We start from the raw sequence: 220,523 nt of genomic DNA on the forward strand, positions 1-220,523 counted from the left end.
CCAAAGCATTGTTAGAACAAAAAACTTAATAGGCAAAGAAAACTGATTTTTTTTTACTTTTATTTTATTTTAGTGACAAAATTATGCAAACTAGAGAAAAATTCTGTTCTATCTCTTGATAAATATAACCGTGTGAAATGAAGAATAATCATCGACAAAAGTCACAAAATACTGAAAATTATGTCTATTTGGAATATGACAAGGACATGAAATATCAGAATGAACTAAAGCAAACAATGAAGTACTGTGATTTACAGATTGACCCGGATAGGGAAATGTGTTGGTGTTTTCCTAAGTTACACGCTTCACAATTTAGCCTAGACAAAGATTTATAGAAGATAACAACTGTAAATGAAAAAGTGATAAGTGTCCTAGAGATGTAAACTGTTTCAGGGGTCGCATAGGGCCTAGGGTAACTTCCCCAAACCTATTTCGATCCAGGGGGTATTTTGGTGATTTTTCAATTTTCATGGTGTCCTAGGTTAGGGTCCATCAAGTCCAGTTAATTGTTAGGACCTTAGATCTTTTTTTTTGGGGTCATTATTTTGTGTTTTATTGCAGTCCTTTTTTTGGATGAATTTTGTTCCAGAGCCCTTGTTTATGTGTGATTCCTAGCTATGTTGGAATCCACTAGTTCTACTTTTTATTACGACTCCATATCTACTTTTAGAATCCTAATAGGATCTCTCTAGAGTAAGTAATGATAGAGTCCTTGTTTATGTGAGAAGTTGTTAGTCAAGTCAGAGTCCTAATTAGAATTAGAAAGTCAGTTTGAAATCAATTGGGTTTCCTAGTCTGAGTGTTGGTTTTTTTTCTTCTTTTGAGGCTATAAATAAAACCTTCTTTCTCTATACACAATTTGAATTGATTAATAATTTGAGAGTTTGGAGGAAACATGTTCTGGGCTTTCTTGGGAGGTCTGTGGCAGGTGGCAGTTCTTTAGTGTGTCTTCTTCAATTCCAGCAGCAGCATACCATCTCCAAGTAAGTTGACAACAACCCCATCCCCTTCCTAACCCTCTCCCCCTTCTTCTAGTCCATCTACAAGCCTCTTCTCACCTCCCTATCCTAATTCGAGCAACCCTACCCCATTGCAGACCTTCCCCGATTCCCTCCCAACCCTCCGGCACCCTTAGGATTCCTCTTCTAATTCTAGTTAAACCCCTTGATGTGACCACAGATTGAACCCCTGGCCTTACCCTAAAGTGGGCCTCAAGGCCCTCCCAAGCAAGCTGGCTGAACTTACAGGGGCATTTTGGGTATTTTAGACCCTGCTTTACTGCTGGAATCTAAATTCCAGAATTTTAGAAGAGTCTCATTCTATTTTAAGTTCTTATTTGAGTTGGTTTCCATTAGTCAAGTTGTGGATAAGATAAGACTCTTTTACAAGAAGGGTTTGTATCTTTTAGGAGTTTGCTGTTCATTAATTTGTCTTTATTAGTAGTTGTGATTTACTTAGGTAAAGAGTCTTTCTTTAAAGGGGACTCTTATAGATAAGTCAGTCTTTTATTTCAGTTAGTCTTTTATTTAAGTGGTTGTTAAGTTAGTCCCTAATTCTTAGTTGAGTCCCACAGTTTTGAGTTAAATTTTTTTTCTTGTAAAGGCTATAAATAAGCCTCATTGCTCATTATAATTCTTAAGTTTGATTATTGAATACAATTGAGTTTCAGTTCAGGATCATGGTTCCTTGTTTAGGGGGCTATGGTTGAGTAATTAAGAATTGTTCAAGGATCAGCACCTATCAATAATTTCTGCAACCAGTCATCTTCAACAGAAGCCATTACTCATCACAGTAGCTTCTAAATAAGTATACACAACTCCCAGCCCCTACCCTGCACCCTTAGGCCACTGCACCCTTCCCCTCTCCTTTTCTCTCTTGTGCAACTCTTAGAAAACACCCCACCCATCGCGGCCCCTTCCCCACCCATTCCCCTGCATCCACGGCAGCCCCCACCACCCCTTCCTGTTCCCTCTCCCGGGCCCCTGCAAGTAACCCCTGCCTCCTCCCCTGTTCTGCAGAAGGCAGAACCTCCCTCCCCCAACCCCTGCAGGCCTTATAACCCCTTCCCCCTGTTATTTCAGACCCTCAACCACCATCATCCCCCTCCTATGATTCCCTTAGGCCCTTCCCCCAACATCCCCAGCCCCTGCAGGTCCCCCAAAGCCCTCCCTCTCTCTCTTGGTTCCCTGTTCTAGTGGCAGAACAGAAAAGAAGACAAAGAAAGGAGAAGAAGAAAGAAAAATAGAAAGAAAAAAGAAAGGAGAAGAAAGGCAAAGCAGAAAGGAAGAAAAGAAAGAATTCAAGAAAGGTTTCTCAAGATCCTTCCCATATTGACCATTCCCTAATTTTTTCCCTTTTCCAAGAGTTCAACCCATATCCATCATAAAATCCCTTCTTCAACCTAATTGCGTTTCTTTATTTTCCTTTCAATTTCCATCAACCCACAGGATCTTATAAGATTATTGGAATTATTTGCTGGAAGTCTGTGCAATCCTTAATTCTAGGGAATCTTTCCAAGAAACCCTAACCCTAGAATTGAATTCACATCACCCCTATCCTGCCCTAATCCTAAACCTTGGTTACAGCCCCCTCCCCTTTGCCCATTCTTCCACTTTTCCTCTCTTTTAACCTGCGGCAGCTTAGTAAATCCAGAAAACCAGAATTATCCCCGACCCTAGAACACCTATATGTTCCAAACCCTAAATCCAATCCCTTCACCCTTTTAGGATTAGCTTCCCCGTTCCCTTACTCACACTCGATCCCAACTCCTACCCTTTACCAAGAATCCTAACCCTAGTAGGACTCTTCAAACCAAACCTATACCAATTAGGACTGACCTAAACATATCAAATAATGATAACGGTCCCTTTCCTAAGTCAACCAAAACCCTAGAACCCTATTCCTAAGACCAAAACCTATATACTGTAACCTGGAATTACATTCCAGCAATAGCCGAAACCTTCAAACCCTTCCATTCAGCCCCAAACCCTCATAACTCAATCCTAGCCACCTAAACCAGATCTGAGCCTTGATTACAGCAAGGTTCCAAGCTTCAAGATCAGAATTCCCTAATCCTATGCCTGGCCAAACCCTTCTAGGGCATTACCTTACCCCTTTAAAACCTTAATTCCTCCAAGAAATCTCCTATTACAAGCACATACAGCCTTAGAAGACTGCTAGTTTCCTCAGAGAGGATCTTGGAGAAAGCCAGTTCTAGCACATAATCCTAAAAGCTGAAACCCTAGAATTTGGTTCACATCACCTGGTCTATAGTGCCATTGAAAAGCAGAGACTCCTCCAGTAAAAATAGCAGCAGCAGAATAGAAGCCCCATGGCTAGAACATAATCCTAAAAACCGAAACCCTAGAATTTGGTTCACATCACCTGGTCTGTAGTGCCATTGAAAAGCAGAGACTCCTCCAGTAAAAATAGCAGCAGCAGAATAGAAGCTCCATGAGAAGTAGAAGTGGATGCCTTAATGCGTCGTAAATGGTGCATAAGTTGGTTCACATCATCCTGTAGACTTTCAGATTGATCACTGGATGAAGTAGTGGATATAGAATCGGTAGGATGAGTAACATCAGAACCATCCTTAGATACCGCATGATTAACTAATTAGTCAGTCATATAGGCTTACCATGTTTGGTCCTGTATCCACTTAGTGTCTAGACTTGCCAGGAAAGGTGCACTATTGTGAAGCACAATCAATATGCTGACCACCAAGCCACTAGATGAATGGCCACCCCCTAAACTGCGACCACAACCACGTCCATGGGAGGTAGTAAAGGCTGAATTACTTCCCTGGATGTAGTCGATTGGTTAGAATCATTGGAAGAGTCAATATGTTGGAGACAAGAGAAGACTTCACTCAGAGTGGGCTAACTTTTCTCAGCCAGTAAATGTCCTTTAATTTTCTTTAGTTCAGGTCTAGTCTAGCAAGAAACTTAGAGACAAAAAACTCTTGTGTTGGTTTTTAAGTCTCTAAATGTCTGTAGTAAGGGGCTGAAACATATTCAATTCTTCTAGCATTCCTTTTAAAGAACTATGATAATCTTGCTAGGGTTTGCTGGTTTGCTAGAATGGAAAAGTTTTTCATAGATGTCATAGACTCATAGACACGACTCATATTTTTTTCCTGGAAATATATTTCCTTCAAGTCATCCCATATTCCCTTAACAGTCGAGTGAGACATGACATGACATTGGCTGCAATACTAGGTTCTGTACTATTTGACAACCAAATCATAATAATTGCATTATCCTTGGACCAACTATCATAATTCTTGTCTTTAATAGGAGGTGCTATATTCACAATAAACAATAACTTCCCTTTGGCCAAAATATACACATGGACAGCTTGTGCCCACAATAGCAAATTAGAAGTTAGAACTACCCAAATGCTCAGAAGAGAGAGTAGGGTTCTCCAAAAAGGCAGCAGTGGTCTGTGGTCATGATATTATATAATCAACAACCAAAAGATACAGTCAGGCCAGTAGAAATCAATCTATAGCCGGGCAGCACACAAACAAAGATGTATCCTACATTCCTACTTATTGGAAGAGAAAAACAGAGGCTGCAGTCGATTCTGATTGGTAGGACAGTGGTACCATGTTCAAAGAAAAAGAATTTCCAAGTAACTGTAACACCCGAAACAATCAATAGTAGCAGTCCGAATGCATAACAGCACCTGCAGGATTTTTTGAAAGGGAAAACCCAGTGAAACAGGGCAGCAAGCAGTTGGTAATTGTAGCAGATTTTTAGATAATCAAGACAAATAATTGTAGCACCACATGCGATCCAAACAGGACCCAGTAGATAGCGCAAAATAGATAAATGGCCCAGATTAAAATAGGACAGATCAAACCTCAAAACAGCAGCAGGACTTGCGCACAAACCCGTAGCAGAAGTCTCGATCTGAAGTAGGTAGGCAGCAGCACTATTTCATGATCCTTTATGGCATGAGTAGGCATGTATTTGATTCTTCTTAAGTCGTGAAAGAAGTATAGAAGTCACATAAGACAGGTAGCAATAAGTTGGTGCACACCAGACCCGAGAATGACCAGAAGTCGAAGTCAAAAGAGGAAACTTTGGGATTTTCTTAAGCTAGTTAGAGAGGCTCTGCTACCATGTTAGAAACCAAGACTCTTAACCTGTCCAGGAATTGAGAGAGAAGAAGAAGAAGCTGAAGAAGACAGTGAGAAGAAGTTGTGCAAGCTAAAGGAGCAGCTTGCAATTGGGTTTGATTTCTCCCAATCGCAGGCCTCTTTATTTATAATATTTTGAATACAAGAAGAATACCTTTTCTGCCCCTGACTAGTGACGGCAGAGTACCACAACTAAATAATACAAAAGACAACTGTAAACTTCATAGAAGATAAGGATATAAAGGCCCTTGCTGTCCCTTGCTGTCGCTGCTAGACTTGCAATCTCAGGACTTCGACACACTCAATGAATGATCTCAAGCTGAATACAATAGGGAATTGTATGCACAAAGGTGCTCACAGTCCAGCTGCTATATAGTCATTAATGATGACAAATTGCATCTTATTTCTGTTTATGTTCTGAATCATTACGTGTAAAAGAATAACCTTTTCCATTCAGTTTCTTATTTTCTGTTTATTAATGACCAGAGTCATTTATTGACTATAATTATGATCATCATCTAATTAGCTTGTATTCAATTGATATGGATGTTAAACTCAAGTAAAGTAACCTGCAGTTAGGGATATGTATAGTTTATAGACCCGATGTTTAAGTCCAGTAGTTAGTCAATCAAGTCTAATCCAGCCTGCAGCGTTTTGTTTACTACTTACAAATCCTGAAGGAATTTAAATCTAAAAGAACTTATTAGACAGCAGTTGGTCAAGATAGCTTTTCCCAGCTCCCTATGAAGACATCTTAGTTTCCTTTGACGTGGAAACATGCTCTTACGTAACTATGTTCTACTAATGAGTTTCAACTTTTGTATTGAACAGGGATGTATGGGCCTTTATTTTGACGTGCAAAGTTCAGTATTGTAGTCTTTATGATCAAGGGTATTCTTTTTTCTCTCTTGATAGGATTGGCATTCTTTAGTGACAATACTCATGCCTAGGATTCTTTTACAGTTTCACTGATTTTTTTTGTTGATACACAAACTTCTTTATTATTATTATTCTTTTGAGAAAATTACTCGGACATCCTCTGGGTTTCTTGACAACCTATGAAACATACCCTGTTTTTCTGATAATCACTACTGTATCCCTTCACACTAAGTCACTAAGAGTGTTAATAAACATACTTGCTCTACCCAAAATACCCTTACCCATAGATTGTTGCCATGTGTCTTGGTGGAATTCTAGGGTCAAATCAAGCTAAGAAGAGGAATCTCAAACAGCAGACGTGATTGGGTTTATTGAAACCCATTTAGTCTTTTCACATTGCCTATTAGAATCAAAGATCAGGTTAATGTAAAGGAAACCAAAAATCCCAAGGGATTTGATACAGACAAGATTTCGAGGAGAAAAGGGGGAATTTTTTTGAAATCTGTGGGATCAAATTAGATATCCTTTCAGATTTTATTGCCTTATTCTCATTTCTCATATGGTTAACAATTACAGTAAGAGTTACATCACCTGTACCCATTTGTCTCCGTCATTGGAGTTAAAAGAAGCAATGTTCAAGAACTTAAAAAAGTTAAAAAAAAAACAAATAAAAAAAAAACCAAAAAAGAATGTAAATCTGTGCATGAAGTTGACTTCAATTCCCCAAGGATAGATTGATCATGAAGTTGTAGTGGAGAAACTTAGAATAGAGGGGAAGTCAGATTCTTATTCTTGCTTATAAAGTGGACAGGGTTGCAACGGTTATGGGGCAGCGGTTGTGGAGGAAGAAGAAATATAAAAATTGGAAGGGAGAGTAATGGTCTCCTCCTTTTATATTGTAAATACTAAATTCATAGTTAGAATAGAAGGTCATTTTGGTAACAACATTTTCTAGTAATGTGATGTGCTTTAGATTAAGGGCATAAGGGTAATGTACCCAAGGGATATAGGTCACTGTAAAATTTAAAGGGTATTATGGTTACAGGAAGATTACATTTCAAATTTTACCATTAACAAACTGAGAAATTCTTATGTGATTAAATGAAAGGGTGAGGTTATAGGGTGAGTATAAACTATAAAGTAGGGGGGATGTACGAGTAAATGATTAATTGTTAGAAGAATAGGATATATTTTCTTGATTTCCAGATAACCCAGGGGATGTACGAGTAACTTCCTCAGTTATTTAAAATTTCTGTTGTAGTCATGAACTGGTATTATTACAGTTTCTAAGAGTTGTTCTTCAATTTTTGTGGGTAGTTTTTGATAACTAATGTTTAGTTTTGCCATTGATATGCATGAAGCATTCAATTATTCTACTTATTTTTTGTACCAAAATATTAGACATGTTCTTTCTCTTTTAAAAATATAATAATACTTTTATGCTTTACAGTTATACTTCCATTGGGAGCATTCATGATACAGTTCCAAATGCATTGTTGTGCATTGGTGATTCATCCACTAAGAAAGAGAACTTCAGGCCAGCCTATTTGCTTCTAGATGGAAGACTTGAAAGAGCTGGTAGAGCAAAGAGGAGTTCTCGTCGAGGTTTTGGAGGTGATCCTGTCAAAAATCCCGCAGATAATATGGTTGCATGTCAAAACCGCAGTTTAACGGTGTCAGTCATTGCTGTCGGCGATGAAATTCTGTAAGTTCTCTAATTTTAATTGTATATTTGTGAGGTTTTATTGGAATAAATTGTAATCCTTATCCTGCAGTTTTCACTGTTAAAAAAGGACGGGGAACTTCTGCATGGGGCTAATTTCTCAATATTTTGTTATAAATGCCTTCCCTAAGCCTACAATGTGCTTCATTTATTTTGATGAAGTTTAGTTAGTTTACCTATTTGTATGCATCTTAAGCAATAATGAATGAACGTTTTAAGAAATTAATTTTCAATTAATAATATAGCTCATCATTGTAATCTTTAAACTTCACGTTAGCTGATATGAGAGTTTGAGATTGAAAGTGGCAAGGTTAGGAATTGGAAGCCAGTCGATCTAAGATTACATAAAATAGTGCACCAACTAGTGGGGGGAGATGATAGAAAGTCAATTATTATGGTTGAGGCACGTGAGTTCTGATGGATATCTCATTGAGTAATATAGTGCAACCTGGAGGTGCTGTAACAGAAAGTTTGAGGCCTGCCAAGAGTGGTCTGGCTTGAAGTGATGAGTGACGGATTACAATCTCGATGGCTCTACAGTTGAGTTATCCCATCTATCTAATTGCATTGGCTGGATCTCCTCTATAATAGCATCATCAAGTCCCTTTCTCATCAGTACTTTGCTAGACATGCTTACGTTTCCCTCTCAATGTAGGCACCAACATGGCTAGCTAGTTATTTTCTTGTAGGAATCTTCCTCTGTAGAAGTCCAATGGCAATTGCATTTTGGCTGGATCTCCTCTATAATAGCATTCAAGTCCCTTTCTCATCGGTACTTTGCTAGACATGCTTTCGTTCCTCTCTCAACATAGGCACCAACATGGCTAGCTAGTTACTTTCTGATAGGACCCCGATCTCAAAAACAATGAACAAATTGACTCACAACGATAATAGCAACATTGAATCAAATAATCTCCAGACAAAACACACTACTAGCAGTGGGTGAATCCTAAGGCTACCCAAGAGCAATCGCTCTTACCCCAATCTTCCTCAATAACTCTCCAAAACTGCCTAACCTATTCTTCCTTCCCATATTTATAGCAATTACTTTTCCTACACTAATTCCAATTCTAATCCTAAAAGGTAATCTGAATGCAATAGGACTCTTCAAATCTAAAAGGAAATCTGAATACAATATGACTCTTCAAATCTTCCCACTGATTCCTTCCCTACAATTTGGGGATTTGCTTTCCACGCTTTCGAGTATATACTTGTGATATTAGGGGCTTATCAATACTCCCCACCAACAGTTTCACCTTGTCTTCAAGGTGAAAATCTGGGAAAGTGGGACCGCATCTCGTTGTAAGTTTCCCAAGTATTTTCACAAGGAGGCAGTCCTTTCCATTGAATCAAAACTTCCAAAACCCCCTGGGCAGAGAAGCGAATGCCGAGCAATTGTTCTAGTGTGGGATGTAACTCGCCATTCTCTCGCAAACATGAGGGAAGCGGGCGGGGGACCATGTGTTGACCAACTGCTGGTTTCAACCGCAAAACGTGGAACACATGGTGGATGCGAGTCCCCTCTCGGTAATTGTAACCGATAGGCCGCGGGGCTCACTTGCTCTATGATTTGGTATGGCCTCGTAGAAACGATGGCTTAGCTTTTCGTTTGGGCGGTTGGCAAGTTTCCCGAAAAATGATAAGGCTGGAGCTTAAGAAAAACCTCATCCCCCACCCTGTAGTGCACCTCCTAGCGATTGGGATCAGCAGTGGCGCGCATCCGTTCTTGGGCCACCCGGAGATTAGATTTGAGATCATCCAATACTCGATTTCGCTCATGAAGGAATACATCAACATCATCAACCTTAGATCGGCCATCTTCCCAACGCAAAAGTGAAGGCGGTTCATGGCCATACACAATCTGGAATGGAGACATTTTAGTGGCTGAATTGAATGTCGTGTTGTACCAATACTCCGCCCAAGGTAACCAATTAATCCAATCCTTTGGTTGGCGAGCACAGAAACAGCGTAAGTAAATTTCAAGGCTGCGATTCACCACTTCTGTTTGGCCATCGGTTTGTGGATGATAGGCGCTGCTATACTTCAGGTGGGTGTCTGCAAGCTTGAATAACTCCATCCAGAAGTGACTTAGGAAGACACGATCGCGATCTGAGACAATGGATTGCGGAAATCCATGCAAGCGGATAACTTCCCTAGTGAATGATGCAGCCACCTCCTTAGCAGAGTAAGGGTGTGAAAGAGCAAGGAAATGGGCGTATTTGGTGAGACGATCCACTACCACCAGCATTGTATCCCCGCCTTTAGTCTTGGGTAAGCCGCCAATAAAATCCGTACTAATATCCTCCCAAATGCGTTCTGGAATTGGCAGCGGTTGAAGGAGACCTGCGGGTTTTATAGCCAAGTATTTACTGCGCTGACAGGCATCACAACTAGCCACAAAGTCCCTAACAGCAGCTTTCATTCCCACCCAATAGACCACAGCCGTCAATCGCTTGTAGGTCCGCAGAAACCTTGAATGCTCACCAACTGGGGTGGAGTGATATTCGACAATAATTTGGGAATTAGGGGGATCCTTCAGGGATGACTAACCTGTTTTTATAGAGTAATGTTCCTTGTTGGAGATGATAGTTAGGATAGTCTTGGGATCCTTTCAGCAAGGCCTGAATAATCTTCTGGTAACGCTCTGAGGCGTGAACTGCCGCATCTAAACCCTCACTTTCTTGCCAAGCTGCTGTTGTCATAGAGAGAAGCTGCTTATCATCCTCTGACCGTCGCGAGAGAGCGTCGGCGGCTTTGTTTTCGCTGCCCGGTCGATACAATATCTCAAAATCAAATCCCAAAAGCTTTAAGACCCACTTTTGTTAATCAGTAGACACAATGCGTTGTTCCAGCAAATATTTTAGACTCTTTTGATCAGTTCGTACTTTGAAATGTCTCCCCATCAAGTAGTGACACCATTTCTGGATAGCTAGCACAATTGCCATTAGTTCTTTCTTATAGACCAACTTGGTTTGTGCACGAGGGGACAACACTTGGCTCTAGTAGGTAATGGGGTGGCCATCTTGCATCAAAACCGCACCCAGTCCAAAACTTGAAGCGTCAGTCTCCACCAAAAACTCCTTTGTGAAATCTGGCATAACCAATACTGGAACGGTTGTCATTGCTGTCTGGAGAGCGTTAAACGCTGTTGTTGCCTCTTTACTCCACTGAAATGCATCTTTCCTCAATAAGTTAGTAAGCGGAGCAGCAATCTTTCCATAATCTTGGACGAATTCGGGGTAATACCCGGTTAAATCTAAAAACCCTCGCAAGGCTTTAAGATTGGCGGGTTGGGGCCACTTCACCATGCACTTGATCTTCCGTGGATCCGCCGCAACTCCGTCTTTAGATATGATGTGCCCTAAATACTCCAGTGTAGCAACCCCAAACATGCATTTTTTCATTTGACGACGAGGTGGTGTTGTGTGAGGAGTATAAAGGTGGTTCACAAATGACCCACATGTTCCTCCATGGTCCTGCTATGTACCAAGATATCGTCAAAGAACACCAAAATAAATTTTCGCAAATGTTCTTGAAATACCTCATTCATGAGTGATTGAAATGTGGCTAGAGCATTCAAAAGCCCAAATGGCATCGCCAGGAACTTGTAATGCCCATTATGGGTATGAAAAGCCGTCTTTTCCTCATCACCTTCTGCCATTCTGATCTGGTGGTACCCTGCTCTCAGATCAAGTTTGGTGAACACTGTGGCTCCGCCCAACTCATCCAATAGTTCGTCAATTGCGGGAATGGGGAACTTGTTAGGAACTGTGAGTTTATTCAGGGCATGATAATCCACGCAGAAACGCCATTCGCCATCCTTCTTTCGAACCAACAATACTGGAATGGAGTAAGGACTCACACTAGGCCGTACCAATCTTGCTGTTAACATTTCCTGTACCAACCTTTCGACCTCGTTCTTTTGAGAGTGTGGGTAACGATAGGGTCGAATATTAGGTGGGTTACTTTTCTCGACTAGCCGTATCCGGTGGTCTTGCTTCCTTCTTGGTGGCAGTTCAATTGGTTCAACAAATAGTTGAGCAAAGTCGGTTAATAAATTTGATACTGTTGTACTCTCGTGTACCTCTATATCGTCTCCGTCGGGATGCTGAGGCTGCAGCCAGTATCCATCACCGCCTGCTTGAACGGGCTGTAGCACACTTTTCAATGTTGTTTCCAATTGCAGCAAAGTCGGATCCCCATTTAGTTTCACAGGTCGTCCCTGCCACACAAAGTTCATGGTTCTCAAATGCCAATTACTGCGTACCTCCCCGAGTGTCTGCAACCATTCTACGCCCAAGATTATATCAATGCTACCCAAATTGAAAGGGTAAAAATTTTGTACAAAGATCTCCCGCCCAACTGAATCGGAATCTGTCGACAGATCCCCGTACCTTTGCTAATCGTTCCATCGCCCAAAGCAACCTTAAATTTTGTTTTATGGATTACCAATCCCAATGGCTCCACCAACTCTTGAGCAACGAAATTGTGCATTGCACCACAATCGATCAAAACGATGACTTCACAGCCATTTATCTGTCCCGTTAGTTTCAGGGTATGTGGTGAATCGATTCCCACCAAAGAAGTATGCAAGAGTTCCGTCTCAAGCACTAGCTCCATTTCGGCCGTCGTATTGTCGTCATCGATCACTCCTTCCGCTGCTGCAACTTCTGGATTATCATCGTCGTGGAGTAACAACAACCTTAATTGCTTCAGAGGGCATCGGTGGCCTTTGGAGTATGGAGCGTCACACTTGAGACATACCCCTTTGTCCATTTTATCTTTGATTTCTTCCTGGGATAGCCATCATGAGCGTCCTGAGTTCACCGTTGCCGCTGTGGTTGCAGGTCGAGATTGTGAAGAGGAAGACGAGGGTTCGCTTCTTTGGTTTGGGCAAATCGAGCTGTTAAAGCTTTGGTTCATTCTGGTTCCCTGAACCGTACTGGTTCCTCTAATATTGGTGTTGGGTGGGCTGGAGTTAATAAAACGTGAGGTTAAGTTTTGGGCCGATTGAGTGGGCTGGGCCAAAAAAGATTTCTTATTTTTCCCCACTCCATTTTTGTCCTCCACGACTTGGGCCAGGTCCATTATTTGGCCCAAATTGGTGAGGCCAAATAATTGTACCTCCGCCCTCACTTCTTCGTTTAAACCAGCGAAAAACACCCCTTTCAACCATTCTTCATCTACCGCTCCGGCTGCCGCTGCCGCTGCTAATTTCTCAAACCCTTCTCTATATGCTGCAAACGTCCCACTTTGCTTATGATTAATCATCGCTTCTTGAGGGGTCTTCAGTTGTGTTGAGTTAAATTGATGGATCATCGATTCTTTCAAGTTTCTCCACGATGACAATGGCTGCTGCAATTCTCGGAAGCGTATCCATCCCAGTGATGCACCTTCAAAATAAATAGTTGCGGTTTCGAGTTTCTCTCCATCGCTCAGTTTGTACAGATCAAAGTACCTCTCAGCCCGTGCGATCCACCCCATCGGATCTTCCCCCATGAAAATCGGCATCTCAAGCTGTCTAGGAAGGAAGTCTCTCGATTTCTCTGGTTTGATTGTACGCTCGTTGTAATCTGGAGTTCCATTGGTTTCAGTCACTTCCGGCGTTAAGGTATGCATCTCCGCTGATTTTCCTTTCAACAGCATGAACCTTAATACCTCTCTGAAGTCGTCATTAGCCTTTTCTCCGTTTTCTATGTGTTGTGCTAAGAGTCCAACTTGACCTTGAATCTCTTCACAATACTTTCCAATTCCTCTACCCTCTGCTCCATTCGGCTCTTTACCATTCCCCTGGAATCGATGGCTCTGATGCCAAATTGATAGGACCCCAATCTCAAAAACAATGAACAAATTGACTCACAACGATAATAGCAACACTAAATCAAATAATCTCCAGACAAAACACACTACTAGCAGTAGGTGAATCCTACGGCTACCTAAGAGCAATCGCTCTTACCCCAATCTTCCTCAATAACTCTCCAAAACTGCCTAACCTATTCTTCCTTCCCATATTTATAGCAATTACTTTTCCTTCACTAATTCCAATTCTAATCCTAAAAGGTAATGTGAATGCAATAGGACTCTTCAAATCTAAAAGGAAATCTGAATACAATATGACTCATCAAATCTTCCCACCGATTCCTTCCCTACAATTTGGGGATTTGCTTTCCACGCTTTCGAGTATGTACTTGTGATATTAGGGGCTTATCACTTTCTTGTAGGAATCTTTCTCTGTAGATGTCCGATGCCAATACTCTACAAGTTTCTTCATTTCTTCAGGAAAAACATAAAACATCTAAAACTGTGCTAAGAAATGGAATCGGACCCATTTGGTGAAGGAGAATGAAAGAAATAGATGGTCAATGGATCCACCTCCAAACAAAAAACATTCATGAGGAGAGAGAAGTGCGCCCTTCTCTCTCTCTCTCTCTCTCTCTCTCTCTCTCTCTCTCTCTCTTAATACGAGTATTTAGTTATGTACAAAGTTCGAGAACTCGTGAGATATCCCATTTTCTCCAAAGCCGAGATGAGATGAGAAGCAAAACCGGAAAATCCAATATCTTGGTTTGACTGAAATCTCAAGTTCTCGGTCGAGTAGAGATATGTTGACTCGATCTTGGTGCACTTGCTCCTCTTTGCTGCCTTGCTGGAAAAGCCTCTTTTACCAGAATTTTGGCTGGAAGCCTCCTAGTCTTCATCAGTAACCCTCCTACAACATTTACAACAAAGATTGAAGATGTACTTGACCAAATCTGGAATAAAGGTGAGATTTCATACAAAATTTTATTTATTTTTTTCTTTCAAACTCTTTATTCTATACTTTATGTATGTTGATTAAATATATGTTGAGCAATTTGTTTGATCTACACTTTCATGGAAACGAGAATTTTTTTTCTGTTATTAATTTTTTTTGAATTTTTAAGTTACAAAATATATATTTTTTAGAAATTAAAATTAAGATACTATAAAAATACTAATGTTTCAGAACTGGTTCTTATATATGCTAGACTCAATTCAAATATATATTAAGTCATGGTTGTGTACTTTATGTTTCATAAGTCTCTACACTTCTTCAGCACAGCGGCACAACCTTTCAAACTTAGGATCAAATTGGAATTCATATCTACAGTTGTTTTCTCATACATGTAATGCCACTATTTCGTTTAGGCCAAAAATTGGCTGGATACCAATTCCTAGCCCCAAAAGGGTCCAAAACCCATCGAGATGAGCTAACAAATTGGGTTGAGATGGGTGGAATCTTCCCTCTGTCTCAGCGAGATCTTGTTTTTTGGCCCACTGAGATGGCCATCGAGATTGAGTTCTCGAACCTTGGTTATGTACAGATGTATCGTGATTGGACCCATTGTATGCTCTGGTTATTTGTTAGTCGCCATATGGAGAATGATAACTATCACCCAAGAAGGTTTGTTGTACCATACAATAATTCTAAGGGACTCCAGTAAAAGGGCTTAATTATGCACCTCATCAGAATATTGATCTGATAGGATATTCTGATTTAGATTGTGATGCCTTATTTAAGTTCAAGGCAGCTCCCATGTGATTCATAAATTTAGGCCTGTAGGTCTGGCCATCTTTCTCTCCAACTCCCTATTGAGTTGGGTTAAAGGAAGATATTTTCTTCAGATTTAGTTGGCTCCATTGCTAGTTACTTGGGAAAGAACTGAAGATTCTTTCCAGACCTATAAGCCCCATTCTGGCCCTACCATGGAGGAATTTTAGTGGTAGGTTGCTGCCACTGTATGAATAGATATACTATAAGATTTGATAATCCTTTACAGCTAGAGCAGTAACCCAACCTGGACAGCTGGCTTGGAAGAGTGATTCTTTATTTTTTTTTACTCTTTCCATACAATATTTGCCTTCTATTTTCCTTATCTAATTCATGTAACATCAGTAGTTAGACTTAGTTTCTATTTTCAATTGTCAAATTTAGAAAGGGTTTCCATTATTATTTGGATGCTATTTTGTAAAAGGGGAGAAATTTGTTTGGGTTTGCCAACATTTCTATTGCATACACATGGAGAACTTAGTTGTAATTTATTAACCCTATTGCAAATATGAGAAAGGGTGAGATTTCCCATCAGTTTGTTGAGTTTAAATTATGAAGCTTAGCTGTTGACTGCATGATGCAGAACCCAAGTGGGAGACTAGGTTGGAGTTTGGTGTGGGCTCCTGCTCCAGGGTCAACTGGGAGATTTGAAAAAATCCTTTCCTTTCTATTCCAGTCAACCAACGTCAAGATAAATTAGTACTGTACTTCTCAAGTTCTACTCTATTTCATTGGTTTTAATGTACTGTTATTGCTGCTATATTACATTATTACCATAGCCTATTGTAATTAAAAAGAATCAAATTACGTTTATGGGTAAAATGTGCTTGAACCACTACCCTTGTTTTTGGTGCTGTCATCAATAATGCTGACTCCTATTGTTGTTACAGAGTTCTCTGGAGGGTTTTTTTTTTTCTTTTTTCTTTCCTTCTCCGGCCTTTAGCGCATCACCATTCTGAACTCAGATTTCATAGTTTATGCCCTGGATTGGGCTTGGATTTTGGGGTCTCACTCCTCCCTTAGGTCTCTCGCTCGACCAAGACTTGAAGCCCATCAGATCAGTTTATCTGTAGTCACGTTAAATCTCTCTTGCTAATTCTGTTTTTGGGTCTTCAATGGATCCATTGGGTTATTCTCATCTTTGGTGTACTTATTCAGCACTAGTGGGTCATAAGCCTACTCAACTTGATTTTCAGCCCCATCCTATTTCTGGATATTAGGTAATTTGATTCTTTTTAATTTTATCCTGTTGGTTTATTAGTATCCACTGTGATCTTTGTGGGTTTGTAGCCTGTAATGTATCCTACTGGTTATAGTACTACATTATTTGGCATGTGAGACATGGCTGAGGGGAGTTCCGACACCCTGTACGCGGCTGCAGACACTATTAATCTGGACATTGTTGAGATGTTCTGAAATCTGATGGATATAATGACCGCCTTGTAGAATCCACACTAAACCGACCATGGGACAACTACATTCCACTGTTAGTTGTGCTTATAGAACTGTCCCATAACGAGTAGAAAGGGGGTTTCCGCATGACCCCTCCATATGAAGATTATGTTCTAGCGCACTTTGATCATGTTCTACCATGTTTCTATTGGAAATGGAGGGGGCTCATTTAAAAAATTCATAAATATATTTGATATTAGAAGATTTTGCAGTTCACTGTTAAAGCATATCAGGGAAAGGATATCAAGGAAGACTAACAATTCTCCAGAAGAATGCCACAAGAAACCCACATGAAATCAACCAGACAAAACAACCAAGCTCTAAACAATGAACGAAAACCAGACCCTCTGCTTATTGTTTGAACCACAAATATCAGAATTAGCAGATTGAATTCAGCCTACAAAAGTCCCCTCACCTGATGCCTAATGCTGCGTAGAATCAATTTTTTTCTATTTATTATATTAGTTTATGCTTTTTAATTAGAATTTAGTCTTTGACTGTTACCTCCTGCTGGTATACTCATAACTTTCCTGTTGACAATTACTTTTAGTTTCTGATATATTCCTTTGTACCCCCTTCCATAGCTCAGGTTTGGCACTATTGAGGATCAACTAGGACCATCATTATGTAGAAAGCTTTGTTCTATTGGTTGGACTGTTTCACATACCGCTGTAGTTCGAAATGATGTAAGTTATTAAATGTTCAACCTCATGAATGTAGAGAATAACTGTAGTGTTCATTTAGCACTATGAGAGGTGTGCACAACATATATTACTGTTTTTTGCCATTTCTTACTCCATTTTGTTACTTTTGCAAGTTAATCCAGTATGTTTGGGTTACTGTAGATTGAATTGAACTCCAGTAAATGTGGCATTTATGTATGTGGATAGATCCAACATTTGATAGGTCAGACTTAGAGATCTTGCATGTCTGTAGAAGGGTTTGCTTAGATAATTGCATGGTATCAGCTACACTACCAGGAGGATGATTTTAATAGACATCTTGTATCAGAGAGAGAAAATATGCTAAAGCTATATATGGAGATGATCAATAACAACATGGAATTCTTAGGACAAATGCAAAGTATAGTTTTGAGGTATAAAACACCATAGATAAGCGATATGTACACCATTTCATGTATAAAAGGAGAACAACGTACAATCAGACATGTGATTCAATCAATTATGTATAAAGTATGAGGTTTTCTTACATGCGTATAAAAAAGATGTAATTTTTTGTTTTGAGGAAGATTTGGTTTGAAATTGGACGCACAAATCATTGCAAACTAGGATTTACAGGGTTCCCCCCTTAATATACCAATTCAAGCGTTCTTTTTCCCAGGAAGAATGTATCCACTATTTGATAGCATTGGTATGGCATTGGGCAGGTATTATGGCTGATACTGATGCAGATTGGCTGAGATAGACAATCCGATCTCGATGCCTAAAGCCATTTTTCAAGCAACCCTAGGTTGTTGCCATCATTCAGGCCATTGTTGACTAAACTAGTGATATATTTCAAAAAATTACAGGAAAATCAATATTTTAGTGAAGTTCTAATATTTGAGAATACATGTTCCTGTGTAGATCTATTTCAAGCTTGGTCGCATGCTATTTAATCTCCAAATGACAAATAAAATCAACAATAGTAAAATCACTTTTGATGGTAATAAATGGATCAAGTTGATTTTTTTCTGAAGGACTGTTTCAATCCCTTACTTGTCAGTAAGTGTTTATTAGTCATGGATTGTTTCTGCAGTTTACTAGCGATCTATCAATAGGTATTGATGTATTGGGTTGTTTGTTGATGGTGATAGACCATGTATTGGCTTTAGGTATTGCATTGGTGGTTCACTTTTTTAGGTACTGTTTCTGTACTGCATCATTTCAAGGCCTTCCAATACTGATGTGTACCGCTGATATGGCTGTGTAGGAAAATTGCCACTGGGCTCTGCTTTTGCAGAAGCCTTTGGCACTGAGTTTGCCCTTTTTTTAATTATTTGTAGATAATACCTATTTATATCAGTTAATATGGCCTCCATATATATATATAGATAAGTGCAGTGGAAGAAAATGAGACGCAACTTGTTCTTGATTTCCTTCAAATTACAATGACCTTTGTGTCAACTGTCAAGCAAGGTAAAAAAATTCGATCGAAATAAACATTTCGACCTTGGAAAAGGTCGAAATTTCGAGGTTTCGGTCGAAATTTCGACCGAAACTGGATATTTTTTCCTGATTCTTGAAAACTCAATTTCGAGCCTCAAATGCACTCAAATTGATTTGGATTTTTGCATACTAGCTATTTCAAACATAATAAACACTACAATAACTACTAGTTTACTAAAAAACTACTAAAAATGTAACATCCAACATTCCAAGTATATAGTACATGAATCAGAGAAGAAGCTGTATTGTTATTACTTACAAGTTACAACTTACAACTTACAACTTGCTTACAAGTCTATTCTATTCAAGCCTCAAGGTCTCCCTCTTCCGTCTGCACCCCATACAAATGACAATATAACTCCCATGATGTTTGCCCCCGCCCCATATAGTTTTGGACATAGTCAAAAACTGCACCTCTGTATGTGGCCTCATCCACATGCATAAGATTCCCTAACGGTGGGAAGTTGTGAATCTCCAAAGGAACTGGTGGTGGTGGGCCTTGTGGCTGTGGAATAGTGTGGAAGATCTGCTCAACAAATGAAAGACCACCCTGCCCCTGGCTCTCAGGACTAGGAGAAGGATAAGGATACTGATAAGGTCGCAGTGGCTGACTCCGATAATCGATAGTGGGAGGGACACCATAAGCTCCATAGGCCGCTCCATAACCATAAGGCTCTAGTCGTGGCTGACTGGCCTGACCCTGAATCTGATAGCCAGGAGGGACACCATATGGTCCATAACCATAAGGACCATAACCATAAGTCGACTCGGTAGAACCAATACTCTCCACAGCAGTATCATATGAGGACTCTGCAGGCCTATGCCATCCGGATCCTCTAGAGGTGGAGGAGTCTCTAGCATCATCAATGCTCATCGATCTCATAGATCCCACCAAGCTCTCGGCATCGGATGGACGGTAGGACCCATATGATGGCGTGTCCTCTGTGCTCCAGCCATGCTGTCTCCCCCTTCCCCTTCCTCGAATATGTAGAGGAAACATTTTTGCCTCGAGATGCAGCTCCAGTATGGTCTGAATCCTGTGTCGCGTGGGTGAACTGACTCTCTCCTGTGAATCTCGGTGGTCGTCCCTCCCCCCCCCTTGACTCTCACGTCCAGCAGGTGGTGGTGGTGGTGGTCTCTCCCTAGGATCAGCTGAATCCTGATCACGAGGTCCCACACCCTCCTCATCCCCTCCATCATCACCATCACCGTCATCATCACCACCATCATCGTCATCGCCGGAGGCCTGAGTCACCTCATTCTCAGTGTCGGACCAGAAAATCAAATCCTCACTCTGGGTGGATGCACTAGGGTGTGGCACGAAGGGACGGGCGGGCTCTGCATGTGGCCTCCCCTCCTGGGCCATGAAGTCCCCCACATCAGCCCCCATCTCCTCTGCAATCTGACTATTGGGAAGAACTCCATCCTCATCCAGCAATCCGTCTCCACTATCCCTGATCCAGTCAACTACTGGGTTATCATCATCATCCATCTCAAATATGTCGGCCAACTCGATATTGGTGCTCTCTCTGTCCATCCCCTATCTAATATGATCCTCTCTCAGTCTCATATTATAGTGTAGGTAGACAAGGTCCTCTAGACGCTTCACACCCAATCGGTTGCGCCTCTTTGAGTGAATGAGGCTGAAGGTGCTCCAATTTCGCTCACAACCAGTGGCAGAACATGTTTGGGAGAGCACTTTGCTTGCAATCCTACTCAAGTTGTGTGAATCACGTCCAAATTGCAACCACCACTCAGCTGCAACAAACATAGACTCCAAGTCATTTTAATACTTAAATAACTAAATTAAAGATAGAATCATAGAATATAATAATTAAATGTATAATGTATAATGAAATAAATGAATGAACTTACCTGTAGGGGCGGTTTCCCGTCCCGATACAGCCACAGCACGACCGAAGCTCTCAGTGGCATCCCTAAAAGCCTTTATCTAATATATAAAGAGAAAAAAACAATAACTAGTTAGTACTTAGTAGTTACTAGTTACTACTTACTAGGTTAATGACTTAGTATAAAACTACGAATTGTGAATATCAAATGATTCTAATCACTATCTCACCTCCATAAGGATGACTGCTTGTTTAGCTGTATCCGGTTCGAACTTCTCCACTACAGTTTGGACAGCATCCATCAAATCTTGCCTCATCCCAATATTGTCCTTGTAATGGTACTTGGGATTTAAATAGTATGCTGTGTAAGAAAAAGTATGTCATAAAAGGGAATAGTTAATGCTTAAGCCTTAATAGTGTGATAACATAATGAAAATTAAATTAAATACTAGACTTAAGTACTTAACAACTTAACAACTCACCAGCCTTATGCAGTGGATGCTGCAACATAGACTCCCATCTACTGTTGATGATTTGAAGGACTTTCTTGTTGCCGCGTGGGTGGACCTGAGCAACTTGCTGCTTCATCCTATCTATTGCAGCAAATATGTGTGCTAGAGTAGGTTTTCTTTGCTGATCTACCATCCTCAACACATTCACCACAGGCTCAAGCATCTTCACTACTATCCTCACATTGTGCCAGAAACTCTCATCAAGGATAGTCAACTGAGCTCTCCTTCCTCCCACTGATGAAGAACCCTCCCAGTTAAACCACTCCTCTAATGCAAACATACTCCTAAGGCCAGTCTTCCTACTCTCAAAGCTCTACAGTGCTATCCAATTAGTATCAAATCTGGTTATGCCTGGCCTCACTAACTCACCCTGACACTTGTCCCTCATCATCCTTAATGCATAGGTGTGGTTATATATGAAGGTGCTAACATGTCGAGCTTGGTCCACCGTATTCTTCACAAGCTTGACCTTTCCAATCTCCTTCAACATTAAGTCAATGCAGTGAGCAGCACAAGGAGTCCAAAAGAGCCTATATCTGTCCATCCATCAAGGCATCAAGCCATCAATACAAAGTTATAAAGTGTACATGTATATGTGTAATGTAAATATATGTATTTACAAATGAAAATTAATACTATATGTTTAGACTTTAGATACCTGGAGTTCTCTTGCATCTTCAACCCAGCTTTCTTGTAGTTGGAGCCATTATCGATCACAATTTGAACTACATTTTCCACTCCAACCTCCTTCACCACTTGCTTGATAATTTGTAAATGTATTTTGCATCCTTCTTCTCACCGGATGCATCTATCGACTTGAGGAACACTGTCCTCCCATCACAATTCAACATGAAATTGATGATGGACTGTCTAGTGGGACCAGTCCAACCATCAGCCATCAGAGTCACTCCATAATGATTCCACATGGGCTTCAATCCCTTAATGTATTCATTTATGTCCTCTTTATGCTTAGGCAAATACACATTGTATATCTCATATGGAGTGGGGCCCCGTACACCACTCCCACCCCGCCTATCTCGCTCAATCATATCTCTGTAGTAGGGCCCCTGAGCTGTATGTGCTGGAACACTATGGTAATGCGCCCATTTGGAGAAAGCCATCCCCACTTTCTCCTTCACACTCCCCCATAAGTGCTTCAACTTTCTCTGTTTATGCTCAGGCCTCGCAAATAGGGCCGGATCATTGCGAAGAATCTCAAGATCCGGATCTGTAGGATGTGCTGAGGAAGCTCGACCCCTTGTAGGGGCCCGTGGGATAGGAGCCTCCTGCCTGACACTCTGAGACCTCCTCATAGGGACTTGGGAGCCACCTATACCTCTCATACCTACTGGCTCTCTAGAGGACCCACAACCGGACCCCTCTGTTGCCTCCCCGATGTCATCAATCTCTCGTTGCTCCCTACTCATCATCATCGCCCTCCTCGGCTGATCGGCCTCTCGGATCGGGGTCACTGTCTCCTGGCTCATCCCTACCATAACCCTCAGGATCTGGAAGGTCATCTAAGCAGGCATCCTCGAACTCATCCCTCTGTGTTCTCTTCTCTTTCCTCTTTTGCTTTCCACCACTAATATATGAGGCCATTGCCTTCTTGACCTCTACAGGCACCTTTGGGCACCCTGTTGCCACCAGCTAGATGCACCTTCAATCTAGTGGCCCCACCTCCTCCTATTTGTTTCTTGCAGTAATTACACTCACTCTTCCTCTTATCAGCTGTCAGTGGCCTTCCATGATCCCAAGCTATGTCTGACATCTTTAAAATAGAGTGCCTGATACAAGAAACACATACTAAGTATCTTGAAAAGCTCCACAATATGCTCCAAAAATGACATACATGCTTCTAATAATAACCTCCTATTTTTAAATATTAAAAAAAAATATGTATAACTATATAAGTATTTTTTTAATATATAAATAATTTTAAAATATATAAAATACACACTAACTATCTTAAAAATATCCACAACATGCTCAAAAAATTGCATACATGCTTCCACTAATACTCTCCTATTTTTAAATTTAAAACAGAAATTAATTATTTTTTTAATATTTAAATATATTTTTTTAATAATTTAAATATATATTAAATACAGTAAAATTACATAATTAACAGAAAAAAAATTAATTCAACACCATCACAGCAATATGGTGTCTCAACTCTCACATACATCCATTTGAAGCTTATACATGTACTATACATAAACATTTTTAACAATATACATAATTTAGTAAATAATTTTTAATAACAGAAAAATAAAAAAATAGTAGGAAGAATCAAGAAATAATTTTGACACTACAAATTCATAGATTATCACTCTAAAGTAAACATATATAAATTTGGAAGCAATCTAACATGATTTAAGGCACAAATGAAACAAAAATCAAAAAATGAGGAAGTTGGTTACTCACCTTGCAAGATTTGAGAAAATGCACAAATGGAGGAGCAAATCAAGTGTTTGAAGGAAATGGAATACTAGAAATTAGGTGTAGAAGCGGATGAAAACAAGAGAAATCAACAAAAAATTCAAACACAGCTCGAAATGGCTCTGGCGATATGGCTCGGTAGGTCGAAATGCCGTCGATATGTCGAAACTGGGTCGAAAGTGGGTATTTTATAGCCTACGCATGTGTCGTTTCGGCCCGATATGGTATCGGGCCGAAATTTCGACTCGTATCGACCGAAATTTCAGTCGATACGAAACGAAATGGATACTTTTTGTGCCTACTACTCAATTTCGTTTCGAGTTGGATTTTTGCAGGAATTTCGATCGAAATTTCGACCATTTCGATCGAATTTTCTTCCATGCTGTCAAGTACTCCTTTGATCGATTGCTTTATTTATTTCCTTGGTGTTATATCCATCTTCGTTTGACTGCTTGAACATGGATGATTTCATCCCTAAAAAGAAAAAAGTTTGCACATGGGTGCTTTGTCTCCTCTTAAAGTATGCTACTGAATTGTTAATCCTCAGTTGCAGAAGAGGTAGTAGTTTCTGTTCTGAATTTCAAACATATAACCTCCCTTCATTGGTTTTAGACTTTCCATCTATCACATCCCCCCAGCCGGTACCCTATCTGGATTACCCGGGGAAGTGATCCACAACCCAAAAGATCAAGTTTAGGAACGATCATATCCATTTAGCACAATAACATAATCAAAAGCAAGAACAAATCATAATGTTCAAGTAATTTATAATAAAAGTCAATAAAGGATCTCAGAAGGATCACAAAAGAATATCAGAGTGCGGAATAACAAGATACCAAATCAAAAGACAACTGTAGAGTATAGCGGAAATATACTCCACAAACATAAGCGAAAGGTAAATCGAAATCTAAGTAAAGCTCTAAGCTACTACAAGTAAAATAAAAGTCTAGAAGAATATAGAGAAAATTAATCCACATCTTCAGTCGGCTCTTCTTCTTCTTCAATCTTCATCTTCTTCACCTTTAGGTTATGCTCTTGAAGCTTCAGATCAGCATCTAGCGCACGATCCCATCGGTGAATAAGACGATGGCGGCTGCCATCAATAGGAGCCATCAACGCAGTCCAAGTCTGAGTGTTGGCTGCCTCACTGTTCATTACCTTGTCCAAGGACATCTGAAGCTGTACCATATACGGAAAGGTCCTCCATACCGTGGCACATGTTCTCTTTCGGACCTGCAATGTCATCTAAAACAAGTCCCCCGAAGGGTAAGCTCAAAAGAACTTAGCAAGTAAACCAAACACAATAAGCATCTTCACATGCATTCACAAACAAATAGATGTGTAATGATATGAAACAATAAATGCAATATGCTTCTAACTCTATATATGTATTCTTGTCTCTATTGGTAGACATGCTTTAAGTCATAGCACCATACTTCTTTGGGTAGGTCTCAGTCACTCGGCTCCGGTTGGTAATGGGTCCGACATCCCCCGGGACAAATCCATGGCTGGGGGAAGTCACTGCTCTCTCATATCACCATTGGTCTAAGTACTGGCGCATGTCAGGGTTAAGCCTAGCCAAATGCAAGTCTTCTAATTAGTCATATCAACTCAGTTCCAGATACGTCCATTCCTCCCCTCTCGGGATCCTTTCCGGTATCCTTCACACTAGAGTCCTCATAGTCCCGGACTACGGACTCATCAACCCTATTGGTTATCCACATATAGTAAACGGGAAGCTCTCATGTCCTCTCACGGGTTGGTTACCGGTCTTGAGCGCCTATGAGCCCAAGTCTATCCATATGCAACCCTCCCAATAAATGACCCCTTTCAGGTAACCATAATGTGATTCATGTCCTCTCACGGACTGGTTACCGGTTTTGAGTGCCCATGAATCCCCATTGCTACCACGGGTCGTTCGGTCTCAATACCCTTCCGAATCGGGTCTGATATAACGGGGACATCCTAGCCAAACACTGCTAGACAACCCTAGGTATGACAACCAATAATTCGGGAAAGCGTCGATGGGCATCTTTGGAGAACATCCCATACTATTTCCTCCGATGTCCAAGGACAGAAATGTCAAAAGGACATTCCCCAATCCCAAATCATACATATTCAATCACATCATGATTCATAAAAATCACATTCATACTCATATCATAGTCCAAATCACATTCACAATACTATATCATCAATTCCAATATGTAAATAACAATATGAATACGCTACTGTAGTTACCGATGTATCATTCATGATGTAAAGAAAATAAAACATCAGTAGCTAGGTCATGCATTTATGTCACAATACAATAAGACATGTAAATAGGCATATTGTGAGTTGGAGTACTCACCTCGTATTCGACTTCGTAAACTTCGAGAAAGAGATCAATGGGCAAGTCCAAGATCACCAAAACAACCCTAAACAAACATGTATTGAACATAAGGAACAAACCCTAATGATCGGAGACGAAACGGAAGCAAAACTGAGGCTACTGACTTGATTGGTCGATTGGTTGGTCTACTGGCCCAGTCGACCAATGGAATCAGTACGGAACTGCAAACACCAAATCGGTCATAACTTCTTCGTTTGAAGTCCGATTGATTTGAAATTTGAAGGGGAGCTTCCTAGAACATATTAAAACTATCTAGGAAGGTCAAAGCATCAAGTCAAGGTCAAAAGTTAGGTTCTTGATTTGAACCAAGAAGATTTAGGGTCTTAACATATACTTGACCATGGTTCTCATGGAAAGGCTAGGGTGCAATAAGGATTCACCCTAGGGAATAAAGAATAAGTAATCACATCAAGAAAAGCTTTGAGGATGATTCAAAAATCAATAAAGGGTTAAGGTTTTCAATTGAATATCCTCCCATGAAGGTTAACCTAGATTAGGTCTCCGGGATAACCCAAGGTAGGTTCACAAGATGAAAGGGAACAATTTGCTTAGCAATTTGATAACAAGAAAGTCATTGAAAGAGTTTAGATTAACACAAATATAACCAATGTGGTTACTCTCACAAGGGAGGTTACCCAAGGGTTCCCTAATTTGGTTACCCTCTCATAAAGGTTACCCAAGGGTTCCTTGAAGAATTTACCAAGGTTAGGGTTAAGGTCATTATGCTGATCATAAAACCTTAAGATTGGAAGGAGATCAATGAAGTGATGGTTGCTAACAGAGAATGCAACATCATCTTCATAGTCTCTTTACAGAGATTAACCATAGAAGAAGTAGATCTGAATACATAGGAGAGATTACTAAACTTGGATCTGAAGAATCGGAGTTGAGAGGCTTGAGATCTCGAAATTCGAAAGGGAGCCTCACACAAACATACCAAGACTATCTAGCATGAATTGGACATCATCCATGGTCAGAAATCAGTACTTTATAATTTGGGAACATGAGTTTCTAAATTGGAAACAACATGGTTTTCCATAGCAAACTCACCATGGATTCGAGGGAAGAATTAGAGAGAACAAGGCTTCACTCTAATGGAATATCAAAAACATATCAGAGGCAAGAATCACCATAAGAATGAATCAATCATACAAGAGAAACAAGATTAAGCATGAATTCATGAAGATATCCATGATTCCTTGTAGAAAATCAAATAGGGGAATCATAGCATCATTAGAATTGAATGGATTCACAACCTTAAAGATCATAGAAGAGGTGTTTGCAATGATGCAATACCATCTTCCTAATCACAGCAAGAATAACTAAATAGAAAATCAAAAGAATACTAATCCTAGAATGAGAGGAATCAAAAATAGAAACTTACTAGAATGCTTATATCAATGATCAACATAGAAGGCTATAATGGCTAGAAAGAAAGGGGAATTGATTCAAAGAGATGAAATACATTAGAACAGCAATAAAGGCTAAGATTAAACATGTTAAACATTAATTAGAAAGGAAGCTACAGTAGAATGATCATGCTGTCCAAAAACTCAATCAAAATCAATGAAGAATTGAGGAGATTCACCATGTGGTTTCAAGGAATGCATAGAGTGATTGGGGGTTCACTCTAAGACATAAGGAGATTAGAGAATAGGTAGTTACAGTAGTGTAACACCTTCTCCACAATCAAAACATCAAGATAGAACAGTAAGAAGAGGAAAAGAGAGAAGAAGGAGATAGAACACTTGAATCAAGGTCTAACTTCAAAGTCAACATTAAACAAACCCTACTTCACCCAAAACAGATAGGGTGTCCTGGCTAGGTTTGGGTTGGATTTCACACCAGAGCTGCTTGATATCGTATAATTTTAGTTGTTGAATTGTGTCCCAAGTAAATGTGATATGAACATATGATGGTTTATTCTATTTTTCTTACAAATGCAGATTGATTCAATTGCTGAAGAAGTTGAGCAGAGGAAATCCAGCAATGACATGGTAGGATTCTACAGTTTGAACTTAACAGCTCTCAGTTACTGATGTGGTCTTGTTCTCCTAAATTTTGTTTTTTCTATGGATAAACCTGCATTTGTTATTGTAGGTAATCGTGTATGGAGGTGTTGGCCCTTTGCATTCGGATGTATCTGTAGCAGGTGTTGCAAAAGCTTTTGGAGTTCGTCTGGTTTGTAATGTCTCTGCATGAAAAATACTTTAATAGGCCAAGTTGTATTGAATAGCTCTGTATATGCTAGCATTTTATGGTAAGTCTTTGACATGTATTTCGAGGAATCATAGTGGGGCATGCTATTTTGGTACCCCTTTTAGGCACAAATGTGTAGGTTCACATACCAACAGTGGATTTGGCATTATGTCTGCTGGTCTTACTCAAAACTCCAGTGGGGACTTTGAGGTTCCAGCAGTAAATAACTTGGCCACCTGGTTATTCGCCTGCTCCCAACTGCAATCTGTATCCTGGTGGTCATGCTTGTTGAGGTTGCAACATTTTAACTTTGAGGCCTAGAGGTATAGCACTGTGCAACAATCTACTGCCATTATCAAATCTGACTCTAATAATCAAACCAGAAGCAAGAATTAAGAATGAAGAAAAGAGAAGAAGAGATCAAACCACCAGAGTGAGGAAAACTCCTAGCAATTCTGGACAGACTTCCCAGAATCGCAGGTACTTGATTTATAGGCTGCAATTACGTTAGATCAGGACAGTATTCTGTCCGCTAAAATAGAAAGACAGAATAGAAGAAATCGGGACAGAATATTCTGTCCACAAAATATAGAAAGCATTCTCGAAAATATAACTACGGCACAAACAGGATCAGATCTTCAGTTCCAGATCCCTAATTCAAGAATAGAAACTACAAAATTACCTATCGCAAATATCAACAGATCTCATTCCAAGAATGGAAATTACAGTAGTATGTATTGTAAATCTCAGCACTCCCCCTAAAGATGGAGCATACAGATCTCCCATCCCAGCTTGGAACAACGAAAACCAGGACCACCTACAGCCTTTGTGAATACGTCGGCCAACTAAGCAACAAAAGGCACAAAGGGTGTCATAATGATTTTCTTCTTAACAACACCGTGAATAAAATGGCAATCCACCTCTATATGCTTTGTTCTCTCATGAAAAGTAGGATTAATGGCAATATAAATCTTCATGGGAAAGGAAAGTGGAAACTCCATCTCCTCCAGTAAGGAACAAAGCCATATCAACTCTGCAACCTTGTGAGCCATAGTGCTATAATCAACTTCAGCACTAGACCAGGCAACGGCGGATTGCTTTTTGCTTCTCCAAGTCACAAGGTTTCCTTGAAGAAATGTATAATAACTTGTAATAGATTGACAATCAATTGTAGATCGTGCCCAATCTGCATCAGAAAAGGCAACCAAATCCATACTCTGGTTGGGATGATATATAAATACCTTGCTAGGACCACTCTTGAGATTCCGAAGCACTCTCATTGCTGCATCCATTGGGTATTCCTAAGACATTGCATGAACTGACTTAGCACTCCCACTAAATAAGAAAGAGAAAATTTCTATCACTCCCTTGTACTTGGCTCTGTTTACTAAAACTCTGCAACGCAAACTTTCACATCTGATTCCCCCAAAAATTCAAACTCTCGCCTCTCCTCCTCTCCTCCTCCCCTGATGTTCTTAAATTCCCAAGTTACCTTTGATATTTTAAACCCAACTAGTGTATTTATTTCGAGTTGATCATGTTCACATTAACTGGTTCAAACTTATTACTTGAATCACCATACTAATCTTGTATCACCGTCTACTTTCTACGAAAAGAAACCCTACCATCTATTTCTCTCTTCCGATCTTCTCAAAGACGATAAGGAACTTTACAGTCTACTTCTAAATCTCTTCCAATCGGTCAATTCTTCATACCATAACATCTGTGTAATGTCATTCACTCTGTCTCAATACCTGTTCCTTTCCTAAAAGAAAGAAAAATAAGAGAGGTGTATGGAGGAGTTGCAGAAGAAAAAAGAAGAAAATGAAACGGAAAGGCATTCTTGCGTAGGAAGAAAGAACCAAGGAGGACGAGAGGAGAGACTGCAATTGTAAATGAGTCAAAATCAGAAAACCTTTGTGGTTATCCTCGCTCCATTTATCCTAAGAAAGTTTCCATTTCTTCTGTTACAAAAGACTGGAACTGAACGACTAGAGCTTCTAAAACCAGATAAAAAATAATCAACGAATTTGGAAATCAGATAGGAGATCAATTAGGAGTTGTGGAGAAGGAGAAGTATCAAAATTAATTCAAGGATTGGGTAGATGAGAACTATTGTGATCCTATGGTGTTCCTGTGTAACATGGTTGAAAACTTGTTGGCAGCCATGGATGAAGATGTTGATAACAACGATGCTCTGTTTTTCTTTTTCTAGTTATTTGCAGGATGAGCGTAGGAGAGCATACTAGAGAGAAAGAGAGATGAACATAAGAAGAAGATGGAGCGTGAGATTTACCCTCCTCTAACCTTCCGTCTAACCCAAGTGAATGACTAAAATGATTGATTGAATGGGGAATTTGCACTGTTGACATTCGTTTCTTCTCCATTTGAAGCTCTTCACTTTCTAAGGACATGTTGAGACAAAGGCCTCCAAAAACATGTTCTGATTTTCTGTAACATATGACTTAACAGTTTTTTCTTCTCCCAACTTATTTTATGTTAGTGATTTCAATAACACTATATTTTTCTGCACCACCATCGCAGGTGATGGAGAAGATGGTGGTGAAGAATTGAGATTTGAGAAATTTCTTGGTTCTGGTTTCAATTTCTCAGTCTCGAATGCTTCCAATTTCCAATTCGAAGATGTCAAAATCGCCAGTAGTTCTACGCAAGGTTCGATATGTCGACCCGTGTCGCCGTGTCGGACCCTGGCGACATGGCGACTTGGGCGACATGTCACCAGAAGGTCGGTCGACATTTGGCTGTTGATTATGGGAAACAAACACCGATTTGCTTCTTCTCTTTCTTTCTCATGCTCTGTTCCTGCTTCTTCCAGAATCAGAGCATGGGACTTCTCGCCATTAATGTCTTCTTCTTACTCCTCTGCGAGAACACCTACCTGAACAGCTGAACCACACCTCAAATTAAAGAAACTATTCTGAAGAAGCTGAAGAAGAGAGATTTCAGAGATTAAATAGTAGAGGTTTGAAGAAGAAGAGAAATTAGAGATGGCATTCAAAGCAATTACAGGTCTTGGGCGTGCAGGAGCAGAAACCAAAGGGCCTGTTTGGGATGTGGCAGTTGATGGCATAGCAGCAAGGAGAGGGCAAGCAGAGCCTTTTTGGTCCACCGCAGCAAGTACATAGGGCACATATCTGGAAAGTCCCCAACCTCCGGCGAGTTTCATTCAGCACCAGAGACCCACCAACCATTCCTGTAGTCTTGATCAAAGGCACCATTTCAGAACTGCTGTTGTTTTTGAATCACTGGTGCCCGAGCGACCATCGCCACCAGCACCGACGCCAAATTTCAGCTCCGTCAGCACCCAGCACGGAAGCACCGAAGCCACCACTACCACCTGTGCCACCAACACCACCTCCTGCACCAACTCCACCACCCAATCCACCTCCCCCACCACCATGGCACCACCAAACCCTCCACCTGCTCTAGCTCCTGTTCCTCCACCAGCATCACCGCCGCCCAGGCCTCAGACCTCCTCCTGCAGGGCTGCACCTCCACCAGCACGCAGCAGCACCACCAGCACTCTTTGCCCTAGCCGGAAGAGATCATGCATTCGGCGATGGAACCCAGGTCAGGCCACGGCTAGCTTGGAAAATTTCCCAACTTCGGAGATGGATTCGAGGCCAAGCTCATCCACGCTTAGAACCTCATATGTTAAGGAATGGGCCTTCGGCTTGGGTGTCGGAGGTTGGGGGTGGAGCATGGAGTTGGTTCTGGCTTGGGTTCCGGCAGTGGGGTGGAGTGTCGTTGACTTTTCGACTGTCGGCGATATATCGTCGACTTCTTGCTTTATCGGTGTCGGCTGGGGGTGTCGTGTCGCCCCCCAGTGAAAGGTCGAAATATCGCCGACACGAGGAACCATGGTTCTACGTCCTCATCGCATATCAATCTTATGTAGGTCTCGATTCTGTAGTACTTGTTGCAGGTGGTTAATTGAGTTGCAATAGGTAGAAGGAAATTGCAGAGAAATATGAAGTTGCAGGGAGAAGGATTTGCTCTTTGCGCAGTTGTAGCAGCTTCTTCCATTGGTTTATTGTCTTTTTTTTCTAGGGTTTTAAAAATAAAGAAGGTAATATGGGAATCCTGAAAATACAAGACTAGTTCGATGTTTTTAAATTCCCAAATTACCCTCAACCCAACTGGTTTCTTTCTTTCAACTAATAAATTTGAACCAATTGATGTGAACCGGCTCAACTTAAAAGAAAGAAAACAGTTGGGTTAAAGCAATTGATGGGTAATTTGGGAATTTAAAAACATCAGGGAGAAGGAGATGTGAAACGTTGGATTTTGGGGGAATTAGATATGGAAGTTTTGAGTAGGGGAGTTTTGATAAATAGAGCCCAAGTATAGGGGAGTGATAGAAATCTACTCAATAAGAAATATCTATGTAACTGTGGGATAAATTTTCCAACAAAATATCTGTAACGTTGAACATTATCCAACAATTTACCATTATCTTGTCCCAATTTTCACAAAGGTTCCATATGAATATCTGTAGGTTTGAAGGTAAGCATTCTAGTCTCTATCAAAAGGTCTATGACATACTTCCTTTGTGACAAATTAATTCCATTTTTACTACAAATTGCCTTAATTCCAATAAAGTATTGTAGGCTATCCGAGTCTTTATTCTGGAACTGTTTCTCTAGCCGTGTTTAACTCTATTAATAGCATCAACATCATTTCCCCTAAAGAATAATGTAATTACTATACACAGCCATAATAACTATATTGCTACCCTTCCATCGAACAAAAATTGAGTGAATAGAATAACACTAAAAAATCTATGAGACTCCACTATATTACTAAATTTCTTAAACCAACCCTGCGGAGACTATTTGAGACCATAAAACATAAATTGCTTTATAACTTGCAAACACAAGCATAATCCCCCCCTAAGCAGCATACCCTAGAGGTTGCTCCACACTAACCTCCTTATGGAGGTCACCATAAAAAAAATGCATTTTTGATATCCAGCTAAAGAAGAGGCTAGTTATGATTTATAGCCGAAGAAATTATAAATCAAACATAGTTTAGCCTAGAAACAGGAGAATAGTCTCAAAATAGTCAACACCATAAGTTTGAGTGTAGTCTTTAGCTACCAGACGAGCATTGAGCCATAAAACTGGGAGAGAGGAGGGCACTTGTGGAACCTCTTAGAGTTTCGCAGCTCGAAGGAGGAAGTCGCATCAGAATCCTTTACAAATCCATTCTTTATCTTCTAGATAAGCATATAGTTCCAGTTCTTTGTTGGCGTTGTTCTACAATAGGAAGCAACTTGAATATTAGTCGACAACTTCAAGCTTTGGATGGAGGGAGAGGAAGAAGACGAAGAAGAAGATGAACCAAGACAACATCAATTACCGCTTGTTTTTCAAATCCTCCCTATTGGTGCAATAAGCTGTGGCAGGAGGTCAATTCTCAAAGATGTTCAGATTTCTCAAGGCATGGGAACCCTCGGTGCCCTCTGAACTCTTCTTGATCATGCATGTCCAATCAATGAATGTTATTCTCTACTCTGGCGCAACACTTGCTCTCGTCACTGCTCGCCACCATCGCCATTGATGCCGCTACTTCTGTTGATGACTTGTTGCTTTGCCTATTGGCGGCGATGCTCTTGCCTCCTTGGTAAAGGCCCCTATTAAAGCCTCCTCTGCCGCAAGGATGCCCCCTACAACTTCATCAACCAACACGATAGCCAATGCCGCTGCCACTAACGCCTTTCCAATCCCTACGGTCTTCTTGCGTCGTCATCGGAGACTTGCCACTGTTTCGACAAGAGCTTCGGTAGGTCGTTGCTTGGATTGAAACTGATTGGACACAACCTCTGCATCCTTGGTTGCGTATCAGGCTACGATCCAGGCCGAGAATCCTTCTGCAACTCAGGCCATGATTGCTGTTGTTACTGTTGCTAATTCATATCCTGACACCCCTATGCCTCCCCTCCCCCGATGCCATCTCTCCCATTGGTCCCCTCTTCTCCCTCATTCTCGTTGCAAGTTGTAGTCAAACCCAACATCTTTCTCTTTCCTCATCCCATTCTCGTCTCTCTACTCATTCCCCTATGCCCCTCTCCCTTGTCGCCTTTTCATCTTATTAAGCCCATGTTCCTATCCTATTATCTCTGCTTAACCTAGAATACTGCTCCCCCCTGCCTGTGTCTCACCTTGTTGGGCCTACCCCAATCCCCCAACCTAGGCCCTTGTTCCCCTCCCCTTCAGTTTCCTTCAGTCTAGCCCTCCTCTCTTGGCTAGCTATCTAGTCCCACATCTCTAGTGGACCCCCCCTCTTTACTATCACTTGCCCTTTTCATCAGCCCACTCCGAATTTCCCTGTCCTTCCCTCTAGTCCCTCTCCTCCTCCCCATCTCTTTGCCTGCCTTTGAGGCCATCTCTCTCTCTTCTCGAGCTCCTCCCACCCATCTCTGTGCCACTGCCCTCTTCCTCCTTCCCCCTTGCTCCAAGTGCTTTGTCGGTCTCTGATTGTGAGGGTTGTTGAAGGAGCAATCGTGACATTAGAGGGCAGCACCAAATCAGCGGCGATTTTCCTATTGTTTTTTCGTTGCCGCCAAATAAAAAGAAAAGGAAAATCTGAAAAATAGCTTTCTAGTATTGCTAGTTTGCTCTCCATTTTGCTCATAGGTGGTTGCTAGGTTTGTTGCCCTTTGGTTGCTTGAAATTTGAGTCTTGTGGCTTCCGTTGCTCTTGCTTGGCCCTTTGTGCTCTTGTATTTTGTTCTCTTTGGTAATGAATTTATTTATTCACCCCCCCCCCCCCCCCCCCCCCCAAAAAAAAAAAAGAAAAAGAAAAAAAGAAGAAAGATAAATGGCATTTGACTGTATTGTACAAGTACGTTTACCTTTCTGTAGGACAATAGGTAAGTCATTTGAAGTGAGAGGAGGGTCTCAACTAGAGAACTCCGTTGGTGTGGTGGGTGAAATCGGGACTAAGACCATTGTGGGACTTGTATCGGCATGCATAAGCGAAGAAACACCATTATCACTATGAGGAACTATACCATTGATAATACAACTCGCAAACCTATGGTTTTGCTAATAAACTTGTATCGGGGCAATGTTTGTTGTTGAAACAAAAGATGGAATGGGAGTAAGATCTTTGCAAGAATGAGGTGAAGTCGAATACTATGGGGTAATCCTCGAAGGTCACATCAGTATTGACAAACCGTTTATGATAAATTGGATCATCGAAAACCTGTCTGAGTGTGAGTATCCAATAAAGATACATTTAGTAGACCAAGAAAATGCTTGTTAATATTATGGTACACACTATGAACAAAGAAAACACGACCAAACACTTTAGGAGGGACAAAAAAGGATTCACCATTAAAAAAAACAATGGAAAAGGGGACTTGTTTGAAAGTAAAGCCAAAGGCATTTGGTCAATCAAATAACATGCAGTCAAAATATTGTCACATTGGTAATTCTTAGGCACATTCATATGAAGCAAGAGAGCTCCTGCAACCTCCAAGAGGTGAGGGTTCTTGCATTCAGTCACTCTTTTTGAGGAGTATGGGAACAACTAGTTTGATAAATCATGCCAAGAGAATTGCAAAAATCAGCTATATCATGTTCAACAAATTCTAAAGCATTATCAAATTGAAAACCCATGCCTATTCTGAACATAAATAAAACTTTGTTCGATCCTTAAAGAGATACAACCATGTGAGATGAGAAAAGTCATCCAAAAAAATCACAAAATACCAAAACCCATGCCTATTACAAACTCTATAAGGAGCCCAACTGTCAGAATGTAACTAGGGAAAATAAAGACTCACTGCGAGGGACAAAGCGATGAGGATAGATAGCATGATGATGCTTGCCTAACTAACATGCTTCACAGTGTAATTTAGATAAGGACTTAAAGGATGGAAATAAAAGTTGTAACCTAGCTAAGGAAAGATGGCCTAAAAGACAATGCCATTGAAACACAGAGATGCCATTATCAGAGAGAGAGCAGCAGTTGATGCTGTGTAATCTAGATAGTAAAGTCCATTCTGCTCACACCCTCCACCAATTGTCTTCCTCATAAAGATCTTGAAAAAACAGAAGCGGTAGGGGTTAAGGTTACAGATTAATTCAAGACTTTATTCAATTGACTTGCAGATAATACATTAAAAGGGAAGTGAGCAACACACAAAATAATGTTAATGCAAGGGTAGGTGTGGGAGAAACACTTCCTAAACCTAAAATAGGTGTGGAAGTCCCATTAGCAATAACAATAGAACTATTATTCGTCGACTTAGAAAAAGAATTAAACATGGATGATTTATTGGTCATATGAGCAGAAGCCCTTCAATCGATGATCCAAGGGCTGGATTTAGAAGTAAGGTTGATTGACCTACATGAGAAAGGGTTGCTACAAAAGTACCAAGGGATGTGAAGTAGCTGTTACAAAAGTACCAAGGGATGTGAAGTAGCTGTTTCAATACTCTATAAGCAACGGAGTGTCCAACTCACTTCATCTCGTAAAGTCTTAGGTAGATCTCCAGAAGAAGACCCATAAACATTATCATTAGATGTCACCATTTTCATATCACCATAAGATACAATATGATTGGCAAGTTGTTTGGCCCACTCTGGCTTCCCATGTTTAGCCCAACAAGTGTCCACTACATGACTAGTTTTGCACAATTACTACATAGGCAAGTTGACTTGTCTTTGGGCTGACCACCATGGCTGTTAGATGATTGACTGGCTCCCCTGAACCACAGCCACCGCAAAAAACCACGGGTAGAAGTAAAAGCTAAAGTTTCTCCTTAGGAACCATTCTTAGGAGGGTTATTTTCAGAGATACAATTTACTGAAGCCGCAAATAAGCAACATTGAGATTTGGAACACGCTGTCAAGCTAAGAAAGGTCCTCTGACTGCTTGTAGCTCAGAATTTAAACCAGCAAGGAACTTGGACACGGATAATTCATTCCTCTTAACCTTCTCAATATCAGTAGTAAGAGGCTGACAAACATTAGCTTTTCCATCATGCCTTTAAAAGAATTATAATAATCCTGAAGCATTTTATCAGCCTACTGAAACTGAAACAATTTCTCATAAAAGCTATACATATGTGTCATATTTTGTCTTGTAAATATGTTTCTTGCAAACTTCCAATATTCGTTGGCAGTTTTGTGAAACATATCGTTTACAGTTATATCAGGTTCCATACTATTCCGTACAACAAACAACAACAACAACAATAAGCCTTGTCCCAACTAAATGGGGTCGGCTACATGGATTCTTGCCCTCCAATCAGTTCTGTTCGAGGCCATGCTAGATACAAGGCCTAAGCTATACATATCCTTTCTCACCACTTCTCCTAAGGTTATCTTAGGTCTACCCCTAGCTCTTCTAGTTCCTTCAATATGGATTATATCACTTCTCCGTACAGGAGCATTTATAGGTCTCCGTTGAACGTGGCCGTGCCACCTCAAACGACTTTCTCTAAGCTTATCACTTATGGGAGCAACTCCCAGCCCAACTCTAATATGATCGTTTCTTATCTTATCCATCCTAGTTTTGCCACTCATCCATCTTAGCATATCCTCATTTCTGCTACACTGAGTTTATCTGTATGATTCTTTTTAACAGCCCAACACTCTGCACCGTACATCATAGCTGGTCGAACAACGGTCCTATAAAATTTTCCTTTAAGCTTTAATGGAATATGCCGATCACATAAGACCCCGGACGCACCTCTCCACTTCATCCACCCTATTTTAATTCTTTGGGAAACCTCATCTTCCAAATCACCTCTTTTACTTATGATTGAACCTAGGTACCTAAAACAATCACTCGAGAAATCTCTTTATCGTCAAGTATCACCACCTCATCATCTGGCCGATCATGACTAAAGTTACAAACTAAATATTATGTCTTCGATCTACTAAGTTTAAAGCCTTTTGATTCCAAAGCTAATCTCCATGATTCTAATTTGGTATTAATCCCCACTTGGGTCTCATCAATCAACACAATATCATCCGCAAAAAGCATACACCAGGGGACCTCATCTTGAATGTCTTTGGTTAATTCATCCATTATCAGTGCAAATAGATATGGGCTTAAAGTTGACCCTTGATGTAGCCCAACTGTTATCGGGAATTCATTACTTTGTCCCCCCACTGTTTTAACACTAGTCACCGAACCATCATACATATCCTTAACTATATCTATATATTTACTTGCAACACTTCTTTTCTCTAGTACTTGCCAAATTAACGCTCTAGGGACTCTATCATAAGCTTTTTCTAGGTCAATAAATACCATATGAAGATCTTTCCTACATTCTCTATACCTTTCCATAAGTCTCCTAATTAAGTAAATAGCCTCCGTTGTAGATCTTCCTGGCATAAACCCAAATTGGTTCTCCGTAACTGTAGTTAAGTGTCTCAAACGGGTTCCATACTATTCCGTAGCTTGATCTTAATGGTTGCATCTTTTTGAGTCCAACTTTAGAGTGTCATCTCAATAGGGTGGTCAGATTCAATAAATTTGAGATTTCCCTTGGAATATAGACACTAACAGCTTGGGACCATAATTAAGTAATTGGAATTTGGAACTACCTTTTAATCTAATGGTTGTGTGATCTGTACATTCATATTATCTCATGAAGACCCCTTGGACTCAGCAGTACTCATAGTGGAATTACCAGTTAGGTCTAACATGAAAAGTTGAAGTAGATCTTTAAGAACTCACCAGGTGTAAGCAGTACTGGCAGTATAGTGGAAATCAGAATAACTGAGGCGATAAAATCATGAACAGCAGCCTAGAAAACCGAGGAACAGCAGTTTAAAACTTGGAGATCATGTTAAAATCGATTTTCTGCAGAGTACAGAAGAGATTGATAGATTAGGGTAGGGTAGCTGAAGTTGATCCAAGCTTTGGGGTCTTCAGTACAAGCAGTAGATAGATAAAGATCAGGTTACGTGTAAGTAGATCTAAAACATACTAATTGCAGCAATAGATGGCTCGCATCAAGAAGGAAGAATGGAAACTCTCTCAGAAGTCCTTGATTTGAAGAACTCTAGTTTGATTACAGGAGCTTTGACACCATGCGGGAAATCTGACTCTAATAATCAAACCAGAAGCAAGAATGAAGAAGGAAGAATTGAAGAAAAGAGAAGAAGAAGAAGAAGAGATTGAATCAGCAGTGAGAGAACTCCCTTCAAATCTGGACATACTTCCCAGAATTGCAGGTACATTATTAATAGGCTGCAGTTACAATAGATCAGAATAGAATATTGTGTCTACTAAATTAGAAACACATATTACAAGAAATCAGAACAGAAAATAGAAAGCAGATTTTCTCGAAAATGGAAACTACAGCACAAACAGGATCAACAGATTTCAATCCAAGAATGGAAACTACTACAGTATCTATCGCAAATCGCAACAAATTAAAGTTGGTACCATAAGAGCTTGGGCAAAAAAAAAAAAAGTACCTTAAGAGCAGTGTAAAAGTTCTGAAAACACCTGGCCCTGTGTACCACAACATTTAAAGGTTGGCTAGGCTGACGCTGGCAGAGCAGTTGTGGGTGTGCCGAGGAGGAAACTGAAGTTCATGGTCCTTGAATCTCAAGTCTAATCAGCATAACTTAGACAACTACCTTTTTTTCTTTCCTAACATAATAAAAGTAATCAGGGAACAATTATTTGTTTGGGCAAGGATTGGATCTAGGGTTCTACTCCTTGGATATCTTGAATGCCCTTTAAGGGAGTTCCGTGAATGCCTCTCACCTTGGAAGATAGCTCTGGAGTAATCACATTTGTGCAAAGCATTTGTGACAAACATCTACTCCATATTTTTATATCTTTGGCTTCATTTCAATCTTCTTTTGTTCTCCATTTTATTAAATTGGTTTTGATTTTAATACCCTTCTGTGTTTCTGAAGTTGGACAATTCTTTACTAACTTTAGTTGATATATTCAATTGTTTTACATCACAAGCTCAATTCTTGGTTTCTGGAGTTGGACGATTCTCTCCTAATTTTAGTTGATACATTCAATTGTTTTACATTGCAGGCTCCTGATGAAGAATTTGAAGAATATCTTAGGCTTATTACAAGTGATCAATACACTGGAGACCGAAACGAGGTAACTCAATGTCAAGATTACACTACACCTCTGGTCAGGAATATCAGTCTTATTAGGAAATGTTCTTATTTGGAACTTTTAAGATGAAGGGGGGGAACACAGGGGGACTTTTTTTAGCAGATGGGGACCATACAGTGGACACATGATCTTTTGGAGTAGTTTTCTTTTTTCAAAACTAATAGTGAAATACCTATTTATTATAATATTAAGTAACATTGTGATATTGATCTGTTCTGCATTTTTATTAATGCTAAAATTGGATACATTCATTGACTCATTTTCCTTTTCAGATGGCTCAATTACCTGAGGGTATCACAGAATTGCTACACCATGAAAAGTTGGCAGTGCCTTTGGTAAGTGTCTAGCTGCGGGTTTATATTGACAATCTTTCCAGAAATATATAATATTACAGCAGTATTTTTTTCTCCAGTCTGTTGCCCATGTTACCAAAGTATTTGAGGCTCTCATGCGGAATCTGTTTCCGTACATCGAAGGCATTATTAGCTATATCCTGTTGTGCACTTAAGAATAAATGCTTCTGTGTACTATTACTACCAATTTTCTTTGGATTTCCGACATTGAAGACCAAGGTCATATTTTCTGAGTTTGTTGTTGGTCACTCTGAGGATCTTATTTTCTAGGCATGAATTAGTCAAGGATATTCCAGTGTTGGATCATATGCTTGCTGAAGTGGATTACTGTCATCTGTTCTACACTGTAGCTGGTCTTAAGCGTAAGTGTCAAGGCGTCTAGCCATGTAGGTGACCCCAAGCAATCTAGATCCATAATTGAGTGATCAAAACAGTACCAAAAGGGTCCAAATAAAATACAAACAAGGTCCAGATTAGAATGAAATCAAGTGGATCTTGAGTGAGACCTCAGTTGGCCTCTAAACTCAATCAAGTTTAATAAACAAGAGGAAGAATGTTTTCTGAAATTCTTTGGTCAATCCAATTGTTATATCAGATAATATGATAGGTATTAGTGCTGGGAGGGGTTAGATCGATAATTTTGCCTCTCAGAGTCAATTCAGAAGAGAGGGATCTGTAGATCAATTATATACACAATAAATCTCAGCAATAACAGAAAGCAGAATCTAAACTTAAGAGATTCAGAGCAGAATGAGGATTTCAATATCACTCTTAAATGGAAGGTCTGATCTAGATCAAACTTTGATTGAAGGCTTACTTCATTGAATGAGAACTGATAATTTGATTGGGTTCTAATGGCCAGATTTTCTCAATTGAAGTTCATGTAACAAAATTCATGTACCCCTAAATTGAGGGCCGGTCTTCAGGAGCCTTAGGATGAATTCAGCAGTAAATTAGGGTTTTGAACACCCTGCTATTAGGTCTTCTAGGGCAATTCAGTGATGGACAGCAGCTGTTTCAGGGCTACAACACCCTGCGGTTGGAGGAATTTGCTTTCTATACCCTGCGGCTAGGGTTTCTAGAGGTCTAGGGGAGCTTAGGGTTGAGGAAAGGGGTATAGGGTTCAGTTACCGGGTTTAAGGTCAGGTTTATGATGGAGTGAAGCCTGAATTTTTCTGTTTTACTGTTTAGATTCAATTCCAGGGTTCTAGGGTTTACTAATTAAGTTTCTCGAATTCTAGGGTTTTGTAAGGGGGAAGCTAGGGTTCGGTTCGGAATCAAACATAGGGAAGGGGAAGGGGAAGGGGAAGGTGATCCTAAGGTAGAATGCAGTTGGGATGAATGGTTTCTAAAATGGGAATAAAACTAAGGTTAGAGTTTCTAGGGTTTTAAGAGAAAAGGGAGAATTAGGGTTTACCAGGGCTGCAGTGAAGTAGGGGATTGGAGGTAGGGAAAGGGAGGGGGAATTTGATTCCTAACGGATTAAGGTTTGAGTCAGGGGTTAGGGAGATCTAGGGCCTGGGGGAAAATTCTGGTTTCCTCGGCTGCTGCAAGCAGTAGAAGAAGAAGAAAAGAATGAGAGAGAGTGGCTTGGGATGGAGTGGATTGGAGAGGGGAAGAATTACAGCCGCAAGGATTAGGGGGAAGGGGGAAGGGGGAAGGCTTGCGATAGGGTTTGGGGGATGGGTAGGGGCTGCGAGTTGGAGAGGGAAGGAAAGGAAGGTATGGTTGGGCTGGGGGCTTAATACTTGCTGTTGATGAAGGCTGATTAATAGACCTTGCTGAAATTCATGAACTCAAAGAGTTGCAATCCTTCAAGCATAAATTTCACTAATCATCAACTTGACTTGATTACATATGTATGGCTTTGTTTATAGTCTTTACATGAATGGTTTCCTAATAGAAGTCAACAAACAAAGAGTTCTATTTGAAATGGGACCCACTTGTAGACTCAACTAGAATGCATAATTAAAGGAGGATTATCTTATAAGGACTCCTAAATAGATAGTAGTTGCAGAGTTAAAAGAAATTCCTAGCTTAGGAAGGAATCTGATTTGAAATAGAATTCCAACTTGACTCTCCTACTTGGACTAGGACTACAAGGACTCAAATAACAATGCCTGGTAATTTAGTTTGTAAAAATGTGCTGATTAAATGATATACTGATACATCCAAATCTACACTCACGTGAAAACATTCCCTGAACATTTGTATCACATTTCTTCTGTGTACTAAAACCAGCAGAGGTCCGGCAAAAGTTGGATTTAGCAGTGCACCAGAAAAGCACCCTAAGCCACCAGGCATTTGTTGTTGCCCTTTAATGCTTTCTTGTTTAATCAATCAATGTATGTAGCAACAAAATGTTGTGGATGTCAATTGTCATTTTCACTGCGAGTACCATTTGAAGCAACATGATGACGCATTAAAGTGTGCAATGTGCTTTTTCTTGTAGATCAAATGCCAAAATGTGATCATTCTTTCTGCTACGAATATTATTGAGCTGGACAAGCAGTGGGACTGTTTAATCGAGTTGAGCAGCTCTAGTGGCCTAGTACCGATGGCACCATTTCTAACAAAACGTCTGACCACATCTCTTTCTGATGTATGCTCTTCATTCTTGTTACTACATTTTGCTCTGAATCTCTGTTCATTGCCTCTTTTTTTGTGGGGGGGTTGATTTAACTGCATATTATGGGATTATGCTGAAAGGATAAAAGTTTGTTGATTAAGATTTAAATGTCAGCCACTTTTTCTTCAAGACAGTATGAACATTTTTGCTTTGTCTTTCTTTTTTACTTTTTTTTGATGTCCCTTAATTTTCAGGCTTTTATTCAACAACAAGAAGAAGCCTTGTCCCAATTAAATGGGGTTGGCTACATGGATCCTTCTTAGTTTTGCCACTCATCTATCATAGCATCATCATTTCTGTTACACTGAGTTTATATATATGATGCTTTTTAACAGTCCAACACTCTGCACCATCATCGTAGCTAGTTGTACAACAGTCTTACAGAATTTTCCTTCGAGATTTAGAGGAATATGTCAATCATACAAGACCCTAGACGCACCTCTCCACTTCATCCACCCTATTTTAGTTCTTTGGGAAACATCATCATCTATATAATATCTTTTGTTTATGATTGAACCAAGGCTCTTAAAATAACTTGCAGAATCTACTTCTCATTAAGTTTCACCACCTCATCATCTGCTTGATCATGACCAAATACACACTAAATATTCCGTCTTAGTTTAAAGCCTTTTCATTCCAAAGTTGTTTTTCCATGACTCTAACTTTGTATTAATCCCTACTTATGTCTTATCTATTAAAATAATATTATCAGCACAAAGTAGACACCATGGAACATTATCTTGAGTATCTTTGGTTAATTCATCCATCATAAGTGCAAATAAATATGGGCTTAAAGCTGATTCTTATCTTCCTTTTGTATCCTTTTTCAATTTGGATTTTGTTTATCTTTAATATTCTTGATGTATGATTGTAATTTGGACACTAGAATGCAATTTCGCATATTGACAGTACTCAAAATTTATCTTTGTCTTCTCTTTTAAATTGACTCCCCTCCTTGCTAGAAAAGCAAAAAAGAAATGACCCCCATTGATCTTATACGATGCCCATCTTGCAATCCAACTTAACAGATGAATTGTAAATAACAATATCTTTAGATACGTTCTTGGAGTTTAATCTTTCTTTAAACGCAGTATATTAAATTTTATGTGGTTTGACTAAATTCTTCTGTCTAATCTATGCAGGTAGAAACTGCTAAACCCCTGTCGAAGTTGTGCTTCGAGTTTCCCGATCTCTACATTGGTAGGAATATCCAAGAAAGCATGTTTCTCAAAGCTGTTAGAATGTTGTTTCAGGCAAATTATGATTCCAGTATTTCTTCATTTGTAGTTCTCTTATCCTATCTCCTTTTTTTGGCTGTCATTTAGGGTGTTTCCGCAAATCCAGAGTTGGGCCCCTGTTCATTAATTTTATGGGGAAGGTATATAATCTCACAAGGCCAATCAGTTTGTGAGTTATTTTACATGTTGAATTGATCAGCTAAGACTCAAATTTTTTTTCTCTACATTATCATAGGACCAAGCTAGAATAGAGTTGGCAGTGGAAACTTTATACAAGAATTTTAAGCAAGGAGACTTCTCAGAAGTAAAGCGTGGGTGATCACTCTTGCTTGAAGTATTGCCTCTTGACAAAATCAGAGGAGTTGTATTTGACAACTGCGCTGCTCAATTGAACCCCATTGTCTTTGAAACTAGAAGGTGCCATCACATCTTGATTCAATGGTAGGGGAACTAGACAAGCCGAAGGGAGAAGGGAGAAGAGAGCAGAAATAAAATGTATAAAGCAGTGCCCTTGTATTCTATAGTTGTAATCATATAGTTGACTTGTTGCAACAAATTAGATTCTTCACATAATTCTTTGGAAGAGATGGAAAAGAAGAAAATTTGTAGAAATTATGGGTTTTGATGGTGGTTATCTTTTTTCTTATAAAATTAATGATAAATAACTTTATGATATGTAACGATGAGTAATTATTGATGTGTAGTTGTTTATTTGTTTGGATTATGAAGTGAATTAAAGAAATTTTTTTTTTTTTTGGTAATTAAAAGAGGGGATGCAGTAGCGGCGACCAAGCGCCCCCCCGCTACGCAATGTTCGGCTTTTATCGAGTGCGATCTATGCAAGCATTAGCCCTGTGCAGTACCAGCGCAAGCACTGGCCCCGTCAGCGGAGCCCCACCGGAGGCCTAGTATGGTCCACAGAAGCTGGTAGTACTCATGCCCAGGCCAAAGAGCACACAACTGTCCAATGCAAGAAACAGAGGAGCAGAGGGGATTCGAACCTGGAACATGAGATTTACCAAACCACTTGAGAGTGAGATTGGGACCACTAGACCACCACCCCGGTGATAATCAAAGAATCTTTTGTTACAGGTTAGGAATGTAAGATTTCATTTTGGTTCAGGGAAAATCTAAACCGGATCAGATCAAAATAGAAGAAAAACCATTATTTATTTTTCTGATCAACGGATGGCAGGATAAGGGTTCAGGGAGAGAACTGACCCCGCGATTTTTCTTATTGGTGTGTGAAAAGCCGAAAACAAATCATTTGCCCTAGGAAATTAAGGCTAGGACCAACAGCTGCTAGCTATATTAGAGGAAAAGTTGATTCCTTCATTCCTATGGATGCTGTGCATGTGTGTTTCTTTTTCTTTTGGTTTATAAATGAACTGAAACTTATGGCGTCTTTTCTTTTCTTTTCTTTTCTTGTGACTATAACAAAGAATTTGGCCGCCCAGAAGGGACACCGTCCTGTTTATCTGATTCAATACTTCATTTTAAAAACCCTTGGAAAATGATAATGATTATATATAGGAGGTCCTCAAGATTCAGAAATCTAGAAACTACAACAGGGTCTGCAAGGAGCTTAGGGACATAGATGGGCATGTATGGAGGTTTGGACAGATTGCCAAGAACTGATGAAATAGTTAACTCATTTCTTTTGCTTCATCAAATAAAAAGTTCCCACTCCATTTGGAATATCAACAGATGAACCACTGAGTGATAGCAATAGGTGAACGCTTAGTAGTAGAACTTCATTATTTCTTCATGTCTGAACAGCTTATCAACAAGAAAAGATATGAAGCGCTTGAGTAGAGTAGTTGTGTAATGGGGGTTGACCCCATTGTGGATTGGCACATCAAGCATCCAACTGGGTCATGGCCTTATTATATTATTCAGGGTCTATTGGAAACCTTTAATTTCATTCACCTCCTTCGTCTACAAATAAACAGGCGCAGAAAGTGGATCACTTCTTGGGAATTTACACCGTTGATTTAATCAAGAACATTAAGTGCAGGAGTCAAAACATTTGGAGTCTGAAAGCAAACCCTCATGTTATGTTGCGCCTGATTGGTTTGCTGACTGCAAAGAAATCAAATTGGTTAAAGTAGGGGACGATAATAATTGGATGAGAGCAGAGAGTCAGAGATGAAGTACTTACCAGCATTTTGTGGTCCTCCATAATCTCGGCCATCACCTCTTGCAGTGGTTTATATGCACTATTACAAACAAGAGCAGCAAATGCAGCTGGTTCAAGTCCTGAAAGGAATCAAGAGAAAGGTAATAGCGTCCCCCAATATATAACATGTAATGACCGATGCCTCTTAGTGAAGAGGTCATGATTTGACTCTCACTAGTAGTATATGTAATAGTCCTCCACCCCCAACAAAAATAAATATAAATCTCCACTTTCAAATACAAAAAGAAAACCTTTTCCATGTGAACAATAAGATTTCTGATTTGGGAATAAAGTCAGAAGTCTATACCCGTCTCTGGAAATGTATCAATGAACATGATCATCTCCTCCCCACTGAGACCAGACATGATGCAAATCCGTGGCAATGACTTTGCAATTTGTACAAAGAAGGGAACTATTTACATCCAAAGTATACAAGAAAAGGTAATAATATTTTGCAATTCAGTGGTATACAAGAAAAGAGTATACATGACATAGCCCCTTGACAACAAATTCACATGTTGTATATTATATGTCCCCATTGTATATATTAATATGCTTACCAAAAAAAAAAAAAAAATTGTATATATTAATATATACGGATCTAAGGCACAGTGGTAGTGCGTCTGAGTCCGTGGAGTCAGAAGGTCGCGTGTTCAATTTACACTAGGTTCAAATTTCACCATATTTCTTTTTTCAAAAAAAATATGTAATAGTTTATTTATTTCTTTCTTTAAAGAAAGGAAATTAAAACAAATATTTTACATATCATATTATGATAAATAAAGTACCTGTGGCGCAGTGGTAGCGCGTCTGAGTCTGAAGAGTCAGAAGGCCGCGTGTTCGATTCACGCCAGGTTCAATTTACTTTTTTCTTTAATGAAACGAAATTCAATCAAAATATTATATATATATCATCTTATGAATACGGAAGATCCTGTGGCGCAGTGGTAGCGCGTCTGAGTCTGTGGAGTCAGAAGGCCGCGTGTTCGATTCACGCCAGGTTCAATTTACTTTTTTCTTTAATGAAGGGAAATTGAATCAAATATTACATATCATCTTATGATAAATAAAGTACCTGTGGCGCAGTGGTAGCGCGTCTGAGTCTGTAGAGTCAGAAGGCCGCGTGTTCGATTCACGCCAGGTTCAATTTACTTTTTTCTTTAATGAAAGGAAATTGAATGAAATATTTTATATATCATCATATGAATGCGGAAGAACCTGTGGCGCAGTGGTAGCGCGTCTGAGTCTGTGGAGTCAGAAGGCCGCGTGTTCGATTCACGCCAGGTTCAATTTACTTTTTCCTTTAATGAAAGGAAATTGAATAAAATATTTTATATATTATCTTATGAATACGGAAGAACCTGTGGCGCAGTGGTAGCGCGTCTGAGTCTTTGGAGTCAGAAGGCCGCGTGTTCGATTCACGCCAGGTTCAATTTACTTTTTTCTTTAATGAAGGGAAATTGCATTAAATATTTTCTATATCATATTATGAATACGGAAGAACCTGTGCCGCAGTGGTAGCGCGTCTGAGTCTCTGAAATCAGAAGGCCAACGTGTTCAATTCAAGCCAGGTTTAATATATTTTTTTCTTTAATGAAGGGAAATCGAATCAAATATTTTATATATCATCGTATCAATACTGAAGTACCTGTGGCGCGTCTGTCGAGTTATTGTTAAATGTTTAGCTAACCGTTTGAAAGTTATTTTGCCCAACATTATTAGTGAAACCTAGAGTGCCTTTGTTGCTGGTCAATCCATTTCTGACAATGTGTACTTGGCACATGAATGTCGTCACTTCATGAAGAACTCTACCTCAAAGCGTGGTTATTTTGCTTTGAAACTTGACCTGTGTAAAGCATATGACAAGTTAGAATGGGGTTTTATTGAAGAATGTTTGAACTTTTTGGGGTTTCAGGCAAAGTGGGTGAGGTGGATAATACAATGCATCACAACCGTTACTTTTCAAATTAAAATTAATGGTCAATTATCGGAGCCAGTGGTTCCAACTCGGGGCATTCGACAGGGCTGCCCTCTCAGTCCATATATTTTCATTCTCTGTCATGAGGCTTTGTCTAGGAGATTAAATGCAAATATTGGTAACCCAGAGTGCCTTTGTTGCTGGTCGATCCATTTCTGACAATGTGTACTTGGCACATGAATGTCGTCACTTCATGAAGAACTCTACCTCAAAGCGTGGTTATTTTGCTTTGAAACTCGACTGTGTAAAGCATATGACAAGTTAGAATGGGGTTTTATTGAGGAATGTTTGAACTTTTTGGGGTTTCAGGCAAAGTGGGTGAGGTGGATAATGCAATGCATCACAACCGTTACTTTTCAAATTAAAATTAATGGTCAATTATCGGAGCCAGTGGTTCCAACTCGGGGCATTCGACAGGGCTGCCCTCTCAGTCCATATATTTTCATTCTCTATCATGAAGCTTTGTCTAGGAGATTAAATGCAAATATTGGTAACCCAGAGTGTCTTTGTTGCTGGTCGATCCATTTCTGACAATGTGTACTTGGCACATGAATGTCGTCACTTCATGAAGAACTCTACCTCAAAGCGTGGTTATTTTGCTTTGAAACTCGACCTGTGTAAAGCATATGACAAGTTAGAATGGGGTTTTATTGAGGAATGTTTGAACTTTTTGGGGTTTCAGGCAAAGTGGGTGAGGTGGATAATGCAATGCATCACAACCGTTACTTTTCAAATTAAAGTTAATGGTCAATTATCGGAGCCAGTGGTTCCAACTCGGGGCATTCGACAGGGCTGCCCTCTCAGTCCATATATTTTCATTCTCTGTCATGAGGCTTTGTCTAGAAGATTAAATGCAAATATTGGTATCCCTAGGTTGCCAGGATTGCTAATATCTCGACATAGTCCTGTTATTAACCATCTTTTTTTCGCTGATGATTGTATGATTTTTTGTCCTGCAAGTGAATACAATGCTCATCATATAAATTTTATTCTTCAGGAATACATGTTTGTTTCTGGACAGCATATTAATTCAATGAAATCTTCTGTGGTGTTTAGTAAATGTACAATTTTGAATGTTCGGAGAGCTATCACTTCTATTCTTCAAATTGCTGAGGTGAGTTCCCATGGTACATATCTAGGTTTACCATCTACTTTTGGTAAATCTAAAACTCAAGTGTTTGCTTCTTTTCGGGAAAGAATGGCTAAAATGTTAGCCTGTTGGAAAGGTAAGCTATTATCAAGTGCTGGTAAAGAAATTCTAATTAAAGCAGTTGCTCAAGCTCTTCCAACTTATGCAATATCTAATTTTTTTATTCCCAAAACAGGTAACAGATGAGTTATCACAACAAATTAGACTTTTTTGGTGGGGCAAGGGCTCTCAAAAGGGTATTTCTTGGGTATCATGGGAGAAGCTTTGTAACTCAAAAAAGCATGGTGGTTTAGGGTTTCGTGATCTCTATTTTTTCAATAGAGCTTTATTAGCCAAACAAGCCTGGAGATTACTTCAGAATCCTAGTTCATTGTGGGCCAAGGTTATTAAATCTGAATATTTTCCTAATGATGATTTTCTAGATGCTAGGTGTGCGAAGGGCTGCTCTTGGGGTTGGCGGAGTTTACATGTTGGGAAAGAAGTTCTTAAAAAAGGTTTGATTCGAAGTATTGGTAATGGTTACCAAACAAAGGTATTTTCTGACCCTTGGATTCCTGAGTTACCTTTGAACCGTATTTGGAGAGTTTCACCCTCTGGCAGTCCTGTATGGGTTGGTGAATTAATACATTGGCCCTCAAGATCTTGGGATACCTTTAAATTGCGGCTTTGGTTTTCGGCGCCTGAGATTAGTGCAATTCTTAGGATTCCTATTTTATCTGAGATTGTGCAGGATAGATGGATGTGGAAGCATACTCGCACAGGTACTTTCACTGTTAGCTCTGCTTATTTTATGGAGTTAAACGCCTCTTTGGGCTTATCTGCTAGAGGCACCACTTCTGTCTCTCTATCTTTTTGGTCTACACTTTGGAAAATTCATACGCTTCCTAAGATTAGACTGTTTCTCTGGAAAGTAGGTCATAATGCTTTACCTACAAATTTTCTTTTGTTCCAAAGAGGTGGTTGCTATACTCCTTTGTGTCTTTATTGCAAATGTGCCCCTGAATCAATTGTTCATATTTGATTTCATTGTCCTTTTGCAAAACTGTGTTGGAAGGTCTCTCCCCTTCGGTTGGATACAGATCTTTTCCATGGCCATGACATTGTGGACTGGTGGAACTTTATTGAATCACTCTTTCAACATTCTGGTAATTTAGATTGGGTACATACTATATGGAGTGTAGTAGCTTGGTTAATTTGGAAGGCCAGGAATGTTTATCTATTTGAAGGGCGTGAACCCATCATTAATATTTTTCTTTGGTATCTAAATGGTTTGTTGCAAGATATTAGTGGTCACTTTATTGAGGATGTTTCTACATCGGCCACAATTGAAGTGTTGGATCCTCCTATGTTGATTGTTTCATCAGGTGTATTATTTAATGATGTGTATCCACAAACGACAAATGTTGATGATATCAATTTTTTTCATGTATTCTCAGATGGTTCATGGGACTCCACAACTTCTCGTAGTGGTCATGGAGGGATTATCAAGACATCCTCTGGATCATTTATCGCTGCTCGTATGAAAGCAAGTTGGGCTTTATATGCACCGCAAACGGAGTTGGAAGCAATGTATGACATCCTTCAAATTGCTTCTAATATAGTGTTGGGATAATTGTATTACAAATTCTTCAAACATACAAAAGTGAAATTGCAATACAATTGAGAGATGAAGATCTTTAGCAAATCTGAAGAGCTTGAAGTAGCAACCGAACGAACCACTGATCGATGAGGTTGAGTCACACCTTGATGTTGTCTTTAAGGTAATTGATGCACCCTACTACCAAGGGTTCTTCGCACCACCACCTCCAAGATAAAGCAACCTCCAACTAGAAGATGAGATAGTTCTTCTAGTCCCTTCAAGGAGCCAAAAGCTAGAGCACAACACTTAGACAACTCAAGAAAGAAATGAACTTTGTAAAACAAATAATGTGAGTGAGGAGTGTCACAATAGCACACAATATGCAATGAAGGGTTGGGTTTATATAGGCCCAAACCACACCTCCTCACAAGGGGAGAATCAATTCTCCACTAATGGAGAATCAATGGTTTGTCCCTCCTCCACTAATGTGAATAAACCCCCTTGACCTAACCTCCCCACTACTTGGGGAAGTAACTCTCATATTCACTTCTTTGGAATGAATAGGCTTTAACCCATTCAAAGACCTTAACCCCCACTCATGGTAATGGCCATGAATGGTCATGAAGTTGAAATGAGAAATAAAGGTCAAGAGTTAGAATTTGAGTAATTCCACCATTCAAGTTAGCCCACCTCATCACCATGATCAAGACCTTTAAGACCCATGACCAATGTCATGAAGAGCCTCATAACCAAAGTCATGAAGGGCCTCCTTTAACTAAGGTCATGAAGGGCCTCTTTTACTCATGGTGCCTCATTACCACCCTTACCTCATGGTCCCACACACAAACAAAACAATTAAATAAAAGAAATGCAAAAACTAATTTTGAAACTTAACATATAGATAATATAGTTTTTAATAAAAAACCTAACAATCCCCCACAAGTTTCAAAATTGCAAAAAAAGGACTCGTGTTGTGACTTTATTAGACACTAAAGGACACATCGTTGTAGGTGTCTTTCGGACTTGAACCTACACTAGGTCTAATGAGTCGCGATACAAAGTACGGGTAGAGTCAGACTCCTTGAACCTTTCCTCATTAGTGTAGCTGACCGCCCCATCATCCATGTCCTAAAGGTCGACTTTTGGAGCTACCTTTTACACTACACATTGGACTTTTGAACCGGCCATGTCCCTTATCCTGGATTCATGAATGTTTAAAGAACTCGCCTATAAGTTCTCATTGGCAGCGGCCAAACCACCTACATCCACTTAGGTCAGTCTCTGATGTGCACCACAACTAACACACCCCCACATTCCTTGGGATTAGACTAATTAAGAGCTTCGCTCAACCTTACTCTTGTGGTAGTACTATTACCTTCATCTACACCCTAGAATGGAATAATTATAAATGGTAGTACTGAACCGGTCTTCCCATGACTTCGTTTGTACCCCTTGAACCTAATTCAGGTATTTAGCCTCTTTACATAGGTAGGGTATCCATCATGTGACCTAAGGATTAGGCATTAACCCCATTCCTGTAGATGCAATACACAAGTTTTTGACAGACATAGCCTTTGTGAACATGTCAGCTTGATTCCTTTCTGACTTCACATAATCGATAGCTATCATTCCTTCATCTATGTACTGTCGCACAAGATTGTGTCTAAGGCGTATATGCCTCCTTTTACCATTGTACATCTTATTCTTGGCTAAGTGAATAGCCGCTTGGTTATCACAATGTAGTGATACTGATGGCGTTGGTATTTCCCACAATGGTATATCCGCCATTAAACTTCTAAGCCATTCGGCTTCTGTTCCTGCCTTCTCTAAGGCTATGAACTCAGCTTCCATGGTAGAGTCTGTTCCACATGATTGCTTTGTGGACTTCCAAGATATTGCACCGCCTGCTAATGTAAACACATACCCACTAGTGGCTAAAGATTCGTTTGTATCCGAAATCCAATTAGCATCGCAATACCCTTCTAAAACTGTTGGTTTACCACTATAGTGTAAACTATAGTCTATTGTACCTTTTATGTACCTTAGTAATCTATCAATTGCACTCCAATGCTCTTTATTTGGATTTTGAGTATGTTGACTCAACTTTCCTACCGCAAGAGCAATATCCGGACGTGTACAATTCATAAGATATGAAACTGAACCAATGATTTGTGCATACCTTTTCTGGTTCACTGGTTCACCCAAGTTCCTTTTCAAATGACATCCCACCTCAAAAGGTGGTTTGACTGCTGAAAGTTCATGGTAGCCATACTTTGTAAGTATGTTTTCCACATAACGAGCTTGAGATAGTGAAATACAATTTCCTTGCTTGATGATCTTGATCCCAAGAATAATATCAGCTTCCCCTAAGTCTTTTGTGTCAAAATTAGACATCAAAATATGCTTAGTTTGATTCACTATTGCCAAGCTCGTCCCCATTATCAACATATCATCTATGTATAATAGAATAAATACGCCTTTACCACCGTGAAACTTGCTATATAAGCACCTTTCGGCATTGTTGATGATAAAGCCATTTGAAATTAGAGCCTTGTCTAATTTTTCATGCCATTGCTTAGGCGCTTGCTTCAATCCATATAAGGATTTTCGAAGCTTGCAAACTTTTGCTCTTGTCCTTTTACAATACAACCTTCTGGTTGTTTTATGTAAATTTCCTCTTCTAAATCACCATTTAGAAAAGCAGTTTTTACATCCATTTGATGGATGACCAAGTTATGTATTGACACAATTGCCAACATAACTCTTATTGAGGCAATTCTTGACACAGGGGCAAATGTGTCAAAATAATCGATGTTTGGTTTTTGCCTAAATCCCTTGACAACAAGTCTAGCCTTGAAACGATCAAGGGACCCATCACTTTTTAACTTCTTTCGAAATATCCACTTGGTCTCCAAAGTTTTAGAGCCAATTGGTAAATCTACCAATTCCCAAGTGTTATTCGCCAAGATTGAATCAAGTTCACTCTTGATTGCCTCCTTCCAAAAGATGGCATCTAGTGATGTGATAGCCTCTTTATAATTAAGAGGATCCTTATCAACCAAGTAAACAAGCCACTCATCATCCTTATATTTGGGTCTTTTGAGTCATTTGCTCGTTCTTGATTGATTCCCATCACTAATACCCAATTGATTGATATTCTCTTCAATTGGATCCAATTCCCCATTGATCAATTGACTCTCCTTACTTATAGGTAAGGCGAAGTTAAAGGGGAATATTCTTTCAAAAAACTCAACGTCCCTTGATTCTATGATGCTATTTGGTTCAATAACATCATCCATGGATTTAATTACCATGAATCGGTATGCCGTGCTATTTATCGCATACCCCAAGAACACACAATCACATGTTTTGGGACCTAGTTTCCTTTTCTTGGAATCCGGTAATAACACCTTGGCCAAACAGCCCCAAACACGTAAATGTTTTATACTTGGTTTTCTACCAAACCATTTTTCAAATGGAACCATACCGGTCTTGTTATGTGGGATTCTATTTAATAGATAACATGAAGTCAACATGGCTTCCCCCCACATATCAAGTGGTACATTTGAACTCAACAACATGGAGTTCATCATCTCTTTAAGAGATCTATTTTTCCTTTCCGCTACCACATTTGATTCTGGTTGGTAAGGAGCGGTCGTTTCATGGATAATTCCATTTTCTTCACAAAACTTATCAAGATTAAAATACTCAGTCCCTCTATCGGTTCTAAGTCTTTTAATCTTCTTGCCAAGTTGATTTTCAACTTTCGTTTTGTAAGATATAAATGCCTTTCCGGCCTCATCCTTTGATTTGAGCAAATAAATCATGGTATATCTAGAATAATCATCTATGAAGGTGATAACATAATTGTTTCCTCCCCTTGACTCATATGACTTATAGTCACATCAGTCACTGTGGATCAATTCCAAGAGATCACTCTTACTATCCATAGTCTTGTGAGGCATTTTGGTTAATTTAGCCTCCACACAAGTTTTACACTTGTCCTTGGGAGATTCCACCTTTTCAATGATCATCCCTAACTTGCATAGTTTGGTGATATATTTTACACTACTATGACCTAACCTACCATGCCACAAATCAAAAGAATTAGACGAAACAACAAAGTAAGCAGAAGAGGTACTTGCCTTTTCAATTACAACATTGTAAATACTAAGTACAAACAATCCCTCACTAAGATATCCCTTTCCCACAAATACATTGTTTTTAGTGATAATTGCCTTATCACTTTCAAAAGCCAACTTCATTCCTACTTTATTAAGCAAAGGAATTGAAATTAAATTTCGCCTAATATCCGGCACATGGAGAACATTGGTGAGAACAATAGTTTTTCCCGAAGTAAGTTTCAAAGTCACCTTACCTTTTCCCATAACAGGGGCACTTTGGGAGTTTCCCATAAATACCTTTTCATCATTTGAGCCCATAGAATAGGAGGAAAACATCTTGAGATCACCACAGATATGTCTTGTAGCACCGCTATCCAACACCCAATCCTTTGGTTTTTCAACCAAATTGGCTTCTGTGATCATAGCTACAAACACATCATCTTCAACTAGGTTCACCTTTTCAACTTTTTTCTTCTTGAACCTACAATCTTTCTTAAAATGGCCAACCTTTCCACAAACAAAACAAGTCAATTTCTTCTTCTTAGAAGACTCATCATATTCTTGATGACTTTTCCTCTTCTTGTTTTGCTTGTTGGTTTCAACCAAGTTCGCTTTTAGGCGACTTTCTCCAAGGTCTTTTTCACCTTTGTCTTTGAACCGGTTCCTTTCTTCAATCTTGATCCTTACAACCAACTGGTCTAAGGTCAATCATGTCTTCTTATGTTTCATAGACATCTTGAAAGCATTCCATGAAGGTGTAAGTTTCTCAATCAAGGCACCGGTTACAAATTCTTCAGGTAAGACCATTTTCTCTTTTGCTAACTTTCCAACCACAATTTGAAATAAATCAATTTGGGTTGATATTTTGTCACTATCTTTCATGGTAAAATTTAGAAAGCTAGCCACCAAGTATTTCTTTGAACCAGCATCTTCAAGAGAATACTTTTTAACCAAAGCATCCCAAATCGAATAGGCATATTCTAATGAACTATACACATGGTATAAGTCATTAGATAATGCATTCAAAATTCGATTCTTGCATTGGTAGTCGCTTGAATCCAAGCCACCCTTTTGCGCTCCTTAACAGGATCATTACTTTTTTCTGGCATGGGTTCAGTCAAGGCAAATGCCACCCCAATTTGGGCTAAGGCAAATAGCAACATTTGCCTCCACCTTTTGAAGTTTTCACCTCCAAACTGTTCAATTTTGTCAAACTCAGTGACAATCCTCATCTTACCCAAATCCTTATAAGATCTGTCACTGTTGGAATTACATTAGTGGGGATTGAATCATGAGTAGCAAGGAATGGATACCTCATACCATCTATGGCAACAAATGTGTCGTCACCTTGTTTGTTGACGTTACCTTCAACGGTATTGTTTGAAGGATCTCCTCCGGTATTAATTCCATCAACAACCTCAATGTTGTTGTCTCCGTCTTTGTTGAAGTCGCCATCTCCAAGACTTGCCATTGGATCTTCCAAATCAATTACCTTAAACTTGTTGGGATAATTGTATTACAAATTCTTCAAACATACAAAAGTGAAATTGCAATACAATTGAGAGATGAAGATCTTTAGCAAATCTGAAGAGCTTGAAGTAGCAACCGAACAAACCACTGATCGATGAGGTTGAGTCACACCTTGATGCTGTCTTTAAGGTAATTGATGCACCCTACTACCAAGGGTTCTTCGCACCACCACCTCCAACTAGAAGATGAGGTAGTTCTTCTAGTCCCTTCAAGGAGCCAAAAGCTAGAGCACAACACTTAGACAACTCAAGAAAGAAATGAACTTTGTAAAACAAATAATGTGAGTGAGGAGTGTCACAATAGCACACAATATGCAATGAAGGGTTGGGTTTATATAGGCCCAAACCACACTTCCTCACAAGGGGAGAATCAACTTTCCTACCGCAAGAGCAATATCCGGACGTGTACAATTCATAAGATATGAAACTGAACCAATGAAGGGTTGGGTTTATTGGGTTTATATGTTAGCTAGAGGTGCTCGTTATTTGGGTATGTCTAAAGTTTGGTGGATGCAGCCACCACGATGTCTTGATCCTTTGTACTCTGTTCCTACTGGGAGGATTTCCCCAGACTTGTTTCTGTTAATGAATTTCTTTTTCTGTGTTTGGCCAAAAAAAAAAAAAAAAGAAGGCCGCGTGTACAATTCTCGCCAGGTTCAATTTATTTTTTCCTTTAATGAAGGGAAATTGAATCAAATATTTTATATATCATCTTATGGATATTTAAATAGTTGTGTCGTAGTGGTAGCTTGTCTGAGTCTGTGGAGACAGAAGGCCGCGCGCGTGTCGATTCTTGCCAATATCAATTTAATTTTTTCTTTAATGAAAGGAAATCGAATCAAATATTTTATATATCATCTTTCGAATTCTAAAGTACCTGCGGCGCAGTGGTAGCGCGTCTGAGTCCTTAGAGTTAGGAGGCTTCGTGTTCGATTCGCCAAATTCTATTTTCACCATATTTTTCTTTTTTCCAAAAAAATATGTAATTGTTTATTTATTTTTTTCTTTAATGAAAGGAAATAGAAGCATTACCAGAAATTGAGATACAAACACAGACAGCCCTCCTGGGCAAACAACCAAATCAAGAACAGGGTTGTATTGCCAAGTGTAGTATCCTTGGCAAATGCATTAAAAACTGAAGTCTTCCACACAAAGAGCCTCCAAGGTAACAGATTACAGATATCCAAGGTCAAGCATTTCATACACAGCCCAGGGCAAACAACCAAATCAAGAATCTAGTTGTATTGCCAAGGGTAATATCCTGAGCAAATACATTAAAAACTAAAGTCTTCAACAAAAGAACATCCAATGGTAACATATTACAGATATCCAAGGTCAAGCATTTCATAGAGCTAAATATATTAATTACTCAATTCCTTTTTTCCTACCTTGCATTTTAATGTATAAGGATCTGTGGTGCAATGGTAGCGTGTCTGACTCCAGATCAGAAGATTGCGTGTTTGATTCACGTCAGGTTCAATTATCCCCTAACAATTTTCTTCTTTTCGAAAATTGTGTAATAGCTTTTTTCCTTTGTGAAAGGAAATAGATTCATTACCAGAAAAACAACCAAATCAAGAATCTGGATGTATCACTAAGTCCTATGACTGTCAAGACTTTCAAAGGATGATTCACTACTGTGACTTCATGGACTTAGGATTCATAGGAGCCCCTTTCACTTGGTCTAACAGAAGGAAAAAAGATGCTGCTATCAAGATTCGTTTGGATAGAGCTCTTTGTAACTCAGAATGGAGATTGGCGTATGCAGATGCTGTCATTTTTGTTAAGCCTACTATAGGCTCTGATCACCAACCACTCATTATGGATTCGGTTGGAGGCAAATCAAGAGGAAAGAGACCTTTTCGTTTTGAGAGTGCTTGTCTTAGACACCCTGCTGGAAAAACAGTTTGAATCACTGCCTGGTTGAAACAAGCACAAGGGTCATCAGCTGTTAAACTGAACCAAAAGTTACAACAGTGCCAACAAGCTTATAAAACTTGGAATAAAGAGGTTTTTAGCAGGACACAACACTCTATTCTAAAGCTGCAGAAACAATTGGAAATCTTATACAGTTCTGGGGTTAGCAACCAATTGGATGAGCAGATTCAATTTGTGGAGAATGAACTTGATGAGCAATTTGCTAGAGAAGAAGAAATCTGGTTTCAAAAGTCTAGGATTCAGTGGCTGCAATTTGGTGATATGAACACTTCGTTCTTCCACGCCTTAACAACCCAAAGAAGGCAATCCAATTGTATTCTCAGGCTAAAAAATCCAATGGGACAATGGGTCACTAGTAAAGATGAAATTGAAGATGTAGTAACCACACATTTTACTACTGCCTTTACATCAGAAGGTATTGATCACTCGGCACTTCAGGACATTCTCCAACATGTGACACCCATGATTGATGCGAATATGAATGCTGCCTTAGAGAGCATTCCAACTGAGGAGGAGATCAAGACAGCTCTGTTTGCCATGCATCCACTTAAAGCTCCGAGACCGGATGGAATGCCACCTTTATTTTACCAGAAATTATGGGATACAATTCATGTTGATCTTATATCCTTTGTAATGGACTTTTTGAAACCAGGAATACTTAATCCAGAGCTTAATATTTCTTTAATCTGTCTTCTTCCGAAAGTGGATCATCCCGAATCTCCAGAGCAATATAGACCCATCAACCTTGGGGGGGGGGGGGGTGGCCTCAAAGCTTATCTCTAAAATTCTTGCATCAAGGTTACAAAGCATTTTAGAAGATATAATCTCTCTATTTCAGTCAGCCTTCATCTCATCAAGATTGATCTCGGATAATATTTTTATGGCACATGAGGTATTTCATTACATCAAACACAGGAAAAAAGGTAAGAAGAAATACATTGCTTTTAAACTTGATATGAAGAAGGCTTATGATAGATTGAAGTGGGTTTTTATTGAAGAGATGTTGAAAAAATTAGGCTTCAGTCACAGGTGGATCGCATTAATAATGAATTGCATTCGCTCAGCCTCCTATAAACTTCTTCTCAATGGGAACAGCAGCAGTCAAATCATCCCTACTCGAGGCATCAAACAGGGAGACCCGAGATCTCCAGCTATCTTTATTCTATGCTCCCAAGGACTGAGTTCGGCTATTAGCAAGCAGAGGTATCTCAGCAGATAAAAGGTATAAGCATTAAAAACCGAGCTCCAATTCTTTCTCACCTTTTATTTGCGGATGATTGCTTGTTATTTTCTGAATTAAAGCTTGACCTGGTATGTAACCTGAAAGCATGCTTAGACATCTACTGCAGAGCCAGTGGCCAAGCTATTAATCTCCACAAATCCAGCCTGGTCTTCAACCCTAATACCCCACTGAAATTTATGAGATGGTTCTCTCGGGTATTAAAGGTATCTTATACCAAACAACCTACTAAATACTTGGGCTTGCCACCCAAAATTGGGGTCTCAAAGTCTCAAGCTTTCAGGTATGTTTCAGAGAAACTATCAAATAAACTAGAAGGGTGGAAGATGAAACTGCTTACACATGCTGGAAAAGACATCCTACTCAAGTCAGTTGCCTTTTCTCTTCCTCAATATGTATGTTCCCATTTCAAGCTGCCTAAGTCTAATCATAAAGTGATCAAGCAAGCATCAGCAAATTTCTATTGGGGTTCATCGGAGGGGAAAAATAAAATGCATTGGATCTCTTGGGATTGTTTGTGCAAAGCCAAACCTCAAGGTGGGCTAGGGTTTAAAGATTCGGGTTTACAAAATACAGCACTATTGGCCAAAGTAGCGTATCGGTTATGGACCCAGCCTCACTCTCTTTGGGCATCGATTATGAAGGCTATATACTTCCCAAATTGCTCCTTTCTTGAGACTACTCCAGGTAACCAACCTTCATGGGCATGGCTTAGTATTTTGGGAGGGAGAAATGCTATTAAAGAACATCTCATTTGGAAGACTGGTCAAGGCGACAAGGTTAAAATATGGGAGGACAAATGGTTACCCACCCTTCCCGGATATTCCATTCAACATCCAAAACCTCATACCTGTCACTTAGAATGGGTTGGTGATATCATTGATCAGCTGTCTCAAACTTGGCGTACAGACTTACTTCACCAATTTTTTCACCAGGATGATGTACGTGCTATACAAAATACCCAACTTAGTTTATTCCCTGCTGATGATGAACTATATTGGGCGAGCTCTAAGGATGGCAAAATGTCTGTGAAGTCAGTCTATCGCACTCTCAGTGATAAGCAACCAAGCCTTCAGGTAACACCTCCTTCTACATCTTATATTCCCACATGGCAGCTCATGACCACTGACCAATGGACATTCATTTGGAAAGCTTTTGCACTTCCTAAAGTGAAACATTTTGTATGGCGAGCTTGGGCTGGAGGTATTGCTTCAAGTGATGCACTGTTTAGAAGGAATATCCCAATTGATCCTACATGCAATAGATGTGCCACATCACATGAATATGTGGCCCATCTATTATTCGAATGCCAATTTGCACAAGCATGCTGGTTCCTCAGCCCGCTGGGCTATATTCTCCCTCACGAAGGCCCATTCCAATTAGAGAAATGGATCACTACTGCTAAAGAGCACTACTAAGGAGCTCCAAGGTCTATGCCTATACATGTGTTGGTTTATATGGCTAGCAAGGAATGATTTCATCTTTAAGAAAAAGAAGTGGACCCCAGAAGAGGGATCTCAAGCTGCCTGTAAGGCCTTGGAAGAATTCAAATCTGCAGAAACAATGTTGCCAATTTCAGCTAGAGGCACCCATTTCACATATACATCTCCAGGGCCTTGGGCTCCACCTCCAAATGGATTCGTGAAGCTTAATACGATACCAGCACTCAAGCTCAACTCCGATATGGGCGAGTTGGGCGCAGTTCTAAGAAATTCACATGGGGATCCAATATTTTCTTTATCAGAACCATCCCATTTTAAAGACCCTTTTTTGGGTGAGGCTTTAGCTATGAGAATGGGACTTCTTCATACCTTGGGAGATGGTAGAGATCACATTATGGTGGAGTCGGACTGTCTCGAATTGATCAAGTGCATTAATCACCTAGATTCAACAAGACCACCTCCAACCGCAGCGGCCATTGTGGATGATATTAAAGTACTATGTAGTACCTTTATGTCTTGTAATGTGGCCCATATATTTAGGAAATCTAATGTTGTTGCGGATTTCCTAGCCCGGAAAGCCCAGTCTCTTTCGGACGCGACTGCTTGGCTTATTTCCTCTCCTTGGTTGCGAGAGTTATGCTCTCTCGCTCCCTTGGCTAGTCCGTCTCTTTAAATAAAGAGTTTGATTACCAAAAAAAACAAGAATCTGGATGTATCCTCAGGGAATACATTAAAAACTAAAGTCTTTCACAAAAAGAGCATCCAACGGCAAACAACCAAATCAAGAACCTGGTTGTATTTCCAAGGGTAGTATCTACATTAAGTTGGAAAACAACCAAATCAAGAACCTGGTTGTATTTCCAAGAGTAGTATCCTGAGCAAATACATTAAAAACCAAAGTCTTCCATAGAAAGATCATTCAAAGGGTAGTCGCTGCTAGCTGGGAAAAATCGAATCGCCTCTCTGCAACTTTCACAACCCTGATCGCCGCCTCCAACGTTCGCAACACCTGAGGCGGAGAGGCTCGCCTGGTAGTCTCTCCGCCTCTGCCTCTTCTCTCCCTCTCTATCTATTTCTCCATCTCCCGGCCGCCTCTTGCCTCTGCTTCTTCTCTCCCTCACTGTCTCTTTCTCCATCTCCCGGCCGCCTCCTTTCCCGCCTTCCGACTCCACCTTCCATCTCCCGTCTCTACCTCTCCCCCTCCGCCTCGCCTTCCCCGCTTCTCACCCTACCGTCTCTGCCTCTCCCATCTGTGCCTCACATCTCTCCCGCTTCACTCTTCTTCTGTTTCTTCTCCCATCTCAGCCTCTCTTCTTCTGTTTCTTCTCCCATCTTCTTACTTCCCATCTCCGCCTCGTCTATCCGCTTCCATCTCTCCCAGCTTTTCCTCTGTCTATTTCCTGTCGAGGAGCACCAGATCTGGTGTTTTTTGGCTTGCTTTTCTTCTTCGCTGCTCGGACGACCAGATCTAGAGTTTTTGACTTCGATCTGTAGTTTTTTCGGTCGCTCCTTCCCGTACTTCTGCTCTCCCTTCACCGGCTACTCCTCATTTGATTGCAACACTTTTTTTTTTCTTTTTTTTTTTTCCTTTTTTTTCTTTTTATCAAATAACAAATCAATTCTCCAGTTTCTGCGTTCCTTGGTGCACACCCAGACTAACTCCAGCTCTAGGAACAAGTTTTTCTGGGTCAAGCTTTACTGGTACGCCTTACGGCAGAGCCGGATGACAGGTCTGAACCTTCTCCGCACTTTCGATGCTACCATCGCAACAACCGTACGAGTTTTGTGTCCGCCCTTGAGGCGTGTTGTATGTCCGCCATTAAGGCGTGTTGTATGTCCCCCCTAGGGGGGGTTGTCCCCCCCCCCTTTTTGTGTTTTTTTTTTTTTTTTTTTTTTTTTTTATAAAAATATTTTTTTTTGTGAAATCTTAAGGCATAAAGCATGCATTTTATACACTTAGAATGGAGTTACCTTGGGTTTTATGTTGTTTTTGCAGATTTTAGGACTTTTCAAGATTTAAGCAAATATTTGGAGTTTTGGGCTTGAATCATGCTATTTTACTCGTCAAGAAGTCCATTCAAATTCTCAAATGCGAAAATGGGCCTGATCTGGAGCATGATGGGCTAGAGATGTGTGATTACGGGCCAACTCCGAAATATTGAAGAGATAAAGAAGGCAAATTTGATCTACGGCTGAGATTTTAAATCAAATCTACAGAGATATTATTGAGAGAGTCCAGATGGAAAAGAGTCATTGCATACCTCAATATCTTATTTTCTATTTAGGATTTGATTAAAGAAAGAAAAAGAGGAAAAAGAATTATATTCAGATAAGGATGAAGCAAAAATCCCGTTTTTGAATGCCTCAGTCCAGTTTCGATCAAACCCTTCATCGAACGGTCATCCGATGTCCGATCGTGCTGATTTTTGGAGGAGAGCTTCACGACTACTTAAACCTCAAATCCAACGGTGGGATTATGCATCTGATCTCTCTAAGTCGGCGCGATTAGTACGTCAAAACCCTAATTGGATGAGTCAATAGAAACCCTGAGTTTTATTCAAATTCAGCCGTGCTTCATATCTCGATGTAAACTCTATAAAAGGAGAGCCTACTCCATCAAAGGAGAAGGTGTCTTAGAGCTTAGTAGAAGCATTCTTTCTTCTCTCTTCAGTTTATTTATGGTTTCTCTAGTTTTCTTTGCTTGCATTAGTGAGATTTAAATTTCTAGATTCAATGTTTAGGTTTAATCTTTTTATGTAATGCAATTCAAGTTCAAGCTTCAAGTTCAAGATTCAATTTTTTTAGATTCGTTTTTCTCTGGGTCTAGCAATTGCAGATTTAGATCATTCTAGATCTAGATCTGGTTGTTAGGGTTGGTTGAGATTCGAATCGTTTGTTCAATTCGCAAGTAAGTAACCTTCTTTATTAATCTTCTCTCCTCCCTCCATTCCCGCTTCTATCTACCCCTCTATATTCTTAATTTAGGATTTACTTTCAGCATTATCATTATTTATTGTTCTGCCTATTCATTCATAATCTCGGACCACATAACCGGAGCAAGCCTACAGTCGTGCCTCGCTTCACGGTGACGGGTGGTGTTGCATCTGCATTTTAGTTATTTCCTTTTCCTTTTATTGCTTTGTTTATTGCTTTGTTATTTACTTTCTGTTATTTACTTTCTGCCTATTCATTCATAATCTCGGACCACATAACCGGAGCAAGCCTACAGTCGTGCCTCTGCTTCTGGTGACGGGTGGTGTTGCATCTGCATTTTCCTGTCTTTTATTTATGCATTGATTGTGTTTAATTTATTGTTCGTTTCAATTCGATTGCATTAGATATATAGATTAGGATCGTTTAGTTTAGTTAATTAGTTAACAAAAAAAATTGAATCATTCCACTCTCGCATTACTATTAAGAAGTTCAAATTCTAAGTGGCATATCTCCCTGAGATCGACCCGTTAGCTACACGATACCGTGCGCTTGCGGTTACTTTTAAAATTCACAAACAAGTTTTTGGCGCCGTTGCCGGGGAGGTATTAGTCCACTTTGTTTTTCTAATTCTTAGGTAAATCGAAGTGATTTAAAAATAAAAAAATAAAATTCAAAGATATTACTCTTAACTTGAGTAGAAACAAAAACGTATAGTAGTCCCCACTCTACTGCAGAATCCCCAGGATTCGATTGTAGGTGGCTCCGAAGACTATACGGATTCCCTTGCTGTCAAACCTATAAGCGCTCAGCTATACGGCAACCTTACAGCTTTGGAATCATTGTTTCAATCTTTGTGGTGGGAAATTCACTACTTTCCCTTCATTTTTGTTATTTTCTTTTCTTTTATTCTTTAGTTACTTTATTTATTTTCTTTCATAAGAGTCATTAATTGCATTAAGTGGTTAGTGCATGTGTGTCTGGACTCGTGATTCTACAAATAGAATTGTCCGAGTGTCTAACTTGACCATGGAAGGTCTACCTCCACCACCTCCACCACCTAAGAGTCTTAGGGATAGATTTTATCCTACCCGATTTGCACAACCTTCTTGTATACGTTTACCTGAAGTGAGAGGTAATAATTTTGAGCTCAAATCTCATTATTTATCTATGTTACCCCAATTTCATGGGTTACCTGATCAAGATGCATATTTGTTCCTTAGGGAGTTTGAGGAGGTTTGTGTCCTTATGAAGGTACAACAGCTCACTGATGATGCTGTAAGACTAAGATTCATTACATTTGCATTAAAGGATCAAGCTAAAAAGTGGCTTTATAGCTTACCTAGGGATAGCATTATCACATGGGAACAATTTACTGTCCTCTTCTTGAAAAAATTCTTTCCTTTCTCTAAGACGAACAAAATAAGAAATGATATTCTTCAATTTCGTCAGAAACCCAATGAGTCCTTTGCTAAGGTAATGGAGAGGTTTCAAAGCCTTCTCCAAGAATGCCCTCACCATGGTATAGAATTGTGGCATTTATGCCAAATAATTTATGAGGGTATCGATTACCAAACAAAGCAACTTTTGGAATCAATGTGCCCCACAGGATTTACATCATTCACTGATGATTCTGAAGCTTGGAATTTTCTTTTAGACCTAGCAGATAGAACTAGAGAATGGGAGTCAACCCAAGAGTCTGAAAGGACTAGTAGGGGATATTTTGTTGATAGTCAAGTTCATAAGGAAGTACAAATAGATAACATTTTGAAAAAGTTAGAGACTTTGGTAGTTAAAGCTGCACCACCAAGTCAAGCACATTTTATTGACAAATCTATTGCTATGTGTGCATGGTGTCGGTCTCCTACACATGTAATTGAGGAATGTCCTAGCTATTCGGGAGACCAACATGAGAATGTCGGTGCAATGTTTCCAAACCCGTACAGTAACACGTACAATCTTGGGTGGAAGAATCATCCTAACTTTTCATGGTCTCAAGGGCATAACCAAAATGGATTAAGTAATTATTCCACACAAAATCAATTTGGTGCCCCTCAAAAGCAAAATGCCCAATTTTCTCATTATCCAAATGTCCAGTTCCCTCAAGCCCCAAATTTCCAGAATGCCAATTTAGCTAGACCTATCAATCCACCTATTGTGCCTCATATGCCTTACATTGCACAAAATCAATCATCACCTGGTTTCAACAGAGGTATCAATCCGTAGTTTTCTCGCCTCTCTTCCTTAGAGAAGAATATGGAAGTACTTTCCAAGACCTTCATGACTTCTATGCATAATATGGAAAAACAAATTTCCACTCTTGCAAGTGCTTTATCCGAACGAGAAAAATGTAAAATGCCTAGCCAACCCGAGTTAAATCCTAGGATTCGATTCAACAAAGACCACAAAATCAAGTCAACCAAGTTGAATCCTCCCATTCTTCTTTAGCTTCAATTAATTCGTGTCTCGCATTGAGAAGTGGGAAAGGGTATTTAACAGTGAGTCACATATTAATGAAAATAGCGAGATTAGTGACCACTGTGATGAGGAGAATGTTCAAGTATCTCTTAATGAGGGTTTGTCTGAGAAACCCATAGAAGTTGAGGATGAGCTAGTTGCTTTAGCAGTACCTAAGTTTGGTGAACCACTATCAGAAACTATGAGAAAAGAACAAATTTCAAATGAGAGTCCTTATGTTCCTAAGGCTCCTTATCCTAGTCGTCTAGTAAATAAGAAGAAGACGCAACTATGGAGAAAATTTTTGATGTCTTCAAAAAGATAGAAGTGAATATCCCTCTTTTGGATGTCATATCTCAGATCCCCGCCTATGCAAAAGTGTTGAAAGATTTATGCACTCATAAAAGAATCACTAGCATTCCCAAAAAGGCGTTCTTGGCAGGTAACATTAGTTCCATAATTACTCAACCTGTAGCAGCCAAGTATAAGGATCCAGGAGCCCCACATAGCTTGTGTCATAGGCAATACACACATTGAACATGCTTTACTTGATCTTGGTGCAAGTGTGAATCTTTTGCCTTACCATGTTTATAAGCAATTAGGGTTGGGAGAATTAAAAGCAACTAGAACTACTCTTCAGTTGGCAGATAAGTCAATTAAGATTCCCAAAGGGATGGTTGAAGATGTTTCACTGAAAGTGGGAGAATTTATTTTTCCAGTTGATTTTATTGTGCTAGATACTAAACCATTTTCAATCAAAGATGAAATCCCAATAATTCTAGGAAGACCATTTTTGGCTACTAGTAATGCATTAATCAATTGTCGAAATGGTCTTTTAAGGTTGTCTTTTGGAAATCGAATCGTGGAGTTTAATATGTTTAGGATAGGAAAACAACCACAAATAGAAGAAGAGATCAATATGCTTGAGGAATCTTTTGATTTTCCTAATGATGTGATTACCAACTTTGAGATTGATTTTAATTCTAAAAACAAGAAAATATGGAGATGTTGGTTGTGAATAAAGCAAACCTTTTTTTCCCCCAACACAAAAACCCCCCCCCCGCGCGTCCGGCTGACGCCCCCCCCCCCCCCCCCCCCCCCCCCCCCCCCCCAAATGAACCCCCCGCCCCACCAGCGAAAAAAGCCGTTGAATTTTAAAAGGATAATATAGTAGGAAAACAACACAATACCCCTTTTTGTTTTTATTGTGTCGACGAAGAGACGGACGGCGGGGGGGGAGCACACCGGAAAAGAAAGAAAAAAAAGGAGTAGGACGGGCGTCAACCACCAATAAAAGGCCTAAAAAAAAAATTTAAAAAAAAAAAAAAAAAAAAACCACCCCTAATCTATATATCTAATGCAATCGAATTGAAACGAACAATAAATTAAACACAATCAATGCATAAATAAAAGACAGGAAAATGCGGATGCAACACCACCCGTCACCGAGCGGAGAGCACGACCGTAGGCTTGCTCCGTTATGTGGTCCGAGATTATGAATGAATAGAGGGAGAAAGTAAATAACGGAAAGTAAATAACAAAGCAATAAACAAAGCAATAAAAGGAAAAGGAAATAACTAAAATGCAGATGCAACACCACCCGTCACCGTAAGCGAGAGGCACGATCGTAGGCTTGCTCCGGTTATGTGGTCCGAGATTATGAATGAATAGGCAGAACAATAAATAATGATAATGCTGAAAGTAAATCCTAAATTAAGAATATAGAGGGGTAGATAGAAGCGGGAATGGATGGAGGAGAGAAGATTAATAAAGAAGGTTACTTACTTGCGAATTGAACAAACGATTCGAATCTCAACCAACCCTAACAACCAGATCTAGATCTAGAATGATCTAAATCTGCAATTGCTAGACCCAGAGAAAAACGAATCTAAAAAAATTGAATCTTGAACTTGAAGCTTGAACTTGAATTGCATTACATAAAAAGATTAAACCTAAACATTGAATCTAGAAATTTAAATCTCACTAATGCAAGCAAAGAAAACTAGAGAAACCATAAATAAACTGAAGAGAGAAGAAAGAATGCTTCTACTAAGCTCTAAGACACCTTCTCCTTTGATGGAGTAGGCTCTCCTTTTATAGAGTTTACATCAGATATGAAGCACGGCTGAATTTGAATAAAACTCAGGGGTTTCTATTGACTCATCCAATTAGGGTTTTGACGTACTAATCGCGCCGACTTAGAGAGATCAGATGCATAATCCCACCGTTGGATTTGAGGTTTAAGTAGTCGTGAAGCTCTCCTCCAAAAATCAGCACGATCGGACATCGGATGACCGTTCGATGAAGGGTTTGATCGAAACTGGACTGAGGCATTCAAAAACGGGATTTTTGCTTCATCCTTATCTGAATATAATTCTTTTTCCTCTTTTTCTTTCTTTAATCAAATCCTAAATAGAAAATAAGATATTGAGGTATGCAATGACTCTTTTCCATCTGGACTCTCTCAATAATATCTCTGTAGATTTGATTTAAAATCTCAGCCGTAGATCAAATTTGCCTTCTTTATCTCTTCAATATTTCGGAGTTGGCCCGTAATCACACATCTCTAGCCCATCATGCTCCAGATCAGGCCCATTTTCGCATTTGAGAATTTGAATGGACTTCTTGACGAGTAAAATAGCATGATTCAAGCCCAAAACTCCAAATATTTGCTTAAATCTTGAAAAGTCCTAAAATCTGCAAAAACAACATAAAACCCAAGGTAACTCCATTCTAAGTGTATAAAATGCATGCTTTATGCCTTAAGATTTCACACATAAATGTGTTCATCGATTCCCCCACACTTAGACTAAGCTTGTCCTCAAGCAAAAATTAAAGAAAAATACAAATGCGGGTAAGAAACTAGTGCAACAAAATAAATCTTAACTCACTTTCGTAGGAATCACGGTTACACTTAGCATGTGCAATGAGCCTTTAAACCACTAGGTTACCCCTAGAGGACGAGTTTTGTCTCGTGGATGTTTGCAGTGAATGTACATCCAAAATTCCAATTTTAGCTCAAAATAAAACATTGCAAATTCCAACTCTAACAATTGGTAAGTACTCATACAAGATCAATAGCTATGACAATTTTTCTCACCATTGATTTAAGATCCCCCACACTTGAACTTTATTACCCCATATTGATTCTTGAGACTTAGCATATATCTCAATCAAGGACTCACCTTATATCTTTCAAGTACACCTCTCCTTTAAGCAAAACCACTCATAAAGTAAGGGGACCAAGGACTAAGGTTTTGAAGTATTTTTGACCAAACAATTTTACCAAGGCATTGATGACACTTGTATTTATTTCTCTCCTTTTTTTTTTTTTTTTTTTTTTTTTTTTCTTTTGAGTAGTGAACTCTACATTACTCCACTACGGTTGGCTTGAATGACATGGTGGAGCAGACACACCGAAACCCAAGTTACTTTGTAGCTTTGCTTTGCATATGCCCACATAGACAGTGATGCGAGAATTCTTTTCAATAATCTCCTTCCTAAGAGTTTCGATCAAGTCACCTCGATTCCTGAGTCGGAGTGCCCTGTCTAGTTCCAAGGAATTCAACTTTTACTTTCTACTTTTTTTTTTTCTTTTCTTTCTTCTTTTGTCATGCCATACACAAAATTGATCTCAACTTCTAGCCAAAGAAACAAGGACCCACAAAACTCATAGATGGTTCAACGCCTTAAGTTAAGGGCCTTTTATTTTTCTAAGGAAAGTCTCATCTCAACATATATACAAGTTACCTTCCTCTGAACAGGGGTTTTATGTGTTCATGATGGGTGCCAAAATCACTCTCATTTCACACATCATAGCAATTGAAAGAATATGTATAATAACCAAAAGTCAAAGTTAAAATCTACAACGAAGCTATACCCCCCCACACTTAAGTAATGCAATGTCCTCAATGCATGTATGCTAAACAAAGAAGACAAATGAGGGGTATACCTTTCAGTCAAGATGTGCTTATCATGGGAAGCTTTAGTCTTATCTTCAATATCAATGTATGATGGGGAAAGCACTCCAAATAAGAAAAACCGTGAATCGAAAAATCATCTCTAAAGATCTCAAGAAAAACATTCACAATGTTAAAAAAAATTCTCATCATACGTTGAGGTTTTCTAGAAGGTTTTGCATCTTTCATAAGATGAATATGATGTTGTAAAATGGAAGAGCTTAGACCTTTGATATTTGTGATAGACCAACCCAATAGTTCTCTATTATTATTCAACAGTGTGATCAACTCTTCTGCTTTGTCAGAAGTTAAATCAGAGACAACAATAACAGAAAGAGTATTATCTTGTTCCAATAAAGCATACTTCAAATTAGAAAGCAACTTTTTCAATTGTAGCTGGGGGGGTTCAATTATTGAGGGCTTGGGGATAGAGATGGAGATGGATAGAGCTTCAATAGGCTCTAAAGGTGTGTGAAAATTTGAGACTTCAGAAAAGAAAGTTTCACTATCATCATCCAACATATCCATACATTCTTGAAATTCAGAATCAAAATCAATCTCAAAGTTGGTAATCACATCATTAGGAAAATCAAAAGATTCCTCAAGCATATTGATCTCTTCTTCTATTTGTGGTTGTTTTCCTATCCTAAACATATTAAACTCCACAGTTCGATTTCCAAAAGACAACCTTAAAAGACCATTTCGACAATTGATTAATGCATTACTAGTAGCCAAAAATGGTCTTCCTAGAATTATTGGGATTTCATCTTTGATTGAAAATGGTTTAGTATCTAGCACAATAAAATCAACTGGAAAAATAAATTCTCCCACTTTCAAGAAACATCTTCAACCATCCCTTTGGGAATCTTAATTGACTTATCTGCCAACTGAAGAGTAGTTCTAGTTGCTTTTAATTCTCCCAACCCTAATTGCTTATAAACATGGTAAGGCAAAAGATTCACACTTGCACCAAGATCAAGTAAAGCATGTTCAATGTGTGTATTGCCTATGACACAAGCTATGGTGGGGCTCCCTGGATCCTTATACTTGGCTGCTACAGGTTGAGTAATTATGGAACTAATGTTACCTGCCAAGAACGCCTTTTTGGGAATGCTAGTGATTCTTTTATGAGTGCATAAATCTTTCAACACTTTTGCATAGGCGGGGATCTGAGATATGACATCCAAAAGAGGGATATTCACTTCTATCTTTTTGAAGACATCAAAAATTTTCTCCATAGTTGCAGTCTTCTTCTTATTTACTAGACGACTAGGATAAGGAGCCTTAGGAACATAAGGACTCTCATTTGAAATTTGTTCTTTTCTCATAGTTTCTGATAGTGGTTCACCAAACTTAGGTACTTGCTAAAGCAACTAGCTCATCCTCAACTTCTATGGGTTTCTCAGACAAACCCTCATTAAGAGATACTTGAACATTCTCCTCATCACAGTGGTCACTAATCTCGCTATTTTCATTAATATGTGACTCACCTGTTAAATACCCTTTCCCACTTCTCAATGCGATACGTAATTAATTGAAGCTAAAGAAGAATGGGAGGATTCAACTTGGTTGACTTGATTTTGTGGTCTTTGTTGAATCTGAATCCTAGGATTTAACTCAAAGTTGGCTAGGCATTTTACCTTTTTTCTCGTTCGGATAAAGCACTTGCAAGAGTGGAAATTTGTTTTTCCATATTATGCATAGAAGTCATGAAGGTGCTGGAAAGTACTTCCATATTCTTCTCTAAGGAAGAGAGACGAGAAAACTCTGGATTGATACCTCTGTTGAAACCAGGTGATGATTGATTTTGTGCAATGTAAGGCATATGAGGCACAATAGGTGGATTGATAGGTCTAGCTAAATTGGCATTCTGGAAATTTGGGGCTTGAGGGAACTGGACATTTGGATAATGAGAAAATTGGGCATTTTGCTTTTGAGGGGCACCAAATTGATTTTGTGTGGAATAATTACTTAATCCATTTTGGTTATGCCCTTGAGACCATGAAAAGTTAGGATGATTCTTCCACCCAGGATTGTACGTGTTACTGTACGGGTTTGGAAACATTGCACTGACATTCTCATGTTGGTCTCCAGAATAGCTAGGACATTCCTCAATTACATGTGTAGGAGACCGACACCATGCACACATAGCAATAGATTTGTCAATAAAATGTGCTTGACTTGGTGGTGCAGCTTTAACTACCAAAGTCTCTAACTTTTTCAAAATGTTATCTATTTGTACTTCCTTATGAACTTGACTATCAACAAAATATCCCCTACTAGTCCTTTCAGACTCTTGGGTTGACTCCCATTCTCTAGTTCTATCTCGCTAGGTCTAAAAGAAAATTCCAAGCTTCGGAATCATCGGTGAATGATGTAAATCTGTGGGGCACATTGATTCCAAAAGTTGCTTTGTTTGGTAATCGATACCCTCATAAATTATTTGGCATAAATGCCACAATTCTATACCATGGTGAGGGCATTCTTGGAGAAGGCTTTGAAACCTCTCCATTACCTTAGCAAAGGACTCATTGGGTTTCTGACGAAATTGAAGAATATCATTTCTTATTTTGTTCGTCTTAGAGAAAGGAAAGAATTTTTTCAAGAAGAGGACAGTAAATTGTTCCCATGTGATAATGCTATCCCTAGGTAAGCTATAAAGCCACTTTTTAGCTTGATCCTTTAATGCAAATGTAATGAATCTTAGTCTTACAGCATCATCAGTGAGCTGTTGTACCTTCATAAGGACACAAACCTCCTCAAACTCCCTAAGGAACAAATATGCATCTTGATCAGGTAACCCATGAAATTGGGGTAACATAGATAAATAATGAGATTTGAGCTCAAAATTATTACCTCTCACTTCAGGTAAACGTATACAAGAAGGTTGTGCAAATCGGGTAGGATAAAATCTATCCCTAAGACTCTTAGGTGGTGGAGGTGGTGGAGGTAGACCTTCCATGGTCAAGTTAGACACTCGGACAATTCTATTTGTAGAATCACGAGTCCAGGACACACATGCACTAACCACTTAATGCAATTAATGACTCTTATGAAAGAAAATAAATAAAGTAACTAAAGAATAAAAGAAAAGAAAATAACAAAAATGAAGGGAAAGTAGTGAATTTCCCACCACAAAGATTGAAACAATGATTCCAAAGCTGTAAGGTTGCCGTATAGCTGAGCGCTTATAGGTTTGATGACAAGGGAATCCGTATAGTCTTCGGAGCCACCTACAATCGAATCCTGGGGATTCTGCAGTAGAGTGGGGACTACTATACGTTTTTGTTTCTACTCAAGTTAAGAGTAATATCTTTGAATTTTATTTTTTTATTTTTAAATCACTTCGATTTACCTAAGAATTAGAAAAACAAAGTGGACTAATACCTCCCCGGCAACGGCGCCAAAAACTTGTTTGTGAATTTTAAAAAACAGGCGGGGGGGGGGGGGGGGGGGGGGGGGTAGCTTTTGTTTAAAAACAAACACGGTGCTGTGGTTGGGGGTGGTGGGGGGGGGTTGGGGGGCTTGTCCCAACCCTTAGCCTGGATGACCCTGTCTATTGCATGTACGACAGTTTGGTCGCTTTCCACTCCTTGGTTCGGTTTCGAACCTTGTGTATGCATGCAATTATGTCTGTACTTTTTTTAGTTCTCTGAATGAAGTGCTGTTTACCACAAAAAAAAAAAAAAACAGTAACATATTACAGGTATCCAAGCTCAAACATTTCATAGGGCTAAATACATTAATTACTCAATTCTTTTTCTCCTACCTTGCATCTCCACATGTAAGGATCATGGCGCAATGGTAGAATGTCTGACTCTAGATTAGAAGGTTGCGTGTTTGATGCATGTCAAGTTCAACTTCTACAATTGTTGGTGCAAATTTTGTCGTGATCTTTAGACCGTGGATTTAACACCAAACCAAGTAGATCTAGTCTGATCTGAGTTGATCTTCACTGGATTGGATCGAACTCTCGCTTCCTGTAAAACAATGAATTCGTTAGAAACGGAGCCAATCGTCTTGATCGGCGTCTCGTCTCCAACGATCTAGTCAGGCGATGATCAAAGTAGGGTTTCTGAGCTCGTTTTAAGCTTCTGAAGAGCTTTAATGGAAAATGTAGGAATAGAATGAGAGCTTCAGTGGATCTCAGTGTGTTACCTTTTGAATGAGCACGTTGTCTCCTTTTATAGATTTTCCCGCCTGATCTCCTTTTAATTGTGATCGTCAAATCATAGTATCAAATTGGATGGCCATGATTAGACCTTTATTTGATTTTTGGGCGGACCAATTGATGGCTCTGCTTCGTCAATCTAAACCAATCGAATCGACTTAAAAACGGAGTGAACCAGCCCAAACTGGAATTGGGATATTTTAATCACAACAGGAGCCCCCAAGTAGATCCATTCTATGCATTCATCAAACACTGTGCCAAGCCCCCAAATCACCTCGAGGATCAGCCAAAAATTTTTATTTGTCAAACCTTTTGCATCCTCTCATAAATGCAGCTTTTCAGCTTTTTTAACATTATCTTTTTTCCCGTTGTTTAATCAATAAATATTATTTATTCTCCATCGCATGATTATAATGCCTTCTTTAATCTTTTTTATCCCATCCACGTGTTTGGTCGCAATGTTTGCAAATCCACCGACTAACCCCAAGCGTCGATTATGTAATATCTTTTGTTTATGATTGAACCAAGACTCTTAAAATAACTTGCAGAATCTACTTCTCATTAAGTTTCACCACCCCATCATCTACTTGATCATGACCAAATACACACTAAATATTCCGTCTTAGTTTAAAGCCTTTTCATTCCAAAGTTGCTTTTCCATGATTCTAACTTTGTATTAATCTTTACTTATGTATTATCTATTAAAACAGTATTATCAGCAAAAAGTATACACCAAGGAACATCATTTTGAATATTTTTGGTTAATTCATCCATCATGAGTGCAAATAATTATGGGCTTAAAGCTAATTCTTAATGGCCTTATTATTATTATCATCATTTTCATCTTATCTTCCTTTTGTATCCTTTTTCAATTTGGATTTTGTTTATCTCTAATGAACGTAGGCATGGTTTTGCCGAACCACGTTAAATTCCCCTTGTGTGCTTTGCTTGTGTTCTTCTCTGTTCGTAGTTGTGCATTCATTATCCCTAATAGTATTGCTTCTTGACAAAATTAGAGGAGTTGTATTTGACAACTGCGTTGCTCAATTGAACCCCATTGTCTTTGAAACTAGAAGGTGCCATCACATCTTGATTCAATGGTAGGGGAACTAGACAAGCCGAAGGGAGAAGGGAGAAGAGAGCAGAAATAAAATGTATAAAGCAGTGCCCTTGTATTCTATAGTTGTAATCATATAGTTGACTTTGTTGTTCCATTGGCCTAAAATGAAGGTGTTGTCATTGTTGGCAACTTAAGTGGGCTTTGATATGGTACAGCAACACACAAAAAGGTTTCGAGAGAAAGAATCCAATTCAAATAAAGAAAACTCAAGAATCCCGTTTTTGAGGGTCTTTGTCCAGTTTTGATCAACCTCTTCATCGGATGGTCATCCAGTGTCCGATTGAGCCGATTTTTGGACGACTTCTTGATCTTCAAATCCAACGGTGGGATTGTTCATTGGAGATCTCTAAGTTAGTCCGATTTGTACGTCAAAACACTCCTTGTTTAAGTCAGATAGGAACTCTGAGTTTGATTCAAACTCTGAGTCCAGTTTTGATCAACCTCTTCATCGGATGGTTATCCAGTGTCCGATTGAGCCGATTTTTGGAGGAGAGCTTCACGACTTCTTGATCTTCAAATCCAACGGTTGGATTGTTGATTGGAGATCTCGAAGTTAGTCCGATTTGTATGTTAAAACACTCCTTGTTTAAGTCAGATAGGAACTCTGAGTTTGATTCAAACTCTGAGTTAAATTAATCTATAAAAGGAGAGCAAACTCCAGCAAAAGAAGGGACGTTTTGAGGAGCTTGGGAAGAGCGTGGAGGTCGAACCAGAAGACGTTGGTTGGCTTTGGAGATCTGAAGCTTGGGAATAAGAAGTCTTTTTGTTTTGCTGAACAAGAAAGAAAGTGAAAGAGAAGGAAGAAGAAGCAGCAGAAGAAAAGAAGGGAACATGGTTGTATGGTTTTTTTAAAGAGAGAAAACTGAAAAAGATTGAAAAGAAAAAAGAAAAAAAAAAAAAGGAGTTGGAGAAAAAAAGAAACAAGTATTATTACCATGCATCTTACACAAGTTGAGGTAACCCGTATTCACAAGTTATTGTCTATTATTTTCTAGGTTATGTTTAATGATGAAGAACCTAGATCATGAATGTAACTTGGGAACTTGAATTATTGGTTGACATTGTGACCTAGCAAGTTAGAGCTTGTCTAGGGGGTTGGGGTTGGTGCCCTTGTCTGAATTGCAGTTTATACTATAGTAGGGATTGGTGTTCCTAGACATTTGTAGCAGTCAAAATATCTAGGAGTGTATTGAGTAATATACGAAACCCTAGGTATGGTATTACTCCGTGGATGTAGGCAATTTGGTCGAACCACGTAAACTCTGGTGCATTGCGTTTTTGGTTTATTTTTTCTTTGTTGCACATATTGGAGTGCCTTGATTGCAGAGTGGTGGTACACTGTCTGGTAGACCCAGCCACATTGTGGTGTGTGGTGGACGTGTCCTTGTGCAGTTGATAGCTACGAGAATGTTCTAATTAATCTTGTTTCGAGATTAAATAAGCTTCACATTGAAGTGAATTTTTGAAGACACTGATTCACCCCCCCCCCTCTCAGTGTCAATCTGGGAATAACAGACTTGTTAACAAATTAGATTCTTCACATAATTCTTTGAAAAAGATGGAAAAGAAGAAAATTAGTAGAAATTATGGGTTTTGATGGTGGTTATCTTTTTCTTATAAAATTAATGATAAATAACTTTATGATTTGTGACGATGAGTAATTATTGATGTGTAGTTGTTTATTTGTTTGGATTATGAAGTGAATCAAAGAATCTTTTGTTACAGGTTAGGAATGTAAGATTTCATTTTGGTTCATTCTAGAAGCAAATTAATCAATCAAAATCGTTACCAACCCGATGTTGGAAAAATCAAAACCGGATCAGATCAAAGTAGAAGAAAAACCATTTTTTTATTTTTCTGATTAACGAATGGCAGGATAAGGGTTCAGAGAGAGAACTGACCCTGTGATTTTTCTTATTGGTGTGTGAAAAGCCTAAAACAAATCATTTGCCCTAGGAAATTAAGGCTAGTATCAGCAGCTGCTAGCTATACTATAGGGAAAGTTCATTCTTTCATTCCTATGGATGCTGTGCATGGGTGTTTCTTTTTTCTTTTGGATTATAATAAATAAACTGAAACTTATGACATCTTTTCTTTTCTTGTGAATAATACCAAAGAATTTGGCCGCCTATAAGGAACAGTGTCCTGTTTATCTGATCCAATCCTTCATTTTAGATTCCTTTGGAAAATGATAATGATTATATATAGGAGGTCCTCAAGATTCAGAAATCTAGAAACTACAATAGGGTCTGCAAGGAGCTTAGGGACATAGATGGGCATGTATGGAAGCTTGTACAGATTGCCAAGAACTGATGAAATAGTTTAACTCAATTCTTCCGCTTAGTAGTGGAACTTCATTAATCCTTCATGTCTGAACAGCTTATCAACAAGAAAAGATATGAAGCGCTTGAGTTGAGTAGTTGTGCATTGGGGGTTGACCCCATTGTGGATTGGCACATCAAGCATCCAACTGGGTCATGGCCTTATTATATTCAGGGTCTATTGGAAACCTTTAATTTCATTCACCTCCTTCTTCTACAAATAACCAGGCGCAGAAAGTGGATCACTTCTTGGGAATTTACACCGTTGATTTAATCAAGAACATTAAGTGCAGGAGTCAAAACATTTGGAGTCTGAAAGCAAATCCTCATGTTATGTTGCGTCTGATTGGTTTGCTGACTGCAGAGATATCAAATTGGTTAAAGTAGGGGCCGATAATAAGTGGATGAGAGCAGAGTCAGAGATGAAGTTCTTACCAGCATTTTGTGGTCCTCCATAATCTCGGCCATCACCTCTTGCAGTGGTTTATTTGCACTGTTGGGAACAAGAGCAGCAAATGCAGCTGGTTCAAGTCCTGAAAGGAATCAAGAGAAATGTAATAGCCTCCCCCCAATATATAGCATGCAATTACCAACGCCTCTTGACTTGACTCTCACTAGTGATATATATAATATAGTCCCCCATCCCAAAAAATAAAAAAATAAAATCTCCAGTTTCAAAAACAAAAAGAAAAGTCAGTTTTCCATGTGAACAATAAGATTTCTGGTTTGGGAATAATGTCAGAAGTCTATACCCGTCTCTGGAAATGCATCAATGAACATGATCATCTCCTCCCCACTGAGACCAGACATGATGCAAATCCGTGGCAATGACTTTGCAATCTGTACAAAGAAGGAAACTGTTTACATCCAAGTAGACAAAAAAAGGGTATTAATATTTTGCAATTCACTGGTACACAAGAAAAGAGTATACATGACATACCCCTTCACAAATAATTCACATGTTTTATATATCTCCATCTTACTTTATAACATATAAGGATCTGTGGCGCAATGGTAGCGCGTCTGACTCCAGATCAGAAGGTTGCGTGTTCGATTCACGTCAGGTTCAAATTTGACTATATTTTTCTTCTTTCCAAAAAAATATATAATATTTTTTTTTTTATTTTTTATGAAAGGAAAAACTGACAGCCCTGGACAAACAACCAAATCAAAAACCGGGTTGTATTGCCAAGTGTAGTATCCTTGGCAAATGCATTAAAAGCTAAAGTCTTCCACACAAAGAACATCCAATGGTAACAGATTACAGATATCCAAGGTCAAACATTTTGATAGAGCTAAATACATTAAAAAAAGCCCAACTTCCCACGGGGAAGTCCTGGGTTCGCATCCATCCGACGGCACCTATATTAGAAATATTCCCCCCACCCTATATATAAACTCTTCGGATTCAAAAAAAAAAAAAAAACATTAATCACTCAATTCTTTTTCTCCTACCTTACATCCCAACATGTAAGGATCTGTGGCGCAATGGTAGCGCGTCTGACTCCAGATCAGAAGGTTGCGTGTTCGATTCACGTCAGGTTCAAATTCCTCCATATTTTTCTTCTTTCCAAAAAAATATATAATTTTTATTTTGTTTTATTATTATTATTATTATTATTATTATTATTTTATGAAAGGAAATAGAATCATTACCAGAAACTACATACAAACACAGACAGCCCTGGACAAACAACCAAATCAAGAACCGGGTTGTATTGCCAAGTGCAGTATACTTGGCAAATGCATTAAAAGCAAAAGCTAAAGTCTTTCCACACAAAGAGCATCCAATGGTAACATATTACAGATATCCAAGGTCAAACATTTGATAGAGTTAAATACATTAATCACCCAAATTCCTTTTCTCCTACCTTACATCTCAACATGTAAGGATCTGTGGCGCAATGGTAGCGCGTCTGACTCCAGATCAGAAGGTTGCGTGTTCGATTCACGTCAGGTTCAAATTTCACCATATTTTTCTTCTTCCCAAAAAAATATATAATAGTTTTTATTTTTTTATTTTTTTATTTTTTATGAAAGAAAATAGAATCATTACCAGAAACTCAGATATAAACATAGACAGCAAACAACCAAATCAAGAATGTATTGCCAAGGGTAGTATCCTAAGCAAATACATTAAAAACTATAAAATCTTCCACAAAAGAACATCCAATGGTAACAGATTGCAGATATCCAAGGTCAAACATTTCATAGAGCTAAATACATTAATTACTCAATTCCTTTTATCCTACCTTGCATCTCAACATGGAAGGATCCGTGGCGCAATGGTAGCGCGTCTGACTCCAGATCAGAAGGTTGCGTGTTCGATTCACGTCGGGTTCAAATCCCAACAAAATAAAACAAAAACTTTTTCCTAATGAAAGGAAATAGAATCATTGCCAGAATCTGGTTGTATTTCCAAGGGTAGTATCAAGAGCAAATACATTAAAAACTGAAGTCTTCTAAAGAGCATCCAACGGCAAACAACCAAATCAAGAATCTGGTTGTATTTCCAAGGGTAGTATCCAAAACAAATACATTAAAAGCTAAAGTCTTCCCCAAAAAGAGCATCAAACAGTTACAGATTACAGGTATCCAAGCTCATACATTTCATAAGGGCTAGATACATTAATTACTAAATTCTTTTTCTCCTACCTTGCATCTCCAGATGTAAGGATCCATGGCGCAATATTTTTCGTCTTTCCATAAAAAACATATAATAGTTTCAAAAAATAAAATAAAGGGATCACGAATGTGGTTGTATTTCAAAGGTAGATCCTGAGCAAATACATCAAAACTAAAGTCTTCCACAAAAAGAGCATCCAACGGTAACAGATTACAAATATCCAAGATCAAACATTTGATAGAGTTAAATACATTAATCACCCAAATTCCTTTTCTCCTACCTTACATCTCAACATGCAAGGATCTGTGGCGCAATGGTAGCGCGTCTGACTCCAGATCAGAAGGTTGCGTGTTCGATTCACGTCAGGTTCAAATTTCACCATATTGCTTTTGCAAACAGCACTGGGAGAAGAGGACTGAAAGGTGGCATGTGCTTTCTCAAGAACCCAGAAATTGAGACATCGATCATCCAAATTCATAACTCGTTCCTAGCTGTTTTATGCTCTTACAAAAACTTTCAGTGGATGACTATTGCCATCTATGCTCCTCTTTATTCTGAAAGAAAGATTTTCTGGGAACAACTTCATCAGTTCCTAGAGAATCTTTCACACCCCTTCCTTATCGTAGGTGATTTCAATGAAGTTTTAAAACCTGAAGATAAGCTAGGAGGACCCTACAAAGCTTCACCCTCTCTTCATCTCCTAACCCAAATTTGCACAAGTTTTTCTCTAAACCAACTCTTGGAATCAGTGAACAACTTTACATGGTCAAATATGCAACAACCACCAAATCTGGTAAAAGAAAAACTTGATCACGCCTTTGCTTGCCCTCGGTGGATCTCACTTTTCCCTAATGCTTTCATCCAAACCCTACCTAGAATTGGATCTGACCACAACCCTCTGTTGATTTTTACTGAACACTCAATGCCATCAGGAAGGAAATTATTTCATTTCCAAAATGCTTGGTATCAACACCCCGAATTTCTGGAAACTATCAATAGTGTTTGGAATGGTGAGACAGACAAGGCTTACACATCAAGCTGGCAAATCTCTTAAGATTTCTCCAAAATTGGAACATGTCAGTATTTGGGAATATTAACAATCTCTTTTCACTAATCTCCACTGAAATTGATGTTCTATAGGCCAATATCTACTCAGATCCAAATATTGTCAATCAAAAAATCCAAACTATAAAATGGGCTCTGCAGGCTGAAGAACATTTTTGGTTCCAAAAATCAAGAGAGAAATACATCACTGATGGAGACAAAAATACCAAATACTATCACCTTGCTTCAAAAATCTACTGTCATAGGAAGAAAATTGTCTTATTACAACATGAAGAACAGACAATTACAGGTAATGTTGAAATAGCAACAACTTTTTCAGGGTTTATGACCAATCTCCTTACATCCTCCAACCCTTTGGATCCCACATTTGTAGAAGCACTCTTCCCCCCCTTAGATCCAAACCTGATACCACTGGGTATGTCACATCCTCCGTCTATAGAGGAAATCAAATCCACCCTTTTCTCACTAGGCTCACATAAAGCACCAGGGATGGATGGCTTCAATGCTTTCTTCTTTCAAAAAAATTGGGAACTAGTTAATCATGAACTTTACTCCTTTGTCTGGGAATTCTTCCGTCATCTATGCCTACCTTTTGAAACAAACCACACCTTGTTGTGTCGGACTTCAGACCAATCAGCTTATGTAATGTTAGTTATAAGCTACTAGCTAAAATACTAGCTAGAAGATTGAAACCATGCCTGCATAACTTAATTTCACCCTGTCAAGGTGCTTTTGTCCCACTTCGACAAATCTCTGATAATATTATCATTGCTCATGAAATCTTCCATTACATAAAATCAACAAGAGCTAAAACTGGCTTTGTTGCTCTCAAACTTGACATGTCCAAGGCCTATGACAGGGTTGAATGGGATGCCATATACCATCTCTTTCGTCAGTGGGGTTTTGACACACATTGGGTGCAACATGATCAAAACTCTAATTTCAACAGCATCATATTCCGTAAAACTTAATGGTAGCCCCTACCATTGGTTCAAAGGACTCGTGGTCTCCGGCAGGGATGCCCCCTCAACCCGTACCTGACAAAATCTAGACTTCTATCGGAATACAGGAATCTAAACCTTTTCAAAGGCATCAAAATTGCTAGGAATGTTCCAGAAGTCTCACATCTCTTTTTTGCAGATTATACTTTCCTCTTTTGCAGAGCAACAAAGGAAGATGTACTAACAATACAAGCTGCTATTGAGTTATTCTCTGACATAACAGGACAACAAATCAACTTCCAAAAGAGTGGCGCCTACTTCTCCAGATATGTAGACCAGGAGCATAAAGGAGCAGTTTTAGCGGTCTTAGGCATACAGGAAATGAGAAATAATGCTTCTTACATAGGGACTACACTGTTCCAGGCTAAAGCAAAAACAAAAAATTTCCAACACCTGCTCAAAAGAATTGGAAATAAGATGGCTACATGGAAAGCGTCAAATCTTTCATTTGCAAGAAGGGAAGTTCTCATGAAATCGGTACTTCAATCACAACCCATATACCTCATGCAATGCTTTTGTTTTCCCAAAACTGTATGCAGGACTTTGATACAGCATGTCAAAGATTCTGGCTGGGAAAGCCCAACAAAATCAAACAAATGACACTCATCTCTTGGGAACGGTGCTGTAAACCCAAAAATCAAGGAGGACTAGGGTTCAAACGGATGGAGCAGATTAATAGTGCCCTATTACTCAAACAAGGATGGCGGCTTCTCAACCAACCAAACTCTTTGTGGGGAGAAATCATAAAAGCAAAATATTACCCCAAAACATCTTTCTTCGACCCTAAGTGCAACACAAAAATGGATCATGGATTTGGAAGAGTATCACTAGTATTACCCCTCTGCTTCGTACAATGGTAAAAAAGAAAATTGGTGATGAGAATAACACGTACTTCTGGTTTGATCCATGGGTTGACTCAACAACAGACCATATGGTAGGTGATTTTAATTCCCTAATAGGACAAAGGCAAGCTACTGTCAGAGAGGTATATGAACAACAAAGCTATAGGGTGGCAAACCAGCAAAATATCACAGGCCAAATACCTCCACTCCTTTCCTTGTCAATTTCTACAATAAACCCCACCCCTACTATGGACTCATGGCTGTCACTTATATCAACAACAGGTGAATTTACTGCAAAACTCGCAGGAATTGCACTTGCTAAGATAAACAGCCATGATTCAATACCAAATGTGGCACAGTGGTGGAGGTTTTTTTGGAAGTTACCTATACATCCAAAATTTAAAACATTCTTTTGGCGTCTCTTAAATGCAGGACTACCAACGAAGAAGATCCTATCCAAATGGATGATTACAAGCCAAACATGCGTACTATGCAACAGTGCCGAGGAATCGAGCTAGCATCTTTTCCTATCATGTGAATGGACAAAGAGAATATGGGCAGCAGGACCACTAGGGTTGCGAACAGGGCACATCCGAAACAACTCTCTCCTTAATCTATGCTTTTCATTCTTTCATAAACGGCACATGGATAAACATACAAAAAAATGGTTTTTTTCAATTTTTATAATAACATGCTACTTTATCTGGTTAAACAGGAATGCTAAACTCATGAATAATAAAAAACTTGACCCAATCCAACTATTAAATGATGTAAATAGATGGATTAAGGACCAAAAAATTATTCAAAATCACTTAGAGAAGATGACAAATAATGATATTAATTCTTCAACTAGCTGCCTTATTTGCTTAATGTCACAAACTAATTTTGGAAACTTACCAACACTCTTATGTGCAGGTATATCTTCTGAGTCACAAGGAGACAGATGGAGTGTAGGACTACTTGAAAATGGAATCGTTAAGGATCTACAAAAAGGCAGGGCACAACCAGGACATCTTCTGAAGTTTTTATTAGAAACTATCTGGATTGTAATAAGAAGAGCGATTCAAACCAATGTACAACTACAGTACATTGGTGTGATCAAACTCTAAACAAACACCTAACTAAGGGCGGGGAGATATCACAAGTATCACCTACCCTTTTTCCTTTGCTAGCGATGATGATACCAATGACATCGAAACTAGAAGTTTGTAATCTAAAATAGGACACAACAAGAGACTGGCTTCTCAGCCTAACTATTGGACACATAGGGTCTAACTATAAAGACATTATGTCTCACACTAGTTGTAACCTCTGCTTAAATCTTTAATCCAAATTTCACTTTTATCTTCAAAAAAAAAAAAAAAAAAAAAAGACAGCCCTGGGCAAACAACCAAATCAAGAATGTATTGCCAAGGGTAGTATCCTAAGCAAATACATTAAAAACTAAAGTCTTCCACAAAAGAACATCCAACGGTAACAGATTGCAGATATCCAAGGTCAAACATTTCATAGAGCTAAATACATTAATTACTCAATTCCTTTTATCCTACCTTGCATCTCAACATGTAAGGATCTGTGGCGCAATGGTAGCACATCTGACTCCAGATCAGAAGGTTGCGTGTTCTACAATATTTTTCTTCTTTCCAAAAAAATATTTTTTTTAAATGAAAGAAAATAGATTCATTACCAACAACTGAGATACAAACACAGACAGCCCTGGGCAAACAACCAAATTAAGAATCTGATTGTATTGCCAAGGGTAGTATCCTAAGCAAATACAATAAAAACTAAAGTCTCTCACAAAAAGAGCATCCAACGGTAACAGATTACAGATATCCATGGTCAAACATCTCTTAGGGCAAAATACATTAATTACTCTTATTCTTTTTCTCCTACCTTACATCTCAAGAAGGCATAGGAGGAAAGAAATGGAGTAGGACTCTGATTCTTCAGAGTCCAAAATCCGAAGTAATCATTAATTTTGTTCAACTAGCTTGTTATAATCCATTACACAGAAAAAAGGCATACTAATAAGGTTTTTATTAAAACTTCCGGCCAATGGTCTGTCTAATGTACCATCCACGAAACATCTTCCTTAATATTCCTTTGATAACCCAAAATACTGATAAAAGGCCATGACTTACTCTTTATTATGTCAATAATCAGCATCATATGGTTTGCAAGATGAGAAATATAAGGGAAAAAGGTAGAAAGAAGACAAATTTAGAGAAAGAAATAAAGAAAGCATAAATGTGTAAACTTCAGTTATATGGACTAGACAAGCAAAGCCAATAAAAGGATAGAACCTTGACCTCAATTTCTTCCAAATTAGGTTGCTGAGTGTGTATTGCTTCCGACAGTGGGAGTGAAATCATTTCTTCAGTACAATGAATAACCTATGATATGATGAAGCATTAGATCTTAATTTTATAATAATAGTGAAGATAGAGCTAGCTAGAGATTTTCTTGTTGATCAACCAACACAATACAAGAGAGAACTTCTCATCAGTAAGCAAAGGGAACAACAGAACAGCTGACTTAATGAATGTAATACAGTTAGAATTCACCTTAAGAAACTCGCCATCCAACTCTTTTAGAAGCTTTTGTATCTGCAATTTAAAAGACAGTTTTGTTGCAAATTTGTTATTTGAGGTTATGTGAGGACTTTGAGTCCTTTAAAATATGATCAAACTAGGAAAGTACAGAAACATGACTGTTATTCAAGTGGAAGAATCTCGGAGACGTTAGTGATTGGTAATGACACTGCATAGGTTGGCCTTCGGTGATACATATCCTATCCATAACAAGGTGGCCAATCCAGTGAACAAAAAAGAGCTAACAATGGGAAGTAATTGCAGCTTATCCCTATGCAAATATGACATAACCCTACTTGCGATTCAGGACTGGAGGGTCCTATATAACCCAGCTATCCAGCTAAAACTGATGAGGCAATCAATATTGGTATTGACTGATCCTTAAACAACACCAACTAAAAGTTATCACAATCATTTATAGCTGACTTCAACTGCATATGAAAAATAAAAGTTTGACACTAGTTATCACTTATCATAGGCATGAGAGATGAAAATATGCAAACGCAACAGTAGCATTACCTTGTGAGTCTCTGTTACTTCAAAACCCAACAGCAATAAAGCCTGCAGCCAAAGCACAGGATTGAAGTTGGCCATACATCCAAATTATCTGAAGACATGAAATTAGGTGGAGATAATACATCTAATTATGTCCCGAGAATAATATTTTGAAAATCAGATCATCTCTTGAACTATAGGGGTGGTTTAGTTGAATCAGATTTATCAATATGCATGCGGTGGGATTAGACTGAAAGATGTTAAATAAACCAATGTGCTGAACAGAAAGACAACAAAAAAGTTTTAAAAAAAATTGCGTTCTAATTTACAAGGACCAAAAATCATATTATGGATCACAGGATTTTTCTTCTGAAAATTATAAGAAAAAAATCAATAAATATAACCAATATACTTCTATTTTTCTTATCCATATGCTTTTCACCTACACACCAAATACTACATTTTGTGAGCATTGAATATTACATAAAATATATTCTTCACCTCATACATTTTCTTTTAAAAATGGGTCAACCTTAACAATGAGACTTCATGTGCCTTAACAATCCTTCATCATATTCTGGACACCACAGCAAAGTAGACTATAAAAACCATGTTTGGAAGAAAGACAAAAAATAGGTAAGAATGTAAATTTCCTAACAAAAATTTAAATTCCCTTTGAGAATCTCAGGTAAACAATGATCTTAATTGATTAAAAATGAGAAACAAAAAGATACAATTGAAGTACAGACTGCACAAGATAACTGTGATGTTCTCAAGGCTATTTGGCCTTAAAGACTATAGGCCCTTTAAATTTGTTAAAGTAGGGCTTAAGGAACCCCAAAGAACATTCATATTTTCAAAAAAGAAACAACAATAAGGAGCTCCATCTAGTTGCAAGTAGAGGGAAATGAAGGGAAGTTTAATTAGTTACAAAAAGAAAAATGAAGACTTCCGTACTCATTACTGTATAACTCATTTAAAAGCCCTCCAAATATGGAAATTTAACCTATTGAACATATTTCTTTTTTCCTATTGAAGCATCAGAACATATTTGAAGTGAAAATCAAATACTGGATTTGGAAGTTTTCAAGTGAGTGAGACAGTCATTGCTGCTCATGGTTAGACAAGCTTCCAGTTCAGATTGTCACCATTCCATTTTGGAGTTGATTCACTTAGAATAGATTCAATAGAAATTGAAAATTTATCAGTGGATCATAAATTGGACTCTAGATTCCAAATTACCCTCCTGAATTCCACCCCCCAACTCATGCACCTTAGTATCTCTGTTCCCAACTCTCTCCCCCCCCCCCCCTTCTCCTCACCATCATTTATGGTTTCAATCGTGCCTCTAACCGTATTAGCCTTTGGGAGGACATCTGGTCCATCTCATCCACCACCTCCGATCTCCCTTTGGGTCTTAGTGGGTACTTCAATATCATCCAATACTCTCATGAGCATGTGGGTGGTACCCCGTCGGACCCCACTGCAGTTGAGATTTCAACTCTTGTATTGAGGACTCCGGTATCTAAGATCTTCGTTGGTCTTTCCACTGCCTTACTTGGCACAATCGCCGTTCTGGTCTTGCTAAAATTGCTTCCAAACTTGATCAATTCCTCTCGAATGCCTCTGACTTTCTTCCTTTCCCGCCTCCTATGCTTTTTTCCCTCACTTGGGTCTCTCTAATCATTCTCCCTGTCTCATCCACCTCTTCCCCCTCCTCCTCCTTTGGCCCTAAGCCTTTCAAATTCTTTGATATGTGGTCTTCGAACCCTTCTTTTATCTCAACTGTCAAAGAAGTTGGTCAAAACTTGTCCATTGTCACCCTCTTCCTCTCATTGCCTTTGCTCATAAGCTTTGCAACTCCAAGGAAGCCCTCTGCTCCAGGAACTCTTCCTCTTTTGGCAACATCCCCTCTCGGGTCTCCTCCTGTCGCTCGGACCTCCAGAGAACCTAGCTCCTCCTCCAAAGTGACCATTCCAACCCCTCCCTTGTCGACTAGGAAAAAGCCCTCTCCTCTAATCTCTCTTCCCTTCTCTCCCTTGAGGAAAGTTTCCTTCGCCAGAAAGCCAGAATCAAATGGCTTGAGCTTGGAGACTCTAATTTTGCCTATTTCCCTTGATCCCTCAAAGCCCATAACAATCTCAACTCCATTCCTACCCTTCTCACTAGTAATGGTACCTGGATCTCTGGACCCCCCTAGTATCAAGGTTGAGGTTACCTCCTTCTTTGCCAATCTTCTCTCCCCTTCTTTCCTTCCTCCCCGCTCTCCTCTCCCTCCCAATCTCCTCAATAAGTTCATTGATCCATCTTCCTTCTCTTCCCTTTGTGCTATCCCCTTTCTTGAAGAGATCCTCATTGCTATCCGATCCCACAAAACCAATCAAGCCCCTGGTCCGGATGGTTTTAGCATGGGTTTCTTCCTTGCCACTTAAGACTTCATTAAGCACAATCTTGTTCATGATGTTCGTAGTTTCTTTTTTAACCCTTCCCAGCTTTCCTCCATCAATCAAACTTTCATTTGTCTCATTCCTAAGAAGCAAGAAGCCTCCTCTCTCTCTGATTTTCGCCCTATATCTCTCTGTAATCTCCTTTACAAATTCATCTCTAAAGTCTTAGCGAAGAGGCTAAAAAAGGTTATGCCTTCTCTTGTGAGGTCGAATCAATCTGTTTTTATCTTTGGCCATAGCATAGCGGACAATATCCTCCTTTGTGCAAAAATTGTTTGTGGATTTGATAGATCCTCCCATTCTCCGGCCGCTCTTCTCAAGGTTGACCTCCATAAAGCATTTGACTCTATTCGCTGGGACTTTATCAACAATGTTCTCTCCTCCATGGGTTTCCCTCCTCCTTTCATCCATTGGATTGAGATTTGTATCTCCACCCCCCGCTTCTCCATTATCACTATTGGGTCCTTGGTTGGATTCTTTGCTTCTCGTGTTGGCATCCGCCAAGGTTCCTGTTGGGAAATGCCATGTCAGCATTTGCCACATCAGCCTCTATTGGTTTTGATGATAATAAGCATGAATTACTAATGGCTATATTGAGTTATGATGTTTTAGTTCAAGATGAGAACAAGTGGACCAACTCCAAGTCAAAGCCATATGCTCAAGTCAAAGCCAAGATCATGCCAAGATGGACAAGAAATCTAAGTCAAGATGACCATGCCAAGATGGACATGAAGATCGTTGCACAAAATCAAGTCGAAGATCAAGACTTAGGCTGAATTAGGGCTTAGGAGACTCTCGCATACACATTCATGTAAATGCATCAATTATATGTAATTCATATTACTAGAGTGACCTAGGACATGTTAGTGAGGTGTACAATGCTTAGGGTTGACCAAAAAGTCCAAAAACCCAAGCCATGTCCGAGCCCCAACTTAATTCAGCAAAACAGGGCTCAGACGGATGACCGTTTGGGTAGACGGATGCCCGTCTGGTTTAGCATTTCTGTGTTTTCAATCACCCGAAGAAGGCGGGGGACGGATTCCGTCGGGCGGCAGTTGGACGCTGACTGCCCCGACTAAGCCATAACGACTAGTTTGCAACGGCTCTTTTCTGAGACGGATGACTGTCTGCCCAGACGGAATTCCGTCTGGTGTAAAAACAGCCTATAACGGCTAGTTTAACGGCTCTTTTCAGATGGATGACCGTTTGACCAGACGGACGTCCGTCTCGGCTGAAAAGTGGACTTAAAATGTGTCCATTTTCTATCCGTTAGGGATTGGGTTTTGGCACTCAAAGGTGCTCTATATAAACCCAATTCACCTCATTTGAGAGCTACAATACTCACTATTGATCACCCACTCCCCAAGTGATCCTAAGCTCTCAAATTGCAAGAAAGCTTTGTGCTTTGCCTCTTATCCTCTCCCAACCTTGAAGAAATATACCAAGGTGTTTCTAAGCTTATGGAAAGCCCAAGCTTGAGGTGATTGAAGGCATCGGTGGTGCATACATTTCCATTTGAGCATACAACTCACATTGCATCACATTCACACAAGAGGTACAGTGTCACACCTCTTGTAAGGTAACATCCTTCCTTTGTAACTGTTTCAATTCTAGTCTAGGTTGGTAGATTAGAATTGGTCTTTGGGTGCTCTTGCCCATAAACAAAGATTGTTAAGGGGTGCTCTTGCCCTGCTTGCTAAACAAAGATTGTAAAGGGTTCTCTTGCCCCGCAACAAAGATTATTGTAAGGGTTTGATCTCTACCCATTGTATTGAAAGAGAATCAATAGTGGAATACTCTCTTGAGGCCAAGAGAGGAGTGGACGTAGACTTGTATAGTCGAACCACTATAAATCCCGTGTTGTGGTTGCTTGTATTGTTTAGTTTCATTTGAATTTTCAATTTACTGTGTATTTCCGTACAAACCAAAAAACCCGCCGGGGCGCCGGTCCCAAGCCGGGAAAGGAGGAGGGTTGGGCGCGAGCGGCAGCCGGCACCGGAAAAATCTAGCCAAACCTTTTCATGGATTCGACCTTATATGATAAAAGTATGCTAGGGCGTCCCCAACAAAAGAAGCGACGCGCACACTATGGCCCGGGTGTAGTGATAAGTGGGCAAGGGTTAGCTAGGGCGCCCCGAGCGACGCGTCGCACGGCGCCCGGATGCGGTGATAAGAGGCAAGGGTTCCCGCGCCGTGGACTAGTGCGGGTAAAGAAGCTAGTCCATAAGCGTAGGATTAGATTGGCATCTTGGAACATAGGATCTTTAACTGGTAAGAGCTTAGAATTGATTGATGTTATGAGGAGAAGAAGGATTAATGTAGCTTGCATCCAAGAGACTAGATGGAGGGGTAAAAAGCCAAAGAGTTGGATGACTTTAAACTTTGGTATCGGGATAAAACAAATAAAAATGGAGTGGGTATAATAGTGGATGAAGATTTAAAAAATGATGTGGTGGATGTTAAAAGAGTGGGTGATAGGATTATTGCTATCAAGCTGGTAATGGAGAAAAAATGCATAAATATAATTTGTGCATATGCACCTCAAGTAGGATTAGACGAAAGTCTAAAGCTAGAATTTTGGGAAAGTATGGATGGATTAATGCAAGGAATTCGTCAAGGAGAAAAGATTATCATAGGAGGTGATTTAAATGGACATATTGGAAAAGATCAAAGAGGATATGAGAGTGTTCATGGAGGATATGGTTTTGGAGAAAGGAATGAGGAGGGGATTTCAATTTTGGATTTTGCTACGCTTTTGATCTATCTATATTAAATACTTACTTCAAAAAGAGAGATGAACATTTAATTACTTTCAAAAGTGGACAGCATAGAAGCCAAATAGATTTCTTCCTAACTAGAAGGACTGATAGATTGTTGTGCAAGGATTGCAAGGTGATACCGGGGAAAGCTTAACCGCACAACATAGACTTGTGGTCTTGGATATGTGCTTAGTCCCAAGAACACATAAAGGTCCAAGGTAAACCATCCCGAATAAGATGGTGGAATTTGAAAGGAGAGTACTCTAAATCCTTCATTAATGAAGTAGTCAAACAAGGAAAATGGGATTTTAAAGGGGATACCAATGCAATGTGGAATGAGATGGCTATGTGTATTAAGAAGGTGGCTAAAGATGTTCTAGGTGAATCAAAAGGAAAGACTCATTCTTATGAGAGACGTGGTGGTGGGATAGTGAGGTTCAAGTTGCCATTAGGAATAAAAAGCTAGTTTTAAGGCATGGCAAAGAACTAAAGATGTTGAGGATCTTCATAGGTATAGGTTGGATAGAAATGAAGCTAAGAAAATTGCAGGAAAAGCAAGGGAAAGGAAATATGAAGAGTTGTATAATAAATTGGGCACAAAGGAAGGGGAAAAATCTATTTATAAGATAGCTAAGATGAGGGATAGGAAGAGTAGAGATCTTGACCATGTTAGATGTATTAAAAATGGAGATGGTAAAGTATTAGTTTGTGAGGAGGATATTAAGAAAAGATGGGAAACCTATTCTCTAGTTTACTAAATGAGCATCTTCAAGCACTTATGTTTCGGACGATTACACTTTCACCAAGGCACCAAGGTCCGAACTATATACGTAGAATTTCGATGTCCGAAGTAAAAGAAGCTAAGGAGGATGAAACTCGCAAGACACAAGGTCCGATGAAATCCCAATTGAAGTATGGAAGAGCTAGGAACCCATGGACTAGTTTGGTTGACTAAGTTGTTTAATAAGATTATGAGCACAGGAAAATGCCGATGATTGGAGGAGAAGTGTTATGGTTCCAATTACAAAAATAAAGGAGATATTCAAAGTTGTAATAACTATAGGGGCATTAAATTGATGAGCCATACGATGAAATTATGGGAGAGAATAATTGAAACCCGTTGAGACACTTAACTACAGCTACGGAGAACCAATTTGGGTTTATGCCAGGAAGATCTACAACGGATGCTATTTACTTAATTAGGAGACTTATGGAAAGGTATAGAGAATGTAGGAAAGATCTTCATATGGTATTTATCGACCTAGAAAAAGCTATGATAGAGTCCCTAGAGCGTTAATTTGGCAAGTACTAGAGAAAAGAAGTGTTGCAAGTAAATATATAGATATAGTTAAGGATATGTATGATGGTTCGGTGACTAGTGTTAGAACAGTGGGGGACAAAGTAATGAATTCCCGATAACAGCACATCAAGGGTCAACTTTAAGCCCATATCTATTTGCACCGGTAATGGATGAATTAACCAAAGACATTCAAGATGAGGTCCCCTGGTGTATGCTTGCGAATGATATTGTGTTGATTGATGAGACCCAAGTGGGGATTAATACCAAATTAAAATCATGGAGATTAGCTTTGGAATCAAAAGGCTTTAAACTTAGTAGATCAAGACGAATATTTAGTTTGTAACTTTAGTCATGATCGGCCAGATGATGAGGTGGTGATACTGACGATAAAGAGATTTCTCGAGTGATTGTTTTAGGTACCTAGGTTCAATCATAAGTAAAAGAGGTGATTTGGAAGATGAGGTTTCCCAAATAATTAAAATAGGTGGATGAAGTGGAGAGGTCGTCGGGTCTTATGTGATCGCGTATTCCATTAAAGCAAAGGAAAATTTATAGGACCTGCACCAACATGATGACGGCAGTGTTGTAAAAGAATCATATAGATAAACCGAGCAGAAATGAGGATGCTAAGATGGATGAGTGGCAAAACTAGGATGGATAAGATAAGAAACGATCATATTAGAGTGGGAGCCCCATAAGTGATAAGCTAAGAAAGTCGTAGGTGGCACGCCACGCAACGGAGACCTATAAATCTCGACGGAGAAGTGATATAATCCATATTGAAGGAACTAGAAGAGCTAGGGGTAGACCTAAGATAACCTTAGGAGAAGTGGTGAGAAAGGATATGTATAGCTTAGGCCTTGTATCTAGCATGGCCTCGAATAGAACTGATTGGAGGGCAAGAATCCATGTAGCCGATCCCATTTAGTTGGGACAAGGCTTATTGTTGTTGTTGTTGTTCCGTACAAACCGAAAAATTGGGACAATCCACTAGTTGCAACCTAATCACCCCCCTCTAGGTTGCACCAACAGTTCCCTCTTTCCCTACCTCTTCTCCTTAGTCGTGGAGGCTTTCTCTTGTATTCTCCAAACCAACACTGATTAACTCCTCATCTCTCCTATTCCCAAATGTAAATCCCTAAATCTTACCCATCTCGCTTTCATTGATGATCTTATGATCTTCTCTAAAGTTGATCACATGTCCATCTCTCCCTTCCTTTCAGCCCTCTCTTTATTTGAATCTCTCTCAGGCCTCCGGGTCAACCTCGATAAATTTTTCCTTTTTTCTCTCGGTGTCTCTGATCAATTGTGAGCCTCCCTTCTCCAGCTCTCGGGGTTCAAATCTGGCTCCTTTCTCGTTACCTACCTTAGCCTTCCGCTTATTCCCGGTAGGCTCACTTGCAATCATTGCCTTCCCATGCTTGATCATATTCGTAAGAAGCTTCAACTTTGGAAATGCAAACTCCTCTCCTTTGCCGGTAAAGTGGTTCTCATCCGCTCAATCCTTCAATCCTCCTATCTCTATTGGTGTGGTATCTTTTCTATCCCAAAATCAATTGTCAATGCTATAGAGCCTTGTTCTCTGCTTTCCTTTAGAAAGTGCATGAAGCCTCGCGCTTCATCCACCCTATTGGTTGGTCAACCATCTGTCGCCCAACCTTTGAAGGTGGCCTCAACATTTGTCGGATCTCTGATGTTAACATGGCCTGCCTTCTCAAGCTTATCTGAAAAATTGCTTCAAAGTAAGACTCCATCTGGGTCTACTCTCACCTTCTCCAGTCGTATTCCTTCTAGGCAATCCCCATGCCCTCAAACCCTTCATGGGTTTGGAGGAAAATTCTCTTGTTGCATCCCCGTGCTCTCTCCGCTATCTCCATCTCTGTCTCCACTGGCTCCTACACTTCCTTTTGGCTTGACCCATGGCATCCGATGGGTATTTTCTTTTCCTTTTTTGGTCCTTAATCAATTTATGATACCTGCATCCCCAAATCCACCCCCTATCCACCTTTATTTTCGATGGTTCTAGGACCCCCACTCCCCTCCCCATTCTCACACAGGTTTGGGACTCTCCCTCCCCCCTCCAGCTTTCCCTGTGACATTACCATTTGGCTTCCTTCCCCTACCAAAACCTTCTCCATCTTTTCAGCCTGGAACCTTCTCTGTGACCACAACCCTATCATTCCTTATTGGTCGCCATATCCCTGTTAACCCAAACTGCATCCTTTGTTGGCATGGTTCAGAGGATATTGATCACATTTTCTTTTCTTGCCCTTTTTCCGGATCTATTTAAGAAAAAAAAAACCTATCTTCCATTTGGCCCCGTTCGAGGACTTCTTTTGGCTTCGCTAGTGACTGGTCTTGGATTTTGAGAAACTTTTTAGGCTCTTCTATTTGTGATCAGGTTGGTAAGCTCGTGTTCTGTGCCACTATACACCATCTTTGGTGGGAGCGTAATCTTTGAAGATGGACTTACAAATCCCGCTCTAAAGACTTAATTTGGAACGCCATCTATTTTGATGTATCCTCTAGACTCGTAGCTTCTCCCCACATCCTGATTGATGACACCCCAAGGAACAAGCTTATTGTTTTCTCCTGGGGTCTAAACTCTTCTTTGCGGTCTTCCTTCTAAAAACCGTTTGTTCTTGTTTCTCTTTCGTTTAATTTAATTATTTATTCATCCAAAAAAAAAAATTATACATTATTTCAGAAAGAACCAAACTATAAGAGAATACCATCATAAGATTTGGATCAAAATGCTTGAGACTTAATAATAATAATGAATGTTGTCATGAATTAAAGATTTTTAACTGAAGTAGCTACAAGAATCAAATAAGCACACATAGAAAGATCTATATGAGTTTGGATTCTGTCATTGGATGACTCTCCTAATGAGTGTCCAATGAGTCATAGGATTCAGCCACATGTAATATATAATCCAAGGGTTTTGGTAAATCCAATGAGTGCCTTGGATTAGAATATTACACGTGGCTAAATCCTATAACTCATTGGACATTCGACATTCGTCAGGAGATTCCATCTAAGGAGAGGAGCCAAATAGGAGTTATATGGACAACAAAAGAATAAGAAACAAATAAAGAACAAAGTATTTAAGTAAAGAAGAGAACAAAAATTTCATGTTTAATGATTGGTGCAGAACTAACAAAGAACTTACAGGTGGACCATAAATAGGATCATCAGCATTTAAAGGAGCAAACTTCGATTCTTCAATTAGCTCACTCGGAACTCCTGTAGTTTCACGTACAAATGATTAACTCAAAAGCAACACTATTGGATTCAGTAATTTGACATATAAGGGAGCTGGAACATGGTCCAAGATGGTTACTTTCACACACAACATACGTGAAACAGTACGACATGACTGAAACTGGACTAGGGCTAAGAGTGCAAGGCCCTTGATCATTCTAATTAGATTTTGTACTACATGAGATTAGAGTTTGGATTTAAATTTCTGTGGGTATCTTACTATACCAGTGGATAATTTAACGAGAAACATCCAAACCAAATGAATCAAAATGGAACACAGAATCAACTACTTCTATACTTCTATCAGAACCCGTTACATATAACAATTCAAAAGGCAGAGCAAGAGAAGCAGAAGAAAGAAAAGTTTACCATCAGAAGACGCTTTAGCGAGGTGCTCAAGCTTGAGGTGATAGACGCCCTCTGCTGAAGAAAATGCCCAACCCTGCGAAAATCCAGAACCATTGGCGGACAATGTTGGTATGCAGAGACGAAAGTGACTAGAAGGAAAATTTGGAGAGCAGCCAAAGCAGAAGTAGCTTCGCAGGCTGAGTAGAGTAGAAGCCATTACTGTGAGCTTCCCTTTTTATCTTATCCACGCTAAGCCCTTGTACTGATAAAAGATTGGGAGCCATATAAACCATAATAATTGGCCTTCTTCTTGCATTAAATTACCGAAATGTCCATTTCAACAGCCTAGATTGACGGGAACTTAACATATGCCCTCAAGCCTCAAGTCTCAAGTCTCAAGCCTCATACGACGGTGGGTAATTTTTTGTGGAGAGACAAATGGAGGGTTCTGGGAGTGGCAGTGAAGAGAAATCAAAACAGGGTTTGGAGGGAACAGGCTTGAATCTACCAGTCAATCGCTATGGAAACCTGAAAAGTGCTACAAGTGATGAGAATTTCAGGGAGATTCTGCAAAATATCAGATCCTCCAAGAATCCAGTAAGTGATTTCTTGATGATCCCCTCGTTTAGTTTTTACCTATTTCGTTTTCATTTTCGTGTCTATCCTTGTCAAGACAGAGTTAGAAAAATATAACGAGCTGAAACGGAAAAATGGAGGGCATATTGAATGGTTCTTCCTTCATTTGACTGGTAGCTGGTCCTTGGTTTAGTTTTCTTGCTGAAAACTTTTGGTTTTGGCAATGGGTATCTTTTTCCTTTTCCCAGATGAAACGGAGCTAATATTATTTCTGAAAATGTGTTTGCAGGCAGTAATCAATTATGGAGCATCATGGTATGTAATAGTTTGACTTGCTTCCCTGTCCTTTTTGTCTTGTTGTTTACTTTTCGCATATTTATTCACAAGTAGTTTGACACATACATGTACATATAGGTGAATTTATGAACTGTTGTTTATTCCACTAATTTATGGTTCTTCTGAGAGTGATGAAGACACAATTCTTGTTCTAAAATTGAGTTAGGGCAACTGCTATTTGCTACCAGAGAGGACTGTAATTTTTTTTCTTTCTTTTTTGATGAATAAAATATAATGTGTTAGATGATACAGCTTTAGGGAAAATAACATGGTAAGTGTACTGCATGTTATATGTTCTGATGCTACTCTATATGAATGAAATGGCCTATTTAAATGATTGAAACGTTGTGCATTTTCTCTAATACCCTATAATATGCAATAATTGTTTTCATCAATTGGATAGTTATCAGCTTTTTTAGATTTTTTTTCTTACAGCTTAGATTGCCACCAAGTGAGTTAGCCTGTCACATCAAAGCATGGTGAATTAGCTCTTCAAAAAGCCATCCCCATTTTTTACTTCTCCAATCACTCTAAACTCGTACAGGCCTTCTTTGTCTGGTATCCTAGAAAACCTAACATTCTTGTTTTTATTTGTTTCTAATTTCATGGTGGGTATTTGAGGGGTAAAATGTTTTTAAATTAGCTCTATATTACCTTGTACCCTAGTCCAAGTAAAGGAGGAGGGTTGGTGCATCAAGTCGGGAGGGTTGGTGCATCAAGTCGGGAGGGTTGGTGCATCAAGTCGGTAGCCATCACTAGGAAAGGGGGGGGGGGAACCCAGCCAAATCCTTTTTTACATGGATTCGACAACCTTACATGATCTAGTATGGCCTCAAATAGAGCTGATTGGAAGGCAAGGATCCATGTAGCCTCCCCATTTTGTTGGGAAAATGCTTCTTGTTGTTGTCGTTGTTGTGTGTGTGTGTGTACATACATATTATGACAATGAAAAAGTAATAGAATGAACTGTGGGTGTAGCACACGCATGTGACTTGTAAGTCTTTACTATGCATTTTCAAAGGATTTTTGGTCTTTGGAGAAAAGTGTGGATTCTATGGGGTAAGTGTTCAAATCACCATATTTTTTAAAATAATCCTAAGAACTTGGATTTTCTTCTCAGATTACATCTTGGGACTAGGCTAAGGCTAGTCTTTGTCCATTCATGGACAATGCCTTGCCAACTGGTTCGTGCAACTGACTGGTTGGCATACTTGTATGCATGCGTTGCCTTCATCAAGCCACCTTGCTTGTGTGCCAGTCACTCGCACATGTTCTACCTCCTGATCACAAATGGCAGCGACTGCATATGCCTAGTGGATGAAATAAAATTCCACCATACATGATTTGTTACTAGGACTAGAGAACATCAAAGAAATGAACTAAAAATATATCTCAAATCTGTAAGGTTTCATGATACAGAAACAATGCGATATTTAAGAAAGCTAATCAAATCAACACTGACTACAATCAAACTAAGGAAGAGTGAAGTTATGGCCTGATAGAAGGTATGACTAACTGACTAGGAGAAAAATAACTTTTCAGAGATTACATAGATAATGTTTGTTTGGAGGGGAATGGAGTGGGATAGTTTCTATAATGGGGTGGAACAACAGTTGAAGGGAAGGAAGAGAAGTGAAGGTGATGCAGAATTGGCAGCATATACAAAAAAAAGAGAAAAGCCCAATGGTAAGCCCATCAAAGCCTAAGGATATGATCCAAAACAGCCCATGGCTTGCAAGGGCTAGGACTGTTGTAGTGGGATAAAATGAGCCCATGGTTTCATGGGCTTGGATTACTTTAGTGGGAGAATATCAGCCCACTATTTTGAACTAAGCCCCAGTCTAGCTTTGAAAAGTCAACAAAAGGAGCTAGTAGGTGGTGTTGGTTAGTGGTGGGGTGTAGTAGGTGGATGTTTCCATTATTGTTTTGACTAGTGGTGTTGGGTAGTAGTTGGATGTTTCCATTATTGTTTTGACTAGTGGTTTTGGGTAGTAGTTGGATGTTTCCATTAATGTTTGTAGTAGGTTGTGTTAGCTAGTGGTTAGATGTTACCATTAATGTTTATTTCTCTTTAGAATGCTATATAAAGAGACTTATGTAAGTGGTGAAGATACAACTCATGAATTGAAATCAAATTGCTTGCTAGCATTCCTCCTCTTTGGAGAACCCTTGTGTTTGATCAAGGTAGGTTGGTGTTCGATCCAATCGATCCACCTTGCGGTGTGAAGCCCGGGTGTTACATGTTACATTGTTATTGTCACTTTCTTCATTATAGTTCTGCCCCTATTTGAAGATCTATTCAGCCCGTTTCGTTATATGTTATTATCCTTATAATACCATTCTAGTTTCAACCCTCTTTCCCATCTAAACTCTGTTTCACCTTAAGTCCATCAAATTTGCAATTGATTCCTTGTGAAAAGGTCCTATTTGGATACTATTTTGATCAATCAAATTCGGTATCTACATTAGAAGGGAGATCCACTGTAGCATCCTACCCAATGCCATTTAGATGTGTGGGAAGGGAATCTGTGTGAGAGACAAAAGAGAGTAATAGGGTGGATGCCAGTAAAAGGGAAGGAAGGGAAGTGAAGGGAGATCCAGTGTAGTTTCCCACTCCATGTCATTTGGGTGGGTGGCAAGGAACCTCAAAGAGACTTGCTCATCAAAACCCTTACATATCTTCCTCTCTTTTCTAGCCACGCCATTGTAAATGACCACCATCATCTGATCCTGTCAGTGGGCTCCAAATCCATCTGAGCTTGAGCTCTTAGAGAGAGTAGTGATTGACAGTCATCTCCACCTCTGCTCTGTGAAAATGACTGGAGTCTTTGTCGTAAATCTCAAGGTGAGAATCATGTAGCGGATAAACGGGAGAAAGACCAGACAGAAATGTTTGCTTCTCTGAAGAGGGGGGAGTGGAGGGGGTTGGGCTATTTGTAGATTTGGTCTGTTTTTAAACTGCTCCAGAGTTCAGATGTATTGAGATTCAAACCTTCCATATGCACTGAGCAGTCTTCGATCCTTCAATAACCCATGGACCAAATGCTCATCACTTTAAGATAATGTTCTGAAGCATTTCCATTTTAGTGTTTGTGGTCTCCTCCAGTCGTGTTAGGGTTTGGAGGAACATAAATGGCCAGGGAGATATAGTGTTAAGGTGGATCATAAAAATGATTTAAACCTGGTAGGGCTTATCAAATATATTAGCTAACATCAGGGTCAACTGAATTTACACTGTTCTAAGTTCCAATGCATTTTAGGTTAAAGAGACTGATAGTTGTTTGCATCGGATTAAGTGCCATAGATGTGCATTTGAACAGTTCTTTTCTTGCTTCTAGCAGATGCCAATGGAGTTGCTTATGCTTTCATGAAGTTTATTTTCAAAGGTTAATAAGTCTTTACAGAACTAATCCATGGAATAGATTGTGATCTCGTCACTTGGTTGGTGTCTTTGTTGTCAAAGACTACTGTCAAAATTAACCACATGTTTTCCGCAAAATCCGATCAGTTTTTGTGGTGTTTTGAAGAGGGTTGGGTGGGAGAAACAGGGTGCCAACAAGGAGGAGACATGAAAAGCATTGGGACCAGCATCCCTAGGCCATTTTGACCAATGACCAAACAACCTTTAGAGAAAGCCTTTCAGTTTTCCTTTACCCTTCATCCCCCCCCCCTTCCCACCCCACCCCAAAAAAAAGGGGAAAAAATGAAAGAAGAGAAACCTAAACCCCAAGCAAAAATGGTGATTGAGGAAATCAAACCCCTGAACCACGAAACGCATGACTGAGCTATACAGTAACTTGGTTAAAACATAACTTCAGTTCACTGAATAACGTACTAAATTGCATGACTTATTTAGGGACTTGTAAATTCCAGTTCCTACTCACAATATAATTATCCCATTCCCACCAGGAAACATAGAATATAGTTTAGAAAAGGACTCATCCACACCGACGAAAACTATGGAAAGAAAAATCTGTCCCACGAATGGAACAAACTTGCCTGGGATCTGGTGTGTGTTAGGGGTTGTTAAGCCCTTGTATGCACATAGTCATGCACGTATTTTCTGTGCATCCATCATTTATTCCCTGTATCTCAAGACACTTCTTATGTCCCAGGAGGACTAACCTCAACTTTTGTCCTTCCTCGTACTAGTTTTGTTGACTGATACACTTAAATCCCTCAGGGATGAAATACATCTTCATCTTCATATAACCTTGTTTAAAAATATTCACATTGTAGTATTATTTCTAGCATATAGATATAGGGACCTGCCAATATGACCTTCTAGGAATGTAAAGTGATAAGCTGTTCAACTGTTGGGCACTCTTTTGTCTGGTTCTGAGAATTCTTGCTATCTGACTTTCTCCTGCTATCCATTTGTTTTGCAACAAGGTCCGTGTTCAACAAAATTTATAGCGGTAGAAGCTGAAACCAGAATCAGAGCCCTTGAGAAAATAATTGTGTTCTGATGCTGAAACCAACATCACAGCCCTTAAGACAATAACTATGTTCTTTCTCATGATCTACATCTCCATGGTATTGTTGGTTTCTCTTATAAATGCCTCAAGATTTTCTGCGACCTTTGGGTTGATGTAGAGTCTTAGCATCTTGGGGCTGAAGCTTTCCAAACACACAATAAAGGGGGTCATCATTGTCCAAACCTTTGGCTTTTTTGCTTATAGTAGCCATTGTCCAATTCAAGCGCGTTCCTTCATGCTGGAAGCTGAGGTGCTTACCATCACTCCAGATGCTGACCATTTATTTAAAAGATGCATTTGCAATCAAAACTTTTTTTTAAAGTAAATACTTAATCATCCTAGTGTTCATAAAGGCATCAAAGAAGTCCATTTATTATACTTGTTCATAAGTGAGTGCCTTGTGTTTGACTATTTAACTACTTTAAAAATTTTATCTATAGTAAAGTACCTTTGTTTATCTAGTTAAGAGAATATAAGATCATATAATGTGAATCAAAATCATGTCCTAATGGACTACTTGTATCCCTGGTTTAGGGAATCACTTAGTGCCTTTCATGGACTAATATTCATGAAATCTCTTGCTGTTAGATATCTAATAACTACTCTCGTTTTTATTAGGACATTTTGATGTTAATGTTATAGTTCAATAAGGTGGGATTTCAGTTCAACGTGATTTTGTTCTGCACCTTGTGCTTCTATCAGTTATGTCCCCAAAAAAATTCTCCTTATCTTACCAATATATTTAAATCCTAATGAGGCTGTTCTTGTTCACTTGTTCCTAATTTCTTTAAAAAACTTGTGCTGGATAATATCAAGCTAGTCAATGCCATTTTCTACATGATATAGGCTTAAGGATCAGGTACTCTGGTCAAAAGTAGTTACTTAAATAGCGACGTGACCCAATCTAATTTACCCCCACAAGTTGCCACGGACTACCAAAAACTGATTCAAGCATTCATCTATGGTGAATAATCCTTGGTCTATTGCTAGCTGTTCACAATGGCCTTGGACTTTTTCCAGTCTTGTGCCTATGCACTGCCTGCCGTGGAGTGTTCATCGTTTGCTTTTTTCCCCCAATAAATCATGAAGTCTTCATCATCAGGCTTGATTAACTAACAAGGTGCATAGCTGTTTCTTTTAAAGTTTTCTTACTGATGAAAGCATTTATGCGGATTATAATGTTTCAGATAAGTTGATGCTTCTGCAGTGGTGCTTCTGCTTCTATATTCTCTGTTCAGTGTATTATAAAATGTGTTAAGTTATTTCAATAAATCATTCTATTTTTCTCAGGTGTCATATCTGTAGCCAGATGCTTCCTGCATTTTGCCGGATGAGTAATGAATTCCCCAAGTTTTCATTTGTATACGCTGATATTGATGAATGCCCAGAAACAACTCAGCACATACGATACACCCCGACTCTCCAATTCTTCCGCGATGGTGACAGGGTGGACGAGATGTATGGTGCCGGAGAAGAGAGGTTACATGACCGACTGTGGTTACACTCCTAAGATACATTCATGTTTTACCCTGAAAAGAAGATGCAGCCAAGAACCACATTTGATGTAAAGGACCTCCACATATATACTTCACTATGACACTGTTACAAGGCATAATATTATAGACATTTTTCAGCTTCTGTTTTGGCATTAGTTTGGCACCCATGATGTTGTCTTATTAAATTGGTTTTCCTTCTCAATGCACTGCCACCTTAAAGTTCAAACGAGAAACTGAAAAATTACAGCTACAGTGAAACCATTTGCATGCCATCTTAAATGCTTCCTTCTTGACCCAAAGCCATTCATTCTTTTTCATGTGAGAATTAGTGACCTAGTTGTGGTAACAGAGTCTGGGAAACTTCGTAGCAAGGTGGAATTTATTCATTTTCACAAAGACATAAAGAAGATGCGGTGATCATAGTGAACCTCCAGTCTATCTTTAACTTCTTTCACATTCATCCCACAGAAAAAGTTCAAAGATTGCAACCATTGGGTATAACTTTCCCCATGAGAGAAGAAAAAAGAAACAATTAATGTTTAGCACTCTAGAACCTTAAAAACTTTGGAAATTATAATTCTTTTCCCTAACAAAGAATTGGAAATTTAAGATATCCCTAACAAGCAAACCAGTGATGAAAACAAAAAATTAGAATTAAAGAAAGAAGAAAAATAGCCCCCACATCCAATATATGTGTAAAAGCTGTTGAGTAAAATGTCCTTCACTAAGTGGCTTCTCCCTCGTTTGTTGGCAGGGGCTTGATGCACTTGCATATGCTTCTTAGCTTCGTGACTTCATCCCACAGCGGAAAATATCCAGGACACAGATCTGATCTAAGCCTTGTCATTCTTGAGGTGCTTGACAGTTTCCCAAGTGAAATCTGTGTCATCTCGGCCAAAATGCCCATAAGCAGCAGTCTTTAAGTACCTTGAATTGCCTCCCCTTTTCAGGTCAAGGTTTATGGCTATCATCCCTGGCCTGAAGTCAAAATTTTCCTTGATCAAAGCCAGTATGTCTCTGTCCGGAATCTTACCAGTCTTGTATGTATCTACAAAGACAGACAAAGGATCCGGGACACCAATAGCGTAAGAAACTTGCACAATGCAACGTCGAGCAAGCCCAGAAGCCACTACACTTTTGGCTGCCTGCCTGACAATGTAGGCACCGCTGCGGTCCACCTTCGTTGGGTCCTTGCCAGAGAAGGCACCTCCACCATGGGCACCCCACCCACCGTAAGTGTCAATGATGATCTTTCGCCCAGTGAGACCTGCATCACCATGAGGTCCACCAATGACAAAACGGCCTGATGGGTTGAGGTGGAAGATGGTATTATCATCAAGGTATTGTGAGGGGATGACTGGCTTAATCACATGCTCCTTCAGGTCCTTGGAGATCTGCTCGTTTGTGACGGTCTCATCATGTTGGGTAGAGATGAGCACAGTGTGGACCCTAAGAGGAACCATCGCACCACCGTCATTCTTGTACTCAACAGTCACTTGGGTCTTTCCATCGGGCCTAAGCCATGCGCAGGTTCCATTCTTCCTGACTTCAGTGAGTTTAGCCCCCAGCTTGGTGGCCAAAACATGGGTCAACGGCATCAGCTCGCGGGTTTCATCTGTTGCATAACCAAACATATGACCTTGGTCTCCAGCTCCAATTTCCTCAGGCTTCTTGGTGAGGTGACCATGAACACCTTGGGCAATGTCGGGACTCTGCTGCTCAATGTTGACTAGTACATTGCATTTGTCAGCATCAAGACCCACATCAGCTGAAACAAAACCAATGTTTCTGCAGGTATCTCGAACAATCTTCTCGTAGTTCACCTTGGCCTTGGTAGTGATCTCACCAAAGACCATGACCATGTTGGTTTTGGTGCATGTCTCACATGCAACCTTGCTCTCAGGGTCTTGTTCTAAGCAGGCGTCAAGGATGGCATCAGAGATCTGGTCGCAGATCTTGTCAGGGTGACCCTCATTGACGGATTCTGAGGTGAAGAGGAAGGTATCCATATCTAAACAAAGGAATATTATTGCAGAAAGTCAGTTCTTTCATATTCAATGATGACAGGGTGTAAATACATAAGATTAACTTCACCAAGATTGATGAACATTATGAATTATAGACTTTACAAAACATTATTTTTAGCATCTGGGTTGAACACAGTGATCTGTTATCGACTAGAACCTGAAACTCGTTAAGATAGTATCTCAGGCGTGATCCTAATAGTGCATTTTGAACTAAACCAGAAAGCAGCAATTTTGATACAGATCTCATTTTCCAAGGCATAAAATACCCAGATGCGACATGCAAATTAAAACATGGATCCAGGGGAGTTAAGAAACAGACAACATGGATCTATCGAACTGAATGAAAGAAGGAAAGGAAATCAAATTCAAAACAGTAAATGTGGTCTTGGTATTTGTCTGTTGACATCTCTCTATCTATCTTAGATCCGCAAAATAGCAGAACAGGGAACACAATAGTCCAAATCACATTGTTCGAATAAATCACATTAACCAGTTCAGAACAAGATCTAAGCGAAACCCATTTTAGTCAAGCATTGAGAGAAAGAAGCACTTCGAAAGAAAGCCAAATCTTGAGAAACTACATGCTAGTGAAAATGAACAGATCAAAGCAATGCAATAAGACAATAAGGAGAGCTAGCGACATTTGAAATGTGAAGAACCCAATACGAACCTCTCACTTTTGTCTCTGAGAACGAAGTCTAGAAGAGAATGAGAAGGAGAAGCAGGAGAGATGAGAAAGAGAAAGTAAGACGAGGAAGTAGAGGAAAATGGAAGAGGGTCTTTATAGAAATCCGTTCGGTGTGCCTTGAACGAAGCTACTCCTGTGATCCACCTTCTGACTCGTTCCCTCACTTCCACTCTCCCGAATCGCGTGCAGTCACGCGCGCTAATATTTCTCTTTCTCCCCACCGGCTGTAGTGGGCGGTGATCTTCGTTGCATTCTTTCATTATTTTGTCGACGGATTTTTCTTTTTTTCTTTTTATTTTGTGTATGGATCAAAGTGTCTAATATCAATCTCTTACTTATTTTCCACAAGCACAAAGATGGTGGGTTGCACATTTATAGACAAGAAATTATATCTTTTTAGAGAAATTTTCAGTCAAATTTTAAAAAAATATACTCAATGAGATATTTTTGAAAAGTTTACATAAATAAATTTTATTTTGAAAATAATTATTAAATTTCAAATTCTGTGATTTTTTTTTCACCCAACTAATATTTTCCTATGAACTATCAAATTATCTTCACCAAGTTTTTGTTATATATAAATATAGTAATTATTTTTTTACCTTTTTAAATAACTTTTTTTACCTAATTCAATTCCTAAAATTTAAGTAAACAATCTCTAACTTTTGAATTAGCATTTAAATTTAACAAGTCAAAGAAAAGTAGGATTTGACAATTATTTTCAAAAATAGAATTTATTTGAATAAAATTAAATTAAATATCTTATTTAGTAATTTTTTTTTTTAACTTTGACCATCTGAGAATTTATTTTCCTTCTTTTTGAGTTTGAGTTTCATTTGATCTAGCGTTCATGCACCTTAACTTTTATCTTTGAGTGATAGTTTTTAAATATAATTTATATTATATGTAAATTGAGATTTCAAATTCTTGATGTCATACTATAAGGCGTTCATCTTTTATCAACTAAGCAATCCCTTGATGTTTATCGTGAAAATTCATTTGCAGTCCATCTAAAATAGAATCATCGGTTTGTGGCATTGTCGTTGCACATCAAGGTGCACAAAAACCAACACCTCTAATATGGTTGTTGAGAAAAAAAGTTTCACAAAAATTGAAGAAATAAAAAAAGAACTTCGACAAAATCTCAATCAATCAAAGAAGGTCTAGATAAAATCAAAGCCACTAATTTGGAGAAATCTTCTATTCAAAGTTAAGAGGGTTGCTTCAAGCATTGTCATCCAAAGAAACGGAAATACATTAAATTAGAGAAGTAAAATGAACACGTAAAATCCAGTCCAGTTAGAGGATCATAGTTCCATGTAAAATAATGAGATAAAAAGTGATCACATTTCGCAATTTAAATTCCCTAGATGAGATCTAGGGGCAAAGAATGAGATCTAATAGAAGGTATCTACGATGAAACCAAAAATAAGCATTGTCCTCACCACCTAACTTCTTAAAATTACTTATGTTTTTTTTTTTTTTGTAAGAAACTACACTTCTTTAGGCTATTCAAAATGCGATGTTGTTGTTTCTTGAAAGCTTTTGAGTAAAAAAACTTCAAATCATGGGATTTTGAGAGGGTATTGGGTGGAAAAAACAAGCCCAGACAAGAATTCCACAGCAGTAAGAATTATCTGTCATTTTTCCATCTCAGTATCAAAACAGATCATAGTTTAAAATTTTGTAGAATAAAGGTACAAGTTTTCCACCCGTTTTTGTCCACCACATTTTATTCCTGCAAACAAATGCGAAGCAAATCTGTTGAAAAAAGAAAAAATCCATGTGATACAGGAGAAATCACGATCGAATCGGGACCCTCAACCCCGGTTAGGAAGAAGTGAATCGACCCGCATCCGTGCTGGCCGGGTTTACTTGATACTAGGAAGAAGTGAATCGACCACGCACCCCGAATCCGTGTCTCGGAGCCAACTGGATCGCAACTTGACGGTTAAACGACATTTATAGGAGCAAAAGATCGTGCTTATTTGGGTAATTGTCACGCTATGATCGTGTAGTTATCCATTATCCGGAGCCAACGGATCTAATCGTTAAAATTGGACGGCCACCCGGAGAAGGTTCGAATAAATCCAACGAAGGAGATTCAAGGGTAAACCCTTATATAAATACAACCTACTTTTAAGAGAGGTATCTGAATCGTATCCTCAATATTCGTATTCATACTTTTGCTCTGTGCTCAAACAAAGCCTATTATGATCAGTTCATCAGCTGACTTAGCCTTCGGAGGTGGACTCCTGAACTCCAGCAATCGAGCCACATATGGCGATTGTTTTTGTAGGTCATCCATCATAGATCTAAAAACTGAGCAGATTTTGGATACATCACCATGTTAATAGCCATTGAATCATGTGAGAGACCATGAAAAATTTTTTAAAAAAAAAAAAATTTAAATCCACACCAAATGCTAAGTGCTGAGCATTTCCCGTTTTGGGTTGCGCGTGTTATCACTACTTAGCCGTCACCGACAACAGTGTATCCAGAGCGTTTCTTATTTTGGTTTCTATTATTAAATTAAATTAAATTAACTTAGCGCGTATTGTACTTGTTGAGCCTAGAGGAGAACGTGAATCGGATCGGAGGCTTCGGAGAATTTGTTACATTCCAGTTTGAAGCCAACTGGAAAGTACACCTACACGAAAATACACGATCTGATTCTGATTGTGGAGGGAAAGCGAGCGGGGCGTGTAAACGTGTTCATCTGTTATTGGATGCAAAATTGACTAATAATATATCCCTACGCGGCGGGGACAGACACCACACAGCACACAATTAGCTGCGCTGCTGCTCTTTGTCCGGAAAAGCTATGTGCTATATGACTCTATGAGTCGTTATGAATAGGAAAAGACTTTAAAAATACAATACAATTGGTGTCCTTCAATTGTTAACTAATCCCTAAGACTGGACTGGCTAGTCATTTAGAATATTCTCTTATCCTATGAGGGCACCTTCTATATGATGAATAGTTGTCTTATCTCATGTGGAAACTAATAGTATGTAAACATTTTCTTTCTCACATAAAAGAACTAAACGAAAAAAAAACAAAAGCTAATTTTATGAAATATATGTAGGGAAAGAGATTTGGATTTGGCTCTTTTAAGCCTTAGTGGTACATGGCAATAGATGGTGATTTGTGTCCTCGTACCTATCTAATGGCAAGGACGAGCTGGAAATCAAAAAAATATCTCTTTCTAATGCGAACCCAAAATCAAACTTGCCTAACTTGTTCTTATTATTCAATTAGCATTTTTAATAAAGTGTTAACTCTATGCATTGTGTGGTTGCACTAGAAATCTTACAATGTAGGCAATACTATAGATAAGTCAAACCCGAGAAATCCGTGTTAATACTATAAGATAAGAACGAGCATAAATGTTTAGATTTTATCAAAAGGAATACAAGATAAGACCCCATAATGTATGATATTTTTATATAAACTATTTTGATACACTCACAAAAACAAAGATTAATACCAAAGAGAAAATATGGATGTCAACCTTCGAATTAAAAGATTTTATCATTTTATGACCAATAAATCGATTGTCCCACTTAAAAGTTAAAACACTAGACTACAAACATTTATTTTTCTCTTCAACGCGAACCAACTTGTTTTCCTTTGAATCCTAACATGCAAACCACTCAGACACTGAAGTGGATAGCATGGTTTTTCTTTAGATGAATAAATAAATTTATTGACTACAGAGAGAAAAGTTATAAAACTTGTTTCGGAAGGCCATTTTTGTTCTACCAAAATTTTCAAGATTTTAAAATTTCACCAAGTAGCAACAGCATAACACTTTGTGTATTCTACATGTAAGAAATGGTATTCATTGAAAAGTGCTTTAGGAGCTCAACATAAGTGCATGAAGCTCTTTTCCAAACAAACAAACTGTATCAAGATTTGAGAAGCATATGGAGAAGATATACAGGGTTCACCAAAAAGTCTAGAACAATAGCTAGATAAGATTGAAATCCAACACTGCCTCCTCTCCTGCCTCTATTCCCAGACCTTGGTTGTTCAGCTGTATAATGCATCCGTTCCAAGTTCAGTACCAATACACATTCCAGTTCTTTCAATTTGGTTGTGCTACTATCATATGGCTAAATCACTCAACCAGCTACAGAGATACCTACCATTCTCTAGGATTTAAATCTTCTTCAGGAAAATCTATGCTGTGCAACCAGATCAATCTAAGCAGAGTTGAATTCCATAGCCTGGGTCTTCCATTTAGTTCAGGGAAGGCCAAGGCCTCTGAAGTGGATCCACTTACACAAATAGTTTTGTTTCGTAAAAAATGAAGAATATTGCATTTGGTACACTGGTATTTTGAAAGAAAGGGGATCTTTAACTCTATTATGTCTCTGAACACTGAGAATAATCAGGATTATTCTGATTCTGACACTGTGTAGGGCATACCAACTTGGCCTTATTTGAAGTTCAGTGAAGTACATAGGAAGGATGGTGACCTTTTTTTTTAGGGAAAGGGGGAAGTGGGTTGACAGAAAGAGAGATAACAGTACCATAATCCTACAGGAACTGCAAATCCAGTGAATAACATGGCAATATGCCCTAAATGGAATAGAAATGACAGATACACTCAAAGAATAACTTTATTGCATTCATACTTGTGAAAATTATGCTTCATGCTATTGAAATTTGCACCAAACAGGCATTAATACAACTATGTCATCAACACCATCTCTCTCATCAGAAATGACAATTTCTTAGCTCTCTAATATTTAGATGAACTTTACAGTGGTAAGCTGAATGAATCCTAAAAAAAGCTTTAGTTTGGGAAAAGAATCAAAAGCTGAGGCCAAGCCGTAGCCCAAGCGCAGCATGGATGAGAAAGAGAGTCATGATTCCACTACCTAAGATACCATGAACATTCCGTAGTCCAGGATTTCCCTACAAAAGAAGCAGATTTGAGGAGCTAGAGAAGAAGGGGAAAAAAGATTTGTCTCAAAAATACTCTTCCAACAAAACAAAAACCAATTAGAACAGTCTAGCTACTGGAAAAATGGGGGCTAGGAAAAAACATTGTTAATTTCATGAAGCAAATCAATAATATATTCCTTTTTCAGCAGATATGTAATTGTAAAACTTATTGATGCAATTACCTCAAATAATGTGGGCAAAATGGTTTGTATGGTCAACAGAGCAAGCCCAATTGCACCTGTAATAGCATGTGGACTGCAAAAAGAAATATCAGGAAAGAGAGAGAGGAGCAAAGACAAATGAGGACAGTATATAAACTTCCAGTTTGGGATTGATATAGCTTCACCACTACTAATTTACATGACTAGAACAAAATTATGATCACTGGAATCCAAGTTTTAACATCACCCAAAAAAAAGAAAACCAAGTTTTTAATGTGTACCTCTCAAAGATAGGCTTATCAGAAGTGAGTAGAGATGTGACTCCACCAGTTGCTCCAAGAGCAAAGAAGAAAAACATTCCAGCCAGTAGCTTTGGGTGTAAATCTTTAGCCTTAGCCTTCTCCTCCTGAAATGATGTATGTAATTAGCTTTCAATAGTATTGAGTTAACTGCTTTTAAATTTTGTGATCAAGCTCAGAATTTAAATGTGAGGAGGACCAATAATAAATGCAGTCTTCAGTGATTGTCAACTAAGAAGATTCGATAAATGAGAATTTACCACATCATCTGAGAACCGAATCCGGAAGCCCAAGTAAGTTCCATAACCACCCATAGCAAAGAGAACAACAGCCTATATAAATAGAACAGAGAGAAGGGGGGATTTGATTTCAGATTACAGTTATCATGGTTGTAAAGTTTGCCAATGTTAAATAAGTTAACTAGAAAACCAACATTAAGCAAACCACTAGCCTATGAGATGATGTAAATGCAAATGAGGAACCATTCTAAAAGAAGAGATTTTCTTCTTTTAGCAGAAGTGAAGAAATGGGATACATACCATGTTGCCAGGATGACCCCAGTGGACTAACCAATCAGGAAGATTAAAAGACTTGACCAGTTCAACGAAAGGCCCAAACAAAGATCTCACAGTCGAAGCTGCGTTTGCATTCCAATAGGCAAGATTAGTCAGAAAGGAAAATAGAAGAAACGACACTAAGGAAGATAAACAGAAATGCAGATGGGAAAAAAAGTTACCTCCAGGAAGAGCAGCCACAAGTAGCCAAGGCAAAGGAGTAAAGGAATACAAGAGGGTCTCTGTGGGTTCCTTCTTTACTAGTTCTTCCTCTTCTTCTCTGTCTTGTTGTAGGGTCAAATCTAGTCCTTGGAAATTCTCAGTCTTGAAGGCGGTGGAAGGGCTGAAGATAGCTCGTCTGCTACTTGTTGTGGCCAAGGGAAAGGACGAGAAAGAGACACTAGAAGAATTGATTGAGGCATCGGTAAAGGACGAAAAAGGCAAAAGAGATGGGTAAACGTTTGCTCTGAGACTGGAAATGGCCAAATTCAACATTGCCATTTCTTTCTCCAAGGAAAGAATTCCGAGTAGAAAGCGTTGCAGAGAGTGAGCAAGAGGGTTTGAGTGACACAGAGAGTGGGAGATTGATTTGGGTTTTGATGGGAACCTGATAGAGATAACAGAGGAAGAAGAGACAGGAAGGAAGACACGACAGTAGATATTAAAATAGCTACACGTGGTCTCAACGCGCTCATCAATACAAAGCAGCAACGAAAAGCTCTAAGCCATTGAGCATCTCAGAGGAGATTTCTGACCTATGAGGTCTTTTTTAAGGTTAGATTGGATTTCTAATCCATAAATTTAGGTATCTGGGGATCCTGTCTTAAGTGGACTCGCATATCCTTCCTCAACCACCTCGGTTGAACCTGCCCTTTCCAACAAGATTTCCCGTTTTATCCCTTAACAACCCTTCAGGCTTCAACTAGTTGAAATGCTACTACACCAAAGGTCCAAATAGTTCATATCCCCCTGTTCCAGTTCTCCTGAACTTATTTTTCTTCTATGAAGTTGGGAATTTTTTTCTTTCTTTCAGAACACTCCTAGATGGATTTGAAATGGCATTTGAATTGTAAGGAATGAATTCTTCTCTTTTTGATGATGGGTAGGTGTGGTTGAAAGTTTGCAAAGTTTAGATTTAAACCTTCAGTTCAGGGAGGAGTTAAGCAGTCATTGGAAATTTCCAATTAGGTGGAGAGGGAACTTTGTTTCTTGGGATTGTGTACTTGAAGAATTCAGTTGGACATAGATTAATAGCCATCAATAATTTTTAAGACTGGTTTGCATAATATAAGTCCATAATGTGCCATGATTGATAAGTTCAAGAAACTACAATACATTGCCCATATAGCAGCAAGAACCTTAACCACATGTTTCTTTCTCCTCCCAAGCTAACTGGTCCTGGTACACCCAAAGTAGCAAGATCAACATTAATTTTGACCACAGATTCTCAAGGTTGTCCTCAACCAATATGCAGTAACTGAGAAGACCTCTTGGAAGCAATCTTCATATCAATATTCCTTATCCATAAAAAATGATTAATTAAAAAAGTTGTTGAGGAATGAGACAAGTTTTTGAGAATGCAATCATGACATCTGGCAAATGGTTGACTGTCATTACACATCCCAACCATGATAAAAATGTTTCAAGCCTTCAGAGATGAGAGAGCACATATAAATTTTGATTTTTTTTTATCCATGTTCTCAACAAGTACAGCAGACCATTAGAACCAAACTTAAAAACTCAGAGTCTCAAAGCCAGAGACTTCAAACGCATCAAAGCCCATTAAACATTGGAGAAGGGGAATCTCAGTGGTGTCAAAACAGAAAGTATGCCATTGGAAGAGACTAAACCTTACAAACATGCCTTTCAGGAATAAACAGTAAGTTACAGTGCAGAAGCTGGCTAACTGCAATGTTTACACAAATCTACAATCAATTACATAAGACCACATAAACTTCTTCTGCCTCTTCACTCCACCGGTGTTTCTAGCTTCTGCACGGGTGAAAAAAATTGATCTACCACAATCTTCAAATTCATAATCTACATCTTCGAACTGAGAGAGTGGTTGTGTGCTTTCAGCTGAATTACTCCGGTGCCATTGAAGTGCAGTGGTGAGGTTGTACCAGATGCATCATTTATAATGGAATAAGGATCAAAGTAAATCCCCATATAAGAAATTAGTGGGTCTGCCCGGGACTTGTCAATGACAAACCTGAGATACTGTGATTTTATGGTCAGAAATCGCAGCAGCCTTCGGTATCCTACGGTTGTGCCGTTTACTACCGTCTTCCACTGACCTTCTTCAGTACGAATATCAAGATGAAACTCAATAATCCGCTGGCCCATTTGAATGGGTTCCTGAAGTTGCAGCACATTAAATGACATAGATTCACCGAAGTCCAAACTTAACGCCCAATCAGATTTATACTCTTCAGGTGCCCAGTAAGAGGAAATGCCTTCTTCAAGGACATGGGACGGATCAAACCGAGATTCAGTGATGCCTCCACGTCTGCTGCTAGCAGTGAGAATGGCATTCTTGGCCAAGTTGTGGGAGAATATGGTGCGCCGAATTTCTGAGAATTCCTCAAGCACTCGAACGTCCTCAGCTGATATTAGACCTGACGAATTTGGTGGGACATTCAGTAAAAAGAGACAGTTTCTCCCAACTGATTTATAATATATGTCAAGCAGATCGATTGCAGACTTTGGTTTCTCAGAAGAGTGCCAAAACCAACCAGGCCTGATGGATACATCACACTCAGCAGGAACCCAGTCATGACCATATGGGTCTCCTCCACGAGAATACCTGTGATTAGTGGAAGTTTAAGTGAACAAAGTTCCCAGTATCCCAAGTAGACAAACTATAAGTCTTTCGGGTGTAATACCACAAAACAAAGGACAGATCAAGAAAGACTGAGATGTGATGTCACTCCTGAATATGACATCCATAAACTTAATTATATTTCATCAATGTGGCTTGAGATCATAAAGACATAAAACTCCGAAAGAGATAACATGAAAATAAGACCACCAACACATTAAAAACAGACATATTATCCCCATTACTAGAATAAAAGTCTCTCTGCGAAGTCTAGCAGTCATTGGGAAATTGCTGGAGTCTATTAAAGAGTTGTTAAGTTCAACAAAACCTGAAGAAGATAAAACTCATGACATAATTATGAAGTCAGATTAACTCACTGAGTATCAGTGTCACCAATCTTGGCGGAGCTTCGGTTGAAGAGCGACCAGCAAGTGGAGCCAGCAACACCCGCTTCATCTCCTATCCACCTGGTGTCTGGACCAGCATCTGAGAATATGACAGCCCCAGGCTGTAACTGATGAATGAGGCTAAACCAGGAATCAAAGAAGTATTCCATGTTCTTTTCTCCCTCTCCTTTAGCACCATCTAACCATACCTCCTTGATCTCCCCATATCTGTTCAAAGTCATTGGAAGTGTTCTCAAGCATCTCAACTTAAATAAGAATTTTAATCGAAAAGAATTCCTTTGTTCTTTTTTTCCCCCATTTTCTTCTACAAATTTCACTATCTGGGTATAGAATGTTCAACCCAGACCTACTTGAAACCAGGAGATTGAATTGATTAATCAGTCTCAAGAACAGGTAAACCAACAGCACCAACAAAATTTCTTCTTATAATGGAAGGAGGGTTTTTAAGAAAAATAGTCAAATACTGACAGGAACCCCAAAAAAGAAAGGGGGAATTCAAGGATTTCTCACCTTGTGAGCAATTCAGACATCTGGGCCATATAGAACTCATTGTACTCAAGAGTCTTGCCATATGAAGCCTCATGACGATCCCAAGGCGAGAGGTAGATACCCAAATCGATACCAGCCTCTCTAGCAGCATGAGCCAATTCAGCTAGAACATCACCAGAGCCATCCTTCCAGGAGCTGGACCGAACAGAGTAATCGGTATATGCGGAGGGCCAGAGGCAGAAACCGTCATGGTGCTTGACAGTGAGAATCACTCGGGAAAAACCAGCATTCTTGGCGACGCTAACCCATTGGTGGGCGTCAAGTCTGATTGGGTTGAAGATGGAAGGATCAGCGTGGCCAGTGCCCCATTCAGAGTCTGTGAAGGTATTAGTTCCAAAATGGAGGAAAAGGGCCATATCTCTCAGCTGCCATGAGAGCTGGGCTGCTGAGGGCAAAGGTAGAATAGGAAGAGGAGGTGGTTTTGGGAGAGAAGAAGATAAAGAGGGAGCTGTAGCCGTTGCTGTTGCTTTTCTGGTTGCATCGATAAAGGAAAACAAGAGGAGGAGAGCAATATAATTGCAAATGGGAACTTTGATTTTGCAGTTCAAGATGTTTACATCTATAGCATCGCACTTCTCCCTCATGATAATTGCAGTCCCAAGCTCTCACAGAAAGAGAAGAAGATATCGTCACAATTGCAATTTCGCAGTGGCCCTAATTCAACTTCTACTTTAAACAAATAGCGAAAAAACATAATCATTTTTATCAGGAAAAAGAAGGATGATCAAAATAAACGAGGAGTAGAAGCAACGATTCTGAAAGTGTATTCAACTCAGTTAATTATGATTTAATTCATTTGGGCAAAAAGAAAAACTACAATTTCATCCCAAAAAAACTCAATTAATAAATGAACTTCTGGTTTTTCATATTTTTAACCAATCATGTAGAACCAATACTATAGAAAATATTGGAACCCAACACCCACTCTTTTGTATATTGGGGGTGATTGATTGATCCTTTTCATTATATAAAATTAGTTAGTTATGCTGTCTAACTCAACTCAGAGAGTGGGGATGGGGGGAGACTTGAAATTTGCGTATTAAATACACAGAATCTGTTGCCAACAATCGAGATTTCAATCTCGACCGTCCGTCTCACAAATTGTTGAAAGCGAGACAGATGGTCAAAAACGAAATTTAAATCGAAACTCTGAATGGAGAGGATTTAAAGTACTTTGTCAGCCTAACTTAGATAATGAAGGAATGATCTGTCCGCGGGCTCTAAGGATGGCAAAGTGTCTGTGAAGTCAGTCTATCACACTCTCAGTGATAAGCAACCAAGCCTTCAGGTAACACTTCCTTCTACATCTTATATTCCCACATGGCAGCTCATGACCACTGACCAATGGACATTCATTTGGAAAGCTTTTGCACTTCCTAAAGTGAAACATTTTGTATGGCAAGCTTGGGCTGGAGGTATTGCTTCAGGTGATGCACTGTTTAGAAGGAATATCCCAATTGATCCTACATGCAATAGATGTGCCACCTCACATGAATCTGTGGCCCATCTATTATTTGAATGCCAATTTGCACAAGCATGCTGGTTCCTCAGCCCACTGCGCTATATTCTCCCTCACAAAGGCCCATTCCAACTAGAGAAATGGATCACTACTGTTTCCCAGCTTAAGACAGTGTCAAAGAGCACTACTAAGGAGCTCCAAGGTCTATGCCTATACATGTGTTGGTTTATATGGCTAGCAAGGAATGATTTCATCTTTAAGAAAAAGAAGTGGACCCCAGAAGAGGTATCTCAAGCTGCCTGTAAGGCCTTAGAAGAATTCAAATATGCAAATACAATGTTGCCAAGTTCAGATAGAGGCACCCATTTCACATATACATCTTCAGGGCCTTGGGGTCCACCCCCAAATGGATTCGTGAAGCTTAATACTGATACAGCACTCAAGCCCAACTCTGATATGGGCGGGCTGGGCGCAGTTCTGAGAAATTCACATGGGGAACCAATATTTGCTTTATCTGAACCAGCCCATTTTAAAGACCCTTTTTTGGGTGAGGCTTTAGCTATGAGAATGGGCCTTCTTCATACCTTGGGAGATGGTAGAGATCACATTATGGTGGAGTCGGACTGTCTAGAATTTGATCAAGTGCATTAATCACCCAGATTCAACAAGACCACCTCCAACTGCCGCAGCCATTGTGGATGATATTAAAGTACTATGTAGTACCTTTATGTCTTGTAATGTGGCCCATATATCTAGGAAATCTAATGTTGTTGCGGATTTCCTAGCCCGGAAAGCCCCGGTCTCTTCGGACGCGACTGCTTGGCTTATTTCCTCTCCTTGGTTGCGAGAGTTATGCTCTCTCGCTCCCTTGGCTAGTCCGTCTCTTTAAATAAAGAGTTTGATTACCAAAAAAAAAAAAGATCTGTCGGGGTGGAGAGGATCTGGAATTTGTATCGATATTATCATTCTTACTACAAGAGAAAAGAAAAAAGAAAAAGAAAAATATGAGGATTTCAATATTAATTACCTTCTCAATTTTGAGGTCAGGGTCAAAGAAGAAAATGGGAAGGCTAGGGTTAACTAAAGGAGTCGGGTGGGAAGAATGGCCCACAGGAACATGGGCCAAGTGGGAAAGCTATTAGGGAGGGTGGGCTGAATGTGTAAAAGTGAAGGGGGAAGGGAATGGGCTGGGCTTGGGCTTGGGCTGATGGGCCCAAGGGGAACCTCGATTTTTGGTCCAGCTGCTTTAGATCAAAGAAAAATATATAGGGTTAGCAGATATGGTCAGCAGCTTTGCTTGTTACTCCCCCTCCCCCAAAAAGGCCAAAAAAAAACCCCAAAAAAATTTAAAAAATAGGGAAATACAAAAAAAAAAAAAAAAAAAAAAAAAAAAAAAAAAAAAAAAAAAAAAAGCTACTTTATTTTGGTTGGACCCCTTTGTTTCCAAGGTTCCATGTATGTATGAGGTCCCGAGTTTGACTCTTTTCCACTTGTTTCATTGATTTTTTTTTTATAGATTCAGCCACAGGATATTGTAATTCAAGGGTTATGATAAGTTTAATGGTATCCTTGGATTAGAATATTATACATGATTGAATCATATAACTTGTTTGAAAATACCATGATAGAAATTGTCCTACCCAAAACTCTAACTAAAATAGAATTGTTCTACGATTCTTTCTAGCAACCAAAAACATATATAGGATCGATGACCGCAAGGAGAAGAGAAAAAAAAAGTTTGTCATTATCAACAGCTTTTGGATCTAAGGTTTGTCTAGGCAGCTCAGGCGCACTCGACTATATCCTCAGGGTAGCTTTTATATAATTAATATATGCGGGGCTTCACTCCTGGCCATGAGAAAATTTTAAATTTTAACCTCCTACATGGAATCGTTTGGTTTTTGCCAACTGAACCACCCCTATGCTGCGTTTGTTTGCTAAAATAAAAGTGGAGTGGGAAAAAATGGATGGGAAAATTCTTGAAAAAAGTATAGATTTCTTACTTTTCCCTTAAATCCCAAAATGATAGATTGTTTGGTTGTTTGGGGTGAAAAAGTGGGAGACAAGTTTCCTTGATTCAAAGAAACTTGTCTGGTGATGTGGCAGCCTAACTTTCCCACCCCAAGCCATTTTAAAACACCACATATTTTGTGGGACTTTGTGATAAAGTTAGAAAAAGTAAAAAGTGGGACCCACTACTATCACTTTTCTACAAAACCATTTCCTTTCCTTTCCTTCTCCCTCACCACCCCACTACACATGGGACCCACATATTATTTTTTCCACCCCACCTTTGCAAACAAACACAGCCTACGGTAGGTGTGTCAACGGTGCGGTTTGGAGCGGTTTCGGGCCGGGCCTAACGGTTTCTAGCTGAAAAACCCCCAGCCCAAACCAGCCCATTTGAAAGATAACGGTTTCGGTGCGGTTTCGGTTTGGTGCTGTTTGGGTTCGGGTTGACTAACGGTTTAGCCTAATGGTTTGGATTCGGTTTGGCTAACGGTTTGGACTAAATTAAAAATAAATATTGAAATTTATTTTTATTTTTTCCTCAACTCCAAATCCTAGTTTCTCACACACAAAACTACAAAAGATAGAGGATGAAGACTCCAAATAGATCCAACGATAAGCGATGGCATTAGCTTGATCCAAACCACCCTCCACCCTCCACCCTCCACCCTCAAAAAATAAAGAATTTAGATTTTTCTATCATGTGTAAACGGTGAAACAACGTTAACGATTAAGATTAAGACTTAAGAGTTATCAATTAAGACTTTTAAATTTTAAAATAATAAAACTAAATGAAATTTAAAAATCAAAAAGTTAACGATTAAGATTAAGACTTAAGAGTTAAGAATTATCAATTAAGACTTTTAAAATTTAAAATAATAAAACTAAATGAAATTTGAAATTTAAAAAGTTTAAACTTAAAACTTAAATTGTTAAACGGGTTAACACTCAACTATCAACTACTCAAACTTGAGTCTCAACGTTTCAAACACCGAAATTCATGGATCATTAATTACATTTGAACAATACCAAAAAAAAAATTACATTTAATATTTTAATTTTATTTATGTAAAAGACTAACGGGTTGACGGGCCACACACAGGCTGGGCCGGGCCAGCCCGAAATCGTTCGGGCTGAGGACCCTCAGCCCAATTAAGGCCCATTAAGAATCGGTTCGGGCCGGTTCGGGCTATAACAGGCCGGTTCGGTCCGATTTTAACGGTTTGGGTTGAAAATTGACACCCCTAGCCTACGGGTTACACTCTATCTTCTTTTACATATTTTTAAGTGAACATAAGAATAACTCAAATAAATCAACAATTAGGACCCATCTTTTGTAGCCCACAACCCATATGGATTAGGAAAACCTTGGCCCATGGGCAGGTGAGCCCAAAGGGGAGAAGAGTTTGAAACTCTACTAATTGTTAAGGGTAGAATATCCTTTATCCTTTTGGTATAATTTCCAACATAAATTTAAGAAGAAAACAAAATAGTCCATCTGTTATAATTAGCTTTAGCTAAATCATGATAAACGCAAGGCTTAAACACTAACTTAATGAAAGAGTACTACATTAATCATTAATTAAATTTTCATCCGTGCACGAGATACATATATTCTATGAGGATATATGGTAGGTACCTCGTCAATTTAAACATTTCCAAATTTTTTAACAACTCAATTAACCGTTCCTCCCAAATTAGAAGCATTTCTCCATTGGCATTTTGTTTCTTCTTTAAGACCTTACATCTTGTTTTCCAACACAAAGATCAAGGACAATAATAACCTGAAAAATATAATATTATTGCAAATATAGTAGATTGGAGTCTTAGTCATCATCAAAGTGGTGGCACTCTTTGTTATTGTGAGGGATAATAGATGCACAACCAAGAAGGAAGAAGAATACACACAAGAGTGATTTAACATGGTTCGGTAAAATTCTATCTACGTCCACCAGAGAGAAAATAAGTTTTACTATTTTTAATAAACCACACACCACTTTCACACCAACAAAGTGCTACCTTTTGCTTGCTCCCAATCCTTATCTTCAGGATGGGTTCTCTAATCCCCTACAAGGATTGATTCCCCAATTTCCTACAGAGATTGATACCTACAGGTTATCCCACAGAGACTATTTATAGAGAAACCTAAAACTCTAATCTCAATGTAATTACAATTTTACTCCATTAGTAATTGACCAAAACCCTATTTCAATTACAAATACAACCAAAACCATAATTATCTCGAAAGCATACAAAATTTATATCACTAAGTTTGGAACGAAGATGTGGGGGACTGAAATTCGAATTCAGGGCTTTCTTGATCTTATTACCTCTATACAAGAAATTGTTAAATTCGAATCCTCTACCTATCAAGGTAGAGATCTATGTTTCTCTTAAACATTTTCATCGCATATTAGGAAAGGGGCCCACCTCTATGACTCTCAGTTATAAATTAAAGGTGGGACCTCCATTAAACTTCATTTTATTGTATGCTGAAGAGATATGAAGAGCACAGAGACCCCTGTCTGCCACTGCCACCACTGTGAGAATTCACAATTCTTAGCATATGATTAAGATACACAATGGTCCCAATTTGCAATTCTTCTTTTTCAAGTAATTACGTGTTCAAATAATAAAGAAACTAAAACAAATCTCTCCAAAGGGGAAAGATCGAATCCATTGTTGAAGATTCATTATGAGAAGGATGTTAATTTTTTATCACAAGAAAATGGAGTTAATTGCGTGGATCCTCCTTTAACCACTTTTTTTCTAAAAAAAGAAATTAAATATCAATCTATTAATTTTTGTATTATATTCCTCGTAGGACCAATTTTATATGTTTAATATCGAAATCATGAGTTACATAATTCTAATTTATTCACCAAAATTATTGTCCATGTTCAATGAAATCAGACTGAAATCTAAGATTTATCCTGTACACTTTGTATTCATGTATCAATTTTAATTAACAAGAGAAAAATATCTAATGAAGATCTCATGAAATGTTCTAACCTCCAAAACAAATGAATAATACTAATTTAAAAATCACATCACCGCGCGAAAAAAAATAAAATACTCCTCATTCATTTATATGTTTCATGGAGACATGGAACCAGAAAATAAAAAATAATAATAATTTTTTTAATCAATGACTGCGTTTGTTTGATGGAATAAAGGTATTAGGAAAAAATGGGTGAGAAAATTATTGAAAAAATCAATTTTTTCGTACTCTTTTTTTAAATTCCAAAAATGTAAATTATTTGGTTGCTTGTTGTGTCAGTGATGTCAAGCTAACTCAACATTTCTCACTGGGCAAGGGGGGGGGTCTTTTCAAAACCTCACAAAAGTGTGGGACTTTGTAGAAAAACATGGAAAAGTAAAATGTGGGACCCACAATTAATAATTTTCCACACTTTCCTTTCATTTCCTACTCTTCTCCCTCACCCCACTACACATAGGGCCCACATGTTTTTTTTCTTCTTACCCCACATTTGCAAAGAAACACAGCCTAGTGTCAATTTTTGGAACCAAATCATTGAAATCGAACTGAACCAGCCCATCAAGATTCAAACTGGATTAACTCAAGGCTAATTAGTGGATTATTTTTGGGCAAAGGGTGGTTGAGACTTGGGGTGTAAATGGATAATAGAAATCCGCTTCCAAATTAGCATTATTCGTTGATTAAATTACCTTTTTGAATTTGTTTTCTTATTTTTACAGATTTTGTGAATATTTTCTAGACTTTCTACTAACATAGATAAAAGGAAAATCAATAGTGAATAAATTTAAGAAAATAAAAAACTAAAATGAGTAACCAACGGTGGTTGGCCCAAGTGGTAAGTAGCTTGGTTCGCTTAAGCAAGGTTCCGGTATCGAAACCTTGTGGATGGGAAAATGAAAGTCCTCACTTTGGGAGACTCACCCACCACAGGGACCCTGCCAATTGTGGTTCAATCCGGTGGTTGTCCAATTGTATTACCACCCGGGGTGGAAGTAGTTTTATTTTAAAACGATTTCCCACTCGAGGAAAAGAAAAGTAAGATGTAACCAACGGGGGTTGGTCCAAGTGGTAAGCAGCTTGGTTCGCTTAAGCAAGGTTCCGGTATCGAATCCACAAGGTATGTCTTTGGGTTGAATTAGGATATTTGTAATTTTTTGTTTGGTCCATTCATTTGGTTTGGGAATCAGGGATTTTTTTGGTAAATAGTACTTTATTCAGAAACCTGAAGAGTAGCCGAGCATAGCTCTAACAACCACTGACTGGAAATAAGCCATTCATTTGGTTTGGGAATTAGGGTTGGGGCCCCTCTTCTTCTCTCTTGCGACTACAATTAGGGTTTTTCCTCTTCTTCTTTTCTCTTCTATTTTTGTCTTAATTCTTGACGAGGGATTTTGGAGCTTTGAGTTTGTTGTGTTGCGTTCTAATTTTGACGGTTACTTTTGTACAAGTTTTAGATGTCAGTCTTAGTTTCTTAGTGCATTGGGCTTTCTCTTGAGCCCTGAAGACGTAGACCATATAATACATTATGTGTTTTCCTATTCAATAAAATTTTGAAATAGTGTTTAGCATTTAGTTGTGCTAACACATTATATGTTTTCCTATTCAATAGAATTTTGAAATAGATTGAAAAAGTTGGCCTATTTTACTGTTTAAAGAGGTTGAAGTGGTAAGTTTATCTGGGCCTTAAATCTAAGAGGCAAAATCTTAGGTCAAAGTATAACTTTTAATTTGAAATAGAGTAAGACGAGTTGATAATGGTCTCCAAACCAATTCAATTCGAACCCAAATCAAATCCAATTCAAACTCAAAAAATACACACCAATGTGAAACTAGACAATAACTAATTTTTTTTTTATATTATTTTTTATGATTTATATTTGGGTTTAAGACTTTGAGCCTAAAGTCGAAAACACTAAATAAAAACGGGCCTGAACCGCACCGTTGACACCCATAGAACCAATGATGATTGAGTAAATGACTTCAAAAATTCGTTAATGATGATAATATGGAATCTCCATGCATTGTAACCGCTGAAAAATTATATGATGTGGACCAATTAGAAAAGCTTTGCCAATACTATATGGATAGTGGGAACATTATTATATAAAATGTAATGGATATTTTGACAGATGACTCATGAAAAAATGATATCATAAGGGATCTGAGTGGGATCATCTCCCCGACAAGGAGCATTCCTGTGCTCCCTCGACAATATTACAATTACAAATTATGTGGGGCCTACAAGTAAAAAATAAAATATTTAAAAAAATCATCATCCTACTCTATGGGTCCCCTGTAATTTGTAGTCAATAGCCATCGAGTGAGATTTTCTAAAAAAAATTTTGTGTTTTAACAATAAAAATACAAAAATGAGGCACTTATTTTTAAAATAATAATAATAATAATAAGAGGCAGGCAAGTTTGAGAATAAAGCATGCTTTTATTTCATTATTTTATAATTGAATTTATATATTCGTCCGAGTGGATGTTGGTGTAGGGGATTTTTCCACACTGACGTAGTGGGAAGAGGAGAAAATTTTGCAAAAACATAGAGGTGGGTCCCCTTTTGTGTGTCACTTTCTGTGGGACCACTCACCGCCGCATCCATCCATACTTGGCGTGGCAAACGCTATCCCCCTAGATACGTCATTCATGACGTCATTTCTCCAGATTTCTCTAATTTAAATATTTCGTACATTATTCATCACCATTTTTTTAATATTACGATTATTAAATGACAGAAAAACAAAACACTGAAAACTATTTCTTTAATGAATTTCTGTTTCTTAATGGGATTTTAAAATTAATTGCCAAACAGGCCCCGGTCTCTTTCTCTTCTCTATCTTCTTCTCTTCTGGTGTCGCCGTCTTCAGTCACCACTAAATCGCTCCCTTGGACTCAAACAGTCGTTTTTGGCCACTGATACTTAACCCTAAAGTCTAGACATCCTATCACAAGAACGAGAAAAGAATCTTAGGGGCATTAACGTAAACATGCTTTTAGAAGCTAGACCATATAAGAAGCTTATAATTCCTGCCAAACTCATGACCCTATGAGTGATGGATGTGAGTGGTGACATAACAGCAAGGTTGGTGTGTTGGATAGCCATGCATGCATTCGATTAGGTCATCGGAGGACTTAATTGTAATATCACATTTTTGGCTTGACACTTGAGACTTGAGAGTTGAGAGAAATATAGTCACAGATTGGTTGCCGACCATTAGAGAAAAAAGAAATACGATTAAGTCTTCTTTGCATTTGATAAGCACCTAATTAACAACCTCTCTCTCTCTCTTTCTCTCTGTGTCTCTCTCTCTCTGTGTCTCTCTCTATGTATCTCTCTTCCTTGTCCCTTCTTCCACAAGCAACACTGGCACGTACCCAGTGTCAGCAACTTCCAAGAACCGACGAAGATTGAGAGAGAGAGCTAGAGAGAGAGAGAGAGAATCTATGACCGTTGGGATTGGATAGATGTAATATTCAAATGGAAGATTCCACGACAACACAGAAAGAGAGAAGAAAGACAAGACAGGGAAGTTTGAATTTTGGAAGATGAAACCTAACTCATTAAATTTCAACAACACTTGGTTTTTTAAATGAAAACCTTTCTTGCTCTGGTTTTTCTGCTTCTGTTGTATAGACTTATGATGATGGTCAATGGCTTTTCTCCATTTTCTAGTTTATCCTCCTTTCTTCTCTCCCTCCAAACCTCTATTTTCAAGTCCTGCCTACCTGTAACTTCTTCATTTATTATCTTATCATAAAGTCCTTACATGCATGAACCCATCAAAACCCTTTTTCTCTCTCTTCTCTCTCTCTCTCTCTCTCTGGGTAGCTACCTAGCTAGCTAGACCTAGTAGTAGTGGAGCCCAAGCAGCATGGCCATGCATGAAGAGTTTGCAGAGATGATCAGCTAGCAGCTCTAGAGCCCATCAACTATTAAGCTTTCTCTTCAGTTTTCATCTACTTGGAGCTGCTGGAGGTACCATCATCTGATCTGATGAACACACATTTTCCACACGCAACATATATGGTTGGTCAGATCTTGTTTTACTCTTGCCAGTTGTGAAAGATCCCCTTCACCTCTCCTACATTCTACAGATACCTTCCTATACACATAGACATACATCTCCATCATGTATCTCATATTCTCATCAGAGAGAGAGAGAGAGAGCAAAAGAGAGAGAGAGAGATGTGCCATTCCAGCATGCATAGGCTTTCCTGAAAGGATTCCCTTGATGATTAATTATATTAAATGAAAAAAATATAATTTTTTCCCCACTTCACATTTTATAACAAAAAAATAAAAATAAAAATCTTATAATAGATACATTATAGGAAAGAATAATGAGTGATAATGATTGTATTTAAAAAGATTAGAGCTGTATTAAATAAACAAGTGGTATTGATAGCAACATGTAATCAACCATTTCAAATAATGTGACTATGCATGTGTCCGTAGGTATCAGACATGTCTTTGTGTTATTAAAAAATGTTATTATTTATATTAATACCTTCAAGCCCTAATTAATTATATCTTGTATCTTTGTTATCAATATCTCAATAGTTTTTTATTCACAGCTCTAGATCCAATGTGTTCTCTCTACTTTAATGTTTAAACTAGGATCTTTCCTTTTTCTTTTTTTTTTTTTTTCTTAATTTTTTTTTCTAAGTGTTTATGAAATATTTTCTACCAAAAATTATAAGAACAGGGTTTGAAGATTTTATTCACTTGATAATTTTTTTTAAAATAAAAATAATAGTTCATCCAAAGCTAAAGCAAAACAATAATAATCTGAATTAATCTAAGAAGGAAATAAGCTAATTAAATTTGGAAGAAAAGATGATATATTAGTTAGGCAAATTTCAACAAAACATAGTTAGGGTCGAGTCAAAAATTAAAGTCGATCAAGAACCTTTCCGTCACCCTTGAGGAAGAGAGATCGCTTTAAATCTCGAAAATGATGTCTGGACTAGAAAAAGGAGAAGCATTTTCTACTTTGTACAACAAGAGACTTGAAATTCATGTCTACTAGATTCTTTCTCCATTTTAAGTCACAAAAAACTATCTCTATTAAAAAAAAAAGAGAAAGATTAAAATATAAGATAATCTTAATCAATGTCCATTCTTCATAACCCTACTCCACTTTCTATGGCTTTATAGGTTCCAGTTAAAAATGACTCGATCCATAACTCTCTAGACATGAGAAAGACTCTTAATTGTGCCCCATTTGATAAACTCTATCACGGCAATAGCTTCAACCTTCTGGCAAAAAGACAAGCTAGCTAAAACGAAAGAAAAAAAAAAAAAAAGCGATTGAAGATTTAATTCATTTGACAAATTTTGTTCTTAAATAGAATAAAAATAAAAGCTCCATTCAAAAACTTAAATGAAACAATGTAACTTGAATCAGAAACAAATAAGATGATTAAAAGATGATTAAGTCTGAAAGAAAAGATTTACTAATTAAGCACCAACTAACAACAATTAGGGTCGCGTCAAAGAAAAAAAAGGGCCAAGAACCTTTCTTTCAACTTTGATGAAGAGAAATCTTTTAGTCTCATAAATGAAGTTTGGATCGAAAAAAAATATGCTTTCAACTTTGTTCAATAAGAGACTTCAAATTCATCTTTACTAGATTCCTTCTCCATTTTAGGTCATGAAAAACTCTCCATGGAGAAAGAAAAAAATATATACGAAAAAATAAAACTAAGATAATCTTAATCAATTTCTATATTCCATAACCCCACTCCACTTTCTAGGGCTTCCAAGTTAAAAGTGATTCCATAACTCCCTAGGCATGAGAAGACCCTAAATTTGTAGCACATTTAATATACTCTGTCACAGCTATAGCTTCAGCCTCCTAGCAAAAAGACAAGCTAGCCAGTTTCATTTTTAATCCTCATTTGGAAAAGATATTCTTCTCTTCTTGGAACTCATATACATATAATCGCTGTTTAAAGTATTCCATGGTGTAATGTGATACTGACCATTGCATATCCATATTGATATAACTGATATGATACATATTGAAATGTCTCTCTTTTCATTTTTATAGGGTACGTATTGGATATACCAAAATATATTTGTCAGTATAATACAATACTCAATACGAAATTATGTGTCCCTTAAAATCACCAAGAACGATATAATATTTGATACCAATACTATAACCCTTGCATCTGATATTGATTGTATAACGATGATCATATGGTTGTACAGTTTACAAATAAATATAGAAATGAGTATACATGGATCAATAGGAGAGCACGTGTCAATTCCCAAGCCTTCTCCATTTTTGAAACTTGTTGTAGATACTCTCCTAAGTGATCTAAATTGTATCTTCTTATTCTTGCCAAATGTGAAAAGAAAATAAATCTTTTTTATTAGAAATAAATTAATTTTGTTTTTCTTATTTTTTTTAAGAGTTGAAGTATTAAGTGAACTTGGTCCCCTAAATCTTGGTATGTGAGGAGAGAATATCCCCTTAAAATAATAAAATATATATATATAATGGGTTGAATCGTGTAAAGAGAATGTGAAATGAAGAAAATTAATATAAAGGAAATTGATATGGTCCCAATTTAGCCCCAAATTTATCCCTTATAATACTAAAAATGATTCTTGCTTCTTCTCTTCTTTTTACCTGTTACAAATAAATAAATGAATTTATTAGTTAATTATATTAACTACTATATTTAGGATTCTTGTAGTTGGCTTATGGTGTGACCTTCTTTCACCTAGCAAGAAGTTTTAGCAGCTTATATTTATTATTATTATTTCTAAGAAAAATTGATTTTCATAATCTCATCAAAATCAATGTCTTAATATTTATATTATATAAATTTTTTATTGAAAAATATTTCTAAATTTAGAAATATGCTTGAGGGTCTAGTGGTGGACCCTATATTGATTTATCATGTCATAATGGACTAATTTCAACCCAATCGAGCTGCAACCATGCCAATCATTTGGTCATAGGAGAGTTGTTGAAATAGGAGCCCTTTGTGCTTAGGTGTTTTCAGAGATTATCCCAAAGATTGATTTTAATGTTGACTTCTCATTGATTATCATAAATTTTGGATTTAATTCATTTACCCATTAAGTGAATATGCCTTGGGGTTAGTAAGCATTGTAGATCTGAAGAAGTATAATAAGATTTACTGTCCATATACCCATCAGAGATGATCTGAGAAGCATAAATTGATAAAAACAAATGGGTTTTATCCCAAAACCCACCAAAAGCTTTGTTGGTTTGGAGCAGCATGAGTCAAAAGACAGAAAAGTGAGTGAGTTGTTCTTCATGGGAATATTCCAACATTCCACACAAGCCCTAGCTAGCTAGGGTTACAGCACAAGGTGCACATGCTAATTATTGATCTAAATATTATCACTGAAATTATATGTATTGTCTGTTTCCAAGATTCCAATCTTTCATTAAAGTTTATGAGACTATTATTAACTGATAAAACCCTAGTTTCATTTTTCATTGACTCTTGTGATTAAGTCACATGTGAAGCAGTAGATCAGAATGCTCCAGAAGAGAAAAGAGAAGAGAATTCATTATTCTGGCGTTGCTCATCAACTGGGTAGATGTTTATTTTATGGTAAACCAATAAAAATTTATGCCATGTTGTGTCTCAGAATTCTAGTTCCAAGAACAGTTTGATCTTTTGTGAAGAACTTGGAGTTTGATTCGTAAGAATAGGAAGTCATAAGAAAGGTATAGATAAGGTCTATTTCAGTTCATGAACAAAGAAGAAAGAAATTAGAGAGAAGAAGATACAATGCACACAGCATTGCAATGTAATTTTCCACAAGCGACTGATGTGTCACTCTATGTGATTCACTGATTGAATAGCTTACATAAAACAATTTCAATTATATTAATTAGTACAGTGATTGGTCCACCACCTGGTTCAGGGGGATTTTCATGGTCCATCTTCATTAATGGTTTTGAAAGAAGGTCAAGTTGATGTTAACTTGACAATTCTGATCTAAGGCCAACACAAAAACTTTATTTTTTTAAATGTCACGAAGCATCTATAATCTATCATACAAATAGATGATATGTCCATTTCAACCGAAAGAGCCACTCAATCATCTCATCACCGATAAAGATTTAGAAATAGTTAGGGCAAGGTAAACCAAGAACAGTTAAAGCATATGACTTAGCCTATAGGGTTTAGAGTTTGGACAAGTCAGGTTTGGGTGTCCCACAGAGCAATCTTTTTCAATTTCTGATTATATTACAATAAATTGTATGACTTTGGATACTAGAGAGAGAGAGAGAGTGGTCTAGTTAATGTATGGGAAGGGTTTATTCAAGATTAAAAGTTAGTATTAGTATTAGCTAGCTATTAGCTAATCATCAGAAAGAAGGTTAGAAGAAGTAGTAGTGATTGAAATTAGAGAACTTTCCGTTGACTTGTGTATCTCTCTCGATAATTACTTCCATGGCTTTCCGAACTTCATAACCTTCCAGACTTCTAAATAAAGCCATCATCATCACCAATACCCAAAGCTAGTTTTGGAGAGGAAAGAGAGGAACCTTCTTTCCAGGGGGGACTTCTGGAGAAAGAGATAAAAGATCAACTGAACTCCTCAAGAGAGAAAATGGGGAGAGCTCCTTGCTGTGACAAGGCAAACGTGAAGAAAGGGCCATGGTCACCAGAAGAAGATTCTAAGCTCAAGGAGTTCATCGAGAAGTATGGAACTGGTGGTAATTGGATTGCACTCCCACACAAGGCTGGTAAGATTTGCTCAAAAAAGAAAACTGAATTTCTGGGTTTCCTTTTCTGCTCTTCTTTTGTCCCCTACTCGTTCTGATTGTTTCCTGTTTCCCTTAAATGGTTTGGTTCTCTCAGGTCTGAAGAGATGTGGAAAAAGTTGCAGATTAAGATGGCTTAACTACTTAAGACCCAACATTAAGCATGGAGAATTTTCTGATGCTGAAGACAGGATGATCTGTGGTCTCTTTTCTAGCATTGGGAGCAGGTATCCTTCAATTTCTTTCTTTGCAAAAGTCCCAGTTTTTTCAGTCCATATTCGAACAACTTAGGTTATCCAACTTTGTCAGATTAGATCTCTTCATCTGAGATGTACTGAAAATTTTGTCTTGTTTCTTCTGCTTCTTCTTCTTTTGCTGGTTTTGTCTTAATGGAACTTATTCCACCTGAGTGCAGGTGGTCAATAATAGCAGCTCACTTGCCAGGCAGGACTGACAATGATATCAAGAACTACTGGAACACTAAGCTCAAGAGGAAACTCATGGGTTTAGTCCCTCCTAACAATTCCTCTCAAAGAAAAACCCATCATCAACAAACCTTCTCATCTAATCATCTTCAAAGCATGTCTTCTTCATCACCTTCACTATCATCTTCATCATCATATAAAGATAGCAGTATGAATACCACTAATTACTACACCCCCACTAAATCTTTCACAAGCCCTGAGCCAATTTCATTCCCACCAAATCTCTGGAGCAACACCAATGGTTCTGTCGTCACTAATAGTACTCCTGCTACTGCTTCCCTTCTCAGAACTCAACAGAGCTTAGCGGGTCCTATGTATCAGTACCAAGGGAAAGACAATTTTCTCATGTTTGGAGGTTCTGCTGAACCAAGTTGCAGTTCTTCCAATGGAAGTAGCAGCAACCAGATCAGCTATGGGAGAGAGATTGAATTTGAATTTGGTGGTAGTGGTGTCAATGGTGAGCAGCAGCATATGTCTCTTGGGACATATCCCTATAATGGAGTTGAAGAAAACCAGAAGCTATTCCTTGGCAGCAACACTAATGGAGGTCACGGATTTGATGGTTGGAATGAAAGACCAAATGGGTTGTGGGGAGAAACTTCATTAGAGAATGGGCTGGAGGAGATTAAGCAGCTCATTAGCACTCATGGTTGTAATAATAGTTTCTTTGTTGATGAAAACAAGACACAAGGGAGGGCCATGTACTATTGAAACTGACACTGACTGTATGTAAATCAGAAAAAGATTTGAAGGGGTATGGTGGGAGGAGACTCAGAGATCCAATTCTGTCAGATAGGAGAAGAGAAGAGAAGGATGGAGTGTGGCAGTAAGCGATGGTCTATTTTGTTGTTTGAACACTTTTTAACTGTACATTGGTTAAAGTTCCCCCTTAGCATTTCTTTTGGGAATTGGGAATGATGTCTGTCTTAGTTCATTTCCACTGCACTGCACTGCACTGCACTGCACTATCATTCTGAAATTTATTGTCATGGAAACTGGAGAATACATCATCATTCAATTCAAGAATCAAATCAAGCATGCTAATGCCTTAATTTTATGTAGATATTTAATTAATCATTAGTTTTCTTTATTCGTTTCTCTTTCTCTCTCTCCGGTTCTCTGATTTTTTTTTCTTCTTCTTTTCTGCATTATATGTATAATATATAACCTGATCTAGCCAAGCTGCCAGGCATGGCTTGGCACTCTTGGACTAGGGGCAATTCAAGCATGTATTTGAGTTTTTCTTTTATTTGTGACATCAAATAATAGAATATGCATTAGTTGAGTGAACAAAATATATAATTAAAGGAGAATCCTTATCCTAGTCTTCTCTTTTATTTATGTTTATTTGATTGGAAATCCAAGCCTTCAAATAGGGTTGTCTTTCTTCTATTTCTCAGACTTACTGGGCATTTTTTACTGTTGAACTGGTGACAAGAGTCTGGTTAATAGAGGATACATTGTTATTTGTCAAAACCTTAAAATTTTGAATATTGATTAGAAGTAAATCGGAAGCATAACTTGGAAATTAATGGAGAACTAAACCCACTTGTGGTGCAATATATGGAACCCTTGAAAGTGATCATCTGGAACAGACACTGACAGAGAATCCTTATTGGGAAGCTGTCTATGGCTCCAAAAACGTATGATCACAAGATTCGATGCCTTCTGAGGAGACTAGTGATTTGCTGAAATTTTTATTTATTTTTCTCCATGGCCAACCCCTTTCTTTTTAAGATTTAAAGGTTCAGTGCCTTCCACACCCCCACTTAAAATATAAACAGATTGGGAAGATGTACACATTGACCTCTTCAACCTTTGCTTGCATTTCTTATTTGATTGCAACATTTCAATTGGGTTTTGCCAGCTATTTCATTTGTAAAATATTCAGTGGATGAAAACCAACCACAAGAGGAGAGAGAGAGAGAGAGAGAGAGAGAGAGAGGGTTTATCCGGGAATTCTTTTCCAGTGGAGATGGAGTGGTCAAAAGGTAAGGTTACCAACTGACACATGAAGTTTTTAACCTTCTGCTGTCCTTTTGTGAAGATTTCCTTAAGGTTCTTGACAGGTTTGTCTTAAATGAATGAACCAAAATGAAGTGAAGTGATTTGATACTTGACTATGAAGTCTTCTAAATCATAATGGGTTTTCTTACTGTGCAGATTGGAAATGCCATCAATTCAACTGCAAGTGAGTGAAACTACAAAAATATTCTGGTCTGACCCCTTTGCCATCAATTTAACTCTTCAATATCAAATCCTTGCAAGCCGGGCTGATTGAACCGGAGAAAACCAAGCAACATGTCTGGAAAAATCAACTTGGGTGGCTAATCTTTTCATAGGCATCTAACAAGCCCTCCAAAATTAGTTCAAATCTTCAAATTCTCTTAAAATTAGTCAAAAGTGCATGTAAGCTCGTTTGAACACCTAAGTTTTGAAAAAGAATAAGGTATATTTCTAATTTGTTCTTTACAACAATCTTCGTCTCTTCTTTAATTACTATTGCCATCATCATCATCGCCTTAACCTACAGTGCTAGATTTAGGATCTCGAGATAAACATGAAATTGAGCAATGAGGATAAGCATAGTAAAAAATGGAGTCAAGATAAGGTAAAAGGATTATATATTTGAAAACCTATACCATTTTAAAATAGTACTAACTAAAAAGGATATTTCAAATGCTTATTTTCAAATATTGGACACTCAAATTGACTTATGAACCTACCTTTTTTTTTTTTTGGGTCTTTTCTAATAGATAGTATCCTAAAGGAGAGGAAGGGACGACAAGAACCAAGAGAATCGAAGACCTGATATCATGGGGTCTTACACTCCATACATTCACAAAATGCATTAGGCACTTATTCTCTATAAGCCACGAGTCTAATTTGACCTTAATTTCAGAATAATAGAAACTCAAACGCGAATAAATACTCTAATACGAAAATTTTCTCAATGTACCATCATCCTTTCACAAATTAGATTTTTTCTTTTACCTTTTTCATGTGGTCCCCATGTAGAAGATTCTATTCTTCATGTCACTATTGGTGTAATGTAAAAGATTCTCTTTCTTCCCTTCCATTACATTGAAGTTGAGAGGGGAAATTCTCTCCCTTGATTAAATAAACTAAGAATCTCACCAGAAGAGACATGAGTATGAAAGCTTAGTGGTGTAGAGCTAGTGGAGGTTCAACTTCAACATCTTAAAACATGAAATAATTTTATAATAACATTGCTTACCAGCTGATGGTTCCATACTCTAAGAATTTTCCACATGCTATACTCCAAGATTTTATAAATCAATGAACAGCTCTCCTAGTTTGTGGGTTTGAACTTTGAACTCAAAATACAATAGCAAAAATTAAACATCATATCAAACAAAAGGTCTAGTCACTCCTCTCCTTTGTTGAAGTACCTTTCTTTTCTATCACCAAAAGGAATTACCTTTCTCTTCTTACCAAAAAAATACAATTTTCAATCCAATCAAAAGGTCACTTCTGATGAAGAAGAGATTCACTTTACAAATTTTTAGCGAGATTGGACATTTACATTACTCATAAACAATTTTTTTTCTTAAAGTAGAATGTCATAATCAACTTCAATCAGTTGGCCAACATAATGAAATTGTTATAAAAATGGAAGTGGGTAAAGCGATATTATAAGCTCTAAAGAAAAGGATTTGTTTTTGATACCCCAATGATGAACATAGAGTGCAACTTAAGTTGATAAACTGACAACTTATTACAAACAAAGCTTGATCCAAAGAAACTTCAAATCACCTCTAATCAACATTTCAATACCTTATTCCACAAAATTTCAAGAACAAAAAGACTATTGCCAAACTTCAGAAATACTTGAAAATATAATATGAACACCAATTAAGGCTTGCCTTTCTATTAGCAGGTATGTAACATTACAGACAGCCCTAACTCTTGAGAAGGGCTGATCTACTGCCAATTATGGTATGTGAACTTTTCTATTCTCAGCTCATAGACCAAAACTCAAGCATTTGAACGCTAAGCCTGGAATAGAGCATGGATATCATCCTGAACGATTGCAAATCACAGAATTTGGTTGGTTGATCATCTGGAGTATGTTGGTAGCAGAGAGAAGTTGAAAGTGCTACTCCCAATAACATGGTCAAGGATTGAATCAGCTTTCAACTGGAATTAAAATGGCTGTTATTGTGCAGCTTTCCACTATTTTTTTCCACCCAATGACTTAAGGTCACTCTGCTGTAGTTCAACATGCTTCCCAAGCCTGAAACAAGACAAACTCAAAACATCAAGCTACGTGGAAATATATATATACATATGATATAACATCAAAATAGGAATTGCATTCTTTCAAAAAGACCCATTGGCTTATAAGTCAAACAAAATTTCATTGATTCAACTGTCCAGATTTTTTTCCACTTCATTTTCTTTCTTTCTTTCTTCATATTTATTGTCTTGGGACATAGATATTCTAGATACCCCCATTATGAATCGTCAAAGTCTTCCTAATTCTCCATTGTTCCAATCAGATCCGAAAAATGATAAATCAATCAAAATAGGAATTGCATTCTTTCAAGAAAACCCATTGGCTTAAAAGTCAAATAAATTTTCATTGATTCAACAGTCCAGATTTTTTTTTCCACTTCAGATTGTTGCAGTCAGTACAAGCACAGAAAACAATGTCTCCAGTATTTTTCTTTTAATACAATGCTCCTGGCGGCAAAATAGGGCATCAACCAAAACCAAGGAAACTAGTCAAGGTTTATGAAATACTTGAACATTTCTAGTAAAATTATGGATTATATTTTTCTTTAGTTACATAAAGCATTCCCATGGTGGCTGCAGATCTCAAATATCATAGACAAGTTTATAGCCAAAATGTGTCAAACACCACCCCCCCCCCCCCACACACACATCAGTTTAACACTATTCCAAATCACTAAACTAGCATTCACAAATATCACAGGAAATAGAAAAAGGAACTTCAAAGTTAAACTCAAGATTTTAGTTCTCCAGTTACCCAAGATCCGATGGAAGCCTGAAACCTCCTATCCGCACACGCTTAAGTGAATGAAGCTGTAAGATTAGAATACAGAATCAATTGAAAAAGAAAAGGACCAGCTGAAAAAAATATTTAAACAAGCAGATGACAAACAAGTAGCAGTGGTCTCGAGAGACCTTCACATTGGCACCATTTCAACAAGTTTCTGTTCCCTCAACAAAACACATAAGTGCAAAAGCCGTTCTTCAAACCACTTTTCTTATTGATTCGTTTTTAAACAACAAAAGAACAGCCATTTAAACAAACACCGACCTTCCATTCTTCTGTTCTCCAAGAACAAAAGAATGCTTGAACTGTTCTTTCAGACTGTTACCAAATGAGAATCCTTGGTTAGGGGTTTAAGGAGAATTGAGGCTAAGGATTTGTAGGTTATGTTTACCAAAGGTAAAGTTTAAATTTAACATTGGATAGATTTGGTTTGAAAGGCTCATCAATTGCTTTGATACGGTACCTATGGTCTCAAATGAAGAGAACTAATGTTTAAAAAGGTAGAAGTTGGGCTATGTCTGGAAAGAATGCAACAACGAAAAAGCTTGTATGCACTCAAACTCTGACCGTTTTGTCGAAATACTAATCAGACCTTATCCAATGATAACACTAAAGGAAGTCCCAGGTATAGCACCAGTGGGACAATATCACTTTTATATTTTCCTAAAATTTTCTTTGCCACTGTAACCACTATAATTCTGCAAATGGGAAAGAGATGTTATATGACAAAAATATGCACAAAAAAACTAAAGAAATAAAACTGACCATTAGCCCAGCATTTTTAATAATTTCACGAACTTCATGATTTCTGCCTTCATGAACCTGTCAAGTTCAGTACAAACAAACCAAAATGGATCAGTTTTCCACACTCATTAGAACTAAAATATGTGAGGAAGGGCCGAGTGAAGGAGGAAGAACTACGATTTAAACAAGAAAATTAGTCATGGACATTTAAAGATAAAAGTTATCATTCTTTGATTGAAAAAGTTAAAGGTAGAATCAAGGAAATGTGAAACCAAAAACGTAACATCTAAAACCTAGTGATTTTTTGTTTAAATAATATAATCTTGCCAGACAAAAATGGCAGTACAAGTCACTCTGAAGATATATTTCCAAAAATGGGGAGTTACAGAATAGCTCATCTGCATGATGTTCAACTGACCTTATTTTAGCAATAATCACAAGATTCTAATTAAAGATTCAGAAATCTAATTGCAGAAAGTAACGTATGGAAGCAGCAACAAGGTGGGAAACTCGGGGTGCTAAACATGAGAATGAATGTAAATACATGTAATGCTTACCCCCCCCCCCCTGCGGTATAGCTCAATCATCATTAACAGTGTTTGTACATCAAAATTTTGTGCAGAAGGAAATCCCACAGATAAAACATGACTTGTTTCCTGGTTAAATGCTTAGATCAACCACTTTGAATCAGGCCATTAATGGCTTACTTTCAGCTCAGTTGTTGCCCTGGAGATGCCAAGAGTACGAGCATAGTGGTCTCCTCATGTTTTTGAATACACTCCAATCTCTGCTGACCTAGAGTCCGAAATAGAGCAGCCATTGATGTTGACCGGTTAATAATTTAACTGTCAAAATAACATGAAAATGTGGCATCTATTGACAGTTGTCAGGAATCAAGATCCAGTCCTGTAGCTAACACAAATCTTTTTTTCACTAGGAGGTATCCCCCTAATGTTGAGCAGGTTTGGTTCAATTTGGTTGGGAGCCAACCCTGACAAAACCCAACACAAGGCCAACCCCTAATCATCCTCCTTAGTTAAAAAGCACAAATTAGCCTGGGGTCAGTCTAGAATCCAGATGAGGTAATTCTTGGTCGCAAAGAAGCAGGTCTATCAGAGTTTCCCCACAGGCATGTTCAAGATCCTTCTGTGATAATTAATCCTAAGAGTGAGCAAAGCTATGATTGGAGAATTCTTTAATATGATCAATGAAACATGTTTTGGAGAGAAAATATAAATACCCAGTATTCCCAAATAATTAAGTAATGTCAACAACATCATCAAGATGTTTATTGCTAGAGGTGATAAGTTGATGATCAAGACAGTCTATGTGAAAACATAATAAATTCAGACACTGAAGTTTATCTGCCTTCCAAGGAAATTGAATTGATCTTCAAATTCATAAATGATCACCAAGTCCAATGCCTTCAGATGTCACTTGTCAGACATAGTATTCATCTTCTTCAGACAGAAAATCAACTCAGCCGTTACGTAACACATGAGCTTGTTCTTTACTTGAAATAAAATTTTGACACTTGATTCCTTGTGACACTCTTTGAGACCATTCTATCTACGCCTGATGCTAACATGATCTACCAACATCCCTAAACATATTAACCAAATAATTTAACTAACCTGTTCGGTTTCAGTATTTTTAGTCAAAATATAATGAAATAGACAAATACAGACAGGAGAAAGCACTTTAATATGCAATGAACCCAAGTTAGAGAAAGGAATTTATGGTGTAGCTACTCTTAAAAGTATCCTCTTTAATGTCTAGCCAAGTACCACAATGCGAAGCCGAGGCCTTTTCATGTCTGGCTGTTGTGGCAGTAGCTCCACAGAATCTGGGGTGCACTGGATGCCTTCAACAACTGTGCCTTCACTGACAGCTATCAACTGTTTCTTATTTACAATTCCATCTATAGTTGCGATGTATCTACAAAACAATAAGTTCAAGCTGTCAGGATACACAGAAGAATGTGGTAACCTCAAGCAGCTATAAATCACCTTAAACTGTCTTGGGAAAGGAGAAAAAGAAATCACCTACAAACAATAACTAGAAGGGGCAAGGGATGCCCTACACTCAAGTAAAAAGTAAAAAATAAAATAAAAAATTACAAGTTTATTGCTTCATATAGATCAAGTGAATATTTATTTGGGCAAAGAACACACTGAAATCCTATTTAACTAAAATAGAAACAATTCAATGCAACAAAGGAAAAAAAATAGAGGGAACCATGGAAACTTACTCCTTTGACAACTTAGATGATGGATGTGAAAGTCTTTGAGCAAAATCTCCTGAAAAGACAGAATTTTACAATTAAAAAAAAAAAAACCAACTCTTTGCAGTCAGATCCAAAAGTTCATAATAACTCAGTATGCTGTTTATGTCATCAGTCTGAGGCATAATCACATTCTTACCATCATTGGTAACAACAATCAGCCCAGTTGTGGCAACATCAAGACGACCAACAGTAAATAATCTTGGTTTTGGTAATCCTGGATTTTTCTTATTCTGGAAATGCAACTCATTAGATTTATAGTATGAAAAAACAAACCTAGAAAATAAATTAGAAGATTAAAGCTCAGAAATTGCAGATACCCAGTTCTTGAAGAAATCATCAAACAGCGAAATGACAGATCTAGATTCATTCTCCCCAAATGAGCATATGTACCTGTCATTTTAATTGCATTAACTCCTCCATCTACACAAAACACATGAATTCCAATCCTAAGACAGCTTTTAATTGCCAAAAGACCATAAAAATCCAGCATTTGATGAAATAGCAACCAACCCTTTTGGCTTGTTCAGCGCAAAATACACCTTTGGAGGAAGCTTCTTAGCAAGACGGCTTCCATTCACATATATTATATCCCTTGTTGGATCAACACGAGTCTACATATTGAGAGCAGCATTAGAATGAAAATACAAAAATGCGATTTTATCTATATACACCAATTTCCTTTCCTAAGCAATAATTGCAGCTTCATCTAGTAAACAGGAAGAAGAAAATAACCAAAACCCAAAATTTTCTTCTTAGCAGAACATAAGAGAGGCAGAGAACTCAGGGAATTGAAGAACGGAATACCTGTGGTGCATTGCACACAGAACCATTAACGGTCACCCGGCCCTCAAATATAAGCTCCTCGCTGCTTCGTCTTGATGCCACTGGAAACAAGAACTTCGTAATAAATTAAGTAAAAAAAATTAAAAAATCTCCATAACCCAGGTCGAAAGGAAATGAGAAAAGGAAGAGCTCCAATGAACAAGAAATTCATGAATCGTTTAACTCCCATTACTATTTATCCAATTCAGGTATGTGTCCAATTAAAAACGTAATTCGACACCGAAAGACAAAAGACTAGAGTAACAATTCTAATTTTCCAAACCCCTTAGGAAATGAAAGCCAAATGGGCTTTCACGATTCCAACCGAAACGAGATTCCCCTGAAGGTTATATTTCCTAATTCCTCCAAAATTCAGGTTCGTCAAAGCCTAGTCTGAGTTCTTACCACCAGCAGCTGCGAGAACTTTACTGAGTCTCTGAGGGGAATCCCTGAAGTTCTCATTATAAAACCTCCGAGCGGCCTTCGAGTACTTGGGCTCCGGCGTCGGAGCAACAGCTTTTGTAGGCTTCTTCTTCTGCTTCTTCACACCCGTAGATGTGGTTTTGGCATCGGCCATGGCGTGAAGAAACCGAGCCGGAGGAGTCATCTGGAGTGAGAGGTTGCCATTTTCGTCTCGAACGATCCATGGAATAAAGAGCGGATTGGAAGGTAGTTGCTGGAAGCTATGATCTTGTTTAGCAGAGTCTTCAGAAACGAGTTTGTCCTTGGGGGTTTCTTTACGCCCAGAGCCAAAGGAGATGTTAAACTCCCTAGACGAAGATGAAATTGAAGAACACCTAATGGGAGAGAATGTTCTAAGGTTTCTTCTGCAACTGAGAGTGAAGACCGACGAAGACAAGTGAAAAGATGACAATGCCATATATGCAGCAGCTGCTGCCGCGGCCGCCATGGAAGGAAGCGTTCTGCCGCTGTGCGGCTTCCTAGAGTGGGAAACTGCTACTATCGTCTATCTGTGAACACGAATTCACCTTGAAATTGATTTTCCAAAGAACAAAAATTTAACGGTTAAAAGTATTAAACAGCCTTAGTAGTCTTTGGTATTGTTTTTGTTTTTGTTTTATTTTGTTTTATTTTTTTTCATGCAAATTAATTTTAACTTATGAAAATTACAAAATTGACCTTAATTTATAGGACCTTTTTGGTAAAGATTATAAAGTATAGATTGATATTCTAAAAAGGACCCAGCCCAAAATTTGAAGGGCATTGTAGTCTTTGTTTTATTTATTTATTTATTTTTTGGTGTAAAATAGTGTGTACTTTGCCGATGTGGCAAAATTTATGGGTGGTAGCACAAAAGCCAGGCCAAGCACGACACTTAACTTGGAGATAAGACAAAGAAGTTATGGCGATCTGGGTCTTATACTCTGAATTTGAATTGCATTTTGATATTTGTTGCCTTTGTGTGCTAAATTTTGCAGATGTGAAACTTATAATGGTGTACATTGCCATAACCATCTAGTCGTGAACGACACTCAATTTGGAGTTAAAGCCAAAAAGTTCCCGTATGGATTCTTTCCTCCCGGTTGTAATACACTAAGATCATCCTAGAAATGGTGTGCAATCATGCATCCTGTAAAACCTTAAGTAGTTAGCCAATGTAGGGTTGGTTGAGTGGTAAAGATCCATGCTTTATAGTGGAGCCAAGGTACAGTGGGTTAAACCACAGGATGGCATTAAATTTCAAAAAAAAAAAAGCAGCTGTAGCAAAAAAACGAATTAAGAAACAATAGTTACTCCAAGTTTGTCCAGTGGCGTAATCGATGCTTCTCCTTTCAGGCGCCAGGATTAGCTAAGATTTAGACTTTATAGTGCAGTGCAATATACAATTAATTGAACCACAAGATTCTTATTTGCTTTAACAATAGGTTTTCTTAGTTACGAATTAAGATTCAAACAATGGTTTACTAACACAAGCACAGATCTGATCCAAAAAGTTTGGCTTAATGATGAAGAGGCAACTTTTATCCTTTCATACCCCACCCAAGAAGCACTAGCCTATTCACTTAATTCCAGGTTTGGTAGATGTGTTTACACTTTTTAATGTCTCGTTATTTAATCACAAGTCCCCAACACTCATTGGAATTTTTCAACAACACGGCAACTTTTCAAAGTTGCTGGTACTGTACTAATTGGAACAGAACCTATTCGGCAATTCTGCAGAAAACTGGACATTATAATGAGGCAAAAAGGTCAAAGGGATCGAAGACAGATCAAGAATGTATTCGCATTTAATCCCAGTTACAGATTTGATGAAAGAGAGTTAGATACAAGTATTCTGTACAGAGATAGTACAATAAATTTATGTACAAATACACACAGCATCTCTCCATTCCGCTACGAAAAGTCCCACTGCCACCAGACCTTCTCCACAATACCCCCACCGCTACGAACAGCTAGGTGGAGTGTTTCAGAAGCAGGAGGGACACCCCACAGAAGTGGCACAGAGACCGTCATGGTAAGCTTTTCCTGCAAACCTCCTTTGCTAGCCTTCTCTGCAGCTACAACCTGACCATCATGAAATGTTTTCAACTGAACCATGATCAAAGTAGAGCTTTACAAGCAACCTTCTGGATTGAAGAAAAAACTAAACAATAGAGGAGAAAAAAACACATTTACTGCCATACTGAATTCCTAAGCTAAATTATGGGTCAGATTACTGAAGATGTATCAAGTATAACAATAAAAGTGTTCCATGTGAAAACGATGAACCATACTACATTGAAATATTAAGAGGGGCGGCTTCACTGTCCATCATCAACAAATATAAGAAACATTTGATTCACTCACCCAAAGGAATATAGAACATCCAAATTATAATAAGATCAACACAGCACATGCAACACCGCAGACTTGGATCTAATGTGGACCTGGGTGAGGTGATCTTGCTGCAAGCTTGCTTGAGTTCTGATGGTCAGAATTGTACTGTGAAGCTGCCCCAAAAATAGAAAGTAAGATGTTGAAGAAGTTGCTATGGTGGACTGAATCGATGGATGGAAGATTGAAAAGATGGGTGACATGGGAAGAATACTTGAAGAATCCAGCAGGGTTTGTTACTGGAAGAAAGGTGGTGAGCGATTAGAGGCTGGCAAACAACCAATTTGCAGAGCAATAGTAGCTGGATTGAATAGGACAACTAGCATCAGCATCAATACACCAATTGGTGCTTTGAAGATGAACAACAGCAAGTTTGATGGCCTCTTCCAGCAATGGCAGCAAAAGATTCAAGTCTTCGGCCCAAGTGATGTTCGAACAAGAGAAAGAAATGAAGAAATAGAAAATCGGATAGCTGTATTTAGCACTCAAAAAGAAGGCTCCATCATGCCTTGGGAGATTAAATCGCGCATTAGTCCCCCTCTGAACCAGGGTTTTTGAACCCCAGGGAGCATTGCTTAGATGCAGAAATCTTTACAATTCAATCTTTAATGCTAGCTGTTGAAACAGAGGCTTGATATTTTTCTTCAGGACTTCGATTACTCAAGCTTTGCAACCAAAAAAAAAACAACGCAACTCCTCAGCTGCTAATCCATCTAAGATGAATTTCTGGTGAACTGACAATTATATTGTTTACAAAAGTTGGGAATTGTTTGTCACCTGATAGACATGGTAAGCCTGTGCTATAGAGATGCTTCACCCATTTCACAAAAGTCAGCCAAATATATGTGACAAGCATAAGACACCGTTCAAAGTGGTCAATTTTGGAAATGACAGTGACCTCTAATGCACCATAAATGGAGGTTAGTGGCACATTCATAAATTTTATATCTTTGAATATATTTTAACGCATACAACATGCTAAGTTTGAACTTCGAGTAGTGTTAAATGCACTCTCACAGTGTGTGCATGTGGCAGTCCATGAACTCTAAGTTCACAAACCTTTTGTGCACATCATCATTTATATTGGACATTGAATTAAATCATTACACATGACCAGAGCACAGCATACCTCTCCACCATGGTCCAAGACTGTGTCCTCCACAACATCACTCAGCATCTCAATGGAACGGCAGAAGCCAAAGATACAGAGTCGTCTGCCCAAATCAAGTCCCTACACAATTACTTTTAAATTGTGTAAGAGCTTAGGCACTCCAAACATGCAAAAAAGATAAAATGCTAACCATTAAAGATAAATGTTAAGTCCTTACATTTGTTGCTGCAATATCAAAGAGTGCACCCAAACACAGTCCCTGATTGGGATCCATATAGTCACTCTCCTGAAACTGCTTTAACCTTTGGGCCAATCTACCCTGTTTCTTCTGCACAATAAGGCAATGCAAAAGAGTGACAGAGTAAAATTAGACCAAAACAAATAATTTTAATGCATTCCAGGAATCAGGTGGTAATTGCAGTTAATACCATTTGATTGAAGAATTAGAAGACATAATAAGGTATTACAGACGAGAGATATAAGAAATTAGCCTTGGGACAAAGAGCATAAACTGGTGAGAAATTCTGATTTTCCTGGTACATAACAAAAATCTGGATGGGTGTCAATAAAGTGTTTCGAATCATACAGCGGAGAACCTTGAGTCACTGAAAAATGGAACGGACTTTCTCTTAAGAAGTTCAATATGTATATGGCGCGGGGGGGTTAGAAGTACCAATTGGTCAAAACACACTGCAAATGGATCCTTTTGGTTAGTTTGGCTGTGTATTACTAGAACTCAAGGAAACAAGTCAAGAAAATTTAGGTGATGGATTAATGCTTTCTAATCAGGAATTCTGACTTCATTTTAGATATAACAAAATTTTCTTCCCTGTAATCTATCATCAAAAGAAAAAAAAATGTGAAAACCATCATTGTTCCAATCCCAGCCTTTTCTCACTATGCAAATAAGAAGAAAACATGCTAAACCAGGTCATGTCAACCGAACTTGGAAAACCCTACATCTGAGGATGCAAGACGGCGAGGGACCATGGAACCTCCTATTTGAACTAGTCCATCAGCAGTGAAAAGTGTGATTCTATCTTCAGGTACCCACTGGATAGCTGCAAAACATAATTCAGAAGTCACCAATCTCTTTATTAACAAAGAAAATTTCCATCTCTATTAATAGAAAAAAAAAGAGGGGGGGTGGGGTGGGGAGAGGAAGGGTGTACACTTATATATACAGACAAAATGTGGCTTCAGTATGGCTGTATGATCAGAGATTATTCAAATATATGGTACATCTAACATACCAAATATTTGTATTGACATCTATACCAGAAAAGGGGGAAAAAATTCTACCAGAGAAATCATTGTGGAACAAATAATGATACTAAGCTCAATTAGAAAGGGAATATCTAAATTCATCACCACCTCCCATGTGGCAGACATAGTCCATGCACAAGAAGTTGCCACTCCATTCTCGCTGGAAAAATTGCAGCCCAATAAACTACAATAATGCCATTTCACTGTAAGCAATCTAGCAGTTTTTTCCACTTCAAATTCATTTCCCCTGGAACTCCAATGTAAACAAAGAAGTGGCTGCAGGAACATTAGAGAAAGGAAACATCCATGTCTGCTACGTAGCAAGTGTTGACAAGCCAAAAATGTCACAAGCTAGGGTAACATAAAGAAGGACCACTCCACAATTATAAGCATCTTTCTACAAATCCAGGAAAAAATTGTATGAAACAAGATATCTAAACATAGGACACAAACAAAACATACATGGTGATGTTACACTAGTTTGCAGGGGTAGAGCTTACCCAGGGTTGGGGGGCCCATGCCAACCCCATTTTTAAAAATTTCTTTATCGATACCCCTCAGGCCCTCTTTCTAGGTGTAGAATACAGCAATCCCCACCCCCCCCCCCCAAAAAAAAACCCATTTTTTTATATTTCCTAGAGAGGTCGCTTTGGGAAACACCAGCACTTGGTTCTGATAGGAGAAATATCTTAACAGTAAATGGATACCCCTTAGGCCATCTTTCCAGCTGTGGAATATCAGCACTAACCCCCCCCCCCCAATTTTTTGATATTTCCTAGAGAGATCCCTTTGGCCTTCTTTCCATGTGCGAAACACCAGCACTTGGTTCCCTGATTGGAGAAATATCTTAACAGTAAAGACGATGGGTAGAATGGTCATTGTTAATAATTAAGTTCCAGGGTATTTGACAAATTCATAGAAACCAAGATGCACAATTCACCAGTATTCGGCCCCCCTCAATATTAAATTCTGGCTCTGCCCTTGCTAGTTTGGATCAATGAACTCATATAACATATTACCGGTAGACACAGTACATTCCCTGATTAAAAGAAAGAAATCCAAAAACAAGCACGAGAAAGAAGGGGCAGGAAAACTTCAGTCCACATTGCACAATTATGTTTGAACCAGAAATAACCTGGTTTACAGTTCTGGTGAGTACTATTCAAACTGGGTTGATAATTTGACTGAAAATTCAGCTGAGACACGAAAAATTTTCAGTTTCAAGTTAATAATTCATTAGTCAAGAGACAGTTACTATTTGTTAACTTCTCAACTCTTTAGTCAAGAAATACTTTCCAGTCTATTAGACTTTTGGAGATTCAAACTCAAGATATAGGGACCACTATAAAAATTTGAAGAATGAAATAGATGAACAGAAAGTTTCTACATAAGAAGTTCAATTGATTGCGAGCAAAACCCCACAAGTCTTATCTGAATTAAACAGAGACCTTAGCCAAAACCTACATTCAAGAAAATACAATTCAATGCAATCCAAAATCTGGAGGACAACAAATAATTCATCCATGCACTCTCAAGGAGGGCTTCACCACGCACTGACAACATAATCACTAATACGTAAAGAGTTCTATCTATTGACAGTGAAACAGCTAAGGGAAACCCAATCATCCCAAAATAAACTTCTCCTCTCTAAAATCTAAAGCAGCTATCCCCCAATTAGAAGAGCAAGGAGAAAATTTAGGCACAAATCAATATGTTTCCATGAAAGTTCTCTTGGTCAGAAAACACTTGGTTGTTCTGTTGCAGGAATGAGCCAGAGCCAGTGGGTGACTCAAATACTCAATTTGCTCAGGCAGTTCTGTGGATCAAATCCTAGCCCTGGCGTACCAGGGACTTAAACTTAAACCTTTTTAGAGAAGGCTAAACAAACTTATATGATACTTTTAGAGAAGATTAAAACTTGAAGGTCTTTGAAAGAAGACGGAAACTTGTAAGATCTTTTGAGAGAAGATTGAAACTCTTCTATTGAATCAACAACTAAAAGCCACAACTTGGTCATAGACAATGCATAATCTGCATTTGCAATGAAGTTGACAGTGTTGTTTGACATGTGTATGTGTAATGTGTGTCAAAGAAGGTAAGGGGAATGAATTTATACTACTCACACTTCCCTCCAGTCTTCAAACTTCTAACTACCTCAACCTATCCACAGACATAACCGCTCAAACCACCCTGCTGATTATGCAGATAGATTTAGGATTCATATCCTTTGGAGTAATCGGTCTAACTACCTAGAAACTGCTTCGGTGAACTCATTCAAAGTGCACTGAACCAGATCCGCAACCCGCTTAGACCAGACAGAGATCAGGGTTCCATATGACACAGAATTTCTTCAATCGATCAACACACAATGATCCAAATGCAGCTCGTCAATAAAATCAAACGCAAAAGCCGTCAATAGATACATCCCGTAAGGAAGTTCTTTCAGACTTCATTTAGAGGAATATGAAAAGATCTTTAAACATTTCAACTTCCTCATCCCTGGAATAATTTGTTTAGATGAGTGAACATCAAAATTAAATTCAGACCGCATGGACGATATCAGCAAAACATCAACAAAGAGGAAGGCACAAACAAGAAAATAAAACCCTAAAAGAGCTAGAGTCCAGAGCCATCATTAGAATTGGGAAGGGAAAAAAACAGAAAGCTAAAACCGACATACCAGAGCCATCATTTGCATCAGTGTTGGAGGACTGCCAAGGGTAGAATCCAAATGAATCATCACCAAGGAAGTCTCCGGAACCATTTTCCTTAGCAAAAGATCGGAGGAGACGAGACGATTGTCCACGAAAAACGAACGAAAATTTGGGGGGCGAAGAGAAAGAAGAAGAAAGGGACAAGAATGATAACAATCTGGGATTTGTGGCTGTCGGTGACGATGATGCGGTTGAAGGTGAATTATTATCCCAGGAAGATGGCGGAGAGAAGGTTGAAAAGGAACGGAAGAAGGTGGTAGAGAAGCACAGAGCAGACGAATCCGCCATACGAATGAAAGGAGGACACAACATAGACACGATCTACAGTAGAGAATGGAATGAAAGTAAAAGAAAGAGAAAATCTAAAATCTCAGGCTATAAGTGTCTGTCACTTGGAAGGGACCGCCAAGTAGCTACGGAGATGCCACGTGGCATACGCCTTCGAACATCTAGCGACTTTAAAAAACAGGTTTTAATAATCAGTTAAATAACTGAAAATGGTGGGATTGGAGTGTCACATTATCTGATAACTGGAATAGTGAAACGACTCAAACCCCAATTATTATTTTTTTATCTTATTTAAATATTATTATTGTTATTTTTGACTACTAAGAGATGATGTTAATCGCCGGAAACAATGAAAGAGGCCATGCTTCATGGCTCATGCTTTGGTTGAAGGTGTGCACAGCATTGGTTGAATCAGGTCCCCATCAACTAGTCTATATCCTACAGTAGTGGAGGAAGGATTTACCATCGAATGTTATGTCCATTATTTCTGATGCTTTGTATTTAAGCTCTTACTTAGTGGATTGTAATTTGTTTTATGTCTCTAAATGGATCAACTCCCCTCACATCCACTCCTTGGTTATAGAACCTTTTCAATTTTTTTTTCTTGGCTATGCTGCTCAATATATTGAATTATCTAAAAAAATATATATATTAATCATTGCCGACCGAACTAACCTTTAAAAACGTTCTAAATTGAGGACGGCATGAAGATGCTTTTTAAAACTTTTTGCTCATCTATCTTGCTCATAAAGTACTAGCATGCTCTTTGAAAGCATGCTCTCATCCTCCCTCATTCACATATGACCCTCTCAGGCCTTATGTGAGTGTGAGAATGGCCTTGTCAGGCCTTATGTGAGTGTGAGAAGATGGAAAGACCGCCTGCTTGAGTAGAGAAGATCTCTCTCTCTCTAGTTCCCCCTATCTGTCCCTGCTCTCTCTCCCTCGGCTCTCTCACTGGTGCAGTCATTTTCACTGACATATTCATGCTTCATTTATCTGACTGTGTCGAGTGAAAAATATGTTTGATCGGATTTCATCTGGGTTTCTTTGTGAGTCTAAGAAATTCCAAAGATGTCACTGATTTCATGTTAGTCAAGTTCTGATCCAAACCCTTTACTGCTAGAATCATTAAAGGACTAGAGATCAAGCACCATGGATTAGCATTGTTTAAGAGGATGGATCATCTCCACTACCAACAGGTAACATACAAAACCAATAAGATCACAAAATGACAGGCTTTTTATTGATTGTATGTTCATCGAGTCAAGCTACAGAACGAAACAACGCAAGGACCATGAGACATACGTAACCATCTACCATTTCATAGTTCGTACAATCAGCATGAACAGTCAACATGTAGGTAGAACAGAGGAAGTATTTTCGCTCCAAATCAAGGACCAAAGTCCATTATTGTGGTGAAAATCACTGATGTAGCACTGTAGGAATTCCAACTTGAATTTCCTGCACCAAAGCCAAAATATTTCAGTTACATTGTACATGAAGTTCCAATTCATAAACGATAATCGATTGAACATCCAAGTCCAAAGGTAAAAACAGTTGGTCCAGAAGACCAATCAGGAATATTCAGCAAGAAGCCTGGTGAGTTCATATATTTCCATCTTCACGGGCTAGGAAGCCCTAGGTCTGTAACTCTCCATTCCAAACCATGGACCATCTCAGTTTATGGGAATCAAATGGTTCACTAGGTCCGTATGAACCTTGATAGTTAGGCCAGTTACCGTAGGTGCTGAGGTTGAAGATTGCTTGGTATTCTTGATCTGGGCAGGATCGTTTAACGAACTCGAGTGTTAGATTGAAGTAGCATTTTTTCGGTCTTCCACTTACTTCCAATCAATAACCCCACTTCAATTTCCAAAAGAAAATCATCAGATTCAATTTTGATTGGTATTCAGGGTCAGCAGGAACTATGTGGTCTTCTGATATTTAGGACAGTTGAAGTGCGCCTCTCCAATTCAGCAGGCTCCATAGAGCCAACACCAGCACCACCAAGTGCACACTGCATCTTTACAGTCTCCTGGGAATTCCAGGCTTTCAGTTTAACATGACTCAAGTTTTCATTTTCAGAGGTTTCAGGAACGGGAATCCTATGGAGAATGACCCGTTTGACTAGGCCCATGAAGTCCTCCTCCAGGACAGGGATTTAGTATCAAGAAATTTAGACCCATTGAAGGAGTGTGAAGGAGTAAGCAAAGTGTGCGTGTGTTCTTTTTTCTTTTTTTTGGGGTGTGTGTGTGTGTTAATTCTCTGAACACTCGCTCGGTCATATTGTTGAAATATGCCACAAAATTTTACGCATTCATTCAAAAGGGTACCCTGCCCACCCAATTGTGAACGATGAAATCAACCTCTATATGGTGGAAATAGGTGCCATATGGATATACAGGAGAATTAAGACAAAGAAATTTGAAAACAAAAAGAGAGATGAAAACAGACAAACCTAAATTCTTGTCATATCACATCAAGAAGCAACAACAGTTGACTGCTTAATGTTTTTAAGATCAAAGATCTCAATCCAGTAGCCATCAGGATCCTTAATGAAAGCAATTCCTTTCATTTTACCTGCAACATTTCCGATAAAGAAATTTCAAGATGTGCAACTTAATAATTTCAGAAGAATGGCCATCGTCGATCTTAGAAAGAAAACTTCAGGGGGGAAAATACATCAGGGATTACAAATAACCAGCCAATCATAAAACTGAAACCTAATGAATCATTTTAGTGGGTCAGCTCCTTGCAGGGCCAACATTCCAATTCAATGCTGCTCTAACTGATTGTATGCTTGCAGGGAAGATCACTTTGAAATTTTAAATAGCTCCATAACTTCAGCTGATAATGTCATTTCAGACATGAAATGTTGACTCAAACTAGTTACAAAATTAGGAATGAACTTACTATTTTTCCATATTTGACACCTCAGCATTTTATTTTTCTGAGAAATAAAAAAATCAGTCCACAGTTGTCAAGGTGGCAGCTAGCAACTAGCCATCAAGGCAGATTTTCAGGCCCTAGATGACTGGCTGCCAAGTTGCTAGGTTCCCATGTGATGATGGAATGCCAACAACCACCGCCCCTCCACGACCCCCCCACCCCGAACGAAAACCTTTTTTGAGCAACATCTATATGTTATAATAAAATAAAATAAAATAAAAAACCAAGAGATGTTGGCTCCCTCTCTTCCCCACCCCTACAGCTCTCTTTCTCATCTTTTAAATAAGTCTTTTAGACTTGAAAGGAGCAACTTTGACCCTACTATTTTGTAAATGGAGAGCTATTGAGACCCCTTAAGAGTTGAGTGCCACCCTTTGGTTGAGTGAATCCCTAAGACCCTAAGTTATCTTTTGATTGGATGAATCCCTTAGTTGTCTTTGATTTTGCATGTTTATTGCTTAGCATTGAAGCACTTTGATTTTTTATTCCTCAAGTCCCTGTGCATTTTGAACTGGCATGTATCACCAGATCCCAGAGCAAATAGAAAAAGGAAAACAGAAAGAGAGAGAGAGAGAGAGAGAGAGAGAGAGAGAGAGAGAGAGAGAGAGAGAGAGAGAGAGAGAGAGAGAGAGAAGAGTAAGAAGCATGGGAGATGAGGGAAGAAAGGATCAAGGATGGAAGAATATAAGGGAAAAGAGGGAGTCAGACAGCCACTACTACCACCAGAAGAGTTGGAAGTGCCAGTCACCATCACTATTGTCCAACAACACTATATTAGAATAAGAAAATGAAGACGAAAGCAGCAGTAGCTGCCTCTTCTACAGGAAAAAGAAGGGAAAACCTACTGCGTGTTGCTACTGCTTCCAGATTTATAATCAACATCATCTCTGCCAAATCCAATATGCTGAGTTGTCTGGCAAACAGGTGAGTAGAAGGGGGAGGACGAAGACATATCTAGACTCTTCTTTTATTCTTACAGTGTTATTATCATTTTACTTTATTCTCTAATTTTGTATTTTCTTTCATATTTAAAGAAAAAAGGACCAAATTTCCTACTATGTACAAGAGATCCTTTCTGAAATCAAAAGTAAGAAAAGATTCTCTTCTATGGTCTACAACTCCATTATATATGTAAAAACCTAGTCGCCTAGATGCCTCCAACCACTTAGTATCACCTTGTTTTCATGACAACTATATATGAATCAACCTTCAAAGGTTTGATGCAGTTTCCTATTAGAATATCTATACATCTTCTCACATTCCTGCGCCAAATTCATTGTCCTACCCTAACTCAGTTGGAGTTACCCTGAGCCCAACTCCCCCCCCCCCCCCCCCCCCCCAAAAAAAAAAAAAAAAGAAGAAAGAATGCATATACACACACAAGAACACAACCAAAAGACAAGCGCAAGGCCAATCCAATATTTATTTCTTCCAAGTCCAAATGGAGAAAACAAAAATGTACAAATAAGTATCCCAATTCATTAATCAAATGGATGAAGTTTCCCAACAAAAATAAAGAAATTAAAGAATGAAAGAAGAAAAATCACAAATCTGAAAAGCAATTTGGCCTGTATGCCTTCTACTTTTTAACTTCAAGAAAATTTCATATATGAGATTTGGAAGGCCAGCTTGTGTCACATAAAAACTAATAAACGTACAAATCTTAACAAACCCAGCCAACAGGTACCCTTTTAAATTTAACGACATGTGATAAAATGACCAACTCATAAACATCACCTAGAAATAAACAAATTTTGGTTATGCTTGTTGAAAATAGAAAAGTTTGAGAGCAATGGTATTGGATAAATACTCAAAATAGCACAGAAGGAAGTTGGTCTAGGGGTGTTACTATGTCACTTCCCTTGAGACGTAATTTGGCCCACTGACTGTAGACGAGTTTCAGTGAATTGTCTCCCAGGATACAAGTTAGCCCAACAAAGGTTGATTTTCAGGTTATATTATATGCATAGAAAAACCTCCAGCTACAGAGTTTAGGAGAGATTTTCTAGCTACTCATATGTAAGCATGTGGGGTCATTTGTAGACATGGAAGTGCCTTTACAGCATAGAAATGACTTTTAAATCTCTTTGGAATCCACAATGGATAAGCCATCACCTTAGATTGCCTATCGGCTAAAATTATCAGCCCAGAAGATCTAGCTCAAAAAGATGCAAGCATATAAAATGACAAGTGCGTGTACCAAATGTGCCTAAATGGCCACACAACCCACTGACTATATGTACACATATGCGCTTGGACGGTATACTGTCCTCATACATACACCATATCACGTCTACCTTGATACTTGTATTTAATAATATGCGGAGACACCTATTTATAAAATCAAATTTTTTGATTCTCAGAATCTGATTTGGGGCTGAAGAAAATACACTTTCAGAAAATGCAAAAATGAAAGCACTTCATCTTGAATCCAAGAAACAGAAGACCCATTATATTCAAAATAATACAAACAAAAGTCACCGTCAAACCCAAGAAATTGCAATCAGTGAAGGCCTAAATGACTAAAGGGGAATAAAATCATCTAAAGAAGGATGAAACTGTGAAAGGAGGTCCAACTTCTCATGCAAACCCATCATAACTACAGTAGATCACAAGCTAACAAGGAAGAAGGGTCACAAAGTATTCCTGAACTCATTGGCTGCTACCCAAGGAGCAACTGAGCTAGGTACGATTGTCAATGCTCCTGTGGGGGAAACAGGGTTTTGCCGTGAAATCAGGGAAATTATTTTACTAGAAGTTAGATCATTCAGAATTATTTTACATCAGCATGCCTACTGCCATGGTGTAACACGTCGCAGATTTCTCCACGAAGTGAATATTAATAATGATCATTATTTTAAGAACAAATTGCATTGGCACCCCAAAATGGAGGTCTTAAAGCACTAACACCCCCACTTTATGTTTAAAAAGCACAAAGACCCCAAAATTGGATTTTCATTGGATATATTTATCAAATTTATCACTGAAAACAATTAAATCACTGTTTATTTTCTAATTCATCACTGAAAACAGTTAAATCACTGTTTATTTTCTAAAATATCCCTATAATAAACGAGTGTCCGAAAGGTTTTCAATGACAAATTAGACAACCATATCCAATGAAAATCCAATTTTGGGGTCTCTATGCTTTTTAAACATAAAGTGGGGTGTCAGTGTTTTAAGGCCTCTATTTTGGGGTGCCAGTGCAATTTGCTCTTATTTTAAGGATGCCCACATAACATAAACCAAGCCATGAGCTAATGGTAGATTAACCCGCACAACTTGACCACATCTACTTCTACTCAAGATTAATCAAAGTTTTCCGCAACACTAACATCACTTGCTGCTAGAGCATGTTCTCCAAATTAAAAATAAAAATAAAAAGCTCAATCTAGACCAACATTGAATAGTTGACATACCCTTGCATTTAACTACCAGATGATTTGCTAAGAAAGGAAAAGCTATCAGAATGAGCAACAAATGGATGAAGCAAAAGGTTAAAGAAAATCAATAGCATACTTGATTAAGAATCTGATATTGGTTTCCAATGCCTAAAATCAAATTTTGTATTCTTGAAGGAGAAGAGTTACCATCAGTAGGTTTTTTCACAAACTCAACTCCTAGCCGTTCAAATCTCTCGCATGCCTTGTTTGTGTCATCAACAGTAATGCCTATATGGCCTGAAATCAAAAGCATGATTCAAAATCCACTAGAATAGGTGCCTCCCAGTAAATGAATCATAGATGAAACTAGCCAATAAATAAAATTATTCATACAACACAGACGCAAGCTAGATATGTAGATACTGAAAAAAAATAAAAATAAAAAAAGGACAAAAGTAAAAGATGATGAAACTCTAGTCAGAAAACCCTATTATAAACAGATAATAAACTCTATTTTTATTTTAATTCAATAATAAGTCTGACAGCTTATATTTTGCAATTAAATGCCTCAACAAAATGAATTATCAGCCAAGGCTTTAGATAAACCCCAATTCAAAAAATTTTAATTTATCAGTAGAGATTCAAGTGCAATTACAAACGATAAGCTTTAAGCCAAGGCTTTAGATAAACCCCAATTCAATACATTTAAATTTATCAGTAGAGACTCAAGTGCAATTACAAAGGATCAGCTTTAAGCCTTTAGTATTTTCACTTATAACGAATGATTTGACTTGACCCATTCAAGATAAGGTTCATTGGTGTATGCTTTTTTGCTAATGATATTGTTTTGGTAGATGAGACACAAGTAGGGATTAATGACAAGTTAGAATCATGGAAAGCAACTTGGGAATCAAAAGCAGTAAACTAAGTAGAACAAAGATGGAATATCTAGTATGAAACTTTGGTCGTGATATAGGATCATTTTTAAAGCTCAAAGAAAAATTATATAGGATCATTGTACGACTAGCTATAATGCATTGTGTAAAGTGTTGATCTATTAAGAAGCAACATATAGATAATCTTTGTAGCAAAAATGAGGACGCTAAGATAGATGAATGACAAAACTAGGAAAGATAAGGTAAGGAATGATCATATTAATCTGGGAGTTGCTCCGGTAAATGATAAGCTACGAGAAAGCCGACTGAGGTGGCACAATCACGTTCAACAAAAGCTTTTAAATGCCTTAGTATGGAGAAGTAAATTCATCTAGATCAAAGGCATTAGAAGAACAAGGGGCTGACCTAAGATAACCTTAGGAGAAGTGGTGCAAAAGGATATGCATATCTTAGGCCTTGTATCTAGTACACCATCAAATAGAGCTGATTGGAAGGCAATGGTGTAGCCGACCCCACTTAGTTAGGATAAGGCTTGTCATTGTTGTTATTATTGTTGTTGTTGAGAGACTCGATGGAAAAGTGCTAATCTGAGTGATCCGACCCCACTCAATTCAGCTTTCTTCAGACTGTTGAAATCATCGTCAACCAGTCGGTACAAATTCATGAATATCCAAATACTTCAAACTTTGGCTCTTGTACCATATTTTAGACTCATAGCCACAAGTATTTACTTCAGATGCTCTCTCTGAATTTCTTACTATCTCATATGGATACCTAACAGTGATAAATGGTCCATTTGCTTTAACCAAGGCAACTATATTAAGCAAAATTCAACTAAGAGATATGATATGCTCTAGCTCCTAAAAATATGTAATGCCCCTCACAGCCCTTTGAATTCATGATACAAGTCAGTACCAATTATTGAAATATGCAACCAACATAAAATACGATCAGCTATTGTAACTAGGTAACCACTTAATAGTTTGTAACAACCATCCATAATAATATCATAGCAACATTTGCAATACATAATTGTCTCTAGAGCTTTTACTGTTATGTTGCAAATTCATCATTTCTTTTCCTTTTATTCTTTCTATTTTTTAAGGCATAGAAAGAAAAAAAAATTCATAGACAGAAAGAGGAGTTGAAAAGGTTTCCACGGGATAGTGAGGATACAATCATAAAATATGATCAAATCCCATGGGTAAAAGGTCCCTAGGTTACATGGACAAGTTCATATACATGGGAGTAGAACAAACTTAGAATCTATAGGAGTGAAATGATCACCAGCTATCGTGATACCTCAGGCCCTGCAACCAACCAATTCCCTTGGTAGTCCCTCCAATTCTACCTTCTCTTTTATCTTTAAGTAAGGACTTAATGGACAGTGAGTCAAGGGGGAGTGCAACTGCCCTTCCTCAATTTGTATTATAGGAATAGTAAGGTTAATGCAAAGATAAGCACCAACCCCAAATAGAGGGTAAATAAGGAAGTGAAGATAACCCTCAATCTGCAAATGCACAAAAAGCATGCGATTTGTAGAAGGCATCTCTCCTTGCATCTCCTTCTTTATTTGTCAAAGTTATAACAATTCTTACTAAATTTTCACACAAATGCCTAACATCTAAAAGGGGCCAGGAGGACTTTGCATGCCACCTGGATTGGGAGGGTAATGACAAACTTAATAGCTACTGGCGACTACAAAAGGAATGTAATAACTAGGGGTGCAAGTTTGGCCCTGACCCGCCCTAAGCCCGCCCTGAGCCCGAATAGGGTTTGGGCAACATTTTGGCCTTGAGGGTAGGTTAGGGCCAAAATATTCTAGGGCCTGGGATTATTCTTTGGCCCGTCGAGCCTGACCCTGGTCCTGATTTTGGCCCTCATCCTAACCCCAATTTTGTCCCTAATGCTTGATCTCAATGAATTAGGAACAGGGACAAGGATAAGGCCAATCAGGGTCAGGGCCAAGTATAGGGTCAATCAGGGCCAGGGCTAGGGCTAGGGACAAGGATGGAGACAAGGCCAATCAAGGCCAGGGATAAGATCAAGCATAGGGCCAAAGCAGGGCCGATCAGGGCTGGAATGGGCTTGACTTGGCCCTGTAGGGCTTAGGGTCAGGGACAATAATCCTTGGCCTGAATTAGGGTTGAGGTGGGATTGGGCTCAAATTAAAATATATAGGGCTGAGCTTGGGTTGCAAAAGCCCGGCCCAGCCCGGCCCTGTTGCAGCCCTAGTAATAACAAACAGGATTTGTAAATTATTATTATATATCAAACTAAAAGTTTTGGGATCCAAATGGCAACTTATGCAAGTATTAAGTTATCATAAGCATGAAGAATAACTTCCATCTGGAAACTAAGAAGTCGTAGTGGATTTTCTTTCTTAAACACAGCCATAAGCACAAGTAAAAAACTGGAAATAAGACTAATCTTGTTCAGCTATCTTTTAGAAATTTAGAAATTGAGAAAGTTCAGTAACATATTTGAAATCAATAAATAAGGCACATACCAAATCCACGGGGGTCTGAGTTCCCAGTGTGGTAGCCTTTGAAGTCAGGATCACTTTCAGTGCCCCAGTTACTGTTAAAAGCATCTCAATATTAAATGTAATAGCACTAGGAGAGAAACCAACCATATAAGAATTCTACATTCTGATGCCAAAAGGAATATATATCCCTTACTGTGTGAGTTCTATTGTGGCTGGTTTACTGAAGGTCCAGACTGTTCGCTCAGAAGGATTGGCTGGAGCAGTTGCTGTATCCTAACCAGAAGAAAATAATAATAATAAACAACACTAATAAGCAGCATGGTTCGAGTAATCGGAATCGGATCAGGTAAATTGTCCAGTTCTAATTGGAATCAGCAGCATCAATCTCAATTCCTGTCAATTCTGTGGACCATCTTTTGAATCACCTTGGTTTCATACAATCTCTTTACTTTTGCTATTGTTTACTTCCTTCAGTCAGTAAAATAGCAGAAAATCAATGAAATTTTACACCCCCCCCCAGCAAGTTCTCAAAGTTTATTAAGTCAAAACCTCCAAAAAAATCATGGTTTTTTGGGAATCATTGGTTCATTCTTCCAGATTCAAATTTCTAGGATTCAAGCTGAAAATGCTGGAAGACAATCCCATATCTGATTCCATAAACTTTAACCATGATGAGTAGGCCTATAACAAAAGATCTTTTCACATAAGTGATTTAACAAACTTTACCTCATAGCCCATAAAGTACAGGCTGAACTTCATTTCTGGGAAATCCAACCTCTTTAGTAACCTATAATGAGAAGAAACATCATCCAAGTAAAATCAGAATAACTGCTATCAGATATGCAGAAAAGCATATCTACCAATTAAAAATAGGACAATAATAGCAATGTCACAGCATATGTCATTCTCAAGTTACCAAAAAATCCTAGAACTTTAATTAGTTAAAGATCTCCTCAAAAAGTAGTTTAAATTATTATCAAAACTTGTATAAAACTTGTTCTAGGATTATCAACGTCATGAACACAACAAATACAGAGCCTGGGTTTGTTTATCCGATCAAAAATGCATTTTTAAGGTTATTCCAGATATACTGATCGCAATTACCAGCTTCTCAAAAAATTGGTTGCAGTAATGCATCAATTTTCAGGAAGGGTGAAAATAAACATATAGCAAACACAAGCACTCGCTCTGGCATACATTCCTACGGCCCCATAGACATGAATGGACTCAAAGTGACACACCATCAGAAATAGCATTCACAGAGGCCCATAGAGGGACCCTACCACCTAGACAAGATGCTCCACTGCTTTTAGCCAACCACAGTGTTGTTAAGGGCATACTAGAGAATTGGTGGATCAGCCATATACCACAACTTTCAAACTCAAAACCAACATAGACATTGAAGAAGACTGATAATAAACTATTCCCCAAATAGTATTAAAACGGCCCAAAACTTCACAGCGGGAGATTCTCGGAAGAACTTACTTCATGCCCAGTACTCCAGAGTAGAAAGCAAGGCTGGCTTTGGGATCTTTAATCCGATACATCTATAAACCCAATTTTATCATCAGAAATACTAATATAGAATCAGGCTGGAAGTTTCTCATCCAACCTGAATGATCAAAACAAGAAATGAAACAAAGACGGAGAGGGAAAATTTATTGAAGCAATGGGCTCACAGTTTGTTGCATGAAGTATCCTTTAGTTGCTTCATCTGGGCTGTCGACGAGTCCTGGATTGTTTGAGGGAGATTCCTTCAGCTCCGATGCCATTGAAAATAGCCGAAATCTACTGAAATCCTGCAAGCATAAGAGAGATTAGTCAAATAGTGGTTTGGGTGAAAAACGATGGAGAAGTACATGATCAAGATAAGAGATGAGGAGAAGGAAAAAGGAAATGAGACCTTTTTCTTGTCAGAAAACAAAACAGGGATTGAAGAGATTGAAGATGTGGGAGTTTTGGAGGGGATTCTAATGAGTAAATGGCGACAGAGTGCAGAGGATAAAAAGGATGTAGCCATGAACGGAGAACGGCCGAGCTGAGCTCACTGTTTGATTTAATGGAATTGAAATGAAAGAAACTTGAGAATGTGACTCACAGTAACAGTTGCCACTCACCCCTGCTCCGCCTCGCAGCTGAAAGCTTGTCGATTTGGTCGTAAGAAAACGTCTTTTGAGAGAGGATGGAACTTCCGGGTTCTTATAGACTGTGGTTGCCGTCTTTGTTTTTATTTATATCTTCTGAATCGAGCGGTTCAGATTAGGGGTGGGATTATCGGTCCGGTTTGGAATGTTTTTTTAATGTATTTCTCACAAGAAAATAGACCATTCGTTTATTTATAAATGCATGATGTGTCCTAACATCACATCAATTTTTTTTTAAATTTAATCTCAACCTCTTGTTTTGACTTGTAAATGAACTTCTAATCTTTTGATCTACTGTTACAACACATGTCATACATCCACAAGGTACATTGGATATCAGTAGTCATCCTTTAGTTAATGCGCAGTACTATGCTACTTACTTTTCATCCTTTTGTGAAACGGACAGTGAGATTTTAATCTTGACCATGGGTTGCAAATGTTGCAAATGTTACTCAGCATCCAAGCCAAATGCCGGATTATCACATACACTGCACGAAGAGTCTAAACCATGACCTCTTTATTAAGAGCTGTCAGTAATTACTGAATAAGTAACCTTTCAATCATAGGTTTTTCTTTACTAACCTAAGGGTTGAACGCTTCCTTATAAGGTCAAGATGTCGAATCTTCTTAGGATTTCCCTTCGTGAGTAAAAACATAATAATTGAGCATTAGACATGCAACCTGTCATAATCAGAGATGATAAGATCAAATCTAAAAAGAAGGGACAAAAGGCCAAGGAAGGGAAGTAAAGAAAGGGAAAGGGGGGGGGGCCAAAACATTTGGCGGTGGTTTGTTTTTTTTTTAATATTGTGTGGTCTGGCTCCCCTCTTTTTTTTTTTGTTTTGTTTTTTTTTTTTTTTATTTTTTTTTTTTTTTGTTTTGTTTTTTATTTTAAAAAAAAAAAAAAATTAAAATATTTTTTTTTTTTTTTTTTTTTTTTTTTTTTTTTTTTTTTTTTTTTTTTTTTTTTTTTTTTTTTTTTTTTTTTTTTTTTGTATGAGGAAAGAATAAACAGGCCGAACGAACTTGGGTCGAGCCCAGTTCAACCTGATCTAAGCCTAGTTCGACCTGACCAGTTCGGTTGAAGCGACCAGATCGGAATCAAACCAGTTCGGTTTGGGATTAGTCCGACCAGCTCGGATTGCCAACGGACCGACCAAGTCAAGGTCAGTCTAATAAATTCAAAGGAGCAAGATTCAAGTCATGACTCAAGTACTCGTGTTTGAGTAGGACTCAATGACTAAGAGTCAGATCACAACCTAACTAGGGTTTGAGCCTCACTCAAACTCATACATAGAAAATCTATAAAAAGGTAAAGGAGCACAAGAGAAAGGTACGCTGAATAGAATTATCACTATTCGTATTATTATTGTTCATTACTTTCTTGCCTTCCTTAGTCGGATTTCTAACTAGATCGTCGGAGTTGAAGACTCGACCTCCACGGTCGAGCTCATCATGCGTGTGTTTAACCGGTGAAGGGACGAACAGGATTGTGCAGCAACAATTGGCGCCGTCCGTGGGAACTTGATCAAAAGGCTATTATGAAGACGAGATCGGGTTTGGTAATCGAAGAGTTGTCCGGTGGAGAAAAGGAGGTCGACCGAGGGTGGGATGGAAAAAATTCCCGAACTCCGGATTCAGCAAGATCCTCCAATTCTCCCGCACACACCAAGCAAATCCATATGCGACAACACATCAAATTGTCGAAGTTCAAAAGGAACAAGTTGAGATGAGAAAAGCAATCTCATCCTTAGGTGAGTTGATCAGGTTGGCTATGCAGCATGTAATTGCTCCCGAAGTAGATTCTCGAAAAAAACAAAGAAGTCCAGAGGGGAGCAAAGCGTGACCGACCACCGATGATCGACCGGCATCCCTCAACAATCTCAAAAAGAATCGGTGAAATCTCGAGCATCGAGAGAGGATAATCCTCCAGTCAACAACGATGAAGATCGAGGAAGCAGTACAGATCCAGCAAAGGCCTCAAAGGACAAAAAAGATCATAATGGTTCAAAGAAGCGTGATGACGAGATGAATAAGAAAATTGCCGACATTGGCGAAACAGTCAAAAAGGCGTTAAAACTCGGCAAAGAAGAGCTATACGCCGTCTTAAAGGAGGACCCTTTCATCAAAAGGGTCTCGGAGGCGGAGATGCCAAAAGGTTTCAAATGTCCGACCTTCAAGGCATACGATGGATCGAAGTGTCCTAAGCACCACATCACCCATTATAAGTCTGTCATGTCTACTCAAAGACATAATGAAGCAGCCATGTGCCGTAGTTTCCCAGCGTCATTGACCGGAGCTGCTTTAGATTGGTACCAAGCTCTGCCTCGGGGCACAATAAAAAGTTTCGAACATCTAGGTCGGACTTTCTTATTGCGTTTCCAAAGCGGAGTAGAAACCAAAAAGAGAGAAGATACCCTGTTTGCCGTAAAACAGGGGCGAACGGAGTCCATTAGAGATTTCCTTGAGAGATTCAATAAACCGACCATGCAGATTGAGAATTCCGGATGAAAAGATAGCCTTTCACGCCTTGTACCAAGGGCTCAGCCATGAAGGCTTACTTGAAAGACTTTTGAATGACATGCCAGAAACATATAACGATCTCCGTGAGCGATGCCACAAGCAAGCTGAGATATCAGAAACAATTGAGTCTCGAAAGAAGGAGCATCCGAACATGGAGGCACGAACATATAAAGAAAAGTACCAACTCCGTCGAAGATCGACCATAAACCCGACCAGGGATGGTCGACTGAACAGAAAGGTTACCGACCATGAGGAGATCGGAAATCCCGATGCAGATTAAAGATCGAGGAATCCTCCAACAACCCGAAAAGTTACATTCTCGACCGAGAAATCGGGACAAAAGCAAATATTGCGACTTCCACAAAGATCATGGACACCGGATGAGATGACTGTCGACAACTAAAAGAAGAAATTGACAGAATCATCGATCAAGGACGACTCGTAAAATACATCAAACCTACCCAGCCTGATCAAAAGCAAACAGAAGGGGGTAGGAAGAGGCATAGATCTCCGAGCAGAGAAGGACGCCAAAACAAGTCCCGACCACGAGAAAGAGGAGATAATCAAAAACGACCACCAATATTTACTGTATTTGGTGGTCCAACTGAGGAATCTAGTAGGCAAACCAAAAGAAAAGCACGATATGTGGGGAATGCCGAGCTTGAAAAACCAGGTGAGAAGATCACTTCAGAGCCAATCACCTTCTCAACTAAAGATAAGCAGGGGGTAAATACTCCCCACGACGATGCCCTTGTCATCAAAGTCACTCTGGCCGGAACAGAGATCCATAGAGTCCTAGTAGATACCGGGTCGTCAGCAGATATTTTGTCATTAGAAGCTTTCCAAAAATTACAGCTAGATGAGAAAATGCTGATCCCTTGTGGGACGCATTTGTACGGTTTCACAGGAACCTCAACCCGAGCAGAGGGCACTATTAGATTGGATCTTCGTATTGGTGAACACCCCAGAGACAGGGTCGTCCAAACAAATTTTATGGTCGTCCGAGATCTGTCAGCCTATAATATGATCTTAGGACGACCAACCCTTTGTGCCCTGGAGGCGGTAGTATCATCCTTACACATGAAGATGAAATTCCCAACAAAAAAGGGAATAGGAGAATGTTCCGCCGACCAAAAGGGGAGCAGGCAGAGCTACGCCAATTACATGAGAAAGAGGGTAAAAACAAGCTCTACCATGGCGGTTGAAGTCAGAGATGATCGTGATGAAGAAAACATGCAAAGAGCTGAACCGGTAGAAAAATTGGAAAAGATTATGCTGAATTCAAGGGAAGATCAAGGAACTATGATTGGAGCAGAACAAGAAGAAGAATTTAAAAATAGTCTAACCAAACTTTCTCTACGGGAAAAATACTGATGTCTTTGCATGGTCCGCCGAAGATATGCCCGGAATCGACAGAACAGTAGCCGAGCACATGTTGAATATTGACCCACATGCAATTCCAATAATACAAAAAATAAGAAATTTTTCTTTGGAAAAGCATGAGGCAATCCGAACAGAGGCTCAGAAGTTGAAGCAGTCCGGATTCATTAAACCCATCGACCACCCAACTTGGTTGGCCAATGTGGTGATGGTAAAAAAGAACAACGGGAAATGGAGAATGTGCACAGACTATACCGACCTCAATAAAGCCTGTCCAAAGGATTGTTATCCTCTACCAAGGATAGACTTGCTCATCGATGCAACCGCCGGGCACGAGATGCTCAGTTTCATGGACGCTTATTCAGGATACAACCAAATCTTGATGAATCCAGACGACCAGAAACACACAGCATTCATGACAGACAGGGATAGTTATTATTATAAAGTAATGCCCTTTGGTCTAAAAAATGCTGGGGCAACCTACCAGCGAGCGGTCAATAAAATTTTCGAACAGCAGATAGGCAGGAATATGGAGGTATACGTTGATGACATGCTGATAAAGAGCACCTCTCAAATCAACCATCTGAAGGACCTAGCAAAAGTCTTTGAGGTACTCCGAGCATACAAAATGAAGCTCAACCCAGAGAAATGCGCTTTTGGAGTATCTTCATGAAAATTTCTGGGGTTCATGGTATCCCGAAGAGGAATAGAAGCTAATCCAGAGAAGATAAAAGCCATACAAGAGATGAAACCGCCAAAAAGCATCAAGGAAATACAAAGTCTCACTGGTCGGGTAGCAGCCTTGAACAGATTCATAGCCCGGTCAGGAGAGAGATGTTCACCTTTCTTCCAAGCCTTGAAAAACTTATCCAAAAAGGGAGTACCAGAATGGAGCGAGGAGTGTCAACAAGCTTTCAAACACCTAAAAGAAAAGCTAACTACTCCACCTCTGCTCGTACGACCAACCACAGGAAAAGAACTGATCGTTTATTTGGCAACTTCACCCCCGGGCCGTTAGTGCGGTATTAGTGCAAGAAGAAGGAAAACAAAAAACCCGGTTTACTATGTGAGCCATGTGCTCATTGATGCTGAAACAAGATATCCGTAAGTGGACAAGCAAGCTCGGCCTTGGTCATAGCAGCCGTAAAACCGAGACCATATTTTCGGTCACATCCTATTGCAAGATCGACAAATTTTCCCTTGAAGAAAATACTGCACCGACCAGACTTGGCCGGAAGATTGGTATCATGGGCAGTCGAGCTTAGTGAGCATCAAATAGAATTCCGACCAAGGCCAGCTATTAAAGCTCAGGTCCTAGCTGATTTCATCCTTGAAACTTCGAGCAGAGAGCATGAACAAGAGGAAGAGGCCACTCTCGAAAACATCAAGAGATGGATACTTTCGGTGGATGGTTCCAAAGAACGCACGGGGGAGTGGAGCGGGATTGCTCCTAATCAGCCCAGGAGGATTCCACATCCGGTATGCCCTACGTTTCCAGCTCAAAACCTCAAATAATGAAGCAGAATATGAAGCACTGATAGCTGGTCTTCGCATAGCTAAAGCCCTCGACATTCAGAATATTGAAGTTAGAAGCGATTCACAACTAATTGTGAATCAAGTGAACGGGCTATATGAAGCAAAAGAGAAAAGGATGGCAAAATATCTGACCATGGTCAACCAATACAGACAGTTCTTCAAAAACATCCAAATCCAACAAGTCCCTAGAGCAGAAAATGAACAGGCAGATGCCTTATCTAGGTTGGCTACGGATGAAATAGAAAGAGACCCGGTTGTATATATGGAAGAGCTACAATTTCCGAGCATCAATCTGACCGACCAGATGCACATTCAGTCCGAGCACGGTTGGATGACCCCAATAATCAATTATCTTGAAGGTGATCTACTACCAGAAGATCCAAAGGAAGCTCGAATTGTAAAGCAGAGAGCAGTTAGATACACTGTCAGAAATGACAAGTTGTACAAAAAGTCTCTCACCCGACCATTGTTACGATGTGTGGGGGCTCCAGAAGCAGCCATCATCCTAAAAGAAATTCATGAAGGAAATTGCGGAAGTCATATAGGAGCTAGGGCCTTAGTAGATAAGGTAATAAGGCAAGGATATTATTGGCCCACACTACAACAAGATTCGAAGGCTCACGTCCGTAGATGTGACAAGTGCCAGGCACACGCCAACATACCTCATGCTCCTGCAATGCCTCTAACATCAACTCTCTCTCCGATTCCATTCGCTAGATGGGGGATGGACTTGGTAGGGAAACTACCAAAGGCCACAGGAAGCAGAGAGTACTTGGTGGTGGCGGTCGATTACTTTACTAAATGGGTGGAAGCTGAAGCATTGGCATCCATAAATACCGATCAGATGAAAAAATTCATCACGCATAATATCATGTACCGGTATGGTATCCCAAAAATCATAGTCACCGACCACGGTAAACAGTTCGAAAATGCTGAATTCGAACGATTCTGTAAAGAGCAAGGCATAGAGCACCGTTGGTCTTCTGTAGCATATCCACAGAGCAATGGTCAAGTGGAAGTGACTAATAGATCAATGTTGGAAGGATTAAAGAAAAGATTGGACCAGTCTAAAGGTAGATGGGTAGAGGAGCTACCTAAAGTTCTGTGGTCTTACCGAACTACTGCCAGGACGACCACCGGTGAATCTCCATTCCGACTAGCTTATGGAGTCGAAGCTCGGATTCCTGTAGAGGTTAAGGTCGGATCTATTAGAGAAGAAGAATTCAATGAAGAAGCTAACATCGAAGGGATGAGGGCCAACATAGACTTCATTGAGGAAATCAGAGATAAGGCACAATATCGATTGGAGGAATACCATAGACGCATTGCAACACATTACAATGCAAGGGTCAAAATGCGACAGTATCTTCCTGGAGATCTGGTCCTCCGCAAATCATCTGCCTCTGATCCTACAAATCAAGGAAAGCTTGCTCCTAACTGGGAAGGACCGTACATCGTAGTACAACAAATTGCCCCAGGAGCATACAAGTTGCGCGATCCAGAGACCGGCCAACTCATACCTAGGACCTGGAATTCAAACAACTTGAGGAAATACTATCAATAGTATAAAAGCCTCAACAAATTTTGGAGTTTTCTTTCAGTTTTCGTCTTTAAATTGTTTAGATAGTACAATTGGTGATTCAGACATTTTGAGTTGAATAAAGTTTTTGAAATTTCTACATATCATTACAGCTAAGATGATCATGGAGGTATTGACAAACAACTAAAATTCATCAACCGACCTACTAAGGTCGAAAAACACAAAAGCCCTAAGCAACTTAGGCACCAAAAGCCCTAAGTCACTTAGGCCACCGACCTACTAAGGTCGAAAAACCAAAAGCCCTAAGTCACTTAGGCCACCGACCTACTAAGGTCGAAAAACAAAAAGCCCTAAGTCACTTAGGCACACAAAAGCCCTAAGCAACTTAGGCACCAAAAGCCCTAAGTCACTTAGGCCACCGACCTACTAAGGTCGAAAAACCAAAAGCCCTAAGTCACTTAGGCCACCGACCTACTAAGGTCGAAAAACAAAAAGCCCTAAGTCACTTAGGCCACCGACCTACTAAGGTCGAAAAATAAAAAGCCCTAAGCAACTTAGGCACCAAAAGCCCTAAGTCACTTAGGCACACAAAAGCCCTAAGCAACTTAGGCACCAAAAGCCCTAAGTCACTTGGGCACCAAAAGTCCTAAGTCACTTAGGCACCAGAAGCCCTAAGTCACTTAGGCACAGAAGCCCTAATATTTGAAAGAAAGGAATAACGTTTGATCAAAAACATCTTTGGAGATTAAAATAAAATTTCATTCCATGAGACAAAGTTATCCATACACATTCTTTCCCAAAAAGATCAAGGATGATAATAAAGCAAGTTTACAAAAAAAAAAAAAAACTAAGATTTAATCTATGGCTTCTTCAGATCGGACACCTTTTTTGATGTAGAGGTTCCCGAGCTACCAACCTCTGGCAAGGGATCCCAGTTGGAATCCAAAAACTCAGACACTTCAACCGGTTGTGGCTTAGGAAACCTTGCACGGGAAGCACACCATGAAGGACGGGGAATTTTAAGGTCGTCAAAAATTCCAGGATCGATCAGCTCTTGAAAGCGTTCCAAATCCAAGTCTTTGAAAGCTGCAATAATACCCTGGTAGGCATGACGCCGAGCATAAATATACCCGGGCGCAGCTACTTTGGCCATAAACTTCTTGCAACTAGACGTCCTAACCCACCTCTTGATCACCTCATAGCGAAGCTCGGTAGGGATATCCTCGAAAACACAAGGAGCTTTCTCCTCAACTGCCTTCATCAACTTGGCCACCTGGTGATCCGAGCTCTCTAACTTGGCACGGAGGCTAGAAATCTCTGCATCCTTGCCGACCAAGGAACCTTGGGTTTCCTCCGAGCTAGTCCGAAGAGAAGATTTCTCCCTGCTCTATAGCTTCGTTCCTTCCTTTCAAGGTAGCAACCTCATCGAGAAGCTCGGCTTCCCGAGCAATTAAAGAATCCTTGTTGGCTTTCCAGAAGACGCCTCGCCTTCCAACTCCTTAAGACGTTGCTCAAATTTCTGCAAAGCAAAGTAATCCTCCCGAGCAGAGTGAATACTTTGACCTACAGATTGAACCATAGCACATGCCATCCTACACACAAAAGGATTGGTCAGAATACATTAAGGAAAGGAAAAGAAAGAAACAACCAAAGAACTACATAGACATCACTTACCTGACTGTAATAGCATGGGCTTTGAGACGACCAAAATTCTCAAGGTAAGCCATGTCAGCAGGAAGAAGCACCCCAGACATCCATTCATTAGCAACTCGGGAAATGACAGAAGAAGTTCCATCAAAAACCGAGGAGCTAGCATCTAATGACCAATTAGGTCGAAGAACGTGGGATGACCCTGAAGCTCCAGCCTCCGACCTAGGGATGTCCCCAGAGGACATGTTTTCTCCCAATGAAGGAAGAGACTCAGAGTCCGTTTTCTCCGAGCTGGCCATTTTCTTTGAAGGGCGGGGAGGCAGGTCGCCAGTTTTCTCCTTTCGAACCTTGGCTGCTTTTCCCTTGGGGGAGGAAACTGGATCACTTCGAGCCTTATCCGACTTAGTCGGATGTTTCTTTTCCACTTGCTGCATCGTAGCAGCAGCCTCCTCAAAATCATCTTCTCCGAGCATCACTGCATCATTTTCCCGAGTAAGATAACTTGGCACATAAGAAAACACATAGACAAAAAGAAGAAAACTCTTCTTACCAGTTAAGAACCCCCAATGATGAAGGATATTCGGATATTCCGGACAATATCCGTTCACAGCAAGCAAGTTCCGATCTTCAGTAGGAATCCTCCGAATTCGATCCCTTGCTTCCTGTTCGGAATGAGACAGAGGAGGAATAGCATTTGAATCCTCCCTAGGTTGTTTAGGCCAAGAGGTCGGAAAGCTGGGAGGAGAAGGGGACCGAACAAAGAAATACCGGGACCTCCAACCTTTGGTATTGGTCGGAAGAGTACCCGATCCTACAAAGTTACCTACCCATCCAGTTTGCAAAGAAGTTCGTTTGGAGAGATAGAACCAACGACTTTGTTCTTGTTTTTTATACATAAAAAATTGAAGGAATAAAGGTAAGGTCGGAATAACACCGACCTCAGACTGCTTACAAAATCCCCAGAAGCAAATTATGTTACGCCAACTATTTGGCGCCAACATTCCTGGACAAACCCCAAAATGATTGAGTACATCAGAAAAAATTGGGTGCACTGGAAGCCTGAAGCCACTAACAAAGGCATTTTCATACACTACAAACTCACCAGGAGAAGGTCGGTGGGCTCGGTCATGAAAAGAAGGGACCCTTAGTACAAAGTTTTCAGGAATGGAGTACCGAGCTCGGATATCCTCCAAATCTGTTTCGGTAAGCTTGGACGGATAAAAACTGGGACCCGAAGTACTAGGGTCGAAATCTATGTGCTCGGGAGTCCTAGGACGACTTCTCTCAAAGGCCAAGGCTGAAGAAGAAAGCTTACGCAGCCAACGCATCCTGTTCGTACTGAACCGACTACGAATACTTAGTGAAGTTAATTCAGCATCACTAAGTAGGTTGGGACGACTACCAGGAGACAAGGTCGGATCAAGTTCAGTGTCACTTTCTGTGTCACTGTATCCAGAAGAAGCAACTCCACTGTTCTCAGAACGAACAGAAGAGCTCCCAGAAGAGGGGGGAATAGGGGAAGATCTAGAGGGCCTAGAGGCTTTCTTCTTAACACCCATATATAAAAAAAAAAATATAACAAGAAGATTACACGAAGGCTAGAGTTGCAGAAATGAAAGAGCATACGAGCAAAACCCAAGGAAAAAAAAAAAAAAAAAAACAGAAAGGGTAAAGCACGCTCAGAATGCAACACTAAATGGAAAATAAAGTGGATAAAAATGACCAGAAGAGGAAGACGAACTTACTTGTGAAAGGAATTGAAGAAGGAGCTCCTGTGAAGGTCGAAATGAAGATACTGCAACTCGTCTTCTCCAACAGATACGAAAATGAACACAGTAAAAAGTGAAATAGGAAACGAAGAGGCAGGTTTTATATACTCTCTAGAAATTCCAATCTGATGGATAAAAAGAAGAGTAGAAAAAAACCCTAATCTAAAGATTCCTAGGACATTAACATCTAATAGACCAAATCAGGAGTTCAAAAGAAGATCCCAATCGAACGGTAGAAATTCCGGAGCCAGAAACATTTGAAATTCGTGATTTTTGAACTCCTAAAAACGACATGATGATAAATCATAAATGAGATGCCACTTGTCATTAAAGAAGAACGTGCAGAAAAGTAGTGCGCCGTCATTACCTATTTTCAAGGCACAGTATAAATGAAGGATGACGTCAGCCATCAAAAACCAGCAATGCTGTGGATATTACCACAAGTAACACTGGTCGGAAATGTCATCATGGTCGGTCATCAAATCTCTAAAGCCCGACCAAATAAAGCTCGGACTTCAGAGACTGGGGGGCTTATGATGAGGAAAGAATAAACAGGCCTGAACGAACTTGGGTCGAGCCCAGTTCAACCTGGTCTAAGCCTAGTTCGACCCGAACCGATTCGGTTGAAGCGACCAGATCGGAATCAAACCAGTTCGGTTTGGGCTTAGTCCGACCAGCTCGGATTGCCAACGGACCGACCAAGTCAAGGTCAGTCTAATAAATTCAAAGGAGCAGTATTCAGTCATGACTCAAGTACTCGTGTTTGAGTAGGACTCAATGACTAAGAGTCAGATCACAACCTAACTAGGGTTTGAGCCTCACTCAAACTCATACATAGAAAATCTATAAAAAGGTAAAGGAGCACAAGAGAAAGGTACGCTGAATAGAATTATCACTATTCGTATTATTATTGTTCATTACTTTCTTGCCTTCCTTAGTCGGATTTCTAACTAGATCGTCGGAGTTGAAGGCCGGCCCCCGCGGGGGGGGGCGCGCGGGGGGGGGGGTGCGGGGGGGGGGGGGGGCGGAGGGGGGGGGGGGAGGGAGGGGGGGGGGGGGGGGGAAAGGACCGGAGCGGGTGGGGGGGGGGGGGGGGACCGCGGGTCGGCGGCGGTCGCGCGTGGCGGGGGTGTTCTTTTAGTTGTGTGGGGAAGGGGGGGGGGGGGGGGGGGGGGGGGGTTTTGAAATAGAGGGAGTGTGTTGAGAAATATTAAAATAAAAAAAAAAAATAATTTATGTTGGTGGGGGTGGGGTTGCGCGCTGGGGGGGGGGGGGGGGGGAGGGGTTGGGCGGTTGTGGTGGGGGGTTTTGTTAGGGACAAACTATGGAGGGGTCATGTTGCCTTCAATGCTCCCTTTTTCACCATGGTTAATACAAGGTGTTACCAAGATTGCAGGACGAAAAGAAGAGAGAGAGAGAGAGAGAGAGAAAGTATTTTCCATAATTACAGTCAAGGGTGGATCTCCTATGTCAGCAGTAACCAATAAGGGACTTACACGATCAGAAAGCTAGAGAATTGATCATTTGCCATAAGCATATTGATAAGTAAAAATAATAACTAATAGGGTCAAACCATGGTCGGTTCGATCGCCCCTGCGGGACCAGTTCCAAAGGTTAACCCATTGGTACTTTGAGCATGAGGAACTCGACGGTTATAGAAAGAAATGTGATCCCACCAAGCTTGGGACAGGCAATCGTACCCCATATGGAAATTGTAACTAACTCAGATTGAGGGAGAAAACCCGACAATCAGAAAGCTACGAATAAGACTTGTGAGTTGATCCAACGGTCGAAAATAAGAGGTTAACCCAATATAAATTGAAGCATCGAAGAGAAGGTAACTAAATTGTTTTCCCTTCATTAAATCTTTCAATCAAGCTCTGCAACTCGTCAGAGTTCATTGGTGGTGAATTTATTGACTTAACCATCGAAGGTGGCTTCCCGACTGCTGAGTTGGTCCACGTCTAATGTTTGTTTTGCAAGAATCCAAAGGTTGAGCAATTTTCAGACTCATCATTTGATGCTGTATGTGGGAAACGATTAGGAAAGCCATGGTAGATACACGATCCACATTTCAGAGAAATCAGAATTAGATTTGCCCACCTCCTCTAGTTGGAAATCCCACACCCCCATATGGAGATCCGTCGCGAGAGATCTAACAGCAGGAAGAAGAAGAAGTAATCGGGGGAGGACACTTGAATGATCAGAATGGAGAGATCTAGATGATCCCAGTCATCTAGGAACAAATGAATCAAAGCCAGCAACAGATGAACCAAATGTAGGCCTAATTTCTTGAGATGCAGGCATTGTTGAGAACAATGGCAAGGCGGTTGGGAGCCCTGAGGAACCCAAACTAGTTTGATCAAGAAGAAGATGCCCAAAAGCGGGCTCGAGGAACAAGAAGGAGGACTTCACTTGTGAAATCCCTCACTAACCCTAATCCGAAAATCTATGTTGTAGGTTCGAAGACCCGAAGTCAAAGTAGAAAATAGCTGTGGACCCTCTTTGTTGAACCCTCTAACCTATAATTAATGGAGATTGATAGTGAATGTTGGTGCAACCTAGAGGGGGGGTGATTAGGTTGCAACTAGTGGATTGTCCCAATTTTTCGGTTTGTGCGGAAATACAAGGTAAATTGAAAATTCAAATGAAACTAAACAATACAAGCAACCACAACACGAGATTTATAGTGGTTCGACTATACAAGTCTACGTCCACTCCTCTCTTGGCCTCAATTGTTGGTGCAACCTAGAGGGGGGGGGGTAATTAGGTTGCAACTAGTGGATTGTCCCAATTTTTCGGTTTGTGCGGAAATACAAGGTAAATTGAAAATTCAAATGAAACTAAACAATACAAGCAACCACAACACGGGATTTATAGTGGTTCGACTATACAAGTCTACGTCCACTCCTCTCTTGGCCTCAAGAGAGTATTCCACTATTGATTCTCTTTCAATACAATGGGTAAAGATCAAACCCTTACAATAATCTTTGTTACGGGGTAAGAGAACCCTTTACAATCTTTGTTTAACTAGCAGGGCAAAAGCACCCCTTAACAATCTTTGTTTACGGGCAAGAGCACCCAAGCAATCTTTGTTCACGGGCAAGAGCACCTAATGACCAATTCTAATCTACCAACCTAGACTAGAATTGAAACAGTTACAAAGGAAGGATGTTACCTTAAGAGGTGTGACACTTTACCTCTTGTGTGAATGTGATGCAATGTGAGTTGTATGCTCAAATGGAAATGTATGCACCACTGACGCCTTTAATCACTTCAAGCTTGGCTTCCACAAGCTTGCTTAATACCTTGAAATGTTCTTCAAGGTTGGGGAGAAGGTGAAAGGCAAAGCACAAAGTTTTCTTGCAATTTGAGAGCTTAGGATCACTTGGGGAGTGGGTGATCAAGTGTGAGTGTTGTAGCTCTCAAAATGAGGTGAATTGGGTTTATATAGAGCACCTTTGAGTGCCAAAACCCAATCCCCAACGGATAGAAAACGGACATAATTTTGTCCTATTTTTAGCCCAGACGGTCATCCGTCTGGTCAGACGGTCGACCGTCTGAAAAAGAGCCGTTAAAAACTAGCCGTTATGGCTTAGTTAAACCAGACGGTCAGCCGTCTGCCAGACGGTCAGCCGTCTGCCAGACGGTCATCCGTCTGGAAAAGAGCCGTTAAACTAGCCGTTGTAGGCATTTTTAACCTAGACGGAATTCCGTCTCAGACGGTTAGCCGTCTGCTAGACGGTCATCCGTCTCAGACGGAATTCCGTCTGACCAGAAGGAAATTCCGTCTGAGCTTCTGTGACTTAGAATCAGTCACAGCAAACCAGACAGTCAGTCGTCTGCCCAGACGGTCGACAGTCTGAGCCCTGTTTTGCTGAATTAAGTTGGGGCTAGGACATGGCTTGGGTTTTTGAACTTTTTGGTCAACCCTAAGCACTGTACATCTCACTAACATGTCCTAGGTCACTCTAGTAATATGAATTACATATAATTGATGCATTTACATGAATGTGTATGCGAGAGTGTCCTAAGCCCTAATTCAGCCTAAGTCTTGATCTTCGACTTGATCTTCGACTTGATTTTGTGCAATGGTCTTCATGTCCATCTTGGCATGGTCATCTTGACTTAGACTTCATGTCCATCTTAATGTCCATCTTGGCATGATCTTGGCTTTGACTTTAGCATATGGCTTTGACTTAGAGTTGGTCCACTTGTTCTCATTTTGAACTAAAACATTATAACTCAATATATCCATTAGTAATTCATGTTTATTATCATCAAAATCAATAGAGGCTGATGTGGTAAATGCTGACATGGCATTTCCCAACAATCTCCCCCTTTTTGATGATGATAAACACATGAATGATTGGAAAATATGAATGATAATTAATAACAAATAAACACTCATTCATATGCATGTTATTTACATGTTTTTCCATGGATTCTAATTCATGTTTGTTATCATCAAAACATGGTGAATTCAAGTTTCATGTTTGTTATCATCAAAACCAATGGAGGCCAATGTGGCAAAATGCTGACATGGCATTTTCCAACAGTGAAGATCCCATTATGGAAACCTTGCTTGACTTTGAGAGAAGATGTAGCTTAATTGATGATGGATTTGGGAATTGGACTTTGAGTATAGTGTTGACACCTTCGGAAGGTCCTATGAAGTCAGGTAAGACCCTTTCCTTAAGGTGGTTGAGGACCCAACTGGTGGTTTTGGCTTCCGGGAACCAAAATTTAGCAGTTTGACCTAAGGCACTGCCTTGATCGATTGCTACTGCCTTGATCGATTGCTTTGGTCAATCCAATCGACCAAGGCTAATGACCAAAGGAAGCCCAGGGATAAAATTGATTATTTTGGGGAAATTAGTTTTCGGAGCCCTATATATTCAAACTTTGATCAATTCATACCACTTTGCCTCTAAGCCTCTAGAGAACGTGAGAAGAACTCTAGAGCTTCCTCTTCAAGCCCAAGGTTGATTCCAAGCTTCCAAGCAAAGTTCCTCCGTTGAATTTTCTTCTACAAGGTTAGTATTCGATTATATTCTCTATTGATCTATTCTCTCTACTGTTTCTAATCTTTGTTTTGATTATGAGGAAGGTCTTACACTACTGTAATGGCTGAATCTCTAATCCTCATAATCTTAGAGTGAATTCCCATTCACTTTATTCTCTCCATAGACAATACGGTGTGTTTTCGATGTTTTAACCTAGCATGAGACCATGATCTATTCTTACTGTAATTATTTAATTCTAATCTATGTTAGATCTATTCCTAGGTTATTTTCAATGCATGATCTATTGTTTTCTTATCTTTAGAATGAATCCCCATTCATTTTAGTCTTTTCGTGCGAATCCACAGATCAAGCCTATTAGGTGATTTATTAGATTTCGATTCCAATGACCTTGTTTGATGCTTATATCATCATAGATAGTCTCTATATGTTATTTTAGAATTTCCCTATTAATTTCGGAGTGTGGGGATGTCGTTCAAAGAGTTTCCGATCAAAGTTGGAAGTTACTATCCGTACATAGTAGCTTTGGTCGATCCAACCTTCCAAAGGCCAATCGACCAAAGGGTGCCTAGACAACAAGTTTGATCTGTTTTGCCTCCATTTCGTCTCCGATCATTAGGGTTTGTTCCTTATACTCTCTACATGTTTATTCAAGGTTGTTTTGGTTATTCTGGACTTGCTCTTTGATCTCTCACTTGGGGTTTACGAAGTTGAATATAAGGTGAGTGCGTTCACTTATGATTCGCACAAAAACATGCTTTGATATGTTAGGACTTATATACATGTGTTAGCTACTGTAGTTATACTTTTTCTATATTATTATACTTCTGTAATTACAGTAGGCTACTCATGATATGATTTACATACTTGTATTGAATATGAATGATGTCATTGTGAGTTGGACTCTATTGTGATATTTATGGAATCATGATGTGTTGTGATTGCCTAAGTGTGGTTGTGGATTGGGGAATGCCCTTTTGACGTTTCTGTCATTTGACATCAGTGGAGGTGGTGGTATGGGACGCTTTCCTATGGTGCCCTTTGACGCTTTCCCCAACTACTGGATGACATACTTAGGATTTGGTATAGATGAGTTTGGCTAGGAAAACCTCGTCATATATGACCCTATCGGAAGGGGTATTGAGGCCAAGTGACCCGTGGCAGCAATGAGGATTTCTCAAAAGACGTGCATCAGAGCCGTGAGAGGACGTAAATCACATTGTAGGGATTATTCATTGGTAGGGTTTTATATAATAAGCTTAGGCTCATGGGCACTCAAGACCGATAACCAACCCGTGAGAGGACATGACAGCTTTCCGTTATCATATGTGGATGACCAATAGGGTTGAGAGTCTACGTAGCCGAGAAGGAGACAATGACTCTGGGATGGTGATATTGGAACGGATTGCCTAGGCATGGAAGGGAGGCTATCATATCGGAACGGACTACACGGAAGGAAGGTATCTGACTCCGAGTAGATGTGACTCAGTAGATGACTTGCATTGGGCTAAGTATAAGTGTATAACCCTGACATGCACCAATACTCATACCAATGGTGGTGAGCAATAGTGTTGACCTAAACCCCAGCCATGGAATGTCCGAGATGGATGCAGGACCCAATTTGTAACAACCCCCATATTTCTAACCCGAGATCCCTATTCCAGGTCCGAGAACCCAAAGGTCTAGTCGGGTGAACTTGTGGAGTGTCTAGATTGAAGTCCATGATCCATACCCTGAACCCATGGATCTGGATCCTTTATCTGAAGAGTTTGCTTTGGTTGGATCTTGGATTTCTGGAAGTCAAGTGTTGTTCGGAGATGTCCGGAATGAAGGTAAGATCTCCCCCATCTCTTCTTTAGGGCTAGGTTGGCCTTGGGTATCAACCCCCTAGCAAAAATACCCTTGTATGGCGAATTACATGGGGGTGGTTGCTAGTGGCGGTCGATCAAACCAAGCGACCGCTGGAGCGACCGCCCCGGTCTGTTTTCGGGAATTTTACCCTATTTTGCCCCATGACTTCTATAAAAGGCAACCCTCGTCTAATTAACAAATACTTTATTCTTGGTTGCTTATTTGGGAGGTTAGACGGCTGCGGGGAAGATCCGAAAGAGACTCTGGAGTGCTGGCAGTGACTTGGAAGATCAGTCCTTTCCTTCTCTGGACTCTCGACGTGAGGTAATGAATTAATCCTTTATTCTTTACTCTCTTTGTCCATTAAATTAGTATTAACCCATCCCCTTGTCTTTGTGATTACCCCCTTGGATATTTTTAACTCTCTTTTTAATCTACTTGAGAGGAATTAACCGTAAACGAAACCCTGTTTTCGTGAGAAGGTTAATCCAGTCAAGGGGAGAGTTATGGGTAATCTATTGATGGTAATGGTTAGTTTTCCCTCACCCTTTTGGCTTATGGAGTGTTAGATTCGAGACTTAGGTCAAGATTACTCGAAATCCAGATTGAAAATGAGTAATCAGAGGCCTGAGTTTCGGATTGAAATTCACTGTTTTTGGGGTGGTCACTAGTGGCGGTCGCTCAACCTAAGCGACCGGCCCAAGCGACTGGCTGGTAAACAGAGACCAAATGGTTTTTGGTTCTGATTCAAATTGATTCATTTAACTTATATGTTACTGTAACCCTGTATATAGGTAAACACTGTTTGAAAGAAAAGTCATATAATTGTTATCGGATTTCATTTTACGGACAATCTTATTATATGCAGGTAAGGACAATTCATCCTATCTCTTAAATAGACTTATAATATGTTAATCTAGTGTATATTTGAAATCATATTTCTTTATATATGCTGCTGTTTATATGTCTTATATAGAAATCATATTACTTTACTGCTGTTTGTCTTACTTATATACATATTGTGTTGATTATGAATGTTATGTATGGATGGTTGTTGGTATATGGTTTTGATGGATGAGGTATCTATTTTGGGATATCCTAGCTAGGGATATCAGAAGGCTGTGGAATGGGACACATGCCTGCTGATGTCTCTAGCACTGTCTTTACTATTTGATGGCATTATTTAGGTAGAGTCTAGATTTGCATGGTTAGGTACCCCACATGCTACTACCCTTTCGGTAGGGGGATTGAAACCGAGTGACCGTGATGACAGTGAGGTGACATTGTGGTCCACTATTAGTCATATAAACGGTAGGGTTGCTTATGTTAGGGTAGGGCTCATGGATGTCCAAGGATCGGACCGGGTGTCGTGAGGAATCATGAGAGCATCCGCCCCAATAATATGTGGATGACCATAGGGTTAAGGAGTGGAGTTCAACAGTGGTATCCAGTCCGTGAGGATTCTTTCTTCTAGGTTGTGAAGGATACTGAACCTAGTTGGTTGGTGCCATAGGGGATGTATCTGGACTTCATGTAGACATGTAACCAGTATGACCTTGCATTGGATTAGAAACCCCGACATGCGCCAGTACTCATTACCAATGGTCGTGGTAAGATAGTGTTGACTTAACCCCCAGCCATGGAATTGAGAGCCAGGTGTGGACTTTCCCTTTTTCCCAGGATCCCTACAGAGGTAGCCAGTCCTTGCCGGATCAGAGTGATGAGACTTACCCAGAGGAGGGCTGGTGTATAACTTAAAGCATGTCAACTATTAGAGACCTACATAGTTAGAAATCATAGTATCATCCATATTTTGCATTCATTCGTATTATTCATGTATCTTGGTATTGTTGGATAATTGATGGGATTGTGATTGTTTCTTACTGAGTTTTCTAGAACTCACGTCTTTATTTTGTATTGTTTATTAGCCTGCACAGAAGAAGGAACTTTACAGGAAGATGGACTGGTTTCCTATGAAGGAACCATCCCATATGAAGAAGATGTGGCACCGTCAGTGGGAGATGGAAATAGCATGTGCGGGAGCTCCTGTAGCTGCATGGAGTGCGCTTATCGCACCTATTGATGATCAAAGGCGGAGGGTGGTCAGAAAGTTTGCTCGGCGAATAGAGTTGAATTGGAGAGCACCTTACCTTGAGATCCATGAAAAACACTTTTTAGATTTAGAAAAGGAAACTGGGAAGAAATTGATATAACCTTTTTGTTTACTTCCGCTGAAACCTTTATTCATTTTATTCATTATTTCTTTCCTTTATTATTGTTATTGGAGTATTTTGGACTCCTGTAATTCATTTAATTTAGTTATTGAATAGTCTTTGCTCTTGATTATCTTTATTTGTCTTAAATATTGTTGATAGACTAAAACCACGGGTTGCCAGGCAGGTAACCGAGACCGGGCAGGTGGGGTGTGCCACAATTATCGTGGAGAACCCAAAAGACGTGCATTAGAGCCGTGAGGGAAGAGTGAATGAGACCTACCCAGAGGAGTATGGTGTTCTATCTTAATGCATGTTTGCCGCTAGAGACTAGCATATATAGAGTGAGAAGTATACTTGCATTCATTCTTTCTTTCATATCATTGCATTGTGCTTGTTCTAAATTGCTTGTTCTTGTTTATTGTGATTGAATTGCTTGTTAAGTTTCGTTGAGCTCACCCTTCGGGGGATATCTTTTTAGATGAAGGTTCGAAAGAGATCCTATGCACTAGTATGGAGGACCCTTCCTTATTTGATACAATTGCGGACACAATGGGAGAAGATAATGACAAGTGGTACGACCCATACACCGGTGTGGACCACTTTGATGGCTCATATTGATAACAGTAGACATCGTCTAGTTCGCTGTTGGGATCTTGAGTTAGATGCTGATCCGAAGTTGCAAGTGCATAAACCCAAGGCAAAGAAGATGAAGATTGAAGAAGAAGAAGACGAAGAGCCTATGGAAGATTTAGAATAGTTTTAGTCTTTATTCTTCTAGACTTTATTTCAAGTGTAATAACTTTAGAATTACTTTAGAGTTTTGATCTACTCTTTTGCATTTAATCTATAGAGTTATTTTTCCGCTATATTCTATAATTACTTATTCTGATTGGTATCATTTTATTCTTCACTCTAATTATACTATAAGATTTATTCTTTGATTAGTTTCTTAATATAATTGAACATTGATTATTCTTTGCTCGTGATTGTGTTATTGTGCAATGTGGGTATATGATCACTCTAAACTTGACCATGGGACTTGTGGATCACACCTTCGGGTATTTCATATAGGGTACCCGCTTGGGGGATGTGTCATCACTCATGAGAGGGCGTTCCCTGGGAAGATAAAGGAATCAAGCCAAAGGGCAAAATTTTCGGCAACCACTCGACAAAAATCTAAGATGAAAAGAGGCTGAAGGGAAACTATCGGGAGTGCGAAGGACAAGAGAATTCCCTCGGAGAGTGGCGGCAGATGTGTGAGATCGATCACAAGGCAGTCATACGGGAAACCTTATGAGGCTTGATAGAGGCGTTCAAATGCATACTAGCATATGTCTCAACACTCGAATAGGGAGAGAGTGCGAACCCCCAGCGTTAGAGCTGTTCAAATTAATCGAGAGCTGGCTGACATAAATCATAAGTTAGGACAACTTACTCAGGGCAAGAAGGTAGATGACATATACTCAATCATCAGAAGACCGCGTTCATGGATGTGATCATCAGGGATGAATTCCTTCACAATTTCAGGCTCCCAACCTTCTCCCTATTTGATGGATGTTGTAATAACCCCCATATTTCTAACCCGGGATCCGTATTGCAGGTCCGAGAATCCGAAGGTCTAGTCGGGTTAATTTGTGGAGTGTCTGGATAGAAGTCTATGATCCATATCCAAAACCCATTGATCTGGATTCTCTTGATGAAGAACCTGCCTTGCTTGGAAGTTGGATCTATGGTAGAAGGCTTGAGGTGTCTGGAGGAGTCCGAAATGAAGGTAAGACCTTTCCCATGTGTTGATTAGGGTTAGGTTGTGGTTGTGGTAAATAGATTACATAGGTTGTGGTTGTGGTAAATAGATTACATAGGTTGTATCTTAGATTGTAGTTCTATAATACCTTAAGAGATTATTAATTATTTTAAAGAGAAAATTAAGATAGATCTATATTCTAATCAAGCAAACACACTTAATAGTTTATTTAAGAATACCATTTTCATATTAGTGCATATGTAAGGTATAGGGAAGACTAGAATATATTGTTTTCTTGAGTCAAAATAAAAATAGATCTATAAAGAATAAATTATTTAGACTTAGAAATTTATCTTAAAAATAGAAACACTATAATATAAAATAGAGAAGATATATTAAATACAAGGAAGAAAATTAGGACAAGATGAATTGAACTCTCATATTGAATTATATGCATTACATATGTATAGTAAAATTAGTATCTTCTTTGATATGGAAATATCAAAGTCTACGAGGAAATACAATATATATTTCTTGCACGCAATAAGATGATGTAATCTTCATTAATTGAGAATGTTGATGGCCCAAGATTGCATGCTAAGATGACTGAGATATTCATTTAGAAGATACATATTTTTATATGATCTCTTTGGGGGGTGATGGACATCCATAGTTAATATTATTTATAACACTCCACTTTGAATGTACATCAATAGATAATATCCAGCGTTAAAATCTTACTAAGAAAATATCATGTTGGAAAAAAATCTTAGTGATGGAAAAATAGTATATCATATAATCATATTACTATTCTACCTAAAAAAAAAATACTATCATACTATCATACTATTATAGTACTATTATAAAAGTATGAACTCAAATGAAAATGGCTACATTTAGTTTTCCACAAATATCCTTCTGAGTTTAGATAATTAGATTTTTGTATTTCTTTCAAATAAAGATGGCAACATTTAGTTTTCCACTAATATCCTTCTGAATTTAGACAATTAGATTTTTGTATTAATTATAAATTATAAATTATGTTTGTGATTGTAAATTCAAATTATTGAATCGATTTTAATTCTCAATTTCTTCCTTTTTTTTTCTACCATTTTCCAATAAATCTTTATGCTTCATTTGTCATTCGGATTTCGTTATCCAGAAGCCCGAGAAGCATAATAATATGGTGGGTAGACATTGATGAGGGTTGTTAATCTTCCATAACTCGACCACCATCTTGAGCTTCTGCTTTTCTGCACTTCCTTGTTGAGTACCTCCGTTGAGCTTGAGAACAACAGAAACTTCATGGAAACTTAAAACTTAATGAGTTCAAACTCTACAGAAGATCATTAGCGTACATGAAAAAAGAAAAAAAAGGTAAACCGATTCCAGAAAGGTAAACCCTTCAAATTTTGCCTATCCACTATTTTCCAAAATTGTGGATGTATATAAAATTTTGCCTACGTTTCGTTCGTTCCAAATGAAGAAATTGGTGGTCATGATGGAGCTGAGAAGTTCGAGAGTCGGAAGAATTCGAGAAAATGAATGTTGCGATTGAACTCGACGAAGGTAACGTTTTTTTATTTTGAAATCGTCTAATTTTCTGAATTACAGTGCGTTTTCTGAAGTATCGATTCGGACCACCGACAGGGCTGGCTTCGACGAGTGACAGCTCCCGTATTTTCTATGCGGAGAGGTTCCCATGGTGGCTTGTGATTAAGGCTACTGGTGCTCCTGCTCATGGGTCAAAGCTTTACGACAACAGTGCAATGGAGAACTTACAGAAGAGCATCGAGAACGTGAGGAGGTTCCGTGATGCTCAATTTGACATGGTAAAGGCGGAGGAAGAAGGCAAGGTCATTTCAGTGAATATGGTTTTCTTGAAGGCTGGTACGCCATCTCCAACTGTAAGTTCTTGAGTTGCTTATTAGCGCGTTTGGTCTGATAGTTCATCAAACATTGGTGTTGTTATACACATACTATAAACAGCCCTTGTATAATTAATTTTTAACTCTTAAGGTGTTTAGTACAACAATGTGTCACGCTTAAGTTTACCCATTTGTTATAGCTCGAATCCTCAGTTCCTAATTGTCTGAATCTGAAATCACATACGGTGACTCAATTAGTCCCATTTTTCCATTTGCTGGTTCATACCATATTTGTGCTTGCAAGCACCTGGGATGCCTGGGCTGCCTGGGCTGGGTGAGTGCTTTACTTGCAAACCTTTGCCAATGCATTGGGTCACCTAGACCCCATGACAACTGTGGTTCACTTCTTACAAGCACGGATGTGGGCTGATATACCTTGGCAAACCCCCACTTGGTAAGGTGGTTTTCTAGATGGTGTGGAACCGAGGTTGTATCATTGGTCTGAAGTAGGGAAAAAATCCCACCGCCGGAGTGGAGCTACATCATTGGTCTGAAGTAGGGAAAAAATCCCACTGCCGGAGTGGAGCTACCTAGAGTGGTCCGATGAGGACGTCGTCTTGTAAGGGTGGGATAATGTTACGGTTAGTCCCACATCAGTGCTAAACCCCACCGCCTGAGTGGAGCGACCTAGAGTGGTCCGATGAGTACGTCGTCTTGTAAGGGTGGGGTAATGTTACGGTTAGTCCCACATCGGTGCTTATAACCACATCGGTGCCTTACAAGCACCGATGTGGGCTGATATACCTTGGCAAACCCCCACTTGGTAAGCCGGTTTTCCAGGTGGTGTAAACATTCAATTATATGAGCTAAGTTTCTAGATATGTCTTGATCTATCCGCCATGGATTGGAGTGAGCAGAGCTGGGAACAGGGGGAAGCTCATCATTGAGCTTCTACAGCTCCAGTTGGAGCTTTCAGGGAACATTCTCGCCTTTGGTCTTTCTTCCTCGAAAATAAGCCTAGCATATTTTACATGCTTACCCTAAAAAGGCTGCAATACAAAGAATGGTACAGATGCTGAAGAAATTAATTGACATTTATAGACTGTTTGCTATAATCGGATACTATAATAACATGTGGGGTTTCACTGGTGGTGAGCCATTGTTTCATTGTCTGTTGCAGCCTAACTTCTGGGGAATCAATCTATTTAGCCGCTAGAAAGAGCATTGTGATTTGAACAGGAATGTAGGGCACTTGAAAAACCACCTAAACTGGATGCAGGAAATGTATTTCTTTATTAGGATAGCTGTTAGCTGATGTGAGAAATAAGGTTTTGAGTCTTTTTAACTCGACTTCATAAGATTATCCTTGAATGAACTGATGACCGATTATAATTGAGATTACTTTGTATTTTATACTGTACATTAGATCTCTCCAGAGAATGTAAACACCAGCCTAGCATGAACTTGAAAATAATGGGTCTCGTGTGAGAGTTTATAAAAAGAATATGCATTCTTTATACAATGAACTTGTTAGTAATGGACAAATTGGCTGTCACCTTATGTTCCCACTTCATTGCCATACTGTTCTGAACATGTGAAACTTCATGGTTGTTTACACTAATTTCATCACATTCTTTTGGATTGCATGCATATAGTTTCATTGGCTGCAATTTCTTGGCACCATATGTCATAATGTGTAGATGTTTGTTTATCTCACAAATGATTCATTTTCTTTGCCTCACCTCCCCCCCCCCCCCGCACTCCCCCTTCATTCCTCTTCCTTTTTCATCTTGCATTTTCACTTTAGAATATTTTTTTTTTCATGTAAAAGACACTTTGTACTTTGAGAAGTCATCAATTGATATTTCTACTTATCTCACCAATGCTTGCTGTGAAACTTTACAGGGTGAAATTCATCATGTTATGAATCCTGATCCATATCATGGGATCTTTGGCTCAAATGCCGGTTCTTATGTGAAAGATGTACAAGAACACATTGACTTTGGTACTTAAGGAAAAGTTGCTGGTTTTGTAGTAGAAACCATTCAAGTGGAGCTAGATAAGTTATAGGATGAGATGGAGGTTTAATGTTTGCTACCCATCTAGACCTGGGACTTCGTTTATATTCTTAGCTCAATTTCCTCATTTTGAAAATTCCAGGGAGTTAGAGGAGTACTTGAATTGGCAATTGGCCCCTGGATATTTGAGACAAGTGTATGATGTTAGAAAACAAGCATTAAATAATCAAAATAGCAGCTGAACTTGAACAAAGAAAAGATAGAAGAAGAAGAAGAGAAGAGAGATGAAGAACTAGTAGAAGAGGCTTGTGATTCTTGCTTGAAAGTCTAGAATCACAGAGCCCTTTTATTTATAGCTTCTAATGAATCTAATACAACTTGAGAGACAAGTAATTGTCCTCTAGAAAAAAGGAAACAAAAAATTACAGCTTTAGTAACTTCCTAGCTCCTAAAATAGAAAGTTATGAAAATAGAAATCACCACCAAAATAGAAACTACCAAAACTTATGTAGAAAGATTCCTACATTAGAAATAGAAAGTAGAGTAGCATCACTAACATCATACAAACAGATTTTACTGTTCACACGAACAGTAAAAATCAGACTTTACTGTTCATGTGAACAGCACCGTGAGCAGTAAATATCATACTTTACCGTTCACGTGAATAGTAAATATTTCAAAGTGCATATACTTCAACATATGATATTGTACATAAGGCAGGTGGTGTATGCATCGCAGATGAAGTGCAAATAGGGTTTGGCAGAACTGGAAGCCACTATTGGGGGTTTGAAACCCAAGGTGTACTTCCTGACATAGTGACTATGGCTAACCGTTGCATCCATATTTTATATGCGCCCCCCGCCCAAAGTAAATGAGAGAAAAAAGAAGAAAGAAAGATGGAGATGCTTACATCAGTTGTTTTATATTTATGCGTCAATGGTCTACCTTTAGGCATGCGAGAACTTCACTTTAAGTCATCAACAATTGCAGATCTCTGTGCACTTTTGATTTATCAGTCTTTGACGTGTATTGATGAGGCATTGGCAATGGTTTGCCATTGGGAGCTGTTGTTGATATCGTTACTATAGGCAAGTTATATCAGTTTGTGACTCTATAGATGTCAGGTGCTTATTTTTTTTTTCTTTTCTGCTTTCCTGGTTAGGTTAAATGGATCCATCCTTTGATTGAAAGGTGGCTGGAATAATTTTCTGCTTTAGATGTAGATATTATGTGTTTACAACATGATTTATTTAGAGGCTTTGTGAGGTTATAAGGTAAGTTTCCATGCACAGCCAAACATTTTGGGGCCTCTGATATTTCAATCAGCTTTTTTTGGTACTAATTTGTGGGATTATCCTCTTGACTGGTTTTGGAGGTCCATGCGTGACAATTTTGTAGATAAACTCTGAAGTTTATAACTGATTTTCATCAATATTTTCTATGCATTAGTTGATTTAATTTGGGGATTTCAGCTCATGATTTTGGTGTTGAGTTCTTAATCTTTTTGGTGTTGGTATTCTTGTATGCTTGCTCACAACCCTCTTTGTAACTGATTTCTTTGAAATCAAAGCCATCAACGAAATTGAGCCTGCATTGAAGAAACAACTTATTATTTCAACTGTTTTGATGACTATCGGAGTTGCACTCATTAGTTGCCTTGCACTACCATCATCCTTCACAATTTTCAATTTTGGAACTCAAAAGGATGTGAAGAACTGGTAAGCCACATCAATTGTACTGCTTTCATGGTGGTTTAAAGAAGGATTGAGATTTTTGTAATACTAATTGGAGTGTCCCCCCAAATTTAATGAATTTATTGACATTGAGTTTGGTTTTCAGGCACTTGTTCCTTTGTGTTGCTGTTGGTCTATGGGTTGGACTTGCTATTGGTTTCGTCACTGACTATTACACCACTAATGCATACAGGTTCGCATTGATCCTCCACTTTTTGTAATATAGCTAACTCAAGAGTTTGATTTGTAAAAAATCCTAAGAAAATTTTCTCAATCTAATGTTCCAGGTTCTCAAGAGACCCTTGCTAACTACATGAACATTTGCACATTGATTTGCTATTAATACCTAATCAATTTTCACAAATGAATGATACTCTGGCTATAATTTTAATTAACTTGATCTACTTATTACCTATGTAGTCAACACCAAAAGCTGGTTACATTGTTCTTCAAGAATGCCAAGAAGATGCTTTTGGAAAATGGAGAAATTCACATCTCTCACAAAACAACTAAGCGTCATTCTAAATGGAATATAGAATCTCTGGCATCATATTCAGGTCTCAGTTTTATAAAAAAAGTGAAGTTTCATTTGAATGATTATCCAGGTTACTAGACTAAATATGGATTTGGAGGAGATGGGAACTTTGATTGCTACCCCAGTAACACTTACATGTTTGGACTGTAATACAGATCAATTGATGAAGACAATGATGTTGTCATATATTCATTTTTCATGACGGTTTCATGGAAACCGTTGGAGAATATTGTATTTGGCGACGTTATAACCGTGAGGGAAAAACCGTGGGCAAAAATCCTATTTCTTGTTTTGTGGCTTGCTAAAACCAAGTTTTTGCTTGATATAAGATGTATGATGTATTAATCTTGTTGGAATTTATTAACTTGATTAATAAATTAAATGCCCAAGGGCAATATTGGAAACTCACTATTAGGGCGGTTACAAAATAGGGTTATATATTTTGGTAACCACCGCATTAGTGAGGATGTAACTGAGTGATTCATTCGCACGAGCGAATCTCTGAGAAACGGCGGCTCCATCTCTCTCTCCCTCTCTCTTAGAATCGTAGGCTTGGAAAATTTTCCTTTCCTAGTTTTTTATCTTCATTCCATTAATCCACGGCATTTGGGTTGTGGATATTATTCCCTTTCCCAGTGATTGTGGAATCTCGCCGGTAAATCTTTGGTGGTGGAACGAGAACGTGGATCTAGACTTCCGCTGCGAATACTTCAAGTAAGGGAAAGCGAATCCAGGTAAGGAATCTTTTCCCCATCAATTAATTGAATTGAATTACTTTTGATGTATTACCAACATTGGCATCAGAGCCATTGGTTCCCACGTTTTTTTTGTTCCTCCCCATTGTTTATTTTAATTGTTCGGATCTGAGTGGGAGGATCTTGTAAATTTTCCTAATGAAGATTTGCATGAATTGATAATCCATGATGATAATTTTTGTTAATAATTATTGTTGGATTTTTTTCATGTGTTTTTGGATGAATTTTTGTAAAGAAAAAAAACATGATTTTCCGTTTTTTTGAAAAAAATTTCGTTCAAAGAAAAAAAAAATCGTTAAATGGGGAATTGACGTCTGTGTACCAGACGGATGCTGAGACGGTGAGCCGTCTCAGAATCCGTTTGGTCACAGAAGCCAGACGGACTCTCAGACGGTGCGCCATCTCAGAATTTGTCTGGTCACAGAAGCCAGACAGACTCTCAGACGGTGCGCCGTCTCGGAATCCGTCTGGTCACAGAATGCCAGAAGGACTGTCCGTCTGGGCTGATGGACTCCAGACGGAGAGCCGTCTTAGAATCTGTCTCAGACGGATTGTCAGACGGTGATCCTTCTTAGAATCCGTCTGAGTTTTTTGTCCAATTTTGAATGTGTTTCTATTTATTGGACATCTATGGCTCACAATCTATGTGATGTTTGAGCATTAAGGGCCTAATGGGGCCTAGTGGGAGCTAATGAGGTAGAAGTGTTCTGTGTGAACCACCTCATAGCTTGAACATGATTGAATGTTTTATTTTAATAAAACTATTTTTTATTTATGGGTCTATCAATCATGTTTCTTGCACAGAATGAAGCTAGTGTATAAGTCTATGTGGGTTTGCATGAGAATTTGATTGAATGTTTTTTTAGCATCTCTTTTGGTTTAAGTGCTTATCCCATAGGTTGACTATGCTAGTGTGATTTGTTGTTGCATGAGTTGTGTTTTATGCTAGATTTATTGAACTCATTCTTGTATGTAATATCTCTAGAAAAAATGGCTGCTACCAAGAGCATTGTTGCTTGACCTCACTAAAGGAGATAAGCCTGAATGAGAGGAATTATGACCTCTCGGCACCGAAAGGTGCAATATCTCCTGGAAGAGCAGGATATGCTAGAGACCATTAACCGGACCATGAACCCACCCGAGGAAGGTACCATTGCACAAGATCGCAGTGGACCTTGATACATACAATGCTTGGAAGAGGAAAGACCGGGCAGCCGGGATTACAATCCCGAGCTCCATGAGGGATGACCCGTTGCTTCGTTATGAGAAGCATAGGACGGCAAAGTCTTTGTGGGAGGCTGTGAAGTTCCAAGATGGAGAGGACTTCCACCACAAGAGGCCGCCAGCTCGGACTCACCTTTGACGGTTATAAGATGCGCCAGTGGTCACACCATGAGACAAGATATAACCATCATGTCTAACATGATTAGTGAGTTGAGCGCATGTGGGCACCAGAAGACTGATGAGGAGCAAGTCTCCGCAGTCATCAGGTCATTGCCAAAGACTTGGGAGCATATGAAGATCTTCTTGACTCATGCTGATGAGGTCAAGACTTTCGATCAAGCCGCCAAGCACCTTGAGCTTGATGAGGATCGGATGTTGGCCGATGCCCCTCAAACTGATGTATTTGCTGCTGAAGCTAGCACTAGTAAGGGTGCGAGCTTCAAGCGCAAGAGAGAGAAAGCTCAACCTCAGCGGTCCAAGCAAAGTAACCAGGGTGGGAACAAAAACAAGAGTGGGCCCAAGCGTTCAAGGGGGACTAGTGCTTGGCAAGAAGAAATCAGCTTTGATTTGCTTCAAGTGCCGAAAGCCTGGTCATTTTGCTCGTGATTGCACTGAGCAAGAGGTATGTACTGTGTGTTTATACCTCATCTTGTTATGTAACAAGTTCTACTATGCTTGTTGAACTAAATCCTTTGTGGATTGTTGATTCAGATGCGACAAAACACATAACAAGGGAACACTCGAGCTTCGTGGAATACCGTCGTATTCCAAGAGGAAGCAAAAGAATAACGATGGGGAACAGCTCAAGCATGGAGGTTCATGGCATAGGCACATGCAAATTAGTTTTGCGAGGTGGCCGACGTCGTTACTCCATGATGTGTTGTATGCTTCAGACATTCGGGGAAATCTTGTTTCTGTTATTTATCTTTTAAGACATGGTTTTAGAGTTGTATTTGAAAACAATTCTTTGGTTTTGTATCTGGGTGATACAGTTTATGGTTATGGTTTTCTTGATAATGGTTTCATTGTATTGGATACAATTGATTATTCATTTAATTCTAGTAATGCTTTTGTTTGCCAAAATACTGTGTGTATTGATTCTAATTTGTGGCATGCTAGACTAGGACATATTGGCTTAGACAGGATGAACAAAGTTGGCAAGAGAAGGTCTCTTAGGCCAAGGTTCACTATCCGATTTGCCAACTCGTGAGTCATGTCTAGCAGAAAAGCAACTAGAAAACCATTTAAAAAGGCTTTGAGAGCCTCTCTTCCTTTAGAACTTATCCATTCAGATGTGTGTGGACCCATGAATGTGCATACTAGAAAAGGACAGTCATATTTCATCACATTCATAGATGACTATACAAGGTATGGTCACATTTATCTAATTTCTCATAAGTCAGAAGCTCTGGAATGTTTTAAGAAATTCTTGAGCTTGGTTGAGAATCAGTTAGATAAAAGGATTAAAACTCTTAGAACGGATAGAGGAAGAGAGTATCTCTCCGATATGTTCAAAGGGTTATGTGATGAAAAGGGGATATCTAGACAACTTACTATTCCAGGGACTCCACAGCAAAATGGGGTTGCCGAGAGGAGGAATAGAACCTTGCTAGACATGGTGAGATCCATGATGGCGCAGCAACTCTACCCATCTCTTATTGGGGAGATGCTTTGTCGATCTGCGGCCTATATCCTCAACAGAGTTCCAACCAAATCGGTTCCTTCCACACCATATGAGTTGTGGACCGGAAGGAAGCCAGATTTGAGTTACTTGCGCGCATGGGGATGTGCAGCATATGTTCACTCTACTTCTCACCAATATGGAAAGCTTGGACCCAGAGGAAGAAAGTGTATCTTTGTGAGATATTCTGAACCCTCAAAGAGCCATGTCTTCATTGGACTAGATGAGAGTGAGAGGAGAACGAAACTTGAGTCTAGGGATGCAACATTCTTGGAGAATGATTTTCCATCTCTTTTCAGAGTTAACAAAGAATCATCGGAATTCTTTGAGATACAAGATAGTGGTCTTGTCACTCCAGGGATTCAGATTCTAGATAATGAACCTAGGGTTCATCCAGAAGATCCTAGTGGGAGTGGGAGTGCAGATGTGATAGCTACCTTAGACGGTGAGCAATCTGACATGCACTTGCGCCGTAGTGGGCGCGGGCTAGTTCCTCGTCGACGTTTCGACATAGAGGATGAAGCCTACATGGTAACTCCTGAAGAGATCGACTGTGAGATGATTTCAGTAGATGAGCATGAACCAAAGAGCGTGAAGGAAGCTCTTGCGCGGTCAAGCTCAAAGGAATGGTTAAAAGCAATAAAGGAAGAGTTGGAGTCGATGAAAGTTAATCATGTCTGGGACTTGGTTGACTTGCCGCTGTGCCGAAAGGCGATTGGGAACAAGTGGGTTCTCAAGATCAAAAGAAAGGCGGATGGATCTATTGAGAGATTCAAGGCTCGTTTAGTGGCTAAGGGCTACACCCAACGAGAGGGCGTTGATTATGAGGAAACTTTTTCCCCTGTGGTTAGGTTTGCCTCAATTCGCCTCATACTAGCCATTGTTGCTCGCTTGGACTTGGAGCTTTATCAGATGGATGTAAAAACTGCTTTTCTCAATGGAGAACTTGAGGAAGAGATCTATATGGATCAACCTCAAGGCTTTGAAGCACATGGACTTGAGCGCAAAGTGTGCAAGCTTAAGAAGTCCATATATGGCTTAAAGCAAGCATTTAGACAGTGGAATGTGCGCTTCCACCAAGCTATGATGGAAAATGGTTTTTCCATGCTTGAGGAAGACCACCGTGTTTACACCAAGGGATCTCGATAATAATTATGTCATTCCGACATCGTACGTAGATGACATACTTATGGCTAGCAATAGCAAGGAGCTATTGGAAACCATTAAGAAATGGTTGTCCTCCGTATTTGATATGAAGGACATGGGTGAAGCAAGCTATGTGCTTGGTGTCAAGATTGTCGTAAATAGGCAAAAGAGATTACCGGGTTTATCTCAAGAGACCTATATTGACAATGTCTTGACGAGATATCAGATGCACAACCGCAAACCAATTGATACTCCAAAGGAGAAGGGTTTGCATTTGAGCCTTGATATGGGTCCTAAGACTCTAGAGGAGAAAACCAAGATGGAAAGAGTTCCATATTCCAAAGGTGCAAATGGGTAGCCTTATGTACGCTATGATGTGTACTAGGCCGGATATTTGTTATGCAGTGGGTTTGGTTAGTCGGTACCAATCAAACCCGTGCATAGAGCATCGGAAAGCAACAAGAGGATATTGAGATATCTCAAAGGAACGAGTAACTACATGTTGTGTTACCAAGGATCGGATTTGCGGTTAGTTGGCTATAGTGATGCCGATCGGGCTGGAGACATCGATGAGCGCAAATCAACCTCTCGGATATGCTTTCTTGCTGAATGGCGGGGCCATTTCGTGGTGTAGCAAGAAGCAGGCTTGTATATCCCTCTCGACCATGGAAGCAAAGTATGTGGCATGCTCACTGCGGTTCAAGAGGCTGTTTGGTTGAGGAGATTCCTTCGACATACTGGGATTGTGATGACATCCAAAGAGGCTGCCCTTGTCTATTGTGATAGTACGGCAGCTCTTAGCTATGTCAAGGACCCCAAGTATCATGGGAAGACCAAACATATACAGTTGAGATATCACTTTGTTAGAGACATTACATCAAGGAAGAAAGTTGTACTTAAGCACATATCTACTAGTCAGATGGTAGCTGACCCTCTTACCAAACCTATAGCCAAGGATGTTTTTATTTCTCATGTAAAATCCTTGGGCTTATGAGATTGTGACTTAATTTTGTACCGAGACTTTCTTATTAATGAGTAATATGAGTTCATTCCAAAGATTTATTCTTATTCACTTTCGTGTGATTGTGTTTCTTCTAGCATAAAACAAGATATGTCAATAGGCAAGAGAATGGCTCACTCACACGAGCATTCGCCTCTGGCGCCTTGGAGGCGAGCAGAGATGAGACGGATTGTGAATGACTTTGTGTAGGTCAATTCATAATCATGATGTCGCCTTGATTTGGAATCAAGATGAGTTTCTCTATTGTGAAGAGAATCGACATGAATGTTCCCACTATTCATGTTGCCTATAAGAGTCAAAGCGAGTACTTTATGTGGCGCTAGGGTGGCGACAATAAAGAAACTCGGGTTAGGCGCAAGAGGTTGCGACTAGACTAAGACCCGTATGGTGTTGAGATGGACATACGTTCTATTGTATATAGAATGCTCCACCATAGCACATATATCATACTATGTGTGCTTAGCGATCATTGGAAATAAGAGGATGGATCCTCGTTCCTCTCATTGTGTGAGTCCCTGGACCTTATGGTCCATTAGTGTTCTTAGTGACTTTCGACGACATCATGAAACGAAGGGTTGATGTGGCTACTTTGGGGTGTTACCTATGGTCATGATTGATTCGACCTAAAGGGGCACTACCGGGAAAGGAGTCAATCCTAAGTGTAATGATGGTCTCTGGGGCGAAAGGAAAGGTTTGATTCAACCGCACCCTAAAAAGTGTTTGCCGGCGCCAACCGTATGTGTTACAAAGAGTGAACATTTTAAGGACAAGAAGGTGATCTCTCAGAGGGATCGAGATACCTTTAGTCTGGTGAGTTTGAATAAACCTAGGACACTGTATTATACTAATGCTTATTTGATTTATTTCTATGAGTGATGTGCCATTCTGGCCTTCTCGGGAAGGTTTCTAGTTTGGGGCTCACGCGTGTGTATATCACCGGTCGCACAACCCATTTTGCCAAGATGACTTGTGGATATTAGTGTCCTGGGACACAGTGGTCTATGTATCTGGGATACATAGTGAAGAGATCAATATATATCTATATCTGGGATATGCATGTGTGTCTGGGACACAAGAGGTCTATGTATCTGGGATACATAGCCCAGATACATAGCAGAGAGATTGAATGTGTATATCTGGGATATACAAGTGTGTCTGGGACACATTGAAAGATTAACACTTGCCCTTGTGCCAGTGGGAGCTGTTTGAATTTATTAATTTGATTAATAAATTAAATGCCCAAGGGCAATATTGGAAACTCACTATTAGGGCGGTTACAAAATAGGGTTATATATTTTGGTAACCACCGCATTAGTGAGGATGTAACTGAGTGATTCATTCGCACGAGCGAATCTCTGAGAAACGACGGCTCCATCTCTCTCTCCCTCTCTCTTAGAATCGTAGGCTTGGAAATTTTTCCTTTCCTAGTTTTTTATCTTCATTCCATTAATCCACGGCATTTGGGTTGTGGATATTATTCCCTTTCCCAGTGATTGTGGAATCTCGCCGGTAAATCTTTGGTGGTGGAACGAGAACGTGGATCTAGACTTCCGCTGCGAATACTTCAAGTAAGGGAAAGCGAATCCAGGTAAGGAATCTTTTCCCCATCAATTAATTGAATTGAATTACTTTTGATGTATTACCAACAAATCTGCTATTAAGTCCTTTCATAGCAGTTCCATCTACTGCTGTATTGTTAAAAACCAAAAATCAGCCCCTTCTGTTTCCATCTATCTAGAAATAACTACTTTGAAACTCGACTTCTGTGTTTTGATGAAATGTAGTTTTCCTTCACTTTAATCTTCTTGAATCAAATTTGATGGGATATCTTTCTTGCAGAACTGCGTCCTCAATCTCAATCTCCAACTCTCACATCACCAGCAACAAGAAGAAGAAGAAGAAGAAAGACAGGGAACAACCAATCGAAACCCAACAGTTCGAGGACAGTGATCTTGAAGCCGCCACCAATGGTTTCTTTCACCAGAAACTTCTGGGCAGAGATAGGCTTTCAACCATGGAAAGTAACCTCTCCATTGTACTTCCCCCAACATTGTCCAAAACCCTCAAACAAAGGTATCTGAACTCGCAGGATTGCTTCCCTATATTTTAACTGAACCAAATCTTCTGAGGAAATTTGTTTGGAATTGGTATCTCAATGCATAGTCTTCATTTGATCATCATAAAATAGGTTGAAATACCTGAACCCTGTGAAAAAGGTAGGGCAGAATGTCTTAGCGTTTTGACAGATTCGAAAACATCCAGGTGTGCCAAAGATAAATTAGAAGACGATCTGACGAAAAGCACGATATCCTTACAGTTCCTTTTGATTTCATTCCAGTTTGTCTTCTTTATCCTTCATCTCAATTCTCAGGTATGATCTCTCTCTAGATGTCCTTTTAAGTAATCGCTTCATATTGCCAAACGCGATCTTGTGCATGAATTGTTTAATCGATCTCATCAAATACTAGATTCATGATTCCAATTTATTATTTATGTCGGTTCTTATCTGGATTCATTTTTCTAATTATATGTGAAGGTGCTGATTCATGAACTGTTGTTTTACTTTGGATGTCTAATAATAACATATGAAAATCCCACTATATCTACTTCTCAAACTTAGTGACCTATCGCTATATCCCTTGATTTTTCTTTTCATGGATAATTATCCAGTTCTTAACTTATGCTACTTTGGATGTACCGAAAAATTTTGAACAATCATACATGGTATACACAGTTTTAAAATTGTAATGTAAGATTCCTTGTTTCATACCAGTAATGTCCATAAGAAACTTTGCATTATTGATTTCTATATTTGGCCCTATATTTCATCTTGTGAGTGTTTTTTAATGTACAAAGATGTCATGGATGTTGTCTAGAGCAGCTACCTCAGAAGGAGAGAATTTTAACTGGAAGAATTAATAAGAAAGTTGAAGAATTGAGTGAGAAGATCAACGAATTGAAGTTGCTCAGTATTCAGTGCTTTTTGATACCTTTGTTAATTTACATTCTAAAATAACTCACACTTCATTGAAGAAATTGGCAAGGTAACACCAAAATAGCAACAAAACCAGAGTGGTACCCATTGATTGGTAATCTCTATTACATCACTAAGTACCAAACCTGAGAAGGAACTTCATTCAGTTTCCTGAACATGGAACTTTACTCTTCCGTAATAAACTAAACTTCAGGAAGAGGCCCATGAAGTTATAAACTAAATTTTATGTCTGGGTTAATTGTTCTGAAACTATGATAAGCCCAATAATTCAAAGAAATACCAGAAGAAGAAGAGGGTTAACAACAAAAGACATGATTGGCAAAAGAATAAGAGAACTAATGTGAGACAATTAAGTCAAGGCAAGTAGTATGCTATTTTTGCAAGAAGCTTGGACATAAAAGGTCTCAATGTTACTCTTTTCTAAGATCTAACGGTAAGCAACCTATTACCAAAAAAAAAAAAAGGTAAGCAACCTCAAGGTATGCTTGCAACCTTGATCCTAGATGAAATTAACACTACAATTATTAAATCCAGATCTTGGTGGGCTGATTCTAGAGCAACTATGCATGTTTCGAATAACTTGCAGGGGTTCAAGGAACTAAAGAGAATAAGTGATGGGAGGAGCTATATCTATATGGGAAATGATGATAAAACATTTGAATGAGTTGGATTTTTTGAGCTAATGTCAACCTTCTTGAAAGCAAAAAACTATACCGCAAGCCCTTGGCTGGAAGCTCCCGACCATCCAAAAGACCATCTCATGGGCCCAATTCCTAAAGTCAACTTCTTTTTACACTTCATCCATAAAGCATTTCTGATTTCCCAAACTCAACTAAATTTTTTTCTTTGTTATCTGCAGGGTCGTTGCTGATAGCTTCCATAGGCAGATGGAGGCTATTCTTCAAGTCGGACAACTTAACATACGATTCAAGCAGCTGGAGAGAGAATTGAAGGCGAGAGGCGCTAAGATTCTTCGTCTTTGGGAGGAGAATCATAAATTGGAGAAGGTCTCCAAGGATCTGGAGGTCACCAACAAGAACATTGGTAACCTTAATCGGGAAGTGAAGAGGCTCCAATGGATACTGAAGGAGTCAGAGACCAAAGTAGAAAAGTTGGTGAAGGAGAAGGAGGAACTCTAGAGTCGGGCAGGTCCTTCTAAGACGGAAGAGATATTTGTAGAGGCCAGAAAGGCTTGCATTCAGAAATATCTGAACAAAAAACCCTTCAATGAACTGTTGATCCCTTTTAATACTCAAGCTTATCAGGATGGGCAGAAACAATGTCTGGAAATCAATCCTGAAGGTAGACCCGAACTTCAATATGACTTCTCATCAGTTGGTCTTGTAACAACCCCCGTAATTCTAACCCGGAATCCATATTGCAGGTCCAATAACCCGAAGGTCAAGTTAGATTAAGTTGTGGAGTGTAGAAGTCCATGATCCATACCCTGAACCAATGGATTTGGATTCTCCTGATGACAAACCTGCCTTGCTGGGAAATTGGATCTCTGGTAGAAGGCAAGTGGTGTTTGGAGATGTCTAGAATGAAGGTAAGACCTCCCCCACATGTTGTTTAGGATTAGGTTGAGGTTGGGAGTAGAAAAGGTTGAAAACCCCCAACCATGACACACCTTTTCAAACAAAACCCCCTTCAGTTGCTATTTCTTTGAAAACCTTGTTTTCTCTTATTGTTAGACCCTTACCAATTTCTTTTCTTGATTTTGAAATACTTTTCTTTATTTTCCCTAGAGTGAATCCTCATTCTCTCTAGCCTCTCTGTGGGATACAAGGACTATCTGCAGTAAAACCCTAATTTTATGGTTCAATTAGAACTCTATTCTTTTAATCTTGTTTGATGCTTAAACCTTCCTAGATAGTCTTAGTATGTTTTTTGGGGAACTCCCCCTTCAAATTTCGGAGTAAGCGGACTTCAAACGAAGAACTTAGGACCAATTTAGGGTTTTCTGCTCCATACTGTTCATTGGGTTGATTGTCCAATAGACCCAGCAACCTACCCAAGCTAACAGTAACTATTTTCTTCGTTTGATTTGATCCGTTTGACTTCTTATCTTCTAGGGCTTGTTCCTAATGATTGATCTATGCTTGTTTAGGGTTTGTTTGCTAGCCTTAGACCTCTCCTCTTTATTCTCCGGAATTCTTCGAAGATTGTTTAAGGTAAGGATGGTTGCTCCCTAATAACCTAATATACATGTCTACTTCTAACTGATTTGGATTACATGATCATACTACTGTTGTATTAGTTTTCTTATAATTATATTGCTGCTGTAGTTTCTTCAAACTACAGTAGTACTTATTCATGTGATTCAATTATTATTTCAATCATGTATGAATAGTTATTTACTTATGTATTGTGTTATCAGTTGTGCTTGTGATGACTGATTTGGGAATGTGATTGCTTAAGTATAATTGGGGAATGGGGAATGTCCTTTTTACGTTTCTGTCTTTAGACACCAATGGAGGTGGTATGTGACGCTTTCCTATGGTGCCCTTTGACTCTTTCCCTGGTTATTGGTTGACATACCTAGGGCTTGTCTAGCAGTGTTGGGCTAGGATGTCCCTATTATATCAAACCCAATCTGAAGGGTATTGAGACCGAGCAACCCGTGGCAACAATAGGGGTTTGTGGGCACTCAAGACCAATAACCAACCCTTAAGAGGACATTTATCACATTGTGAGGGGCCATTCATTGGTAGGGTTGCAGTAGTAGGCTTGAGCTCATGGACGCTCATGACCAGTATCCAACCCGTGAGAGGACATGAAAGCTTCCCGTTTACTATTTGTGGATGACCAATAGGATTGATGAGTCCGTAGTCTGAGTTGGTTGTAACCATAGGATACACTGACTCTAGTGAGAAGGATACCGAAAAGGATCGCGAGAGGCAAGGAATGGAAGTATTTGAATCTAAGTTGATATAACTAAGTAGAAGACTTGCATTGGGCTAGGCTGAACCTTGACATGCGCCAATACTCAAACCAAATGGTGGCGTGAGAAAGCGGTGACCTAAACCCCAGCCATGGAATGTCCGAGAGGGATGTAGGACCCATTACCAACTGGAGAACCCAAGATACCGAGATGGTTGAGGGAGAGTGATTTGAGACCTACCCAAAGGAGTATGGTGCTATGACTTAAACCATGTCTACCAATAGAGACCATCATACTTAGAGTTAGAATCATATATGCATTGTCTATTTCATATCATATTGCATTCTGTATGATTTGCTATCATGTGTTATTATGTTATTGTGGAATAAACTGCCTTGTTGAGTTCTTTTGAACTCATTTTTTTTTGCAACAACTTTGTTAGACTTACTTGCTGGTACAGATGAGTATGATGGCCAATATTATGAAGACCGAGCGGATGACTCATACGGTACCCAAGGTACTGGCTACGGTGACTACCACGGTGAAGACTACTAGTACGAGACTGGAGCTTATCAGGATTAGTCCGACTCTAGCGCTTGTATGCCAGCAATGGGACATCATCTCTTTTACTTATGGATATGTTATTTATAGATTCGAAGAAACATTAGTTTAGATTTTGTTCACTTCTTTTCTTTTCCCTTTCATTTTTGGGAACCGATTGTAATCTTTTTTTTTTTACTTTTGATCTACTTTTCCGCTGCTACTGTAGAGTAATTTTCCGCTACACTCTACATTTGATTTATTCTATTGGTATCATTTTCTGCAATCTGATTATATTGTATTTTCTCTCAAATCTTATCTTGATCGCTCAATTAATATAATTTAACATTGATTTAGTATTGTTCTTGATTATATTATTATAAATGTGGGAGGTTGATTTCCTTGATACTGATCTTTGGGACTATGGATCACACACTCGGGTATGCCAGATAGGGTACTGGCTGGGTGGATGTGACACTTTTAGAATGTCCTATGAAGTCAGGTAAGACCCTTCTCTAAGTTGGTTGAGGATCCAAGTGGTGAATTTGGGTTGGGAACACAGCCAAATTCACCAATTTTGACTTAAGGCCCTGCCTTGATCAATTTCTTTAGTCGATCCAATCGACCAAGGCAGCCAACCAAAGCATGCCAGGGACAAAATTGTCTATTTTGGGGAGTTTTCGGTTTTAAAGCCCTATGTATATGTAACTTCGAACTAAACCTCGCCACTTTGCCTCTTAGCTTCTAAAGAACGTGAGAAGAACCCTAGAGCCTCCTCTTCAAGCCAAGGTTGATTTCAAGCATCCAAGAGAAGTTCGTCCATTGATTTATTCCTCTACAAGTTTAGTATTCAATTCTATAATACATCGATCTATTATTTTTACTGTTTCTACTCTGTGTTTTGATTGTGAGGAAGTTCTTACACTACTGTAATGGCCTAGTCTATGATCCTCATAGTCTTAGAGTGAATTCCCATTCACTCTATTCTTTCCATAGACAATACAATGTGATTTCAATGTTTTGATCTAGCATGAGACCATGATTTATTCTTACTCTATGTTAGATCTATTCCTAGGTTGTTTTCTATGCATGATCTGCTGTTTTCTTATCTTTAGAATGAATCTCCATCCATTCTAATCTTTCCGTGAGAATCCGCAGATTAAGCCTATTAGGTGATTTATTATATTTCTATTCCAATGACCTTGTTTGGTGTTTAGATCATCATAGATACTCTCTATATGTTATTTAGAATTTTCCTATTAATTTCGGAGTGTTATGATGTGATTCGAAGATTTTCCAACCAAAGATGGAAGTTATTGTCCATACACAGTAACTTTGGTCGATCCCTTTGGTCGATCCAATCGACTAAGCCAATTGACTAAAGGTGTCTGTGACAACAACTTTTCTCCGATTGAACTCCGTTTTGTCTCTAATCATTAGGGTTTGTTCCTTATACTCTCTACATGTTTGTTTAGGGTTATTTTGGTGATTTTTGACTTGCTTCTTGATCTCTTACTTGGAGTTGGTAAAGTTAGATATAAGGTGAGTATGTTCACTCACAATATGCACAAATACATGCTTTGATATGTTATCACGTATATGCATGTGTTAGCTACTATAGTTATACTTTTTTCTATATTGCCATACTTCTATAATTACAGTAGGTTATTCATGATGTGATTTACATACTGTTATTGAATATGAATGATGTGATTGTGAGTTGGATTCTATTGTGATATTTATGGAATTTTGATGTGTTATGACTGCCTAAGTGTGGTTGTGGAATGGGGAATGCCCTTTTAGCATCTCTGTCATTAGACACTAGTGGAGGTGGTATGGGACGCTTTTCTATGGTGCCTCTTGGCACTTTCCATAACTACTAGATGACATCCCTAGGATTGGTCTAAATGAGTTTGGCTAGGGAAAACCTCGTCATATTTGCCTATTGGAGGGGGAATTGAGACCAAGTGACCCGTAGCAGCAATGGTGATTTCTCAAAAGACATGCATCAGAGCCGTGAGAGGACGTAAATCATATTGTGGGGGTCATTCATTGGTAGGGTTGCACATAATAAATTTGGGCTCATGGGTGCTCAAGATTGGTAACTAACCCGTGAGAGGGCATGAGAGCTTCCCATTTATTATATGTGGATGACCAATATGGTTGAGAGTCTACCTATCCGAGAGGGAGACAGTAACTCTAGGGAGGGAGATACTGGAACGGACTGCATAGGCACGGAAGGGAGGCTATCATACCAGAACAGACTGTCTAGTGCATGAAAACCTTGACATGCGCCAATACTCAGACCAATGGTAGTGAGCCATAGTGTTGACCTAAACCCCAGCCATGGAATGTCCGAGAAGGATGCAAGACAGAACTACCACTGGAGAACCCAAAAGACGTGCATCAGAGTCGTGAGGGAGAGTGATTCGAGACCTACCTAGAGGAGTATGGTGTTGTATCTTAATGCGTGTCTACCACTAGAGACCAACATATATAGAGTTAGAAGCATACTTACATTCATTGTCTCATATCATTGCATCATGTTTGTTCTGAACTACTTGTAGTTATTTATTGTGATTGAACTACTTGCTGAGTTCTATTAAGCTCAACCGTTGGGGGATATGTTTTTAAATTCTGTTGCAGGTACCAATGACTACTAGAACCAAGACGACGAAGCCACGACGAGTGACTAGTAATCTATGCAAGGTGTTGGTTGTTACGAAGATAACGGTGAAGATTCCTATTGTGAGTATTAAGTGTACTAGGATTAGCCCTATCTAGGAGTGGGAGAGTCTGTTTTTGGTTACGAGGGTCTACGAATATGATCATACTTTATTTGAGCTGAAAGAGTTGTATGATTTGACGTGGACTGGATTTGACTCCTTAGCTTTATTCTTTTAGACTTTTATTTCATTTGTAATAACTCTAGAATTTCTTTAGACTTTTGATCTACTCTTCCACATTTGGACCTATAGAGTTATTTTCGCTATACTCTATAGTTATTTTCTCTAATTGGTATCGTTTAGTTATGCACTTTGATTATGTTCTGATTATACTTTGATTATATTTCAAGATTATTTCTTTGATTGAATTCTTAATAGAGTTGAACATTGATTATTTCTTGCTCATGATTGTGTTATTGTGTAATGTGCGTATATGGTTTTCCTAGACATGACCATAGGACTTGTGGATCACACCTCCGGGTAGAATGGTTAGGGTACTGGCTTGGGGTATGTGACAGATGTCCTAAGCCAGAAACGCTCAAATAGGTATTCTCTAATCCACAATCACAACATACATTCACTTTCCACAAAGTAGTAAAAGGTTCAACCACATTCCCAATTTATAATCAATTTAAGTCCATAATGTCACATGTTGATCCATACATCAATATCAATAACAAACGACATATTTTCTATAATTTCAGAATCATTAACATCATTCTTAAATCCTAATAGCAGTATGAATAATAATATATAAGTTTCATATCAACTAAGAAAGTTACAATGGTTATGTGCAAGTGAAAGTTCTCACCTTGCTTATGATTTGCAACTTTGAAAAGTAAGTCAAAGAGTATGTTCACACTTCCCAAAAGTCCTATTAACACGTTGGTTCCCAAAAGTCCTATTAACACGTTGGTTCAAAGTTAGAAATAACCCTAGAGGTCTGAGACCAACACTGTAGGGAGTGGTTGGTCGGAGTGGTTGCCTAAGGTAACCATAGCAGGCGACTAGAGTAGGGCTGTTCGCTTGAGGCGACCAAGGGAAACAACCAACCTACGAGTACATGGCAGAATTGACTAGGATCGTGAGAAGGCTTCCCAATTAGGTTGTAAACTACACCAAAAATAATTAGAAAATTCTAAAATAACACTAGAACTTGATTTATCATGGTTTAGACATCAAACAAAGCAAAAAGAATGAAAATCTAATGAATCTTATACAAGTAAGCCAAAGTGAATGGCAACTCACTCTAAAGTAAATGGAGTAGAAGAATTAAATTGGTACAGTAACTAGAAGCCTTCAACTAGGTGTAGACAGTAGGAGAAATCAATCATAGAAGACAATTTGAAAGAAGATAAGAGTACTAACCTATAAGAAAGTAAATTGCCATTCAAAAACTTTGTCGGATGCTCTCCACACTATCTTTCACATACGCGAAGTGTTCTCTAATGAGCTTTGATGTTCTCTGACGGCTTCAGATCAAAGTGACATGTTTTAGAACGAAAACACATCAAATAAGGCTTCAAAAATCAAATTTTCAAAATTGCACTTTTATTGCGGAACCAAGTTGTGGTCACGAGGCCAATCGACAAGCCCTTGGAACTTTTGTTCCAGGAGCAAAATCAAAGCCCAAAAAGCCCATGGCTCTAGCTAGTTCCTATTCTACACTCCAGATGGGTTTTACCTGATTTTCAAGACCTTCCACAAGTGTCATTAAGGAATACTTGATCCATCTACCACATCCATCAACGTCCGAGTTAGATCCCCTTCCAAACTCTGATAGAACTCCTAACTCAGCATCATCTCCATCCACTTCCACTGGTTCAGACTCTAATTCCATGGTCTCTATCTAGATGGCCCACAGTTGCCTTCTACCCACAGTACGGGTTTTCAGACATACAATATGGATTTTCGAGTCAGGATTGTGGGGGATTTCACAGAAGGTGGGCTCTAACTTCTTGTAGACATTGAAAGTCTGGAAGTCACAAGCTAAATTGCACACTTTAGGTGTAATATGGATGAATGGGTGCCTTTTGTTATCATACTATTTCTGGCTGGCCCACAACAAATTCAGATATGATGAAGTGATTCACCCCTCCAAATGAATAGCTAGACAGGTAATGTATAACCTTGGCACAGATACTTATAAAGTTGAGTAGGGAAGTTACCAGCATAATTTTTGCTCTAGCTAAGACCTTGGGTCTTATGTTAAAAATTCTGCATTACCCTCTACCTGCATAAATATTTTGGTCTCCCTCTTTCCATGATTGGGTCAAACTGAACATAGATGGTAGCTCCCTAGAAAACCTAAGAAAGCAACGGCTATTGGACTCTTTCAATCTTAGGATGCAAAGGTGATAAAATCATACCGTTTGTTCTTGGGAGTTCAAACAAATTTTGAGGGTGAGGTAGAGGCTGTTATGCTTGGGTTAGAATGGGAAAAAGTCATGCAGAACACATGAATGCTAGATTGAAATCCAACATATGCTTATTGTAAGGTCTCAAATATGGATAGCATGCACATCCAAAAACACGTAATAAATCATACTCAAGCTATTTTCCAAACAATTTAAATAACGGAGATAAGTTTCCAATGACTATTGTTGTTAGCCGATTGTTCAAAAAATTGAAGTCTCAAATGCATGAGGCCAATATTTTTTATGTAACCCAGAATGAGCAAGTTGGTTAGAACATTTGTTTGATCAATGAATCAAACAATTTCATAGTGACTGGGGTGGAGAAACTGATTAGTTTCAGAAGAAAAAAATTGTGATTGTGGAATTGTTCATTGTATATCTTTATATTATTAGAGAAAAAGAAAAAGAAAAGACTCTCCTTATATCAATACCAAGAAGAAAATTACCCTTTTCATTTATGTAGTACTTTAACTTGGTTAAGAAACAATGAAAAGAGTTTTATCAAATAAGCCTCTGAAGGGTCATTGTCCAAGATTCACAATCAGAGTCTTGTTAGGATCTATTCCCAACTTGGCTTCATATATAGTGAACTTTTATTTATTTATTTATTTATTTTGACGAGTCTACTCAGAGTTGAAGAGTCCATTTTGTGAATGCACCAGAAGGATTGTCCAAATAATTTTCCATGGATCAAATATCCCTATCATATTAGAACCTTCATTCAAAGAGTAAAATGACCATAGACTCTACCATTTGCTTGGTATGATAATCAATCCCCTCATAAATGATTTGACAATTATGCCTTTTTTTCAATTCTATGATGGGGACACTCTTGGAGAAGGCTTTGGAACCTCTCCTTAAGTTTAGAAAATGATTCTTGTGTCTTCTACCTAATTTGCATAATATCACTCCTAAGTTTATTTGTTTTATGCATTAGAAAAAAAATTTCCTACGGAATGCTGTTGTGAACTAACTCCAAATGGTGATAAAATTGGTTGGTAGTCCATAAAGCCACTTCTTTGCTCCATCTTTGAGTGAGAAGGGAATGCATCTAAGTTTAACAACATCATCATTGAGTTGCTCTACCTTGAGAAGTACACATAGCTCTTCAAATTCTCTTAGGAACAAATATGAGTCTTCTGACAACAAACCATAAAAGTGGTGTAAAATTGTAATGAATTGAGACTTAAGTTCCTAGTTATTTCCCTAGGCCACAGGTAAGCTTGTGTATAAGGGTTGTATTGTCCTAGCAAGGTAGAACCCATCCTTTAATGACTTAGGTGGAGATGCATCACCAATTTTCAAGGTAGATACTTGCACAAGTCGATTGGTAAAATCATGAGTCTAGACACACATACAGTAACCACCTAATGCAATTTAAGGCTATTACAATAATTTTCCATGGCGAAAGAAAAGAATGAGAGTTCTTTTTATTTTAAATAAATAAAGTAACTAAAGGGGAAACAAATAAATAAAAGAAATGGGGTGGTAGTAAATAATGAATTTTCCCTTCAAGGATTGAAACAATGATTCCAGAGCCGTAATTTTGTCATATTGTTTGGTGTTGTATATGTGATAACCCCAATGATCCTAACCCAAAACCCGAATCGCAGGTCTGAGAACCCAAGCATCTGGTAGGAAGAACTTGTGGGTCATCCAAGTTGAAGCCCATGATTTGGCCCCAGAACCCATGGACCTAGCTAAACGTGGTGAAGAACTTGCCTTATTTGGAACGAGAAAAAGATATAGCCATACTCTTGATAGTTTGGGTAAGTGGATATCCAGCTCAAGAAAGACAAGAGTTGGGAGATGCCAATGATTAAGGCAAGAGCCTTTTAATTGATGTTTAGGCTTGTACCAATGTTTGGGACCAATTGAAAGAGCAAAGCGCCCACGTACTGAAAATTACTAGGGGGTAGTTGCTTGAAGCAATTCATTGGCTTAGCAACCACCCGGTCACCCTTGGCGATCAATTGGAATAGTATGGGTAGATTGCCTCTTTTGACCTCGAGACCCTATTTAAAGCCTCTTAAACCCTATTTTTGCATTACTTTAATGCAATAGGCGGTTGTGGACTGTTGCAAGGTCAGAGAGCACGTGTTGGAAAGGAGAAGACCCACTCTCACAAATAATCTTGCAGAACTTCGGTGACTTTCGGATCCTAAAACTAAGTAAACTAACTACTCTCTCATTCCTGTATTTTTCTTTTATTTGGAGAGTGGTTGTTCTTACAAAAACTAGGAAGAAGATTTGAGATGCAAAGTATTTATTTACCTTTGATCCTAGATCAAATCACATTGAAAAAATAGATCGCATATCTATTTTAATGGCGAGAGACTTTCAAATAGAGTTATTAAATTCTAGATCCAAGTTTTGTTTAGTTTTTCATGTTTTTGAGGTTTAGAACATTATTCTAGTTATTTAAGGTCATATTCTAAGCCTAAGATCTTCCCGAAGTCTGTTTAAAATGGGAGATCAAAAGTTAGATTTTTGGACCTGTCTGTGCACCCAGGAGGTCGCTATAGGCGATTGCTTGGTGCAACTGGCCCAAGCGACCGGCTGATTCCCAGAGTTTGTATTGTTTCTGATGCTTCCTAAGCTTGATTGTAATTATATGATTATGATCATGATCGTAGGACATATTGGGATCTGCTAGAGTGTGTGATTGTGAGGAACTAGGTCGTTTATCTAGTTTTATCCATTAAGACATGTATGGAAACAATTATATATTTGTAACGCCCCAATCTCCATGTAAGGAGAAAATCGTCCTTGATCAAGGATCGACGTTACTTAGGTAGTGAACCAAAATACACTAAGGAGGATATCCATAGACAATGTGAACAAATAAAATCCACCAAGAATACAATAGATCACAGCGAAAAATATTCAAATATAAATCTAAAATGCTTCCATAAATTGTCTCATAGTTTTAATGAAATCCAAGTAAACATTTAAATGCCAAGAATTACAACTAATAGAAAATTTCAAAATTTATCTATCCTAAGAAATGTAGTAGACATGATCTTGATCTTCATCCTCCGAATATCCATTATCCCTCTGATCAAGTCCATCATCTGTAGAAGTAAGGGGCAAGTTTTGGGAAGAAACTTAGCAAGTACAACTTAACACATATCAACAGTTTCCTTTCTTTTTATACTTGTTATTTAATTAATAATAATCTAATACAAATAAAATTAACTAACACAACTCATTCAAACATTCTCATTCAAAAACACAACTACCATCCCATATGCATATATGGTCTAAGGTCGATAGGATGTCCCATGCCGTTACATGGTCTGCGCACGTTACACAACCCAACATCCAACTACCCTAACCCAAATGTTTCCAAACTCAATGTATGTTCCATGCCGTTATATGGTCTACACGCATTACACAACCCTAACATACATTCTCATTCAAAACACACAACTACCATCCCATATGCCTACATGGTCTAAGGTCAATAGGATGTCTCATGCCGTTACATTGCCTGCGCGCGTAACACAGCCCAACATCCATCTATCTTAACCGAATGTTTTGATTCCATGCCGTTACATGGCCTACGCGCATTACACATCTTTAACATACATTTTCATCCAAACGTCTACTAACTCAACATCACACATAATGCTAATATGATCATGACATGTCTTGATGAATCATACGAAAACAATGCAAGATCATATGGAAAAGATGAATTTTGGATATAGTCCATTATCAAATCAATGCATAATACAACAATAAATAACCCAATAAAACATAAATCTAAAGACGCATTCATGCTTATGGAACAGATTAGTAAATTCAAGGAAGAGATTAATTATTGGTAGATCATAATAATTTCATAAAACATAATCTAAAAGAAATACATTTTTATATACTCAAAGACAAGATATTAATAAATCAAGATAGGCAAAATCAAAAATGTATTCATATTCAAAATCAAATTATAAATAAAAAGAATAAATCATTTACTAATAAATTATGTAAATCAAACATCATCTAAAACGTATTCATAATCAAGATAAGTTGTTAAATAAAAAGATAAAATCAATTACTAATAAATTATATAAATCATTATCTAAAACATATTCATAATCAAGATCAAATTATAAATTCAAAAAAAGAATCAATCACTAAGAAGTCATGTAAAACTATATATATGATCGTAGAAAAATAAAACAATGACATGTTGAAAGTATGAAGATTGTGTTTACCGTGGAGAAATCACAAAAAGAATAATCACCCTTAGATAGAGGGCCTTCAACGCTCTATATTATCTTTTCTTTTCCTTGCACCCTTGTCTTTCTTCTCTATTCTTACTTAACCAATATAAGTTCTCAATTCTCTTGTTTAATATACTCACCATTAATTCCATGTTCTCACCATGTTTCTTCTCTTCTCTCAATATTCTCTCCTCCTAAATCCTCCTAAACTCCACGTTTTTCACCATCCATTTCTCTCTCCTCTCAATATTATCTCCTTCTAAATCCTTCTAAACTCCACATTTTTTTTTCACCATCCATTTCTCTCTCCTCTCAATATTCCTCAATATTCCCTTCCCACCATCCACCTTCTCTCCCCTCGATATTCCCTTAATATTCTCTCCTCCTAAATTCCCACGTTTTCTTGTATTCCCATACTTAATTCTCTTAATATTTGATTTAAAATTAGATCTGGGTGGGGTCAACACAATACGAAAATGTGTAAGGTAATTTATGCAGCTATTAAACCCTGGACCTCTTTCTTTATTCAAGGTGATTGGAATGCCTGGATTGGTATCCCTAGCTTTGAACATCAGAGACTGTGGTCTGAACCATTGTCTTTGATGCTTCTTGTACATTCATAAATTGTTGTTTACATGTTTGGAAAGCTTAAATGCATGGTTAATTACCCATTACATTCTACTACCGTTTCGACAGAGAAATTGAAGCAGAGTGACCCATGATGGCAGTTGTTGGATCCTGTGGGCATCCAAAAGAGGTAACTAGTCCATGAGAAGACATAAATCCACTGTTTATCATGCAATGGTAGGGTTGCATATGTTGAGAATTAGGTTCATGGGCATCCAAAAGACGGCTTGGGTGTCAAGAGGAGACATGAGAGGCATCTGCCTTAGCATATGGGATGACCATAAGGTTACGGAATGTTAATCCAACAGAGGTAACCACTCCGTGAAGAATAATAGTCTTTGGTCGAGAAGGATACTAGACCTAAATGGCACTAGGTATGAGGAAACGTATCTGGACCCCAGATTGTGTGTTATTATATGACTCTGCATTGGGTTTAGAATCCCCGACATGTTCTAGTACTTAAATCAATGGTGGTGGTGAGAGAGTGTGGACCTATAACCTCAGCCAAGGTGATGATGTGGACCATACCCCTTTTCCCAAGATCCCAACAAAGGTAGCCAATCCGTGAGGGATTAGACTGACGAGACCCACCTAGAAGAGGGTTGGTGTATATCTTAATGAATGTTTTCCTAGAAAGAGACTAGCATGGTTAGATCATTAGCTGCATACTTAGCAAATCATTGCATCTTTTACATTATTGTATTCATGCGATTATGGTATATATGTGGATTGTTGCATTACTGAGTTCTGTAGAACTCATTCCTTGTAAATTTCCTTGTTTTTCTTTAGATGTCTTTGCAAAGATTGCTGATATTCAACCTAAAAAGTGTATCACTTAGCAGATATGGCTGAGGTGTATTTGGAAACTAATGTTGATGCGCATGAGGACTCATGCATTTACATGGAGTGCAACTATAACACCTATTGATATGAAGAAGACTCTCCTAGCTCGACGACGGGATAAAGAAATAAAAGGTCATGAACTTATTGTGTTAACTAGATATTGATTTTCAGAGTCAGATGTAAACCCCAGTTTTGAGAATTGCTTCCACTAAAATAATACTTCTTAATTAAAGTTATTTCTTTGCTTCTGCTCACATACTCTATTGCAAATACTCTTAGTATTCATTTTAGAATTCTAAACATTATTATTACTAATAATTGATAAATTGTTTATTCCTTGCTCTTGATTGTGGGATTGCGTGCTTTATTTATTAATGATAGTGTAATCTGATCCTGTGACTAAAAATCACATCCATGGGTTGTCACGGCGGATCCGGTACCTTTTGGGTGAGGTGTGACAATGTATGTTGATAGAGTTGGAACTACTGTATGTTTTTGTTTCTATTCTAGATAAGAGTAAGTAATATCTTTGATTTTTTCTTTTTTTCTTTCTAAAAAGAACAACTTGATTTACCTTAGAATAAGAAAAATAAATTGGATAATACCTCTCCAGAAACGACACCAAAAACTTATTTGTGAAATTAAAAGTAACCAGAAGCGCACTATATTGTGTGATTGATAGGTCGATCTCACAGAGACATATTGCTTAGATTTTAATCCTCTTAAAGTAATGTAAGAGTGAGAGAATCTTTTTTTAACTAACTAATTAATTAAACTAATGGTCCTAACACATGCATCTAACAAATTTAGAAATTGGGAAGATAAATAAAAACCTAAGCATAAGTAAGTAAAGACAAGAATAAAAATTGGCCACAATAAACAAGAAATAACATAATAAATAAAGAAGGAAGTGATCTAATTGTCAACTTTGGGTTAAGGAAAGGGGAGTGCAACTAAGATGCATTTGATTGTGGATCGTTTCTCACAGCTTACAGTCCACTGATCAGGGGAAGTGGAATAAATAAAAATGTGGAAAAGAAATAACATAACAACAAATAAACAGAAAAATAAATAAAAAATGAATCTTAACCAAAGCGAGGCACGACTATAGGCATCTCTTATCAAGGACCTAGGGGAAAGAAAAACATTAGTAAGTTGCCGAAAAGTCAATACCTAAAATAATGACAGGGATGGTAGACAATAGCGAGAATGGAGGGGGGAGAGAAGACTATTGATGAAGGCCAATTACTTGCTTTGGAATCTTGTAATAATGAGAACAAATGAGCAATTTGAAATTCATCCAACCCTAACAACCAGATTTGGAAATTGCTAGAGCCACTGAAAAGCAAATCATGAAGAACCTTGAAAGGGAACACAACTCAAATTGCATTGATTAAATTTAAAATTACACATGCATAAACAAAATGAAGCAAACAACTAAAAGAAACAAATTGCATTATATGTAAATTGAAAGCGTAAACACTATGTGGAAAATTGGGAAACATGAGTGAGGGTGGAGAGAAGCTCTGGGGAATTGGGATCTTCCCAGATAGTCTATATTTCTTAGACTAAAACCTTTGGAGGAGACAGTGAGAGTGGAGGATAGGGGAGCTGCAGTTTGTAATAGAAGCTTGGAGGGGGAAAAGTTATATGCAAATGCTGTTGGTGGTATGAAGATGACGGAGATAGTTTCCCTCCCAGGCCCGAGGCAGGGTGTTATAGGTTGATTGTGATACCTCAAGAGGAATATGAACGGCAGAAAAATCAATTCAGATTCTCGCTAATTAGAAGAGCAAACTTTCGTTTGACTTCAATGGATGAGTTAAGAGAAATTGCAAGGAAATCCTGAAAGTTAATCCAGGGTGTGGTGCTACATTCGCCAGGAGAGACTTTATCATCTTTTCAATTTAAATGTTAAGGAGATATGGCAGAGGTTTGGCATCGAGGATGGTGGAAGATAGGCTCTCAATTTATTAGATTTCAAAGGTGGTGCCCAGATTTTAACATTAGTGATCCTCACTCAACTCCTAAGCTGGTTTGGGTATGTTTTCTTGATTTACCACTAGAGTATTGGCATGAAAAGATTCTTTTATGAATTGCTAAGACTGTTGGAAGGCCGGTGTCTTTGGATATAAGAACCCATAGTTGTTTTGGGGGGAAGGGGGGGCATTATGCACGTATATTAGTGAAGTTAGAAGATGGAGAAGAGTGTGTGGTACAGCTTCTTACAGAAAGTTGTGTTCAAAGGTAGCCTCAAAAAATGTTCACTATGCAATAGAAAGGGACACACTGCCCAGCAATGCAAAGGGAAAGCACCAATTGGTGGGGAGAAATCAAGGCAGGTGACAGAGCTTGTCAGTAGTCATGTTGATGGTAGGAGTGGCACGCTCGTGGGAAAGGACTCATAGGACTTAGTTGAGAGAAATTCTCCATTAGATCAAAGAAGTGAATTTAAATTCAGATGAGGTGTTGGTTGAGAAAAAGACTCCAAGTGCAGAGCAAATGGAGGATTCTCAAACTCAAAGTTTGAATTCAAATGTGGTGTCATCCAAGGAAGCTGTGGAGCGTATAGATACACTATTAAGGAGGAATTCCAAGGACCCAGGTTCGTCGAGGACCCAGTGGGACCCAACGCTGCAACCAAAATTGGTAGTGAGGAGGTGCGGCCAACCCAAAATGTGGTGAGGGATGAGATGTCTCAGGATCCATTGGATTAGGAATTAGGATGTACCAAACCCACGGCATAGAAAAGAAGTGGTAGAGGGGGAAACCAGATCCAAACAGGGCTGTGCGGCTGCCTGAGACTTCGCGGCAGAACCAATTAATAGAACGATGCTTAAGTCATCAAAAGCCTGGCTGTCCGAAAAACATTTAAAAAGCAAAGTAAGGGACTGTTGCACAGACCTCTTTGCAAAAAGGGAAACAAGTATCATTGACTCTACTAGAAGAGGTGCACCAGGTGGATTGGCTGACGCTACGCAAAGGATACACAAGAGTTTTAGGTCATCGTTTGAGAATGATAGTTTATCGCTATAAACCTTTTCTCTATGAAGATTTGGTGAATATGAAATTCTTAAGGAATAGTGTGCTTGGGTGTATTTGGGGCAATTATTATTGAAGTGTTTAGTGGATTTTACTTATTTAAAGTGAGGGGTTTTCTGACTCCAATGAGCATATACGTGTAACTTTTTTTGCTTTCACACAAATGACCCTTATAGCCAAGAAAAGAAGAAGCTAAACATTGAAACTTAAAATTAAAACCCACAAAGTATGCAGAGGAGAAAACCTATATAATACTAAGAAGAAGGAAAATTGTAACCTAAGGTTGGGAAAGTATTTATAGGGGTAAGAGAAGGGAGTAAAAATAAGGAAATAAATAAATAATAATAATAATAGGAATAATTACTATTGTCCTCTGTACTATAGCCTAATTACTAAAATGACCGACTCTTTATGAAATTATTAGTCCCCTAACTATTAATAGTGTTAAGAGAGCATTACAATCAGATGTTCAATATCTATTTTGCCCTTTTAGAATTAAGAAGCCAAAAAAAAAATATCAACATCATTTAAAAAAATCATTTGAAATACCAAATTTATACTTGTATTCTTGTTATTTTGATTTTTGAAAAATTAGATCCTAAAGAAATGAAACCTGATTACCCAGAAAAATAAATAAATAAATACAGCCCGGTGAGCTCTTCCTTGCACCTCTCCAAATCACTGAGTGCACTAAGGGCCTGTTTGGTTATATGAATCCAGAGATTTCAAATCTCTGGATTCATGAATCTGAGAATTATACCCGTTTGCTTGTAAAAATCTCTAGATTCATGAAATTTAGAGATTCACCTATTTACACTAAAAATGTGAATCTGTAGATTTATGGGTAAGGGGTGAAATCCAGAGATTTCAAAAAAGCTATACATTTGCACATTCACAAAAATCACGTCGATCAAATAATTTTTTAGGATGAATCCACAGATTTCATTCCACAACCAAACATCTAATTTTATAAATTATAACTCCATAGATTTGAAATCTATAGATTTGAAATCTCTAGATATTTGAAATCTCCGGACTCATGTAACCAAACAGCCCTAAAAAGAGTTCATCCCCCGGAGAAGTGCGTTTTGTATAAAATTCTTGGAAGAAGCCCTAAAATTCAAAAGTGGTCAAATAGAATTATCAATCTTGAATAAGAAACAAGAGACACTTCCAGATGAAGGAGAATTGTTGATCAATGGTGAAATTTCAATTTGAAAGGAAGGTCCAGTGAGGTGGGTGCCAACTAAACTCCTAATTCTGACTTTTTTATTGGTTCTTTTGTCAACTTATTTTTCTTTTTTGGGGGTAATCTCTTTGGTTCAACGTTGAAACCCTGGAAACTGGAGTTGTAGCTCGAAACTCAAATGAGAAGACATGTGATGGAGGAGTTATAATGCAAGATTGGGAAGGTAATATTAGAATAGCCAAATCTACAACTTTAATGATATTGCTGTTGGTGAAGTATTGAGAATAGCTTTACCGAAAAAACGGTAAATGAGATTAGGCATGGCTTATTGGAAGGAATTGCATTTCTTTGTGTTTCCTTGAGTCAGTTTGTTGGGAATTTTTTGAATATGCCCAAGGGCAATTGTGAAAATTCAAATATTAGGCGATTACAATATATGAGGATATATTGGTAACCACCAATCCACTCAACACACAAGTAAAATACAAGATTTATTGGACTCTCGCGCTCTCTCTCTCCAAGAAAAGCAAGAATGAAAGGGAAGATTTTTTTTTTTCCCGAGATCTTCTTCTTCCTTGCTTAGATTCTCGCATTTCAACCGTCCATCCACAATGGTACTTAGGTTGTGGATTTTATTCCCTTTCTACGAGATCGAGGAGGATTTGCCAGTGACGGATTGTGTGGAGGAACGAGTATGTAGATCATCTTTATTCTTCCGCTGCATATTTTCTATTTTTGGAAACAATGAATCCAGGTAAAATTCTATCATTCTCCTCTCTAAAATAATTATCCTGGTACATCATGCTATCTCCCATGTTAGATATAGAGAACCAACATTGGCATCGAGCCACGCTCCCACGTTTCTTTGTTCCTCCCGAATTCTATTGTTTGATTTTTTGGATTGGATCCAAATGGGAGGATCTTAGGTTTTATCGGAACCCTAAATTATATTAAACTTTTTTTTTTTTTTTGGGGGTTTCAAATGGAAGGATCCCGTGTAATTTTCCTCCAGCTTTTTTTGGATCCAAATGGGACTATCATCATAGTAGACGTTAATCCATGAAAATACTATTTTTTGTATTTTTTCTTGGATTTTCGTGCAACTTTTTATTTTATTTTTACATATGGGATGATGAGATCCAAGAATCTAGTCCTATGTGGGCATTATGGTTTGTTTTTGGAGGGAGTAAAAAAACTTCCATCCAAACGGTGCACCATCTGGTCACAGAGAGCAGATGGACTCCTAGACGGTGCGATCCGTCTCAAAATCTGTCTAGTCACAGAGAGCAGACGGACTCCCAGACAGTGCGATTTGTCTAGTCATAGAGGGCAGACGGACTCCAAGATGACGATCCATCTCGGGACATGCATTGACAAATGGTGATCTGTCTCTCGTAATTCGTATAACAATCCATCCTCGGTTTAGAAGGTGTTTTGACTTTCTGGACACCTCTAGCTCGACACTCTGAGTGATGTTTGGGCATTAAGAGCCTAATGGGGCTAAGTGGGAGCTATTGGGGTAGAAGCATTATGTATGAACCACCTCATAGCATGTGCATGACTTTGTGTTTTACTTTTGTGAGTTGTAAAGCAATTTTAATTATTGAAATCATGCTTCTTGTGCAGAATGAAACGAGCATATAAATTTTATGAGGATTTGCATAAGGATTTATAGGATGTTAGTTAGCATTTCTTTTAGTTCAAATGCTTATCCCACAAAGTTGATCATTCTAGTGTGAATTTGTTGTTGCTTGTGTTTTATGCTAGAAATTTTGAACTCATCCTTGCATGTATTGTCTCTAATTGATGTAGGCATGTAGCTGCAACTAAGAGCATCATTGCTAGCCTCACCAAGGGAGATAAGTTGAATGAGAGGAACTATGACCTTTGGCACCGAAAGGTACAATATCTCCTTGATGAGTAGGACATGCTAGAAACTATAAACCAGACTGTGACCCCACCTGAAGAAGGTACCACTGCATAGCAAGGACCTTGAGACCTACAATGCTTGGAAGAGGAAGGACATGGTAGCTAGGATTAACATCTTGAGCTCCATGAGGGATGATTTGATGCTTCGATTTGAGAAGCACTAGACTTAATAGTCTTTGTGGGAGGCAGTGAAATTCCAGTATGGAGGGACTTCCACCACCAGAGGCTGTCAACTCAGACTCACTTTCGATGGCTATAAGATGCGTCAGGGTCATACCATGAGGCAATACATAACCATCATGTCCATTATAATAAGTGAGTTGAGCGCATGTGGGTGCCAAAAGACTAATGAGGAGAAAGTCTCCGCAGTCATCAGGTCATTGCCCAAGACTTGGGAGCACATGAAGATCTTCTTGACACATACTGATGATGTCAAGACATTTGATCAAGTTGCCAAGCACCTTGAGCTGGAGGAGGACCAGATAATGGGTAATGCCACTCCCACTCAAGGTATTTGCTTCCTGAAGCAAGCACCAAGAAGGGTCCGGGCTTTAAGCGCAAGAAGGATAAGGCTCAACCTCAACGCTCCGGTGCAAGGCAATAAGGGTGGGAACGGAAACAAGAATGGCCCCAAGCTTTCTAGGGGGACCAAAGGTATCAAAAAGAAATCGTCTACGATTTACTTCAATTGCCGGAAGCCTAGTCACTTTGCTCATGATTGCACTAAGCAGGAGGTATGTAATTTTTGTTATATCTCATCTTGTTATGTAACAAGCACTTCAATGCTTGTTGAATCAAATCCCTGGTGGATTGCTGGTTCAGAGCGACAAAACACATAACAAAGGAAAGTTTGAGCTTCGTGGAATACCTGTCGTATTCCAAGAGGAAGAAGAATAACAATGGGGAATAGCTCAAGTGTGGAGGTCCATGGCGCAGGCACGTGCAAATTAGTTTTGCAGGGTGGCCGGGTGCTGTTACTCCATGATGTGTTGTACGCTCCAGTTATTCGCGAAATCTTGTTTCTGTTGTCTTTCTTATGAGGCATGGTTTTAGAGTTGTATTTGAAAACAATTCTTTAATTTTGTATCTAGGTGACACAATTTATGGTTGTGGTTTCTCCAGAATGGTTTTATTGTATTGGATACAATTGATAATTTATCTAATTCTAGTAATGTGTTTGTGTACCAAAATACTATGTGTATTGTTGTGTGGCATGTTAGACTAGGGCATATTGGCTTAGATAGGATGAACAGATTGGCAACGGAAGGTATCACATCCCCCCAGCCTGTACCTATCTGGAATACTCGGAGGTGTGATCCACAGCCTCGAAAATCAAGTTTCAACAATCATCCTCCCATATAGCACAATAGTATAATCATGAGCAAGAATAAATCATTGTATTCTTGTAATTTTGGTGAAAATATAAATTTGGTATTGAAGAAGAAAGAAAGTCAGAAAGGTAGTAAGAAATGACACAAGGAGTGGACTGAAAATATAGGTCAAAAGAACAAAAGTAAGAAAAAAGTGAAGTATGATGAGCGGGTAGAAAGTCAACATTCAATTGAAATAGATACACTAAAACAACCATCTCCAAAGTGGCTACTCGAATATGCATGGCACTCTTCAAGATATGGAAGACTCCTCAAAACCGTTCATGTCATTGCTCCGGCACTATTCAAGATACTTCTTTAGATTTTGAGGATTTTTTTATTTTTTATTTTTATATAACATAACTTTTTAATATTAGTATCATGTTTTCATTTTCACAGATGTAGACATTTGCTTCTTCACAAGGATCAACAACTTATGTGCTTCATCCATCTTAATGATTTCATGGTATGTTGTGATAATTTATTTGCTTATGTTGTTTATAAAAATTTCTTAAAATTTTAAAATTATATCTAAAAGCCCTTTTGATTTTTTTTTTGTAGGAATTTGCAACTTTGCCGATCTTGGGTCTTACACAAGAAACCCAGGTCTCAACACGGCATAGATAGATATATGTAATGTTAGGGATTCTTTCTTTTCTTTATATATATATATATATATATATATACCTTTTTTTTTTTGGGGGGGGGGGGGGATTGGGTTTATGATTCTTATTAATATTAATTTGTTAGTGTTGTAGTGAAAATATACTTGGGACTCCCCGGGTTCGCCTCCGATCCGGGTCTAGTTCCCGAGATCAAAACAATGGTGAGAGTGGGTCGCCCGAGGACGGGAAGCCACCTCCAATGATAAAGTCAATTTAGGCAAGAGGATTGGAAACTCCCCTTTGAGGAATAAATGC

At 38.9% G+C, this 220,523-nt stretch overlaps 12 protein-coding genes and 9 non-coding genes across 24 annotated transcripts; 13 read left to right on the forward strand and 8 right to left on the reverse strand.

Annotated features, from left to right (window-relative positions):
• Positions 1-5,951: 5,951 nt before the first annotated feature.
• On the forward strand, positions 5,952-45,408 carry LOC149023777 (bifunctional cytosolic FAD synthase/FAD diphosphatase-like; the record flags this gene model as incomplete). Its single annotated transcript, XM_089144272.1, has 11 exons — positions 5,952-6,034; positions 7,473-7,727; positions 17,357-17,453; positions 28,081-28,131; positions 28,235-28,315; positions 40,384-40,455; positions 40,746-40,808; positions 43,279-43,428; positions 44,598-44,655; positions 44,781-44,833; positions 44,929-45,408. Coding segments are annotated over 11 exons (1,047 nt in total), but the record flags the coding sequence as incomplete, so codon positions are not given.
• A 2,248-nt stretch (positions 45,409-47,656) lies between these two features.
• On the forward strand, positions 47,657-47,731 carry TRNAQ-CUG (transfer RNA glutamine (anticodon CUG)). The gene is given in 2 exon segments: positions 47,657-47,692; positions 47,696-47,731. It is a non-coding gene; the product is annotated as a tRNA-Gln (tRNA).
• A 10,908-nt stretch (positions 47,732-58,639) lies between these two features.
• On the forward strand, positions 58,640-58,711 carry TRNAW-CCA (transfer RNA tryptophan (anticodon CCA)). The gene has a single exon. It is a non-coding gene; the product is annotated as a tRNA-Trp (tRNA).
• A 7,491-nt stretch (positions 58,712-66,202) lies between these two features.
• Positions 66,203-66,309, reverse strand: LOC149023780 (small nucleolar RNA R71). The gene has a single exon (XR_016171932.1). It is a non-coding gene; the product is annotated as a small nucleolar RNA R71 (small nucleolar RNA).
• Positions 66,310-73,664: 7,355 nt separating this feature from the next.
• Positions 73,665-73,771, forward strand: LOC149023781 (small nucleolar RNA R71). The gene has a single exon (XR_016171933.1). It is a non-coding gene; the product is annotated as a small nucleolar RNA R71 (small nucleolar RNA).
• Positions 73,772-78,498: 4,727 nt separating this feature from the next.
• Positions 78,499-97,867, reverse strand: LOC149023782 (uncharacterized). Its single transcript, XM_089144274.1, has 8 exons — positions 97,574-97,867; positions 97,113-97,186; positions 87,459-87,500; positions 86,913-86,954; positions 86,658-86,741; positions 79,564-79,651; positions 79,247-79,344; positions 78,499-79,169 (listed from the first exon to the last, which is right to left on the reverse strand). Exons 1-8 carry the CDS (start codon positions 97,767-97,769, stop codon positions 79,143-79,145), a joined length of 651 nt encoding a protein of 216 aa, XP_089000400.1. The 5' UTR covers positions 97,770-97,867; the 3' UTR covers positions 78,499-79,142.
• On the forward strand, positions 79,809-79,880 carry TRNAW-CCA (transfer RNA tryptophan (anticodon CCA)). The gene has a single exon. It is a non-coding gene; the product is annotated as a tRNA-Trp (tRNA).
• Positions 80,286-80,357, forward strand: TRNAW-CCA (transfer RNA tryptophan (anticodon CCA)). Its single transcript has one exon. It is a non-coding gene; the product is annotated as a tRNA-Trp (tRNA).
• Positions 80,702-80,773, forward strand: TRNAW-CCA (transfer RNA tryptophan (anticodon CCA)). Its single transcript has one exon. It is a non-coding gene; the product is annotated as a tRNA-Trp (tRNA).
• Positions 81,083-81,154, forward strand: TRNAW-CCA (transfer RNA tryptophan (anticodon CCA)). Its single transcript has one exon. It is a non-coding gene; the product is annotated as a tRNA-Trp (tRNA).
• On the forward strand, positions 81,737-81,808 carry TRNAW-CCA (transfer RNA tryptophan (anticodon CCA)). The gene has a single exon. It is a non-coding gene; the product is annotated as a tRNA-Trp (tRNA).
• A 25-nt stretch (positions 97,868-97,892) lies between the features above and the next one.
• On the forward strand, positions 97,893-104,613 carry LOC149023788 (Thioredoxin superfamily protein). Its single transcript, XM_089144275.1, has 3 exons — positions 97,893-98,149; positions 98,418-98,443; positions 104,233-104,613. The coding sequence occupies exons 1-3, from the start codon at positions 97,991-97,993 to the stop codon at positions 104,450-104,452; spliced, it is 405 nt and encodes a 134-aa protein (XP_089000401.1). The 5' UTR covers positions 97,893-97,990; the 3' UTR covers positions 104,453-104,613.
• A 203-nt stretch (positions 104,614-104,816) lies between these two features.
• Positions 104,817-107,276, reverse strand: LOC149023789 (S-adenosylmethionine synthase 1-like). Its single transcript, XM_089144273.1, has 2 exons — positions 107,136-107,276; positions 104,817-106,449 (listed from the first exon to the last, which is right to left on the reverse strand). Exon 2 carries the CDS (start codon positions 106,445-106,447, stop codon positions 105,272-105,274), a length of 1,176 nt encoding a protein of 391 aa, XP_089000399.1. The 5' UTR covers positions 106,448-106,449; positions 107,136-107,276; the 3' UTR covers positions 104,817-105,271.
• Positions 107,277-111,465: 4,189 nt separating this feature from the next.
• LOC149023790 (translation initiation factor) lies at positions 111,466-113,881 on the reverse strand. Its single transcript, XM_089144276.1, has 6 exons — positions 113,307-113,881; positions 113,110-113,207; positions 112,831-112,902; positions 112,553-112,677; positions 112,293-112,365; positions 111,466-112,080 (listed from the first exon to the last, which is right to left on the reverse strand). The coding sequence occupies exons 1-6, from the start codon at positions 113,623-113,625 to the stop codon at positions 111,976-111,978; spliced, it is 792 nt and encodes a 263-aa protein (XP_089000402.1). The 5' UTR covers positions 113,626-113,881; the 3' UTR covers positions 111,466-111,975.
• A 1,031-nt stretch (positions 113,882-114,912) lies between these two features.
• Positions 114,913-117,677, reverse strand: FUC1 (alpha-L-fucosidase 1). Its single transcript, XM_089144277.1, has 3 exons — positions 116,863-117,677; positions 116,323-116,559; positions 114,913-115,930 (listed from the first exon to the last, which is right to left on the reverse strand). Exons 1-3 carry the CDS (start codon positions 117,483-117,485, stop codon positions 115,165-115,167), a joined length of 1,626 nt encoding a protein of 541 aa, XP_089000403.1. The 5' UTR covers positions 117,486-117,677; the 3' UTR covers positions 114,913-115,164.
• A 554-nt stretch (positions 117,678-118,231) lies between these two features.
• On the forward strand, positions 118,232-119,011 carry LOC149023792 (uncharacterized). The gene has a single exon (XM_089143357.1). It carries the CDS (start codon positions 118,232-118,234, stop codon positions 119,009-119,011), a length of 780 nt encoding a protein of 259 aa, XP_088999483.1.
• A 12,713-nt stretch (positions 119,012-131,724) lies between these two features.
• Positions 131,725-133,580, forward strand: RAX2 (Duplicated homeodomain-like superfamily protein). The gene is made up of 3 exons (XM_089142847.1): positions 131,725-132,124; positions 132,240-132,369; positions 132,558-133,580. The coding sequence occupies exons 1-3, from the start codon at positions 131,989-131,991 to the stop codon at positions 133,336-133,338; spliced, it is 1,047 nt and encodes a 348-aa protein (XP_088998973.1). The 5' UTR covers positions 131,725-131,988; the 3' UTR covers positions 133,339-133,580.
• A 2,664-nt stretch (positions 133,581-136,244) lies between these two features.
• LOC149023794 (putative ribosomal large subunit pseudouridine synthase SVR1, chloroplastic) lies at positions 136,245-142,528 on the reverse strand. The gene is made up of 10 exons (XM_089144279.1): positions 141,930-142,528; positions 141,507-141,586; positions 141,213-141,313; positions 141,020-141,092; positions 140,839-140,932; positions 140,667-140,715; positions 140,203-140,353; positions 138,437-138,493; positions 137,642-137,697; positions 136,245-136,885 (listed from the first exon to the last, which is right to left on the reverse strand). Exons 1-10 carry the CDS (start codon positions 142,432-142,434, stop codon positions 136,825-136,827), a joined length of 1,227 nt encoding a protein of 408 aa, XP_089000405.1. The 5' UTR covers positions 142,435-142,528; the 3' UTR covers positions 136,245-136,824.
• A 1,177-nt stretch (positions 142,529-143,705) lies between these two features.
• On the reverse strand, positions 143,706-149,781 carry LOC149023795 (D-tagatose-1,6-bisphosphate aldolase subunit). Its single transcript, XM_089144280.1, has 5 exons — positions 149,417-149,781; positions 146,431-146,531; positions 145,688-145,798; positions 145,489-145,590; positions 143,706-144,050 (listed from the first exon to the last, which is right to left on the reverse strand). The coding sequence occupies exons 1-5, from the start codon at positions 149,760-149,762 to the stop codon at positions 143,880-143,882; spliced, it is 831 nt and encodes a 276-aa protein (XP_089000406.1). The 5' UTR covers positions 149,763-149,781; the 3' UTR covers positions 143,706-143,879.
• Positions 149,782-150,934: 1,153 nt separating this feature from the next.
• LOC149023796 (lactoylglutathione lyase-like) lies at positions 150,935-161,647 on the reverse strand. 3 transcript variants are annotated; one of them, XM_089144281.1, is made up of 9 exons: positions 161,358-161,545; positions 161,134-161,253; positions 160,940-161,001; positions 160,181-160,241; positions 159,648-159,727; positions 159,476-159,546; positions 156,278-156,367; positions 152,197-152,318; positions 150,935-151,199 (listed from the first exon to the last, which is right to left on the reverse strand). In XM_089144281.1, exons 1-8 carry the CDS (start codon positions 161,472-161,474, stop codon positions 152,218-152,220), a joined length of 702 nt encoding a protein of 233 aa, XP_089000407.1. In that variant the 5' UTR covers positions 161,475-161,545; the 3' UTR covers positions 150,935-151,199; positions 152,197-152,217. The 3 variants fall into 3 exon arrangements, with proteins under 3 accessions (XP_089000407.1, XP_089000409.1, XP_089000408.1); XM_089144283.1 differs by lacking the exon at positions 161,358-161,545 and adding an exon at positions 161,572-161,647 and having other exon boundaries at positions 150,937-151,199; XM_089144282.1 differs by lacking the exon at positions 161,358-161,545 and adding an exon at positions 161,553-161,647 and having other exon boundaries at positions 150,938-151,199.
• Positions 161,648-184,032: 22,385 nt separating this feature from the next.
• LOC149023797 (uncharacterized) lies at positions 184,033-199,965 on the forward strand. 2 transcript variants are annotated; one of them, XM_089144284.1, is made up of 6 exons: positions 184,033-184,400; positions 184,482-188,643; positions 196,652-196,885; positions 197,075-197,183; positions 198,667-199,109; positions 199,192-199,965. In XM_089144284.1, exons 2-5 carry the CDS (start codon positions 188,525-188,527, stop codon positions 198,676-198,678), a joined length of 474 nt encoding a protein of 157 aa, XP_089000410.1. In that variant the 5' UTR covers positions 184,033-184,400; positions 184,482-188,524; the 3' UTR covers positions 198,679-199,109; positions 199,192-199,965. The 2 variants fall into 2 exon arrangements, with proteins under 2 accessions (XP_089000410.1, XP_089000411.1); XM_089144285.1 differs by lacking the exons at positions 196,652-196,885; positions 197,075-197,183; positions 198,667-199,109; positions 199,192-199,965 and having other exon boundaries at positions 184,482-184,738; positions 188,557-189,249.
• Positions 199,966-220,523: the final 20,558 nt, after the last annotated feature.

This window comes from Hakea prostrata, chromosome 2 (genome assembly GCF_041222555.1).
Source record: "Hakea prostrata isolate BN-2017 chromosome 2, UWA_Hpros_2, whole genome shotgun sequence".
NCBI classification, from domain to species: Eukaryota; Viridiplantae; Streptophyta; class Magnoliopsida; order Proteales; family Proteaceae; genus Hakea; species Hakea prostrata.

Bases quoted from the DNA above. Each gene is read 5' to 3' on its own strand.
- LOC149023789 (XM_089144273.1), bottom strand. From the start codon at position 106,447: ATGGATACCTTCCTCTTCACCTCAGAATCCGTCAATGAGGGTCACCCT.
- RAX2 (XM_089142847.1), top strand. From the start codon at position 131,989: ATGGGGAGAGCTCCTTGCTGTGACAAGGCAAACGTGAAGAAAGGGCCA. The intron at 132,125-132,239 runs GTAAGATTTGCT...TGGTTCTCTCAG, and splicing joins TGCACTCCCACACAAGGCTG to GTCTGAAGAGATGTGGAAAA. The intron at 132,370-132,557 runs GTATCCTTCAAT...ACCTGAGTGCAG, and splicing joins TTTTCTAGCATTGGGAGCAG to GTGGTCAATAATAGCAGCTC.
- LOC149023782 (XM_089144274.1), bottom strand. From the start codon at position 97,769: ATGGCTTCTACTCTACTCAGCCTGCGAAGCTACTTCTGCTTTGGCTGC. The intron at 97,187-97,573 runs GTAAACTTTTCT...GTGAAACTACAG, and splicing joins CGCTAAAGCGTCTTCTGATG to GAGTTCCGAGTGAGCTAATT. The intron at 86,955-87,458 runs GTAATGCTACTG...TTTAAATTGCAG, and splicing joins AAGTAACAGAGACTCACAAG to ATACAAAAGCTTCTAAAAGA.
- LOC149023790 (XM_089144276.1), bottom strand. From the start codon at position 113,625: ATGGCAATGTTGAATTTGGCCATTTCCAGTCTCAGAGCAAACGTTTAC. The intron at 112,678-112,830 runs GTAAATTCTCAT...ACATCATTTCAG, and splicing joins TTCGGTTCTCAGATGATGTG to GAGGAGAAGGCTAAGGCTAA. The intron at 112,366-112,552 runs GTACACATTAAA...TTCTTTTTGCAG, and splicing joins GATAAGCCTATCTTTGAGAG to TCCACATGCTATTACAGGTG.
- LOC149023796 (XM_089144281.1), bottom strand. From the start codon at position 161,474: ATGGCTACATCCTTTTTATCCTCTGCACTCTGTCGCCATTTACTCATT. The intron at 161,254-161,357 runs GTCTCATTTCCT...TTATGCTTGCAG, and splicing joins TGTTTTCTGACAAGAAAAAG to GATTTCAGTAGATTTCGGCT. The intron at 152,319-156,277 runs GTAACTCTTCTC...GAAATGTTGCAG, and splicing joins TGTGAAAAAACCTACTGATG to GTAAAATGAAAGGAATTGCT.
- LOC149023795 (XM_089144280.1), bottom strand. From the start codon at position 149,762: ATGTTGTGTCCTCCTTTCATTCGTATGGCGGATTCGTCTGCTCTGTGC. The intron at 145,799-146,430 runs GTAGGGTTTTCC...CTTATTGTGCAG, and splicing joins GCCGTCTTGCATCCTCAGAT to AAGAAACAGGGTAGATTGGC. The intron at 145,591-145,687 runs GTAAGGACTTAA...GTAATTGTGTAG, and splicing joins TTGATATTGCAGCAACAAAT to GGACTTGATTTGGGCAGACG.
- FUC1 (XM_089144277.1), bottom strand. From the start codon at position 117,485: ATGAGGGAGAAGTGCGATGCTATAGATGTAAACATCTTGAACTGCAAA. The intron at 116,560-116,862 runs GTGAGAAATCCT...GACTTTGAACAG, and splicing joins ATGTCTGAATTGCTCACAAG to ATATGGGGAGATCAAGGAGG. The intron at 115,931-116,322 runs GTGAGTTAATCT...CACTAATCACAG, and splicing joins ATTGGTGACACTGATACTCA to GTATTCTCGTGGAGGAGACC.
- LOC149023794 (XM_089144279.1), bottom strand. From the start codon at position 142,434: ATGGCGGCCGCGGCAGCAGCTGCTGCATATATGGCATTGTCATCTTTT. The intron at 141,587-141,929 runs GTAAGAACTCAG...TCTTGTTTCCAG, and splicing joins AGTTCTCGCAGCTGCTGGTG to TGGCATCAAGACGAAGCAGC. The intron at 136,886-137,641 runs GTAACTGGAGAA...GTCTTGTTTCAG, and splicing joins AGGCTTCCATCGGATCTTGG to GCTTGGGAAGCATGTTGAAC.
- LOC149023797 (XM_089144284.1), top strand. From the start codon at position 188,525: ATGAATTTATTGACATTGAGTTTGGTTTTCAGGCACTTGTTCCTTTGT. The intron at 188,644-196,651 runs GTTCGCATTGAT...TCTTTCTTGCAG, and splicing joins TACACCACTAATGCATACAG to AACTGCGTCCTCAATCTCAA. The intron at 196,886-197,074 runs GTATCTGAACTC...GAAAACATCCAG, and splicing joins TCCAAAACCCTCAAACAAAG to GTGTGCCAAAGATAAATTAG.
- LOC149023792 (XM_089143357.1), top strand. From the start codon at position 118,232: ATGACCACTGACCAATGGACATTCATTTGGAAAGCTTTTGCACTTCCT.
- LOC149023788 (XM_089144275.1), top strand. From the start codon at position 97,991: ATGGAGGGTTCTGGGAGTGGCAGTGAAGAGAAATCAAAACAGGGTTTG. The intron at 98,150-98,417 runs GTAAGTGATTTC...ATGTGTTTGCAG, and splicing joins TCAGATCCTCCAAGAATCCA to GCAGTAATCAATTATGGAGC. The intron at 98,444-104,232 runs GTATGTAATAGT...TATTTTTCTCAG, and splicing joins ATCAATTATGGAGCATCATG to GTGTCATATCTGTAGCCAGA.